Raw genomic sequence first — 245732 nt, forward strand, 5'->3', positions numbered from 1 at the left:
CAGATCTAGCCTTTTGTAGACTTGTAGATATTCAGGTCCACACTCTGATTCAGATCCAGACTTTTGTAGACATTCAGGTCCATACTGTGATTCAGATCTAGCCTTTTGTAGACTTGTAGATATTCAGGTCCACACTCTGATTCAGATCCAGACTTTTGTAGACATTCAGGTCCATACTGTGATTCAGATCTAGCCTTTTGTAGACTTGTAGATATTCAGGTCCACACTCTGATTCAGATCCAGACTTTTGTAGACATTCAGGTCCATACTCTGATTCAGATCCAGCCATTTGTAGACATTTAGGTCCTTACTCTGATTCAGATCTAGCCTTTTGTAGACTTGTAGATATTCAGGTCCACACTCTGATTCAGATCCAGACTTTTGTAGACATTCAGGTCCATACTGTGATTCAGATCCTAGCCTTTTGTAGACATTCAGGTCCATACTGTGATTCAGATCTAGCCTTTTGTAGACTTGTAGATATTCAGGTCCACACTCTGATTCAGATCCAGACTTTTGTTGACATTCAGGTCCATACTCTGATTCAGATCCAGCCATTTGTAGACATTCAGGTCCTTACTCTGATTCAGATCCAGACTTTTGTAGACATTCAGGTCCATACTGTGATTCAGATCTAGCCTTTTGTAGTAGATATTCAGGTCCACACTCTGATTCAGATCCAGACTTTTGTAGACATTAAGGTCCACACTCTGATTTAGATCCAGACTTTTGTAGACATTCTGGTCCATACTATGATTCAGATCTAGCCTTTTGTAGACTTGTAGATATTCAGGTCCATACTCGGATTCAGATCCAGACTTTTGTAGACTTGTAGATATTCAGGTCCACACTCTGATTCAGATCCAGACTTTTGTAGACATTCAGGTCCATACTCTGATTCAGATCTAGCCTTTTGTAGACTTGTAGATATTCAGGTCCACACTCTGATTCAGATCCAGACTTTTGTAGACATTCAGGTCCATACTGTGATTCAGATCTAGCCTTTTGTAGACTTGTAGATATTCAGGTCCACACTCTGATTCAGATCCAGACTTTTGTAGACATTCAGGTCCATACTGTGATTCAGATCTAGCCTTTTGTAGACTTGTAGATATTCAGGTCCATACTGTGATTCAGATCTAGCCTTTTGTAGACTTGTAGACATTCAGGTCCATACTCTGATTCAGATCTAGCCTTTTGTAGACTTGTAGACATTCAGGTCCATACTCGGATTCAGATCCAGACTTTTGTAGACTTGTAGATATTCAGGTCCATACTGTGATTCAGATCTAGCCTTTTGTAGACTTGTAGACATTCAGGTCCATACTCTGATTCAGATCTAGCCTTTTGTAGACTTGTAGATATTCAGGTCCATACTCGGATTCAGATCCAGACTTTTGTAGACATTCAGGTCCATACTCTGATTCAGATCCAGCCATTTGTAGACATTTAGGTCCTTACTCTGATTCAGATCTAGCCATTTGTAGACATTTAGATCCTTACTCTGATTCAGATCTAGCCTTTTGTAGACTTGTAGATATTCAGGTCCACACTCTGATTCAGATCCAGACTTTTGTAGACATTCAGGTCCATACTGTGATTCAGATCTAGCCTTTTGTAGACTTGTAGATATTCAGGTCCACAATCTGATTCAGATCCAGACTTTTGTAGACTTGTAGACATTTAGGTCCATACTCTGATTCAGATCCAGACTTTTGTAGATATTCAGGCAGGTCCATACTCGGAATAAGATCCAGACTTTTGTAGATATTCAGGCAGGTCCATACTCTGATTCAGATCCAGACTTTTGTAGACATTCAGGCAGGTCCATACTCTGATTCAGATCCAACCATTTGTAGATATTCAGGCAGGTCCATATATACTCGGATTCAGATCCAGCCATTTGTAGATATTCAGGTCCATACTCGGATTCAGATCCAGCAATTTGTAGACATTCAGGTCCATACTCTGATTCAGATCCAGCCATTTGTAGATATTCAGGTCCATACTCTGATTCAGATCCAGCCTTTTGTAGACATTTAGGTCCTTACTCTGATTCAGATCTAGCCTTTTGTAGACTTGTAGATATTCAGGTCCACACTCTGATTCAGATCCAGACTTTTGTAGACATTCAGGTCCATACTGTGATTCAGATCTAGCCTTTTGTAGACTTGTAGATATTCAGGTCCACACTCTGATTCAGATCCAGACTTTTGTAGACATTCAGGTCCATACTGTGATTCAGATCTAGCCTTTTGTAGACTTGTAGATATTCAGGTCCACACTCTGATTCAGATCCAGACTTTTGTAGACATTCAGGTCCATACTGTGATTCAGATCTAGCCTTTTGTAGACTTGTAGATATTCAGGTCCACACTCTGATTCAGATCCAGACTTTTGTAGACATTCAGGTCCATACTGTGATTCAGATCTAGCCTTTTGTAGACTTGTAGATATTCAGGTCCACACTCTGATTCAGATCCAGACTTTTGTAGACATTCAGGTCCATACTCTGATTCAGATCCAGACTTTTGTAGACATTCAGGTCCATACTGTGATTCAGATCTAGCCTTTTGTAGACTTGTAGATATTCACAATCTGATTAAAATACAGATCCTTATTATCACTACGTTGGATGTTTTAATCAGATTGAGATATTCAGGTCCACAATCTGATTCAGATCCAGACTTTTGTAGACTTGTAGACATTTAGGTCCATACTCTGATTCGGATCCAACCATTTGTAGATATTCAGGCAGGTCCTTACTCGGATTCAGATCCAGCCATTTGTAGATATTCAGGCAGGTCCATACTCTGATTCGGATCCAACCATTTGTAGATATTCAGGCAGGTCCTTACTCGGATTCAGATCCAGCCATTTGTAGATATTCAGGCAGGTCCATACTCGGAATAAGATCCAGACTTTTGTAGACATTCAGGTCCTTACTCTGATTCAGATTCAACCATTTGTAGACATTCAGGTCCATACTCGGATTCAGATCCAGCAATTTGTAGACATTCAGGTCCATACTGTGATTCAGATCTAGCCTTTTGTAGACTTGTAGATATTCAGGTCCATACTCTGATTCAGATCCAGACTTTTGTAGACATTCAGGTCCATACTCTGATTCAGATCCAGCCATTTGTAGACATTCAGGTCCATACTCTGATTCAGATCCAGCCATTTGTAGACATTCAGGTCCATACTCTGATTCAGATCCAGACTTTTGTAGACATTCAGGTCCATACTCTGATTCAGATCCAGACTTTTGTAGACATTCAGGTCCATACTCTGATTCAGATCCAGCCATTTGTAGACATTCAGGTCCTTACTCTGATTCAGATCCAGACTTTTGTAGATATTCAGGTCCATACTTGGATTCAGATCCAGCCATTTGTAGATATTCAGGTCCATACTCTAATTCAGATCCAGCCATTTGTAGATATTCAGGTCCTCACTCTGATTCAGATCCAGCCTTTGTAGACATTCAGATCCAGCCATTCTGATTCAGATCCAGCCTTTAGGAGACTTGAGGATATGCTCCACCTCTTTATAATGACCACCTACTTAGTGAAACCACTCTCTGGGGTTTACGGTTCCTGTGTGTCAATTTCAACACATGTTGACCTGTGTATAAAAACCACTTGGCTACAGATACCATATTTTTCTTGACCTTTACAATTATGTAGTTTACATAGGGTTTAATATCACTGCATTAGATATGATCTTCCTGATGACTTGTTTCAATCTAGAGTAAGGTACAGTACAGCCAGAGGTTTTATATTATCTGCAGCTGATATCTGTTACATCTATAATTTCTAAGTTAGATGAATTCTCCAGTAGGGTATATACTTAAATAGGGAAACACAAATTCAAATGTAAAAGACTGACTGACAAGCTAACCTGATTAACAGATGTACATACTTTGTATAGTGATTGGTTTCCTATCCCACAAACCATGTGATATTTGAGACTTAAAAGAGCCAGGCTAATTCATTTCACCTACTTAACTAGCAAAACAATAATTAAAAATTCTGTGAACTCGGACAACTTCATTCAATTAGTCACATTGGCTTTATGTCATGAAAGTAAAAGTACACATCAACTTCTGGGATTGAAATGTGGTAGTTAGATGTGTTGTAACACCTGGTCACTATGGAAACTGTAGACAAATCGTGGTTGCAGGTGTGGTAGGAAGAGAAGCTGGTAAAAATGGGGAAGGTGTTGCATGGCAGTAGGATTAGCAGTGATGTTAGTAGGCAGGAACAATACCTTACCTGGTAATCCCAGTGTGTAATTACAGCAGGGGTAATCCGATAGACTCTCTACAACAATCGGGGGATACAGATTACAGCTAGCAGTAATGATATAATATTGGAGGCCTATTAGTGCCTGATGCTCACTGTTAATTAATCTTGGACAGATCTATTTACAGACAGCAGGCGGAAAAATAGTAGTGTTCACCAACTTCATTTTGTGTGCGATGATAAGATTTGGTGTGTTCCATGAGTGATGAGAATTCGCAAAGAATAAATCGCCACAAAGAATGCTACATGTAATATAGCATTTTAATTTAATTGTGAAATTTAATTTTTGTGAATTAGTATAATTATAATAATCTTTTCCTGTGTATATGTTTAAATATCATTTGCTAGTCTCCAGAAATCATGGAAGAAAATTTTTCTGGGCTGAGTTTCATGAACATTCCTTAACTTAAAATTTTCCATAGGAAAGCATTTCAGAAGTTAAGGTGGAAATCTTAAGTTAAGGAGCCTTCCTTTAAATCTGTTATATATTCCTATGAAGAATTTTAAGTTAAGGAATTCCTTAAATTTAAGGAATGTTCATGATTTTGGGCACTGGATGCTATTGTTTTCTTTGCATTTGTGGTATACCAGTATAATACCACATATACGTATGTTACCCGCTTACCGCGCTTACTCTGCACATTTGTGGTATTCAAGTAAAGTTCTTTTTAACTAAAATATAAGTTTTTTTAACTAAAATATAAGTTCTTTTAACTAAAATATAAGTTCTTTTAACTCTCAGCGCTTATCATGGGTCTTTAACAATGTTTTCGGAGCTGAGACGTAAAATGAAGAATTAAGTATTTAAAATCTTGTTGGTTAATAGTGTGTCAAATAATAGTGGTAGTGAGGTCAAAATCTGTGCTGAAATGTACAGGATCTAGATGTCAAGTGAGCATCAGGTGTAATTGTATGAGTGAAATACAGCTAGATATGTATCATCAATGCTTGACATCTGCCCCGATCACACCTCATCAGGATGTATTTACATGTAACATAAAAAATTAATTCCAAAGGCTGACATCAAAGGTGGTCAAAACATGACATATATCCCATCATCCTCTTGTGGCCATTGCATAACAAGGGACTCCTGTACATGTATATATGTATACTATCAATAATGACCTTTAACAGTTTAAAGAAGCAATTTTATTTTAGAGTAAAATCAATATTAACTAAGTTATACTTATTTGGAAATTCTTTGTAAATTCAAAAGATGGTTTGGGTGTATAAACATGGCATCAAACTACCATCAATTTAAAAAAGGAAAAATAAATAGATAAATAAATAAATATGGCATCAAACTACCATCAATTTAAAAAAAAAAAGGAAAAATAAGTAAATGGTTAAAAATGATGTTGAAATCATCAAATATTAATTCTGGAAACCAACACCTAAAACCGGTCTCTGAGAGCTGCTGTTTGTTAATAAGTGATGTGGGTAGAACTGGTGGAGAACTTTATATAGATTGTAAAGAGTGGAGAGGACAAGCAGCACCACTCCTCATGATCAGAACATGAACAGCCAACGGGATCTGGCGGTAGAGGCCATGCTGATTGTACCAGAGTGTGGAGAACAATGTATCAGAGGAATCAATCTAGCACTACTAGTGTTACTCTTCATGATGAATGCCTAATCTATAGTCGATAATATTTCCGATAAAATGACTGCAGATCAATTTGTGTAAATTTACATTCCATGTTGGTACAAAAGCTATGGGAATGGAAGCAGGCTTTGTGTTGGGTATGCCCCTGTTCAGCTGGTGCCATACCTGTGTGAAGTTCCTTGCATAATTCATGAGAGTTTGGGGTTCAATGAAGGCGCTGAAGCCCGGCCACAAAGAACTCTCAATACAAATGTATATACATTTACCAGGCAAGTCGTTGTGACAGTCTTGTACGAAGGAAGTCGGTAGAGCGAAGAAAAGGTGGTTTAAGTCAATGTAGTCATATGAAATGGCTTTTAATTAAGTAAGAGTGAGAAATGAAATGAAACCAAGTTTGATGAGAAGAAGTAGGATATTTTTCAAGACAATAAAGTAATATGGAATGGTTTGATTTTTAAGTAAGAGCAAGAAATATGCTCTCTAAATATTCTAAGTTATATAAAACATACTCTCAAAATATGTTTTATAAAACATACTCTCAAAAGCTTAAAAGGTTCTTAACTCATTCTACCCTGTAAACTCATTTGGAGTCTTCTTGTTCAAAGGCTTGAACAGTCCATTAATTATTTCAGGGATAAATGTGTTAAACAAGCTTTCACAGTAAGTTGCATTGAGTAAAGTTGTGTTCTGATTTGTGGGCATTGTGAGCTAGTCTCCCATTTCTGATTTGTGGGCATTGTGAGCTAGTCTCCCATGATGTCTTGCTGTAGATCTAACTAGAATTGAAGGGATGTGCTGAGCTCATTATAGAAGAAAAAATAGTAAAAAAGGAAAACTGATCTACCTTAGATTTACAGAAATAAGGTAAACCCTACATGTGTTCCTTTGTATGTCATTGAGATGTTAATATCAGAATGGCCATTGGTCTTAAGAACCATGCAGGCATTGTCAATATGAAAAAAACATGTATAGAATGCCAGTCTTTATGGCAGATGAATGCATTGTTAAAATTTGTTTGCAAGCAAGGATCAATATCTCAACAAGATGGCCGATTGATTTGTTCTTGGTCAGGATCTAACAAGCTTTTCTCTGATCCAGAAACTCGCCGTCCTTTGAATATACTCGCGTACGCATCATCACAGCATTGTAAAGACTGGTTGTCTTCAGGGACATGGGTTTTCCTATCGATAAAAACATACTGCAGCATAGAAAAAATCCTTTCTTATGCAAAAAACAATAAAGGGATCATGTTCCTTGATCAGAAAAAAACTCTTCTATATTTAAATGATAATTGATCTTTGGTCACTGGATATGATAGTGCATATTGAAAGGAAAGAAATGAAGCCTGAAATTGATTATCGGGATATGCTGGTATTCTATTCGCTACGTTCAGTACTTCTGTAGGAAATTGTAGAGACATTTCAAAAACCTGAATCTTTTAGTGAACATATTTTATAAGTTGATGAAAGAGTTCAGAAAAGCAGAGAAGCCTTTATCGTATATATAAAATCATTTAACCATATATATGGGAAGACACATACGCTTATCTTGATTTAACACAGAAACATACATACAAAGTATTAATTTCAGGGGCTAACAAGTTTAAAAGTAAAAAAAAAAAAAAAAAAATCATGTTTAATATCTATTTCCTAACTTGTTAAATCTTAACCTGGATTGCTTAAAACATGTATTGTTTACAGTTGAAAATGGAAATAAAATTTTTTGAATTTGAATCTTGCTTTTGTATCTGTATATGTATCTTCTTTGACCTGTTGATTTATACTTACCATTGTATGTAAAAATGTGTACCATAGAATTAACTGTAATCATATATAGGTTTTATGGATACCGCACTGGCATGATCCATCATAGTGATCTATATATAAAATTACAATAATGAACATTCATAATGTATGCTCTTTATATTGAGTTATCATTTATGCAATAACTAAATGAATATTTTATAATATTCTGAATATAGGAACATATTCGTTTTCTGTTTCAGCTTCCGGCCGCCCTGTAAAACAGTTGTGACAGATATACCGACTGATCAATACTTTCACACCTGAACGAGATAAGGTAAGTTCAATACAGGTGCTAACTCGTTTGATTTAGACAAAATATAATTAGTAGCTAGGTCATGTAAGTGTTTGCCATGTGCTGTTGTAATGTCAACGTGAGGGAAAGGAAACCTTGGTGAGGGTGTGGCATCACAACTCTGTGTCCTGTGGTGGTGGCGCCACAGGGTAGCATGTGTATGGCAGTGTACTGGTCTATCTAAAAAACTTGTAAACATGATGAGACCTGTTACACTATCAATAGTTGTATCACCCATATGTGTATATTTATCAAAGGAACACCGCTTTAAATACATGTTATAACTTGTATTTATGCAGCAAGCAATTAGCCATTTAGCCAATTGTTCATTTTAGATTGTTTAGCCAAAATAAATGTTACCTGTTTTGGCTTAACCATTTTAAGACAGCCTGGGTCAAAAGTGACATTTACCAGCAGCTATATGATTTGGTTAAATGACTGTCTTTCCTTTTTGGTATCACTGCATGACCTCGCAGTAATCTGTCATTTGCAAACATTTCAAATTGATTTATAAAAACATACAGAAAAATTTAACAGTGAATTAGTATTAATTGTGTCCTGTGTATAAGGTGATCAGGCATTTTCTGGTCATTTGTTTTTTTGTCCCCATCTAATGAAGTACATGATTATATAAAACATGGACTAGAGTGTACCAATGAGGATACCTGATGCCACAGTTCCCAGCCGAGTAAGCTTATGTTGATCCCTTTTATGACATATAGGTACATTGGACCAGGAAGTCTTACCACATTACAGGTCAAAGTTCATCACATGATTCTCTCATTATTTTCATGTAGTATATTTTCCATGCCAATTCATTAAAGTCATAGGTCCTCTAGGTAGCCATGATGTGACATTTGGAAATGAAGATGACCAAAACCGTATTTATTTTAGAATAAATTAAGCTCTTTCATATTCTTCTGCATCAGCCCTTTGTCATTTTGTGTTCATTCGATACATGAAACTTTATGAAACTCATTTCAGATTTGATTGTTTGCTATCCATGATGCACAAAATAAGAAACTTATAAGATAAATTTCGGAATGAGAAGAGGGAGAGGACTAAGAGTGGAAACATTGACATGCTTTTAAATATTTCTGTTAGAATCTCTTATAGAGAGATGAAAATGTTGCTGGAATGAAAACAATAATCTAAGAGATTTGATTGAATTTGTTGGCATTCTAAACAAACTGATACACTTTTATATGAAATGAGACAAAAAGAAATTAGAGAGAGTTAGGAACATAGATCGGTATTGGTAGGTCTTCTGTAAATGGATCCAGAGTTGTCTAAAATTAGTGGCGATAGATTTGACCTTTAATAGATAGGTCCATAAACAAGCTTTTAGTGTTCTATTGAAACCAAACAATTTTAGATGGTCGAAATGGGAATTTTTTCCTGTCTGTAAACATTACCATAATAGGCAAGTTTTACAAGCTCGAGTGGAGCTTCCGTACAACGCTGGCTGTCTGTATGACCGCGGCGACCATTGGATTGTTTTACTTGTTTCCTATTGCTGAGGGCAGGAGGACTTGGACAATGGAGTGGGCGTTGCCCTGACCATACAAAAACTTGTGTGTCGCGGCCACTGTTACTTAGTTTGATACAACAGCGGTATGGATCTATTGGTTGTGTAATGTTTACCCTAGCTGTTGAACAGAGCTTGTCTACCATTGTGACAAAAACCATTGTTCCCAGGTCCACACTGCCGTGTGATACAACATAAGGGTTTTATTTACACCAGAACAAAGGCAGAGAAAGTCCAATTGGTTTGTGAGGCTAATTGTGGGTATCTAACATTGAGTTTTCCGCCCCTCTTTTCTCTCGTTAGACCTTGCCGTTCCCGGGCTGATAGGAGTGTCACAGAGATGTTGCCAATACCGTCCACAAAACCTTGTGTTTGGTTATAGGTTATCAATATTGCCCATTAAAATGCAGATAACAGGCCGTAGAAATCATGTTGACAATTTCACAAAACATGGCTGCCATTTTCCTGATTCTATTTTGTTTATCCGTTTTTCTGCGAGCATCATACAAGCCTGTTTGTTTCCTGATTCTATTTTGTTTTCTGCGAGCATCATACAAGCCAGTTTGTTTCCTGATTCTATTTTGTTTGTCTGCAAGCATCATACAAGCCAGTTTGTTTCCTGATTCTATTTTGTTTTCTGCGACCATCATACAAGCCAGTTTGTTTCCTGATTCTATTTTGTTTGTCCAATTGTCTGCGAGCATCATATAAGCCAGTTTGTTTCCTGATTCTATTTTGTTTGTCTGTTTGTCTGCGAGCATCATACAAGCCAGTTTGTTCCCTGATTCTATTTTGTTTGTCTGTTTGTCTGCGAGCATCATACAAGCCAGTTTGTTCCCTGATTCTATTTATAATATTTGACCTATTGCTGTTCTGACTGACAGTCTCATTGATTCTATCTATTACCATGTTTCTATCAATGATTAGTATCAAACGTCATTTTGTATATGTATGAAACTGTTCTTCAAAAAGTTAGTCGGTGTCTTATCACGAATTGTTCATCCTAGCTAATCGTGAACTTAAATACTCTCTAATATATCCATATTTACAGAAGGTAAAATTTTGTTTGTTGTTTCTTAGAAATTTGGTAAAAGAAAAATAATTGTTTTCCAAAACAAATTTTTTTTAAAGTGATAAAGAGAGAGGGAGAAAAAAATGAAGAAAAAAAAGATATTATTGTATAAAGAAAAGAAAAAAAATAGAAGATAACAATATGACACGGATCAGACAAATATATAAAGATTTAAGGTTAAAAAAAATACAAAAATTGTTGTAATTGAATTTGTATTGCAAATTGTTATGTAAAATAAGGTAACATTGTGGCAGTAGTATGATTTAGTACCAAATGTAGAGTTGTAGCAGATGAGGCGTGTGTCCTTGTTGTTGTTGATAAATTATACAGGTTTCAATACATGTACAATAAAGCTACTTCTTGGGTCCATTTATCATGGAATGGAGACATGTTTTCTGCTTTGTACTGTATCTCTGACACATCTAATGATCAAGGTCACATCCATTGCTCCTCAATAGCAACACAAACAAAAAGGAAATTGATGATTAACAAAAACAAAATTCAAAAATATCAAACTTATATGTCATTATTCCTGAAAGTTAAAAGTTTATTAATTATTTGTCAGCGCTTCACTTTTGTCCCTGTAAATGATTTTTGTAATTTTGATGAGAAATGACTTGCACAGACTCCGTGGCTTTGTGTATAACTGGAGGAACGGGACACAGGTGGGCCACCATTATGTGGAGGTGTCCTTTATTTTCCTGTTTTAAGTGGAACTTATTGATTAAAACAGAGGTAACTCGGTGATATTGATCCAATCTTAGATCCTAGTCTATAGCTCCTTTATATCAACATATTTACCAGCAATAAAATTATGTGGGTCAAAAACATAATCAGTAAAACAACAATGGCTTCGTACAATCTTTATTTCAAAATGTTTGTTCTATATTTGAGTTAATGGAAATTGGGTTGAAGTTTGGCCTATTAAAAAAAAAGAAAACTTTTGATAAAAAAAATGAATAAAAGCTAGTCATTAGTGTTAAAAAAATTGTGATTAATGATGTCAATTGTACAATAATGTTACTTTCATACAAAATGAATACCTTGTTAATTATGTTTCACCATCTATAAGTCAGAAAAAAATGTTGATATTTTTTTCTTTGTACTTTGGCAACAAGAAATCAAAATTTATTATGAAGTTGCCCCAACTTTCCAGCCTTTATCTTGATTATCAAACACTTTTGCATATTTACCTGCATATCAACCAGAAATCACAAAATTCTTATTGTATGTATAGTCTACCACTGACTTTTCTTCCCTTATTTGGGTACAATTTTGAATCTGATGTCGGGCATACAGTCACTATCAGATTCTGGCCTTGTATTTCTTATGTCATCTCCATGAAATATTGGGATATAGTGTAACAAACTGTCCTTACGTTTTGTTTATATTTCCTATGAAGGTAGGGGTTTATATCATATAATTATTTATAGGATTGGTCCTTGCTCCACCACTAAAATTAGTAGATTAAATTGTCCACCAGATTGTTGTAAAAATAAAACTAATACGAATGTGTTGTTTTGATGTAGCTAACATCATGTGTATGAGTTTTTATTATATCCTGTGACAATGGTCTTTCTGTTCTCTACCTACCAGATCTACCTATAACATACCCACTGTGAATTGATTACACCACCGACAGTTCTGTGAACAGCCACCGTAACAAGTCTGTACAGATACCCATAACAGACATGGATGATGAAGGTAAGATATGTAATGTGTGTAATTATTATCCTGTACATATGTCACGTATCTCAGGTGTTAGCGATACAGTCATGACAATCTAATTGGAATGTTAAAAGAGTCCTTTTCCATGAAAAAAAATGAAAATCTCTATAATGCATTCATGTTTTTGATTTTGTTATATTATCTAAGAGAACAGCATTCTAACAGTAAAGATTTCATAGCTTAATAAAATAATGTTACACGCCATCGATATCCCAACAGGATAATTCGTTCTGGTAAAGATGTTTGTGTCAGTTGGATGCCAAACTTAGAATCCATGATACAAAAATATGGCATGTGGTAAAGGTAATTTTATTATATTGCACAGGAAATTGAGTATTTGGGTTAATCCTTACCCGGACAGACTTGATATGAATTTATCCTATAGGTTTTGGTGGGTCAACATTACCAATAGCCAACTTACGATTATTACTTTTATTAGTACGAGTCACTCGTCGCTTTAATCAACTCTCTGGATCCACATCTGTTTTAAAACTTAAAAGATGCTCCACCGCTGACAGAGCAAAAATGATATTCATCATTTGAACATATATTGGTGTCTAATCGTGTATATATATGCCTAATTAACACAAAAAAATATATAAAATAATTTATTTCGCCTTTGGTGCATGCGCAACCAGTACTTCATTCCATATAGGATATAGTGCCACGGATTTTTTATGGGATGCAATTAATATTTTTCATATTTTTTACTTGAAGTATAGATGCTCAAACTTTTCAGTGGTGGTAATGGTGTAAAGTAAGTAACTTTTGTAACTGAAGAAAACTACTTAATCGTCTGCTTCTGATTTTGATAGTGAAAAAATACCATTTGTCAGCGGTGGAGCATCTTTAAAAAATTCATTGTATTTACTGATATGTTTTTATTATATTTGCAAATGTTTCTAGAATTTCTGCAGGGCACAACTACTGACTCTTGTTTAAGGAATGCTCTTGATTGGTTTGGAAGAAAACCATGTTTTTTTGTGACAAACATCTAATATCTAGTTTATAATGTGACTGATTTATCTTTATGTTAAGCCACTATGATACATGTATAGTCATAATCTCAGATGTTTCATACATTTAACATTAATTTTTATATCCCTATCTCTCCTTGTCCCTGTCTTAGATGTATTATACATTTGACATTAATTTTTATATCCCCATCTCTCCTTGTCCCTGTGTTAGATGTATCATACATTTGACATTAATTTTTATATCCCCATCTCTCCTTGTCCCTGTGTTAGATGTATCATACATTTGACATTAATTTTTATATCTCCATCTTTCCTTGTCCCTGTGTTATATAGATGTATCATACATTTGACATAAATTTTTATATCCCCATCTCTCCTTGTCCCTGTCTTAGATGTATCATACATTTGACATAAATTTTTATATCCCCATCTTTCCTTGTCCCTGTCTTAGATGTAATATTTGATATTAAGTTTTATTGTTGTGCTCTATGCTTTCCCTTAAGAATTAGTTTCTTGCCCGGGTAATTTTATGACAATCATTCACTTTTCATGGCTGGATCGCTGGGTTGAATTTGAAGTGATACAGGAAAATAGATGTTGTATTTCCGGATCTCCTAACCTCACTGAATACTGGTGTCACATTCCCTAACCATGCTGATTATGGCCAAGGCATTATGTGTATAAAATATGCTTCATTGCATGATTTGTCCACTTTGATAGTAGTTTGCAACCCAGTATGCTTATGAGCAAGCTTGTTAGATTTGTAATATCAGCCTTCTTTGTTTGTTTGGAACAATTTTCGATTTCATTTGAAGACAAAGTTATGTTTATTGAAATCCTAATGATGCAGACACGGTATTTGTTGCTTTACCGCATGGTTCAGGAACCAACAAGATTGGATTTGGGAGGGGATCAGAAGGGATAAAGTTATAATGGTTTGGGGAGGGGAATGGGGAGGGATAGATTTATAGTGGTTTAGGGAGGGGGATGTAGAGGAATGAAGTTATAGTGGTTTGGGGGAGGGGATCAGAAGGGACAAAGTTGTAATGGTTTGGGGAGGGGGATGGGGAGGGATAAATTTATAGTGGTTTAGGGAGGGGGATGTAGAGGAATAAAGTTATAGTGGTTTGGGGGAGGGGATCAGAAGGGATAAAGTTGTAATGGTTTGGGGAGGGGGATGGGGAGGGATAAATTTATAGTGGTTTAGGGAGGGGGATGTAGAGGAATGAAGTTATAGTGGTTTGGGGGAGGGGATCAGAAGGGATAAAGTTGTAATGGTTTGGGGAGGGGAATTTGGAGGGATAAATTTATAGTGGTTTAGGGAGGGGGATGTAGAGGAATAAAGTTATAGTGGTTTGGGGGAGGGGATCAGAAGGGATAAAGTTGTAATGGTTTGGGGAGGGGGATGGGGAGGGATAATGTTATAACTGGGAGATGGAGTATTTAAATGAATTGTGTTTATTTAACCATTTTTAGCTCACCTGGCCCGAAGGGCCGGTGAGCTTATGTCATGGCGCGGCGTCCGTCGTCCGTCGTCCGTCGTCCGTCCGTCCGTCGTCCGTCCGTCCGTCCGTCTGTCCGTCAACATTTCCTTTAAATCGCTACTAGTCATAGAGTTCTGCATGGATTGTAACCAAATTTGGCCACAAACATCCTTGGGGGAGGGGGAACAGAACTTGTATAAATTTTGGCTCTGACACCCCGGGGGCAGGAGGGGCGGGGCCCAATAGGGGAAATATAGGTAAATCCTTTAAATCGCTACTTGTCATAGAGTTCTACATGGATTGTAACCAAATTTGGCCACAAACATCCTTGGGGGAAGGGGAACAGAACTTGTATAAATTTTGGCTCTGACACCCCGGGGGCAGGAGGGGCGGGGCCCAATAGGGGAAATATAGGTAAATCCTTTAAATCGCTACTTGTCATAGAGTTCTGAATGGAATGTAACAAAATTTGGCCACAAACATCCTTGGGGGAAGGGGAACAGAACTTGTATAAATTTTGGCTCTGACCCCCTGGGGGCAGGAGGGGCGGGGCCCAATAGGGGAAATATAGGTAAATCCTTTAAATCGCTACTAGTCATAGAGTTCTACATGGATTGTAACCAAATTTGGCCACAAACATCCTTGGGGGAAGGGGAACAGAACTTGTATAAATTTTGGCTCTGACACCCCGGGGGCAGGAGGGGCGGGGCCCAATAGGGGAAATATAGGTAAATCCTTTAAATCGCTACTTGTCATAGAGTTCTGAATGGAATGTAACAAAATTTGGCCACAAACATCCTTGGGGGAAGGGGAACAGAACTTGTATAAATTTTGGCTCTGACCCCCTGGGGGCAGGAGGGGCGGGGCCCAATAGGGGAAATAGAGGTAAATCCTTTAAATCGCTACTTGTCATAGAGTTCTACATGGATTGTAACCAAATTTGGCCACAAACATCCTTGGGGGAAGGGGAACAGAACTTGTATAAATTTTGGCTCTGACCCCCCGGGGGCAGGAGGGGCGGGGCCCAATAGGGGAAATAGAGGTAAATCCTTTAAATCGCTACTTGTCATAGAGTTCTACATGGATTGTAACCAAATTTGGCCACAAACATCCTTGGGGGAAGGGGAACAGAACTTGTATAAATTTTTGCTCTGACCCCCCGGGGGCAGGAGGGGCGGGGCCCAATAGGGGAAATAGAGGTAAATCCTTTAAATCGCTACTAGTCATAGAGTTCTACATGGATTGTAACTAAATTTTGCCACAAACATCCTTGGGGGAAGGGGAACAGAACTTGTATAAATTTTGGCTCTGACCCCCCGGGGGCAGGAGGGGCGGGGCCCAATAGGGGAAATAGAGGTAAATCCTTTAAATCGCTACTTGTCATAGAGTTCTACATGGATTGTAACCAAATTTGGCCACACACATCCTTGGGGGAAGGGGAACAGAACTTGTATAAATTTTGGCTCTGACCCCCCGGGGGCAGGAGGGGCGGGGCCCAATAGGGGAAATAGAGGTAAATCCTTTAAATCGCTACTTGTCATAGAGTTCTGAATGGAATGTAACAAAATTTGGCCACAAACATCCTTGGGGGAAGGGGAACAGAACTTGTATAAATTTTGGCTCTGACCCCCCGGGGGCAGGAGGGGCGGGGCCCAATAGGGGAAATAGAGGTAAATCCTTTAAATCGCTACTAGTCATAGAGTTCTACATGGATTGTAACTAAATTTTGCCACAAACATCCTTGGGGGAAGGGGAACAGAACTTGTATAAATTTTGGCTCTGACCCCCCCCGGGGGCAGGAGGGGCGGGGCCCAATAGGGGAAATAGAGAAAAATCCTATAAATTGCTACTAGTCGTAGAGTTCTGCATGGATTGTAACCAAATTTGGCCAGAAACATCCTTGGGGGAAGGGGAACAGAACTTGTATAAATTTTGGCTCTGGCCCCCCGGGGGCTGGAGGGGTGGGGCCCAATAGGGGAAATAGAGGTAAATCCTTTAATTCGCTACTAGTCATAGAGTTCTGCATGGAATGTAACCAAATTTGGCCAGAAATATCCTTGGGAGAATAAGAACTGAGTTTGTATAAATTTTGGCTCTGGTCCCCAGGGCAGGAGGGGCGGGGCCCAATAGGGGAATTATAGGTAAATTCTATAAATTGCTACTTAATTGTCCTAGAGTTTTGTATGGATTGTAACTAAATTTGGCCACAAACATCCTTGGGGGTAGGAGAACAGAACTTGTATAAATTTTGGCTCTGACACTCAGGGGGCAGGAGGGGCGGGGCCCAATAGGGGAAATAGAGGTAAATTCTATCAATCGCTACTTGTCCTAGAGTTCTGCATGGATTGTAACCAAATTTGGCCACAAACATCCTTGGGGAAAGAGGAACAGAACTTGTATAAATTTTGGCTCTGATCCCCTGGGGGCAGGAGGGGCGGGGCCCAATAGGGGAAATAGAGGTAAATCCTTTAAATCGCTACTTCTCATAGAGTTCTGCATGGATTGTAACCAAATTTGGCCACAAACATCCTTTGTGGAAGGGGAACAGAACTTGTATAAATTTTGGCTCTGACCCCCAGGGGGCAGGAGGGGTGGGGCCCAATAGGGGATTTAGAGGTTAATATTAAAATTCCTTTAGAAAAGAAACAATGAACCTGTATTCAGAAAATTATTTGGCATTACAAACCAGGTGAGCGATACAGGCCCTCTGGGCCTCTTGTTTCATTTTTTCACTTGGATTTATGAAGTCATCATAGATGCAAAGTGTGTTCTTCGTGTATGATGTCATAATGCTTGACATACATTTCTTTCAGTCAATGCAAAAATAACCTGAAACTTTAACCAATAGGAGTAGTGTAACATATGAAATTAAGATATCTTCAGATTGCAAATATTCAATTTTCTCGGTACATCTTTGATCTGTTGGTGATTAGCAGATCTAATAGATGTGTTTGTCCACAATGAGGAAAGGCTTAATGAAAAATATTCTGTGAATAGGAAACTGGAGTAGTGAATTCCATTGTACCAATGCTGATTGCTGCAACTGACTTCAGGAACTGTGGTGCATTGTCATTTTAAGCTGTTGTTCTCTGAGCTTCCTCTGTGTAGATAATTGTGACCAGAGAGAATGATTAAAGACTCATATCCATCCATTAATTTCATCAGTGTTCAGAGATCAGGGAGAGTGGATGGAGAATATCAGAGATCCATCTTGATTGGTTCATCATAGTACTAAATGATCACTAGTGAGATCCAATGGGTCTGTACAGGGAGTAACAGAACCACACATATATATCATGTTTAACTGTTGATGAATTTGTTCATTGAATATGCATAATGCCACATGACAAATCATCATTTCATCATTAAAAAATATATAAATAAATATATCATTTTTAACTGTTGATGAATTTGTTTATTGAATATGCATAATACCACATCACAAATCATCACTTTCATCATTAAAAATCAACATATATATAATTTTTAGCTGTTGATGACTTTGTTCAGTGGATATGGTATAATACCACATGCTTAACAAAATCACCACTTTCAACATTAAAAAAAAAATATATGATTTTTGACTGTTGATGGCTTTTTTCATTGGATGTTAACAGAACCAACTCACAAATCACCACTCTGAGCATTTCATAAATCACTACTAAACAATATTTGAAAATCGCCTTATTATATACAAAAATTTTTGATGGCCTATTGATTTTGATGAAGTGTATCCTAAACACAGTAATAGACTATAAGGCAGGGAGAGACTAGATAGACTTCCTCTAGGGGCTTTTTATATCAGCATTTAGTAGATAATTTTGATCTACAGTATTATCTTAAGAAACCTATTGAACAACGATATTACAAGTGTATTTCTAGAATAAGAATGTCATCACATAATCTAAAAAAGCGGAAGATATATCAACACTCCAAGAGAAAATAGAAAATGTACTTTTTGTAACAAAAACGAAGTGGAAGACAAGTTTCATTTTATATTAAGATGTCCATATTCGGAAAAAATATATTAAACCATACTACTTGCGTAAATCTAGTTAGTTTATAACTTATAGATAGTTCAGGCCTCAAAGTTGAGAGAAATTTACTCGCATATGCGAGTAAATATTCCCAAAGGCGAGTTAAAATTAACAATGTATCGCCAAACGGCGAGTAAAAAATTCCTTAATATTTCCGGATTTATTTTATGTGTTCGGTTCTTTTAATAGTTACACATATCTAATCTGTGTAAGAAAAGCGCTTAAAAGCATAATCACTGCCTGCTGTAAAGCGTCTTGATGACCCTACCTCATGTATCAGTAGCAATATGGCGGCAAAAAGGCCGGGGCAAATCCCCCTGACTTGTTTTGGCTTTAAAAAGTCAAAACAAACAGAGAACAATGGCAGTTTTGACTCTGGATTCATGTGAAAAAAGGGACTGAAGCCAATACATCAACAGGAAGCAAACGCTTCGACATGGCTGAACGAATGTTGTGGCCAAGACATGACGAAGGTACGATGTTCTGAAAGATGTGTAAACAGGTTATTAATTGATCAATGGCCGGCAAAACAGACTTTGTGTCCAACTACTGATTGTTACGAAAGAGACAGACGCTTGTGTGACACAGAAAGACAGTAAGACATTCATGATATTGTTATCGCTTCAAGTTCAAACGAAAGTACAGTCGGACACAACTTTCAAACAACGCAAACAATGTGTTGCAAAAACATTGCAAGATATGCACATAAAGTTCGTCAATGCATACATGTATAGAATCGCCAAGCCACAACTAAATTCCAAGCCGCTGGTAGACATATGCAACGAAAAACGGACTCTTGGAAGCTTGTACATTACTGCCTGAGATATTAGGCCCAATTTATTCAATTTTAAATAAAATATAATAACCCTAATCGGCGCGATATGAATTAGTAACTGAATAAATTTGAGATATATTGATAATTACTATACATTTATATATAAATTACTTATATCACCGTATATAAAATTTAAACAGATTGAAAAATGGTTTAAAACAAAAAGGAAGCTGAAGTACAGAGGCTGTTTAGTGGGACATTGCAGTTGTTGAATAAAAAGAGTTTTGACCAACACAAAATTATGTTTTTCATGTTTTTAATACTTGTACATGTGTATCTGCTTGCTCAATAGTGTAAGGTGTCTCAATAAAGCTCTTAACACATCAAATCAATATATGAATCTTATAAATTTCTCTTAACAACATTTGGCGAGTAAAATTTAGAGGTCACTCGCCAATTGGCTAGTCATTCCCAAGTGCTACTTTGAGGCCTGTTGTTCAATTATTATCCGTGAATAATGTCAAAGAACTTCATAATCTTGGCAAATATTTACACTTAGCATTTAAGCGCCGGGAAAATGTTTTATGAGATATTACAATATGGATAGTTAGATTAAATACTATCTTATAGTTTGTAACTTTAATTTGCCATTGCTGTTATAATTGTTTAAGTGAACAGTCCTTTTCACTCTCCTACCAATTAAATGATTTTCGTAGTAGACAATTCATTCAGACATGTACATTGATAATTATTTATTAAGAATTAGAAACTAGAGAGAGTATGCCATGATGTTGTATATGGATTAGTGAGAGAGTGTGTGTGACTGTATATGTATATGAAGGCGTGTAAGGGTGCATGTGTGTGTGTGTGTGTGTGTGTGTGTGAGGGTGCGTGTGTGTGTGCGTACGTCCGTCCATCCGTGTTAAAATGGGTGTGTGTATGTGTGTGTGAATGTGCAATGTAGTATTAGTGTATGAGCGTTTACATGTTACACTATTACATAATATGATAACTGATTTGTGTTCTTAGATACCAGTAATAAGTTGTAAAGCTTAAACTAATAAAGAAATTGACTATGTATGTATAGGTTAATGAAAATTAGGTGTTGCTATTTATAATAAATTTTCTGTTTATGAACTTTGATATTAGCATTAGGATTCTAACGAACCACCCGTAAGTACAGTAGATATAGTAAGCTGATAATGAAAGTAAAACCTATCAGTGCCAATAACCTCGTAGAATGATGTTATAGATCTGTATTGTCATGCAATGATGAACAGTTCAGTGAGGTAGACACACTGCTGTAGAATAGGTAAGAGTGTGTTAATACCTACCTGTAATTAGTGAGGGGACACCTGTCATTACCTGTAATCAATGACATCTAAGGTGTGCTGCTGGTCTAATGCTTCCCCAACCGGTCAAGGCACAAGAACACATAGAAGGGAGGGAGGTAGGAATACAAGGAAGTTAATGAAGGGGGGTTAGGATTTAGTAAGGGTAACAGTAATGAACTTTATGTGGAAAGAGGATGTATCAATAGTGTTTATGATAGATTAAACGAGACTGAGTGGCAGGGGGAGAGATTAGGTGAGGCTGGGAGGTAGGAGGAGAGATTTGGTGAGGCTGGGAGGCAGGGGGGGAGATAAGGTGAGGCTGGGAGGTAGGAGATAAGGTGAGACTGAGAAGTAGGAAAAAAGAGTAGGTGAGACTGGGAGGTAGGAGGAGAGATTAGGTGAGGCTGGGAGGTAGGGGGAGAGATTAGGTGAGGCTGGGAGGTAGGAGGAGAGATTAGGTGAGGCTGGGAGGTAGGGGGAGAGATGAGGTGAGGCTGGGAGGTAGGGGGAGAGATTAGGTGAGACTGGGAGGCAGGGGGGGAGATTAGGTGAGGCTGGGAGGTAGGAGGAGAGATTAGGTGAGGCTGGGAGGCAGGGGGGGGGAGATAAGGTGAGACTGGGAAGTAGGAGGAGAGATTAGGTGAGGCTGGGAGGTAGGGGGAGAGATTAGGTGAGACTGGCAGGCAGGGGGGGAGATTAGGTGAGGCTGGGAGGTAGGAGGAGAGATTTGGTGAGGCTGGGAGGCAGGGGGGAGATAAGGTGAGGCTGGGAGGTAGGAAAAGATGAGGTGAGACTGGGAGGTAGGAGGAGAGATTAGGTGAGACTGGGAGGTAGGAGGAGAGATTAGGTGAGACTGGGAGGTAGGAGGAGAGATTAGGTGAGGCTGGGGGGTAGGAGAAGAGATTAGGTGAGGTTGGGAAGCAGGGGGAGAGATAAGGTGAGACTTGGAAGTAGGAAAAGAGATTGGGTGAGACTGGGAGGTAGGGGGAGAGATTAGGTGAGACTGGGAGGCAGGGGGGAGATTAGGTGAGGCTGGGAGGTAGGAGGAGAGATTGGGTGGGACTGGGAGGTAGGAGGAGAGATTAGGTGAGATTTGGAGACAGGAAGATTAATGCAGTCAGATGTCCCAACATATTGCAACAAGTCAGTATTTTCTTTCTGTCCTGCTTTCTCCCATCTATAAAATTAGCATGTCCATAAATGTTCTATAGAAACTAATTATCTAAATAAAGTAACCTTTTCCAATTTTATAGTGCAAGGAAGGGTGATGATTGAAGAATTAGCAAGCTCGTTTTCAAAATTTTATACATATTCAAAATGAACTACAGAAATTATTAGGAAGGGAGCTATCCCAAAATTGATAAAAAATTACTTGAAAAAACCCAACAAAAAACCCAAGAAACAAAAACACACAAACAATTTTTTTTTTTATTTTTTAAATTCAAATAAGGAATTTTTTTCTGTTCTTTGTTTGAATGGATAAAAGTGAGCCAATTTCAGAGTCCGAGTGAATTGTTACAATCTATTCCATGACAAAAGAGAGAATTACCTGAATCTCGTATTTTGTGCCCAAATTTCTTTTGGTTTTACAGAGGCGTGTTTACAAGTTTTGTGTAAATACAGCAGCACAAATATTTATTGTTCTGTACAATAACATATGTCGCTGTCGAATGTGTGATTTTCTCTTTCACGGCACTTTGTCTCCTCCAGCAGATGTCAAAAGCTGGTGAAAGGCCTGTGGTCCCTGTGTGTAGCACACAAAGAAAAAGTTAGAGAAATTTCACTGACTGTATTTGCTCAGTGATTGAGAAAAACTGTGAATAAAATATTAACATATATAGAGCACAAAAAGTCAAAATAATTTCTATAAGGAAATCTAATTAAAATTGTTAAGTTTAATTTTAGATTTAGACGGTCACAGAGAACCGTTTAAAGTCAGCAAATAAAAAAAATATGTACATGAGCAAGAGCTCACAAGATACCAGTAGGTTTTTATATAGAAATTCAGTGAACAGATGCTTTAGTTTCTTCCATAGCAATATTTAATTGAACAAGAAATCAGTACCGTAAGTAGCATTAGTGCATTATTCGGTATGTACGACGGTCTTGTCAAATTTATAATAAACCAAATAAAAGTGATTTGGGTCTTGCTTGATTTTACACCAGCACATGTGCATCTAATTAGTTTGTGATTAATTAAGGACTTGGTCTGGCATCAAGGTGAGCTTGGGATCATATAGTGTCAATAAATGGATTAATTAGAAAAGTCCTTAGCACCCAAATTGTTGGGTGTTGAGTTATTAGGATTTAGCTGATAGAACCACATGTCATGTGGCTCGGCCCAATCACCTGTTATCGCAATACCTATGATCAGAATATAGCATCGTCAGCAGCTGGATCACAGCTCCTGTTGGCACGATCTGATTGGCTGTTGCCTGGTAACAATATCAACAAATGGCTATGGAGAGAGCGAGCAGAGGTTACATGGCATTTGCTTCTCTAGCTAACACCCACTGTACCTATAGACAGGTAGCAGAAAGCCAGGTGTGCTGTCGAGGTAACAATGGACGATATGTACAGGTGTAACATACCCGTAGTACTACGGACGTTGGCCATGCTGCTGTATAACCCCCTCACTACTCCTACATAAAACAGGCAGATGAAGGTTTGATACGATGGACAGCTTGGATATTGATTCTTCATATCCTCCTCATTATAGCCAGGTATGTTGAAAGTTTCCCTTACTGCAATCAACATCTGATTACAGGTAAAAGTCGTCTTTACACTGCTTAGTGAGAAAACTATTTCATGGTTTCCCATATTGTATAGTGTCTAATTAACACCTTTCTAAAGTTGGATTTAAAAGGTCTGATGATCTGGTTTTTTTGGCAGGTAAATAGCAGTACCATCAATTTTAATTGAACAGAATTCAGATATTTTCTTAGTATAATTGATATAACAGTGGCTAAATGAAAGAGTTGTTTCAAAGAGTTGCATGTGTTAATGAAAAATGATTTGATAACTAAGAAAGTCTGAGCAGTTTTAAGACTGATTGATGAAGAGGATTTAGAATTTGTATCGAATGGAAAAATTCCTTATATTCTGACACTGACAACTAAAAACCCACAAGGGGGGGTGATCGTATTTGGTTTTTTTTCTGCTGACACTTTGATACATAAAAAAATGTTTTGGCAAAAAGTTGAGCCAATATCTTGTATTTGTAAAAAGTAATTCTGTGTTAGCTGATTACAATAAATAATACTTTGTTGTGAAACGATACAGCTGTTTCCTAATTAACCTGAAGATTTAGGATGTAGAACCTTTCCCCTGAATAGCAATATTTTGACAAATGAATATGGTAGAACATGGTATTAATTAGAGTGGTGGTGAAAGGCAGCTGCACCTGGTGGGAATTCTTTGTTACATAGAGGAAAGGTAGGCTGATTTTACATTAATTAGATATAATATAGGTACAGGTGAGCTCAGGTGGGGCTTAACTTGACAGCTTCATGTCCATTGGCACATCATTGTCACATCATTAGTAATTTCAATCATGACATAATGACCACTGGTCAAGTAAGGCTGCCAGGTATTTGCTGAGCTATTGGTCAATGGTCATCAGCTGCTCCGGCCACCTGCTTCCTGAGGGCACTTGGATGCCGTCTCATTTGTGCGGTCAACTATGTCGTTTCTCTGGGGAGCTTCCTCCAGTCCATCTAATTATAATGACTATGTATTAAGTATGCTTCATTAATATTTCATAATTAACTGTAGCCTGACTTCAGTGACAGAAAGTCACTGTGAAAAGCGTAGCCTGACTTCAGTGACAGAAAGTCACTAGGAAAACCGTAGCCTGACTTCAGTGACAGAAAGTCACTAGGAAAACCGTAGCCTGACTTCAGTGACAGAAAGTCACTATGAAAACCGTAGCCTGACTTCAGTGACAGAAAGTCACTATGAAAACCGTAGCTTGACTACAGTGACAGAAAGTCGTTATGAATTTAAGATGTTAATTCCATTGATTTCATTGTTATGTTATGGTTTGACACAGTTAGGGGTACTGTTGGTACATTACCATGTAGGATCCCAGTTAAAGTTAATGCGGAAATTCATTATAGACATTAAAAGGAAATTATTTGGAGAGGTCAAAGGTTATGATACCTGCGGGACAAGACATCGGTAGACCAATGGCAGAAAAGCAGACATCAATTTACAATGGCATTCTGGGAACAATGAATAAAATATAATTAAGTTATAATGATTAAGTCTCCTCTAAAACCATCATTGATATATAAATCAAAAAGATGATATTTTGTAAAGATGTTATAGAAATTGATGATAATAGATAAAACATGATAGGCTGTTATGAAAAATATTGCCTAAACAATGATTTCTGAAAACTGATGTAAGACGATACGGTGAACTGTTAAGTGATATCTCGTCGTACAACTAACAAAGGTCATGTTCTGTTGATACCCATACGTGGTAGTGTACCTTTGTCATTTTACTAACGCTATTTAATGGAGATACCATTAATAATGGTCAGGTAGAAATGATGGATGTGTTCATTACCGTACGGTTTGTACGCCTTTGTTTCTCCATAATGTAGGAAAATGGCCGGGACGTGTGATTAGCGATTGGCTATGGTGATAAAGGTAGAAATCAATACTTTGTTTGTATAGGAGATTAGATATCACATGAGTACTGTACTTTTAAACCATTGGTCATTTAGCACTATATCACATTTCACAAACCGACTGTAAAATGTTGGTCATTTCTGGTCATCATTTGGTTTTAGAGCATTCATTCCAATTTTATGTGGTGTTTATGTTGGAGAGAAAAGGCTATGCTAATGACAGTCGACGTTATCAGTGATCGAGTGACCTTTTGATATATGGAATGTTTATCTCCTATTAGCCTCTTTATGATGTTCCTATGGGAATGTTGGGTATAAAAGAAACATTCAAGGGTACTATAATAATGTGATATTGTCACAACGGCATATCAATAACTCGACAGTTGACATCGGTTTTGTTTTAGCTTTGATTATAAGATAATTACAAATGTTTTTTTTTTTTTTTTCCAGACAGTATTTTGGAATGTAATGTAGAATAGCAATGATTTCATAAAATGAACCCTTAAATGTAAAATACATTGTAATTAGGTGACTTTGTTCTAATTAATGACTAATGAGATCACTATGACCTAATTAAAGTCATTGTCAAATATTATTTTAGGCTTTTCTGCAATTACATTTCAAATTGTAAACAAAAATCTTTTATTTCTATTTTCATTACAAATTACAATATGCATTGAGAAGACATATTTATGATATAGGAAAATTTTAGTGTACTTGGTGAGCTACAAAGATAGAAGATGTGTGTTCTCTATAGATAACAATGGTCTTACTACGGTGTAGTAAACGATGGGAGATCTACTATTGGGGAGGAAAATCAATGATTGCCTGGTATCTGATGGTTGCCGATTGTTCCTGGGTATTAATTTTACATAGCCTATCTGCAATCACCTACCCATACAACAGCTGTTGGTCGTGGCCTTCTAGGTCACTAAAGGTCAATCTGATCTTTGGCCATCATCAGAGGTTAAAGTTATGTCTTAAATTGACCATTTGATAAGCACATTGAGTTGTCAATTTTCTATGAGCATGAATAACAAACCATGAAAATAGCATGGTTGGTTTGTATCCTCGTCTAGAAGTTTATAAGTTTTTGACCTGACGATAGACCCTACTGAATTACTGAAGTCCCTTAAATCCTGTTACTATTATAAACGGCCAGTAGCTTCATTAAAATTTAATTGTTACACATATGGATATTTTTTTAAGGAATAATTTTCCTGGGTTTGTTTTGAGTAAAGATTCGTTATACAACATCTTGCTGTAGAAAGACGTTTGAATTTGCCAATAGCAGCTAGTCATGCAATGGTAGCTGGATTTAATAGATCGACTATCGTAAATTAAAGGTGTGTTTGCTTTGTACCGTTTGTTTTTCAAGGGCATTGGCACTCATGCCTAAGTGTAGTATGAACTAGCTATCATAGTCAGAGTGATCTCTTACTTTGTTCCCACATGACCTCTTCACACAAGGTTATTCAATATTCATTTTCTGGAGGGTCCTAGGTACTACGATGGGCCATATATCCCGAGTTGGAATGTTATTTCTCATTTCATTTAAAAAAATATATCTTTCTCAGTTCACAAAATACTACCTTAAACAAGCAAATTGTCTTGTTCCTTTTTAAAAGACAAATTTTTGATGTTTCTTATAACAAAATCTTAAGATTTTGCTAAGACCAACCTTAGCTGATATGTGTGGTTGTTCTATTTTCGGTATCATTTGTATCTTTCTTCTTATTTAGGTGACTTAAAGATTCTAGCATTTATTTGTTCTACTTTAGGGAACATGAAGTGACTTTCATGTATCTGTTCTATTTCAAGTAACATGAACTCTGACATCCATCTGTTCTATTTTAGGTTACATGGCCTTTGACATCCATCTGTTCTATTTTAGGTAACATTATCTCTGACATCCATCTGTTCTATTTTAGGTAACATGACTTCTTACATCCATCTGTTCTATTTTAGGTAACATGAACTCTGACATCCATCTATTCTTTTTTAGGTAACATGAACTCTGACATCCATCTGTTCTATTTTAGGTAACATGACTTCTTACATCCATCTGTTCTATTTTAGGTAACATGAACTCTGACATCCATCTATTCTTTTTTAGGTAACATGAACTCTGACATCCATCTGTTCTATTTTAGGTAACATGAACTCTGACATCCTTGTGTTCTGTTTTAGGTAACATGAACTCTGGCATCCATCTGTTCTATTTTAGGTAACATGAACTCTGACATCCATATGTTCTATTTTAGGTAACATGAAGCGTCCCCATGAGGATGATTACCAGGAGGACTATGACAACAAGAGGAGGCGTGGCGGTGATGGCGGACAGAAGATTGAACTCCGCTTCCTACTGGCCAGTAAGGTTAGCATCCATTAGATATAGGTGTAATTCCTGTATAAAAATAACTGTCTGTCAACAACTCATTCCAGATTTCTCCAAACCCGATCATTTTAGAATCACACTAGCTATATAAGGAATCTAAGACTGCCAGTTGACCCCCACTTTGTAAGGAATCTAGAATGGCCAGTTGACCCCTACTTTGTAAGGAATCTAGAATGGCCAGTTGACCCCCACTTTGTAAGGAATCTAAGATGGCCAGTTGACCCCTACTTTGTAAGGAATCTAAGATGGCCAGTTGACCCCCACTTTGTAAGGAATCTAAGATGGCCAGTTGACCCCCACTTTGTAAGGAATCTAAGATGGCCAGTTGACCCCTACTTTGTAAGGAATCTAAGATGGCCAGTTGACCCCTACTTTGTAAGGAATCTAAGATGGCCAGTTGACCCCTACTTTGTAAGGAATCTAAGATGGCCAGTTGACCCCTACTTTGTAAGGAATCTAAGATGGCCAGTTGACCCCCACTTTGTAAGGAATCTAAGATGGCCAGTTGACCCCTACTTTGTAAGGAATCTAAGATGGCCAGTTGACCCCTACTTTGTAAGGAATCTAAGATGGCCAGTTGACCCCTACTTTGTAAGGAATCTAAGATGGCCAGTTGACCCCCACTTTGTAAGGAATCTAAGATGGCCAGTTGACCCCCACTTTGTAAGGAATCTAAGATGGCCAGTTGACCCCTACTTTGTAAGGAATCTAAGATGGCCAGTTGACCCCTACTTTGTTAGGAATCTAAGATGGCCAGTTGACCCCTACTTTGTAAGGAATCTAAGATGGCCAGTTGACCCCTACTTTGTAAGGAATCTAAGATGGCCAGTTGACCCCTACTTTGTAAGGAATCTAAGATGGCCAGTTACCCCTACTTTGTAAGGAATCTAAGATGGCCAGTTGACCCCTACTTTGTAAGGAATCTAAGATGGCCAGTTGACCCCTACTTTGTAAGGAATCTAAGATGGCCAGTTGACCCGTACTTTGTAAGGAATCTAAGATGGCCAGTTGACCCCTACTTTGTAAGGAATCTAAGATGGCCAGTTGACCCCTACTTTGTAAGGAATCTAAGATGGCCAGTTGACCCCTACTTTGTAAGGAATCTAAGATGGCCAGTTGACCCCTACTTCGTGAGGAATCTAAGATGGCCAGTTGACCCCTACTTTCAGTTTAGAATACTCTTGGTGAATTTGATCCAAGGGATTTTCAAGGAGTTTTAATTTCCTGATTCCTGCCTAACGGCTTTTTACTGCAATTTGATTTTGAGATTTATACTTGCATGGTTCTACTATGTCTAAACTTGACAAAATTTGGTGGTGATATGTTATTTAAGTGATTACTGATTTCCAGTCAAGTCTGCAAAATTGAGTTCAGTGCTTATTGTAGAGCATGGAGACAAAAGAAAGTCAACTTTCATTTGAGTGTTGTGCGAGAAGATGTTCTTCAGAAGCCAAAACACCACAAAATTTAATTTTGAAGCCAATGATCTTCAGAGTTCTAAAATGATGGGAGATAAAGATATAATAAGGAGAACCTTTACAAAACCATCCTACAAATATAGATTAATTAGATGAGGCACCAGAGCATTGATCCCTCGTTAAACTTGTTAATACCAAGCCTATAAACAATAGATCATGGATGTCTGATGTATAGATTTATAGGCAGGAGTCATAGCAACCATTCACAAAATGGTCACCTGATATTGAAAACCCTAAGCCACGTTAGTCATACACATCTAATAAAATCTCCTGCTTCCAGCTTACATATAGAAATAATTGGATTCAGATTGCATACCTTTCCAGGAAAGTTTAGAGAGTAAATTTGATACCTACCAAAACACTCAATTATAATTGTGTTCCTGTTGGTAGATTTATGTTTATGACCAATCCCTTTTGGATGTTTTTTTCTTGGGACTTTTGAGGTCCATAATGAATCCATTATAAGAAACTATTTGATATGGTAGCTTACTTTTACAGAATTGTGCATATTCATTCTATATTAAGTTTGTGAAGATTGACTCATTAAGAACAGAGAGAACAAAAATAACTTTTGATATGAATGATATAGATTATATTCACGATGATTAAGTTTTGCAAATTTATTTCAATCAGGAAATACATAGAAGTAAGTCGAATGCAACAGGAAGTTGGTTACCATTACCATTCTACAATATGAATGTAGACTGTAGTAAATGATAGCAGATGTCAAACTCTGATATAAATTACGATTACTTTGACAGAATGCTGGAGCTATCATTGGAAAAGCTGGCAGTAACATCAAGCGACTGAGACAAGACGTAAGTATTGTAGACACAAGTCTTTCTCCGCCTTAATCTGTAACCTTCCTTTTCAGAGGTCAAAATATGTTCTTACTTTTGGTCCCAGGCCTGGGCTCCTTACCACAAATTGGTCCGACGTCCACACCATTCGTCCAAGAAAGGGGTCCCTATTTTTGTTGGTCCGGGTCACGACCCCTCCACTCATGACCTTTCTGAAGTCCCTAGCCGAGGGGCTAGAAAAAAAAGCTCGTCCATTGCTATATGTAGACACGATAATGATTTGTCAAGTGTCTTATGGTCATTTTATAGTTATTTATGGTTATTTATGCTATGTCATATGTAATGAATAGAGAAAAGATAAAGACCGTTATAGTTTTTGTCTATTGCAATGTCTAATATGTCTTATGATTTTATCATGTGAAGCGATAAAGACTAGGGTTAAGCCCTCTGTGGCTCTTGTATATTATCTATATATGGCCAGTACCGAGAGTAATACTAATAATCCCTTGTAGAGTACATTTGATGTTTTGAATCACTTATGTCTAATTTTAAATTTCTTTATATTCTACAGAATTGCTCCCAATAATATTGACATTATATATATATCTGTTCTTACAATAGTTTAGCCGGATACCAGCCCTGGTTTGGCTCTTAACAAGTAATGTGTTCCAGCAAATAATCCCATTATTTTCATTGTTTTGTATATAATGATTTGTCCATATTATAAAGCCATGCTACGATTTCTCCTTTTTCAATCCATAACTGGCCTGTCCCACAAATCTCGCCCTGCCCGCTACTACACGTACAATTACATGGTCCGTTGTACGTATGTCCGTCCGACGTCTTTCCACCGATCCCCTGCCCTGAAACATGGAAATGTTCACCTCGGTCCAACTGTCCTGACCCATGGAACGCTGAATACACTGGTCCTCCATCGCCCCGACAGTACAAAGCCAGTGTCACAGTTCCCGATAGTACCAGCCCCGAACGGTATGACACAACAACTCTTATTTAATCAGTTTCAGTTTTCGTGTCTTGAGCAGTCAGAAAAAGTAGTTTTTAAAATGAGAGAAATAACCATTCACCTTTCATAATGGACTTTATTCATGCCCATGTACAGATCTCATATACTTCTGTCATCTTGGTTCTATAGTGGGAAGCATGCTTTGGGTTGATATTTTGATCTCCACAATTATATCTTGTTTAACTTTAAATGGAATTAAATAGATTTAATGAAAAAATTTCGACCAAATTACATTGAAAAAAGCAGAAGCAAATGTCTTTAGGATTTGATGCTCATATCTAGTGTTTTTGACCTGTAAATGTTTGCCAGCTAAGGATGTGTGTGACCATTCAATTGCTAAGTTAGTAACATCCATTTAGGTCAACTGATATTAGATCCAATAATGATGAAAATAGAAAGTGTTTGAAAAATTGGATCCTTAAGAAATTATTTTTGGGGGAAAAAAGACGATTTTTTCTAAGTCATATTTGACATAATGAATGAAGAGTGTTTTTTTTATTGTGACAAAACCTGAAATTCAATAATAAAAAATCAGCTTTCAATCAGATTTCTGGTGTAAAACTACTCACACATTCTGGTCACTGGTCTCCTTGGGGATATAATCTGCATCTTTATATGCACTGGTTGTGTGATGTACCTAGAAATCAGGTGACAACGGGTCTTCAGAATTTGGCTTACATGTTGTTTTTCACTTTTTAACACTATTTAATGTTACTACCATGATAAAATTGACCTTAGGAGACGTTAAGCTCCTCTCGTAGAAGCTTACTAACATTTTGGACGTAACATATATTGTCATGATTCATTTATTCCCAATTAAATGAAGAAATTGCTTCAAGTGTACAGGGATGCGATAAAGTGAACTTTGACCTTTCAAAGTTCAAATTATCATGCAAGTGTCTAGGTCTTCACAGTGTTTGCTTGTGTAACTGTTAATTCTTGCTTGGAACTAGAGTTTTGCGCTAATATTTCTTTTCTTCTTTTTTTTTTCATGTGAATATTTTTATGCGGAAATTGTGTTCAAATGTTGAAAAAATGATCATAATTAAGTTAAATGTTTTAACAGAGAGAAAGTATAATGATTTGCATTGTTGTTTTGTGTTCATCAATGTTTGAAAATAAGTGATACAGAATTTAAGCTTGTAATTATTTTCATGCATGTCAAATCAGCTTTGAAAATATTCGAATGACTTTGTTCTAAATTTCCCCTTTTCTCTTGCTTAGCACTTTACTTAATTTAGCACATAAACTTTTCTTGAGGTTGTTATGATTTGCGCTTGATTGTGTATTATCTGATGGTGACTGCTGATTTTGACAAGTGTATTGTATGTATTGCAGAGTTCTGACGATTGGCGCGGATATTGGCACCGCCCTCGACTGTGCCCTTGATATCATCCCCAAGCTAGAAGATGTAAGTGATGAGGTACCAGTACTCGTTTTAATATTTTTATTTTTAGTTCCATTATTACTCCTTCTTCCTCATTTCTGTGGAAAAAAACATTTTCTGGACTTCCATTTACTAAGCTTACAACTAGTACATGCTTATCAAATTATGTAGCTCATTAGAGGTGGGCTTAATGAATAGTTTCTTGAACTCGTGGTTGTTTCTTCATAAGGAAATAGATATAACTTCGGGAATATTCCAAAATCCTATATTGGAATTTCATTTAAAGTTCTTAGAAACTGAATTTTCGAAATAATGTATAATTAAACATTCACATATATTCCGTCTTTGTATGTTACAGAGTTACCTCCCTTGTGGATAGGTAACCATCGTGACATCATTATTTTGTTAGTATGTTACATACAGAGTTACCTCCCTTGCGGATAGGTAACCATCGTGACAGAGTTACCTCCCTTGCGGATAGGTAACCATCGTGACATCATTATTTTGTTAGTATGTTACATACAGAGTTACCTCCCTTGCGGATAGGTAACCATCGTGACATCATTATTTTGTTAGTATGTTACAGAGTTACCTCCCTTGCGGATAGGTAACCATCGTGACATCATTATTTTGTTAGTATGTTACATACAGAGTTACCTCCCTTGTGGATAGGTAACCATCGTGACATCATTATTTTGTTAGTATGTTACAGAGTTACCTCCCTTGTGGATAGGTAACCATCGTGACATCATTATTTTGTTAGTATGTTACAGAGTTACCTCCCTTGTGGATAGGTAACCATCGTGACATCATTATTTTGTTAGTATGTTACATACAGAGTTACCTCCCTTGTGGATAGGTAACCATCGTGACATCATTATTTTTTATTTTGAGTTACTCCTTGTATGTTGACATCATTATTTGTTAGTATGTTACAAGTTACCTCCCTTGCGGATAGGTAACCATCGTGACATCATTATTTTGTTAGTATGTTACATACAGAGTTACCTCCCTTGTGGATAGGTAACCATCGTGACATCATTATTTTGTTAGTATGTTACAGAGTTACCTCCCTTGCGGATAGGTAACCATCGTGACATCATTATTTTGTTAGTATGTTACATACAGAGTTACCTCCCTTGCGGATAGGTAACCATCGTGACATCATTATTTTGTTAGTATGTTACAGAGTTACCTCCCTTGCGGATAGGTAACCATCGTGACATCATTATTTTGTTAGTATGTTACATACAGAGTTACCTCCCTTGCGGATAGGTAACCATCGTGACATCATTATTTTGTTAGTATGTTACATACAGAGTTACCTCCCTTGTGGATAGGTAACCATCGTGACATCATTATTTTGTTAGTATGTTACAGAGTTACCTCCCTTGTGGATAGGTAACCATCGTGACATCATTATTTTGTTAGTATGTTACATACAGAGTTACCTCCCTTGTGGATAGGTAACCATCGTGACATCATTATTTTGTTAGTATGTTACATACAGAGTTACCTCCCTTGCGGATAGGTAACCATCGTGACATCATTATTTTGTTAGTATGTTACATACAGAGTTACCTCCCTTGTGGATAGGATAACCATCGTGACATCATTATTTTGTTAGTATGTTACAGAGTTACCTCCCTTGCGGATAGGTAACCATCGTGACATCATTATTTTGTTAGTATGTTACAGAGTTACCTCCCTTGCGGATAGGTAACCATCGTGACATCATTATTTTGTTAGTATGTTACATACAGAGTTACCTCCCTTGTGGATAGGTAACCATCGTGACATCATTATTTTGTTAGTATGTTACATACAGAGTTACCTCCCTTGCGGATAGGTAACCATCGTGACATCATTATTTTGTTAGTAGTTAAGAGTTACCTCCCTTGCGGATAGGTAACCATCGTTACATCATTTTTTGTTAGTATGTACATACAGAGTTACCTCCCTGGGATAGGTAACCATCGTGACATCATTATTTTGTTAGTATGTTACAGAGTTACCTCCCTTGTGGATAGGTAACCATCGTGACATCATTATTTTGTTAGTATGTTACATACAGAGTTACCTCCCTTGCGGATAGGTAACCATCGTGACATCATTATTTTGTTAGTATGTTACATACAGAGTTACCTCCCTTGCGGATAGGTAACCATCGTGACATCATTATTTTGTTAGTATGTTACATACAGAGTTACCTCCCTTGCGGATAGGTAACCATCGTGACATCATTATTTTGTTAGTATGTTACATACAGAGTTACCTCCCTTGTGGATAGGTAACCATCGTGATCATTATTTTGTTAGTATGTTACAGAGTTACTCCTGGATAGTACCATGTGACATCATTTTTTTGTATGTTACAGAGTTACCTCCCGTGACCATCATTATTTTGTTAGTATGTTACATACAGAGTTACCTCCCTTGCGGATAGGTAACCATCGTGACATCATTATTTTGTTAGTATGTTACAGAGTTACCTCCCTTGTGGATAGGTAACCATCGTGACATCATTATTTTGTTAGTATGATACAGAGTTACCTCCTTGCGGATAGGTAACCATCGTGACATCATTATTTTGTTAGTATGTACATACAGAGTTACCTCCCTTGCGGATAGGTAACCATCGTGACATCATTATTTTGTTAGTATTTTACAGAGTTACCTCCCTTGTGGATAGGTAACCATCGTGACATCATTATTTTGTTAGTATGTTACAGAGTTACCTCCCTTGCGGATAGGTAACCATCGTGACATCATTATTTTGTTAGTATGTTACATACAGAGTTACCTCCCTTGTGGATAGGTAACCATCGTGACATCATTATTTTGTTAGTATGTTACATACAGAGTTACCTCCCTTGCGGATAGGTAACCATCGTGACATCATTATTTTGTTAGTATGTTACATACAGAGTTACCTCCCTTGTGGATAGGTAACCATCGTGACATCATTATTTTGTTAGTATGTTACATACAGAGTTACCTCCCTTGCGGATAGGTAACCATCGTGACATCATTATTTTGTTAGTATGTTACAGAGTTACCTCCCTTGTGGATAGGTAACCATCGTGACATCATTATTTTGTTAGTATGTTACATACAGAGTTACCTCCCTTGTGGATAGGTAACCATCGTGACATCATTATTTTGTTATGTATGTTACAGAGTTACCTCCCTTGCGGATAGGTAACCATCGTGACATCATTATTTTGTTAGTATGTTACATACAGAGTTACCTCCCTTGCGGATAGGTAACCATCGTGACATCATTATTTTGTTAGTATGTTACATACAGAGTTACCTCCCTTGCGGATAGGTAACCATCGTGACATCATTATTTTGTTAGTATGTTACAGAGTTACCTCCCTTGCGGATAGGTAACCATCGTGACATCATTATTTTGTTAGTATGTTACATACAGAGTTACCTCCCTTGCGGATAGGTAACCATCGTGACATCATTATTTTGTTAGTATGTTACAGAGTTACCTCCCTTGTGGATAGGTAACCATCGTGACATCATTATTTTGTTAGTATGTTACATACAGAGTTACCTCCCTTGTGGATAGGTAACCATCGTGACATCATTATTTTGTTAGTATGTTACATACAGAGTTACCTCCCTTGTGGATAGGTAACCATCGTGACATCATTATTTTGTTAGTATGTTACAGAGTTACCTCCCTTGCGGATAGGTAACCATCGTGACATCATTATTTTGTTAGTATGTTACATACAGAGTTACCTCCCTTGCGGATAGGTAACCATCGTGACATCATTATTTTGTTAGTATGTTACAGAGTTACCTCCCTTGTGGATAGGTAACCATCGTGACATCATTATTTTGTTAGTATGTTACATACAGAGTTACCTCCCTTGTGGATAGGTAACCATCGTGACATCATTATTTTGTTAGTATGTTACATACAGAGTTACCTCCCTTGTGGATAGGTAACCATCGTGACATCATTATTTTGTTAGTATGTTACAGAGTTACCTCCCTTGCGGATAGGTAACCATCGTGACATCATTATTTTGTTAGTATGTTACATACAGAGTTACCTCCCTTGCGGATAGGTAACCATCGTGACATCATTATTTTGTTAGTATGTTACAGAGTTACCTCCCTTGCGGATAGGTAACCATCGTGACATCATTATTTTGTTAGTATGTTACATACAGAGTTACCTCCCTTGCGGATAGGTAACCATCGTGACATCATTATTTTGTTAGTATGTTACATACAGAGTTACCTCCCTTGTGGATAGGTAACCATCGTGACATCATTATTTTGTTAGTATGTTACATACAGAGTTACCTCCCTTGCGGATAGGTAACCATCGTGACATCATTATTTTGTTAGTATGTTACATACAGAGTTACCTCCCTTGTGGATAGGTAACCATCGTGACATCATTATTTTGTTAGTATGTTACAGAGTTACCTCCCTTGCGGATAGGTAACCATCGTGACATCATTATTTTGTTAGTATGTTACATACAGAGTTACCTCCCTTGTGGATAGGTAACCATCGTGACATCATTATTTTGTTAGTATGTTACATACAGAGTTACCTCCCTTGCGGATAGGTAACCATCGTGACATCATTATTTTGTTAGTATGTTACATACAGAGTTACCTCCCTTGCGATAGGTAACCATCGTGACATCATTATTTTGTTGTATACAGAGTTACCTCCCTTGCGGATAGGTAACCATCGTGACATCATTATTTTGTTGTATGTTACATACAGAGTTACCTCCCTTGTGGATAGGTAACCATCGTGACATCATTATTTTGTTAGTATGTTACAGAGTTACCTCCCTTGTGGATAGGTAACCATCGTGACATCATTATTTTGTTAGTATGTTACATACAGAGTTACCTCCCTTGTGGATAGGTAACCATCGTGACATCATTATTTTGTTAGTATGTTACATACAGAGTTACCTCCCTTGCGGATAGGTAACCATCGTGATATCATTATTTTGTTAGTATCTTACATACAGAGTTACCTCCCTTGCGGATAGGTAACCATCGTGACATCATTATTTTGTTAGTATGTTACATACAGAGTTACCTCCCTTGCGGATAGGTAACCATCGTGATATCATTATTTTGTTAGTATGTTACAGAGTTACCTCCCTTGTGGATAGGTAACCATCGTGACATCATTATTTTGTTAGTATGTTACAGAGTTACCTCCCTTGTGGATAGGTAACCATCGTGACATCATTATTTTGTTAGTATGTTACAGAGTTACCTCCCTTGTGGATAGGTAACCATCGTGACATCATTATTTTGTTAGTATGTTACATACAGAGTTACCTCCCTTGCGGATAGGTAACCATCGTGACATCATTATTTTGTTAGTATGTTACATACAGAGTTACCTCCCTTGCGGATAGGTAACCATCGTGACATCATTATTTTGTTAGTATGTTACAGAGTTACCTCCCTTGTGGATAGGTAACCATCGTGACATCATTATTTTGTTAGTATGTTACATACAGAGTTACCTCCCTTGCGGATAGGTAACCATCGTGACATCATTATTTTGTTAGTATGTTACATACAGAGTTACCTCCCTTGTGGATAGGTAACCATCGTGACATCATTATTTTGTTAGTATGTTACAGAGTTACCTCCCTTGTGGATAGGTAACCATCGTGACATCATTATTTTGTTAGTATGTTACATACAGAGTTACCTCCCTTGTGGATAGGTAACCATCGTGACATCATTATTTTGTTAGTATGTTACATACAGAGTTACCTCCCTTGTGGATAGGTAACCATCGTGACATCATTATTTTGTTAGTATGTTACATACAGAGTTACCTCCCTTGCGGATAGGTAACCATCGTGACATCATTATTTTGTTAGTATGTTACAGAGTTACCTCCCTTGTGGATAGGTAACCATCGTGACATCATTATTTTGTTAGTATGTTACATACAGAGTTACCTCCCTTGCGGATAGGTAACCATCGTGACATCATTATTTTGTTAGTATGTTACATACAGAGTTACCTCCCTTGCGGATAGGTAACCATCGTGACATCATTATTTTGTTAGTATGTTACATACAGAGTTACCTCCCTTGCGGATAGGTAACCATCGTGATATCATTATTTTGTTAGCAAAACTTGTATTGTTTACCTGAACTGAAAAGTATGATATTACGCTCGCAAACACAAACCTACCCACAAGGGCAGATAACTCCATAATATGCTAATACGGAATAAACTATGTAATGTGACACATTGAAATATACCATGTGATGTGACAAAGTTTGACAATCAGTCCAGGTATTACAGAGGGTGAGCAGGTGAATGTCTCACTAAGAGGTCTTGCTTGTCCTGCTAACCTCTTTTTCTTGTCTTTCTATTTACTTACTTGGCATCTTCTGTTATACTCTCAATACTGGGGTTTTGAGATACCAACACAATGTGAGTTCAGTATGATTTACCATTGATTAGTCCAACTTTTTAGTGGTTGTGATGTCACAAAAATCATGTCAAAATTTGATGTCGCAATTACCGGAAGGTGGGACTAACTGACTGAAAATAATACTTCACCACAGTGTTTGGTTTCCTAAAACTTGACATATATTGTTTCGATATTGTTTGACATTTGAGAATGTTGTAATAAAGCACTAATCACAAAGTTTGAATGGAAGTAAAGCCTTTCAAAAGATAACGTGTAATAATGTTAAAAATGCAAAAATCTGAAGGCTTGTCCTTATTTCAAAATTTGTCAATATTTCTTGAATAACATAATCTTATATTAATATATCTATAATTATTATTTTGTTTATACATTGAGATGGAATGTAAACACTGCCTGTTAACTTGATCCTTAGTTGTTGAATATCAATTGTTGAATGGATATCTGTTGAAGTTGAACCTGTAAATAACAAGCATTGTTTGTTGTTACAGTATAAGAACTACAAGGACGAGAACTTTGACTGCGAGATGCGGCTGCTGGTCCATCAGAGTCAGGCTGGCTGTATTATAGGACGGGCTGGATTCAAGATCAAGGAACTAAGAGAGGTCCGTGTTTTCCTCTGCTGTTAAAAGACTTTATAGTAGGAAAGCGTAACAGAAAATTCCTATACTTATGAATTTTTCCTTACTTTTGTAATGCTTTCCTATGGAAAATTTTAAGTTAAGGAATATTTATTAACTGGTGCCAAAATTATTGGGGACTAACATTATAAGGTAACATTATTAAGAAATATGACCAAGATTAAAGCGAATAGTCAGACAAACAAAGGCTAAAGTCGGTAAAAATGGTGTTAATATATCCAGTGTAATTTCTTATGAAATAGAAAAATAAAATCTCCCGTCAAAATCGCTCTGTATGCGAAGAAATTAATATATATTATAGGAATCCCAATACGTCTTCCTGACGGGCTATCAGTGCATTTCACTCTTAACATATCGTGTTGAAATATCATATCCACGCAGCCTTGTTTTCAAAGAGTTAGGCGAATTTATATTTAGAACTGTGCTAAATTTACACGGGGCTTCCCCATAATTTAAATGGTCAAAACTGGACACCGTAAGCAGAACTTGACCATCATTATGGTATACAAGGACTTTTGGAAGGCCAAAGAATGCATTAAGACTGGTTTCCTTTGCCCGACTATTTGCTTTAAATAATATTAAATGACAGCAAATGAAAGGATACGGAAAACTTTCATGGGATCCACTATCCAGTTTATGATATAATTATGATATATCTTGTACATAAACAGGAATCAAAGATAATTCAGGAACGCTGTAAGCAATCAGATATCAATGTCATACAGAACATGTAATATGTACAATCAAATTCAGCGTCCAACTTCTAGATTGAAAAGCACTGAAATTGATCACTGCTAAAATATGTATGTTACCGGAATTGAAACCTTCAACGATATATACAAACCATTAAACTGGCTATATTTGTTGATTCATCTAGAAGTGAAAATTGAGCACTGATTACTACTGCTGTGTGATAATACCGGGAGACATGAATTTATAATGAGTATCGGGGTGGGATAGTACCAAGTATTGACCTGCTGGGCAGTCATTACTATTAGTATTGATGTATTGATTGGTGACAAACCTGGGAATCAATGCGGCCGGCACAGCCTCTCTATTATTAATCAATCAGCTGTCCATTAAGATCAATTCTTAATTAATTGTGGGACAAGATTTCATCAAATTTTACTCGCATTTATACAAAAAAAAAGAAAAATCATTTGTAGAAAATGTGTAATGACATTGAAATAAATAATTTAACTTTGTCAAATTCTTGCCAGCAACATCTGCATATAGTATGTCTTGCAGATTTTTCGGATATATCTGGGGTGAACTAATGATGTAGACAGACAAACAAACAGACATTGATAAGAGATATATATTTAGTTGTTCTTTACTCTACAGAAGCTCAGCTTGTTTCACAATACAGGAGTCTTTTAGGGTAATTTGATTACAACCCAGTGATAGATATTTTGATGTGTTTTACAGAAAACTGGAGCTCAGATCAAGGTATACTCCCAGTGCTGTCCAGAATCCACAGAGCGTGTCGTAGCCATTGGTGGCAAACCCAAGGTGGTCATCGACTGTGTCGACACAATCCATGAACTTCTCAAGACAGTAAGTCTCACCATTGTCTCAGATTTCATTTCATTTCAACAAAGTTTAGTGACAATATGGTAAGTCAAAGGATTTAATAACAGGCAAAGCCTATATAAATACTTTCCTTTGTCTCGGATGTAATCTCTCTTCCAAATGTATTATATATATACGCTTATTAAAAAAAAAAGTTTATTTAGACTCACAAATCAGTCATCAATCAGTTTGCCCCATTGTTATCTATCTCTAATCGCAGAAAACCTTGTATAAGTACATGAATAAAAATGTCTGTTTTAGATATAAAGCAATATAAATCAAACAAGTACAAGAACACATTGTTACTTTGATCCATCATTCCAAATGAGAATTGACTGGTTCGCACAAACAAATTGTGCAAAATGATTTTAATGATTGCAAGATATTTTAAGATTTGATGGTTTGACAAGATATTTTAAGATTTGATGGTTTGACAAACAGGCTCCACCCAAGGGACCAAACCAGCCTTACGATCCCATGTACTGGGACGAGTTCATGGTCGCGGAGTACGGAGGCTACACTTCTGCCGAGGGAGGACGTGGCAAGGGAGGACCTCGCGGGGCACCACAAGCTTCCCGAGGCATGGGAATGGGAATGGGCATGAGGGGTGGACGGTAAGTATTGGAATCATTGTGATGTCAGATTTCTGTTACATAGTGTCATAATCACCGAGTATTGGACTAACAATTGTACTCCAAATGTCATAACCTGTAAACTGTATTGAACCAAACCATATTAACGTATTGTCTCTACAGCAGTACATATTTTTTGTCTTTATAATGATATAATTACATATAAATTGTGATATCACCATCCTTATAAAGTCACTGGCTATAGCATTTACAATAGTTATCCTTTGATGCAATGTTTTGTGTGATAACCAATATGGTGGTTTGTGAAAACATTACCATTACCAAACAAATGAAGTATTAAAGAGATGCTGGTATTTTTCAGGCCCGGCATGGGGATGGGAATGGGTGATATGGGAATGGGAGGCCGCGGTGGCCGCGGTGGTGGCATGATGGGTGGCAGAGGAGGCAGAGGAGGCATGGGTGGTATGCGTGGCAACATGGGAGGAATGAGAGGAAGTGGCGGCATGGGAGGACATAACAGAGGAGGCCGCGGAGGATTCGGGTAAGTAATAGATATAGTAAATAGATAGCTGGCAACGATATTTCATATATAGCCATACATATCATATAAAAACTAAAATGCATTTTGCTCAGAATTATTTAAAGTTATATGTGCCAGATTTTTTTATACTCACTAATCATGAATATGTTATTCGCCACCAAAGGTTACCTACATTTTGAGAATTACATATAAGAGCTGGAAATGATTTTTGGTAATACTGTCACACAGTGTATTGAATAGTTCAGATCATGAAGCCAAGGTGTGGTCTATAATTTCATTTCACATTTTCACAATGTTATTAGTAGTTGTCACATAGTATGTTTTCATCAAAACATACATAAGGCATTAAAAAAAAGAAGAATTTTACAGTGCCTTAATTAACTGTTTATAAGACAGTATACATGGTTGTCTCGATTTGTATGAGTTTCAGAGTTTAATTCATCAAGCCTTATGATTTTCTATAGATTACTGAAGGAAAAGTAACATGACACAATTTTCTCCCTGTTATGGTACATATAACTTTAAAGCTCTTTGTAATTCTCCTGAAAATATGCTGTTTTAGTATTAAAATCTCATTGCCAACACAATGATTTTGATTCTGAGTTGTACATGAAATACATTTTATAAACCTGATGTGTTTGGTTACAGAGGCAGTATGGGAGGTAGTGGCATGGGAGGCAGCAGTGGTGGCAGTGGCAACATGGGAGGTGGCAACCAGAGCAACATGGGCGGTGGCATGGGAGGTAACAAGCAGGGAACGGACTACTCAACCAATCAGAGTGAGGACACATATGACTGGACAGAAAAGGGACGGAGCTTCAATATATCTAGGCTTATACAGAGACTATATATACTAAAGCTCCACTCCTCAATATCCCTTCAATAGATATGCAGATGCATTTGATTATTGTGTGAATGTTTTGGCTTTATATCAGATATTTCTGATGATGGAAAAATAAAGTTTAGTATCAGCTTTTAAGGAAATATATTGGAGTACCAGCTTTTAAGGAAATCAAATGTGATTTAAATCTGGCATCTTGCATTCTGTTACATCCCTATATAAACCTGTCTGTCATGGACTTGCTTTGATTCCAAATAACTAGCAAAGACATATTGTCAACATTTAATTCAACAATTGCTAGATGCTATCATCTATAAATGTAAATGGTTGTACAACTGCTCAATATTTCTACTCTTGACTTATACTTGCTTGAAAACCTTTAACCCTTGCATGCAAATGTGGAAAAGTTTGTGTTAAGTTCAGCACAACTCTTCTCCATTATTTTTAAAGAAGGCCAACATTTTATTTACCAGTAAGCCTTTGACTTGTATAATTGTAATTTGGACTAAACCATGACATTGTGTATATTTGAAGGATTTGGTGGAGATGGAGGATACGGAGATAACTACGGAGGTGACAACAGTTACGATGAAGGTTACGACAACTCTGGAGGTGGTTATGGAGGTGGTAACTCCGGCGGAAATCAGGGAGGCGGAAACATGGGACAGAACTTTACCCAGGATAACACAGTCAGTAGTCAAACATGTATAAAACATTAAAGAATTAAGGATTGGGTGAATTATATATACCTATATAACCAAATTGTTAACATTTAAACCTGCTAAAACTTCATAATTTTGACTCACATAGACAAGCAGCTATATGGAGCATGATGAGGGTAAAGCAGATGTCAAATTAGAAAATTTGTTTATCCTATGATATGTTCATATTAAAACAAAAGATTGTAAATGTCTATTGTTATAATACTATACCCGACTCATTAGCAGGCCTTAGTCTGTGCAGGTGTGATATTAGAACCCAGTATGGTTCACATGTTTATTAGGCTGAAATCTATTGCAGTAACATTTGTACATGTGTTGTATGTATTACAGGGCGACATGGGCCAGATGTTTGGTGACAACTGTAGCAACAATCCGTCCTCGACACAAGTCACCATCCCTAAAGATGTAAGTAACTTGGTAGTCCAGCTTGTTAGAACTGATGTAAGGATGGCTTGGTTTTAACTTTAAATAATTAGTAATTGTTAGAACTGATGTAAGGATGGCTTGGTTTTAACTTTGAATTGTTAGTAATTGTTAGAACTGATGTAAGGATGGCTTGGTTTTAACTTTAAATAATTAGTAATTGTTAGAACTGATGTAAGGATGGCTTGGTTTTAAATTTGAATTGTTAGTAAATGTTAGAACTGATGGTAAGAATAGCTTGGTTTTAAATTTGAATTGTTAGTAAATGTTAGAACTGATGGTAAGAATGGCTTGGTTTTAAATTTGAATTGTTAGTAAATGTTAGAACTGATGTAAGGATGGCTTGGTTTTAAATTTGAATTGTTGGTAAATGTTAGAACTGATGGTAAGAATGGCTTGGTTTTAAATTTGAATTGTTAGTAAATGTTAGAACTGATGGTAAGAATGGCTTGGTTTTAAATTTGAATTGTTAGTAAATGTTAGAACTGATGGTAAGAATGGCTTGGTTTTAAATTTGAATTGTTAGTAAATGTTAGAACTGATGTAAGGATGGCTTGGTTTTAAATTTGAATTGTTAGTAAATGTTAGAACTGATGGTAAGAATAGCTTGGTTTTAAATTTGAATTGTTAGTAAATGTTAGAACTGATGGTAAGAATAGCTTGGTTTTAAATTTGAATTGTTAGTAAATGTTAGAACTGATGGTAAGAATAGCTTGGTTTTAAATTTGAATTGTTAGTAAATGTTAGAACTGATGTAAGGATGGCTTGGTTTTAAATTTGAATTGTTGGTAAATGTTAGAACTGATGGTAAGAATAGCTTGGTTTTAAATTTGAATTGTTAGTAAATGTTAGAACTGATGGTAAGAATGGCTTGGTTTTAAATTTGAATTGTTAGTAAATGTTAGAACTGATGTAAGGATGGCTTGGTTTTAAATTTGAATTGTTAGTAAATGTTAGAACTGATGTAAGAATGGCTTGGTTTTAAATTTGAATTGTTAGTAAATGTTAGAACTGATGTAAGGATGGCTTGGTTTTAAATTTGAATTGTTGGTAAATGTTAGAACTGATGGTAAGAATAGCTTGGTTTTAAATTTGAATTGTTAGTAAATGTTAGAACTGATGGTAAGAATAGCTTGGTTTTAAATTTGAATTGTTAGTAAATGTTAGAACTGATGTAAGGATGGCTTGGTTTTAAATTTGAATTGTTAGTAAATGTTAGAACTGATGTAAGGATGGCTTGGTTTTAAATTTGAATTGTTAGTAAATGTTAGAACTGATGTAAGGATGGCTTGGTTTTAAATTTGAATTGTTAGTAAATGTTAGAACTGATGTAAGAATGGCTTGGTTTTAAATTTGAATTGTTAGTAAATGTTAGAACTGATGTAAGGATGGCTTGGTTTTAAATTTGAATTGTTAGTAAATGTTAGAACTGATGTAAGAATGGCTTGGTTTTAAATTTGAATTGTTAGTAAATGTTAGAACTGATGTAAGGATGGCTTGGTTTTAAATTTGAATTGTTAGTAAATGTTAGAACTGATGTAAGGATGGCTTGGTTTTAAATTTAAATTATTAATAAATGTTACAACTGATGTAAGGTTGAGTGGTTTTAACTTTGAATTATAATTAAATCTTGATGAGATTGCATTCATGGTCTGGCACTACTGTTGAAATATTGTATGGGGAGCGAGATTTTCACATATTCTATATAGCATTTAGGCAAATTCCTTTGAGTCAGTTAAAATAGATAGTGAATTTTTAAATAGCATGTTTCTTCAGTGGTTAAATGTAAACCTAAACATTTGGAATGTCTTGGAATAGTGGATTAGAAAAACAGCCATCAATGCATATTTCTTTAACGATGAATCTAATAGGATAAAGGGATCAAAATTAATTTTGCAATTTTGTATAACAGTTAGCTGGAGCTATTATTGGAAAAGGAGGTTCTCGTATCCAGGAGATCCGACGACAATCTAACGCTCAGGTGGTGATAGACGAGGCCTTACCAGGCTCTAGTGACCGCATCATCACTATCACAGGCAACAGTGACCAGATACACAACGCACAGTACCTTCTACAGATGAGGTGGGTAGTTTAGGGCGTGGTTAATGATCAGATATACAACACACAGTACCTTCTACAGATGAGGTGGGTAGTTTAGGGCGTGGCTAATGATCAGATACACAACACACAGTACCTTCTACAGATGAGGTGGGTAGTTTAGGGCATGGCTAATAATCAGATACACAACACACAGTACCTTCTACAGATGAGGTGGGTAGTTTAGGGCGTGGTTAATGATCAGATATACAACACACAGTACCTTCTACAGATGAGGTGGGTAGTTTAGGGCGTGGTTAATGATCAGATATACAACACACAGTACCTTCTACAGATGAGGTGGGTAGTTTAGGGCGTGGCTAATGATCAGATACACAACACACAGTACCGTCTACAGATGAGGTGGGTAGTTTAGGGCGTGGTTAATAATCAGATATACAACACACAGTACCTTCTACAGATGAGGTGGGTAGTTTAGGGCGTGGTTAATAATCAGATATACAACACACAGTACCTTCTACAGATGAGGTGGGTAGTTTAGGGCGTGGTTAATAATCAGATATACAACACACAGTACCTTCTACAGATGAGGTGGGTAGTTTAGGGCGTGGCTAATAATCAGATACACAACACACAGTACCTTCTACAGATGAGGTGGGTAGTTTAGGGCGTGGTTAATGATCAGATATACAACACACAGTACCTTCTACAGATGAGGTGGGTAGTTTAGGGCGTGGTTAATAATCAGATACACAACACACAGTACCTTCTACAGATGAGGTGGGTAGTTTAGGGCGTGGTTAATAATCAGATACACAACACACAGTACCTTCTACAGATGAGGTGGGTAGTTTAGGGCGTGGTTAATAATCAGATACACAACACACAGTACCTTCTACAGATGAGGTGGGTAGTTTAGGGCGTGGTTAATGATCAGATATACAACACACAGTACCTTCTACAGATGAGGTGGGTAGTTTAGGGCGTGGCTAATGATCAGATATACAACACACAGTACCTTCTACAGATGAGGTGGGTAGTTTAGGGCGTGGTTAATGATCAGATACACAACACACAGTACCTTCTACAGATGAGGTGGGTAGTTTAGGGCGTGGCTAATGATCAGATATACAACACACAGTACCTTCTACAGATGAGGTGGGTAGTTTAGGGCGTGGTTAATGATCAGATATACAACACACAGTACCTTCTACAGATGAGGTGGGTAGTTTAGGGCGTGGCTAATGATCAGATATACAACACACAGTACCTTCTACAGATGAGGTGGGTAGTTTAGGGCGTGGTTAATGATCAGATATACAACACACAGTACCTTCTACAGATGAGGTGAGTAGTTTAGGGCGTGGTTAATGATCAGTTATACAACACACAGTACCTTCTACAGATGAGGTGGGTAGTTTAGGGCGTGGCTAATGATCAGATATACAACACACAGTACCTTCTACAGATGAGGTGGGTAGTTTAGGGCGTGGTTAATGATCAGATATACAACACACAGTACCTTCTACAGATGAGGTGGGTAGTTTAGGGCGTGGTTAATAATCAGATACACAACACACAGTACCTTCTACAGATGAGGTGGGTAGTTTAGGGCGTGGCTAATAATAATCAGATACACAACACACAGTACCTTCTACAGATGAGGTGGGTAGTTTAGGGCGTGGTTAATGATCAGATACACAACACACAGTACCTTCTACAGATGAGGTGGGTAGTTTAGGGCGTGGTTAATGATCAGATATACAACGCACAGTACCTTCTACAGATGAGGTGGGTAGTTTAGGGCGTGGTTAATAATCAGATACACAACACACAGTACCGTCTACAGATGAGGTGGGTAGTTTAGGGCGTGGTTAATAATCAGATACACAACACACAGTACCTTCTACAGATGAGGTGGGTAGTTTAGGGCATGGCTAATAATCAGATACACAACACACAGTACCTTCTACAGATGAGGTGGGTAGTTTAGGGCATGGCTAATAATCAGATACACAACACACAGTACCTTCTACAGATGAGGTGGGTAGTTTAGGGCGTGGTTAATGATCAGATATACAACACACAGTACCTTCTACAGATGAGGTGGGTAGTTTAGGGCGTGGTTAATAATCAGATACACAACACACAGTACCTTCTACAGATGAGGTGGGTAGTTTAGGGCGTGGTTAATAATCAGATATACAACACACAGTACCTTCTACAGATGAGGTGGGTAGTTTAGGGCGTGGTTAATGATCAGATATACAACACACAGTACCTTCTACAGATGAGGTGGGTAGTTTAGGGCGTGGTTAATAATCAGATACACAACGCACAGTACCTTCTACAGATGAGGTGGGTAGTTTAGGGCATGGCTAATAATCAGATACACAACACACAGTACCTTCTACAGATGAGGTGGGTAGTTTAGGGCGTGGTTAATGATCAGATACACAACACACAGTACCGTCTACAGATGAGGTGGGTAGTTTAGGGCGTGGTTAATAATCAGATATACAACACACAGTACCTTCTACAGATGAGGTGGGTAGTTTAGGGCGTGGTTAATGATCAGATATACAACACACAGTACCTTCTACAGATGAGGTGGGTAGTTTAGGGCGTGGTTAATAATCAGATACACAACACACAGTACCTTCTACAGATGAGGTGGGTAGTTTAGGGCATGGTTAATAATCAGATACACAACACACAGTACCTTCTACAGATGAGGTGGGTAGTTTAGGGCGTGGCTAATGATCAGATACACAACACACAGTACCTTCTACAGATGAGGTGGGTAGTTTAGGGCGTGGCTAATAATCAGATACACAACACACAGTACCTTCTCTACAGATGAGGTGGGTAGTTAAGGGCGTGGTTAATAATCAGATATACAACACACAGTACCTTCTACAGATGAGGTGAGTAGTTTAGGGCGTGGTTAATGATCAGATATACAACGCACAGTACCGTCTACAGATGAGGTGGGTAGTTTAGGGCGTGGTTAATGATCAGATATACAACGCACAGTACCTTCTACAGATGAGGTGGGTAGTTTAGGGCGTGGTTAATAATCAGATACACAACGCACAGTACCTTCTACAGATGAGGTGGGTAGTTTAGGGCGTGGTTAATAATCAGATACACAACGCACAGTACCGTCTACAGATGAGGTGGGTAGTTTAGGGCGTGGTTAATAATCAGATATACAACACACAGTACCTTCTACAGATGAGGTGGGTAGTTAAGGGCGTGGTTAATGATCAGATATACAACACACAGTACCTTCTACAGATGAGGTGGGTAGTTTAGGGCATGGCTAATAATCAGATATACAACACACAGTACCGTCTACAGATGAGGTGGGTAGTGTAGGGCGTGGTTAATGATCAGATACACAACACACAGTACCTTCTACAGATGAGGTGGGTAGTTTAGGGCGTGGTTAATGATCAGATATACAACACACAGTACCTTCTACAGATGAGGTGGGTAGTTTAGGGCATGGCTAATAATTAGATACACAACGCACAGTACCTTCTACAGATGAGGTGGGTAGTTAAGGGCGTGGTTAATAATCAGATACACAACACACAGTACCTTCTACAGATGAGGTGGGTAGTTTAGGGCGTGGCTAATGATCAGATATACAACGCACAGTACCTTCTACAGATGAGGTGGGTAGTTTAGGGCATGGCTAATAATCAGATACACAACACACAGTACCTTCTACAGATGAGGTGGGTAGTTTAGGGCGTGGTTAATGATCAGATATACAACACACAGTACCGTCTACAGATGAGGTGGGTAGTTTAGGCCGTGGTTAATGATCAGTTATACAACACACAGTACCTTCTACAGATGAGGTGGGTAGTTTAGGGCGTGGTTAATAATCAGATACACAACACACAGTACCTTCTACAGATGAGGTGGGTAGTTTAGGGCATGGCTAATAATCAGATACACAACGCACAGTACCTTCTACAGATGAGGTGGGTACCTTAGTGTTTAGAGCGTGATTAATGAAAAGTTTAGGGCATATTTAATGAGAAGTTTAGAGTATGATTAATGAGAAGTTTAGGGCATAGTTAATGAGAAGTTTAGGGCATAGTTAATGAGAAAGTTTAGGGCGTTGATTAATGAGAAGTTTAGGGCATAGTTAATAAGAAGTTTAGGGCAAAGTTTATTAAAAGTTCATTAATGAGAAGATTGGGGCATAGTTAATGAGAAGTTTAGGGCGTGGTTAATGAGAAGTGTAGGGCATAGTTAATGAGAAGTTTAGGGCGTGGTTAATGAGAAGTTTAGGTAAGTGTTGTGGGTAAGTTTACATTTTAAGCTCTTTTCACAAAATGAAACCTAACACAGAAGTACAGCTAGACATATCACAAACCCAGGAAGAGAATTGACTCTACTCTAATGACAGACAGAAAAACGTTACGGCTTGAGAACTTTACATTAAGTCCCAGATAAGTTATGTGGAGTGCTAAACTAATTTGTTACCATTGAAACAAATGAGGGATCTGATGCATTTAAAAGGAACAAAACAAACAAAAAATTGTTGCATAATTTGATTTGTAGCCAGAAATGAAATACTGTACTGAAGAAAACTGCTTTTGTATTCTAGTGTTTTGAAGGAGATCAGTTGTAGCTTATAGGCGTTATGGTCATGCATAGGACTGGACTGACATGAACCAGATATTACTTAGCAGAAATGATGTGTTCTGATTGACAGGTGCCACTGATATACTTATGATTAGTTTTTAGCAGAAGTGTTCCGATAGACAGGTGCCACTGATATACTTATGATTAGTTTTTAGCAGAAGTGTTCCGATAGACAGGTGCCACTGATATACTTATGATTAGTTTTTAGCAGAAGTGTTCCGATAGACAGGTGCCAATGATATACTTATGATTAGTTTTTAGCAGAAGTGTTCCGATAGACAGGTGCCACTGATATACTTATGATTAGTTTTTAGCAGAAGTGTTCCGATAGACAGGTGCCACTGATATACTTATGATTAGTTTTTAGCAGAAGTGTTCCGATAGACAGGTGCCACTGATATACTTATGATTAGTTTTTAGCAGAAGTGTTCCGATAGACAGGTGCCACTGATATACTTATGATTAGTTTTTAGCAGAAGTGTTCCGATAGACAGGTGCCACTGATATAGTTATGATTAGTTTTTAGCAGAAGTGTTCCGATAGACAGGTGCCACTGATATAGTTATGATTAGTTTTTAGCAGAAGTGTTCCGATAGACAGGTGCCACTGATATACTTATGATTAGTTTTTAGCAGAAGTGTTCCGATAGACAGGTGCCACTGATATAGTTATGATTAGTTTTTAGCAGAAGTGTTCCGATAGACAGGTGCCACTGATATAGTTATGATTAGTTTTTAGCAGAAGTGTTCCGATAGACAGGTGCCACTGATATACTTATCATTAGTTTTTAGCAGAAATGATGTGTTCTAATAAACAGGTGCCACTGATATAGTTATGATTAGTTTAAGTTGTTTTTTCCTTGCCACAATATCAACCCTATTTTTGTTGATTTATTTATTTGTATGTTAATATATTTTCGATTATTTTTACTTTTTGATGAACAAAGAAAAGTAAACCATATTTCCATGTAATTTTACTTTTAGAGTGAAGGGGTTGGAGTCATCCTTTCGTTGAGCGTTTATGATAACACAGTATGTATTTCCAGTGTTTGTAATTAGGCCCCAGCCCGACCCCAGCCCAACCCCAGCCCGACCCCCGACCCCACTTTGGCCCATTCTCCACTAATTGATTCTCCTTTTTTATGCTCCTATAAAGTGTAACATGCACATAGATATGGCTATCTTTTTACCTGCCTATACAGGTGTATGTAGTGATTGACTTTAACCTTAAATACTTTTACAAATAAAGTCCTGATTTTTATGAAAATTGTCACCCTTATTTACCAGAAGCTGTTGTACTTTCAAAATATGGACTGCCTTATAATCCCTGTCTGTCCCACTCCACATATTGTTTTTTTTTCGTTCTGTAAGCAGTATTTAGCTAGAAGCCTTTTTCACTATATATATTGATATAGGTGTTGATCTGGCTGTACTGTACTCCATATCACATGTCTGCTTAGGAGATTTTAGTCTTTGTATTTATCACACTTCTCACTACTAAATTCTCTCTGATTATCAACTTGGATTGTTGTGGTTATATATCTATACCAACCAATGAGAGATGTTTCCCAGCGGAACTGCTGTCCAGCTTGCTGTACTTGTAGTGGGTTGATGGCATGGTGATGGTTCATTGTTTTGTCACTAATGATTCTCAGCCGTGCTTGACTGCCTTTCCATCCACAGCCATGCTTGACTGCCTTTCTGTATTTGGATCTTTTGGCATGCTACTCATAACTAATGATGACAGTACCAATTAACCTGAACATCATACTAAGACATATATAAATCTAACAGGGGTGCCTGTATGTAGCTTCGCCAACTACAATTTTATATTCTCTGTACCAGTGGTAGGCCTTCTCTAATGGTTTGATTGTATACCTGATATTATACTGTTACAATATAGTAAGCTGTAGCTAACATATACCTGATATTATACTGTTACTATATAAGCTGTAGCTAACATATACCTGATATTATACTGTTACAATATAGTCAGCTGTAGCTAACATATACCTGATATTATACTGTTACAATATAGTAAGCTGTAGCTAACATATACCTGATATTATACTGTTACTATATAAGCTGTAGCTAACATATACCTGATATTATACTGTTACAATATAGTAAGCTGTAGCTAACATATACCTGATATTATACTGTTACAATATAGTAAGCTGTAGCTAACATATACCTGATATTATACTGTTACAATATAGTAAGCTGTAGCTAACATATACCTGATATTATACTGTTACAATATAGTAAGCTGTAGCTAACATATACCTGATATTATACTGTTACAATATAGTAAGCTGTAGCTAACATATACCTGAGTTACAATATACTGTAGCTATAATATACTGAAAGTAAGCTGTAGCTAACATATACCTGATATATACTGTTACAATATAGTAAGCTGTAGCTAACATATACTGATATTATACTGTTACAATATAGTAAGCTGTAGCTAACATATACCTGATATTATACTGTTACAATATAGTAAGCTGTAGCTAACATATACCTGATATTATACTGTTACAATGTAGTAAGCTGTAGCTAACATATACCTGATATTATAACTGTTAGTTTAACAATAGTAAGCTGTAGCTAACATATACCTGATATTATACTGTTACAATATAGTAAGCTGTAGCTAACATATACCTGATATTATACTGTTACTATATAGTAAGCTGTAGCTAACATATACCTGATATTATACTGTTACAATATAGTAAGCTGTAGCTAACATATACCTGATATTATACTGTTATTAGTAAGCTGTAGCTAACATATACCTGATATTAACTGTTACATATAGTAAGCTGTAGCTAACATATACCTGATATTATACTGTTACAATGTAGTAAGCTGTAGCTAACATATACCTGATATTATACTGTTACAATATAGTAAGCTGTAGCTAACATATACCTGATATTATACTGTTACAATATAGTAAGCTGTAGCTAACATATACCTGATATTATACTGTTACTAGTAAGCTTAGCTAACATATACTGATATTATACTGTTACATATAGTAAGCTGTAGCTAACATATACCTGATATTATACTGTTACAATATAGTAAGCTGTAGCTAACATATACCTGATATTATACTGTTACAATATAGTAAGCTGTAGTAACATATACCTGATATATACTGTTACAATTAGTAAGCTGTAGCTAACATATACCTGATATTATACTGTTACAATATAGTAAGCTGTAGCTAACATATACCTGATATTATACTGTTACAATATAGTAAGCTGTAGCTAACATATACCTGATATTATACTGTTACAATATAGTAAGCTGTAGCTAACATATACCTGATATTATACTGTTACAATATAGTAAGCTGTAGCTAACATATACCTGATATTATACTGTTACAATATAGTAAGCTGTAGCTAACATATACCTGATATTATACTGTTACAATATAGTAAGCTGTAGCTAACATATACCTGATATTATACTGTTACAATATAGTAAGCTGTAGCTAACATATACCTGATATTATACTGTTACTATATAGTAAGCTGTAGCTAACATATACCTGATATTATACTGTTACAATATAGTAAGCTGTAGCTAACATATACCTGATATTATACTGTTACAATATAGTAAGCTGTAGCTAACATATACCTGATATTATACTGTTACTATATAGTAAGCTGTAGCTAACATATACCTGATATTATACTGTTACTATATAGTAAGCTGTAGCTAACATATACCTGATATTATACTGTTACAATATAGTAAGCTGTAGCTAACATATACCTGATATTATACTGTTACAATATAGTAAGCTGTAGCTAACATATACCTGATATTATACTGTTACAATATAGTAAGCTGTAGCTAACATATACCTGATATTATACTGTTACAATGTAGTAAGCTGTAGCTAACATATACCTGATATTATACTGTTACAATATAGTAAGCTGTAGCTAACATATACCTGATATTATACTGTTACAATATAGTAAGCTGTAGCTAACATATACCTGATATTATACTGTTACAATATAGTAAGCTGTAGCTAACATATACCTGATATTATACTGTTACAATATAGTCAGCTGTAGCTAACATATACCTGATATTATACTGTTACAATATAGTAAGCTGTAGCTAACATATACCTCATAGTACATATACCTCTTACTGGCTAGTGCATGTTCCATGTGGTGACTGATGGCGTTGGTGATGGAATGCTTCCTATCTATTAACATGGCATGTCCCCTGTACTCGTCCGATGGCAGTAGTGATGGAATGCTTCCTGTCTATTGACATGGCATGTCCCTGTACTCCTCCGATGGCAGTGGTGATGGAATGCTTCCTATCTATTAACATGGCATGTCCCTGTACTCCTCCGATCGTAGTGGTGATGGAATGCTTCCTATCTATTAACATGGCATGTCCCTGTACTCCTCCGATGGCAGTGGTGATGGAATGCTTCCTATCTATTAACATGGCATGTCCCCTGTACTCGTCCGATGGCAGTAGTGATGGAATGCTTCCTGTCTATTGACATGGCATGTCCCTGTACTCCTCCGATGGCAGTGGTGATGGAATGCTTCCTATCTATTAACATGGCATGTCCCCTGTACTCCTCCGATCGTAGTGGTGATGGAATGCTTCCTATCTATTAACATGGCATGCCTGACCTGGAAGACTAGTGATTTTGTTGTTTTGTGTATCACTATCCAACAACGGGTCTCAGTCTTCCCTGATCAGGTGTGTACCTAGCAGCTTACCCCACTAACACCTTTCTAGGCTCGGACACCAGGGATGCATCAAAACATTCAACTAACAGCTTTTTAGGCTTGGACGCCACGGACGCACCAAAACATTCAACTTAGGCTCAGACACCAGGAACGCACCAAAACATTCCAATAACAGCTTTTTAGGCTTGGACGCCACGGACGCACCAAAACATTCAACTAACAGCTTTTAGGCTCAGACGCAAGGGACGCACCAAAACATTCAACTAACAGCTTTCTAGGCTCAGAAGCAAGGGACGCACCAAAACATTCCAATAACAGCTTTTTAGGTTTGGAAGCCACGGACGCACCAAAACATTCAACTAACAGCTTTTAGGCTCAGACGCAAGGAACGCACCAAAACATTCAACTAACAGCTTTCTAGGCTCAGACGCAAGGGACGCACCAAAACATTCCACTAACAGCTTTCTAGGCTCAGACGCCACGGACGCACCAAAAAATTCCGCTAACAGCTTTTCAGACTTTGACGCTACAGACGCACCAAAACATTCCACTAACAGCTTTCTAGGCTCAGACGCCAGGAACGCACCAAAACATTCAACTAAAAGCTTTCTAGGCTCAGACGCCACGGACACACCAAAACATTCCACTAACAGCTTTTAAGACTTGGAAGCCAGGGACACCCCCCAATATTCTCTTTAGATTATGCCAGTAACAGCTTTCTAGGCTCAGACGCCAGAGATGTACCCCAATCTACTCTTTAGATTATTCCACTAACAGCTTTCTAGGCTTTGATGCCTAGGACCCATCACTGTTTAATCCTGCAGAACTGACCCAACAAAAATGTGACATGTGCAGTGCAGACCCGTTATATTGTTCACATGGTTTAAATGCCTTCATTGTCATGTTTAATGGTGATTGGACTCCAATGCTCCGTATGATAAAAGTTTTCTGTGATTTATTGGAATACAGAAGTTGTTATTTGTAACTATAAAACACACACTGTATACGGTTTGTGGCGTGTTCTGAGCAGGGCGGTGTTTATTGTTATAGCAGGACTCGTACACTCCCTAATGCTTGGTGTTGATCATCAGGACTAACCATTATATAATTACCTAGTCATGTTCTCCAATCATCAATTATTTAATTTTTCTTCATTGACCGGCCCTGGATGCTACTTTCTTCTATATGTTTAGCTTACATTTTGTAAGTGTAGAATTCGGTTAAAAACCTTGTATTTCCTAATCTCATGCAGTTTTGAAGTAAATGGTAGATTCACCTAAAAAAAAACCAACAAGTTTCTAAATTCTTGCAGATTTTAAGAAAATGGTAGAATTAACTTTTTAAAAAAAATATAGTTACTAGACTTGCAGATTTTAAACGTTTTTTTTATACAAATTTGTAAATTCTACTGTAGAATAACTTTGAACCAGATTCTGAGAAACTCTTTAGATTACTGGAGTAGAAACATGAAGAATGTTTTGCTCTCCTGTTAAAGTGTCTAACTTTGATGTGGTGAAGATGATGACAACAGTAACACTTGTTTGTTTTGTTTTGCAGTGTAAAACGATATTCAGGAGGACAGTTCTAGAGGACTAAGGAACAAAGCTTTTCATTGTGGAATCATCATAGACATTGTCGTGTGGTCATTGTAAACAGTTTTTATCTTCATTGTGTCAACATTTCATAGATTTTCTTTTTTATCGGTCGGATATCATTCAGACGGAGCCTGGTAGGCTATGAGCATGTGTGTTTAGACTCTTGTAGGGAGTAGTTATCTTTGTTTAATGAACAAAAATATGTTCAATTGCTAAAATTTTCATGTGAAACATGTTATATTGACATTTTTTAGCATTTATTATAAAGTCAAATTTTGTCAACAAAAGCAACAGGAACTGGTTAATGTAAACAAAAAGTTCTTGATCATGAATCAATGATGAATTGGATTTAATGACTCAATCAAAAGTTCACCTTCGTTTGTTTGTATCATGGTGTCCTATTCATTGTCTATAACCAGATGTTAGGGAGGGTTCATTATTTCATGTAGAGATTGTCATTGTTATTTTTTCTGACTTTCATGTATGTACATTTTAATGATAATGTATTTTTATTTTCACTAGTTCATTTAATAGCTGACCTTAATGAAGTTGTCCTCTCATATATATATCTATGATGCCATAAAAACATCAATCACTGAACAGCTGATTCCCTGTCTCTCAACAGATCAAACCACATTAGAGAAACTTTCCTTAAGTCTACATTTGTATTGCTAATTATCTCATCATTCTCTGTGTGAACTTGCTATTATTAAATGAAATCTTAAAACAGTATATGGGAGGAATATTTAATAATATTTTAAACAAATTATGTCAAATCCATGGTGAATATCTACAGATGGTTTTAATTGCAGCATTTGACATAGCTGTTTGAGGTTTAGATTGAATGAGAAATATAAATAAAATATTGGTATCTTAAATTCTATTTTTATTTTCTTTGCATTATGGAGTTATCTGCCCTTGTGAGATGTTGCTGATTGGTACTCAACAATTCGGGAGTTAACATCTTCTCATTTTGAGAAAGTTTTCTCACAGAATGTCAATATCGGTCACACAAGGGCAGATAACTCTGTGAATATATTCAATCAAGATGCTACATCACAATAACCCTCAGAAATTGTGTAAAATTACACATATACAGAACTTAATTGACACACCACACATTTACGTAACTTACTTGACAGACCACACATTTACATAACTTAATTGACACACCACACATATACGTAACTTAATTGACACACCACACATAAACGTAACTTAATTGACACACCACACATTTACGTAACTTAATTGACACACCACACATCTACGTAACTTAATTGACACACCACACTTTTATATAACTTAATTGACAGACCACACATTTATATAACTTACCTGACACACCACACATTTACGTAACTTAATTGACACACCACACATTTACATAACTTATTTGAGACCACACATTTACATAACTTAATTGACACACCACACATATACGTAACTTAATTAACACACCACACATATACGTAACTTAATTGACACACCACACATAAACGTAACTTAATTGACACAACACACGTTTACGTAACTTAATTGACACACCACACATCTACGTAACTTAATTGACACACCACACATCTACGTAACTTAATTTAACACCACACTTTTATATAACTCAATTGACAGACCACACATTTATATAACTTACCTGAACACACCACACATTTACGTAACTTAATTGACACACCACACATTTACATAACTTATTTGACAGACCACACATTTACATAACTTAATTGACACACCACACATATACGTAACTTAATTGACACACCACACATAAACGTAACTTAATTGACACACCACACATTTACATAACTTAATTGACACACCACACATTTACATAACTTAATTGACACACCACACATTTACGTAACTTAATTGACACACCACACATTTACATAACTTACCTGACACACCACACATTTACATAACTTACTTGACACACCACACATTTACGTAACTTAATTGACACACCACACATTTACGTAACTTACTTGACACACCACATGTTTACGTAACTTAATTGACACACCACACATTTACATAACTTAATTGACACACCACACATTTACGTAACTTACTTGACAGACCACACATTTACATAATTTAATTGACACACCACACGTTTACGTAACTTTTGACACACCACACATTTACATAACTTAATTGACACACCACACATATACGTAACTTAATTGACACACCACACATAAACGTAACTTAATTGACACACCACACATTTACGTAACTTAATTGACACACCACACTTTTATATAACTTAATTGACACACCACACATTTACATAACTTTATTGACACACCACACATTTACATAACTTAATTGACAGACTACACATTTACATAACTTAATTGACACACCACACATATACGTAACTTAATTGACACACCACACATTTACGTAACTTAATTGACAGACCACACATTTATATAACTTACCTGACACACCACACATTTACGTAACTTAATTGACACACCTCACATTTACATAACTTAATTGACACACCACACATTTACGTAACTTAATTGACACACCACACATTTACATAACTTATTTGACACACCACACATTTACGTAACTTAATTGACACACCACACATTTACATAACTTATCTGACACACTACACAGTTACGTAACACTAATTGACAGACCAAAAGCACTTTTACAGAGAAAGAAGTCTTAACTTAAACTACATTCCAAGTTTAATATAACTTAACAAATGAAAGTTGTGGTGAAACATCTTAAATCTCCTGGCTCCAATTTCTCTGAACACACTAAAATAAAAAATGGACTGAAATGAAAAATTTGAACAGAAATTATAAAACTTTATCAAAATTAAAAAATTGTAAAACTTCTGACTTTAAAAAACAAGATTTTGACAAGTTAATTTTTTGTTTTTTAGGCCACCATCATCAGATGGTGGGCTATTCAAATCGCCCTGCGTCCGTGGTCCGTCGTCCATAAACAATGCTTGTTATCACTATTTCTTAAAACTGCTGCAGGGATTTTGTTCAAACTTCACATGGAGGGTCCCCTTGGTCCATATTTGTGCCATACAGATTTTGAGGCTGATCGGAAAAACAAGATGGCCGCCAGGCAGCCATCTTTGATTTTCGCAGTTGAAGTTTGTTATCGATATTTCTTGAGAACTACTGAAGGGATTTTGTTCAAACTTCACATGGAGGTTTATCTTGGTCCCTAGTTGTGCCATACAGATTTTGAGGCTGATCGGAAAAACAAGATGGCTTCCAGGCAGCCATCTTTGATTTTGGCAGTTGAAGTTTTTTATCGATATTTCTTGAGAACTACTGAAGGGATTTTGTTCAAACTTCACATGGAGGTTACCCTTGGTCCCTAGTTGTGCCATACAGATTTTGAGGCTGATCGGAAAAACAAGATGGTCGCCAGGCAGCCATCTTTGATTTTGGCAGTTGAAGTTTGTTATCGATATTTCTTGAGAATTACTGAAGGAATTTTGTTCAAACTTCACATGGAGGTTACCCTTGGTCCTTATTTGTGCCATACAGATTTTGAGGCTGATAGGAAAAATAAGATGGCCGCCAGGCGACAATCTTGGATTTTGATAGTTAAGGTTTGATATCCCTATTTCTCAAAAAGTGCTTAAGGGATTTTTCTCAAATTTAATATGTAGGTTCCCCTAGGGCCCCTTGTTGTGCATATTGCATTTTTGGACCAATCAGTGAACAAGATGGCCACCAGGCCGCCATCTTGGATTTCGATAGTTAAAGTTTGTTATGGCTATTTCTCAGATAGTACTGAAGGGATCTGTCTCAAATTTCATATGTAGGTTCCCCTAGGGACCTAGTTGTGCATATTGCATTTTGGGACCGATCGGTTAACAAGATTGCCGTCAGGCAGCCATCTTGGATTTTGTTATTCAAAGTTTGTTATAGCTATTTCTCAGAAAGTACTGAAGGGATCTGTCTCAAAATTCATATGTAGGTTCCCCTAGGGCCCTAGTTGTGCATATTGTGATTTGGGACCGATCAGTCAACAAAATTGCTGCCAGGCAGCCATCTTGGATTTTTATATTCAAAGTTTGTTATCGCTATTTCTCAGAAAGTATTGAATGGATCTTTCTCAAATTTCACATGTAGGTTCCCCTAGGGCCCTAGTTGTGCATATTGTGATTTGGGACCGATTGATCAACAAGATGGCCGCCAAGGAGTCATCTTGGATTTTGATAGTTGAAGTTTGTTACCGCTATTTCTCAAAAGGTACTAAAGCGATCTGTCTCAAATTTTATATGTAGTATGTTTGAAAAAGTTTAAAAAGTAGAGAAAAGATCCATCTTTCCTTTGTCAGATATAGATCATTCTTTGGTGGGCGCCAAGATCCCTCTGGGATCTCTTGTTATTTAGAGACATAGCTTAGGGCCTGGAAGTCTTGTAAAAACAGCAATCCTTTATGATGTGGCCATGCTGGACTTTTGACTTTATTTAGTTTAGGGACTGGATGTCATGTTTTATTCTTCTTGATTCTTCATTTCTGGACAAATGTTTACTGGCCTGGTTGTAACTTTGAACTTTTACAAAAAGTAACGTAAAGATATCATCTGTACTGCTAGTCTATAGTCTCAGAAACCTATCACTTCCTCACTTTTAACTGCCAAGTACTGTCCAGACCCTACGTCACTAAAGTAAGGACTGCTTCTCAGCCGAGATATAAACCACAATGTCATTATAGGCATAACAGATCTATGTGTATCGTGTGATTCCAGTTACTTCCCTTGGATTGGTTCTGGTCGTGATTCCAGTTATTTCCCTTGGATTGATTCTGGTTGTGATTCCAGTTATTTCCCCAGGATTGATTCTGGTTGTGTTCCAGTTACTTCCCCTGGATTGATTCTGGTTGTGATTCTAGTTACTTCCCCTGGATTGATTCTGGTTGTGATTCCATTTATTTCTCTTGGATTCATTCCCCTGGATTAATTCTGGTTGTGATTCCAGTTATTTCCCCTGGATTGATTCTGGTTGTGATTCAGTTACTTCCCCTGGATTGATTCTGGTTAATTCCAGTTACTTCCCCTGGATTAATTCTGGTTGTGATTCCAGTTATTTCCCCTGGATTGATTCTGGTTGTGATTCAGTTACTTCCCCTGGATTGATTCTGGTTAATTCCAGTTACTTCCCCTGGATTGATTCTGGTTGTGATTCTAGTTACTTCCCCTGGATTGATTCTGGTTGTAGTTCCAGTTACTTCCCTTGGATTGATTCTGGTTGTGATTCCAGTTATTTCCCCTGGATGGATTCTGGTTGTGATTCCAGTTATTTCCCCTGGATTGATTCTGGTTGTAGTTCCAGTTACTTCCCTTGGATTGATTCTGGTTGTGATTCCAGTTATTTCCCCTTGATGGATTCTGGTTGTGATTCCAGTTATTTCCCCTGGATGGATTCTGGTTGTGATTCCAGTTATTTCCCCTGGATGGATTCTGGTTGTGATTCCAGTTACTTCTGATATATGTCGGTACCTTCCTTGGTGTGGTGTCATGTTCACACTTGTCAAAAGTTTTTTTTGGTGACACTTTTCAAAAACCATTTACATATCATTGTGTGACTGATATATTCGTAAACATGTGTACCAAACGTCACATCTGAACATGCAGATAAAAGCGACAATCTTACATGTGTTCAATTCCTGACTTTTCCACTTTTGCTTCAAGGGGTGCCTAGTTTTTGTGTTTTTACCATCCGGTGACAGTGAACTTATCTTTTTCTCCTAGGTAAAAATATACCTATCAGAAATTAAATCCGATTTATTTTCTCCGACTTTGGCAAGCCCTATTTATAAGATCTTGTTCTTGTATCTTTGTCACGGAGGTGTCTGTACTGGTCTATCGGAGTTATTTGTGAATAGACACCAAGGATGGCTTCAGTATTAATATTACTTATATTAAAAGATTAAAACATAACACTTCAAACGTTTGTGTCAGTAATGTGTAAGAAGCAATTAATGTTCAGTTAATTAATTCAGAGGTGACAGAATTAAGGCCATCATACAACACTTCCTATCACGCTCAAGTTCATTATTCTAATCTCAAGTCCTGTAGGTGAAACACAAATTACAGAATTTCAGACAAATGTATTTTATTCTTAAATTCAATGCGTAAGTAATTTTTGACGAGTCCAGTTCCCGTATAATCACTGCATATATTATACAGTTTTAACATTTTATGTGGAAGAAAAACATATACATGTAAATTTCATGGTATAACCTCGCTGCATGAAACAGGAATAATAAGTCTGTATTACAAAGGTAAACAGAAGTTATTGGAGAACATTTGATTTTCCTTTATGAGTTTATGATGTGACAAGCTTGCATAGCATTACAATGTTATACCTATGTGTACTGTACAGGTGTCCTTATTTTGATACATCCAATATTAACTTAGTGCCAAAGAAAACAATACTTCTCTCTGTAATGATCAAATGTAACTTGAAAAAAAAGAAGAGAATTTTAAAACAACTATGAACATTCTGTTTCATAAAACAATTAATCAATCCATCCAGCAAAAGATGTTCAATTCTATAAAAAATATAAGCTAAATTAAGGCAACCTATTATGAGCAATTTTTCATCCCCTTCAGTATAATGAAATCAAACAGTGGCATTACCCAACTTCAGGATGGAGAACTATCCCAATAACAAAAATCAAGGCTGAGCTCTGACTGGAAATCTTATATCCTGAACTTTCTATAAGTAAACCCAGTAAAGACCTTTCAGCCACCATTTCATGTTAATCCCTTCACTATAATCTACAGAAAGGACAAAGATTCAAAAATTACTTTTGGTCTCAGGAATAAATATGGAAGACTACATTGATTTGATGAATATGTTTTGATTTAGAAATATCTGCTTCAGCACAGCAACAAGATAATATGTGTATTTTATCTAGGTTCAATTCAATGATCATCTTATAGATCAAATGCCCATAACAAAAGCACTGCATCAAGTTGTCATTTTAAATGTTATGAATAATTTGGCAACATAACAAAGTTCAGATTTGCAAAAACAAATGAGCTTGACAAAAGACCCACCTATCTAAAAATGAGATATTACACACTGGGAAAGACCTAAAAAATTATCTTAGAAGAAAATCTCAGCTTTCTTTGGGATATGTTCCTCATGGGAGCTGAGATGTTAGATCTGTTAAAACTACAAAACACGACTCTAGTAATAAAAAACGCTACAGTAAATAGTTCTCCAACAGAAAAAATACTAAATAATAAAAACAGTACATAGTAAGATTCCATGATTTGTAAAAACCAATAACTCATGAAATATATATAAAAATATAATAAAAAAAACAATGTCCATGTGATGGTTTCCATATACATAAAAAAACACAACTATAGCGCTTTCTCGGCTCAACTTCAGGGGTTAGAAAGAGAGTTACATTACACCGACAACAAAAAAACAGACCATCTCAGATATTTAACAGTAAACGAACATTGTCATATGTGTGCTAATAAATTTTTTTATTTTACCAATATATCAAATGTCCAATTCAGATCTTTTAAAAAGAAAAATAAAGAAATGTATTTCATTCAACTTATGAAACCTGTGCTAAATTCAGAACGGGACAAAGGAACTTCATATTAGTTTTTATTTCGTCCTCATGTTTTTGTTATTTTCTTCCAGAACCATTCACAATATCTTTATGTACCATGTCATGACGTAATCTTACTATGACGTCATTGTACTATGACGTCATGTTTTACATATAAAAATATATATACATTTTAGTGAAATACTTAACAACGTGGTAAATCTGACTGACACGCTTTACAACATAACCAATGGTAGAACCTGTGCTATAAAAATGATAATACAGGAGAAAAATTTGTTACATAAAGCCTAATGCATTTCGATCAAGTGAATAATACATGTTTGGACAAAAATAGTGCAATGTTACAATGACACCTGTAAATATGAATGATCCCCTAAAGCTATAAGAACTAAAACTTAGTATAAAAATGACATTACAGTATTGTGAAAGTCATTTTACTATATATTTGTGGCTCATTTGGGATATTTTGACAGCCATTGATATGGTTTTTACTACGTACATAAACAAACAATAATGTGGAAGACATTATAGAGCAATAAGGTTTAAATCTATGGTTTTGAAAACTTAAATTAGATTATGTAAATCTGAGTGTACACATAATAGCACAGTATCTTTGTAAAGTTTGGCATGACCTCTAGGGACATTTTTGGCATTTTGATTGATTAGAAAATCAGTATGTTCATCAAAGGGGAAATCTCACGACATTATAAAAAAAAAACAACAAAAAAACACAAGTTTACCATCTTGCAATATAGTACTGACTTGTTTGCCAGTGTTTAATTTCGTGATTTGCATGCACAAAACTTTTGCCGTGTTGTTATTTTTGCGATAGATTCACTTTTAGATATTTAACAAAAAAGTTCATACATATAAGAAATATGTGCTGGGGAAATTTTCATGATCGAGCGGTATTCATGTCATTAGTGTAAATTTCCCCTTGCAAAAATGTTCCCGTTTACAGTTTGTTATTTCTAGTCTAAAGACATAACTCCATCTAATAAACGATTTCAATCATGGGGAGATAACTAGTAAAAGTTTATTCTACCTCCCCAAATCTGACAGTCAGTCTTTAAGACATCCTCCTGACCTACACTTTATACTATAAGTAATCCATTCCGTAACATTTCCACATGTTTTATACACTTAAGAAATATATAGCTCTAATGCAAACATGGAATATTTGGATTAAAAAAAAATAAATGCAAAAAAATGTGTGTAAATAAAATATGGATAGGACCCAGACAGGTATCTGTGCTCTTTTTGTTTTTAGTGTGTAAATATTGTGGAAAAAATATCTGCAAAAGTGTCATTTTCCTTCCAAATTTTTACACTGGTGTAGAGAGCTTAAGCACTGTAATGAAAACGACAATTGGATGCAGTATGGACTTTAAAAGGAATAGATGTTGTATTGTTCTACCAGGTAATATGAAATTGTAACTGTAGATGTATTTATGACATGAACAAATGATAAATGTGAAAGCCCATAAATAAAACTACTGTAGGCTAGTGGTTCCTGCCTACAATATCTATATCTACAATATTACATTCTAGCTGTACACTGTACATTGTTGGACTAGAGTACAAAGACTGGTTTTGTGTAGATACTTTTCATGACACCTTTGTATCACCATCATGTAAAATTAGGTTTATTTTGCCATAAACTCAATGCTGCATTTACATATTACAGAGTTATAAGCCTTTGCTGGTAGTTGTTACGTAATGTTCTACGAGTTTTATTTCATGCTTTTTTTCCAGCGTGATTTAAATGTCACTCACACACTGATGACACCACAATTGATATTGACACCTTCAAGGGTAGATAACTCTGTAATATGATAAATCAAACACTTTATATATATACTATAGATTTCTGTTGAAATGTCAGTAAATGCAGTTATTTCCATGTCCTCTATCTGATAGCCATCCTCTACTCGACAGATGGATTGACCACTGGATAATTATATACAGCCTTGGAATGTACGTATTATATGTAACTTGGAATGACAATGGAATAAATGTAAATATTGATAAAACAATAGGTGGATCACTAGTCTCACTCTCTTTATACAATGTACAAGAATACTAATATTGTTTTTTTTATACATTGTTGCCTCGTACATAAAATGAACCATCAAAATTTGATATCCATGCTCTGAAAATCATACAAGGACAACCATTTTTCTGATTTGGCCAATTTCTTTCCTGAGCTGGTCCTCCAGAAGTTTCCGTTTTCCCTCCATGACAGTTTTCATGTTACTGATGCTTTCGTGTACAGTTGAGAAGCCCTCCCTTGTCTCCCGTTTTAATCGGCCGAACTCTTCTGCATTTGTCTTTATATGGTTGTCCAATTTCAGCATAAGTTTTGACTCGAGTTGCTGAATAAGAAAATCATAGCAATATCACAAGATATGATCACAATGTGACAAGTAAAGAAATTACATTTCACCAATTTGTCTTTTGGTTTTACATACAATAAACAGCCAGACTCAGATAATTTATGAATGCCAGATGTGTATAGAGGGTGGAGAAAAGCCGAGTACTCAGGTAAAAATCAATGACCTACTTTCAGAACCTGACAACTGCATCTGGTATATCGGAGTACCTTACCCACTGTGAGAAGGGAGATAATTCAAACACTGCAACCTTCAGTTTTAATAAAGGCTATTCTACCCAAATGTCCAGGTATACAATGTATAACCTAAATATTTCATACATTACAACATTATAAATCATATAGCATCTGAAGACACACTTATGTTGTGTTTTTGTCTAAAGAGGCTGTAGTGGCTGGGTGGTTATGTCGTCCCATCATAAAGTGTGAGACAGTAACTGAGACCATAAAGGTTTTTTTAAGTTCTGTAGACTATATCCCCTAAAACGTAGACACATGAACCTGTCATGCAGAGTTACTCACATGTTGGAGTTCCGTGATACGAGCCCTCTCCTCGTGAAGCCCTTCCTCTAACTTTGCCAGTCGGGCGTCCGTCACATAATGATTCTCATCCATCCGACGCTCCACTTTTTCCTGGAAACATTATACAATACTATAATACTGGGAAGACAAACTGCTTTTAATGTACATCCTATGTCAGCATGGATTTTCCATTAGAACTAACGACTTTTGAGTTTCACCATTCAAGAAAAATCTTTTATAGACTGATTTAACGTAGTGTTAAAAGGTATTTTGTGGTCTAAAGATTTTGATATAGTTATACTTATGTGAGTGGAATCTTTAGTGATTAGTCTATGATACAATGGTAACCGTATTTGATTATTTTGATTGTATAATGTTACCATGACGATGTTATTTTCTGCACACCAGACATGTCATATTACACAGTATATGCAGTTGGCTTTTTGATTTTTTTCACAGATTTGGAGGTGGTTTTTAAAGAAAACTTTATATATATTTAAAGATGGGTTTTATAGACTGGTACCAGAGATGTCATATACTTACTATAAGTGTGTCTTTTGCCTGAGAAATCTTGTCCATATGAGTATACAGACGTGACTCTAACTTCTCTCTCTTTTATAGACTGGTACCAGAGATGTCATACTTACTATAAGTGTGTCTTTAGCCTGAGAAATCTTGTCCATATGAGTATACAGACGTGACTCTAACTTCTCTCTCTCTCTTTTATAGACTGGTACCAGAGATGTCATACTTACTATAAGTGTGTTTTTTGCCAAAGAAATCTTGTCTATATGACAATACAGACGTGACTCTAACTTCTCTCTCTTTTATAGACTGGTACCAGAGATATCATATACTTACTATAAGTGTGTCTTTTGCCTGAGAAATCTTGTCTATATGACTATACAGACGTGACTCTAACTTCTCTCTCTCTCTTTTATAGACTGGTACCAGAGATATCATATACTTACTATAAGTGTGTCTTTTGCCTGAGAAATCTTGTCCATATGAGTATACAGACGTGACTCTAACTTCTCTCTCTCTCTCTTTTATAGACTGGTACCAGAGATGTCATATAGTTACTATAAGTGTGTCTTTTGCCTGAGAAATCTTGTCTATATGACTATCCAGACGTGACTCTAACTTCTCTCTCTCTCTCTTTTATAGACTGGTACCAGAGATGTCATATACTTACTATAAGTGTGTTTTTTGCCTGAGAAATCTTGTCTATATGACTATCCAGACGTGACTCTAACTTCTCTCTCTCTCTCTTTTATAGACTGGTACCAGAGATGTCATATACTTACTATAAGTGTGTTTTTTGCCTGAGAAATCTTGTCTATATGACTATCCAGACGTGACTCTAACTTCTCTCTCTCTCTCTTTTATAGACTGGTACCAGAGATGTCATATACTTACTATAAGTGTGTTTTTTGCCTGAGAAATCTTGTCTATATGACTATCCAGACGTGACTCTAACTTCTCTCTCTCTCTCTTTTATAGACTGGTACCAGAGATGTCATATACTTACTATAAGTGTGTCTTTTGCCTGAGAAATCTTGTCTATATGACTATACAGACGTGACTCTAACTTCTCTCTCTCTCTTTTATAGACTGGTACCAGAGATGTCATATACTTACTATAAGTGTGTCTTTTGCCTGAGAAATCTTGTCTATATGACTATACAGACGTGACTCTAACTTCTCTCTCTTTTATAGACTGGTACCAGAGATATCATATACTTACTATAAGTGTGTCTTTGCCTGAGAAATCTTGTCTATATGACTATCAGACGTGACTCTAACTCTCTCTCTCTCTTTTATAGACTGGTACCAGAGATATCATATACTTACTATAAGTGTGTCTTTTGCCTGAGAAATCTTGTCCATATGAGTATACAGACGTGACTCTAACTTCTCTCTCTCTCTCTTTTATAGACTGGTACCAGAGATGTCATATAGTTACTATAAGTGTGTCTTTTGCCTGAGAAATCTTGTCCATATGAGTATACAGACGTGACTCTAACTTCTCTCTCTTTTATAGACTGGTACCAGAGATGTCATTATATTTACTATAAGTGTGTTTTTTGCCTGAGAAATCTTGTCTATATGACTATCCAGACGTGACTCTAACTTCTCTCTCTCTCTCTCTTTTATAGACTGGTACCAGAGATGTCATATACTTACTATAAGTGTGTTTTTTGCCTGAGAAATCTTGTCTATATGACTATCCAGACGTGACTCTAACTTCTCTCTCTCTCTCTTTTATAGACTGGTACCAGAGATGTCATATACTTACTATAAGTGTGTTTTTTGCCTGAGAAATCTTGTCTATATGACTATCCAGACGTGACTCTAACTTCTCTCTCTCTCTCTTTTATAGACTGGTACCAGAGATGTCATATAGTTACTATAAGTGTGTTTTTTGCCTGAGAAATCTTGTCTATATGACTATCCAGACGTGACTCTAACTTCTCTCTCTCTCTCTTTTATAGACTGGTACCAGAGATGTCATATAGTTACTATAAGTGTGTTTTTTGCCTGAGAAATCTTATCTATGACTATCCTGACGTGACTCTAACTTCTCTCTCTTTTATAGACTGGTACCAGAGATATCATATACTTACTATAAGTGTGTCTTTAGCCTGAGAAATCTTGTCTATATGACTATCCAGACGTGACTCTAACTCTCTCTCTCTTTTATAGACTGGTACCAGAGATATCATATACTTACTATAAGTGTGTCTTTTGCCTGAGAAATCTTGTCTATATGACTATACAGACGTGACTCTAACTTCTCTCTCTTTTATAGACTGGTACCAGAGATGTCATACTTACTATAAGTGTGTCTTTTGCCTGAGAAATCTTGTCCATATGAGTATACAGACATGACTCTAACTTCTCTCTCTCTCTCTCTTTTATAGACTGGTACCAGAGATATCATATACTTACTATAAGTGTGTCTTTTGCCTGAGAAATCTTGTCTATATGACTATACAGACGTGACTCTAACTTCTCTCTCTTTTATAGACTGGTACCAGAGATATCATATACTTACTATAAGTGTGTCTTTTGCCAGAGTAATCTTGTCTATATGACTATACAGACGTGACTCTAACTTCTCTCTCTCTCTTTTATAGACTGGTACCAGAGATATCATATACTTACTATAAGTGTGTCTTTTGCCTGAGAAATCTTGTCTATATGACTATACAGACGTGACTCTAACTTCTCTCTCTCTCTTTTATAGACTGGTACCATTAGTCATGCTTACTATAAGTGTGTCTTTAGCCTGAGAAATCTTGTCTATATGACTATACAGACGTGACTCTAACTTCTCTCTCTCTCTTTTATAGACTGGTACCAGAGATGTCATACTTACTATAAGTGTGTCTTTAGCCTGAGAAATCTTGTCTATATGACTATACAGACGTGACTCTAACTTCTCTCTCTCGCCCTCCGTGTTGGTCTGGAAGATATGGAAGGAGTTCTTAAGGTCATCAATCATTGTCCGAGTCTTCCCGTCCAGCAGGGCCAGCTGCTGACCGTGGTCACCCTCTAAATGGGTCATCTTCATTTTCTGTTCACCTACATATCGGTCAAGGGTGTTGGTCACCTGTACAAGCTAAAACAGAAGACAAGAAAGAAGGACAAATTAAATAACCAGTGTGTGGTCAAAACTCAAGGGTCAAACCTAGACTTAATTTTTGATGCTTTGAATATAAAATTTCAAGGGCTAGAAGAAAATTTAAAGATCAAGAGCCATACCTAGATTTTATTTGATGTGTTCTTAAGAAAAAAGTTCAAAGTTAGAGATCACATATCCTGGAATCCAACAAGTATTGCAGGTACACACATGCATACTGTTTGCTTTGAAACAAGTTGGAACAAAAAAAGTCCAAAAATGTGTGAGGATTGCAGGTCAGAGGTCAGAAGCTGTCATAATAATTATCATATTATTCCAGGAAGCATTTGACAAGGAAAGATGAAGGGTCAAAGGTCATACCCTGGACTCCAGTTGATGTACTCGGTCCAGCACTTTATTGTTGTTATCTGACGACTGGTTGTTAATCTGTTTCAGAGCCTCTTGATTTTGACGTAGATCTGTTGACAGTTTGGAGATGGATGTATCACAGCGCACGATTCTGCCTCGTAAGTCGGTCAGAGACGCAACATGGTGGACTTCAAGGTTCTTCACAGCGTTATTTGTTCCAACTGTCGCATCGTCTCGGTGCCGTAACTGGTCGTCAAGCATCTGAATTAAAAGCAGATAAATCACTGTTTGAAATCTATTATATATTACCATCATTATATTTTAAAGTGAACAGTCGGGCAAGGATGGCTAAAGTCGGTAAAAATGGTGTGAATGTATCCAGTATAATTTCATATGAAATAGAAATAGAATATCTGTTTGCGTACAAAGAAATTCATTTTAAGTATAGGAATCCTAAAACGTCCTCCCGGCTGACTATGTCGGTGGTTACATTTAAACGCAGCCTCGCTTTCAATGCTTCAACTTTTAATAATTTCAATGGTCAGAACTGGGAAATGTAAGCAGAACTTGACCGTCGTATCAATATGTGAGAACTTTTGGAAGGCCAATGAACGCATTTAGACTGGTTTTCTTTGCCCGACTATTCACTTTAATCAATTTAAAATTATTTCTTCTGCAATTTTTTTTAAGTTATTGAGCATGAAAATAGATAAACCAATTTTTTACATCCAAAACTTTATACTGTTAATATCCAGGGTTTAATGTCATTATCTAACTACAGTAGTCAAGACATAAATTTATTACAATTTACAATTATAAGAAAGCATTAGATCACCATGACTTACAGCGATGTCTGTGTTAAGTTTGTTGACGATGGCGGTGATGGTACGAATATGTTCCTGTAACATAGACCGGGCATGTTTCTCTTCCTGCCATGTGCCGTGGGTAAAGTTTAGACTGTCTATTACATCCTCTTTTATCTTAAATGCTCTGTCGATCAGCGTTTGTGTATTTCTTTCCTGCTGAGCAAGTCTCTCTTCCAAAATGTCGAGGCGGGATGGCCCTCGACTTTCTCTAGGAATAATATCTTCAGGACGCGGACTATTTCTGTAAGCTACTCCATACTGTTGACTCTCTGTTTCTGCATAAGGGGCACGAAGTGCAGGTAACGTTCCTCCCCTCCTAGCCATGTCAAATTACACAATCTGTCTGATTATCCTACACAGAATATTTTAGCCTTGGTAGGTTACGTTGGTGTTTGTCTGATCAATGTCTGGAAGTCCTGGTAAAGTTTGGCCTGAAATTAAAATCAAAGCATTAAACATTTGCTATCAAACAATGAAAAAATTTGATTATCTTGAAAACTGGAACTGAAATGCAATCAAATTTGATAAGTTTTGAAATTAACATTGCCACAGAAAATATTTAAGAGAAATCTTTCTAATAAACTATCTTTATGAACAGTGTTTACTAATTGTTTGGTCAATAAGTTAAATTCTTTCACTACAACCACATCAACTCCATGGTAACACATACGGTTAACAAAACTCGATCGTACTTTTGCACCTCAAAAATCTGTTAAAACTGATGTTCCACTAACTTTGCGACTTCTGTTAAAAGTATGTAAATATTGATACTGAAATTACGTTGACCTTGTGACTGCAAGTCTTCCTATAGATATGTTAGAGTGATGTTTGTTGGCCAGATAGATCGATACCAGATATTGATTAAAAGACACGTGCTAACAAAACAGCTATAAACACCTGTAATTAAGACATAATTGATATTTGGGACAGCAGAAGGCTTTAACATTTGACTCTAGGCCTGGAAATAGGCAAGGAATATAGATTAAAAATGACAGCAGGTAAATGTGGGCTGATCACATGACCACCCGGAGACAAGTTCTATTTTGGTATACTTATAACATTGGCAAGGCTCAAAACACTTTGATTAAAACTGTTGACAGATGTTAATTTGGATAATTAATCAAATATCCTTGAGAGTAAAGGTCACCTCTATTTCAATACTTCACGACTCTGTTTATTACAACTAATGAGTAGCATAGCCTCTTGTTATAATGATCTTTAGGTATTTTCAACAAGAGCTCTTTAAGAACAGCACAACTTGCCTGTGGCAGCCTTTACTAAGAGCTTTATCAAGAACTCATATTCTTAAAATGGCTGTCCAAATTCAAAACAACATATTTTAATCGCATAACTTGCTCCAAAACCTAAATACAATTTGGCCCATTGGGCCTTTTGATATTAAGAAAATCCTGTGTCAATTATTTTCTACCTTAAAGTGACTGTCCATATGTAACAAAATATCAATAATCCTCTATCATGGCAGAAATCAGTGTCAGTTGTTACAAATAACAGCATTTCCTTACTTGCACCAAAACCTTTATCAAGAACATTTCACCTATTTTAAAATTCTAAAACCCTGCCTCCCTTTAAGGCTATACCCTTGGACAGAAATAAATGTAAGATGTCAAAATCCCAGATGGCTGCCGTCGGCCATATCTTATTTTCATATCCATGCCGAAAGGCAATATGCATAACTAAGCATCAAGAGGAACTTATGAAATGAAGAAGATCTACTTTATGAAAAATAGCCATACCAAGTATTGTTTCCATAGGGAGGGATACACAGAGCAGACAGACAGCTGACAGACCCTGGACAACAGATAAAAGGTGATCTGAATAGCCCATCATCTTCAGTGTGCTAAAACCTTAAATTAAAACACCAGAGTCATTAATATTCCATAATTTAGGCCCATCATATGACAGCCCTCTGGACTGTGCAGGGTGGGGGTGGGGAGTTCATATGACAGCCCTCTGGACTGTGCAGGGTGGGGGTGGGGAGTTCATATGACAACCCTCTGGACTGTGCAGGGTGGGGGTGGGGAGTTCATATGACAGCCCTCTGGACTGTGCAGGGTGGGGGTGGGGAGTTCATATGACAGCCCTCTGAACTGTGCAGGGTAGGGGTGGGGAGATCATATGACAGCCCTCTGAACTGTGCAGGGTGGGGGTGGGGAGTTCATATGACAGCCCTCTGGACTGTGCAGGGTGGGGGTGGGGAGTTCATATGACAGCCCTCTGGACTGTGCAGGGTGGGGTGGGGAGTTCATATGACAACCCTCTGGACTGTGCAGGGTGGGGGTGGGGAGTTCATATGACAACCCTCTGAACTGTGCAGGGTGGGGGTGGGGAGTTCATATGACAGCCCTCTGGACTGTGCAGGGTGGGGGTGGGGAGTTCATATGACAGCCCTCTGAACTTAGCAGGGTGGGGGTGGAAGAGTTCATATGACAGCCCTCTGGACTGTGCAGGGTGGGGGTGGGGAGTTCATATGACAGCCCTCTGGACTGTGCAGGGTGGGGGTGGGGAGTTCATATGACAGCCCTCTGGACTGTGCAGGGTGGGGAGTTCATATGACAACCCTCTGGACTGTGCAGGGTGGGGGTGGGGAGTTCATATGTCAGCCCTCTGGACTGTGCAGGGTGGGGGTGGGGAGTTCATATGACAACCCTCTGAACTGTGCAGGGTGGGGGTGGGGAGTTCATATGACAACCCTCTGAACTGTGCAGGGTGGGGGTGGGGAGTTCATATGACAGCCCTCTGGAACTGTGCAGGGTGGGGGTGGGGAGTTCATATGACAGCCCTCTGGACTGTGCAGGGTGGGGGTGGGGAGTTCATATGACAGCCCTCTGGACTGTGCAGGGTGGGGGTGGGGAGTTCATATGACAGCCCTCTGGACTGTGCAGGGTGGGGGTGGGGAGTTCATATGACAGCCCTCTGGACTGTGCAGGGTGGGGGTGGGGAGTTCATATGACAGCCCTCTGGACTGTGCAGGGTGGGGGTGGGGAGTTCATATGACAGCCCTCTGGACTGTGCAGGGTGGGGGTGGGGAGTTCATATGACAGCCCTCTGGAACTGTGCAGGGTGGGGGTGGGGAGTTCATATGACAACCCTCTGAACTGTGCAGGGTGGGGGTGGGGAGTTCATATGACAACCCTCTGGACTGTGCAGGGTGGGGGTGGGGAGTTCATATGACAGCCCTCTGGACTGTGCAGGGGGGGGGTGGGGAGTTCATATGACAGCCCTCTGGACTGTGCAGGGTGGGGGTGGGGAGTTCATATGACAGCCCTCTGGACTGTGCAGGGTTGGGGTGGGGAGTTCATATGACAGCCCTCTGAACTGTGCAGGGTGGGGTGGGAGTTCGTGACAGCCCTCTGAACTGTGTGGGGGTGGGGGGGAGTTCATATGACAGCCCTCTGAACTGTGCAGGGTGGGGGGGGTCATGACAGCCCTCTGAACTGTGCAGGTGGGGAGTTCATATGACAGCCCTCTGAACTGTGCAGGGTGGGGGAGTTCATATGACAGCCCTCTGAACTGTGCAGGGTGGGGGTGGGGAGTTCATATGACAGCCCTCTGAACTGTGCAGGGTGGGGTGGGGAGTTCATATGACAGCCCTCTGAACTGTGCAGGGTGGGGGTGGGGAGTTCATATGACAGCCCTCTGAACTGTGCAGGGGGGGGTGGGGAGTTCATGACACAGCCCTCTGAACTGTGCAGGGTGAGGGGTGGGGGGAGTTCATATGACAAGCCCTCTGAACTGTGCAGGGTGGGGTGGGGAGTTCATATGACAGCCCTCTGAACAGTGCAGGTGGGGGTGGGGAGTTCATGACAGCCCTCTGAACTGTGCAGGGAGGGTGGGAGTTCATACAGCCCTCTGAACTGTGGGTGGGGGTGGGGAGTTCATATGACAGCCCTCTGAACTGTGCAGGGTTGGGGTGGGGAGTTCATATGACAGCCCTCTGAACTGTGCAGGGTTGGGGTGGGGAGTTCATATGACAGCCCTCTGAACTGTGCAGGGTGGGGGGTGGGGAGTTCATGACAGCCCTCTGAACTGTGCAGGGGGGGTGGGGAGTTCATATGACAGCCCTCTGAACTGTGCAGGGTGGGGGTGGGGAGTTCATATGACAGCCCTCTGAACTGTGCAGGGTTGGGGTGGGGAGTTCATATGACAACCCTCTGAACTGTGCAGGGTGGGGGGGGGAGTTCATATGACAGCCCTCTGAACTGTGCAGGGTGGGGGTGGGGAGTTCATATGACAGCCCTCTGAACTGTGCAGGGTGGGGGTGGGGAGTTCATATGACAGCCCTCTGAACTGTGCAGGGTGGGGGGGGGGAGTTCATATGACAGCCCTCTGAACTGTGCAGGGTGGGGGTGGGGAGTTCATATGACAGCCCTCTGAACTGTGCAGGTGGGGTGGGGAGGGGTGGGGGGAGTTCATATGACAGCCCTCTGAACTGTGCAGGGGGGGGTGGGGAGTTCATATGACAGCCCTCTGAACTGTGCAGGGTGGGGTGGGGAGTTCATATGACAACCCTCTGAACTGTGCAGGGTGGGGGTGGGGAGTTCATATGACAGCCCTCTGAACTGTGCAGGGTTGGGGTGGGGAGTTCATATGACAGCCCTCTGAACTGTGCAGGGTGGGGGTGGGGAGTTCATATGACAGCCCTCTGACTGTGCAGGGTGGGGGTGGGGAGTTCATATGACAGCCCTCTGGAACTGTGCAGGGTGGGGGGTGGGGAGTTCATATGACAGCCCTCTGGACTGTGCAGGGTGGGGGTGGGGAGTTCATATGACAGCCCCCTTTACTGGACTGTGCAGGGTGGGGGTGGGGAGTTCATATGACAGCCCTCTGGACTGTGCAGGGTGGGGTGGGGAGTTCATATGACAGCCCTCTGGACTGTGCAGGGTGGGGGTGGGGAGTTCATATGACAGCCCTCTGGACTGTGCAGGGTGGGGGTGGGGAGTTCATATGACAACCCTCTGAACTGTGCAGGGTGGGGGTGGGGAGTTCATATGACAGCCCTCTGGACTGTGCAGGGTGGGGGTGGGGAGTTCATATGACAGCCTCTGGACTGTGCAGGGTGGGGGTGGGGAGTTCATATGACAGCCCTCTGGACTGTGCAGGGTGGGGGTGGGGAGTTCATATGACAGCCCTCTGGACTGTGCAGGGTGGGGGTGGGGAGTTCATATGACAGCCCTCTGGACTGTGCAGGGTGGGGGTGGGGAGTTCATATGACAGCCCTCTGGACTGTGCAGGGTTGGGGGTGGGGAGTTCATATGACAGCCCTCTGGACTGTGCAGGGTGTGGGGGTGGGGAGTTCATATGACAGCCCTCTGAACTGTGCAGGGTGGGGGTGGGGAGTTCATATGACAACCCTCTGAACTGTGCAGGGTGGGGGTGGGGAGTTCATATGACAGCCCTCTGAACTGTGCAGGGTGGGGGTGGGGAGTTCATATGACAGCCCTCTGAACTGTGCAGGGGGGGTGGGGAGTTCATATGACAGCCCTCTGGACTGTGCAGGGTGGGGGTGGGGAGTTCATATGACAGCCCTCTGACTGTGCAGGGTGGGGGTGGGGAGTTCATATGACAGCCCTCTGGAACTGTGCAGGGTGGGGGTGGGGAGTTCATATGACAGCCCTCTGAACTGTGCAGGGGTGGGGGTGGGGAGTTCATATGACAGCCCTCTGAACTGTGCAGGGTGGGGGTGGGGAGTTCATATGACAGCCCTCTGAACTGTGCAGGGTGGGGGTGGGGAGTTCATATGACAGCCCTCTGAACTGTGCAGGGTTGGGGTGGGGAGTTCATATGACAGCCCTCTGAACTGTGCAGGGTGGGGGTGGGGAGTTCATATGACAGCCCTCTGAACTGTGCAGGGTGGGGTGGGGAGTTCATATGACAGCCCTCTGAACTGTGCAGGGTGGGGGTGGGGAGTTTCATATGACAGCCCTCTGAACTGTGCAGGGTGGGGGTGGGGAGTTTCATATGACAGCCCTCTGAACTGTGCAGGGGTGGGGGGGAGTTCATATGACAGCCCTCTGAACTGTGCAGGGTGGGGGTGGGGAGTTCATATGACAGCCCTCTGAACTGTGCAGGGTGGGGTGGGGAGTTCATATGACAGCCCTCTGAACTGTGCAGGGTGGGGGTGGGGAGTTCATATGACAGCCCTCTGAACTGTGCAGGGAGGGGGTGGGGAGTTCATATGACAGCCCTCTGAACTGTGCAGGGTTGGGGTGGGGAGTTCATATGACAGCCCTCTGAACTGTGCAGGGTGGGGTGGGGAGTTCATATGACAGCCCTCTGAACTGTGCAGGGTGGGGAGTTCATATGACAGCCCTCTGAACTGTGCAGGGGTGGGGGTGGGGGAGTTTATATGACAGCACTCTGAACTGTGCAAGGTGGGGAGTTCATATGACAGCCCTCTGAACAGTGCAGGGAGGGGGTGGGGAGTTTATGTGACAGCCCTCTGAACAGTGCAGGGAGGGGGTGGGGAGTTCATATGACAGCCCTCTGAACTGTGCAGGGTGGGGGTGGGGAGTTCATATGACAGCCCTCTGAACTGTGCAGGGTGGGGAGTTCATATGACAGCCCTCTGAACTGTGCAGGGTTGGGGTGGGGAGTTCATATGACAACCCTATGAACAGTGCAGGGAGGGGATGGGGAGTTCATGACAGCCCTCTGAACTGTGCAGAGTGGGGGTGAGGAGTTCATATGACAGCCCTCTGAACTGTGCAGGGTGGGGGTGGGGAGTTCATATGACAGCCCTCTGAACTGTGCAGGGTGGGGTGGGAGTTCATATGACAGCCTCTGAACTGTGCAGGGTTGGGGTGGGGAGTTCATATGACAGCCCTCTGAACTGTGCAGGGTGGGGGTGGGGAGTTCATATGACAAGCCCTCTGAACTGTGCAGGGTGGGGTGGGGAGTTCATATGACAGCCCTCTGAACTGTGCAGGGTGGGGGTGGGGAGTTCATATGACAGCCCTCTGAACTGTGCAGGGTGTGGGGTGGGGAGTTCATATGACAGCCCTCTGGACTGTGCAGGGGGGGGTGGGGAGTTCATATGACAGCCCTCTGAACTGTGCAGGGTTGGGGTGGGGAGTTCATATGACAACCCTCTGAACTGTGCAGGGTTGGGGTGGGGAGTTCATATGACAACCCTCTGAACTGTGCAGGGTTGGGGTGGGGAGTTCATATGACAACCCTCTGAACTGTGCAGGGTTGGGGTGGGGAGTTCATATGACAGCCCTCTGAACTGTGCAGGGTGGGGGTGGGGAGTTCATATGACAGCCCTCTGAACTGTGCAGGGTTGGGGTGGGGAGTTCATATGACAGCCCTCTGAACTGTGCAGGGTTGGGGTGGGGAGTTCATATGACAGCCCTCTGAACTGTGCAGGGTTGGGGTGGGGAGTTCATATGACAACCCTCTGAACTGTGCAGGGTTGGGGTGGGGAGTTCATATGACAACCCTCTGAACTGTGCAGGGTGGGGAGTTCATATGACAGCCCTCTGAACTGTGCAGGGTTGGGGTGGGGAGTTCATATGACAGCCCTCTGAACTGTGCAGGGTTGGGGTGGGGAGGTTCATATGACAGCCCTCTGAACTGTGCAGGGTGGGGTGGGGCTGTTCATGACAGCCCTCTGAATGTGCAAGGTGGGGTGGGGAGTTCATATGACAGCCCTCTGAACTGTGCAGGGTGGGGAGTTCATATGACAGCCCTCTGAACAGTGCAGGGTGGGGGTGGGGAGTTCATATGACAGCCCTCTGAACTGTGCAGGGTTGGGGTGGGGAGTTCATATGACAGCCCTCTGAACTGTGCAGGGTTGGGTTGGGGAGTTCATATGACAGCCCTCTGAACTGTGCAGGGTTGGGGTGGGGAGTTCATATGACAGCCCTCTGAACTGTGCAGGGTGGGGGTGGGGAGTTCATATGACAGCCCTCTGAACTGTGCAGGGTTGGGGTGGGGGAGTAAAAATGGGGAGTTAATATGACAGCCCTCTGAACTGTGCAGGGTGGGGAGTTCATATGACAGCCCTCTGAACTGTGCAGGGTGGGGTGGGGAGTTCATATGGCAGCCCTCTGAAATGTTGTTGATATGAGGTAGCCATCAGCTTCCACAATGGAGACCATGATCTGCAAATAACCCAGCAAATAAATAAACAAGGTTATGTGTGTGTATGTGTTTTTTTTATATTTTGAAGACTGATAGTAAAGATGGCCCTTACACTCACTACTGATACCTATAAACCATTTAACTTTCAGGCAGTATTTTATTCCAATTACATCATTTACTTACACTAGAAAGGACTGGCTGGTAGACTATTGAAAAGCAGATGAACACCAAATATACAAAATAAACATATCAAAATACCATAAAAATTCTACATGATATTTGGATGTAAATGATGACCACAAAAAAGCAATAAAACAGAGCTATAGATAGGAGAATGTGTCCATCATTTCAATATCTGTTGACAGAGGTGTGAATAACATTGTAAAATGTACCACCAAAAGAGAGTGAATAAACAGAGGATAGGAATTGATTCACAGATCATACACTCTGGAGAGTTTTAATCTACTTGGTGTTACATGGATCACATGTAAAATACAACAGTACCTGGATATTAAGGTTCCATCCTCTTTGATACAGAATTATACAAATTGTCCGTCTGCTCGACATGACGTTACTACTAAACACACAGCACAATGGTAACACACACTCTCAAAACGTGTAAAGACAGGATTCATGTGGACTGAAATTCAAACTTATTTACCTGTAAAATTTAGTTTGAATTCAAACAAGTGGAAATAATTTGAAGTAAATACAAATTTCCAATTCAACGTGACATCCATGTTTTCCAATATGGTGTGTTAGTTCATGGCAGTTAAGATGACATGGAATCTATCTGTGAAAGGTGACAGTTCAAAAATGACTTCTGATTTCTGAACAGTGGAGGCCCAGTTGGGGATATTTAAAAAAAATTACACCTTAAAGTAAATATTGGAAAAGTACCATAATCAGAAAATAATTGAACAATTTAAAGAATAAATATATATGAGGACATCAACTATTTATTTACAAAGCTTCCATTCATAGTGAAACCTGAGCGTTTTAACATGTGACTTGTAATAATACAATACCTGACTATCTTCACATTTGTCTTTACTGACTTCACCAAAATCTGACTTAAACTCATCTCTGATTTATCTAAAACCTGATTAAGCTCATCCCTGACTTTACTAAAACCTGACTTAAGTTCATTTCTGATTTCTCTAAAACCTGATTAAGCTCATCCCTGACTTTAATAAAACCTGACTTAAGTTCATCTCTGATTTCACTAAAACCTGACTTAAACTCATCCCTGACTTTACTAAAACCTCACTCAAACTCATCCTGACTTCACTAAAACCTGACTTAAACTCATCCCTGACTTTACTAAAACCTCACTCAAACTCATCCTGACTTCACTAAAAACTGACTTAAACTCATTCCTGACTTCACTAAAACCTCACTCAAACTCATCCTGACTTCACTAAAAACTGAATTAAAATCATTCCTGACTTCACTAAAACCTCACTCAAACTCATCCTAACTTTACTAAAACCTGACTTAAGCTCATCACTGACTCCACTAAAACCTGACTAAAACTCATATCTGAATTCACTTAAACCTGACTTAAGCTCATATCTGACTTCAATAAAACCTGAGTTAAACTCATCCCTGAATTCATTTAAACCTGACTTAAGCTCATAGCTGACTTCAATTAAACCTGACCTAAACTCATCCATGACTTCACTAAAACCTGACTAAGCTTATCCCTGACTTAAACTCATCACAGACTTCACTGAAATCCTATTACTAACTTTGTTGCCACCTGACTTAATTATTTTAACATTTCCTTTCACAAAGAAGTAAAAAGAAAGAAGATTTTGAAATATGTCCAGTGTTGTGCACAATTTTAAGCTTCAAGATTTCTATTGCAGACAAAAGACTTTATTTCATAAACAAACATCACTGTTAATTTGAAAAGGTTGAAAAATTAATGATTATCTAAAAGAATTCTTATTGGATGTAGTTAAAGGTAGAAAAACAATCAATATAATGAAATTATTCAAAACTGATTGCAGTTAGTATACACAGAAATATTTGTGCATTTCCATGAGATATGTGCTGATTTGTACAAACTTTTAGAAGTCAGTTGTCCAATAAAATTTATTTGTTTATTTTGTTGAGAATATTAGATAAGAATCAAACCAAACAAACAAAACTTAATGACCAAAATTCTTCATTATAAATACAGTAGCTATATAGCCAGTACTAGGGTATAACAGAGCCAATACTGGTTAATACACATCTGTGGGAGTCTCCCTAGGGAGCCTCATATACGCTGAGAATGATTATTGAAATCATTGAATAGGAGTCTATCAAACAAACGTCAAAAATGTTTACAAGTAAACACAGGTTATATTAGAATACTCCGTACTGTGAGGAGGACAGACTCCGTGGATGTAAGACAAACATTCAGCCATGATGAAACACCCACGAAAGACGTAGCCTCAATCTTCATTGATGGGATATATCAATTTTTGTTTCTAATTCAAAAAGTGTAAGTAAAACATTTAGAAATTTTCACAATGCAAAAATGTTTAAGTATTTAGTTCTGATGGCAGATTTATATCTTTTGACTTACAACTAAATCCCTTTCAAAGTGATGCAAGATTATACAGAAAATCTTAACATCTTCCAATAGGTACAGATAAGATGTTGATGAGATATTCACGGGAGATATAGAAAGTCTATTATTTTGAACCTTACACTACAGACACTAACTATATGTTTAGTACAGCATATTCTTCTTAACGCATTGGCTGTTGAAAAGTACATTATATGTAACTGAAATGAGAATCGGAAGTCTAATTTGGTCTTTTTCTTTATCTGTCAACTTGAAGGTACATGTATAATAGTACTTTTTCTTTAGCCTGGTAACAGGATGCCAGTATAGGAACCCTAACAAAGGCATGGTACAGACAAACTACTAAATAACACCATGAGGCAAAGAAAAAATCTTCACAGCCAAACGGTTTTTATATACAGGTTAAATTGTGAGGAAATTGTTCTTTCAGTTTGAAGAAAATGGTCTTTATAAGCAGTTAGTTGTTATACAGAGGTGGTCACTAAGACAGGTTCTACTGTACCCAGATCTGTCTCTAAATGTGATAGTTGTTCCATATGCCAGACTGTTGTGGTAGTTCCTCAGTTGTGATTTATAACCCATGAATGCCGAGAGTTTTCTGCTTGAGAGATGTACAACACCGAAAAATTCAATTACATTTTGTTATAATGACTAGAGATTGGATTTCACGTCGTTGATTTTAAAATGGTTTCAATAAAAGCAATCTAATTATTCATAATCTTAAATCGTTTTCACCAAAATGACAATAAACAACAAAAACTGAATGTCCACCATTTTATCATGGATGTATGAGTTTGCAGAGAAATAGTGGGGGATTGAAAGGCTCATTCTTTAGGGAATCTTTTATAATGTTGAATAGCTGAGTAAGTGTCGATAGGTATTTAACTTATATTGAGTGGAACTCTTTAAAAGGCCAACCGATGTGTGAACCTGTTAAACACCGACCTTACAACATGTTTAACATGGCAGCATGGCACTGGCATTCCTATCACTATCTGTGTAATGTGTAGAGATATGATACAGGTTGGACCTACTTCATGGGTAAGTTCATGATGAACTAACATATTTCAAAATCTTAAGTCCAGTTTTCTTAATTACAGTGATGAAATATTCATATCTGATGCATTTTTACTTGAAATTTTTCAAATCTATTGCTATTCGATATAAGTAAATTTCTTTTTAGAAACATTGCCAAATACACTGGTCAATGTGGTCAAGTGTCTGGTCAGTTGGTCCATGGTATCAGTGATTGACTGTATTACCCAGACACATGGGCTTTCTTCCATTTGGTTTGTTTATTTTTACGTCCTATTAACAGCCAGGGTCATGTAAGGACGTGCCAGGTTTGTTGGTGGAGGAAAGCAGGAGTACCCGGAGAAAAACCACCGACCAGCGGTCAGTACCTGGCAACTGCCCCACATGGGATTCGAACCCGCATCCCAGAGGTGGAGGGCTTGTGGTAATATGTCGAGGCATCTTAACCACTCGGCCACCGTGGCCCCTAAGCTTTCTTCCACTCCCTCATTAAATTTATATATATAATTAGTTAATTAGTTAGTAACATGTACTGTTTATCGCCTACATAGTCGTGATAATAGAGTAATTTATTGCTACATGATGACATAACATGTGTTACAGGTATTTCCACCAGTTACGATCATTTGATATCTCCATGACAGATTACACATTGTCTATAGTTACTACTTCAATCATCATACAAACAGGGGGCACGTGTCCTGTACAAAAACAACAGAAACTCAAAAACACCCATCATGGAATCCAATTACTATATAACAATATATATGTAAAAAAACAACAGAAACTTAAAAACACCCATCATGGAATCCAATTACTATATAACAATATAAATGTACATTGGAACTCACTTCATTTGAAATTGGTTATACTGAAATACTGTTTATTTGAAATGAATTATAATCCCTGGTCACACATAAACATCGTCTTTCTCTGTGGTTATATTGATATCTGGATAATTTGAAGAGATTTCCCATTGTTCAAAATCTTCAATATGTGTTCTACTGTAGAACCTAAGTATAATAATTTCACATATAAATTATAGGACACTCTTTTTTTCCACCAAGATTGAGCAATAGTGATATTATAAACATGACATTATATTTGTATCAATAACATCCATGTACTGTACACAAAATCTACATAGTAGTATATCAAGTATGTACCTTCTAAGTTTAAAAGTGTGAAATATCAATGTTTAATAAAACGTCTGATAAAACATACCATGAACACAGCTAGTATCCTAACAATATACCTATCTCTATAGATCATATCTATATCTCGACTCTCTAGTATCCTAACAATATACCTATCTCTATAGATCATATCTATATCTCAGCTCTCCTTGTACGATATTGAGTACAGACTCATCCTACAGTTTGTACAAGGGCACAACATTCTGTCTTCAAAGACTTTCATATTGAATTTGATTAAGTTATTGTCCCCCTTTATACCAATGTTTGAACAGTGGAATTAAAATCTGTGTAGAGGACATCAGATCTTACTTTTCGCCCTTGGAAGTACAAAACACATGTTCATAATAAGTACAGAAACACTTCCCACGATATCTAATATAAAACCATAGTAGGAGTAGATTTCTTATAGGAAACAAGAGAGGCCCATGGGCCTTAACGGTCACCTGAGTTCTCCATAGGAGTAGATTTCTTATAGGAAAACAGAGGCCAGGCCCATGGGCCTTAACGGTCACCTGAGTTCTCCATAGGAGTAGATTTCTTATAGGAAACAAGAGGCCCATGGGCCTTAACATGGGCCTTAATGGTCACCTGAGTTCTCCATAGGAGTAGATTTCTTATAGGAAACAAGAGGCCCATGGGCCTTAACATGGGCCTTAATGGTCACCTGAGTTCTCCATAGGAGTAGATTTCTTATAGGAAACAAGAGGCCCATGGGCCTTAACATGGGCCTTAATGGTCACCTGAGTTCTCCATAGGAGTAGATTTCTTATAGGAAACAAGAGGCCCATGGGCCTTAACGGTCACCTGAGTTCTACATAGGAGTAGATTTCTTATAGGAAACAAGAGGCCCATGGGCCTTAACATGGGCCTTAATGGTCACCTGAGTTCTCCATAGGAGTAGATTTCTTATAGGAAACAAGAGGCCCATGGGCCTTAACATGGGCCTTAATGGTCACCTGAGTTCTCCATAGGAGTAGATTTCTTATAGGAAACAAGAGGCCCATGGGCCTTAACATGGGCCTTAATGGTCACCTGAGTTCTCCATAGGAGTAGATTTCTTATAGGAAACAAGAGGCCCATGGGCCTTAACATGGGCCTTAATGGTCACCTGAGTTCGGATAGAGAATAAAACAAAGACATATTTTTTTAATCTATAAAGAGTATTTGCTTCCATCAAATTAAACCTGTGAACTAAGAAGAAGATTTTTTTGAAATTTTAGTCATTTTGACCCTGTTTGGCCCTACCCCTTTGGTCCCCCAGGGGGTCAGCAAGGACCGATATGGATGTTAAAATGCTTTATCTCAGGCTAATAATTGTAATTAAATTTGACTCTTGTACTATGAAAATTGACCAAATAATGTTCATAATTATGTTTCTTCCTGTAAATTCCCCTCCCTTCCCAGGAGAAAACATGAGACCCCAGTGTCATATAATTGTCATATAATTCACAATAATGATCAATTTTACCACTTCCAGAATTTCAGAAGAAGATTTTTGAAGTTTTAGCCTATTTGACCCCACCCCTTAAGGCCTCTGGGGGGGGTCATTCATTGAAAACTTGTTAATAGGATTCAATGGCAATTTCATACTGATAATTCTGACAACATTTGACTTATTTCCTATTACAAATGACCAAATAATGCTAAAACATGTGTTTTCCCTATATAAACTACATGTATAGTAAACTTAACCCCCTCCCCAAGAGGAAACCTGAGACCCCAGGGTCATATAATTCACAGATTTTGTAAAGGACCTTAAGACCTTTCTATCTATGAAGAGTATTTGACTCTACCATATCTGTGAGCGGAGAAGATTTTTTGAAATTTTAGTCAATTTTAACCCTTTTGGTCCCACCCACAACTCCCTGGGGGGTGGTGACCATATAATTCACAATTTTGATTGACCTATGGTCATAGAAGGTTTCTGCAAAATTTCATTAGATTTGGTTCAGTGGTTTCGAAGAAGTCGTAAATGTAAATTGTTTATCATCCCACGATGCACGACGATTGACAAAAGGTGATTAGAATAGGTCACCATGAGACTTCGTCTTAGGTAACCTAAAAAAAAAAAGAGAGAAAAGATCTAAATATCGTTTCCCCAAAATGTTCACACCATAGATTTAGACAAGAATGAAAAGTCCACACGAGTGAGAAAGGAAATAAATAGTGACAACTGTCTTCTTTATCAGGTTATCGATTTTTTGACTGAACAAACATTGCCATCTTAGATGATTATAGTATGCATCAATCATATAAAGTAGGATATATAATGTCGCCATTTAAAGTCACATAAACTTGGTCATTTTACTGACAATAATATCAATGTGTTAAAAATACACATACTAAATATGTGTTCTTGTAATCTACAGTCTTACAATGTAATGACTGTTCACAGATTACATAATACTTCAGAAGAAAAATCAATACAGTATGTATAAAATTACAAGTCTAATATTGGCAATCATTTTACCAACTTTCCTTCACGGCTATAAAATTTTGTGATTCTCATTTCAAGAAAGGTTTGCAAAGATTAAAATTTGAGGATTTAAAATTTGAATGGAAATTTATATCAATAAATATGATATAGATGGTGATTCATGATATAAACTTTCGCGAATTTACATGGATCGCAAAATTTCATGAAAAAATTAATTGTATGCGAAAAAAAATTGGTCTAAAGTAAGATTGATTCTTTGATGGAGGACACGACATTGTATCAAACATCTGATGTATATTAATCTGTTACAGAAAACACCATGTCATACAGAGTAACCCTTCCACCCATATCACCAGACGAATCCAGGACACAAAACTATGAAGTCGTGGAACAGGACTATAATGCTATTAGTGTGGGCAGCCCCCATCGTAAACATGTACAGGTTGAGACCAAAACCTTTAGCCCACGTATCGAACACCTGGAGAGTAAAGTCTCCCAAGCTTTGATGACACAAAATCAGGTGTTGTCACAACAACAACAAGTCGCAGATGCCCTCAACCAGCAGCAAGCCATGACCAAAAATCTGATTGAGAAAGCCTTCCAAAATCGTGATGATTTCATCGACAGTCTTGCCCGAGCCAAAGATGACCGGATTGAGGCCAACACTCGCTATCTGTTACAGAACCATCTACGTTATATTACCACCATTGTTCAGAGATTAAGTCAGGATATTGCTGTAAGTGTAGCTGTTATAATGGTGCTAATTGTATTTTCTGCAAGTCTTAGGTTTGATAGAGCAACTATGGTGAGTATACAAATATACCATGGCACTCTACATATTCAAAATACATTTTGTGCTAATATTTGGTACATCAAAACATGTATGTTTACAGAACTCTGGCTACTTTTCATTCAGAGATTGGCCCTCATCACCTCAACACTTTTACACTGTTGTTTTTTAATTTTCATCAAAACTGTAATTTTTTGGGCTTTCTATTTGAACAGGAGCAGGAAGAACAACTGCGACTACGAGATACCGCCGTAGTTGGGACAAACAAAGCTGTGGGGAAGATTGAAGTTCACAACGTCACAAGTTTACAAGACCTGCGCAGTAGAATCGTGAGATGTGATGCCAGCCTCATAAGACATTCCTCCGACATCAGAAACTGTTTTAATGATATCAATGTTGTGTCAAAGGAACAACAATACTTAAAGGAGAATCTCACAGAAAAAATCCATCGACTCGAGGCAGAGGTAAACTAAAGATTCGAAACATGGTTCACATGCAGAACACTATCACCTGTATTTATTTTGAACCGTACAATTTATTTCATGATTGAACCAAATCTTGCTGTTGCATCCTTATAGCGTCAAAACCCATTTCACAATCTGCAATTTTCTTCTCCAATCCCAGATGCTGTCCATTACAGCTGAGTTAGAAAGGATGACCGGACACAACAAATGAGTGAACTTGGTCATGTTAAAAAAAGTGCAAATAGGGAGATAGCCATACTGGACGAGAAGAACAATACAGCGGTATTAGAAGTGAGAAATGCCATGACATCTCACAGAATGACCATGGACTCACAACAACACAACATGGAACTCAAGTTCACTGCCATGATGAACAAAGCAACTGAGGAATGGAACACTGTTCTGGTGAGTTATCTCCCCTAACTTAAATATAAGGTAGCGGTGTACAGTAAGACCAAATGGCCATGGGTGAGATTTTTAATTAAGCAGAAAGCCCCTGTTATATTCTATGCATAAAAAAAAAAAAAAATGTATATGTCCTAAAATTGGTGAATTCAATCTAGAGAATTATATGCAGGCTTCACATTTGCATAAAGAAATTCCCCAAAATGGGTTCGAGATTAATGGTTTAGAGGGTATCCAAATGTGTGTCTAAGATGGAAAAACTCAATACTGTAGCAGCAGAAATCGATAGCCGGGGTACGAGGTAAGATTGCTCAAAAGTTTAATGATATAACTATGTCGAAATAGGCTCAGTTCCGCTATCACGGCAGTGATGCTTGGTTTTAAACTGTGTTCAAGAAAAAAAAATTCTCCTAGAAGGGGTGTAATTTTGGGTTGAAAATCCCAATTTTTTTGCATTTTTTCAAAAAAAACAAATTTGGTTACCATGGTTTTTACAGGCTCACAAAACCACAAAAAGCAGACCTGTCCAAAAATGACTGTACACTGCCACCATACAACAACACTTCTTGTGAGTTATCTCCCCTAACATGAATAAATTTACAAAACACTGTTTTGGTGAGTTATCTCCCCCGACATAAATATACAAAACACTGTTCTGGTGAATTATCTCCCCTAACTTTATACAAAAACATTTCTTGTGAGTTATCTCCCCTAACATGAATAAATATACAAAACACTGTTTAGGTGAGTTATATCCCCTAACTGAAATAAAAACGCTTTAGCACTATCATCCTTAATCACCTTTTACTGGTAGATGTAAACGTTATGGTGGTTATCCCCTCTTAAATCTAATACAGTCATTCTAGAACCACAAACAGATATCACAGTTAATAGTTGTCCACCCCCTAAATTAAACAGCATCTTTCTTAGATTTAAGTATGTATAGTAACCACCCTTCAAAGATCTAAATATTGTAATGAGTTGTCTCCCCTATCTGACTTAAATAGATACCTGTAACTAAAACCATTCATATGAACACATATAGGAAAAATAGGAATATGAATACATAAATACCAAATCATTTGCATCTTAGAAACTAGAAAACAACAACAAAATGCTTACCTTACCTTTAAATTTATATATGTATATAGTTAAGTAACTTTTCCATCTAATGGAAATTGACAGCACAGTTAAATATCTCAGATGATGAGTTGAGTACACTGGTTGTGTTTTAGGACAGCCTGGCTGCCTGACCTACAAAGGGTAATACTTAGAAGGAATTCCCCTTACAAACGTTTCCTGTGGAACATCATAGACTCTGACAGCATTAATAATTCACAACCATACTCCTTTTCTTCAACACCAGACCCTTTTACATATTTTATAAATTTCCTTATACACCAGGTGAATGGCCTACTATTTACATAGAAGTCAGAATGAACTACTCATGGTTCTGGAGAAAAGGTCCATGGGGCTTAATCTGTTGATTGAATGCTAATATGATAGGTAGTTTGAATCAATGCTATTTAACGTCATTAGAATATTTATGTTACTAACACTTTACAATTAAGCACATGTCTTGACCTTTCTAAATGAATCGATTGAAATTGGAAGAAATGGCATTTCAAAAATGTTATATGAAGAATCAAATTTTACATTTATAGCAATAAAAAATAGATATCTCTCCCAATAAAATAGCGATATCTCAGCTATAGAATAGCAATCCTTCCCAATAGAATAGCAATCCCTCCTTACATAATATCAATATCTCTCTACAGAATAGCAATCCCTCCCTACATAATAGCAATATCTCTCTACAGAATAGCAATCCCTCCCAACATAATAGCAATATCTCTCTACAGAATAGCAATATCTCCTTATAGAATAGAAATCCCTCCCTACAGAATAGCAATATCTCCCTATAGAATAGCAATCTCTCCCTACAGAATATTGAACACTCCCCATAGAATAGTTATATCTCTCTATAGAATAGCAATCTCTCCCTATAGAATAACAATCACTCCCAATAATTGTAATCCACTGTGCCCTTGAGTTACCAACTGATGAACAGTTACTTTGTGGGATGGTCACATCGTTACAGCCAGTAGTAGTACCTCTCTCAGTGAGTCTCTGTATTACTTACCAAGAGATAAGATACATGTTATTCCTCAGTAGCGATGAGGGCTAAGTAAGATCATCCCCAGGACCAGTCATTTACAAAACAGACCAGACTGTTTCTCAGTTTTCTTGGAGCCATGAATAATGAAAAGTAGAGAGTCTCAAACCACACCTGAGATCTCCATAGCATAAGGTTACAGGTCCAACACTCAAACACTGAGTCCCACAACCTGTGTGACAATAAATATTGATTACAGGTCAAAATGGAAGGGTTTTAAAGAAGATTTCCCTACTTGTGGTGTTTCTGGCTTCAATCAGAGCTTTTTATTGATAGCAGCAAGTTTATTTCATGAATGTTTAATATGAAAATATTACAACAGGGTAAGCTAAATCAATACATACGCTGAGTCCAATAGGTTCAGAAATCAATAATGTTATGTACATGTTAACTTATTGATTTCATAGTGTACCACACACAAAAAATCATTTGACATTTTCTGTAAAATATTTCATTAGAATTGTGTAGGTCAATGATTTCAGAATACTGGTAACAAATTTTTTTCCCATGACAGAATCGTCTAGAGAGGTCAATGGGAGAAACAGCAAATAATTTCAGTACTCGCCTTCACCGTCTGGAAGAGGTTGTCCAGGCGGACAGGGAAATTCTACGTGATTTACAGGCGGTAAGTCTGCCCCACTACAAATATTTTACTGACATACAACTTCTAACCCTCAAACTCCAGTAAACTTTCATAAAGGAAACTGGTGCAGATCTGTTAGTGCAATTTTCATTGAAGCAATCCTATGGAGAAAGGGAAATAACTCTATTTTGTTTTTCTTTATAGTATAGTAAACATTGAAGTATAGCTATACTATTTCTATTTCTGATTTTGTTTACGCTTTAATTCCATTTGAATATCTTTTACATTTATCAAACAATAATAACTGTTAAATTTCTTTGCTTCAAAAATAATTTTCAACTTGTTTGGTTAAGAAAACTAAAAATATGAAGTAAAATTTGAAGTAAACTACAAAACTCTTGTTTAGTTTTAAATACCAATTTAGAATATAATAGTACATTGTAGTTTAAAGGCTTTACTTTTTTTTCCCCATTTTTGATGTCAGCAAATAATTAACTATAAAAACCATAAAGATAAAACACTTTTTGCCATTTAAAGCAGTTAATTTTTACTTTTAGCATGTAGAGAAGCGAATGATACATAGACTTGAAGTTCACTCTCGCCAGCTCCAGGATGAGATCGGTAGATCAAAACGTGAATTTCGTGAAGGATTTACTTCTGTCCATGACAGCATATCAAATGCCAAAACAGTTCTCGAAGGAAAACAAAAGTTACTAGAGGACAGACTGAGAAAAGATATCTCACAATTACGACAACTGGTAGTCCTTGTTTAGTATGGTATCAGAAATTCACACAGGGTTTCAAACTAAAGTCAAATTCAACTGCTGATGAATAGAATGAAAATTTCTAAATGTACAGTAAAATTTCAACCTCACTAACCACCAGTTCCATGTCAGGAAATTATTTTTGATTAAAATAGATTAGTATTGATTCATTGCTTCAGGTACAAGGCATGCTTCACATATCAAATCAATATCTATGTAGCTATATTTACTTTTTGCCATTTGTTTCTATCTAAATCTGTCTTAAGATTTTATAAAACATTATTTTCATCATCAGAATTCATTTTTTATGATTTATTTTTAACATACTTTTTGTTTATTTATTATTCATAAGACCCACTACCTTTCCGAAACAAAACATGAAAGTTTCTTAAAAACAGTTATAACATAAGAAAATATATTGATAGCCAAAGATAAATTTACAACACCAAACAAATGCAAGATTTTCTGTGTAATATATATGTTAGTACTGAAGACTAATTTTGCTGTTTTGCTATCTGGCAAAGTGAAAGTCAACTAATGTGCAGTAATTAGGACGACAGCGAGAAACATACAACGATCTGCTTTATGAAAATTAACACACTACAAAACTGACGCTCTTGTTTTACATTACCATTTTAAAAGTTAAAAGCTGGCTCAGAAAGGTAGTGTGCCTTCTTTATGCAAGATTTCCAGATGATGACAGTAAGCTGACTGAACAGATATTCACAATTACTTTACTTATACAACTGTGAACTGTATGTTACTAAATATGAATAAAAACTATTTTATTTATGAAAATGATTATGTTTTCTCTCTGATTACAGGGGTATAGATTCAGGACACAATAAGTATATGAGTTATCTCCCCTCTAATTAAGTCTTTGAGATTTATTATTGATTGAATACAAGACCTGTCAAATTGTCAATACATTACAGAACAAATCATAAGTGACTCTCTGACTGACATAGGTACACATAAAGATAATAATGTAGTAAGATAAGACGCTAAAACTTTGCAACAGTAGTAAATGGTATAAAGCACTAACTAAATAACTGAATAAAAATACTAATTTGTCTTATACTGTTACTGATAGTGAAAAAATACCATTTGTCAGAAGTGTAGCATCTTTAGAACCTGTACCTTTTTCATTGGTTTAAAAAGTACATTTTCCTCTTGAAATATGTGCAGCTAAAAACATTCTTTTCTCTTTATTACATTTTTCAGAGTGAAATATAAGCTAAGGTTTTATTGTGAAAATATATGTGGCATTTTTCTTACAGTGAAAATATTGTTTTGGCAGGAATGTATTGAATGAATTTTTTTGAAATATCTAACCAAAAATTGTTAAAAAATATTAAGTGCACCTTTCCTATTATTTTTTAATGTTTGGAACATAAATGTATTGCATTAAATTTTATATTGTGCTATTTCATTACATTATATTGTTTTCTTTTCACATCTATTTTTTACATTGAAAAAATCTGGTACAGTATACTTAAAATTAAATCTTTCTCAAAGCTCTAAAACTAATAATGCCCATTATTCATTTGCATTGAGTCTTCTGAAAATTACAACCACAACCCCCCTCCCTAAAAAAACCCAAAAAACAAAAACTTCAGTAGCTATTCACAGATTACTACTTAAAATCCTATACGAAAAAGACTCAATTTGCACATTACCAAAAAACATTTTTAAATATTGTATGTGTCAGCAGCTGCTGCTTTGTAAATGACTATATGGCAACAACGTGTAAGCTATATCTATGAAATTAAGATGATTGTTTAAACAAAATTTAATTCAACTTTGAAAAACATGCAGACAAAATATTGTACTAATTTATCAAAAGTTAATGTGGATAGGGTATTATTAGGGGCAAGTTACGAAAAATAAAAGTTTCTTCTGATAGGGGAACGCTATAGAAAAACTGTCTTAATCTAGTGAAAACGTGCACTCTTCGAATGTAAACTAAATATAGGGCATTTAAACATACAACATGAAAAGGTTTAATAAATAAAAAAACAAAGCGTTAATTGCATCTTCAAGAATATTTCACAATATTTGTTGGACACAGTCTGAACATGTCTTGGCAACGCACCAGTCTCAGCGTTTTCATCGTCATTCCGAAAATTGCTGTTATAAATTCAACAGCGTGATAACTCCTTTATATAAACTGAGATTTCCTTTGACTGCGTACATCACAATTAGTATACTAGATAGAAATGATGTCACCATTAGCATTTAATCGATAGTTTACCTGTTGCTCAGTTCACGGTCGTCGCCATTTGTAAACAATCTGCTGTGAGCGCCTTCTGGTGAGTGTTCGAAGAACTAAAGGGTCAAAGGTAGAAGGTCATATTAACATACCCACAATTCCCGCGGAAATTGTTTGAACTTTGCGGGTCGCGCCTCATTCAACCGACTGTACACACGACAACAGGAGAAAAGGATGTAAAACAATGTGTAGTTTTCGCTATGCGTCAGGATTATTAAACCATTGTCGAGCAGTTGGATTATACCACTAGTGAGGGACTAACATATCGTTCAATTTTGGGTTAATGTCATTTACTTGGGAATAAGTGTTTTGTTTCAAAGGAAGATTGTGTATTACTATTTTGGCGGACTTGCAGTCGTAAGATATTGATGAACGTGTGTGACTGAAATCAACACACGATGTCGTCTGAAATGGAGGTAACCGATGGAATCCCCGGCCCCAGGGAGAGACTGAGATGTAAGTTTGTTGGTCATTTTCATCGTCTTTGCTTTCTAAGTGATGTCGCATGTGTGTGTGTTGGTTTGTGTATTAGAGCGGACACAGGACTTCTGCCTGAAGCTGCTCTACCTGCCACTCAACATTGTAAACAAATCAATCAACGGACACATGTCACCGGTTACAGGTCGTTACACATGGATCACCACAGTTACATTTACAGTCCAATAAGAAATATCCTTAAATGCATTTAATTCTAAATAGGTTGTGCAATATAATATTTTTTTATTAAAATATAATGCTACACTTTTCTTATACATCAACTCCATATCAAATCAAAATATAATTGTAAAACTTTTATTTTGAAAATTGTTCTATTCTACATACATCTGCGGATAAAAGATTGACTGCGTTGATGGTGGTTGTGTATTATTTGAAACACATGCTGCATGTATATATATACAGCTGATACATTGAAAATTTTCTATAACAATGCTAGTCACAATGTGGATTGTTCTGTAAGTCATTAAATGCTAATTTTATTTAAAGCTATGGTTCACCGTTGTCTCTGTAATTTCCATACACAGGTTTGCTTGACTATAAATAAAAATCCAGGTATGATTTGAGCATAACAGGTAACAAGCCTCGATACCCAGTCCTCAACAGGTGTACACAGACGTTATATAATAGAGTACCCTGTTGGTCTGTCTTGACAGCTCGCCATATGTGAGTCAGGTGACCGCAGACTGCACGTTAACCATGAGTCAGTCTGGAGTTTTACAAACACACATCTTAACAGTAAACAACAACTTTATCAGGTTTCAAACACCTTGATTTCATCAATTCCTCATTCATCTATAGCAGTATGGTTTAATTTGTTTTTGTTCAGTTATCGCTATGAACACTCAGCGTCATTGCCTAATCCTCACCCATGCAGTTTAACCACACCCCTGTCTAGATCTGGACATGCAAATGTGCACATTCAATATTATAACATAAGCAATGCATTTATAAATGCAAAAGTCATGTGCATAGTAAACTAGCAAATTTTAATTGACAGCTGGCAAGCAGTCCCCAGTATTGAGAGTGCCTCATGAAGACCTCTGTATAATGACAACCTGTACAGTAAGACCTACCTAGTCAAGACCTCTGTATAATGATAGCCTGAACAGTAAGACCTGTCTAGTGATCATGATGACCTCTGTATAATGACAACCTGTACAATAACTAAGACCTGTCTAGTGCCTGTACATTCAGACCTGCCTAGAGAAGACCTCTGTCTAGTGAAAACATTTGTATAATGCCAACCTGTACAGTAAGACCTGCCTAGAGAAGACCTCTGTATAATGCCAACCTGTACAGTAAGACCTGCCTAGAGAAGACCTCTGTATAATGCCAACCTGTACAGTAAGACCTGCCTAGAAAAGACCTCTGTATTATGACAACCTGTACAGAAAGACCTGCCTAGAGAAGACCTCTGTATAATGCCAACCTGTACAGTAAGACCTGTCTAGAGAAGACCTCTGTATAATGACAACCTGTACAGTAAGACCTGCCTAGAGAAGACCTCTGTATAATGCCAACCTGTACAGTAAGACCTGTCTAGTGAAGACCTCTGTATAATGACAACCTGTACAGTAAGACCTGCCTAGAGAAGACCTCTGTATAATGCCAACCTGTACAGTAAGACCTGTCTAGTGAAGACCTCTGTATAATGACAACATGTACAGTAAGACCTGTCAAGTGAAGACCTCTGTATAATGTCAACCTGTACAGTAAGACCTGTCTAGTGAAGACCTCTGTATAATGCCAACCTGTACAGTAAGACCTGCCTAGAGAAGACCTCTGTATAATGCCAACCTGTACAGTAAGACCTGTCTAGTGAAGACCTCTGTATAATGCCAACCTGTACAGTAAGACCTGCCTAGAGAAGACCTCTGTATAATGCCAACCTGTACAGTAAGACCTGCCTAGAGAAGACCTCTGTATAATGACAACCTGTACAGTAAGACCTGCCTAGAGAAGACCTCTGTATAATGCCAACCTGTACAGTAAGACCTGTCTAGTGAAGACCTCTGTATAATGACAACCTGTACAGTAAGACCTGCCTAGAGAAGACCTCTGTATAATGACAACCTGTACAGTAAGACCTGTCTAGTGAAGACCTCTGTATAATGACAACCTGTACAGTAAGACCTGCCTAGTGAAGACCTCTGTATAATGACAACCTGTACAGTAAGACCTGCCTAGAGAAGACCTCTGTATAATGACAACCTGTACAGTAAGACCTGTCTAGTGAAGACCTCTGTATAATGACAACCTGTACAGTAAGACCTGCCTAGAGAAGACCTCTGTATAATGACAACCTGTACAGTAAGACCTGTCTAGTGAAGACCTCTGTATAATGACAACCTGTACAGTAAGACCTGTCTAGTGGAAGACCTCTGTATAAACAACCTACAGTAACCTCTGAGCCTCAGTGAAGACCTCTGTATAATGACATCCTGTACAGTAAGACCTGCCTAGAGAAGACCTCTGTATAATGACAACCTGTACAGTAAGACCTGTCTAGAGAAGACCTCTGTATAATGCCAACCTGTACAGTATGACATGCCTAGAGAAGACCTTTGTATAATGACAACCTGTGAAGTAAGACCTGTCTAGTGAAGACCTCTGTATAATGCAAACCTGTACAGTAAGACCTACCTAGAGAAGACCTCTGTATAATGGCAACCTGTACAGTAAGACCTGTCTAGTGAAGACCTCTGTATAATGACAACCTGTACAGTTAGACCTGTCTAGTGAAAACCTCTGTATAATGACAACCTGTACAGTAAGACCTACCTAGTCAAGACCTCTGTATAATGATAGCCTGAACAGTAAGACCTGTCTAGTGATCATGATGACCTCTGTATAATGACAACCTGTGCAATAACTAAGACCTGTCTAGTGCCTGTACATTCAGACCTGCCTAGAGAAGACCTCTGTCTAGTGAAAACATTTGTATAATGCCAACCTGTACAGTAAGACCTGCCTAGAGAAGACTTCTGTATAATGCCAACCTGTACAGTAAGACCTGCCTAGAGAAGACCTCTGTATAATGCCAACCTGTACAGTAAGACCTGTCTAGTGAAGACCTCTGCATTATGATGACAACCTGTACAGTAAGACCTGCCTAGAGAAGCCCTCTGTATAATGACAATCTGTACAGTAAGACCTGTCTAGTGAAGACCTCTGTATAATGACAACCTGTACAGTTAGACCTGTCTAGTGAAGACCTCTGTATAATGACAACCTGTACAGTTAGACCTGTCTAGTGAAGACCTCTGTATATTGACAACCTGTACAGTAAGACCTGCCTAGAGAAGACCTCTGTATAATGACATCCTGTACAGTAAGACCTGCCTAGAGAAGACCTCTGTATAATGCCAACCTGTACAGTAAGACCTATTTAGTGAAGACCTCTGTATAATGACATCCTGTACAGTAAGACCTGCCTAGAGAAGACCTCTATAATGACAACCTGTACAGTAAGACCTGTCTAGTGAAGACCTCTGTATAATCCTGACATCCTGTCAGTAAGACCTTCTAGAAGACCTGTATAATGACAACCTGTACAGTAAGACCTGTCTAGTGAAGACCTCTGTATAATGACAACCTGTACAGTAAGACCTGTCTAGAGAAGACCTCTGTATAATGACAACCTGTACAGTAAGACCTGCCTAGAGAAGACCTCTGTATAATGACAACCTGTACAGTAAGACCTGTCTAGAGAAGACCTCTGTATAATGACAACCTGTACAGTAAGACCTGTCTAGTGAAGACCTCTGTATAATGACAGCCTGCTGTATATGATCACCTTGGCTTATTGTCTCAAGTGGCCCATTTCATTTTGACCTGTGTATAAAGATGACTTGGCTAGAAAGACTTTATTTATCCCTTGGATGGTCTTTGTAGAGAGGTTTGATATGTACTTACATTTGTAGGTCAGTAACAGATCAAACACAAGACAGATTTAGATTGTGGCCTCCATATAAAGGATTAAATGTGGGCCACCCCAGGTACTCACTTTTGGGTAGTGGTTTTCTCTCTGGATACTCCGGCTTTCCTTGAATGATTAGAAAAAACAAAAAACAAACAAGGATTAACCCCAGGACCTTGGATATTCAAATCATGTGCAGCTAGCATTTGTCATAAACAGGGTTACATAGTCCCCCCCCCCTCCCCCCTCCCCCCTCGATCCAGGAAAATATTTGTGAGTTTCCAGGTACATGCAACAATCATTTTGATATTGCAAGTACCGATGTTCATCAATCCAAACTAGGCCCTATTAATTAAAGATGTATATTATATATATACACGAGAGCACGATGACATGATTTATATCAACGGAAATCTATGGATCAAATATATATATATATATATATGGAAGCTCCTGATCAGGTACTAGTGAAATGTCTGATGCACAAAACACCAGCCACAGGTTTACACACATTACATATCAAGAGTAAAGCATTGCTTATAGGATGGAATACATCTACTAAGATAATGCATTAAAATTATGTTTTACCATCAATTATAAAATTATACATGATTAATTAAGCATGACTGACAGAGAATTGGTTTTTATTTGTCAGATTTACTAAATTTGATTTCACAAATGAGACCATGTTTTGATTTCTGAGCTAAAACCCTATATGGTGTACGCTGTTGGAACTTCGAAATTTATGTAAAGTTCAAAATATTTCTTTTAAATATACAGACGTGTATTTCTACAATACATATCGTGTACGTATATACACACGTACATGTTAACAAGTGGTTTTTGGTTTAATATATGCATGGATATGTGTATTTGTTTTGGTTCTCATGATAATGTAAATTTAAAAGCTATGTTTTGATAAACATTTTGACTTGACATAGCGGTCCAGTGGTAAGCAGTGCCACCCTGTTGGTAAGCTGTACAGATCATTATCTACAGGAAACACTTGAGAAGAAATCCAACTAGAGCAAATTAAGGCCCAGAAAAAGTCTGTCACAGTGTCATCTTACATCAACATTTGATCAATTCACTTACGTTCTCTGATATAAAACGTAGAACCAGATTGTAAGGTCAAGGTCATAGTACTCTGGAACATATTTTGTGTATTGCTTTTTTTGTGAGAAGCGGCATGCAATATTGCTTAATTCTTATGTAGAGCAGGAGTTTGTCAAGTAGCTAATGGAGTTATTTTGTATCTGTATATATAAAGTAACTAAGTCTTCCAATCCAAACCATGAAAGTCGCACTATACGTAACTAACAGCAAAAAGTCAAGTTGGATTTGACTCTGATATTGTTAGTATTTGTAAATGTAGTTTGAATTAAGCAATATCAAAGAATATTGATATTGATTTCTCAATAACTTTAGTACAGCAGTTGTTGAGAGACATTATAATCATTGCCAAACGGAATTCAGAGAGTTCATCACTCATTATCGGAAAAGTTCAGAAAGATGTTACTTAGTTACGATAGTCACATGGTGTTCTCAGCAACGACATTAGAATATTGACTTACTGCGGTAAAAGTGGGACCCACTTAGCTATGTTCAATATTTATTTTGATTGTTCCGAATTGTAACTGTCCATCTTGACTTGAATTTAGTCCTATCTCTGCATGATTTATAACAGGATTTAAAAAACAAAAAATTCTTCTATATCACGAAAAAAATCAGACATACGGATATTGTGACTTTAAAATTAAAAATTCTTACTGGCATAAAGCTTAAGGATAAAAAATGATAGTATCCATTTATAGTTGATGGTCAAAACGTAAAACAGATACAGGACATAAACAATGACAGCTACAGATACAGGACATAACAACAAACAACTATAGATACAGGACATAAACAACAACAGCTACAGATACAGGACATAAACAACAACAGCTACAGATACAGAACATAACAACAACAAGATACAGAACATCAACAACTACAGATACAGGATATAAACAACAACAGCTACAGATACAGGACATAAACAACAACAACACAACAGATACAGGACATAAACAACAACAGATACAGATACAGGACATAAACAACAACAGATACAGGACATAAAAACACACAACAGATACAGGACATAAACAACAACAGATACAGGACATAAGGATAAACAGATACAACATAAACAACAACAGATACAGGACATAAACAACAACACTACAGATACAGGACATAAACAACAACAGATACAGGACATAAACAACAACAGATACAGATACAGGACATAACAACAACAGATACAGATACAGGACATAACAACAACAGATACAGATACAGGACATAAACAACAACAGATACAGATACAGGACATAAACAACAACAGATACAGATACAGGACATAAACAACAACAGATACAGATACAGGATAAAAACAACAACAGATACAGGACATAAACAACAACAGATACAGGACATAAACAACAACAGATACAGGACATAAACAACAACAGATACAGATACAGGACATAAACAACAACAGATACAGGACATAAACAACAACAGATACAGGACATAAACAACAACAGATACAGATACAGGACATAAACAACAACAGATACAGATACAGGACATAAACAACAACAGATACAGATACAAACATAAACAACAATACAGATACAGGACATAACAACAACAGTACAGATACAGACATAAACAACAACAGTACAGATACAGAACAAAACAACATACAGATACAGATACAGAACAACAACAACAACAACAGATACAGGACATAAACAACAACAGATACAGATACAGGACATAAACAACAACAGATACAGATACAGGACATAAACAACAACAGATACAGGACATAAACAACAACAGATACAGAACATCAACAACAACAGATACAGGACATAAACAACAACAGATACAGATACGGACATAACAACAACAGATACAGATACAGGACATAAACAACAACAACTACAGATACAGGACATAAACAACAACAGATACAGGACATAAACAACAACAGATACAGGACATAAACAACAACATACAGATACAGGACATAAACAACAACAACTACAGATACAGGACATAAACAACAACAACAGATACAGGACATAAACAACAACAGATACAGGACAAAACAACAACAACAGATACAGGACATAAACAACAACAGATACAGGACATAAACAACAACAGATACAGACATAAACAACAGATACAGGACATAAACAACAACAGCTACAGATACAGGACATAAACAACAACAGCTACAGATACATGACATAAACAACAACAAGCTACAGATACAGGACATAAACAACAACAGTACAGATACAGGACATAAACAACAACAGACTACAGATACAGGACATAAACAACAACAGCTACAGGATACATAAACAACAACAGATACAGGACATAAACAACAACAATACAGATACAGGACATAAACAACAACAGATACAGATACAGGACATAAACAACAAAGATACAGATACAGGACATAAACAACAACAGATACAGGACATAACAACAACATACAGAAACAACATAAACAACAACAGATACAGGACATATAACAACAACAACTACAGATACAGGACATAAACAACAACAGCTACAGATACAGGACATAAACAACAACAAACTACAGATACAGGACATAAACAACAACTACAGATACAGACATAAAACAACAGTACAGAATACAGGACATACACAACTACAGATACAGGACATAAACAACAACAACTACAGATACAGGACATAAACAACAACAGCTACAGATACAGGACATATAAACAACAACAGATACAGATACAGGACATAAACAACAAAAGATACAGATACAGGACATAAACAACAACAGATACAGATACAGGACAGCAACAACAACAGATACAGGACATAAACAACAACAGCTACAGATACAGGACATAAACAACAACAACTACAGATACAGGATATAAACAACAACAGCTACAGATACAGGATATAAACAACAACAGCTACAGATACAGGACATCAACAAAACCGCTACAGATACATGATATAAACAACAACAGATACAGACATAAACAAACAACAGATACAGATACAGGACATAAACAACAACAGATACAGATACAGGACATAACAACAACAGATACAGATACAGGACATAACAACAACAACAGATACAGGACATAACAACAACAACAGATACAGATACAGGACATAAACAACAACAGCTACAGATACAGGACATAACAACAACAGATACAGATACAGGACATAAACAACAACAGATACAGGACATAAACAACAACAGCTACAGATACAGGACATAACAACAACAGATACAGATACATGACACAAACAACAGCATACAGATACAGGACATAAACAACAACAGATACAGAACATAAACAACAACAGCTACAGATACAGGACATAAACAACAACAACTACAGATACAGGACATAAACAACAACAGATACAGATACAGGACATAAACAACAACAGCTACAGATACAGGACATAAACAACAACAGCTACAGATACAGGACATAACACAACAACTACAGATACAGGACATAAACAACAACAACTACAGATACAGGACATACAAAACTACAGATACAGGACATAAACAACAACAGCTACAGATACAGGACATAAACAACAACAGATACAGGACATAAACAACAACAGCTACAGATACAGGACATTAACAACAACACTACAGATACAGGACATAAACAACAACAACTACAGATACAGGACATAAACAACAACAGATACAGTACAACATAAACAACAACAGATACAGGACATAAACAACAACAACTACAGATACAGGACATTAACAACAACAGCTACAGATACAGGACATTAACAACAACAGATACAGATACAGGACATAAACAACAACAACAGATACAGGACATAAACAACAACAGCTACAGATACAGGACACAAACAACAACAGATACAGATACAGGACATAAACAACAACAGACAACAGATACAGGACATAAACAACACATACAGGACATAAACAACAAGATACAGGACATACAGGACATACAACAGATACAGATACAGGACATAAAACAACAACAGATACAAGGACATAACAAAACATAAAGATACATAACAACAACAGATACAACATAAACAAAACAACAGATACAGGACATAAACAACAACAACAGATACAGGACATAAACAACAACAGCTACAGATACAGGACATAAACAACAACAGATACAGATACAGGACATAAACACAGATACAGGACATAAACAGATACAGGACATAAACATAACAGCAAACAACTACAGATACAGGACATAAACAACAACAGATACAAAACATACAGATACAGGACATAAATAACAACAGATACAGACATAAACAACAACAAGATACAGGACATAAACAACAACAGATACAGATACAGGACATAAACAACAACAGCTACAGATACAGGACATAAAACAACAACAGACTACAGATACAGTACATAAACAACAACAGATACAGATACAGGACATAAACAACAACAACTACAGATACAGGACATTAACAACAACAGCTACAGATACAGGACATTAAACAACAACAACAGATACAGGACATAAACAACACAATACAGATACAGGACATAACAACAACAGATACAGATACAGGACATAACAACACATGCTACAGATACAGGACATTAACAACAACAGTACAGATACAGGACATTAACAACAACAGATACAGATACAGGACATAAACAACAACAGATACAGGACATAAACAACAACAGATACAGATACAGGACATAACAACAACAGATACAGGACATAACAGAACAGATACATAAACAACAACAGCTACAGATACAGGACATAAACAACAACAGCTACAGATACAGGACATAAACAACAACAGCTACAGATACAGGATATAAACAACAACAGCTACAGATACAGGACATAAACAACAACAGCTACAGATACAGGACATAAACAACAACAACAGATACAGGACATAAACAACAACAGCTACAGATACAGGACATAAACAACAACAGATACAGATACAGGACATAAACAACAACAGCTACAGATACAGGACATAAACAACAACAGATACAGATACAGGACATTAAAACAACAACAGCTACAGATACAGGATATAAACAACAACAGCTACAGATACAGGACATAAACAACAACAGCTACAGATACAGGACATAAACAACAACAGCTACAGTTACAGACATTAACAACAAGGACATACAGATACAGGACATCAACAACTACACAGATACAGGACATTAACAACAACAGCTACAGATACAGGACATAAACAACAACAGACTACAGATACAGGACATAACAACAACAGATACAGATACAGGACATAAACAACAACAGATACAGATACAGGACATAAACAACAACAGCTACAGATACAGGACATAACAACAACAGATACAGATACAGGATATAAACAACAACAGACAGATACAGGACATAAACAACAACAGATACAGATACAGGACATAAACAACAACAGATACAGATACAGGACATAAACAACAACAGATACAGATACAGGACATAAACAACAACAGACTACAGATACAGGACATTACAACAACAACAACAGATACAGATACAGGACATAAACAACAACAGGATACAGATACAGGACATAAACAACAACAGCTACAGATACATGACATAAACAACAACAGCTACAGATACAGGACATAAACAACAACAGATACAGACATATAACATCAACAACTACAGTTACAGGACATTAAACAACAACAGCTACAGATACAGGACATAAAACAACAACAGATACAGATACAGGACATAAACAACAACAACTACAGTTACAGGACATAAACAACAACAACTACAGATACAGGACATAACAACAACACATACAGATACAGGACATAAACAACAACAGACATACAGACATAAACAACAACAGATACAGATACAGGACATAAACAACAACAACTACAGATACAGGACATAAACAACAAACAACAACAGATACAGGACGATGAAATAAACAACAATACAGATACAGGACATAAACAACAACAGATACAGATACAGGACATAAACAACAACAGATACAGATACAGGACATAAACAACAACAGATACAGATACAGGACATAAACAACAACAACAGATACAGGACATAAACAACAACAGATACAGATACAGGATATAAACAACAACAGCTACAGATACAGGACATAAACAACAACACTACAGATACAGGACATAAACAACAACAGCTATACAGATACAGGACATAAACAACAACAGATACAGATACAGGACAACAACAACAACAGCTACAGATACAGGACATAAACAACAACAGACTACAGATACAGGACATAAACAACAACAGCTACAGATACAGGACATAAACACAACAACACAGATACAGGACATAAACAACAACAGCTACAGATACAGGACATAACAACAACAGCTACAGATACAGGACATAAACAACAACAGATACAGATACAGGACATAAACAACAACAACTACAGATACAGGACATAAACAACAACAGATACAGATACAGACATATAACAAACAACAGCTACAGATACAGGACATAAACAACAACAGATACAGAACATAAACAATGACAGATACAGATACAGGACATAAACAACAACAGATACAGATACAGGACATAACAACAACAACTACAGATACAGGACATAAACAACAACAACTACAGATACAGGACATAAACAACAACAAGCTACAGATACAGGACAAACAACAATACAGATACAACATCAACAACAACAGATACAGGACATAAACAACAACAACTACAGATACAGGACATAACAACAACAGTACAGATACAGGACATAAACAACATACAGATACAGGACATAAACAACAACAACTACAGATACAGGACATAAACAACAACACAAATACAGATACAGGACATAAACAACAACAGCTACAGATACAGGATATAAACAACAACAGCTACAGATACAGGACATAAACAACAACAGATACAGATACAGGACATAAACAACAACAGATACAGATACAGGACATAAACAACAACAGATACAGATACAGGACATAACAACAACATACAGATACAGGATATAAACAACAACAGCTACAGATACAGGATATAAACAACAACAGATACAGGACATAAACAACAACAGATACAGATACAGGACATTAACAACAACAGATACAGATACAGGACATAAACAACAACAGATACAGATACAGGACATAACAACAACAGATACAGATACAGGACATAAACAACAACAGATACAGATACAGGACATAACAACAACAGATACAGATACAGGACATAAACAACAACAGCTACAGATACAGGACATAAACAACAACAGCTACAGATACAGGACATAAACAACAACAGTACAGATACAGGACATAAACAACAACAGTACAGATACAGGACATAACACAACAACTACAGATACAGGACATAAACAACAACAGCTACAGATACAGGATAACACAACAACTACAGATACAGGACATAAACAACAACAGCTACAGATACAGGACATAAACAACAACAGATACAGATACAGGACATAAACAACAGATACAGATACAGATACAGGACATAAACAACAACAACAGATACAGATACAGGACATAAACAACAACAGATACAGATACAGGACATAAACAACAACAGTACAGATACAGGACATAAACAACAACAATACAGATACAGGACATAAACAACAACAGATACAGATACAGGACATAAACAACAAACAGCTACAGATACAGGACATAAACAACAACAACTACAGATACAGGACATAAACAACAACAGCTACAGATACAGGATATAAACAACAACAGCTACAGATACAGGACATAAACAACAACAGATACAGATACAGGACATAAACAACAACAGATACAGATACAGGACATAAACAACAACAGATACAGATACAGGACATAAACAACAACAGCTACAGATACAGGACATAAACAACAACAGATACAGATAACAGATACAGGATATAACAACAACAGATACAGGACATAAACAACAACAGATACAGATACAGGACATAAACAACAACAACTACAGATACAGGACATAAACAACAACAGATACAGATACAGGACATAAACAACAACAGATACAGATACAGGACATAACAACAACAGATACAGATACAGGACATAAACAACAACAGATACAGATACAGGACATAAACAACAACAGATACAGATACAGGACATAACAACAACAACTACAGATACAGGACATAAACAACAACAGATACAGATACAGGACATAAACAACAACAGATACAGATACAGGACATAAACAACAACAGATACAGACATACAGGACACAAACAACAACAACACAGATACAGGACATAAACAACAACATACAGATACAGGACATAAACAACAACAGTACAGATACAGGACATAAACAACAACAACAGATACAGGACATAAACAACAACAACAGATACAGGACATAACAACAACAGATACAGATACAGGACATAACAACAACACTACAGATACAGGACATAAACAACACAGATACAGACATAAACAACAACAGTACAGATACAGGACATAAACACAACTACAGATACAGGACATAAACAACAACAATACAGATACAGGACATAATAAACAACAGTACAGATACAGGACATAAACAACAACAATACAGATACAGGACATAACAACAACATACAGATACAGGACATAAACAACAACAACAGATACAGGACATAAACAACAACAGATACAGATACAGGACATAACAACAATACAGATACAGGACAAACAACAACAACATAAAACTACAGATACAGGACATAAACAACAACAGATACAGATACAGGACATAACAACAACATACAGAACAAAACAACAACTACAGATACAGGACATAAACAACACATACAGATACAGGACATAAACAACAACAACTACAGATACAGGACATAACAACAACATACAGATACAGGACATAACAACAACAACTACAGATACAGGACATAAACAACAACAGCTACAGATACAGGACATAAACAACAACAGATACAGATACAACATAAACAACAAACAGATACAGGACATAAACAACAACACTACAGATACAGGACATAAACAACAACAGATACAGATACAGGACATAACAACAACAATACAGATACAGGACATAAACAACAACAGATACAGATACAGGACATAAACAACAACAGATACAGATACAGGACATAACAACAAACAGATACAGATACAGGACATAAACAACAACAGATACAGATACAGGACATAAACAACAACAGATACAGATACAGGACATAAACAACAACAGATACAGATACAGGACATAAACAACAACAGATACAGATACAGGACATAAACAACAACAGATACAGATACAGGACATAAACAACAACAGATACAGATACATATCAACAACAACAGATACAGATACAGAACATAAAACAACAACAACAGATACAGATACAGGACATAACAACAACAGATACAGATACAGGACATAAACAACAACAGATACAGATACAGGACATAAACAACAACAGATACAGATACAGGACATAACAACAACAGCTACAGATACAGGATATAAACAACAACAACTACAGATACAGGATATAAACAACAACAGATACAGATACAGGACATAACAACAACAGATACAGATACAGGACATAAACAACAACAGATACAGATACAGGACATAAACAACAACAGATACAGATACAGGACATAAACAACAACAGATACAGATACAGGACATAAACAACAACAGATACAGATACAGGACATAAACAACAACAGATACAGATACAGGACATAAACAACAACAGATACAGATACAGGACATAAACAACAACAGATACAGATACAGGACATAAACAACAACAGATACAGATACAGGACACAACAACAACAGATACAGGACATAAACAACAACAGATACAGATACAGGACATAAACAACAACAGCTACAGATACAGGACATAAACAACAACAGATACAGGACATAAACAACAACAGACACAGATACAGGGGACATAAACAACAACAGATACAGGACAACAACAACAGATACAGATACAGGACATAAACAACAACAGATACAGGACATACAACAACAACAACAGATACAGATACAGGACATAAACAACAACAGATACAGATACAGGACATAAACAACAACAGATACAGATACAGGACATAAACAACAACAACTACAGATACAGGACATAAACAACAACAGTACAGATACAGGACATAACAACAACAGATACAATACAGACATAAACAACAAACAACTACAGATACAGGACATAAACAACAACAGATACAGGACATAAACAATGACAACTATAGATACAAGATACTTTTCATTTCTTTGGGGATTTAGGCATTCTGGAATTAGTGTATACATATAACATCAAGATTTAGGGAGAAATAACTGAATGGGGAAAAAGGGTTCTCTCTCAAGCCTACATGTACATGTTGTGCCTTCCGGAAGCAAATATATAAATCAGAACTCTTTAAGAGATCATTCATTTTTTGATGTTTTAAGAAAGAAAATGCTATTTTTGGGAATATCTTCTATTGAGAATGGGACAGAATAATCCAGAGAAAAAAAACCTTTGTCATGCCCAATGAGCAGCAGATGGTGACATTAGAAACACTTATGATATTTTATGATTTTCATTATCATCATATTTAACTGTCAGCGCACTTATAATCATGCACTTGGGGAAGTTGTAGTGTATGAACATGTGTTTATATAGATACTATATATAGTAACATGATTAGATCTCAAAGCAGGAAGCTTTGTTGGTTTGTCAGATAGATTTAGATAGTAGAATAAAATATAAAAATCATTTATCATTTTTGGAGGAATATTAATGTTATTTGTCTTTTTTGGATGAAAAATTTGAAATAGAAATTGAAAAATAAAAATAAAAATTTGTGTACAGCTGTACACATACCATAGATCGAAGATGAGAAATAAATGGAACATAAAAACAGAAATAAAATTTTTGCCTTCTAAAATTTTGTTTGATGTATGTTCCTACAAAGATAATGGGCTTACACTGTCATATATGGTAGGTATACAATCATAATGATATGCATGTGTTCAGATATTTAAACATGTCTGCTTTCTTACTTATGTAAATCGACTTTTAAAGTTATAATTAAAACACCCACACTCGTGTTGAAGGTTACCTTCTACAGGTGAATGTTAGTTACTTATCCATATATAGCCTTGTGTATTGCCTGGTTTATAATTGGGAAAACTTAGGAAATATGTCCATAAGTTTGTTAAATCTATTTCTTTATGATAAGTTGGTTTGTTATTAAACTTTCTGTCCACCGCTAACATTCATAACTCAGATGGAGACCAAACTGAAATCATTTTACCACAAATTCAGTACCTAGATAATTAAAATAATCCTTGTAGATTTAGGATATCTGAAGTGATAGCATGTTACAGTAGATCAAACGTTTAATGAGTTAAGGTGATGTAATCAGATTCCAGTAGCACTGGGCAGGAGGACAACCGTCTAACAATACCACCAAGTAAATTGAACATTGATGGTGTAGTTGTAGGCCCACGTAAGATGATCCTGACATTGTTGGGATGTTCGGCGTGTCATATGTTAATATAAGGACTTGGATAGGTATTATCTACAGTACTTCTGATTAATTTACACTACCAGGCTGTCTTTGTTAGGGTTGAAAAGGCCTATGAACTTAATAAAGATTAATATAGATATATAGCATAAGACTGATACTTGCATTGAAAAGGCCTAAATAATTAGCAAGGTCACTTAGAAAACCATACAGAAGTCAAGGTCAATCAGAAAACCGTACAGAATTCAAGGTTAATCAGAAAACCATACAGAATTCAATGTTAATCACCTTGAAAACCATACAGAAGTCAATTTTGCTCAGAAAAGTCAAAATCATTCAAAAAAGCAAGAAAGCATAGAATAGTCAAGGTCACCTTGAAAATCATAAAGAAGTCAATTTAATGTCACACAGAAAAGCATAAAGAAGTCGAGGTCATTCAGGAAAGCATATAGAAAGGTCAATGTCATTCAGAAAAGCATAGTAAGGTCAATGTCATTCAGGAAAGCATAGTAAGGTCAATGTCATTCAGGAAAGCGTAGTAAGGTCAATGTCATTCAGGAAAGCATAAAAAAGCCAAGGTCAACAAGAATGTCATAATAGGAGTTTGGAGGTTTTTAATTCCATGATAGCCATGCATAAAAAAGGTAAAAAAATGAAAATCCTGTAGATATTTAACTAAACTTCCAGTCCTAAGACATGTATGAACTGTAAATATGTCCTGATGTTTGTATAAAGGGCCATATGTATAGCCTTCCCATTCTGCGTGCTGACTTCACATGACGTTGGTGATTTGTCCCCATACACTCCATTAACTGAATGGTTCAACTTTATAAACCATTCTTTTAGGTTTTAATGTTAATCAATGTAATTGTCAATAGTACCGAATACCAGAAATCATATCTTTTATTGAGAAAGAAAATCAGATAATGTCTTAATCCCCATAATAGGTCATTTAATTTGGATTCAAATAAGCTAAATGTAGGTAAGAAAAGAAAAAAAAGGCAAATAACTTCTTTGGTGCTTTACACATGTTTCACAAAAATTGTTATTTTTTTAACAGCGGATGGGGGATTACGACTCACAGCAGAAGAAATGGATACAAAGAGGAAACAGAACATCGCATACGAATATCTATGTCATCTGGAGGAAGCTAAAGTGTGAGTATCATCTAACCATTGTACTCTATATAACTTAAATTGTTTACAACAAAGCTTAAACGGATGGGTTTTGTACTGAGAAGTCATCCTAACTAAAGCCAGATACACTCAACCTTTTGAAACACCTGGGCTGACTAAAGTCATATACACTTAACCTTTTGAAACACCTGGGCCGATCCGGGCCATCACCAAACAGACAAATTATCCTGGCCGACTTTGTATTGTGCTCAAAGTCTCAGTGTTCATAATACATGTAGTCCATGTCTACTTTGAGTTTTGTATTCTCTATTTCTTATGTATGTTTTTGCATTAGAATTTCTATTGTCCCTGTCTATATTGTCTAGAAGTATATAGGTTTGGGGCTAGCTACTGGATTAAATCATTGTCGGGCCATAACATGAAAGATGGCCACTTGTACGTTACACTAGAGATGTCTTGGTCACTATACTTAGATGTTGTGTGTACCTATAGCTTACACTATTGATTTCCCTGTAGATAATTTACCCATCTCTATTTACCTGCCTCGCTCATCCAGGTGTGGCAAATAGTCAATAATTAATTAGTTGTGTTGGAGGTATGCTATCTATATATGATACTTATTCTAGTCTTTGAGTTTGATACTGTTTGATTATAAGGTATAAACTACATACACGAGATATCTTCAATGTCACATCTATCATGGATCAACATTTCTCGTAATTATTTTGAATGAAATACAGACAATACTTCTCCCATCTCGCTCATCAGGTTTTCATAATTATTTATTCATTGATGACAAAACTTACAGTTTCTATTAAAAATTAAGTGTAGGTGGCCGTTTTTCTTAATCTCGCCGATATTTCTACATATAGATGTATAGTAGGTTGTTTTCAAATTCGAAATTTGAATAGGAACTCATCAGGTTTTCATAATTACTTATTCATTGATGACAAAACTTACAGTTTCTATTAAAAATTAAGTGTAGGTGGCCGTTTTTCTGAATCTCGCCGATATTTCTACATATAGGTGTATAGTAGGTTGTTTTCAGATTCGAAATTTGAATAGGAACTTTTGAGTGGAGCTTTTTAGCCCATGTCGCCTTTTGTCCGTGGTCCGTCCATCAGTTAACAATTCTTGATACTGCTATTTCTCAGAAAGTACTAAAGGGATCTTTTTCAAATTTGAGGTGTAGGTTCCCCTAGGGCTGTAGTTGCATGTGCATATTGCATTTTGGGACTGATCGGTCAACAAGATGGCCATCAGGTAGCCATCTCAGAGGTATTAAATTATCACGAGGTATTAAACTTCGCGAGTTAGGATAGATCTGCAAATTAAGCGAAATTAAAAACCTCCCGAATATCATTCTTTGGTTGACGCCGAGATCCCTCTGTGATCTCTTGTTCCTTATTGATAAGTCTTGTCCAAACCTTACTGAGGGCTTGAATTATTCCTTGACAGAAGGCCCTGATATGTGGGTATAAAATAAGTTTTTTCTCTCTGAAGAATTTAAAAAAACCCCAAACAAACCCAAATTGAACATATACCCTATAGTTAGTGCTATTGGTTGGCCTCTTTTCCCATTTGTTGACACATTTAACAGGTCTGTTTTAATGGTATGGACCGCATAACACTAAAAGTAGGGTCAAACTATTTAAAGAAGACTCATTAAACAGATAGATTTTTCAAAAGGTCTTTGAAAGATCTATTTACTCTATAGAACTCTGTGAGGCCTGAAGCACTTTGGCACAGTTTAATGTTCGGCAACGTATGATTTAACTACAAGTAGTTTTAGACAAAAAGGATATTTAATGAAAGCTGATTTAATCTTAATTGAAACAGTCACTGAAGAGATTGAATGTCATTCTTCATAAAGTCATAAGAGTTTTGGGTGGTTATAATAGCTTGGTTATTGCTAATATGTCTTTAGAAAAGAGACTTTGGTTTTAATTAATAGGTCACTGTGATTTGACCTGAAGGTCAAAGGTTATCAATATCATAAAAAATTCAGTTTTTCTAGTTCTGGAACTTTAAATCTATTTTAGTAATAATAATGAAATTGTCCGAATTGCCTTTCTAGATGATATATAAAGTAGGAGTGTCACGGTTAACCGAAAATACGGTTAACCGAAAAATTCAACCGTACGGTTCGGTTCGGTACGATAATTCTAAGTTTCGGTTCGGTTCATTAAAAAAATAACTGTCCTATAATACCTGTAATTTACGTGTATAAACTGTATTGCAGATTATTTCATTGAAAAATACGGCGAAGTTGTTTGTCAGAATCCCGAGAAATACACCTGTTGACCGACATATATGTGTAACACGTGTGCAAGTTCAGTCATTCAGAAGATCGTTTTTTGCTGTCTGCGGACATGATTTTTCACATACATAATATCTAAATGATATATTTCACTAAATGTTTGATATTTTATAATTGATAATTTTTTATTATGTATTTTTCCGATAACATTAATCCCGCAGAATATCGGCAGCTAAATCAAGCCGCCATTGTGTTGCCGATTGTAAACAATCGCGTTTCCGTCGGCCAATATTCCGTGAATTAAACCATTTTACGATTGAACATGCACCTGGTACGTAATAATGTTTATCTCTATTATAATTCAAATGCATAATACTTTTTAAACACTTTTTCTGAGATAATACCGATGTATTGATTTGCGGTAAAACTTACGATTTTCACATGTCAATCATCACATAATAATGCGTCATGAAGGATACGAGAAAAGTTTTAGTGACGAAATAATGTATCATAAAGGATACGAGGACATATATCTCTCTGTGACTGATTAATGTGTCAATAGTACTGAAAGAGTTAAAAAGATAAGAAAATGTTCAATTATGTTTTTTAAAGATGTTCCACTGCTGAGAGATCATAAATGATACTCAATATTTGAACAAAAATTGGTATTTAATCGTGTTATATGTCTAATTAAGACACAAAATGATATAGAATAATTAATGAATTTCTTTGCTGCATGCACTTTTAGAACTTCAATGTAGATCTATATAGGATATAGTGCTGTGGATTATTTTTCAGGGCGCAGTAAATTATATGTTTTTAATTAGAAGTGAAATCTTGATAAAGAAAAAAAAAACCATTTGTTTAAGTGATATACCATCTTTAAATCTAAAGCAGAACTTGCTTTTGATAGAAAATAGACTTAAAAAGTGTAATTGAGATTTGCCTGAACCGAACCGAAAAAACCGAAAACCGATCAAAAAAAGTTGAAACCGAACCGAGCTGAAAAAACATGAAATTGTCCGAATTGCCTTTCTAGATGATATATAAAGTACAATCAGGTTAGTTAACTTTGACCTACAAGCTTAAGTCAATGGTCAAAATTGTCCGTTGTCACTCATGATCAGTATTCAATTGAGTATCGTACAGTGTGTCCCACTGTTTAGTTATTACAGAAGAAATGAACATTTTATATCATAAAATTCAAGTGTTCCAACACACCACCATTTTAATAGTTTCCTATATATAGAGATGTCAGGCTGTGAGTTTGAAGTGGATGTATTGTAATAACTTTAGCTGTATAGGTGACGTATATTTTTCTTCCACCTCTTAAAACCTGTGTCCTTAAATGACATGGCTGCATGTAGATAGTATGTACAACAGATATACATACTTATTAAAATGGCTATTAGAGACTAGAGTACACTACCTGCGATATAGCCAGATACATATAATATATACTAGAGACTGTAAAATAAACTTGCAGAATTTCCTGTTGAAATCGGGTAATGTTTATGGTTCTTATCCCCCCTTGATGTCTATACCAATTATAAAGTCGTTAATACACACCTGGGCCATTTACACCTGTCCTACCCACACAGGTAAGATAAGTGAAGTATACACCTTAACCGTCTGGACAGTGGACACTGATGACCAATGGTCAGCTAATGGATCAACGACATACCAATATGTCTGTTCAATGTTGTTTCTATCAATAAGTCGAAGCTGAATCAGTGTACGCTATAATTATACCCCAAATCTCTCCTCATTATAATCTTGGAAGTCACTGTTAAGTTATATATCTCATGTAATTGTCACACTAGGCTGTTGTAAAACATACAATGCATGAATATGGAAGTACATGTATATGTGTATATGATGCTTGAGATACATAAAAGCAACCATTCAGATAGAGGGACAAAATAGCATACATTTTCAAAGTGGCCACATATCAACATCATAATTAAAAATTTCAAGTAATTTCGGAAAACCTCATTACCTCACGTGACTGACAATTTGCCAATAACCGTATACGTACAGATAGAAATCTCTCAAATCATATCATGTGACCAACATCGGTGATACCCATGCAGATCCGAATAGTTTGGATATTTCCAAGCTATTTTAAAAGTGTGCATGAGAAAAAGTAATATATAAACTTAATAATTTTGTTTGGTTTTATTAGTTTAACGTCCTATTAACAGCCAGGGTTTGCCAGGTTTATTGATGAAGGAAAGCCGGAGTACCCGAAAAAACCACCGACCAGCGGTCAGTACCTGGCAACTGCCCCACATGGGATACAAACTCTCGACCCAGAGGTGGAGGGCATGTGGTAATATGTCGAGATATCTTAACCACTCGGCCACCGCGGCCCCTTAATAATTCTGTGAATAGAAACTTCACATACATACTGAATTTTGTGAAATTTGTATTTTTAGCTCACCTGGCCCGAAGGGCCGATGAGCTTATGTCATGGCGTGGCGTCTGTCGTCCGTCGTCCGTCAATGTTTCCTTTAAATTGCTACTAGTCATAGAGTTCTGCATGGATTGTAACCAAATTTGGCCACAAACATCTTTGGGGGTAGGGGAACAGAACTTATATAAAGTTTGGCTCTGACCCCCCAGGGGCAGGAGGGGAGGGGCGGGGCCCAATAGGGGAAATAGAGGTAAATCCTATAAATCGCTACTTGTCCTAGAGTTCTGCATGGATTGTAACCAAATTTGGCCACAAACATCCTTGGGGGAAGGGGAACAGAACTTGTATAAAGTTTGGCTCTGACCCCACGGGGGCAGGAGGGGCAGGGCCCAATAGGGGAAATAGAGGTAAATCGTATAAATCGCTACTTGTCCTAGAGTTCTGTATGGATTGTAACCAAATTTGGCCACAAACATCCTTGGGGGAAGGGGAACAGAACTTGTATAAAAATTGTCTCTGACCCCCGGGGGCAGGAGGGGCGGGGCCCAATAGGGGAAATAGAGGTAAATCCTATAAATCGCTACTTTTCCTAGAGTTCTGCATGGATTGTAACCAAATTTGGCCACCTGTGATTAGCCCCTATTGTTCTCTATTGTTCCTCCGCCTAATGTTAAAATTGGATATGTTGGCTGAGTGGGAATAAAAATCTATCATTATGCAATGCACATACCTGCATCCTTATTTTGAGTCATAGATTAAAACAAATCGTTTTATTTTAACAAAACATATTACTTATATATCATAAGGTTTACATTTGTTACAGCCAAATTCACACATCATTTTTTTTTAAATTTATGATATCATAAGAATTGTATTTTAATTTGGTATAGCTGAATTCTGCTTCCCTTCTTACCTTTACACCTGGAATTAATCGACATAATTGATACAGACTATAGCCAACTTTTACACAGGTAAACTCAGGTAAAGTTTATATAGCAGAAATAACATGTTGGCTGAGTTGGAATGAACCGCTAAAACCTATAAATCGCTACTTGTCCTAGAGTTCTGCATGGATTTTGACCAAATTTGGCCACAAACATCCTTGGGGAAGGGGAACAGAACTTCTATAAATGTTGGCTCTGACCCCAGGGGGCAGGATGGGTAGGGCCCAGTAGGGGAATTAGAGGTAAACATTCGAATTTCTTCAGAAAAGAAACAATGAACCTGTATTTAGAACATTACTTGGCATTACAAACCAGGTGAGCGATACAGACCCTCTGGACCTCTTGTTAATAATTATGTGAATACAAACTTCACAAAAGTCAGTATGTATGGAAAGGCAGAGAAAAATATGTAGAACAGTTTAAATGCTTTTTTGATGCTCTATGACAAAAAGTCATCGACCATACAACTTAAAGGGCAAAATGTTCATGGTCCATGCCATTGTGGTAGAAATCAAATTTTCAAAACAAGCGTTCAATCAATGTTTCTACAGTGGACCCAATAACTGGGATATTTTGGATGTGGTCATATTTTGGTTAATTTGGCGCTTGTTGGTGTAAAACAACTTGATTCTAACATATACATATATATATGCCACATTAGATGTAGAGTGTATATAGGTTTCATGGTCAATATGATAGCTTGAAAAACAGGGCCCGGGCCATTTAAATTTGGAATCTTTAATTAACCCGCACAAATAAGTGGAAAAATAATCCCTTGGAAAATCATAGGAATTGTACATGTTTTATGTTATCAAGTAGTATTAAAAAAATAATCATAGGCAATGATGTCATTATTTTCTAATTTCAATGGGTTATATGAAATAAATTTTGTATGCAAACTTTAGTGAGAACCGCTACACAGTTTGCATTGACCTCAAAATGCACTACAGAATAGAAGGGCCTGGGTTGGTATCATATAATTTAAAAAAAAAAACCATGATACACAGTTTCCATAAATGTGACATTTTTGATTATCGAAGGATTTTATTGAACCATGGATAGATCGACAATGCTGACACATTCAAAAGTTGAATATCCTATATACTGATGATACATGTTATAGATTTATCATTCAGGAAACAGAACATTACAGAAGTCGATACTCTGTCAGGAATTGTCTGTATGTGATGTTTACTGTGTACATATTGTGTACATTTTATCTATATCTTCGTCAGCTTGCTGTTGATAGTTTTCGTATCCGGTCTGCATCAGTTTCACTTCCTGTTTTTTCGAGCATCACTTCCTGTTGAAACATGGAGTTACTAATCTACGTCCGTGTTTCCTGTGTAATGTATAGTTTAGTGATGAAATCACATTTCATAGGTAGGTTTCTCTAGGGCCCTAGTTATGCATATTGCATATTGGTCAACAAGATGGCCGACAAGAAGCCATCTTGGATTTTGTTAGTGCCGCTATTTGTCAGAATTTGCTGAAAGGATCTGCCTCAAATTTCATATGTAGATTCCCCTAGGATGCTCATTTCACATATTGTATTTTTGAACAAGATAACCAACAAGCCACCATCTTGGATTATAATAGAGCAGAGAAAAGATCTCTGTTTCCATTGTCAGCCATAGATCATTCTTTGGTGGGCGGCAAGATCCCCCTGGGATCTCGTGTTAATTGTATAACTGCTATTGAAAGATTTTTGTTGGATTTTGGATGACCTTAGTTATCCTCCAGTTACCCCTCTACTGTAGCCATCTAAATCGACCTTGTAGTCTTTGGAAGAATTTATCTATCTGATGAGTGTACCTGTTCTATATCTAAAATCTAGGTATGGTAAGCTGACAGACATGTACATTATAGGTTTGTGGTCAATTACCAATTCTAATTATTCTAACTGCATTATTGATATATCTTAAAATACTAGTGTAACAATTACAGGTAAAACTCTATGGCTGTAGATATCCTAAAAAAACTCACCTCATAGGATAATTAGAACATATATGTAACCTTTATCATGAAAACTCATAAAGTACATTGTGGTGTTATTGAAATTTTAAAGCCCACATAAGAAGTTGTTGATGACATAAAAATTTTCCATCAGAATTGATGTGATAAATGTTATGGTGTTTTTCAGTGTCTGCTAGCCAGTAATATAAATGGCTATTTTGTAGGTAGGTAGGTAATATAAGGAGGTATTTGTGGTGGTATTGATTAAAGGTTTTCGTGGATGGGCGTAAAAGGTTGTGATAGGTAGCTATAAATACAGGTATGACAAGAGATATACCTGAGTAGGACTCAGATGTGTAAGAGCTGATACATATACCTAGAAATCACTCCAAATATGTACCTGATAATTGAGTTATACCATTTCCCTGTAGGGCTGAATGGATACAAGGTCAACTAAGTACCTTCATTTTCTGGATGAGTGACTTTATGGATGTAAATGAATATTCATACCTGACTTAAGACATATACATACCCTTGCAAATTGATGGCTGTACTGTTATTGGTAGGGTTGATAGACTGATGTGTTCGATTGGCCGATATTCTGAAAGCTGACTGAATACTTCCATATAGTAACAAAAGATTATCTGTCCGTCTTTATCATACGTATTTAAAGTGCAATATTCTAGTTGTGATCGAGGTTTTTATCAGAGTATAAAGAAAATAGTGACAATATTATATCATGTTTACCATGAACCTTCTCTCCGTTCCATGAATATTACGTAATCGTGTGTCTGTTCAATGCTATATATGAGAGCTGAGATATGCATTGTCTTGTGGTAATTTAGTGGTTTGTGAGGCCTTGTGATGATGTATATGATTAGAGTGATTTTCTGTCCAGTTCTCTGAGTCATCGTTATAAACACAAATTTTTGTTTCATACAAATGACAAATAATTTTTTTTTTCATCTTATATTTATGACAGCATCTTATACAAGATTCATTTTATTAGGAATTTTTGATTATTTTCAAGTCTATAATGCCTATCGTACTAGATAGGCACAAAACATGTAGTATAGCCTAATGCAGTTTGAGTGATGACTGACAATTGCTCTGAATATATGCACATTTATTGTTATGCTTATATCAGCGTTTGGTAGTATTTTTATTAAGCAGTTCCTTGTATTGAAACAATCATTAATTGTAGTTCAGACCTGCCTGACCTTTACAGTAGGTTTCTTGGATTTTGACCTATGACCCACTATATATCAAAGTAGCTAAAGTAGGTCACATGTGACTTTTATTTTGACCTATGACCTACATCAGAAAATCTTTGTTGATTAGTACATTGTATTACATTGATTAGACTGTTTTACTTGATAGAGGAAATTGAGTTTACTTAAGCTAACCATGCTGATGATAAAGACCTTGTTATCCTATAAGTTATAGATTACGAGGTGTCAATTTGTTACCCACTTGAGGAGCATTGTGAGCACACTATGATAACGTTGTTTACAGATATTATATATAAGGACCCAGCTAAGTGTTACATCCTTATTGTACAATAAATCTACAGTGAATATAAATATCATAGTTTTGACAGGTGTACATGGCCGTCTTGTAATCATTTCTGTTAAATCCTTGTTCATGTAATGACTTAAACATTTGAATGACTTGGATCATTGAAGCATGTTAGTGACAGTCAATAAGTGTTATGTTGGTGATGGGGAATTTCATTTGATGACGGAATTAATCTGATTCACCTGAATGTGTGCATTATAAGTTTTATAAAGAGTCCTTTTCATTCTTTTGGTTATTACTCATTTCACACTTTTGTATCTGTAGGTTTTAGAACACTTTCGTACGTGACAATTTTATTGAGTGAACATTTATAAAAAGTAATGTAGAAGAAAATCCCCAGGACATTTTAAATTATGACACGATGCTTTCAACTTTCAATTACGATTCTAACTAACTGCACATTCTAAATAAGTAGAGCTAAAAATGAATGCACCTGCAGTTTAATTTTACTATAATATCAAACAGGATTTTAAGGAGAAGGTGTTAATTTATTACGTTCATTTTCTAAAAGAAATTTATTGAAAATAAGGAAGCCCTTTTCAAATCTTTCACTTCAAATTTTATTTGCAGTCCACGCAATTTTAGACAAAATTTGTTCAGATGTTTCATTTAACACAAATTGATAGTGACCAAACAGTGGGACCTAGTATCAATCTAGTAACATCTATTTCCTTATTTGCATATTACAGAGTTATCAGCCCTTGTAGGTAGGTATAAAACAATGTGAATTGTGTTCACAAAATAATGACATATCAATAGGAATCTACCAGCAAGGGAGCTAACTCTGTATTATGCAAAGATGGAGTGGTTCACTTGTAATTAATGAAGCTTAATCACAGAGGTTAACCAGGTGACCTATATATAGTACAAACAACTTACTGTGTATGTGTGACCTCATGTAGAGGTAAGGCTTGCAGTAGTAAAACAAAATTTACCAATTAAATTGAGGAACATCAAATGATCACTAACATAACATGGCTTTGATATTTGCCTATATTTCTTTGTTTTCTTCATTTATCAATTATTTATATCAGTTTCTATGTGATTAATGAACACCCAGAATGAGCATATCGTATGTACAAAGTGTTAAAAACCAGAATTAGGTCAGGAATCAATGGATCGTGAACATTAGAAATCAGCCATCTGGAACAGGATTGTTTTAATGTGACCCATATATCCCATTACAAAAAAGTGTTGAGAAATATAGGATCTTAACCGAGTGTTCATTTTCAATGAGTTTTTTAAGAAAAAATTCTTAAGTTTTCATTTTTGTGAACCTTGCCGTGACGAGTTTCATAAAATCTGATATGAATATCTACAATAACCCATATATATATAGCTACATTTCAAGGAATCTCAGCATCACAATGTGCTGCAAAAATCCAGTAATGGCGACCATTTGGTCCTCGAATCCTGACGTCACGTTGTTTACTGACGTCAAGTCATGATGTCACGATAAATTTCAGCCAATGAGACGCTCTCCAGGTTATAATCGGACACTAGTGCCATATGCAGAAATATTACACGGACAAAGCTGCCGGATATCAGGTGGATTAAGTAGTAAATATGTATACATTGAAACCTGCCTTATTTAACCTCTGTATGAAGATGTTAAATACTTTGGTATAGAAATGGATGATGAACCTTTGATCTGTATAGAGATGATCAATTCTCTTGTAATCAGAATGCTAATTGAAGGACAACAACATAAGTCTTTCTGGTTGAACTGAACACAGTGATTTCCCACCAGAATATAAAGATATATCGTCATTGATCTAATCAATCGACCCACTAATCCACTGTCCACGATGAATTATTGATGAACCACTGGCTGGGGTCGTTAAGGGGATACTAATTGGACCTACTTATAGGTATTTATAGGTACAAATAAAAGAAAATTCTACATCTGTCGAGGTATTATTTGATACAGTTGTCAAGATACACATACAGGTATCAAGATATACATACTGGTGTCGAGGTACACATACAGGTATCAAGGTACACATACAGGTTTCAAGATACACATACAGGTGTCAAGGTACACATACAGGTATCAAGGTACAAGGTACACATACAGGTATCAAGATACACATACAGGTTTCAAGGTACACATACAGTCAAGGTACACATACAGGTGTCAAAGTACACATACAGGTGTTAAGGTACACATACAGATGTCAAGGTACACATACAGATGTCAAGGTACACATACAGATGTCAAGGTACACATACAGGTGTCAAGGTACACATACAGGTGTCAAGGTACACATACAGGGGTTAAGGTACACATACAGATGTCAAGGTACACATACAGATGTCAAGGTACACATACAGGTATTGAGATATACGTACAGGTGTCAAGGTACACATACAGGTGTCAAGGTAAACATACAGGGGTCAAGATACACATACAGTGGTTAAGGTACACATACAGGTGTCAAGGTACACATACATGTAGAGGTATAACTACATATGCTTACAAAGGGTACCAATTCAATTGTATAAAAGGTAGATTATAGTGTGTATGTTCATACATTAATGTATGATATTATTAGTAAAAACGAAAAAGATGTATCATTATTTTAACGGGGTCAAATCATGGAAGGTCAAGGCCAATGGATTTAATTAGGTCAAAATCAAACCATTGTAGCTTATGTAATTGTAGAGACTGGAATAATGGTTAGTTGTTGTGAAATCTTTTATCTGTGATACTTTGTTGTGATCAAGGATTAACTGTTCAGCACAGGGACAAGTTGGATATATTCATTAACAGCACAGCATTTCATGTCTTTAAAGTTTTCACAGTCAATCAGATGTAGAGTTTTAATGGTGTGGTGCCATTGAGTAGAATAGAGCAGACTAAAATCTGATGTTCTCTGATCGTTGTTCTCTGATCGTTGGTGCTGTCTATCTGTGATACTCTGGTAGATCTATATAGAGGATGCCATCCAGTTGAGCTCTTTGTCTTTGTTTCACTGATTACTTTGATGTACTGTATCAAGTTGTTTGTTATATTTGTGAGTTTGTACATACCCTGTTTCTTTTGAGTTCAGTTTCTGACTGATTTTGTACATGCCGTGTTTCTTGTGAGTTCAGTTTCTGACTGATTTTGTACATGCCGTGTTTCTTTTGAGTTCAGTTTCTGACTGATTTTGTACATGCCGTGTTTTCTTTTGAGTTCAGTTTCTGACTGATTTTGTACATGCCGTGTTTCTTTTGAGTTCAGTTTCTGACTGATTTTGTACATGCCGTGTTTCTTTTGAGTTCAGTTTCTGACTGATTTTGTACATGCCGTGTTTCTTTTGAGTTCAGTTTCTGACTGATTTTGTACATGTCCTGTTTCTTTTGAGTTCAGTTTCTGACTGATTTTGTGCATGCCGTGTTTCTTTTGAGTTCAGTTTCTGACTGATTTTGTACATGCCCTGTTTCTTTTGAGTTCAGTTTCTGACTGATTTTGTACATGCCGTGTTTCTTTTGAGTTCAGTTTCTGACTGATTTTGTACATGCCGTGTTTCTTTTGAGTTCAGTTTCTGACTGATTTTGTACATGCCGTGTTTCTTTTGAGTTCAGTTTCTGACTGATTTTGTACATGCCCTGTTTCTTTTGAGTTCAGTTTCTGACTGATTTTGTACATGCCCTGTTTCTTTTGAGTTCAGTTTCTGACTGATTTTGTACATGCGGTGTTTCTTTTGAGTTCAGTTTCTGACTGATTTTGTGCATGCCGTGTTTCTTTTGAGTTCAGTTTCTGACTGATTTTGTACATGCCCTGTTTCTTTTGAGTTCAGTTTCTGACTGATTTTGTACATGCCCTGTTTCTTTTGAGTTCAGTTTCTGACTGATTTTATACATGCCCTGTTTCTTTTGAGTTCAGTTTCTGATTGATTTTGTACATGCCCTGTTTCTTTTTGAGTTCAGTTTCTGACTGATTTTGTACATGCCGTGTTTCTTTTGAGTTCAGTTTCTGACTGATTTTGTACATGCCGTGTTTCTTTTGAGTTCAGTTTCTGACTGATTTTGTACATGCCGTGTTTCTTTTGAGTTCAGTTTCTGACTGATTTTGTACATGCCGTGTTTCTTTTGAGTTCAGTTTCTGACTGATTTTGTACATGCCGTGTTTCTTTTGAGTTCAGTTTCTGACTGATTTTGTACATGCCGTGTTTCTTTTGAGTTCAGTTTCTGACTGATTTTGTACATGCCGTGTTTCTTTTGAGTTCAGTTTCTGACTGATTTTGTACATGCCGTGTTTCTTTTGAGTTCAGTTTCTGACTGATTTTGTACATGCCATGTTTCTTTTGAGTTCAGTTTCTGACTGATTTTGTACATGCCCTGTTTCTTTTGAGTTCAGTTTCTGACTGATTTTGTACATGCCGTGTTTCTTTTGAGTTCAGTTTCTGACTGATTTTGTACATGCCGTGTTTCTTTTGAGTTCAGTTTCTGACTGATTTTGTACATGCCGTGTTTCTTTTGAGTTCAGTTTCTGACTGATTTTGTACATGCAGTGTTTCTTTTGAGTTCAGTTTCTGACTGATTTTGTACATGCCGTGTTTCTTTTGAGTTCAGTTTCTGACTGATTTTGTACATGCCCTGTTTCTTTTGAGTTCAGTTTCTGACTGATTTTGTACATGCCCTGTTTCTTTTGAGTTCAGTTTCTGACTGATTTTGTACATGCCGTGTTTCTTTTGAGTTCAGTTTCTGACTGATTTTGTACATGCCCTGTTTCTTTTGAGTTCAGTTTCTGACTGATTTTGTACATGCCGTGTTTCTTTTGAGTTCAGTTTCTGACTGATTTTGTACATGCCCTGTTTCTTTTGAGTTCAGTTTCTGACTGATTTTGTACATGCCCTGTTTCTTTTGAGTTCAGTTTCTGACTGATTCTTGAGAGTGTAGTTGTGTTTCATGACTTATTTATAAGGGAATTAAGTAAGTACAATATCATGCGAGTTCATGCAGTTTCTAGTTGTTGTAATTTCCTGTGACTTCGTTTCTATAAAGTACATTTTGGAGTAACTTTAGTTTTCAGTTAGTGCAGTTTTAAGTTAAATTAGTTCAGTTCCTACTGGTTACAATGGTAAGCAAGATAAAGTTCTTCTTATAAGTGTCATTTTAAAATGAGTTCAAGTTTCTAATGTGACTACCATTTCTAGGGAATATAATTTTGTATCTAGATCCCTTGATGTAGTGTCTAGATCTACCTTGATGTAATGTCTAGATCGACCTTGATGTAGTGTCTAGATTGACCTTGATGTAGTGTCTAGATCGACCTTGATGTAGTGTCTAGATCGACCTTGATGTAGTGTCTAGATCGACCTTGATGTAGTGTCTAGATCCCTTGATGTAGTGTCTAGATCCCTTGATGTAGTGTCTAGATCGACCTTGATGTAGTGTCTAGATCCCTTGATGTAGTGTCTAGATCACCTTGATGTAGTGTCTAGATCCCTTGATGTAGTGTCTAGATCGACCTTGATGTAGTGTCTAGATCCCTTGATGTAGTGTCTAGATCGACCTTGATGTAGTGTCTAGATCCCTTGATGTAGTGTCTAGATCGACCTTGATGTAGTGTCTAGATCGACCTTGATGTAGTGTCTAGATCGACCTTGATGTAGTGTCTAGATCCCTTGATGTAGTGTCTAGATCGACCTTGATGTAGTGTCTAGTGTCTAGATCCCTTGATGTAGTGTCTAGATCCCTTGATGTAGTGTCTAGATCGACCTTGATGTAGTGTCTAGATCGACCTTGATGTAGTGTCTAGATCCCTTGATGTAGTGTCTAGATCCCTTGATGTAGTGTCTAGATCCCTTGATGTAGTGTCTAGATCCCTTGATGTAGTGTCTAGATCGACCTTGATGTAGTGTCTAGATCCCTTGATGTAGTGTCTAGATCCCTTGATGTAGTGTCTAGATCCCTTGATGTAGTGTCTAGATCCCTTGATGTAGTGTCTAGATCCCTTGATGTAGTGTCTAGATCCCTTGATGTAGTGTCTAGATCCCTTGATGTAGTGTCTAGATCGACCTTGATGTAGTGTCTAGATCCCTTGATGTAGTGTCTAGATCCCTTGATGTAGTGTCTAGATCCCTTGATGTAGTGTCTAGATCCCTTGATGTAGTGTCTAGATCGACCTTGATGTAGTGTCTAGATCGACCTTGATGTAGTGTCTAGATCCCTTGATGTAGTGTCTAGATCCCTTGATGTAGTGTCTAGATCCCTTGATGTAGTGTCTGATCCCTTGATGTAGTGTCTAGATCCCTTGATGTAGTGTCTAGATCCCTTGATGTAGTGTCTAGATCCCTTGATGTAGTGTCTAGATCCCTTGATGTAGTGTCTAGATCCCTTGATGTAGTGTCTAGATCCCTTGATGTAGTGTCTAGATCCCTTGATGTAGTGTCTAGATCGACCTTGATGTAGTGTCTAGATCGACCTTGATGTAGTTTCTAGATCCCTTGATGTAGTGTCTAGATCGACCTTGATGTAGTGTCTGGACCCCTTGATGTAGTGTCTGGATCCCTTGATGTAGTGTCTAGATCGACCTTGATGTAGTGTCTAGATCCCTTGATGTAGTGTCTAGATCGACCTTGATGTAGTGTCTAGATCCCTTGATGTAGTGTCTAGATCACCTTGATGTAGTGTCTAGATCCCTTGATGTAGTGTCTAGATCACCTTGATGTAGTGTCTAGATCGACCTTGATGTAGTGTCTAGATCCCTTGATGTAGTGTCTAGATCACCTTGATGTAGTGTCTAGATCGACCTTGATGTAGTGTCTAGATCGACCTTGATGTAGTGTCTAGATCGACTTTGATGTAGTGTCTAGATCGACCTTGATGTAGTGTCTAGATCCCTTGATGTAGTGTCTAGATCGACCTTGATGTAGTGTCTAGATCGACCTTGATGTAGTGTCTAGATCGACCTTGATGTAGTGTCTAGATCGACCTTGATGTAGTGTCTAGATCCCTTGATGTAGTGTCTAGATCGACCTTGATGTAGTGTCTAGATCGACCTTGATGTAGTGTCTAGATCGACCTTGATGTAGTGTCTAGATCGACCTTGATGTAGTGTCTAGATCGACCTTGATGTAGTGTCTAGATCCCTTGATGTAGTGTCTAGATCAACCTTGATGTAGTGTCTAGATCGACCTTGATGTAGTGTCTAGATCCCTTGATGTAGTGTCTAGATCGACCTTGATGTAGTGTCTAGATCCCTTGATGTAGTGTCTAGATCGACCTTGATGTAGTGTCTAGATCACCTTGATGTAGTGTCTAGATCCCTTGATGTAGTGTCTAGATCCCTTGATGTAGTGTCTAGATCCCTTGATGTAGTGTCTAGATCCCTTGATGTAGTGTCTAGATCCCTTGATGTAGTGTCTAGATCCCTTGATGTAGTGTCTAGATCCCTTGATGTAGTGTCTAGATCCCTTGATGTAGTGTCTAGATCCCTTGATGTAGTGTCTAGATCACCTTGATGTAGTGTCTAGATCCCTTGATGTAGTGTCTAGATGTCCTGATGTAGTGTCTAGATCCCTTGATGTAGTGTCTAGATCCTTGATGTATGTCTAGATCCCTTGATGTAGTGTCTAGATCCCTTGATGTAGTGTCTAGATCGACCTTGATGTAGTGTCTAGATCCCTTGATGTAGTGTCTAGATCCCTTGATGTAGTGTCTAGATCGACTTTTATGTAGTGTCTAGATCGACCTTGATGTAGTGTCTGGACCCCTTGATGTAGTGTCTGGATCCCTTGATGTAGTGTCTAGATCCTTGATGTAGTGTCTAGATCACCTTGATGTAGTGTCTAGATCGACCTTGATGTAGTGTCTAGATCCCTTGATGTAGTGTCTAGATCACCTTGATGTAGTGTCTAGATCGACCTTGATGTAGTGTCTAGATCCCTTGTTCCTTGATGTAGTGTCTAGATCCCTTGATGTAGTGTCTAGATCCCTTGATGTAGTGTCTAGATCAACCTTGATGTAGTGTCTAGATCCCTTGATGTAGTGTCTAGATCGACCTTGATGTAGTGTCTAGATCCCTTGATGTAGTGTCTAGATCGACCTTGATGTAGTGTCTAGATCAACCTTGATGTAGTGTCTAGATCCCTTGATGTAGTGTCTAGATCAACCTTGATGTAGTGTCTAGATCCCTTGATGTAGTGTCTAGATCCCTTGATGTAGTGTCTAGATCGACCTTGATGTAGTGTCTAGATCGACCTTGATGTAGTGTCTAGATCGACCTTGATGTAGTGTCTAGATCCCTTGATGTAGTGTCTAGATCCCTTGATGTAGTGTCTAGATCGACCTTGATGTAGTGTCTAGATCAACCTTGATGTAGTGTCTAGATCCCTTGATGTAGTGTCTAGATCAACCTTGATGTAGTGTCTAGATCGACCTTGATGTAGTGTCTAGATCGACCTTGATGTAGTGTCTAGATCGACCTTGATGTAGTGTCTAGATCCCTTGATGTAGTGTCTAGATCCCTTGATGTAGTGTCTAGATCGACCTTGATGTAGTGTCTAGATCCCTTGATGTAGTGTCTAGATCGACCTTGATGTAGTGTCTAGATCCCTTGATGTAGTGTCTAGATCCCTTGATGTAGTGTCTAGATCCCTTGATGTAGTGTCTAGATCGACCTTGATGTAGTGTCTAGATCCCTTGATGTAGTGTCTAGATCGACCTTGATGTAGTGTCTAGATCCCTTGATGTAGTGTCTAGATCGACCTTGATGTAGTGTCTAGATCCCTTGATGTAGTGTCTAGATCCCTTGATGTAGTGTCTAGATCACCCTTGATGTAGTGTCTAGATCGACCTTGATGTAGTGTCTAGATCAACCTTGATGTAGTGTCTAGATCGACCTTGATGTAGTGTCTAGATCCCTTGATGTAGTGTCTAGATCGACCTTGATGTAGTGTCTAGATCGACCTTGATGTAGTGTCTGGACCCCTTGATGTAGTGTCTAGATCGACCTTGATGTAGTGTCTAGATCCTTGATGTAGTGTCTAGATCCCTTGATGTAGTGTCTAGATCGACCTTGATGTAGTGTCTAGATCGACCTTGATGTAGTGTCTAGATCCCTTGATGTAGTGTCTAGAGACCTTGATGTAGTGTCTAGATCCCTTGATGTAGTGTCTAGATCCCTTGATGTAGTGTGTCTAGATCAACCTTGATGTAGTGTCTAGACCCTTGATGTGTCTAGATCCTTGATGTAGTGTCTAGATCGACCTTGATGTAGTGTCCTAGATCGACCTTGATGTAGTGTCTAGATCCCTTGATGTAGTGTCTAGATCGACCTTGATGTAGTGTCTGGATCCCTTGATGTAGTGTCTAGATCCCTTGATGTAGTGTGTCGACCTTGATGTAGATCCCTTGATGTAGTGTCTAGATCGACCTTGATGTAGTGTCTAGATGACCTTTGAAGTAGTGTCTAGATCGACCTTGATGTAGTGTTCTAGATCGAACCTTGATGTAGTGTCTAGTCCTCTTAGATGTAGTGTCTAGATAGACCTTTGATGTAGTGTCTAGATCCCTTTGATGTAGTGTCTGCATCCCTTGATGTAGTAGGTAGCTCGATAAACCTTGATGTAGTGTCTAGATCGCACTTTTGATGTAGTGTCTAGATCATTCCTTGATGTAGTGGTCCTGGATACGACCTTGATGTAGTGTCTAGATCCCTTGATGTAGTGTCTAGATCGATTTGATGTAGTGTCTAGATCCTTGATGTGAGTGTCATAGATCGACCTTGATGTAGTGTCTAGATCGACCTTGATGTAGTGTCCTAGATCGACCTCTGATGTAGTGTCTAGATCCTTGATGTAGTGTCTAGCTGATCAACCCTTCGATTGTAGTGTGTCTAGATCCCCTTTGATGTACCGTGTCTAGATCCCGACCTTGATGTAGTGTCTAGATCAACCTTGATGTAGTTGTCTAGATCGACCTTGATGTAGTGTCTAGATCAACCTTGATGTAGTGTCTAGATCCCGACCTTGATGTAGTGTCTTAGATCCCTTGATGTAGTGTCTAGATCGACTTGATGTAGTGTCTAGATGATCCCTTGATGTAGTGTCTAGTGATCGACCTTGATGTAGTGTCTAGATCGACCTTGATGTAGTGTCTAGATCCCCTTGATGTAGTGTCTAGATCGACCATGATGTAGTGTATAGATCGACCTTGACTGTAGTTTCTAAGATCGACCCTTGAATGTAGTGTCTAGATCGACCTTGTATGTAGTGTCTGGGACCCCTTGATTGTAGTGTCTTCCGATCCCTTGATTGTAGCTGTCAAGATGACCTTGATGTCTTGATGTAGACGACCTGATGTAGTTCTAGATCCCTTGATGTAGCTGTCTAGATCGACCTTGATTGTATTTTCTAGATCGACCTTGATGTAGTGTCTAGATCGACATTGATGTAGTTTCTAGATCGACCATGATGAAGTTGTCTAGATCGACCTTGATGTAGTGTCTAGATCGACCTTGATGTAGTTTCTAGATCGACCTGATGATAGTGGTCTGGATCGACCTTGATGTATCCGTGATCTAGATCTAGATCCCTTGATGTAGTTTCTATATCCCTTGATGTAGTGACTAGATCGACCGTTGATGTAGTGTTAGAACTAGATGGCCACAAGATCCCTTGATGTAGTGTCTAGATCGACCTTGATGTATGCTCTAAACCCATTGATGTAGTGTCTCAGATCGACCTAGGGGAAATATAGGTAAATCCTTTAAATCCTACTTGTCATAGAGTTTCTAGATCGACCTTGATGTAGTGTCTAGATCGACCTTGGTAGATGTAGTGTCTAGATTCTAGATCCAACCTTGATGTAGTGTCTAGATCGACCTTGATGTAGTGTCTATAGATCCAACCTTGATCAGCTGTGAACTGTCAGTTTGTGTTTTCTAACAAACATCTTAACAGTATCACAAAGTCAGTTTCTGATTATTCAAGTGATATATATATATGTAGCCTTCACAAGATCGAAATTTTCCTCCGACATTTCCCTGCAGAGCTCTTGTAATGGATAATTTGATTTCAGAGAGAAGAGTTACACCTAAATATTCTACATTTATTACCATTCAGTGGGGAATACACTGCCTTGCACATTTCAATTTAATTTTCTAGTTTTGGGGGAAGTTTTGTTCCTGGAATACTGTTGTAGGCTCAGATCATAGATACACTGTGAATCTGGACTAATGTCAATTGTTTTAAAATGTGATTACCTGATTATAAACTCATTCACCCCTGAGATTTTGTAATGAAATGTTCCAGCTTTAATGTTAAAAGATTTCAAATGAGTTCAAGGGGTGGATGAGTTAAAAGTGGATACCCCTGTCTATATAAAGGCAGTGATATCTGTATGTATGAGGAGCATTTATAGGGATGAAAAATGCATGGCCGTAGAGGTGACTGAACCATCAAACTCTAGTTAGATAAGTATGCTATGGCAATTGAGCTGTTATATGTGGTCATCACTCATCAGTGATCAATCAAATCTAGAAACTATTTTTGTAAAGGTCATCTGTCTTGTTACATAGGTAAATGGACATTGTGTCTAAAATGGAGGGATGATACTGTGGTCCTTCTTATACATTTTGAATTGACCTTGACCTTTCTCTATGGTGTTGATGACTGAGCAATATATCCTGGAATTGTTCACCTAAGGTATTTGAGTGACCCAATATTTTGAATAAGCGCCAAGCTAAGGGTGCTACAAAAATTAAAAATAAGAAAGGTTAATAGGGCTATAACCTTTCACAGAATTATAGCATTGAGTAAGCTCAATTTACAGGATAAATCAAATAAAGAAATTGACAGTTTTATAGTTTTAGTTTAAGTCAATGTAAATAAAATTAGGGCCTGAAAAAGGGGGAGAATACTTTTTATGTCCTTCTGGTCTTGTCAAATTCTGTTCTGAATTCCTATGGAGGCAGAGTTAGTATGCATATATGTCTTACAAATGTTTGTAGTTTTAAAAGCGTTTTATCTTGTGCAATTATATATATCTTACAAATGTTTGTAGTTTAAACGTTTTATCTTGTGCAATATATATATGTCTTACAAATGTTTGTAGATAAACGTTTTATCTTGTGCAATATATATATGTCTTACAAATGTTTGCAGTTAAATGTTTTTCTTGTGCTATATATATCAATACAAAAATAAGTTAATGTCTGGTCACTATCTCTTCTTACAAAGAAATGTGAAAACTCCATCAGATAAAGTTATACTCCTCAATTACAATACAGCAGTTGGAAAGTACAAAAAAAATGTCAGTGAGACCTATGACCTTGTCTCCATACATCAAAGTGGGATATACCAGGACGAAGTGACATCGGTCAGGAAGGGACAGGACAGGGCATGGGGGTTACTTAACGATACCCCCTTTTTATTACAAGCTAGGAGTAGTCTGAAAAGCTCTACTCTAAATCATACAGTGTCTGGTGTTGGTCCCTGGGAGTAAATCATACAGTGTCTGGTGTTGGTCCCTGGAAGTAAATCATACAGTGTCTGGTGTTGGTCCCTGGAAGTAAATCAGACAGTGTCTGGTGTTGGTCCCTGGGAGTAAATCATACAGTGTCTGGTGTTGGTCACTAGAAGTAAATCATACAGTGTCTGGTGTTGGTCCCTGGAAGTAAATCAGACAGTGTGTCTGGTGTTGGTCCCTGGGAGTAAATCATACAGTGTCTGGTGTTGGTCCCTGGGAGTAAATCATACAGTGTCTGGTGTTGGTCCCTGGGAGTAAATCATACAGTGTCTGGTGTTGGTCACTAGAAGTAAATCATACAGTGTCTGGTGTTGGTCCCTGGGAGTAAATCATACAGTGTCTGGTGTTGGTCCCTGGAAGTAAATCATACAGTGTCTGCAGGTGTTGGCCCCTTGGAGTAAATCATACAGTGTCTGGTGTTGGTCCCTGAAAGTAAATCATACAGTGTCTGGTGTTGGTCCCTGATAGTAAATCATACAGTGTCTGGTGTTGGTCACTAGAAGTAAATCATACAGTGTCTGGTGTTGGTCCCAGGAAGTAATTCAAACAGTGTCTGGTGTTGGTCATTAGAAGTAAATCATACAGTGTCTGGTGTTGGTCCCTGGAAGTAAATCATACAGTGTCTGGTGTTGGTCACTGGAAGTAAATCATACAGCGTCTGGTGTTGGTCCCTGGAAGTAAATCATACAGTGTCTGGTGTTGGTCCCTGGAAGAAAATCATACAGTGTCTGGTGTTGGTCCCTGGAAGTAAATCATACAGTGTCTGGTGTTGGTCCCTAGAAGTAAATCATACAGTGTCAGGTGTTGGTCCCTGGAAGTAAATCAGACAGTGTCTGGTGTTGGTCCCTGGAAGTAAATCATACAGTTTCTGGTGTTGGTCCCTGAGAGTAAATCATACAGTGTCTGGTGTTGGTCCCTGGAAGTAAATCATACAGTGTCTGGTGTTGGTCCACTAGAAGTAAATCATACAGTGTCTGGTGTTGGTCCCTGGAAGTAAATCATACAGTGTCTGGTGTTGGTCCCTGAGAGTAAATCATACAGTGTCTGGTGTTGGTCCCTGGAAGCAAATCATACAGTGTCATGGTGTTGGTCCCTGGAAGTAAATCATACAGTGTCTGGTGTTGGTCCCTGGAAGTAAATCAGACAGTGTCTGGTGTTGGTCCCTGGAAGTAAATCATACAGTGTCTGGTGTTGGTCCCTGGAAGTAAATCATACAGTTTCTGGTGTTGGTCCCTGAGAGTAAATCATACAGTGTCTGGTGTTGGTCCCTGGAAGTAAATCATACAGTGTCTGGTGTTGGTCACTAGAAGTAAATCATACAGTGTCTGGTGTTGGTCCCTGGAAGTAAATCATACAGTGTCTGGTGTTGGTCCCTGGAAGTAAATCATACAGTGTCTGGTGTTGGTCCCTGAGAGTAAATCATACAGTGTCTGGTGTTGGTCCCAGGAAGTAAATCATACAGTGTCTGGTGTTGGTCACTAGAAGTAAATCATACAGTGTCTGGTGTTGGTCCCTGGAAGTAAATCATACAGTGTCTGGTGTTGGTCACTGGAGGTAAATCATACAGCGTCTGGTGTTGGTCCCTGGAAGTAAATCATACAGTGTCTGGTGTTGGTCCCTGGAAGTAAATCATACAGTGTCTGGTGTTGGTCCCTGGAAGTAAATCATACAGTGTCTGGTGTTGGTCCCTGGAAGTAAATCATACAGTGTCTGGTGTTGGTCCCTGGAAGTAAATCATACAGTGTCTGGTGTTGGTCCCTGGAAGTAAATCATACAGTTTCTGGTGTTGGTCCCTGAGAGTAAATCATACAGTGTCTGGTGTTGGTCCATGAGAGTAAATCATACAGTGTCTGGTGTTGGTCACTGGAAGTAAATCATACAGCGTCTGGTGTTGGTCCCTGGAAGTAAATCATACAGTGTCTGGTGTTGGTCCCTGGAAGAAAATCATACAGTGTCTGGTGTTGGTCCCTGGAAGTAAATCATACAGTGTCTGGTGTTGGTCCCTAGAAGTAAATCATACAGTGTCTGGTGTTGGTCCCTGGAAGTAAATCATACAGTGTCTGGTGTTGGTCCCTGGAAGTAAATCATACAGTGTCTGGTGTTGGTCCCTGGAAGTAAATCATACAGTGTCTGGTGTTGGTCCCTGAGAGTAAATCATACAGTGTCTGGTGTTGGTCACTAGAAGTAAATCATACAGTGACTGGTGTTGGTCACTAGAAGTAAATCATACAGTGTCTGGTGTTGGTCCCTGGGAGTAAATCATTCAGTGTCTGGTGTTGGTCACTAGAAGTAAATCATACAGTGTCTGGTGTTGGTCACTAGAAGTAAATCAAACTGTCTGGTGTTGGTCACTGGGAGTAAATCATACAGTGTCTGGTGTTGGTCCCTGATAGTAAATCATACAGTGTCTGGTGTTGTTCACTGGGAGTAAATCACACAGTGTCTGGTGTTGGTCCCTGGAAGTAAATCATACAGTGTCTGGTGTTGGTCCCTGGGAGTAAATCATACAGTGTCTGGTGTTGGTCCCTGGGAGTAAATCATACAGTGTCTGGTGTTGGTCCCTGGGAGTAACTCATACAGTGTCTGGTGTACATGTTGGTCCCTGGAAGTAAATCCTACAGTGTCTGGTGTTGGTCGCTGAGGGTTACACGTGCATCACAATAAATGTTGGTGAAATAGAAATCTAGGAATACAAACTCCTATGACCAATTGTTCGTGTAGTAATACAGATTTAATCAGTGAAATGGTGGGCTCTGTAATGTCCAATACACATGGTTTATAACGGATTTTTCATGATCAAGGTTTAGCTCTCATTAGGTATCGGGATACTTAGAGGATACAGCCAGTCATTGTATCATATTCAAATTTAAATTGATTGGCTGTTACTTCATTAGGAATTATAGAAAGTTTCATCTTTGTCATACAAATGTCACAACATATATAACAAATTGGGAGGAAAGCTTATAATATAATGTTGATGATTTGCTTCTGAAGGAAAACTAAACTGCTTGATCCATACAAACTTCTGTCTCCTTGGGTTGTTCTAAATAGATGACCTTTCCAATTTTTGTTTGAACAGACTTACATTGGTCAGTTCATTTCACTGAAGTTTCAGTCAAAGATACTCTGGCCTTTTTTGGTTCATTTACTTATGAAGTTTCTTTACATCGAATTGTTATTTTAAGGCGTTACTTTTCAACATAGTTTACCAAATTTTGGTCTCCATTTGCGGCATAATGATCCCATATATCCCAGCATTAGTTTGTTATTTCCAGATAACAGTGCCATTTGTTTGGATCAGCATTTCTCCCATACTTCACAGGTATATCCCGAGGTTGCTAGGGAAAAGATATCTCTATCTTACACAGGGGGGGGTGTTAGACAGCTCACAGGCGCTAGACAATAACGTGACGCCATCAATACATGCGGCGTAACTGCAGCCACATTGTAGATGACGTCATAAATTTTTACGCATAACGACGTTCTTGCGATCATGGCGCGATGAAAAAGCTTGAAACCAAGTGGAATTTCAAGATTGCATTGGTGGTTATCATTTGTTTGGTCATTTCAAACTATTCTTAGATGTTGATTGGTCCATTTCAAAGTGATTTTACTGTCCTGATTGGATAATTATGAATAGTTATCACTAAGCTTATTGATCAATTGATGTTTTCAGACATCCGATAGACAATTTTGAAGATATTTTCAAGGCTCTCTTTTTTCTTTACAGATTTAATGAAGATTTTTAGTGTCCATGATTTTATACTGATACCATTTGTGTTACAGTTGGATGCAGGCTTGTATTAACGAGGAGCTCCCACCTACAACAGAACTAGAAGAAGGGTTAAGGAATGGTGTGTTTCTGGCCAAACTTGGCCACTTCCTCAGTCCTCAAGTTGTTCCCCTTAAAAGGATCTATGACAAAGAACAGACTAGGTTTCAGGTAAGAAAATCATAGGTGATTTATATGTTGTTAAGTTTGCCAAATGAATATCAAAAACAAATTTATGTAATTTTAAAACTAATGAAACTGTAATTCACTAGAATGAGTGAAGGAAAATGATCATGATTTGATACAATCGTGGCTGCATTGAATTTCTTTTGAATATATAATCTACGTACTCTGATGTTCCCATGACTTGGTAGATTTGCCCATACTATGTACTGTAAACATTCTTAGTTTTATAGCCACCGCAACGAAGTTAAGGGAATGTGTACTAGAATCAGGTTGTCCGTTCATCCATCCGTCTGTCTCTAAACTACATGACAGATTTTGATAAAATTTTGTACACAGAACCCTGACATAAATGGGAGTTAAGTAAACTATATAGGGTTCTGCAGTGTTCTCTATTAATGGGGTTATTACTAAATTTGTGCAGTGGGGTATTTGTTGTCCAATCTGGTGACAGTTCTAGTTTGTTTTTTAACACAGTAAAATTTTAGCGAAAATGCAAAAAAACTGTAAATTTTTGTTTATTAGCGTGGACATGAATAAGGGCAATGGGTTGGTTAAATACCAGAACTACACTTTTTCAAAATTTATCATTATGGCAATGGGTGTGTGTGTTCAATACCAGAACTACCCTCTTAAAAAATTTAGCACAGTATATGAATTAGCGCTTCATAGACAAAATAAATAAAACTACTGCTAAAATCAGTATGTTTACAGCTTTACTGTTACCAGCTGAATGCCTATATTTTCCTCAGAATGTGAGAAAGTCACCAATATATATATATTTATATATAGTGTTCGACACGCAACCCTGCATATACTTTAGTGTTAAAAAGAGACGTTCAAATACCAGACACTGGCTGAGACATTACTTCTGTTTAGGCTAGGTTCAGTTGTAACCACAGAAACATGCAAAATTTTCTGCATAGTTACATGGTATCGTAGGAACCTTTCAATTTCCATGTGTTTGATAATTCAGACAGCACCCAGAAATACGGGGCTGTTTGTTGATGGGTACAGACAGGCAATGTCGCAGGAGACCAACTTTTAATCGTCAGTGCTGGCTTGTCTCTCTGACAGTCTGACGCGAAGCATGGTAGGTCTCAGCAGCCAGCACAGCGTCCAAGGTCTGCTGCCAGACCCAGTGCATGTCAATACGACATCAAGTTCTGGAAAACTGATGAAGGGTCGGAATCTGCTGAGTCATATATCAGAATGCTAGAAAACCCAGATGGATTTGTAAATATTGAGTAATGAGTTCTCTATAGGGCAATAAAACAGTGGTGGAGTGAGGGAGGGTCAAGTCATTGTGATGGACCTGAGGGACGGTCAGTCATGGTGATGGACCTGAGGGAGGTTCAGTCATTGTGATGGACCTGAGCGACGGTCAGTCATTGTGAGGGACCTGAGGGACGGTCAGTCATTGTGATGGACCTGAGGGACGGTCAGTCATTGTGAGGGACCTGAGCGACGGTCAGTCATTGTGAGGGACCTGAGGGACGGTCAGTCATTGTGAGGGACCTGAGGGACGGTCAGTCATTGTGATGGACCTGAGGGACGGTCAGTCATTGTGATGGACCTGAGGGACGGTCAGTCATGGTGATGGACCTGAGGGATGGTCAGTCATTGTGAGGGACCTGAGGGAGGGTCAGTCATTGTGATGGACCTGAGGGACGGTCAGTCATTGTGAGGGACCTGAGGGACGGTCAGTCATTGTGATGGACCTGAGGGACGGTCAGTCATTGTGAGGAACCTGAGGGACGGTCAGTCATTGTGAGGGACCTGAAGGACGGTCTGTCATTGTGATGGACCTGAGGGACGGTCAGTCATTGTGATGGTTTGTTTAAGGGAATCAGGTTTTGTTAGAGATCTGATAGCACTAAAACAGAGTAGAACTATTAAAGTGTGGTAAACGAGGGAGGAAAAAACCTTTTATTACAAATTAAAAAAGTAGTTAAGATTGAATGAGATGTTAAGCTTCCTACTAAAAATGGATGAAATTCTGTCAGTACGGGAGATTTGAGGTATTAAGATAACTATGGCTGAGTACAATTACTGTCAATTAGTCCCACCCTCCAATGTCTATAAATCACGTCACCATCACAGTAAAGTGGGGCTTATCGATGGTAAATATATCACGTCACGATTACTGGAAGGCGGGTCTAATCAACGGTAAATATATCATGCCATAATAACCGGAAGATGGGACTAATCAACGTTAAATTGTACTTTGCCCATGTGACGTCATTATGGTAGCTGGAAACCAACGTATTAACCAAACTAAAATTAATTGCAGAAAAAAATAGGAACTGATCAATTAAAGTTTCTTTCTGGATTAATTGAGATAATAAAACGTTTCTAAGGGACTTGTGAGATAAAAATAGGTATGGAGCAACTAGAAATACTGGTTAAATGGAAAATTAAGAACTTTGGACCGGGGTTGTTTTCAAGTCTTTGATGAAAATTGTGACCATCGTGTATAAGTTACAGTAACAATGTATGATCTTGTTAGCTTTATTTAACTACTGACATTTTATTGCAGCTCTGGGTTCACCAATATGATGTGTGTATATCTATATTGATGATGTGTGTTTTTTTTATCTCCAGTCCCGGGGATTACATTTCCGACATACAGACAACATTAACCATTGGTTTGCCTCTATGGACAAAATCGGCCTGCCTCAGGTTAGTGTGTTATTTAGTAATTATAGATCTGAGGACTTGATATCACTCTCTGAGGTTTGCAGAGGGATTCTAACTTCACCAATGTTTTGTCTGGCTGATTGGCTCTTGTTGTCAGACCCATCTGTTCCTATTTCCATCCATCTTTCTGTCCCTCCTACCTTAATTCTTTCCATCGTTCTCTCCTTCCATTCTTTTGCCCATCCGTCTCTTCTTTTATCCTTCTGTCCACCTGTCCCTCCTTCTGTACCTAGTTCCATCCTTCTGTTCATTCCTCCCTCTTTACATGACTTATTCCATCCTTTGTCCATCTGTCAAACGTCTTTCCATATCTTCTGTCCATCAGCCTCCTTCCATCCTTTTGTCCATCCATACTTTTTATCCATTTGTCCATTTTCCATCCATCCCTTCATCCATTCTTCTATCCATCTCTCCATTATTCCGTCCTTTCTTTCATTCTGTCCATCCCTCCATCCTTTCTTCTGTACATCCTTCTATCTAGCTGCGATGACTTAGCACTGAAAGAAGGATGGAAGATTTCTGATTTTTATGTAAGCAAGGAAGATGACAAAATCGTCGATGGTGACAAGGAAACCGAAATTATTCAAAATATCAGCAACTGCAGTCACAACAAATTTTTCACCCATATATAAATAGCAGACATAACTTACGTAACCGAGACACATGTGTTCATAGGAAGTTAAATAGAAAGTAACTCTGCGCATGTCAACTCAAACGAAAGTGGCTAGTGAAAGGCATAAAGTCTATTTTGCTGAGTAAAAAGTTCAAAGCACTAACATTGTTCATACCTAAATAATTGTAGCATCACTTTATAAAAACAGTGATCGTGTATGGCTCCAAGTTGTGATTGCCTTTTGATTGCCGCTTGAGTGATCCCACAATGAAAGTGACAGGAGGTCGAGAGCACCTGTTTTGTATCATGTCACCATGTAAGTCGGGATAATATTTCTGTATGTAAATACAAATTTGTACCGCAGTTTTTTTATTGATGATCACTGATAATTGTTGATATAATCATATTTTAAGATAAAAGTTTTTTCCTTGTTTTTGGAGTTGAAAACGCTTTTGAAATGCCGTTCTGCAGCAGATTTGTGAAAAAGAAATTGGCATTTTCGGCGATCCTTTGTCCAAAAAAAGTCACTTTGAGTTAAACGAACATTTGATGTTTTTTGGGTTTTTTTTTTATTATTTCAATAGGACCAAAAATTTACTTCGTATTATCCAAGTTTTTCGAATTTTCCAAATTCAAATTTTCTGACTTTTTAAAGAAAGACAAAGAGAGAAATTGGCCAAGGCCGACAAAGTACTTCGAGTTTGTATCAAACAAAGTCCATTATATTGATCATAGTTGTCAGAACAATACATTTACATATGGATATTATCCGAACAATATATTTTTATCAGCTTACAGGTGCCCTATGTGGATCACATCATCCATCCATCCTTCCTTCTATATCTCCTTCCATCCATTACTACATCTACCCCCACTTCCGTTCCTTCTTTTATCCTTCTGTCCATCCATCCCTTCTTCTATACCTCCTTCCATCCATCTGTACATCTACCCCCACTTCCGACCCTTCTTTCATCCTTCTGTCCATCCATCCCTCCTTCTATACCTCCTTCCATCCATCTGTACATCTCTCCCAACTTCCGTCCCTTCTTTCATCCTTCTGTCCATCCATCCCTCCTTCTATACCTCCTTCCATCCATCTGTACATCTACCCCCACTTCCGACCCTTCTTTCATCCTTCTGTCCATCCATCCCTCCTTCTATACCTTCTTCCATCCATCGCTACATCTACCCCCACTTCCGTCCCTTCTTTCATCCTTCTGCTCATCCATCCCTCTTTCTATACCTCCTTCCATCCATCGCTACATCTGCCCCCACTTCCGACCCTTCTTTCATCCTTCTGTCCATCCATCCCTCCTTCTATACCTTCTTCCATCCATCTGTACATCTACCCCCACTTCCGTCCCCTCTTTCACCCTTCTGTCCATCCATCCCTCCTTCTATACCTCCTTCCATACATTTGTACATCTGCCCCCACTTCCGACCCTTCTTTCATCCTTCTGTCCATCCATCCCTCCTTCTATACCTCCTTCCATTCATCTGTACATCTCTCCCCACTTCCGTCCCTTCTTTCATCCTTCTGTCCATCCATCCCTCCTTCTATACCTCCTTCCATCCATCTGTACATCTACCCCCACTTCCGACCCTTCTTTCATCCTTCTGTCCATCCATCCCTCCTTCTATACTTCCTTCCATCCATCTGTACATCTACCCCCACTTTCGTCCCTTCTTTCATCCTTCTGTCCATCCACTTCTTCTATACCTCCTTCCATCCATCACTACCTCTCTCCCCACTTCCGTCCCTTCTTTCATCCTTCTGTCCATCCATCCCTCCTTCTATATCCTTCCATCCATCTACATCTACCCCCACTTCCGACCCTTCTTTCATCCTTCTGTCCATCCATCCCTCCTTCTATACCTCCTTCCATCCATCTGTACATCTACCCCCACTTCCGTCCCTTCTTTCATCCTTCTGTCCATCCATCCCTCCTTCTATACCTCCTTCCATCATCTGTACATCTACCCCCACTTCCGACCCTTCTTTCATCCTTCTGTCCATCCATCCCTCCTTCTATACCTCCTTCCATTCATCTGTACATCTCTCCCCACTTCCGTCCCTTCTTTCATCCTTCTCCTTCTGTCCATCCATCCCTCCTTCTATACCTCCTTCCATCCATCTGTACATCTACCCCCACTTCCGTCCCTTCTTTCATCCTTCTGTCCATCCATCCCTCCTTCTATACCTCCTTCCATCCATCACTACATCTCTCCCCACTTCCGTCCCTTCTTTCATCCTTCTGTCCATCCATCCCTCCTTCTATACCTCCTTCCATCCATCTGTACATCTCTCCCCACTTCCGTCCCTTCTTTCATCCTTCTGTCCATCCATCCCTCCTTCTATACCTCCTTCCATTCATCTGTACATCTGCCCCCACTTCTGACCCTTCTTTCATCCTTCTGTCCATCCATCCCTCCTACTATACCTCCTTCCATCCATCTGTACATCTACCCCCACTTCCGTCCCTTCTTTCATCCTTCTGTCCATCCATCCCTCCTTCTATACCTCCTTCCATTCATCTGTACATCTGCCCCCACTTCTGACCCTTCTTTCATCCTTCTGTCCATCCATCCCTCCTTCTATACCTCCTTCCATCCATCTGTACATCTACCCCCACTTCCGTCCCTTCTTTCATCCTTCTGTCCATTCATCCCTCCTTCTATATCTCCTTCCATCCATCTCTACATCTCTCCCCACTTCCGTCCCTTCTTTCATCCATTTGTCCATCCATCCCTCCTTCTATACCTCCTTCCATTCATCTGTACATCTGCCCCCACTTCTGACCCTTCTTTCATCCTTCTGTCCATCCATCCCTCCTTCTATACCTCCTTCCATCCATCTGTACATCTACCCCCACTTCCGTCCCTTCTTTCATCCTTCTGTCCATTCATCCCTCCTTCTATATCTCCTTCCATCCATCTCTACATCTCTCCCCACTTCCGTCCCTTCTTTCATCCTTCTGTCCATCCATCCCTCCTTCTATACCTCCTTCCATTCATCTGTACATCTGCCCCCACTTCTGACCCTTCTTTCATCCTTCTGTCCATCCATCCCTCCTTCTATACCTCCTTCCATCCATCTGTACATCTACCCCCACTTCCGTCCCTTCTTTCATCCTTCTGTCCATCCATCCCTCCTTCTATACCTCCTTCCATCCATCTGTACATCTTCCCCCACTTCCGTCCCTTTTTTCATCCATTTGTCCATCCATCCCTCCTTCTTTACCTCCTTCCATCCATCTCTACATCTGCCCCCACTTCCGTACCACGTTAAATCCTTCTGACAAAGTTTTCCTTTAAGGATTAGAGTTGGCAAAATTTACTAAACGAATAAAAAAAAAAATTTAAGGCTCTAAAGTGATTCCTCTCAAACTACCAAAAGGCTTGACGTTCTTATTTACGAAAGTGTGTATGTTTAGCTGTTTGTGTTACTTGTTGGACTCTAATGAACAGCTGTCCCATTTTTGAGGATAAAACTAAACAAATGAATGAATATGTGTCTATAATACTATATGCTATTTAGTAGTTATTGTTGATAATAATTCGGTGGATTACACAAAGTGTGATGGCAGTATGAAAACACATAGTTCCGTGGAAGGGCTAAGTACGGATACAGACTGTTCCGTGGAGGGGCTAAGTACGGATACAGATCGCGGAGGGCCTACTTCCTGTAAGGCTATAACGGAAAGTTTTGTGGGTCAGGATGTACACACACCCATAAACTCACCTTTAACATTTGTACGTAGTCTAGAAACTAAAGAAAAAATATTATTATTAAAAAGAAGTAGAAATAAATTGTTTACATTTGATAGATTAGAAATACATGTATAGTAAAACCTCAAAAAAATATTGATATGGTTTTAATTTAGTTATAAAAAAAAATTTCATATGGTTATAATTGTAAGAGTTTATGTACCAGAGTAGAGTGTTCCTATCTAAAATAAAAAAAACAATCAGGAAAATAAGGCATAATCACATATTGTATAAACATTTAATTAAATGGTTCAAAATGTTGGTGATTTTAACTAAATAGAAAAATAAAAATTTCAACAGTTAAAGATTTTCATCATCTGGGTATGAAAGTAAATACACATTCCAGTATTATTAAACCATTTATCAATATTCGTGCTGCAAAATCGCGAAAATATCATTCCCACAAACATCACTAGCTTTACGGTCATTGCCAAAATCTTAATGACATTTTAGAACACAAGTAAAGTTAGAGATTTGGTTAGGTAACCGATCAAATTAGTCCTTCTAGCGACATGTTGAATTTCACAAGGCTTATTGTTCTTTGAATGAATTTAAAAGAAATATCACACTTTATTAAAGGGACAATTCTGTGAGGCTGATTCTGTAACATAACCACGAAGCAAAATATGACATAATGTATTGTTCTTCATTCCTTATGGAAAAAAAAGATATTGACAAATCCCACGACATTGTATATTAATTGATACTGTTGAAATTCCAAATTGTATAGCAATACAATTAATCAAGTACAATACGAAAGCTATGGCTATATCAGAGCCAATGTCATGTACGTTCAACAAATGGAATACATAACCACTGATGAGTTGAATTGTCGAAATTATTTTTTAGACAAGAACATACACTTACTACAGAGTCTAAGGCCAGGGTTCAAACTTGCTTACTCTCCGACCACAGTGTGTAATGGCGGACAGCGAGCAAGTTTGAACATTTCGCACACATTTCACCAGAGATGACTTTTCTGGCATATAACAGTAAAATGTAATGTTCAGTAGAACTTGTTTGTTTCCAATATATGAGCAAATTTTAATATTCTCTTAGACTAAATTGTCCCATTTAAGCATACCTAATCTAAAGGAAATCAAATTGGAAATAAAGTCATGTCAGCAAAGCTAAGGTCGTCCATTACTAAGGTCGCCCATTATTGCAACAATAAGTCATAGACAATTATTGTGGAATGTTATAATTATAAGAACAAGATTTACTTGTATACTCATTCACTTTAATTATTTCATATATTTATTGGCTACTGTAATTTCCCTGTGAGGTGAGCTTATTCTTGGAAAGTACAGACAAACGTACCATAAATGATGACATTTAAAACATTTTAGAATCTATTAGTAGGAAAACAATGCCTTTCTGCGTGTATTTAACATTAATGCTACTAAACTGTTAACTGTGCAGGCATTATCAGGAGTAAATAGGTGGTATTTCACAAAGAGTTCTAAAGAAATGAACATTTCCTAAAGTGCTTTTATTGATTCTTAAAGCTCGACTTTTAAGGTGCTTTACGATCAGAAGGTATGCTCAGAGATTTAAACGTTTAAAGCCCTGGCCGATCGTGTTCGTCAACACTCAGAGTGTCGTCTCTAACCCTATTAGACCGTGTAACGCAATCTGTAGCAGTTCTAATTAGGAAGCTCTTGATTCTTAATTAGACTAACTGCTTTTTTTGTTGTAACAAAAAAGGATGGTAAATTGAAATGTCTGATTTTAATGAGATCTGTAACTTAGTAAGATAAAAAAATAATGCTGTTAAGTTATTATATTCAGATCAAAGAAAATGGGGAAAAAAGTCCATGCTCAAAACAGTGTGTAATATCTTGCCATAAGTTGTCTTAAAAGCCATGTTCTTTTTAAGGCTGAAGAATGAAATGTCATATCGTGGAAATTAATTCTGTTGATTTCCTTGTTGGCTATACAATGTATATAAAATTGAGTAATCAAGGTTTGAATGCATGATTCTGTAGTATCCTTTCATTCTTTACTTTAATTTCCGCTTTCAGATATTTTATCCGGAGACTACAGATATTTACGACAGGAAGAATATGCCAAGAACAATATATTGTCTGCATGCCCTCAGGTAAGTTTATAAACCTGGTCGCTATGGTGATGCTACAAATCTACAAAGAAGACTTTTTGTCTTTATTAGAAAACAGAATAAGTAAACTTGATACTAATGCTGTTACCACCATCATAATGTAAAACCAATACTGAGATTATTCCTAGGCCCAGTTTAGATTACTGCTGGGCCCAGTTTAGATTACTCTTGGGCCCAGTTAAGATTACTGCTGGGCCCAAATTAGATTATTCCTGGACCTAGTTTAGATTACTGCTGGGCCCAAATAAGATTACTTCTGGGCCCAGTTTAGATTACTTTTGGGCCCAAATTAGATTACTCCTGGGCCCAGTTTAGATTACTCCTGGACCCAGTTTAGATTACTCCTGGATCAAGTTTAGATTATTACTGGACCCAGTTTGGATTACTCCTAGGCCCAGTTCAGATTATTACTGGGCCCAGTTTAGATTACTCCTGGACCAATTACAGGGCCAAGTTTAGATTACTCCTGGGCCAAGTTTAGATTACTCCTAGACACAGTTTATATTACCCCTGGACCCAGTTTGGATTTCTCCTAGGCCCAGTTCAGATTATTACTGGGCCCAGTTTAGATTACTCTTGGACCTATTACTGGGCCCAGTTTAGATTACTCCTAGGCCCAGTTTAGATTAGTACTGGGCCCAGTTTAGATTACTCCTGGACCCAGTTTAAATTACTCTTAGCCCAACTTAGATTAATACTGGGCCCAGTTAGATTACTCCTGGACCCAGTTTGGATTACTCCTGGACCCAGTTAAGATTACACCTGGACCCAGTTTAGATTACTCCTAGGCCAGGTCAGATTATTACTGGGCCAAGTTTAGATTACTCCTGGACCCAGTTTAAATTACTCTTAGCCCAACTTAGATTAATACTGGGCCCAGTTTAGATTACTCCTGGACCCAGTTTAGATTACTCCTGGACCCAGTTTGGATTACTCCTAGGCCCAGTTCAGATTATTACTGGGCCCAGTTTAGATTACTCCTGTACCCAGTTTGGATTACTCCTAGGCCCAGTTCAGATTACTACTGGGCCCAGTTTAGATTACTCCTGGGCCAAGTTTAGATTACTCCTAGACACAGTTTATATTACTCCTGGACCCAGTTTGGATTACTCCTAGGCCCAGTTCAGATTATTACTAGGCCCAGTTTAGATTACTCTTGAACCTATTACTGGGCCCAGTTTAGATTACTGCTGGGCCCAGTTAAGATTAGTACTGGGCCCAGTTTAGATTACTCCTGGACCCAGTTTGGATTACTCCTAGGCCCAGTTCAGATTATAACTGGGCCCAGTTTAGATTACTCCTGGACCTATTACTGGGCCCAGTTTAGATACTGCTGGGCCCAGTTAAGATTACTGCAGGGCCCAATTAAGATTAAACCTGGACCCAGTTTAGATTACTCCTGGACCCAGTTTAGATTACTCCTAGGCCCAGTTTAGATTATTACTAGGCCCAGTTCAGATTATTACTGGGCCCAGTTTAGATTACTCCTGGACCTATTACTGGGCCAAGTTTAGATTACTGCTGGGCCCAGTTAAGATTACTGCAGGGCCCACTTAAGATTAACCCTGGACCCAGTTTAGATTACTGCTGAGCCCAGTTAAGATTACTGCTGGGCCCAATTAAGATTACACCTGGACCCAGTTTAGATTACTCCTAGGCCCAGTTTAGATTAGTACTGGACCCAGTTTAGATTACTCCTAGGCCAGGTCAGATTATTACTGGGCCAAGTTTAGATTACTCCTGGACCCATTACTGGGCCCAGTTAAGATTATTCCTGGACACAGTTTAGATTACTCCTGGACCCAGTTAAGATTACACCTGGACCCAGTTTAGATTACTCCTGGACCCAATTTAAATTACTCTTAGCCCAACTTAGATTAATACTGGGCCCAGTTTAGATTACTCCTGGACCCAGTTTAGATTACTCCTGGACCCATTACTGGGCCCAGTTTAGATTACTGCTGGGCCCAATTAAGATTACACCTGGACCCAGTTTAGATTACTCCTAGGCCCAGTTCAGATTATTACTGGGCCCAGTTTAGATTACTTCTGGACCCATTACTGGGCCCAGTTTAGATTACTGCTGGGCCCAATTAAGATTACACCTGGACCCAGTTTAGATTACTCCTAGGCCCAGTTCAGATTATTACTGGGCCCAGTTTAGATTACTCCTGGACCTATTACTGGGCCCAGTTTAGAATACTGCTGGGCCCAGCTAAGATTACTGCAGGGCCCAATTAAGATTAAACCTGGACCCAGTTTAGATTACTCCTGGACCCAGTTTAGATTACTCCTAGGCCCAGTTTAGATTATTACTAGGCCCAGTTCAGATTATTACTGGGCCCAGTTTAGATTACTCCTGGACCTATTACTGGGCCCAGTTTAGATTACTGCTGGGCCCAGTTAAGATTACTGCAGGGCCCAATTAAGATTAAACCTGGACCCAGTTTAGATTACTCCTAGGCCCAGTTAAGATTACACCTGGACCCAGTTTAGATTACTCCTGGACCCAATTTAAATTACTCTTAGCCCAACTTAGATTAATACTGGGCCCAGTTTAGATTACTCCTGGACCCAGTTTAGATTACTCCTGGACCCAGTTTGGATTACTCCTAGGCCCAGTTCAGATTATTACTGGGCCCAGTTTAGATTACTCCTGGACCCAGTTTGGATTACTCCTAGGCCCAGTTCAGATTATTACTGGGCCCAGTTTAGATTACTTCTGGACCCATTACTGGGCCCAGTTTAGATTACTGCTGGGCCCAATTAAGATTACACCTGGACCCAGTTTAGATTACTCCTAGGCCCAGTTCAGATTATTACTGGGCCCAGTTTAGATTACTCCTGGACCCATTACTGGGCCCAGTTTAGATTACTGCTGGGCCCAGTTAAGATTACTGCTGGGCCCAATTAAGATTACACCTGGACCCAGTATAGATTACTCCTAGGCCCAGTTTAGATTAGTACTGGGCCCAGTTTAGATTACTCCTGGCCCATTACTGGGCCCAGTTAAGATTACTCCTGGACACAGTTTAGATTACTCCTGGACCCAGTTTAGATTACTCCTGGACCCAGTTTAGATTACTCCTGGACCCAGTTTAAATTACTCTTAGCCCAACTTAGATTAATACTGGGCCCAGTTTAAATTACTCCTGGACCCAGTTTAGATTACTCCTGGACCCAGTTTGGATTACTCCTGGGCCCTGTTTAGATTACTCCTGAACCCAGATTAGATTATTGCTGGGCCCAGTTTAGATTATTGCTGGGCCCAGTTTAGATTATTACTGGGCCCAGTTTAGATTACTACTGGACCCAGTTTAAATTACTCCTGGACCCAGTTTAGATTATTACTGGACCCAGTTTAGATTACTCCTGGACCAAGTTTGGATTTATTCTAGGCCCAGTTTAGATTACTCCTGGGCCCAGTTTTGATTACTCCTGGACCCAGTTTGGATTACTCCTGGGCCCAGTTTAGATTACTCCTGAACCCAGATTAGATTATTACTGGGCCTAGTTTAGATCATTCCTGGGCCCAGTTTAGATTATTACTGGGCCAGTTTAGATTACTCTTGAACCTATTACTGGGCCCAGTTTAGATTACTGCTGGGCCCAGTTAAGATTAGTACTGGGCCCAGTTTAGATTACTCCTTGACCCAGTTTGGATTACTCCTAGGCCCAGTTCAGATTATTACTGGGCCCAGTTTAGATTACTCCTGGACCTATTACTGGGCCCAGTTTAGATTACTGCTGGGCCCAGTTAAGATTACTGCAGGGCCCAATTAAGATTAAACCTGGACCCAGTTTAGATTACTCCTGGACCCAGTTTAGATTACTCCTAGGCCCAGTTTAGATTATTACTAGGCCCAGTTCAGATTATTACTGGGCCCAGTTTAGATTACTCCTGGACCTATTACTGGGCCCAGTTTAGATTACTGCTGGGCCCAGTTAAGATTACTGCAGGGCCCAATTAAGATTAAACCTGGACCCAGTTTAGATTACTCCTAGGCCCAGTTTAGATTATTACTGGGCCCAGTTTAGATTACTGCTGGGCCCAGTTAAGATTACTGCTGAGCCCAATTAAGATTACACCTGGACCCAGTTTAGATTACTCCTAGGCCCAGTTTAGATTACTCCTGGACCCAGTTTGGATTACTCCTAGGCCAGGTCAGATTATTACTGGGCCAAGTTTAGATTACTCCTGGACCCATTACTGGGCCCAGTTAAGATTATTCCTGGACACAGTTTAGATTACTCCTGGACCCAGTTAAGATTACACCTGGACCCAGTTTAGATTACTCCTGGACCCAATTTAAATTACTCTTAGCCCAACTTAGATTAATACTGGGCCCAGTTTAGATTACTCCTGGACCCAGTTTGGATTACTCCTAGGCCCAGTTCAGATTATTACTGGGCCCAGTTTAGATTACTCCTGGACCCAGTTTGGATTACTCCTAGGCCCAGTTCAGATTATTACTGGGCCCAGTTTAGATTACTTCTGGACCCATTACTGGGCCCAGTTTAGATTACTGCTGGGCCCAGTTAAGATTACTGCTGGGCCCAATTAAGATTACTCCTGGACCCAGTTTAGATTACTCCTAGGCCCAGTTCAGATTATTACTGGGCCCAGTTTAGATTACTCCTGGACCCATTACTGGGCCCAGTTTAGATTACTGCTGGCCCAGTTTAGATTACTGCTGGGCCCAGTTAAGAGTACTGCAGGGCCCAATTAAGATTAAACCTGGACCCAGTTTAGATTACTCCTAGGCCCAGTTTAGATTATTACTGGGCCCAGTTTAGATTACTCCTAGGCCAGGTCAGATTATTACTGGGCCAAGTTTAGATTACTCCTGGACCCATTACTGGGCCCAGTTAAGATTATTCCTGGACACAGTTTAGATTACTCCTGGACCCAGTTAAGATTACACCTGGACCCAGTTTAGATTACTCCTGGACCCAATTTAAATTACTCTTAGGCCAACTTAGATTATACTGGGCCCAGTTTAGATTTACTCCTAGGCCCAGTTCAGATTATTATTACTGGGCCCAGTTTAGATTACTCCTGGACCCAGTTTGGATTACTCCTAGGCCCAGTTCAGATTATTACTGGGCCCAGTTTAGATTACTTCTGGACCCATTACTGGGCCCAGTTTAGATTACTGCTGGGCCCAGTTAAGATTACTGCTGGGCCCAATTAAGATTACTCCTGGACCCAGTTTAGATTACTCCTAGGCCCAGTTCAGATTATTACTGGGCCCAGTTTAGATTACTCCTGGACCAATTTCTGGGCCCAGTTTAGATTACTGCTGGGCCCAGTTAAGATTACTGCTGGGCCCAATTAAGATTACACCTGGACCCAGTTTAGATTACTCCTAGGCCCAGTTTAGATTAGTACTGGGCCCAGTTTAGATTACTCCTGGCCCATTACTGGGCCCAGTTAAGATTACTCCTGGACCCAGTTTAGATTACTCCTGGACCCAGTTTAGATTACTCCTGGACCCAGTTTAGATTACTCCTGGACCCAGTTTAAATTACTCTTAGCCCAACTTAGATTAATACTGGGCCCAGTTTAAATTACTCCTGGACCCAGTTTAGATTACTCCTGGACCCAGTTTAGATTACTCCTGAACCCAGATTAGATTATTGCTGGGCCCAGTTTAGATTATTACTGGACCCAGTTTAGATTACTCCTGGACCCAGTTTAGATTATTACTGGACCCAGTTTAGATTACTCCTGGACCAAGTTTGGATTTCTTCTGGGCCCAGTTTAGATTACTCCTGGGCCCAGTTTTGATTACTTCTGGACCCAGTTTGGATTACTCCTGGGCCCAGTTTAGATTACTCCTGAACCCAGATTAGATTATTGCTGGGCCTAGTTTAGATCATTCCTGGGCCCAGTTTAGATTATTCCTAGGCCCTGTTTAGATTACTCCTGAACCCAGTTTAGATTACTCCTGGACCCAGTTTAGATTACTCCTGGGCCCAGTTTAGATTATTCCTAGGACAAGTTTAGATTAATCCGGGGCACAGTTAAGATTATAACTGGACCTGGTTAAGATTATTACTGGGCCCAGTTTAGATTACTCCTGGACCCAGTTTAGATTACTCCTGGACCCAGTTTAGACTACTACTGGGCCCAGTTTAGATTATTACTAGGCCCAGTTTAGATTACTCCTGGACCCAGTTTAGATTACTCCTGGGCCCAGTTTAGATTATTACTGGGCCCAGTTTAGTTTACTTCTAGGCCCATGTTCATGAAATTTTGCCCTGACCAGGTTGAGACCGATGTCTTGTGTCTCCTTATCAATAATTTGTGACCAAATGTAAACTTGTTTACTTTATATATATACAAACTATTTCTAAAACAGGAATTCATAGAATCATTTGCTTCCTTAAGACATACGGAATCTTTCAAAACAAAAGATTTGGAACACAGAACACAGCATGATTAACAGTTAAAGTTGGTGTGGACAGACAGGCAGACGGCAGCTTTGTCTTATGGTTATAATAAGCAGACAACTAAAATGTCACAGAAAAATCAATCACTGTTACACTCAGCATTAAGTTGAGGACATAGATAAGATGATGTAACAGACAATGTTTTATCCTTTTATAAGGCATTCATTTTTGTGTCGCCTGCAACGCAAGGGCGACACTTGGGTATCACTATGTCGGCGTCCAGGAAACAGTTTCCGTGCGATTTATTATACAATTATCGACCTATTTTCAGGTGGATACGGTGAGTTATCAGCCCGAGTAAGTGATATATCCCGAGGCCGGAGGCCGAGGGTTATATCATTTTCGAGGGTTGATAACTCACCGTATCCACCTGAAAATAGGTCGATAACTGTTTTAGTATATGACACTTACATGATATTAACCCGGCTCTTCAAAAAGACTTTAAAATCTACAAAAAAACAAGATGATATTTGCAAACTTTCTGTTTACAAAAGCAATTACATGTAGTATATGGTAAATATCCAAATGCTTCTTGCTAACGGTTTAGACTGGTAGAACTGGAATATTGTATCAACTGCAGCCCGTCTTGCATTCTTGAACGTTTTCCATAAATTGAAGTTTGCAGTTGTCACCGTAGATCGCAGTAAACTTGCTGCCTTCGGCCATATATGTTGCCTCGCGTGCTTTTTGCCGCCGATTTCGTGGTTGATATCGCAGTTGATGAATACTTCTGAGATACGTATTGACCAATCAAAATACAGCAAAAGCACCAGTCATATAATAATGTCCGATTTCAACCAAAATTTGTATATAGCTTTATATCAATGAGATGTCAAATGAGTTTGATAATGGTCAAAATCCGTCAATATTTGCAAGAGTTACTGGACTTATGAAATTGTCAAAACAGATAACCCATGGTTTCCGCTCGATAACTTAAATATTTATCGTCCAATTTCAACCAAATTTTATAAATTGTTTTCAATGAGATCTCGGATGAGTTCAATAATGGTCAAAATCTGTCAATATTTGCAAGAGTTACTGGACTTTTAAAATTGTCAAAACAGATAACTCATGGTTTCCGCTCGATATCTTAAATATTTATCGTCCAATTTCAACCAAATTTTATAAATTGTTTTATATCAATGAGATCACGAATGAGTTCAATAATTGGCAAAATTCATCAATAGTTGCAAGAGTTTAAAAAATCCACAAAAGAGATAAATCCATGGTTTCCCTTCGATAACTTTAGTATTTTTTTTGTCTGATTTCATCAGATGGTGGGCTATTCAAATCGCCTTTCGTCCGTGGTCCGTCGTCCGTCCGTCCGTCCTTCCGTCCGTCCGTCCTTCCGTCCGTCCGTCCGTCCGTCCTTCCGTCCGTCCGTCCGTCCGTCCGTTAACAATTCTTGTTACCGCTATTTCTCAGAAAGTACTGAAGGGATCTTTCTCAAATTTCATATGTAGGTTCCCCTAGGACCCTAGTTGTGCATATTGCATTTTGCGACCGATCGGTCAACAAGATGGCCGACAGGCGGCCATCTTGGATTTTGATAGTTAAAGTTTGTTACCGCTATTTCTCAAAAAGTGCTGAAGGGATCTTTCTCAAATTTCATATGTAGGTTCCCCTAGGACCCTAGTTGTGCATATTGCATTTCGGGACCAATCGGTCAACAAGATGGCCGACAGGCGGCCATCTTGGATTTTGATAGTTAAAGGTTGTTACCGCTATTTCTCAAAAAGTGCTGAAGGGATCTTTCTCAAATTTCATATACAGGTTCCCCCAGGACCCTAGTTGTGCATATTGCATTTTGGGACCGATCAGTCAACAAGATTCAACAAGATGGCCGACAGGCGGCCATCTTGGATTTTGATAGTTAAAAGTTTGTTACCGCTATTTCTCAAAAAGAACTGAAGGGATCTTTCTCAAATTTCATATGTAGGTTCACCTAGGACCCTAGTTGTGCATATTGCATTTTGGGACCGATCAGTCAACAAGATGGCCGACAGGCGGCCATCTTGGATTTTGATAGTTAAAGTTTGTTACCGCTATTTCTCAAAAAGAACTGAAGGGATCTTTCTCAAATTTCATATGTAGGTTCACCTAGGACCCTAGTTGTGCATATTGCATTTTGGGACCGATCGGTGAACAAGATGGCCGACAGGCGGCCATCTTGGATTTTGATAGTTTAAGTTTGTTACCGCTATTTCTCAAAAAGTACTGAAGAGATCTTTCTCAAATTTCATATATAGGTTCCCTAGGGCCCTAGTTGTGTATGTTGCATTTTGGGACCGATCGGTGAACAAAATGGCCGACAGGCGGCCATCTTGGATTTTGATAGTTTAAGTTTGTTACCGCTATTTCTCAAAAAGTACTGAAGGGATCTTTCTCAAATTTCATATGTAGGTTCCCCTAGAACCCTAGTTGTGCATATTGCATTTAAGGACTGCTCCATAATGCTTTTTGGGACTGATCGGTAAAAAAAGATGGCCAACCGGCCGCCATCTTAGATTTCATTGTTGAAGTTTGTTACCACTTTTTCTTAGAAAGTACTATAGCGATCTGTCTCAAATTTTATATGTAGTGTGTTTGAAAAAGTTTGAAAAGCAGGGAAAAGATCCTCTTTCCATTGTCAGACATAAATCATTCTTTGGTGGGCGCCAAGATCCCTCTGGGATCTCTTGTATTTTTTTTGTCTGATTTCAACCAAATTTGGTATGGTGCTTTATATCAATGAGATCTTAGATGGGTTCGATACTGGTCATAATAATAATTATTTGCAAGATTTACAGGACTTTAAAAAAATCCAAACATGGTTTCCACTTGACGGCTTTAGTATTTATTATCCCCCACCCAACAAAGTTGGCGGGGGATATACAAATGGGTTTCGTCCGTCCGTCTGTTCGTCCTTACGAATGGTTTCCGGAGCATAACTCTAAAACCAGTAGAGATATTTCCACGTAACTTCATACACTCATTGGAGGGTCAATATCATTGGTCTTATGGTCTAGTAGTGCCTTTTGCTATTTTTAGGTTTTAATTTTTTGCATTTTTTCCGTAACCATGGAAACATTGCTGAAAATGGCAGATTTTTGTGTAAGAATCGTTTCCGGAGCACAACTCTAAAACCAGCAGAGATATTTCCATGAAACTTCATAGACACATTGTTCTTATGGTCTAGTAGTGCCTTTTGCTATTTTTAGGTTTTCATTCTTTGCACTTTTTCCGCAACCATGGAAACATTGCTGAAAATATCATATTTTTGTACCAGGTTCGTTTCCACAGCATAACTGGAAAACCGGTTGAGATATATGCACGGAACTCCATAGGCACATTAGTCTTATGGTCTAGTAGTGCCTTTTGCTATTTTAAGGTTTTCACTTTTTGTACTTTTTTTCTGTAACCATGGAAACATTGCTGAAAATGGCAGATTTTTGTGTAAGAATCGTTTCCGGAGCACAACTCTAAAACCAGCAGAGATATTTCCATGAAACTTCATAGACACATTGTTCTTATGGTCTAGTAGTGCCTTTTGCTATTTTTAGGTTTTCACTTTTTGTGCTTTTTTCTGTAACCATAGAAACATTGCTGAAAATATATTTTTGTAGCAGGTTCATTTCCGGTGCATAACTCTAAAACCAGCAGAGATATTTCCACTTCATAGACACATTCATTTTATGGTCTAGTAGTGCCTTTTGCTAGTTTAGGTTTTCATTTTTTGCACTTTTTCCTGTTTTTTTCATACACCTAAGTCTCCACAATCAGACTTACTTCAGCATAAATTTGATATCTACATTGGCGGGGGATCTGAATGACTATGTCCTTGTTGTCTGATTTCAACCAATGGTTAATTATCAATATTTTCAACTGTAAATAACTATTTTTTTGTGATGCTGTGCAGGCGACACATCTGCTTCCATGGAATTCTTGTATTTACTAAATTGTAGTTGTCTGATATTCAATGCTATGTAGATTTCTTGGTCACCTGCTCTAAACTGCATATTGTTTTTGGTTTTGTTTTCTGATCTTTTTAGCTATCTATACACATGAGAGCAGCTCACTTTTGTGAACAGTCACTATTGAATTATCTAGAGATGTGTGTCTTAGCTTTTAGGTTTTGTGATCCTGTGAATTATAAAAGTTTAATATCTTACTTAGTTAGGTCACATACAAGTAAAATAAGATGGACATGTTAACAGTTGTTGAGTATTGTGAAGGGCCTGAATTCATGTGATTTTACAATAGTTGCTGGTCTTAGTTAGTGAAATATTTCATAGTTTGAGAATTTAAAAAAAAAAAAATAGATAAAAATATGAGAATGGATGGATTACCTTGACTGGCTGACAAGTTTATCAAGCGACAGTAAAATTTTGTATCAAGTTATAAAAACATGTAGAATAAAATCAGTGGTATTTCAGCTTTCAGTAGAAATATTGATGCAGTATATGTAGGAAATGATTTGTAGTATTCCACAATATATCTCCAATATGCCAGATTTGAGCTGTCTGGATGATACGTCTGCTAGCATTGGTGGTGTTACTGATATACCAATAGCTTGATTAGTTACGGTACAAAAAAAGATGTTTTTGGAAACGTTATCAAAATAAGGCAAACAGAAATCTATGTTTTAATCAATGAGGATAAAGACAGATTCCATTTACAGTCAATAGGACAAAATTGATTGGAGAAAAGTGCTGGAACACAACGGCACAATACTTAGTATACGATCAGTGGCGATAGGTCATGGTGTCTGATGGGTAATATCCATTTACGTGTAGCCATAATAGACAGTCAATTGAGGGGAATCTCTATCAGATATTCACAGTATTGGTTATTTGTATTCTCTCGCAGAATATTGTTACTTACACTCGCAGCAATTTGTTTCTCAGTGATAGGTGGATAGAAATAACGGCCATTTTGTTATCTGTCAAAAATAGCATTTCTTACTTAAGTCTAAAATGGTCATAGTAGATCTAATTGGATTTGAAAATTCAAAATTACAAACATTGATCCTTTAGATACTCCTCAGAGCAGACATACAATTTACACAGTTAAGAATAGGGACATATATAAGCTTAGTAGCACTAGTAAAGAGAGTTAGCTAACATGTAAGGCAAACCTATTATTTAAAATGAAGCAATGGACATCACACTCTAACATTGGGTTGGCATTGTCTAGCTATGCATCCATTCTTAAACCATCTTACAAACTTGCACATATAAAAACAATCTCTTGGCAGTGTTAGGAAAAGTGAACATAGTGGATAGGATACATGCCAATGTGGTTCTGCTGACTTTCTCTGGCCTTATCAACATCACGTAACTGCAGCCATCTTATCAGCCAGCAGAATATTGATTTTACAATAAAGACGTTAGGCCTGGTAAACATACTGACTACCTCTTTTTTACGTTACCATCACGAATGGTAGTCACCCAGGCCTGTTAATGTGGAGAATCATGATACCCTAGGGTCACATTTATAGAAATCATGATACCTTAGGGTCTCATTATAGAAATCATGATACCCTAGGGTCACACATTTACAGAAATCTTTATACCCTAGGGTCATATTTATAGAAATAATGATACCCTAGGGTCTCATTTTAGAAATCATGATAACCTAGGGTCTCATTATAGGAATCATGATAACCAAGGATCACATTGAAGAAATCATGATACCCTAGGATCTCATTTATAGAAATCATGATATCCTAAGGTCACATTATAGAAATCATAATAACCGAGGGTCACATTAAAGAAATCATGATACCCTATGGTCAAACATTTATAGAAATAATGATATCCTAGGTCACATTTAGAAAAAATATGTGATACCCTAGGGTCACATTTATAGAAATCATGATCCCTAGGGTCACATTTAAAGAAATAATGATACCCTAGGGTTACATTTATAGAAATCATGATACCCTAGGGTCTCATTATAGAAGTCATGATAACCTAGGGTCACATTATAGAAATCATGATATCTTAGGGTCACATTATAGAAATCATGATAACCTAGGGTCACATTTTAGAAATCATGATACCCTAGGTTCACATTATAGAAATCATTATAACCTAGGGTCACATTATAGAAATCATGATACCCTATGGTGAAACATTTAGAGAAATCATGATATCCTATGGTCAAACATTTATAGAAATCATGGTAACCTAGAATCATAATTATATATCTATAAGTAATGTATAAAACTGTGGAAAATATTATACTCTAGGTTCAAGATTACCATAGAGGGTCAATATCATGGTTAGCAATGTTCTGGAGGGTCAATATCATGGTTAGTAATGTTCTGGAGAGTCAATATCACGGTTAGCAATGTTCTGGAGGGTCAATATCATGGTTAGCAAAGTTCTGGAGGGTCAATTTCATGGTTAGCAATGTTCTGGAGGGTCAATATCATGGTTAGTAATGTTCTGGAGGGTCAATATCATGGTTAGCAATGTTCTGGAGAGTCAATATCATGGTTAGCAAGGTTCTGGAGGGTCAATATTATGGTTAGCAAGGTTCTGGAGGGTCAATATCATGGTTAGTAATGTTCTGGAGAGTCAATATCATGGTTAGCAAGGTTCTGGAGGGTCAATATCATGGTTAGCAAGGTTCTGGAGGGTCAATATCATGGTTAGCAAGGTTCTGGAGGGTCAATATCATGGTTAGCAATGTTCTGGAGAGTCAATATCATGGTTAGCAAGGTTCTGGAGGGTCAATATCATGGTTAGCAAGGTTCTGGAGGGTCAATTTCATGGTTAGCAATGTTCTGGAGGGTCAATATCATGGTTAGTAATGTTCTGGAGGGTCAATATCATGGTTAGCAATGTTCTGGAGAGTCAATATCATGGTTAGCAAGGTTCTGGAGGGTCAATATCATGGTTAGCAAGGTTCTGGAGGGTCAATATCATGGTTAGCAATGTTCTGGAGGGTCAATATCATGGTTAGCAATGTTCTGGAGGGTCAATATCATGGTTAGTAATGTTCTGGAGAGTCAATATCATGGTAACGTTAGCAAGGTTCTGGAGAGTCAATATCATGGTAACGTTAGCAAGGTTCTGGAGAGTCAATATCATGGTGACGTTAGCAAGGCTCTGGGGAATACAGTCGTTTTCATGGTGATAATGATGATGATGAATGATGATGATGATAAGTTAAACTGTGTTGATGAGGTTAGCTGTGGTAGACAGGGTCAATGCCATGGTTACAAAAGAGTTAGTGAGGTCACCTTCAAGGCTGCTGTGACCTTCATTTTGACCTCTGACATATATTTAAGAAGAAAGATTGTCCATTTTGTTTTTCAGTCTAAGTAATGAGGGAACTTATTGTTATAGTTTTCACACACATATATATGTTCACAAAATATAATTTGTTGAATTTATCATGGTTGTTTACGGCCATCTCATATTGTCATGTTGTCGCCTCGTTGTCTTGACATAGTCACAAACATTGACAACCCAAGATTTAAAAGATAAAGTGTTGTATTATTGCGTTTTCGAAACGATGACATGACAACACGACAACACAAGATAGCCAAAATCAACCATCATAGAATGGTAGTCATTCTTAACCTCACATAGAAGTTAAGTTTACCTTTGTTGTTTAATTTCAGTTTGTACTGCTTCAAACTAGGAATTGCTCCACAGATTCAAGATTTGTATGGTAAAGTGCAATTTACAGGTGAGTTGTCTGACAACATTTTATCTCTAATGACAAGAGATCAGGGTAGCAATAACTGAAACATTAACCTGGAATATTATGATTCTTCAAAAAAGATAACACTTCGAGTTTGCTTGAAATCTAATATTTCACAAAAGAGATATTATGCCTATTAAAAAGTTTTCTTGTACTCATGAACATTGATAGAGTGACCTCAAAATGACCTTGACATTTGAGTATTTTTATTTCTGACAGTGTAGACATGTTTATTTCCTTTGTACAATAAAACCTGTCTCCGCACAGTCCTACCTGTAGGTATCATAACTTACCATTACATTATCACCTAGCTGTCTTCAGTATCAGACTGACAGCAGATGGACCCTAAGCTTTTATTATTGTCCTTATTAAATTAGGGTTATTTGATGATAGTTACTGAACATTAAAAAATGGTGAGTTTGTCTCTACTGCTCCATAATTGTGTTACAAATTTACTCTAGAAACCATCAGAAAGGCTATTATTCTGTGAAATAAAATGCTAGGGAGTCGCCATTGTTTACAGTTTGGTGGAATCTTGATTGTGACATCACAGCTTGTAATCTCGATTGTGATTGGTCAATAGGGTTTGAGCGGCGAGTATAAAAGGCTGTCTCAGAAACGTGGTCAGCATTTGTTGGTGACTGATACATGGGTATTCATTCTAACCTTATGTTGATGTCAAAACTAAAGAGTCTGAGCAAATCGTGACAGAGACACTTAAATATAAAGTTTCTGTTGTCCCTCAACATAAGTCTTTTTCTGCGAAAAATCAATGAAAAATCCTTTTACTGATTTTACACCCAGTCTGATTAATGTAGACTCGTCACACTTATTTCTCGTCACACTTATTTTCATCCTCCGGGTATACTTGTCTTTATATTGATAGCACATCATTGATTGTTTCATGTTTCTTTTCATTAATGTTTGAATTTTTCAGAGGAAGAAATCAGTGCAATGAGACAAGAGTTGGAGAAGTACGGAATACAGATGCCAGCGTTCAGCAAAATAGGAGGAATCTTGGCTAACGAGGTAAATAGATTATAGTAGATCAGTGTTGGACTGAAAACAATTTTAATATTTTTAAATAGGATGCCTATTGTAAAGTCCATGTGTGTGTCTGACATTTTCTTGAAAACAGACAGGCTGATTATTAAATTTTTCTATGATAATTATGGATGATACACAGAGGTATGATAGAGATTTGAACTATAGCAGTATTTCCTCTAAGTCATCATGATCTAATTCTGACCACGTGACAATAAGCCTTTGTTTTTATATTTGACAGCTGAGTGTGGATGATGCTGCATGTGAGTCTTGTTTATACTGTTTTTATAACAACATAATATTATGGTATGTTTTAACACAATCATGTAAATGAAAGGGTAAAAATGGATTATGGAAATATGTTACAGAAATTTGTTATAGTCAACAACAATGGCTTTTCAAGGGGCATTTTTGACTTATTGTGAGTCCATTCCAGATGAAAAATATATCAAATTTTAGCTGAATTAAATCTAAAAAAGATTAATACTTTTTTTCCCAAGAAATTCCTTTCCCAAATCATCATTTCTTTTTTACTTCAAAACAAGCTTGAAAGGTTTTCTTCTAAAACCACAAGTGAGAAATAGCTATGACAATAAGTCTTTCAGTTTGCTAAACTTTGTATTGTATTTTGTGGCAGTACATGCTGCTATAATTGCCATCAATGAGGCGGTGGACCATGAAAACGCCGAAGAGACTATGGCCGCTCTTCAGAATCCATCGGCCATGTTGGTGAATTTGAGGACAGACGGATCTGAAGATTATCAGGAACTTCTTTTCTCTGCGAAACAGACGAAAAGAGATATTGCTCACAATAAGGTAGGTGTGAAGTGAAGAGAGGACATGATGGTAACCCCTGTATTATTGAGGTTACATCGGCTAGTCACGGGTGTAATGATAACCCCTGTATTATTGAGGTTACATCGGCTAGTCGTGGGTGTAATGATAACCCCTGTATTATTGAGGTTACATCGGCTAGTCACGGGTAATGATAACCCCTGTATTATTGAGGTTACATCGGCTAGTCGTGGGTGTAATGATAACCCCTGTATTATTGAGGTTACATCGGCTAGTCGTGGGTGTAATGATAACCCCTGTATTATTGAGGTTACATCGGCTAGTCATGGGTGTAATGATAACCCCTGTATTATTGAGGTTACATCGGCTAGTCATGGGTGTAATGATAACCCCTGTATTATTGAGGTTACATCGGCTAGTCGTGGGTGTAATGGTAACCCCTGTATTATTGAGGTTACATCGGCTAGTCATGGGTGTAAATGTAACCCCTGTATTATTGAGGTTACATCGGCTAGTCACAGGTGTAATGATAACCCCTGTATTATTGAGGTTACATCGGCTAGTCACAGGTGTAATGGTAACCCCTGTATTATTGAGGTTACATCGGCTAGTCACAGGTGTAATGGTAACCCCTGTATTATTGAGGTTACATCGGCTAGTCACAGGTGTAATGGTAACCCCTGTATTATTGAGGTTACATCGGCTAGTCACGGGTGTAATGATAACCCCTGTATTATTGAGGTTACATCGGCTAGTCACGGGTGTAATGATAACCCCTGTATTATTGAGGTTACATCGGCTAGTCACGGGTGTAATGATAACCCCTGTATTATTGAGGTTACATCGGCTAGTCGTGGTGTAATGATAACCCCTATATTATTGAGGTTACATCGGCTAGTCACGGGTGTAATGATAACCCCTGTATTATTGAGGTTACATCGGCTAGTCACGGGTGTAATGATAACCCCTGTATTATTGAGGTTACATCGGCTAGTCACGGGTGTAAAGATAACCCCTGTATTATTGAGGTTACATCGGCTAGTCACGGGTGTAATGATAACCCCTGTATTATTGAGGTTACATCGGCTAGTCACGGGGTGTAATGATAACCCCTGTATTATTGAGGTTACATCGGCTAGTCATGGGTGTAATGATAACCCCTGTATTATTGAGGTTACATCGGCTAGTAACGAGTGTAATGATAACCCCTGTATTATTGAGGTTACATCGGCTAGTCATGGGTGTAATGATAACCCCTGTATTATTGAGGTTACATCGGCTAGTCGTGGGTGTAATGATAACCCCTGTATTATTGAGGTTAATCCCCGTGGGTGTAATGATAACCCCTGTATTATTGAGGTTACATCGGCTAGTCGTGGGTGTAATGATAACCCCTGTATTATTGAGGTTACATCGGCTAGTCGTGGGTGTAATGGTAACCCCTGTATTATTGAGGTTACATCGGCTAGTCACGGGTGTAATGATAACCCCTGTATTATTGAGGTTACATCGGCTAGTCACGGGTGTAATGATAACCCCTGTATTATTGAGGTTACATCGGCTAGTCACGGGTGTAATGATAACCCCTGTATTATTGAGGTTACATCGGCTAGTCACGGGTGTAATGATAACCCCTGTATTATTGAGGTTACATCGGCTAGTCATGGGTGTAATGATAACCCCTGTATTATTGAGGTTACATCGGCTAGTCACGGGTGTAATGATAACCCCTGTATTATTGAGGTTACATCGGCTAGTCACGAGTGTAATGATAACCCCTGTATTATTGAGGTTACATCGGCTAGTCACGGGTGTAATGATAACCCCTGTATTATTGAGGTTACATCGGCTAGTCACGGGTGTAATGATAACCCCTGTATTATTGAGGTTACATCGGCTAGTCATGGGTGTAATGATAACCCCTGTATTATTGAGGTTACATCGGCTAGTCACGGGTGTAATGATAACCCGTTATTATTGAGGTTACATCGGCTAGTCACGAGTGTAATGATAACCCCTGTATTATTGAGGTTACATCGGCTAGTCGTGGGTGTAATGATAACCCCTGTATTATTGAGGTTACATCGGCTAGTCACGGGTGTAATGATAACCCCTGTATTATTGAGGTTACATCGGCTAGTCGTGGGTGTAATGATAACCCCTGTATTATTGAGGTTACATCGGCTAGTAACGAGTGTAATGATAACCCCTGTATTATTGAGGTTACATCGGCTAGTCATGGGTGTAATGATAACCCCTGTATTATTGAGGTTACATCGGCTAGTCGTGGGTGTAATGGTAACCCCTGTATTATTGAGGTTACATCGGCTAGTCACGGGTGTAATGATAACCCCTGTATTATTGAGGTTACACTGGCTAGTCATGGGTGTAATGGTAACCCCTGTATTATTGAGGTTACATCGGCTAGTCATGGGTGTAAATGTAACCCCTGTATTATTGAGGTTACATCGGCTAGTCATGGGTGTAATGGTAACCCCTATATTATCCAGGTTACATCGGCTAGTCATGGGTGTAATGGTAACCCCTGTATTATTGAGGTTACATCAGCTAGTCGTGGGTGTAAATGTAACCCCTGTATTATTGAGGTTACATCGGCTAGTCATGGGTGTAATGGTAACCCCTATATTATCCAGGTTACATCGGCTAGTCATGGGTGTAATGGTAACCCCTGTATTATTGAGGTTACATCAGCTAGTCGTGGGTGTAAATGTAACCCCTGTATTATTGAGGTTACATCGGCTAGTCATGGGTGTAATGGTAACCCCTGTATTATCCGGGTTACATCGGCTAGTCACGGGTGTAGTGATAACCCCTATATTATTGAGGTTACATCGGCTAGTCATGGGTGTAATGATAACCCCTGTGTTATTGAGGTTACATCAGCTAGTCGTGGGTTTAATGGTAACCCCTGTATTATCCAGGTTACATCAGCTAGTCACAGGTGTAATGGTAACCCCTATATTATCCAGGTTACATCAGCTAGTCACAGGTGAAATGGTAACCCCTATATTATCCAGGTTACATCAGCTAGTCATGGGTGTAATGGTAACTCCTGTATTTTTGAGGTTACATCGGCTAGTCACGGGTGTAATGGTAACCCCTATATTATTGAGGTTACATCAGCTAGTGTAATGATAACCCCTGTATTATCCAGGTTACATCGGCTAGTCACGGGTGTAATGATAACCCCTGTATTATCCAGGTTACATCGGCTAGTCAACGGGTGTAATGGTAACCCCTATATTATCCAGGTTACATCGGCTATTCGTGGGTGTAATGGTAACCCCTATATTATCCAGGTTACATCGGCTAGTCATGGGTGTAATGGTAACCCCTGTATTATTGAGGTTACATCGGCTAGTCATGGGTGTAAATGTAACCCCTGTATTATTGAGGTTACATCGGCTAGTCATGGGTGTAATGGTAACCCCTATATTATCCAGGTTACATCGGCTAGTCATGGGTGTAATGGTAACCCCTGTATTATTGAGGTTACATCGGCTAGTCGTGGGTGTAAATGTAACCCCTGTATTATTGAGGTTACATCGGCTAGTCGTGGGTGTAATGGTAACCCCTATATTATCCAGGTTACATCGGCTAGTCATGGGTGTAATGGTAACCCCTATATTATACAGGTCACATCGGCTAGTCATGGGTGTAATGGTAACCCCTGTATTATTGAGGTTACATCAGCTAGTCGTGGGTGTAAATGTAACCCCTGTATTATTGAGGTTACATCGGCTAGTCATGGGTGTAATGGTAACCCCTATATTATCCAGGTTACATCGGCTAGTCACGGGTGTAATGGTAACCCCTATATTATCCAGGTTACATCGGTTAGTCATGGGTGTAATGGTAACCCCTATATTATCCAGGTTACATCAGCTAGGCGTGGGTGTAATGGTAACCCCTGTATTATTGAGGTTACATCGGCTAGTCATGGGTGTAAATGTAACCCCTGTATTATTGAGGTTACATCGGCTAGTCATGGGTGTAATGGTAACCCCTATATTATCCAGGTTACATCGGCTAGTCATGGGTGTAATGATAACCCCTATATTATCCAGGTTACATCAGCTAGTTGTGGGTGTAATGGTAACCCCTGTATTATTGAGGTTACATCAGCTAGTCGTGGGTGTAATGGTAACCCCTATATTATCCAGGTTACATCGGCTAGTCATGGGTGTAATGATAACCTCTATATTATCCAGGTTACATCAGCAAGTTGTGGGTGTAATGGTAACCCCTGTATTATTGAGGTTACATCAGCTAGTTGTGGGTGTAATGGTAACCCCTGTATTATTGAGGTTACATCGGCTAGTCATGGGTGTAATGGTAACCCCTATATTATCCAGGTTACATCAGCTAGTTGTGGGTGTAATGGTAACCCCTGTATTATTGAGGTTACATCAGCTAGTCATGGGTGTAATGGTAACCCCTATATTATTTAGGTTACATCAGCTGGTCATGGGTGTAATGGTAACCCCTGTATTATTGAGGTTACATCGGCTAGTCGTGGGTGTAATGGTAACCCCTATATTATCCAGGTTACATCGGCTAGTCGTGGGTGTAATGGTAACCCCTATATTATCCAGGTTACATCGGCTAGTCATGGGTGTAATGATAACCCCTATATTATCCAGGTTACATCGGCTAGTCGTGGGTGTAATGGTAACCCCTGTATTATTGAGGTTACATCGGCTAGTCATGGGTGTAATGATAACCCCTATATTATCCAGGTTACATCGGCTAGTTGTGGGTGTAATGGTAACCCCTATATTATCCAGGTTACATCGGCTAGTCACGGGTGTAATGGTAACCCCTGTATTATTGAGGTTACATCGGCTAGTCATGGGTGTAATGGTAACCCCTGTATTATTGAGGTTACATCGGCTAGTCACGGGTGTAATGTCGAAGGTGCTTCCTAATCTTATTTCCATTGATCTGTTTGAGAGTTGAACAAAATCCTTTGCTGGTGTCTCAATTTGCTTTAATATTTTTTTTCAATTGTAAAGACCGACAAGATTGATTTTTTTTTTCTCTCTGAAATAATCAGAATTACTGAGACTCTGAGACATCGACTAAATATTTGTCTGACTATAATGTCTCATTCTTCACTCACTCTCTCTCTAATGCAGTCCCTTAGGAATCCTTACATTGTTTTTATACGGTGTATTATTGAGCTTTCCGTCAATATATATCATTCAGTTATTCCTAACAAAGTTAGTTTTGTCTCATTCATTTTAAAAATTATTCGCTCTAATCTCGGAAAAATTAAAGAGTGATTTTAGCCCCGGAGAAATCTGTGAGAGAAGTGTAATACAATGATCAATAGGCTGATCATTATTTTATTCTGATTGAAATATTTAATAAATTTGCTTCGTGATTTGATGACTGAAGTTTGAATGATTTAATTGGCTAACACAAGTTGACTTTGGTAATAATGTTTCAAGGCAGCATACCATGTACTGTCAGCCATCTCCAAAAATGGAAAGGTATTATAGTCAAGGTCACTTGATAGATAACAAAGTCAAGCTCATTATAATAGATACCAAAGTTATAGTCACTGTTACTATTTATAGACATCAAAGTCAAGGTCACTTACTATGTATAGATACAATATCATGGTTACTTTTTCCATCGAAGTCATGGTCACAGCCATGTTTACTTCTGTCAGGTTCACTGAGGTCAAGGTCATTTAAGGTCACAGAAGTCAAGGTCACAGTCGTTTTTACTTCAGTCAGGTCTTTGAGGTCAAAGTCACAGTCGTTTTACTTAAGGTATCATTACAATGGGATGGAAAATTAGTATATCATGAATATATAGCCGAAAAAGATTGATCATCGTCCACCTGATACTAGAAGCATATTCTATGATTTCAGAGTTTAGACCCAGATGGTAACTACGAACAAGATGTTTATGATGAACTGCTTACTCAAGCCGAGATCCAGGGAAACATCAACAAAGTCAACAGTAAGTCAGTATCTCTACAACGTTACAATCACACCATACAGATCTACATCAACAAAGTCAACAGTAAGTCAGTATCTCTACAACGTTACAATCACACCATACAGATCTACATCAACAAAGTCAACAGTAAGTCAGTATCTCTACAACGTTACAATCACACCATACAGATCTACATCAACAAAGTCAACAGTAAGTCAGTATCTCTACAATGTTACAATCACACCATACAGATCTACATCAACAAAGTCAACAGTAAGTCAGTATCTCTACAACGTTACAATCACACCATACAGATCTACATCAACAAAGTCAACAGTAAGTCAGTATCTCTCTACAACGTTACATTCACACCATACAGATCTACATCAACAAAGTCAACAGTAAGTCAGTATCTCTACAACGTTACAATCACACCATACAGATCTACATCAACAAAGTCAACAGTAAGTCAGTATCTCTCTACAATGTTACAATCACACCATACAGACCTACATCAACAAAGTCAACAGTAAGTCAGTATCTCTCTACAACGTTACAATCACACCATACAGACCTACATCAACAAAGTCAACAGTAAGTCAGTATCTCTCTACAACGTTACAATCACACCATACAGATCTACATCAACAAAGTCAACAGTAAGTCAGTATCTCTACAACGTTACAATCACACCATACAGATCTACATCAACAAAGTCAACAGTAAGTCAGTATCTCTACAACGTTACAATCACACCATACAGATCTACATCAACAAAGTCAACAGTAAGTCAGTATCTCTCTACAACGTTACAATCACACCATACAGATCTACATCAACAAAGTCAACAGTAAGTCAGTATCTCTCTACAACGTTACAATCACACCATACAGATCAACATCAACAAAGTCAACAGTAAGTCAGTATCTCTCTACAATGTTACAATCACACCATACAGATCTACATCAACAAAGTCAACAGTAAGTCAGTATCTCTACAACGTTACAATCACACCATACAGATCTACATCAACAAAGTCAACAGTAAGTCAGTATCTCTATAACATTACAATCACACCATACAGACCTACATCAACAAAGTCAACAGTAAGTCAGTATCTCTACAACGTTACAATCACACCATACAGATCTACATCAACAAAGTCAACAGTAAGTCAGTATCTCTCTACAACGTTACAATCACACCATACAGATCTACATCAACAAAGTCAACAGTAAGTCAGTATCTCTCTACAACGTTACAATCACACCATACAGATCTACATCAACAAAGTCAACAGTAAGTCAGTATCTCTCTACAACGTTACAATCACACCATACAGACCTACATCAACAAAGTCAACAGTAAGTCAGTATCTCTCTCTACAACGTTACAATCACACCATACAGATCTACATCAACAAAATAAACAGTAAGTCGGTATCTCTCTACAACGTTACAATCACACCATACAGATCTACATCAACAAAGTCAACAGTAAGTCAGTATCTCTCTACAACGTTACAATCACACCATACAGATCTACATCAACAAAATAAAACAGTAAGTCAGTATCTCTCTACAACGTTACAATCACACCATACAGATCTACATCAACAAAATAAACAGTAAGTCGGTATCTCTCTACAACGTTACAATCACACCATACAGATCTACATCAACAAAGTCAACAGTAAGTCAGTATCTCTCTACAACGTTACAATCACACCATACAGATCTACATCAACAAAGTCAACAGTAAGTCAGTATCTCTCTACAATGTTACAATCACACCATACAGATCTACATCAACAAAGTCAACAGTAAGTAAGTATCTCTCAACAACGTTACAATCACACCATACAGATCTACATCAACAAAGTCAACAGTAAGTCAGTATCTCTCTACAACGTTACAATCACACCATACAGATCTACATCAACAAAGTCAACAGTAAGTCAGTATCTCTCTACAACGTTACAATCACACCATACAGATCTACATCAACAAAGTCAACAGTAAGTCAGTATCTCTCTACAACGTTACAATCACACCATACAGATCTACATCAACAAAATCAACAGTAAGTCAGTATCTCTCTACAACGTTACAATCACACCATACAGATCTACATCAACAAAGTCAACAGTAAGTCAGTATCTCTCTACACCATACAGATCTACATCAACAAAGTCAACAGTAAGTCAGTATATCTCTACAATGTTACAATCACACCATACAGATCTACATCAACAAAGTCAACAGTAAGTCAGTATCTCTACAACCTTACAATCACACCATACAGATCTACATCAACAAAGTCAACAGTAAGTCAGTATCTCTCTACAACGTTACAATCACACCATACAGATCTACATCAACAAAGTCAACAGTAAGTCAGTATCTCTCTACAACGTTACAATCACACCATACAGATCTACATCAACAAAGTCAACAGTAAGTCAGTATCTCTCTACAACGTTACAATCACACCATACAGATCTACATCAACAAAGTCAACAGTAAGTCAGTATCTCTCTACAATGTTACAATCACACCATACAGATCTACATCAACAAAGTCAACAGTAAGTCAGTAACTCTCTACAATGTTACAATCACACCATACAGATCTACATCAACAAAGTCAACAGTAAGTCAGTATCTCTACAACATTACAATCACACCATACAGATCTACATCAACAAAGTCAACAGTAAGTCAGTATCTCTCAACAACGTTACAATCACACCATACAGATCTACATCAACAAAGTCAACAGTAAGTCAGTATCTCTCTACAACGTTACAACCAAACCATACAGATCTACATCAACAAAGTCAACAGTAAGTCAGTATCTCTCAACAACGTTACAATCACACCATACAGATCTACATCAACAAAGTCAACAGTAAGTCAGTATCTCTCCACAATGTTACAATCACACCATACAGATCTACATCAACAAAGTCAACAGTAAGTCAGTATCTCTCCACAATGTTACAATCACACCATACAGATCTACATCAACAAAGTCAACAGTAAGTCAGTATCTCTACAACGTTACAATCACACCATACAGATCTACATCAACAAAGTCAACAGTAAGTCAGTATCTCTACAACGTTACAATCACACCATACAGATCTACATCAACAAAGTCAACAGTAAGTCAGTATCTCTACAATGTTACAATTACACCATACAGATCTACATCAACAAAGTCAACAGTAAGTCAGTATCTCTCTACAATGTTACAATCACACCATACAGACCTACATCAACAAACTCAACAGTAAGTCAGTATCTCTACAACGTTACAACCACACCATACAGATCTACATCAACAAAGTCAACAGTAAGTCAGTATCTCTCTACAATGTTACAATCACACCATACAGACCTACATCAACAAAGTCAACAGTAAGTCAGTATCTCTACAATGTTACAATCACACCATACAGATCTACATCAACAAAGTCAACAGTAAGTCAGTATCTCTCTACAATGTTACAATCACACCATACAGACCTACATCAACAAAGTCAACAGTAAGTCAGTATCTCTACAACGTTACAACCACACCATACAGATCTACATCAACAAAGTCAACAGTAAGTCAGTATCTCTACAACGTTACAATTACACCATACAGATCTACATCAACAAAGTCAACAGTAAGTCAGTATCTCTCTACAATGTTACAATCACACCATACAGACCTACATCAACAAAGTCAACAGTAAGTCAGTATCTCTACAACGTTACAATCACACCATACAGACCTACATCAACAAAGTCAACAGTAAGTCAGTATCTCTACAACGTTACAACCACACCATACAGATCTACATCAACAAAGTCAACAGTAAGTCAGTATCTCTACAACGTTACAATTACACCATACAGATCTACATCAACAAAGTCAACAGTAAGTCAGTATCTCTCTACAATGTTACAATCACACCATGCAGATCTACATCAACAAAGTCAACAGTAAGTCAGTATCTCTACAACGTTACAATCACACCATACAGATCTACATCAACAAAGTCAACAGTAAGTCAGTATCTCTCTACAACGTTACAATCACACCATACAGACCTACATCAACAAAGTCAACAGTAAGTCAGTATCTCTACAACATTACAATCACACCATACAGATCTACATCAACAAAGTCAACAGTAAGTCAGTATCTCTCTACAACGTTACAATCACACCATACAGACCTACATCAACAAAGTCAACAGTAAGTCAGTATCTCTACAACGTTACAATCACACCATACAGATCTACATCAACAAAGTCAACAATAAGTCAGTATCTCTCTACATTGTTACAATTACACCATACAGATCTACATCAACAAAGTCAACAGTAAGTCAGTATCTCTACAACGTTACAATCACACCATACAGATCTACATCAACAAAGTCAACAGTAAGTCAGTATCTCTCTACAACGTTACAATCACACCATACAGATCTACATCAACAAAGTCAACAGTAAGTCAGTATCTCTACAACGTTAAAATCACACCATACAGATCTACATCAACAAAGTCAACAGTAAGTCAGTATCTCTCTACAACGTTACAATCACACCATACAGATCTACATCAACAAAGTCAACAGTAAGTCAGTATCTCTACAACGTTACAATCACACCATACAGATCTACATCAACAAAGTCAACAGTAAGTCAGTATCTCTCTACAACGTTACAATCACACCATACAGATCTACATCAACAAAGTCAACAGTAAGTCAGTATCTCTCTACAACGTTACAATCACACCATACAGACCTACATCAACAAAGTCAACAGTAAGTCAGTATCTCTCTACAACGTTACAATCACACCATACAGATCTACATCAACAAAGTCAACAGTAAGTCAGTAACTCTCTACAATGTTACAATCACACCAACTTGATCATATTGTGATTTGTGAGACCATTCATTGGATTACTTTTGTTTTGTTTATTCCAGCCATATATGCCTTAGACCGTCTAAATGACGCCCTGCTTAAGATGGATCCCTCCTTGTTGCTACAAGCACTTAGATCCCAGTATCTCGGTCTGAAAGGTGTTCAGGAAGAAAACATTCCTTACTACAAAGAACGTCTCCGAGAGGCCTACGAAAATAAACAGGTATATAGAACAATATTTACATTTACATGTCACTTCTACAATATAAACTAACCAAGGCAAAGTGAAGTATATGACAGTATAACTGACACCCAAAACGTGACCATTATGACGTCACTAATGTTTGCGTGGTGACGTCAACTGATCACCATCAAAATGGCTGTTCCATTTATGGATTAAATCGTCATTGATAAACGGTTTTCCTGGTCTAGCTTAAACAATGTTAAAGCAGAGACCCTAAAATGAGTTGATAATGTAAATGAATGAAAGTTTTATTTTACACTTAGTACTTGATCAATAATAACCTTTCCATGAAGACCTGTTATGATATTCTTTTTCCAGAATAATAATGGTGAAGAAGATGTGATTCTAGAAAGAGAAGAGATCCAACAGGCTGTCAATACTGCCAACCTTGACGCTGACGTAGAATACCAGAGTAAGTTAGTGACTGTATGGACATCATCTATAAACTAAAGAAAAGGACTCTGAGTTGATTTTTCTGTCTGAATCAGGAATAAGGCGGTAGTGTAGGGATGTTTAGTAAGGTATAGATGTTTATTTTGTTGAGGTTATGAGGGTATAATGATAATGGAGCACGTTTAAATTATGTAACCCCGGCGAAGCAAGTAAATTAATATTATTTTTTCCCAAGGCAGTTGCATATTTTTTATGAAAATACCCATATTTTTTCTCTCTCGTCATCGTCAACAAATTCGATTGAACAGCTGATTGGAGTCGAGTCCTTCATATGTTCCCACCAAAAGTGGGGTCATGATCCCACGTTGCTACTTCATCAACTATTCCCGTAACAATAGAATCGCCACGCGTGTTGTGCTAACATTATACACTGATAATGATAATACTAGAAAGCATGGTTATTGAGTCCATGTCAGTGCAAACTGTAAATATTTATAGATAAGGCAACAAAAGAGATTCATAACTGGTGCTCCTTTTGTAATGCTGTTTGATTATGTAATCTGTGTCCTTGTCTGTGTACTTCAATGAGATATCACGATAAAGGTGTCAGGACTTTCTTGTTTTGACTTCTTTCCTACCATTGTCATTACAAAGCTGTTTATTTGATATTAAGGAAAATAATCAAATAGGTAGATACAGATATCTCCATGCTCTCAAATAATTGTCGAGTGTAGTCGAGCTATACATACCTGTATCAGACAGAGTTGTCTTTCCTTACCTAATCGTAGCACATATATGTCTGGCTGATGTTACAAGGACTTTTATGTCTGGCTGACGTTACGAGGACATTTATGTCTGGCTGACATTACGAGGACATTTATGTCTGGCCGACGTTACGAGGACTTTTATATCTGGCTGACGTTACAAGGACATTTATGTCTGGCTGTAGTTACAAGGACATTTATGTCTGGACGACGTTACAAGGACATTTATGTCTGGCTGACGTTACGAGAACATTTATGTCTGGCCAACGTTACGAGTACATTTATGTCTGGACAACGTAACAAGGACATTTATGTCTGGTCGACGTTACAAGGACATTTATGTCTGGTCGACGTTACGAAGACTTATGTCTGGCTGACGTTACAAGGACATTTATGTCTGGCTGATGTTACCAGGACATTTATGTCTGGCCGACGTTACAAGGACATTTATGTCTGGCTGACGTTACGAGGACTTTTATGTCTGGCCATTAGTAGTTTCACATTTCTGTCCAACAGTTTTCTGATATTTTGTGGAATGTAGGTAGGGCTAAAACAAAATATTTTTATTGTACCAGAGGCCCAGTGTGTGGTTACCATTAATGCGGCCATCACTAACGGCGACGCCACTGTACTGATGAGAGCCCTACAGAACCCTGCTGCCAAGTTACCTCCCGTAAACCCCTACGGAGAATCCCTGTATCTGGAGGAATTCTTCAACATGCGACAAGAGAAACAGGTACAAAAAAACATTCTTATCATGCAGATATGGTTCAACTGGTCTTTTCTTCACATTTAAAGAAGTAATCTTATTCAGTAAAAAAAACGATCAAATCTTTTCCAAAGATTGGAGGTGGGGGGGGGGTAGCTATAAAAGAAACATATTTAGATGTTCAATACTTGATATAGCTAGAGAAGTCTATACTTTGATGCCTTGAAGTTTAGACCAAAATGTAATGTTCTTGAGCCATTAGTGTGAAGGTGACGAAAATTGTTCTTTTTTAATTTTGATTGGTACATAGACTGAACTCTATCATCTCCTAGCCTTCTTGTTTAATTCTTAACTGAGCATATTGAAATGACGTGTATGCAAATGATAAAAATATCTGACTGTATTAACTATTTTTTACAGGATCACCTTGATTACAATATTTTACTGTATTAACTGTATTTTACAGGATGACCTTGATTACGATGAGATATTTGCAGCAGTTAAAGGTAAAAGTTTGTCTGGTAAAAAAACATAAATCCTTAAAATAGGACAAAATGATTTGTATAAAGAAGAAAACAGTTTTAAAAGGAAGTAAGGAATGTAGGGCTCCATGGATAAGCAAAATACTTTTATGTAAATAGGATGTTTGAATTCAATGATTTAAAAGTTTGAATATTCTGACTGACACTGTTATGCTAGTCTACATTGACTTACAGTATTGTCGGCTGTGGCTGCCATCAATGAAGCGGTAGAAGTGGGCGACCCAGGAGTTACGTTTAGGACCCTCGCTAATGACGATGCCTGTATCCCTAACTTAGAGGAAGCAAACATGGACAGATATCAGAAGGGATTGGTTCTCGCTCGAGCAACAAAAGTCGAGGTAATTAGAACATTGGGTTGCTTTACGCAAAGCGAACAATAAAATATAAAAAGCTATTTATTGGGAGGTTAAGATGTGACAGAACTTATTTTATTTAATAAAGTGCTAATTATCAAAATATGACAATGGGGAAGTTAAACATGGTATCAAATCTAGTTATAAAAGAACGTTATTGTGATAATCAAATTAACCCCTGATTTTGGCCGTAGTTTACATAAAATTTAACCTGGTTTTGCCGTAGTTTATATCAAATTTAACCTGATTTCGGCCGTAGTTTACATCAAATTTAACCTCATTTTGGCCTTGGTTTATGATTAAGTGCCTAGTAGTTGTGTGATCTGTAGAGATTTGTATTTGTTCTAACAGACTGTAGAGGAAGCAGCGGACTCTGACGAAGCTGTCAGTGTGAGTTCAGAGTTGGATTATCTTGTTTATCTAAATTCTACCTCTATAACCTCTAACATATACATAGTATACACTACAGACTTGTGCACAGATTTTGTAATTAGCTATACACTATTACTCAGGTATATGATCTGATTTAAGTTTCAAGGTCACTACCTGTAGTGGCTTTGGGTTACTGAGAAATGACAAATTAACCAGTCTATATTGTTGTAGTAATATTTGGTAATGCTGCAGTGTCCGTAATCTAGATGACATTTGAGGGATGATCAAGATAGCTGGATGTGATCCTCAACTGAGCATGTCAATGAGTGGCCATTTAATGTATCTGTTCTCTTGATAATATGCCAAACAAATACATATTATAATTCTATAACGATCACAAGTTTATCAGTTTAAGTCTTTTTTTCCTGAACCAAGTTAACTAACAGATCACTACAACAGTTATATGTTACACTTACTTACTGTTACAAGAACTACTACTACTAGCCACACAGCATGTCTGCATGGTTAGCTGATGAGATAATTCCTTACAACTGTTGAGAACTCATCAGATTTTAATGAAATTCATTCTATATGTTCTATCAGCTAAATTTAGTTAAGATGGTTTGTAATGCAATTTAAGTGGGGGGGGGGGGGACCCATAGTGACTGCCTATCAGCTAAATTTAGTTAAGATGGTTTGTAATGCAATTTAAGTGGGGGGGGGGACCCATAGTGACTGCCTATGACACTTACATAAAGGCTTTTGTTGTTAAATGTCATTTTGGAGAAATGCGATTTGATGTGGAAGAATGTTTTAAGTGAGTGAATTTCTAAATTTGAGTATTGTTCTTGATATCCTTTCTTCTTAGTCAGTCTCCATTGTGAAGTAAGGGAAGAGAGTTTCCAAGGTCTGAGACGATAAGTTTAATGTTACAAATCAGTGAGAATGTGACAGTGAATACTTAGGACCCAGCGAGTTAAACATGCACCGCTACGCTGCTTATGTCAATCTGATTTATATACAAATCCTTATTCTCACTGTTTAATAAAGGATCTGACAACATCCCATTCGGGGTCGTGTTCTGGTGACTGTTATAGATACTTCATTTCAGATCTATATATATAACTCTATTTAGCTTCATTATTGAGAATGTTGTTTTGTAACAACATGCATACGATATACATGTAGCTATGTTATGCTCTTTAGGCAAAATGACTATAATTATACACATAGAAAAATGCTTCTGACAGCTTCAAAGTTTTTCATCCCCGTCAAGAAATTTGGAAGATGCCATTTGATTGGTCAATCTGAAAGGTTACCAGAAGGTGACTCCATATGAGATGTTTGCCTGTACTATACAAAATGGAGTAAGAATAAGGATTTTAATCTGATTGTGTGTATCCAAAGTAGTCAAATAATGCTTTACAATAAGCTTGTTCATGCTGACGTGTATATTTGTAAACTTGTAAGCTTGTTCATGCTGACGTGTATATTTGTACAGATGCTGTTAGTTATTTACTTCAATCTTATTGTTGTCAACCATTGTTGTAGCCAACACTGTCTTGTTATTATTATTGATGTGTCTGTTTGTATTTTACAGTTGCCGTGTACGTTACTGACCCACTTTGAGATCTGTTCGAGCATTGACCAGGTGAATCAGCAGATCAGCGAGGAACACCAGCGTAAGTACACATGGTGATATCACAGCTACCTAGGACCTAGGAGAGAGAGCCTTTGAATACTGTATAGCGTGGGGTCAATATTTCACAGTTTCTTGAACGGCCAGAGCATATTCGGCCAGGACAAATTTTACACTTCATGAATTCCTATACTTTTAAGATCTATTATCAATGAATTTCTGAATTTTTTGATGACGTTAATATTTGCAGATTTCAGTGAAAACGAGAATATATAGCTTTCAGTGAAAACAAGAATATAGCTTTCAGTGAGAACGAGAATATAGCTTTCAGTGAAAACGAGAATATAGCTTTCAGTGAAAACGAGAATATAGCTTTCAGTGAAAACGAGAATATAGCTTTCAGTGAAAACGAGAATATAGCTTTCAGTGAAAACGAATATAGCTTTCAGTGAAAACGAGAATATAGCTTTCAGTGAAAACGAGAATATAGCTTTCAGTGAAAATGAGAATATATAGCTTTCAGTGAAAACGAGAATATAGCTTTCAATGAAAACGAGAATATAGCTTTCAGTGAAAACGAGAATATAGCTTTCAGTGAAAACGAGAATATAGCTTTCAGTGAAAACGAGAATATAGCTTTCAGTGAAAACAAGAATATAGCTTTCAGTGAAAACGAGAATATAGCTTTCAGTGAAAACGAGAATATAGCTTTCAGTGAAAACGAGAATATAGCTTTCAGTGAAAATGAGAATATATAGCTTTCAGTGAAAACGAGAATATAGCTTTCAATGAAAACGAGAATATAGCTTTCAGTGAAAACGAGAATATAGCTTTCAGTGAAAACGAGAATATAGCTTTCAGTGAAAATGAGAATATAGCTTTCAATGAAAACGAGAATATAGCTTTCAGTGAAAACGAGAATATAGCTTTCAGTGAAAACGAGAATATAGCTTTCAGTGAAAACGAGAATATAGCTTTCAGTGAAAACAAGAATATAGCTTTCAGTGAAAACGAGAATATAGCTTTCAGTGAAAACGAGAATATAGCTTTAGTAATTTACCAAAAAGATTAACCACTGTACTCTGTACTGTATAGGCCAAGTGTTCATGTTTTTCTGGCTAGTGTTGGTCTTAGTAAGGCTTAATACAGGATTTAATTCTTTGAAAAAATAAAATCAAAAATGGAAGAAAATGGTATCAGTGATGGTATTGGAATAAAATGGTAGCATTTAAAATTGTATTCAATAGATTGAATACAATGTATATGGTTTGGACCCTTTTTGGCCCCCAAATCCATCAAATTTTCAAAACTGTTATTTAGTATTTAAATTGTTGGATTTGACATATTTAGTGCATCCCTAATTTAAATGTAAAGGTAGCTCTCTAATTTTGCAGTTTCAGTTGCCATGATGGTAACTCGCTCGAAATATGAAATTATAAAAATGTGGAAATTTTTGCTCAGTTTTAGAAACCATAGAGTGCATCCTTGAATAAACTTTATATTTCTCCTAAAGATGTATTTGAAGTGTATACATATTCTCAGTAAATATTTGGTTTGTTCAATGATGTGTTCTATAGTTTCAAAGACAAAGACTTAGCCAAAATGGCTAAAATTGTCCAAATTTCCACATTTTCATAATTTATGCATATTTTGGATGGTTACTATGGCAACCACAGCTACAAAATTAGAAAATAGTCATGATAGTTTAAACAGAGATTTACTTAATATCTTCAATACAACAAATTAATTACTTAATAACAGTTTTGAAAATTTCATGCATTTTGGGAGGAGGCATGATTATAGTGTTTATATAATGCCTATTTCTGTCCCATCCCAAAGAGATAGGGACTGGTAAAAATTTCCTGTAAAAATGATCAGAATTGACAAGATTTGTTTGTGTTTTAAGGTGTGCTAGCGATTGGTGACATCAACAACGCTATCAGACAGGGTGACCCTCAGGTGACCTTGTCTGCTCTCCAGGAGCCAACGGCTAAGTTAGACGATGTTCAGGACCAGAACGCCTACAGATATCAGGTTCTGTTGTGTCGAGAAATCACAGCCAAAGAGCAGGTTACTACGTTTTACTACCAGATGTATATACAGTGTAACATGAAATATTTGTTATGTAGAGACTTTCGTATTTTTCGAGGTTGTTGTTGAACCATTTTGGTTGATGTGTTATTGAACTGCTGTCCAATGGACCAATCACGAATATTTCTCTTGTGCCATTTGCTTTCTTTAATTAATTCTATTGATTTAAATTCATAACTGTTGTTTACATCAGGAATCGAGTGATGCTGACGCAGTATTATGGGTAGAGGAAATACAGAACAACATTGGCAGTGCTAATCGGGATGCTGAAATAGGGCTGAAAAGTAGGTATCATCTCTCTATCTATTTATAGCAGTGCTAATCGGGACGCTGAAATAGGGCTGAAAAGTAGGTATCATCTTTGTATCTATTTATAGCAGTGCTAATCCGGATGCTGAAATAGGGCTGAAAAGTAGGTATCATCTTTGTATCTATTTATAGCAGTGCTAATCTGGACGCTGAAATAGGGCTGAAAAGTAGGTATCATCTCTCTATCTATTTATGGCAGTACTTATTGTGACGCTGAAATAGGGCTGCATGAAAAGTAGGTATCATCTTTGTATCTATTTATAGCAGTGCTAATCGGGACGCTGAAATAGGGCTGAAAAGTAGGTATCATCTCTGTATCTATTTATGGCAGTACTTATTGTGACGCTGAAATAGGGCTGAAAAGTAGGTATCATCTATGTATCTATTTATAGCAGTGCTAATCGGGACGCTGAAATAGGGCTGAAAAGTAGGTATCATCTCTGTATCTGTTTATAGCAGTGCTAATCGGGACGCTGAATAAGGGCTGAAAAGTAGGTATCATCTATGTATCTATATTGGATGATGATCAGGTATTCCAATACCCCGACTTAAAATACTAAAACAACATTGGTAAAGTACGAGTTACTGGCAATTAGTTCCAATATGTCCAATACAGTTGTATGCTCTTTGTTCACTCTAATCCTTGTTACACTTTCAGAGTATATGCTCTTTGTTCACACCAATCCTTGTTACACTTTCAGGGTATATGCTCTTTGTTCACTACAATCCTTGTTACACTTTCAGTTCAGGGTATATGCTCTTTGTTCACTCCAATCCTTGTTACACTTTCAGGGTGTATGTTCTTTGTTCACTCCAATCCTTGTTACACTTTCAGGGTGTATGTTCTTTGTTCACTCCAATCCTTGTTACACTTTCAGGGTGTATGCTCTTTGTTCCCACCAATCCTTGTTACACTTTCAGAGTATATGCTCTTTGTTCACACCAATCCTTGTTACACTTTCAGAGTATATGCTCTTTGTTCACACCAATCCTTGTTACACTTTCAGGGTGTATGCTCTTTGTTCACACCAATCCTTGTTACACTTTCAGGGTAAATGCTCTTTGTTCACTCCAATCCTTGTTACACTTTCAGGGTAAATGCTCTTTGTTCACACCAATCCTTGTTGCACTTTCAGGGTGTATGTTCTTTGTTCACTCCAATCCTTGTTACACTTTCAGCATCCTTGGCTGTCGAAGAAGTCAACAAAGTTTCTCATGAAAATGACAGTGACCTACTTTTGAATGCTTTGACCTCGAGTGACCTTGCCCTACATAGTGTTGTTCCTGAGTGTAAAGACATGTATCTCCAGAGACTTGTGGAGGCGGGAAACAGCAAGGCACAGAAAGGTAGGAAGGACGAATACTGAGGTCTCCTAACAACAGATACTGATGTAGGCTTTAACATTAGATCCAATCATAAGTGTTGATATGGATAATGACAAGAGAAAAGTCAAGGGGCCTAAGGTGTAAAAATGTCTGATAAAAGTTGTATCAGTAAAGACTGACTGAAGTGAGCGTAACATGCTCTCCTCTAACAGCTCTTGTCATAACCCCCTTCCCTCCTGTCAATGTAGATGTATAGGTTTTGTGAAATTGCCATTTTTGAATCAATTTTGTTCAAACTTTATAAAGCTTAATTGGTGTAACATATAATTTGACTCATTACATGCTTCAATAACAGTTACCATGGAAACATTATAGAACAACATTTACATAGTGGAAGACCAGAGTATGGGGGTTTACAGTTCTAGGTAGCTCCCTCCATTAACTGTTAGGGAACCAATTAAAATTGCCTTGATGACATGTTGTTACCATGGTTACAGGAGAGTGTGGAAGTGGTTGGATGATGAACCGATTGAAAGACGGCTCAAAATTTTTCTACAACACCCATGACCAAGAGTATGTGTGGGCCCGACACGACGGAGTCAATAAAGATCACAGTCTCCTCACCAAGGAGGAGGTACAGGTATGTCAACACATCGTGTAGGATACACTACATTTGGAATTATCTTGAACAAGTTTGAAAATTGACCTAATTAGATCGTAACTTACAGAGTTATTTCCCTTTTCAATTATCATACACAGTAATGTGTGTAAATATGCACCTTGCTTATTGAAACTCTGTATGAAGACCTATTATATGTACGTTCCTATTTCGTGAACAAAATACATCAGTTGGCTAGTAAATTACATAACTAATGAATTGTTAAGGATATATAAAGAACCTATTGTTGATTCCATGATGCAAAAATTAAAAAGTCAATTATCATCATTTGAGGGAAGTAATCTCAACCATAAATATGTAGTCCAAACAACCATTTTTCAATTAATCTTTGTCTTCTTGTGACAGAAAGTGGTGTCAGAGGTGACAGCTGAGCACGACCGGGAACTATTGTTTAAGGCTAACGAGAACTTTATTGTGAAGATACAGTCCTGTGTGAGGGGCCACTTAGCTAGGAAGACATACCTTGACAGGGTCAACTTTATGAACAAACAGCTTCCTGCCATCACCAAAATTCAGGTAATTCATTGATTGACCTCCTTGTTACATTATATATCCTCGGTCATAACAATGTAGGTAATGGAATTAGTGTAACACTGTATACAAGATATAAGAGGGGGGATACAGGTAAATCACCATATGATCATATCGGCATAAATTACCTGGTCCTAGTATTGCTGATAGACTTGGTGTTTATCTGAACCTTTGATCAAATATGATACAATCCTCTGATTTACTCCATCAGAGGGATCGAGAGAAGCAGATACAGGCCTATTGTCTCTTGTTTGTTTATCATTATCTTTAGACTGTTAATCATCTATTTCATTGCTCAGATCAGTTATTCAATTCTACATTTGTATTGACTATAAAGGCCCTGTGGACCTTTTACTACCTCTATTGATATATGTGATAATTACAGGCCTGTTGGAAAGGTTACAAGCAACGAAAAGGTTACAAGGAAAGGCTCGACTATCTCCAAGATAACCACGACGCTGTGGTCAAGGTAGGTCGACAACAATCATCTGTTACCATCGACAACAAAAGTAGGTCGACAACAATCATCTGTTACCATCGACAACAAAAGTAGGTCGACAACAATCAACTGTTACCGTCAACAATAAAAGTAGGTCGTCAACAATCAACTATTTCCATCGACAACAAAAGTAGGTCAACAACAATCAACTGTTACATTCGACAATAAAAGTAGGTCGACAACAATCATCTTACCATCGACAATTAAAGTAGGTCAACATCAACCAACTGTTACCCTCGACAATAAAAGTAGGTCGACAACAATCAGCTATTTCCGTCGACAACAATCATTTGTTACTGTTGACAACCAAAGTAATCTATGGCGTCAAGTTCAAATAAGATAGAAATGAGCTGGAATTATCCCGAACTAAACTGTTTATCTGTAATTCTCATAAAATCTCTAATGAATATACACACACACACAAAAAAAAAAAAAAAAAAAATTAATAAAAAATTGCATGTGCTTATAGAGATGGTAGACATTGTATGACCTAGAGTTATATATCAGAATAAGAAACTATTGAGCTTTTCAAAAGTACCCAGTGCAATTATATGCTATCTTGAATTCATGACAAAGTTATTCCTTTTTCTTAGCTACAAGCTGTAGTACGCATGTGGAGAGAGCAATCAAAATATCGCCAACGTCTAAAATTCTTCAGAGATCATGTAAGTATCAACCAAAGTGTCCGAGATTAAGGTTGACCATAGCTTGAGAGAAAAAACACTTACCGTATTCACTGTAATTAGTGCCCTCCCCTTTTCTGGAGAAGAAGTTGAAGTTGTATAAGCGCCGATCATCCCATGAATTAAATTATTTCACAACATGATGCCTCTAACATCAGCATTGTATCTCATAATTAATGAACTTGTGTCTCATGTGAATCATGACATAACAATGCATAAGTTAATAGGCGTGTTAGTGTAACAGATTAACGTGCCATGAGTACAGAAAGAGTTAAGATATTGCTGATTTTTTTCATCCACAACTTACAATATGGTTCACTAATAAGTGCCCCCTAATTTACAATTTTTTAAACGCCCTGGGCGCTAATTACATCGAATATGGTTATAATTTTGATGACTGATTCCTTCTTTTCAAATTGTTTCATAATACAAAAAGCCTGATTAAAAACCCAATAACCACAATGGAGACTGTCAATTCTGGATAATTTAATGAATAGATAAGCCCATCATCATCATCAGGTGGTGGGCTATTCGAATCGCTTTTGTCCCTAGTCCTCCTTCCATCTGTCCATCTGCTAACAATTATTGTTATCAGTATTTCCCAGAAAGTACTGAATGGATCATTCTCAAATTTGACGTGTAGGTTCCCCAAGGGCCCTAGATGTGCATATTGCATTTAAAGACCAATCGATCAACAAGATTGCCACCAGGCATTCATCTTGGATTTTGATAGTTACAGTTTGTTACTGCTATTTCTCAGAGAGTACTGAAGGGATGTTTCTCATATTTCATATGCAAGTTGCCCTAGTTGTGCATATTGCGTTTTGGGATCAATTGGTCAACAAGATGGCGGCCAGGCAGCCATCTTGGATTTTGATATTTAAAGTTTGTTATCGCTATATCGCAATTTCTCAATAAATACTGAAAGGATCATTCTCAAATTTTATATGTAGGTTCCCCTATGGCCATAGCTGTGAATATTGCGATTTAGGACTGATTGGTCAACAAGATGGGCACCAGGCGGTCAGCTTGGAATTTGATAGTTAAAATTTCTTAACGCTATTTCTCAGAAAGTACTGAATGGATCATTCTAAAATTTCATATGTAGGTTCATTTAAGGCCTTAGTTGTGCATATTGCGATTTGGGATCGATCGGTCAACATGATGGCTGATAGGCTGCCATCTTGGATTATGATAGTTGAAGTTTGTTGCAGCTAATTCTCAAAAAAATATTGAAGAGATCTGTCTCAAATTTCATATCCAGGTTCCCCTAGAGCCTTTATGTTGCATATTGAATTTTGGGACCAAATGGCATCCAAGATGGCCAACAGGCCGCCACATTGGATTTTGATAATTGAAGTTTGTTACCACTATTTCTTAGAAAGTACTGAAGGGATTTGTATCAAATTTCATGTGCAGGTTCCCCTAGAGCTGTAGATTGGTGAAGAAGATGGCCAATTTTATATGTAGTATATTTTAAAAGTTTGAAAAGCAGAGAAAAGATACCTTTTTTCCATTATCAGACATATTGTTGTTTGGTGGGTGCCAAGATTCCTTGGGGTTCTCTTATTGAAATGGAATATTTGAGAGGATTATTTATTATTATTATTAGTTGATGATGTTTCTGTATAACAGGAAGCTGAAGTTATAAAGATCCAGGCCTTTGTACGGTCTAACAAAGCCAAGAATGACTACAAAGCATTAAGTAAGCATGAACTGATCAACATTCTTTCTATACAAGTGAACCAGTGTTAGAAATGCGGGAAAAATACCTCCCATGGATTAGTATATAGAAATTAATAAATGTGGGGAAAATACCTCCTATGGATTAGTACCAAAGATTGTTCTCATCTCAACATTAAACATATATAGTACAATAGGAAATAATAAATGAAGAACTTTAAACATGCTACCATCACAGGCTCCTAATTAATAGTGTTACTGAGTGATAGAACTGTTGACTTTGATACACGTCTTTCTTTGTTCAATGTTGATTTAAATAAGCCTTAGTTACTTACTTACTAAGAGGTAAATTAATTTGTATTTCAGTGCACGAAGACAACCCTCCCCTCAATGTTGTCCAGAAGTTTGTCCATCTGCTGGACACCAGTGACGTGGACTACTCGGAGGAAATAGGTAAATGACCATAGCCACTGGACTTACCACTGACCGGCATATCAATTATATAATAATGTCACAATAATGTATCTATTTTACAGTTGCATTAAGCTATACTTAGAAAATCTGTTTAATTTTGGATGTTAAGAACATTTTTGTTTTGTATGTAAAGATTTTTTGAGACAACCCTAATTATTTTACAGAGCTACAGAGGCTGAGACAACAGGTGGTGACTGAGATTCGGTCAACACAACAACTAGAGCATGACCTGGATACGATGGACATTAAGATAGGACTCCTCATCAAAAACAGGATTTCACTACAGGTAAGGATACATCATCAAAAACAGGATTATCCAACAGGTAGGATAGATCTGGTCAAGGCAAATGTCTGCTCATAAGGGTTAGAATAAAGGGGAAGTTAATAGCTGTAATAACGGGGAAGTTAATGGTTATAATAACAGGGAAGTTAATGGTTATAATAACAGGGAAGTTAATGGTTATAATAACAGGGAAGTTAATGGTTATAATAACAGGGAAGTTAATGGTTATAATAATGGGGAAGTAAATGGTTATAATAATGGGAAGTTAATGGTTATAATAACGGGGAAGTTAATTGTTATAATAACGGGGAAGTAAATGGTTATAATAACAGGGAAGTTAATGGTTATAATAACAGGGAAGTTAATGGTTATAATAACAGGGAAGTTAATGGTTATAATAATGGGGAAGTTAATGGTTATAATAATGGGGAAGTTAATGGTTATAATAATGGGGAAGTTAATGGTTATAATAACAGGGAAGTTAATGGTTATAATAATGGGGAAGTTAATGGTTATAATAACGGGGAAGTTAATGGTTATAATAATGGGGAAGTTAATGGTTATAATAACGGGGAAGTTAATGGTTATAATAACGGGGAAGTTAATGGTTATAATAATGGGGAAGTTAATGGTTATAATAACGGGGAAGTTAATGGTTATAATAACAGGGAAGTTAATGGTTATAATAATGGGGAAGTTAATGGTTATAATAATGGGGAAGTTAATGGTTATAATAACAGGGAAGTTAATGGTTATAATAATGGGGAAGTTAATGGTTATAATAACAGGGGAATGGTTAATAAATAATGGTTATAATAACAGGGAAGTTAATGGTTATAATAAGGGAAGTTAATGGTTATAATAAGGAAGTTAATGGTTATAATAACAGGGAAGTTAATGGTTATAATAACGGGAAGTTAATGGTTATAATAACAGGGAAGTTAATGGTTATAATAAGGGAAGTTAATGGTTATAATAACAGGGAAGTTAATGGTTATAATAACAGGGAAGTTAATGGTTATAATAAGGGAAGTTAATGGTTATAATAACAGGGAAGTTAATGGTTATAATAACAGGGAAGTTAATGGTTATAATAACGGGAAGTTAATGGTTATAATAACGGGAAGTTAATGGTTATAATAACAGGGAAGTTAATGGTTATAATAACAGGGAAGTTAATGGTTATAATAACAGGGAAGTTAATGGTTAAATAACGGGAAGTTAATGGTTATAATAACAGGGAAGTTAATGGTTATAATAACAGGGAAGTTAATGGTTATAATAAAGGGAAGAAATGGTTATAATAACAGGGAAGTTAATGGTTATAATAACGGGGAAGTTAATGGTTATAATAACAGGGAAGTTAATGGTTATAATAACAGGGAAGTTAATGGTTATAATAATGGGGAAGTTAATGGTTATAATAACAGGGAAGTTAATGGTTATAATAACAGGGAAGTTAATGGTTATAATAACAGGGAAGTTAATGGTTATAATAACAGGGAAGTTAATGGTTATAATAACAGGGAAGTTAATGGTTATAATAACGGGAAGTTAATGGTTATAATAACGGGGAAGTTAATGGTTATAATAACAGGGAAGTTAATGGTTTATAATAACAGGGAAGTTAATGGTTATAATAACAGGGAAGTTAATGGTTATAATAACAGGGAAGTTAATGGTTATAATAATTTGAAGTTAATGGTTATAATAAAGGGGAAGTTAATGGTTATAATAACAGGGAAGTTAATGGTTATAATAACAGGGAAGTTAATGGTTATAATAACAGGGAAGTTAATGGTTATAATAACAGGGAAGTTAATGGTTATAATAACAGGGAAGTTAATGGTTATAATAACAGGGAAGTTAATGGTTATAATAAAGAATAATGGGGAAGTTAATGGTTATAATAACAGGGAAGTTAATGGTTATAATAACGGGAAGTTAATGGTTATAATAATGGGGAAGTTAATGGTTATAATAACGGGGAAGTTAATGGTTATAATAATGGGGAAGTTAATGGTTATAATAACAGGGAAGTTAATGGTTATAATAACAGGGAAGTTAATGGTTATAATAACAGGGAAGTTAATGGTTATAATAACAGGGAAGTTAATGGTTATAATAACAGGGAAGTTAATGGTTATAATAAAGGGGAAGTTAATGGTTATAATAACAGGGAAGTTAATGGTTATAATAACAGGGAAGTTAATGGTTATAATAACAGGGAAGTTAATGGTTATAATAATGGGGAAGTTAATGGTTATAATAACAGGGAAGTTAATGGTTATAATAATGGGGATGTTAATGGTTATAATAACGGGGAAGTTAATGGTTATAATAACAGGGAAGTTAATGGTTATAATAACGGGAAGTTAATGGTTATAATAACAGGGAAGTTAATGGTTATAATAACGGGAAGTTAATGGTTTATAATAAGGGAAGTTAATGGTTATAATAACGGGGAAGTTAATGGTTATAATAACAGGGAAGTTAATGGTTATAATAACAGGGAAGTAAATGGTTATAATAACAGGGAAGTTAATGGTTATAATAACAGGGAAGTTAATGGTTATAATAACAGGGAAGTTAATGGTTATAATAACAGGGAAGTTAATGGTTATAAATAACAGGGAAGTTAATGGTTATAATAACAGGGAAGTTAATGGTTATAATAACGGGAAGTTAATGGTTATAATAACAGGGAAGTTAATGGTTATAATAACAGGGAAGTTAATGGTTAATAACAGGAAGTTAATGGTTTATAATAACAGGGAAGTTAATGGTTATAATAACAGGGAAGTTAATGGTTATAATAACAGGGAAGTTAATGGTTATAATAACAGGGAAGTTAATGGTTATAATAAGGGAAGTTAATGGTTATAATAACGGGAAGTTAATGGTTATAATAACAGGGAAGTTAATGGTTATAATAACAGGGAAGTTAATGGTTATAATAAAGGGAAGTTAATGGTTATAATAACAGGGAAGTTAATGGTTATAATAACAGGGAAGTTAATGGTTATAATAACAGGGAAGTTAATGGTTATAATAACAGGGAAGTTAATGGTTATAATAACAGGGAAGTTAATGGTTATAATAACAGGGAAGTTAATGGTTATAATAGAAGTTAAATAATAACAGGGAAGTTAATGGTTATAATAACAGGGAAGTTAATGGTTATAATAACAGGGAAGTTAATGGTTATAATAACAGGGAAGTTAATGGTTATAATAACAGGGAAGTTAATGGTTATAATAACAGGGAAGTTAATGTTATAACAGGGAAGTTAATGGTTATAATAACAGGGAAGTTAATGGTTATAATAACAGGGAAGTTAATGGTTATAATAACAGGGAAGTTAATAAGGAAGTTAATGGTTATAATAACGGGAAGTTAATGGTTATATAATAATGGGAAGTTAATGGTTATAATAACAGGGAAGTTAATGGTTATAATAACAGGGAAGTTAATGGTTATAATAAAGGGAAGTTAATGGTTATAATAAGGGAAGTTAATGGTTATAATAAAGGGAAGTTAATGGTTATAATAACAGGGAAGTTAATGGTTATAATAACAGGGAAGTTAATGGTTATAATAACAGGGAAGTTAATGGTTATAATAACAGGGAAGTTAATGGTTATAATAACAGGGAAGTTAATGGTTATAATAACAGGGAAGTTAATGGTTATAATAACAGGGAAGTTAATGGTTATAATAACAGGGAAGTTAATGGTTATAATAACAGGGAAGTTAATGGTTATAATAAGGAGTTAATGGTATAATAACAGGGAAGTAAATGGTTATAATAACAGGGAAGTTAATGGTTATAATAATGGGGAAGTTAATGGTTATAATAACAGGGAAGTTAATGGTTATAATAACAGGGAAGTTAATGGTTATAATAACAGGGAAGTTAATGGTTATAATAACAGGGAAGTTAATGGTTATAATAATGGGGAAGTTAATGGTTATAATAACAGGGAAGTTAATGGTTATAATAACAGGGAAGTTAATGGTTATAATAACAGGGAAGTTAATGGTTATAATAATGGGGAAGTTAATGGTTATAATAACAGGGGAAGTTAATGGTTATAATAACAGGGAAGTTAATGGTTATAATAACAGGGAAGTTAATGGTTATAATAACAGGGAAGTTAATGGTTATAATAACAGGGAAGTTAATGGTTATAATAACAGGGAAGTTAATGGTTATAATAACAGGGAAGTTAATGGTTATAATAACAGGGAAGTTAATGGTTATAATAACAGGGAAGTTAATGGTTATAATAACGGGGAAGTTAATGGTTATAATAACAGGGAAGTTAATGGTTATAATAAAGGGAAGTTAATGGTTATAATAACAGGGAAGTTAATGGTTATAATAATGGGAAGTTAATGGTTATAATAATGGGGAAGTTAATGGTTATAATAATGGGGAAGTTAATGGTTATAATAACAGGGAAGTTAATGGTTATAATAACAGGGAAGTTAATGGTTATAATAACAGGGAAGTTAATGGTTATAATAACAGGGAAGTTAATGGTTATAATAACAGGGAAGTTAATGGTTATAATAACAGGGAAGTTAATGGTTATAATAACAGGGAAGTTAATGGTTATAATAACAGGGAAGTTAATGGTTATAATAACAGGGAAGTTAATGGTTATAATAACAGGGAAGTTAATGGTTATAATAACAGGGAAGTTAATGGTTATAATAACAGGGAAGTTAATGGTTATAATAACAGGGAAGTTAATGGTTATAATAACAGGGGAAGTTAATGGTTATAATAAGGGAAGTTAATGGTTATAATAACAGGGAAGTTAATGGTTATAATAACAGGGAAGTTAATGGTTATAATAACAGGGAAGTTAATGGTTATAATAACAGGGAAGTTAATGGTTATAATAAGGGAAGTTAATGGTTATAATAACAGGGAAGTTAATGGTTATAATAATGGGAATTTAAGGTTATAATAAGGGAAGTTAATGGTTATAATAATGGGGAAGTTAATGGTTATAATAAGGGGAAGTTAATGGTTATAATAACAGGGAAGTTAATGGTTATAATAACGGGAAGTTAATGGTTATAATAACAGGGAAGTTAATGGTTATAATAAGGGAAGTTAATGGTTATAATAAGGGAAGTTAATGGTTATAATAATGGGAAGTTAATGGTTATAATAATGGGAAGTTAATGGTTATAATAACAGGGAAGTTAATGGTTATAATAATGGGAAGTTAATGGTTATAATAAGGAAGTTAATGGTTAAATAAGGAGTTAATGGTTATAATAAGGGAAGTTAATGGTTATAATAAGGGAAGTTAATGGTTATAATAAGGGAAGTTAATGGTTATAATAATGGGGAAGTTAATGGTTATAATAATGGGGAAGTTAATGGTTATAATAAGGGAAGTTAATGGTTATAATAAGGAAGTTAATGGTTATAATACGGGAAGTTAATGGTTTATAAGGGAAGTTAATGGTTATAATAACGGGAAGTTAATGGTTATAATAACGGGAAGTTAATGGTTATAATAACGGGAAGTTAATGGTTATAATAATGGGAAGTTAATGGTTATAATAAGGGAAGTTAATGGTTATAATAATGGGGAAGTTAATGGTTATAATAATGGGAAGTTAATGGTTATAATAACGGGAAGTTAATGTATAATAAGGGAAGTTAATGGTTATAATAAAGGGAAGTTAATGGTTATAATAACAGGGAAGTTAATGGTTATAATAACAGGGAAGTTAATGGTTATAATAACAGGGAAGTTAATGGTTATAATAACAGGGAAGTTAATGGTTATAATAACAGGGAAGTTAATGGTTATAATAACAGGGAAGTTAATGGTTATAATAACAGGGAAGTTAATGGTTATAATAACAGGGAAGTTAATGGTTATAATAATGGGGAAGTTAATGGTTATAATAACAGGGAAGTTAATGGTTATAATAATGGGGAAGTAAATGGTTATAATAATGGGGAAGTAAATGGTTATAATAATGGGGAAGTTAATGGTTATAATAACAGGGAAGTTAATGGTTATAATAATGGGGAAGTTAATGGTTATAATAACGGGAAATTTAATGGTTATGATAATGGGGAAGTTAATGGATATAATAACAGTGAAAGATTTGCTGTGTGTTATTGATAATGTTGACTCTATTGACCTCATCAGGATGTTGTTAGCCATGACAAGAAACTCTCCAAACACAAAGAAATGAGCCAGAGTGTTCCAAAGGGGCTGAAGGCGTTAAGTAAAGACTGTCATGACCGACTGGAGGCCTACCAGTACCTGTTCTACCTATTACAGACAAATCCTTCCTACCTCGCCAAACTCATCTTCGAGATGCCACAGAGTCGCACTACAAAGTTCATGGAGTCGGTCATTTACTCGTTATTTAATTACGGCTCAAACCAGAGAGAGGAGTACCTCCTTCTCAAGCTGTTCAGGAAAGCTCTGGAGGAGGAAATAGCGTAAGTTTCTATAGTAATATAGATATAGCATTATTACATCCTATACCTAACAATGTCGCGACCAATCCTGTCTCGTTACTACAGAAACTCTAGGAAAACAGTTGGTAATTGTGTAACTAAAAAAGTAATTATAATTTGTATTTTATGTGTTATTGCCAATTGTAATATAGCTTTATAGATAAAGACTATTAGGTGTCTTCAAAATTGGAAATAAGATAGGTGTAACGCATATCCAATCAGATATCAAAACAAACTGATTTTATAAAAGACAATGTATAATTCACCATTAATATATGCGTTGTATGTGTTATGTATCTGTTTTATAAGAACATGTATAGCTTGTTATTACCGATCAATTACACCAGATTAAATACCACCTTGTATCGTCACCTGATAATCCTTTGGAATGTTAAGGAGGTATGCTACCTTACTCTACACATCCTTTATTCCAGAAGATTTCTACAAACATTAAAAAGCTTCTACAGATTGAATCTGATATCAATGAATTAAAAGAATAAACTAAGCTTTGAATTATTTTTTGAACATCTATTTGAGGGAGAAAACTTTTTATTGTTTTTTAGCTCACCTGGCCCGAAGGGCCGGTGAGCTTATGTCATGGCGCGGCGTCCGTCGTCCGTCCGTCAACATTTCCTTTAAATCGCTACTAGTCATAGAGTTCTGCATGGATTATAACCAAATTTGGCCACAAACATCCTTGGGTGAAGGGGAACAGAACTTGTATAAATTTTGGCTCTGACCCCCCGGGGGCAGGAAAGGCGGGGCCCAATAGGGGAAATAGAGGTAAATCCTATAAATCGCTACTTGTCCTAGAGTTCTGCATGAATTGTAACCAAATTTGGCCAGAAACATCCTAGGGGGAAGGGGAACAGAACTTGTATAAATTTTGGCTCTGACCCCCCAGGGGCAGGAGGGGTGGGGCCAAATATGGGAAATAGAGGTAAATCTGATAAATCGCTACTTGTCTTAAAGTTCTGCATGGATTGAAACCAAATTTGACCACAAACATCCATGGGGGAAGGGGAATAGAGTTTGTATAAATTTTGGCTCTGACACATGGGGGCAGGAGGGGCAAGGCCCAATATGGGAAATAGCGGTAAATCCTATAAATCGCTACTAGTCATAAAGTTGTGCTTGGATTTTAACCAAATTTGGCCCAGAAACATCCTTGGGGTTAACAGAATTTGTATAAATTTTGGCTTTGACTCCCTGGAGCAGAAAGAGTGGGGCCCAATAGGGGAATTAGAGGTAGATATTCAAATTCCTTCAGAAAAGAAACAATGAACCTGTATTCAGAACATTACTAGGCATGTCAAACCAGGTGAGCGATACAGGCCCTCTGGGCCTCTTGTTGATGAGAGAGATTCAGTTAAAGGGGAGTAACTCTGACTTAATGTAAACACTTGTCATAGTAAGGCAGCATACGCCCTTAGATGCATTTTGAAACCATACACCAATCGTATGTTATCAATTCTGTCTTGGTAATCTCAATATTTTAACCTTTTCTGACCTTGCAGACGAATGTAAGTATATATGGATGACTATACCAGTGTAGCATGAGTTTGTCTGTGTAAAACAGTATATATCAAGTATCTTCACACTCACCTAGCTGCTGCCACACGGGACTGTCAACAAAAATAAACCAAGAAATAAAACAAATTATACTCTGTGTCATCCATCTCTTGAGACAACCTTTTAGGTTAATCAAGTCTTGCTCTTGGGCCCCTTACTTTTACAGTGTATTATAGAACTGATCTCTTTTCCCTAATTCATTCGCTCCTAAGATTTCAAAGTGGACTGGTCTAGTCTTTGATTTAGAAGAGTCTGCATGTGTTTTCAGGGGTGAATGAAATTTGATGACCTGTTACTATCGTGTTAACTTCCTGTTGAATTATCAATAAAAAATATCTTCAATATTTGTCATTTATGGCTCTTTTAAGTGATTCATAAGTCAAACTGGAATTCTTTTGCTGGAACAGTTCATTTTGAATTTTCATGGGTAAATGAGTAATAAACAAAGATTGTACAAATCAAATAGTGGAATATAAACCATGATTGAAACACAGAATTTTGTAAATACACATGCTTCCTATATAGTTAACACAGAGCGTGTCCCTTAACTTGCCTTGTTACAAGATCGCAGTCTCATTATAAAGTGCTAAATATAATATACTTAATCTGAAGTATATGACCTTGCTCACTAATATCTTATCTATTTTTGTAAAATCTTCGGAGAACTCACCTAAAATTTATTACAAAAATATCTCCCCAACTGATGCACCATCATAATGAATTTATAAATTGATACTTGGGAGTTAATGATAGGGGCTTTACAGTAAAGTCTCCACAATGGGAGTTAATGATAGGGGCTTTACAGTAAAGTCTCCACAATGGGAGTTAATGATAGGGGCTTTACAGTAAAGTCTCCACAATGGGAGTTAATGATAGGGGCTTTACAGTAAAGTCTCCAAAATGGGAGTTAATGATAGGGGCTTTCCAGTAAAGTGTCCACAATGGGAGTTAATGATAGGGGCTTTACAGTAAAGTCTCCACAATGGGAGTTAATGATAGGGGCTTTACAGTAAAGTCTCCACAATGGGAGTTAATGATAGGGGCTTTCCAGTAAAGTGTCCACAATGGGAGTTAATGATAGGGGCTTTCCAGTAAAGTGTCCACAATGGGAGTTAATGATAGGGGCTTTCCAGTAAAGTCTTCACAATGGGAGTTAATGGTAGGGGCTTTACAGTAGAGTCTCCACAATGGGAGTTAATGATAGGGGCTTTAGAGTAAAGTCTCCACAATTGGAGTTAATGATAGGGGCTTTACAGTAAAGTCTCAACAATGGGAGTTAATGATAGGGGCTTTACAGTAGAGTCTCCACAATGGGAGTTAATGATAGGGGCTTTACAGTAGAGTCTCCACAATGGGAGTTAATGATAGGGGCTTTACAGTAGAGTCTCCACAATGGGAGTTAATGATAGGGGCTTTACAGTAAAGTCTCCACAATGGGAGTTAATGATAGGGGCTTTACAGTAAAGTCTCCACAATGGGAGTTAATGATAGGGGCTTTACAGTAAAGTCTCCACAATGGGAGTTAATGATAGGGGCTTTACAGTAAAGTCTCCACAATGGGAGTTAATGATAGGGGCTTTACAGTAAAGTCTCCACAATGGGAGTTAATGATAGGGGCTTTACAGTAAAGTCTCCACAATGGGAGTTAATGATAGGGGCTTTACAGTAAAGTCTCCACAATGGGAGTTAATGATAGGGGCTTTACAGTAAAGTCTCCACAATGGGAGTTAATGATAGGGGCTTTACAGTAAAGTCTCCACAATGGGAGTTAATGATTGGGGCTTTCCAGTAAAGTCTCCACAATGGGAGTTAATGATAGGGGCTTTACAGTAAAGTCTCCACAATTGGAGTTAATGATTAGGGCTTTACAGTAAAGTCTCCACAATGGGAGTTAATGATAGGGGCTTTACAGTAAAGTCTCCACAATGGGAGTTAATGATATGGGCTTTACAGTAAAGTCTCCACAATTGGAGTTAATGATAGGGGCTTTACAGTAAAGTCTCCACAATGGGAGTTAATGATAGGGGCTTTACAGACAAGTCTCCACAATGGGAGTTAATGATAGGGGCTTTACAGTAAAGTCTCCACAATTGGAGTTAATGATAGGGGCTTTAGAGTAAAGTCTCCACAATGGGAGTTAATGATAGGGGCTTTACAGACAAGTCTCCACAATGGGAGTTAATGATAGGGGCTTTACAGTAAAGTCTCCACAATGGGAGTTAATGATAGGGGCTTTACAGACAAGTCTCCACAATGGGAGTTAATGATAGGGGCTTTACAGTAAAGTCTCCACAATGGGAGTTAATGATAGGGGCTTTACAGTAAAGTCTCCACAATGGGAGTTAATGATAGGGGCTTTCCAGTAAAGTCTCCACAATGGGAGTTAATGATAGGGGCTTTAGAGTAAAGTCTCCACAATGGGAGTTAATGATAGGGGCTTTACAGTAAAGTCTCCACAATGGGAGTTAATGATAGGGGCTTTACAGTAGAGTCTCCACAAAGGGAGTTAATGATAGGAGCTTTAGAGTAAAGTCTCCACAATGGGAGTTAATGATAGGGGCTTTACAGTAAAGTCTCCACAATGAGAGTTAATGATAGGGGCTTTACAGTAAAGTCTCCGCAATGGGAGTTAATGATAGGAGCTTTAGAGTAAAGTCTCCACAATGGGAGTTAATGATAGGGGCTTTACAGTAAAGTCTCCACAATGGGAGTTAATGATAGGGGCTTTACAGTAAAGTGTCCACAATTGGAGTTAATGATAGGGGCTTTACAGTAAAGTCTCCACAATGGGAGTTAATGATAGGGGCTTTACAGACAAGTCTCCACAATGGGAGTTAATGATAGGGTCTTTACAGTAAAGTCTCCACAATGGGAGTTAATGATAGGGGCTTTACAGTAAAGTCTCCACAATGGGAGTTAATGATAGGGGCTTTCCAGTAAAGTCTCCACAATGGGAGTTAATGATAGAGGCTTTAGAGTAAAGTCTCCACAATGGGAGTTAATGATAGGGGCTTTACAGTAAAGTCTCCACAATGGGAGTTAATTATAGGGGCTTTACAGTAGAGTCTCCACAAAGGGAGTTAATGATAGGAGCTTTAGAGTAAAGTCTCCACAATGGGAGTTAATGATAGGGGCTTTACAGTAAAGTCTCCACAATGAGAGTTAATGATAGGGGCTTTACAGTAAAGTCTCCGCAATGGGAGTTAATGATAGGAGCTTTAGAGTAAAGTCTCCACAATGGGAGTTAATGATAGGGGCTTTACAGTAAAGTCTCCACAATGGGAGTTAATGATAGGGGCTTTACAGTAAAGTCTCCACAATTGGAGTTAATGATAGGGGCTTTACAGTAAAGTCTCCACAATGGGAGTTAATGATAGGGGCTTTACAGACAAGTCTCCACAATGGGAGTTAATGATAGGGGCTTTACAGTAAAGTCTCCACAATGGGAGTTAATGATAGGGGCTTTACAGTAAAGTCTCCACAATGGGAGTTAATGATAGGGGCTTTACAGTAAAGTCTCCACAATGGGAGTTAATGATAGGGGCTTTACAGTAAAGAAGTCTCCACAATGGGAGTTAATGATAGGGGCTTTACAGTAAAGTCTCCACAATGGGAGATAATGATTGGGGCTTTCCAGTAAAGTCTTCACAATGGGAGTTAATGATAGGGTCTTTACAGTAAAGTCTCCACAATGGGAGTTAATGATAGGGGCTTTACAGTAAAGTCTCCACAATGGGAGTTAATGATAGGGGCTTTACAGTAAAGTCTCCACAATGGGAGTTAATGATAGGGGCTTTACAGTTAAGTCTCCACAATGGGAGTTAATGATAGGGGCTTTCCAGTAAAGTGTCCACAATGGGAGTTAATGATTGGGGCTTTACAGTAAAGTCTCCACAATGGGAGTTAATGATAGGGGCTTTACAGTAAAGTCTCCACAATGGGAGTTAATGATAGGGGCTTTACAGTAAAGTCTCCACAATGGGAGTTAATGATAGGGGCTTTACAGTAAAGTCTCCACAACTCTGTCAGTTTGAAGCATTAAAGTTTTTTCTGGTGTTGGCTACAGCTAAATATGACAAGAACTAATGTCTTATTTTTTCTTTCAATAAGCACACAGACATTTAGTATGCATGCTCAACCTATTTATTTTTATAACCAATCTACCATTATCAAGTGAAATGTCAGTTGTGATGCATTACGTTTAAGAAGAAAAAATTTCCTTTTAAAACACGTCAGACTTGGTTACTGTTACAAGATGGAACTAATCCTATGGTGTTTGATTATTTAAAGTCCCAATATCCATATCTGTATGATTTTTTTTTTTTTTTTTTTTTTTTTTTTTGTAATTTAGAAGAATTTTGAAGATAAAAATTTTCTTGTAAATCTAGCAGAGACAGGAATAAATTGAAGTCAACATGTTCGGTAATGATTTAGAAGCTTTTGATAAAAATCTCAGAAATATCAACCATAGCTAAGTGGGTTCGAGGACACCGTGTGGCTACAGTATCTATGTGACGTCTTTCTGAACTCTCCCGAGAATAGATCATTAAATTTCAAACTTCCTTCTGCAACGATCGCAACTTCTATGGCGACCACTTTAAAACAAAGGCATATACAAACATCAACTTTCAACAACTGTTGTACTACATTCACCAAGAAATCATTATAAATATCATATATAGCTTAATTTCAACTTCATATACAAATAGTTTACAATATGGGGGTTGAGTCTGACTTTGCAGCTAGTTACGTATATTGTGACTTTAATGAGGGATAATCGTTTGGTGTTTGGTTACATAAAGGGGAGACAATCCTGTGCATGTCTTACCTGTCCTTCTTGCGTAATTAATTATCTTTGCTTTTATTTATAAACAGGACTTTTTATATTGAATTCAATGTGTGGCAGTATACAGCAGTTTCTGCTATTTGTTTTATTATCATTTTTCCGACGTTTTTACTTGTCATGCTTTTGCCCCTGAATTCTTCTTGAGGTTGGATTCTCTCTGAATTGATTCATTCCTGCAAGTATTCTTCATTTTAATAATTTGTTGGATAAAATTTGATCATGACCTTCACATAAAGCTAGATTTATCTTTAGTTTATCAGTTATGTCTGGAAATTTCTAGAAAAGATATTCATTATTGTAATCATTGTACATATATAATACATTACAGTTGAACTTCGTAAACTCGTAGTTAGTGTTCCATGATATATCAAGTATTTGAGCTACTGTATTCAACCCAATCAGCACCCTTGTCCCTATAAGCAGCCCTTATTAGCCCAAATCAGATCCTATAAACACTTCATTTTTCAATTTCTAACCATCCTGGGTGCTGATTAGGTTTAATGCGGTAAGTGTACTAAACCAACAAAGTATTTCAAATTATGCATTCCAGTTGTGAGATCAACTGTAGTAGTGTTTTTGTTAATTTTATTTATGATTTTTATTTTACCATTTTATTGTTGCTAGTTAGTGCCTGTAGTTCCAGACTTAGCATGGACACCTTAACCAACTGTAGATTACTTTTATTTTGTAATTTTGTGCAGTGAAATTTTCTTATTTGATTTTTTTTATATAAAATATACACTTAGATGTTTATTTAATGTATGCTAGGGTCAGGATGGTCTTATAGTAATATATTAGTAATATGATAGCCCAACCTAACAACAAATATAGGATTTATACAATATTCACCCCTGAAGACACATTTAAGCTTATCTGAATCAAAGGCTAGACCAGTCCATTATAAAATATAAGGGTGAATTAATTGAGGACAATTTAATTTTTATGCTTTGTAGAAAATGTAAAATGTTCATAGATGGTTTAAAAGACAGGAAACTACTAGCAAATCTATCAAAAAATCTACTGGTTGAAAGTGACATGAAGCAGATATTAGGATCTGACCTTAGGTTGGTGGTTTTTCTCCTGGTACTCTGTTCCCAATGGTATGGCACACCTGGTTTGGTTCTAGTTATTAATAGGACAGAGAAAAGATTACACTAAAGTAGTGGTATGGCATTGAATATTTGCTGAATACAGAGCTGATTTCACGGAGTAGATTTGCACTGGATTGGTGGTACAGATGCTGGAGCTAGTCCTGTAGCAGGAGGAGGCATTTATTTACATTGGATAGAGAGAGAGCTAGGCCAAGAGAGATCATCATTGGATAGAGAGAGAGATAGGTCAAGAAAGTTGATCATTGGAGAGAGAGAGAGCTAGGCCAAGAGAGTTTATTATTACAGAGAGAGAGCTAGGCCAAGAGAGTTTATTATTACAGAGAGAGAGAGAGAGAGCTAGGCCAAGAGAGTTTATTATTACAGAGAGAGAGAGAGAGCTAGGCCAAGAGAGTTTATTATTACAGAGAGAGAGAGAGAGAGCTAGGCCAAGAGATTTTATCATTGGAGAGATCTCAAAGTTGATATTGTTGGGTGTAGCTGGGCTAGACAACTGTACATAGATTAATCACTTAAGTTTATTTTATTGGCTTAATTTATTTTTAAACTTTTCAAGTGATATCAATTGAAGAAAAAAGGGTTAAGAATACCAATTTTCACAACATAAGTATATTTTTCTTTTTAAATTGAGCGATTACTTCTGATGGTTTTACATATGTGGTTAATTTACCTTAACATGAACAATGTAAGGGAAGACATGGGATCTTACAATGATTTTTATACATTACAGACTTAAAGTTGACAAGATGTCCGACTTTGTGACGGGAAATCCATTGGTAGTGAAAATGATCGTAGGATTCAACAGGTAAAATGTTTCTCAAAGTTGTCATAACTAAGGTGATCAAATGCAACTTAGATTATTCTGTGTGAGACTACAAAAATTGTAGGAATGTTAGATTGAGATGCGATTTATGTTCATTGTATGAAACTGTTTAGGAACCAACGAGGTCAGAATTCCCTGAGAGAAATGTTGAATCCGCTGGTGACGGAGGTAATAGAGGACAAACATTTACGAATCAATACGAATCCTGTAGATGTGTATAAAACGTGGATCAACATGACGGAGTCTCAGACAGGTAAAACCAGGTAAGATGTACAAAGCATTTTAGACTGATGAGTAGGTAAACTAATCAACACAAACTCATATTGAGACCCTTCAGGAGATATTTCGCGGATCAAACTTTCACGACCGTAACATTGTCATGAAAATATCATCCACTGGAAAATAACCAGTAACTAATTTACATATACAAACTGAGGGCATAATGGAAGCCTAACGAGAAGATAAATTAAAATTAAGGATGTCAATGAATATTCAAATATTTGTTGGGTAGATTGGTATTTGAATAAGAAAATGCTAATTAAATTTTTGAAAAGGGGATAAAAATCAGGACCCCTCCTGAATCGGATATACGACTAGTAATCGATTAACGCTGATTAAACATATTTGATCGATGAAGCACATGTTTACGGACCATTCCAAAAATAATCTTAATTTCAAAACTGTTTTGAAAAAATCACATTACACAATGTATTCCAAAGTAACATACAGATGAAGGTTTGCTGAAAATGTACATTGTTGCATTGTTTACAGCACGCTGCCTTATGATGTCTCTATAGAGCAGGCCTTGTCTCACGAGGAGGTACAGAAGATGATACAGCAATCTATAGATAAGTTACAGCAAGTTACAGACAAGTTCCTCACCACCATCCTACAGTCACTCGACAAAATCCCGTAAGTTGACACAGCTTGCATGTCAGATTGAACAGTGATACAAGTGAGGGTTATCTCCCCTGGTCACATTAGTTTGTATCTGAGTGGTGTGACTGGTTTGTCCATTGTCATTGTAATGTGTGATCTCCAAGCTTCATTGCGGTCCCCACATTTACCTTTGTCAATGGCTCAAAGTCTGGCTGTATTACTTCGATGGTTTAATACATTGTGGTCCACTTATAAATGATGTCGCAGTGAATGTTGATATGTTATTGGAACAGCGGATGTCATATGCAAATCGTGACTATTTACTTACAAGTTAATCGAGTGTTTCTGCAAAATAACACATATTGTTTTAGTTGTTTTAGGCTAATGTTACAATAGAATATGCATTAAAAAATTTAGTATGTGTCCAAAATAACATTTTTCAAGGATCTTGAAATTTCCGTGGGCCATTTACAGAGGTGAAATGTGGGAACTGCAAGGAACTCTGGGAAAGATTGTAACGGTATCTGATTTACTCAAAATTACTGACATAGCAACCTCTAGTTACCTTCGTGCATGTAGCTCCTAATTACAGACATACATCTCAAGCACCCCCTAGTTACCTGTGTGTATGTAGCTCCTAATTACAGACATTCTTTTCTTCGTTACAGGTATGGTATGAGATACATGGCCAAAGTTCTGAGAGAAGCTCTCATGACAAAGTTTCCAGAAGCACCAGAAAAAGATGTCCTAAAGGTACCAAAAGAAAAATCCTTATTTAACTGCGTTTTTTAATGTGAGACGACCTGTAAAATATGTTAAAATCTGTTGTATGTAATTAACGGAGAACCAAGATCTCGTTCACCACTAAAAGTATCTTTACAGCTCAGATAATCTAGGAGAAGGGTCTTCTCTGTATACTTGTGTTCTTGCCTTTTGACTTTTCCATAATAATTTAATGTCTGGAACTCAGATTGCATTAATTCACCTGTCTCGCATCTTAACCAATTGCAGAGAGATTACTTTAACAGCCATAGCTGTACCTAGGATTGTGACTATTTCACCATGAACTATGATTAAACCATGATTACAAGAAAATAAGTTTTGATAAGTTTGCTATGTTAAAGAATGTAAATTAGGAGTTTAAAATCTTATTTGACTATTTATCAAAAGACGTTTCCTACCTCTGTTTTAGATCGTAGGAAACCTGTTGTACTACAGATACATTAACTCAGCAATTGTGGCTCCAGACGCCTTCGACATTATCAATGTTGGTGCTGACAAACAACTTACTAACGACCAACGACGTAACCTCGGATCTGTCGCCAAAATCTTACAATTCGCAGCTGCAAACAAAGGAGTATGTTATATATAGGATCTTGATGAGTGTTTATTTCATATGAGATTTTATTTCAAGACGCTTTCATAAACAAATTTTAATCAACATTACTTAACCTGCATTTCAAGGATTTTGTATGCAAAACTTTGCTGCAAAGAACCAGCAGAGGCAGCCATTTTGTTGTGACGTCACAATGAATTTCCAGCCAATGAATATCGCTCCAGTATACACTAGTGACATATACAAAAATATTACATGGGCAAAATCAATGGAGTTTAAAGATACTACTGTAGTAATATAAATAGAATGACTTTTAGAAAGTGTGGCTTAAAACAAACTATTATTATTTTCATCAAAAGAATAAGATCTCTTCTTTTTTCGATAATTCTACTAGGTTTTTAAGAGGGCTCTGTATCCATTAAGATCCTTCTGTCAACCAAGAAGATGAACCACTCACACATAAACTTAAGAATTTCTCCTTCTGAAGTTTTTAGCCCACCATCATCAGATGGTGGGCTATTCAAATCGCTTTTCGTCTGTCCTTCCGTAGTTCAGGAATAAGGAATCCTTGATTGCATTGCTCAGGGATCTGTGTCAAATTGGATGTTCAGGTTCCCTTAGGGGTCTAGTTGTGCATATCATTATTTCAGACCGATCGGTGAAGAAGATGGCGGACAGGCCGCCATCTTGGATTGTAATAGTTTAAGTTTGTTACTGTTATTTCTCAGAAAGTTTTGAAGGGATTCTTCTCAAATTTCACATGTAGGTTCCCCTAGGGCCCTAGTTGTGCATATTGCATTTTGGGACTGATCGATCAACAAGATAGCCGATAGGCCGCCATCTTGGATTTTGACAATTGAAGTTTGTTACCGCTATTTCTCAAAAAGTACTGAAGGGAGTTGTATCAAATTTCATGTTCAGGTTCCCCTAGGTCCCTGGTTATCCATTTATGCATTTTGGTACCGATCGATGAACAAGATGGCCGACAGGCTGCCATCTTGAATTGGGATAGTTGTTTGTTACCACTATTTCTCAGAAAGTACTGAAGTGATATGTCTCAAATTTTATATGTAAGTTCCACTAGGACCATAGTTGTGCATATTGCATTTTCGGACTGATCGTCAAAAAGATGGCCGACAGGTAGCCATCATGGATTTTGATAATTGAAGTTTGTAACTGTTATGTATCTCAGAAAGTACCCCGGTACTCAAAGGATCTTTTACAAATTTCATATGTAGTAATATGTAGTGAAAGTTTGAAAAGCAGAGAAAAGATCCCTCTTTCATTTGTCAGACATAGATCATTCTTTGGTGGGCGCCAAGATCCCACTGGAATCTCTTGCTCTTTTTGTTAAACTATTTTGTAATTTTTTCCTGACAACATGAACCTAAACATGATCTTTTTTTCTCCTAGTTTGGTGGCGAGAGTTCGTACCTTTCCAGTATGAACACTTATATTCGAGAAGCTCATGAAAAGTTCAAGTAAGTCCCGATTTTATCTAGTTTACAACCATGTGTTTTATCAAGGCATTAATTCATACATGTCTAGTACATCCAGTATATTTGATTTTGATTGGTGCTACAATCAGTAACACACCTTTATCACACAGCCATTTACAGCTACCAAAACTGGCAAAAAAGGAATGGATAATTACGTGTAATTTCTACTGTATGTTTTTGTGTTACAGACACTACTGTGTGATGGCCTGTGACGTGGAGGAGTTGGAGGCCAAGTTTAATGTTGATCAATATTCTGACATAGTGACCATAACCAAACCGGTCATTTATATCTCTGTGTCTGAGATCTGTGATACACATCAAGTAAGTTATTCTGGACATAGTGACCAAATTTGAATAGCATTAAATACCTCTTGCATATAAATTATGGGAGTATTTCCTTTCCCAAACAGTAACATTGTAATTTTGATCAGTTGTAACACGTCTTTTGTGATATTTCTTCAAGGGAGATAACTTTCCTTCTCCTGCAGGGGAAATAACTTTCCTCCTACTCTAGGGTAAATTTCCCTCCTACCTGTAAGGAGATAACTCTTCTACACAAGGGTAGATAATTTCCCTCCTCTCGGGTAGATAATTATCATTCTATACCAGGGTATACAACCCTCCCTCCTACATCAGTGGAGATAACGCCCTATCTATTCCAGGGGAGATAACTCTCCTACACCAGGGAAGATAATTTCCCTCCTCTAGGGTAGATAACTATCATCCTATACCAGGTTATACCACTCCCTCCTACATCAGTGGAGATAACGCTCTATCTATTCCAGGGGAGATAACTCTCCTACACCAGGGAAGATAATTTCCCTCCTCTAGGGTAGATAACTATCATCCTATACCAGGTTATACCACTCCCTCCTACATCAGTGGAGATAACGCTCTATCTATTCCAGGGGAGATAACTCTCCTACACCAGGGAAGATAATTTCCCTCCTCTAGGGTAGATAACTATCATCCTATACCAGGGTATACCACTCTTCCTCCTACATCAGTTGAGATAACGTCCTTCCTACTCCAGGGGAGATAACTTTCCTATTGTTCCTGTGAGATAACTTTCCTCCTACTTAAGGGGAGATAACCTTCCTTTATTGTTTCTGCAGATGTTAGTGCTACACCAGGATGAAATTGCTTCTGACTCTAATGATGCACTTCACGAACTTCTGGAAGATTTAGGGGACGTTCCAACTGTAGCAGAACTCTTAGGTAACTATAAATTCCATTCAGACATCTTTTTGTGTTGACTGTGCTATGTTAAATGTAAAATTTCATGGTTGAAATCATATAGGCGAGATATAATATATATATGCGCCTGTAACTGACAGATGTACTAGCTGTTGCTATTTTGAAGTGAATGTTTTAATCGTTTTTCAAAACTCTGTGTGATGTTTGGTTGTTTATATAGGTGTAGATCTACCAGAGGAAGAAACCATGCGTGAAAATGTAGTGGCTCAACTAGGCACAACGGAAATTACGCTCACACTTACAAATAAATTTGAGGTGCCAGAGGATGACCAGTCTAATGTTAAACAACTCCTTATAAGGTAACAAATAAGTTAAACAACTCCATATAAGGTAAATAAGGTAACCACTCCTTATATTTCTTTATTTAAAACAAAAAAATTATAGGGTAAAAACATGATAATTAATAATCAGTACATTTCCAACAACTCTGAGAAAAATCTTTAACACAGCGGTGTATGAGGTTGAATAATGTGAAATAAATTCAGCGTTCTGTGTTCGCCTCAATAATGGATGCTGAAGAATGATAACATGTAATTATTTTATCCAAGTGTGACTCGATAAACAAAAAAGAAAGATTAGATAGTTTTCACCAAAGATGTGATTTGATACCCTCACTCTGTGTTGTTACAGGACGAAGCGACTGGTCGTGGATGTGATAGCGTGTCAGCCTGGAGACACAATCACACAGATCCTCGAGTCTCCGGCCACCGATGAACAGGAAGAGTTACATCAGGCTCTCGTTAAGAAACGTGAACTACGCGACAGGAAGGCGTCCGCCAAACAAGGTGGCAAGGGCTTAGTGAGACATCCCTCCATGTTGTCAGAGACTATGTATGTATAAAGTCTTAGTGAGACATCCCTCCATGTTATCAGAGACTATGTATGTATAAAGTCTTAGTAAGGCATCCCTCCATGTTGTCAGAGACTATGTACGTATAAAGTCTTAGTGAGACATCCCTCCATGTTGTCAGAGACTATGTATGTATAAAGTCTTAGTAAGGCATCCCTCCATGTTATCAGAAACTATGTACGTATAAAGTCTTAGTGAGACATCCCTCCATGTTGTCAGAAACTATGTACGTATAAAGTCTTAGTGAGACATCCCTCCATGTTGTCAGAAACTATGTACGTATAAAGTCTTAGTGAGACATCCCTCCATGTTATCAGAAACTATGTACGTATAAAGTCTTAGTGAGACATCCCTCCATGTTGTCAGAAACTATGTACACAAAGTCTTAGTGAGACATCCCTCCATGTTATCAGAAACTATGTACGTATAAAGTCTTAGTGAGACATCCCTCCATGTTGTCAGAAACTATGTACGTATAAAGTCTTAGTGAGACATCCCTCCATGTTGTCAGAGACTATGTATGTATAAAGTCTTAGTAAGGCATCCCTCCATGTTATCAGAAACTATGTACGTATAAAGTCTTAGTGAGACATCCCTCCATGTTGTCAGAAACTATGTACGTATAAAGTCTTAGTAAGGCATCCCTCCATGTTATCAGAAACTATGTACGTATAAAGTTCTTAGTGAGACATCCCTCCATGTTGTCAGAGACTATGTATGTATAAAGTCTTAGTAAGGCATCCCTCCATGTTATCAGAAACTATGTACGTATAAAGTCTTAGTGAGACATCCCTCCATGTTGTCAGAAACTATGTACGTATAAAGTCTTAGTGAGACATCCCTCCATGTTGTCAGAAACTATGTACGTATAAAGTCTTAGTGAGACATCCCTCCATGTTATCAGAAACTATGTACGTATAAAAGTCTTAGTGAGACATCCCTCCATGTTATCAGAAACTATGTACGTATAAAGTCTTAGTGAGACATCCCTCCATGTTGTCAGAGACTATGTATGTATAAAGTCTTAGTGAGACATCCCTCCATGTTGTCAGAAACTATGTACACAAAGTCTTAGTGAGACATCCCCTCCATGTTATCAGAAACTATGTACGTATAAAGTCTTAGTGAGACATCCCTCCATGTTATCAGAAACTATGTACGTATAAAGTCTTAGTGAGACATCCCTCCATGTTGTCAGAGACTATGTATGTATAAAGTCTTAGTGAGACATCCCTCCATGTTATCAGAAACTATGTACGTATAAAGTCTTAGTGAGACATCCCTCCATGTTATCAGAAACTATGTACGTATAAAGTCTTAGTGAGACATCCCTCCATGTTATCAGAAACTATGTATGTATAAAAAGTCTTAGTGAGACATCCCTCCATGTTGTCAGAGACTATGTATGTATAAAGTCTTAGTGAGACATCCCTCCATGTTGTCAGAAACTATGTACGTATAAAGTCTTAGTGAGACATCCCTCCATGTTATCAGAAACTATGTACGTATAAAGTCTTAGTGAGACATCCCTCCATGTTATCAGAAACTATGTATGTATAAAGTCTTAGTGAGACATCCCTCCATGTTGTCAGAGACTATGTATGTATAAAGTCTTAGTGAGACATCCCTCCATGTTGTCAGAAACTATGTACGTATAAAGTCTTAGTGAGACATCCCTCCATGTTGTCAGAAACTATGTACGTATAAAGTCTTAGTGAGACATCCCTCCATGTTGTCAGAAACTATGTACGTATAAAGTCTTAGTGAGACATCCCTCCATGTTGTCAGAAACTATGTACGTATAAAGTCTTAGTGAGACATCCCTCCATGTTGTCAGAGACTATGTATGTATAAAGTCTTAGTGAGACATCCCTCCATGTTGTCAGAAACTATGTACGTATAAAGTCTTAGTGAGACATCCCTCCATGTTGTCAGAAACTATGTACACATAAAGTCTTAGTAAGACATCCCTCCATGTTATCAGAGACTATGTATGTATAAAGTCTTAGTGAGACATCCCTCCATGTTGTCAGAAACTATGTATGTATAAAGTCTTAGTGAGACATCCCTCCATGTTATCAGAAACTATGTACGTATAAAGTCTTAGTTAGACATCCCTCCATGTTGTCAGAGACTATGTACGTATAAAGTCTTAGTGAGACATCCCTCCATGTTATCAGAAACTATGTACGTATAAAGTCTTAGTGAGACATCCCTCCATGTTATCAGAAACTATGTATGTATAAAGTCTTAGTGAGACATCCCTCCATGTTGTCAGAAACTATGTACGTATAAAGTCTTAGTGAGACATCCCTCCATGTTGTCAGAGACTATGTACGTATAAAGTCTTAGTGAGACATCCCTCCATGTTATCAGAAACTATGTACGTATAAAGTCTTAGTGAGACATCCCTCCATGTTGTCAGAAACTATGTACGTATAAAGTCTTAGTGAGACATCCCTCCATGTTGTCAGAAACTATGTACGTATAAAGTCTTAGTGAGACATCCCTCCATGTTATCAGAAACTATGTACGTATAAAGTCTTAGTTAGACATCCCTCCATGTTGTCAGAGACTATGTACGTATAAAGTCTTAGTGAGACATCCCTCCATGTTGTCAGAAACTATGTACGTATAAAGTCTTAGTGAGACATCCCTCCATGTTATCAGAAACTATGTACGTATAAAGTCTTAGTGAGACATCCCTCCATGTTGTCAGAAACTATGTACGTATAAAGTCTTAGTGAGACATCCCTCCATGTTGTCAGAAACTATGTACGTATAAAGTCTTAGTGAGACATCCCTCCATGTTATCAGAAACTATGTACGTATAAAGTCTTAGTGAGACATCCCTCCATGTTATCAGAAACTATGTACGTATAAAGTCTTAGTGAGACATCCCTCCATGTTGTCAGAAACTATGTACACAAAGTCTTAGTGAGACATCCCTCCATGTTATCAGAAACTATGTACGTATAAAGTCTTAGTGAGACATCCCTCCATGTTATCAGAAACTATGTATGTATAAAGTCTTAGTGAGACATCCCTCCATGTTGTCAGAGACTATGTATGTATAAAGTCTTAGTGAGACATCCCTCCATGTTGTCAGAAACTATGTACGTATAAAGTCTTAGTGAGACATCCCTCCATGTTGTCAGAAACTATGTACGTATAAAGTCTTAGTGAGACATCCCTCCATGTTGTCAGAGACTATGTATGTATAAAGTCTTAGTGAGACATCCCTCCATGTTGTCAGAAACTATGTACGTATAAAGTCTTAGTGAGACATCCCTCCATGTTATCAGAAACTATGTATGTAATAAAGTCTTAGTGAGACATCCCTCCATGTTGTCAGAGACTATGTATGTATAAAGTCTTAGTGAGACATCCCTCCATGTTGTCAGAAACTATGTACGTATAAAGTCTTAGTGAGACATCCCTCCATGTTGTCAGAAACTATGTACGTATAAAGTCTTAGTGAGACATCCCTCCATGTTGTCAGAAACTATGTACGTATAAAGTCTTAGTGAGACATCCCTCCATGTTGTCAGAAACTATGTACGTATAAAGTCTTAGTGAGACATCCCTCCATGTTGTCAGAGACTATGTATGTATAAAGTCTTAGTGAGACATCCCTCCATGTTGTCAGAAACTATGTACGTATAAAGTCTTAGTGAGACATCCCTCCATGTTGTCAGAAACTATGTACACATAAAGTCTTAGTAAGACATCCCTCCATGTTGTCAGAGACTATGTATGTATAAAGTCTTAGTGAGACATCCCTCCATGTTATCAGAAACTATGTACGTATAAAGTCTTAGTGAGACATCCCTCCATGTTGTCAGAAACTATGTACGTATAAAGTCTTAGTGAGACATCCCTCCATGTTGTCAGAAACTATGTACACATAAAGTCTTAGTAAGACATCCCTCCATGTTGTCAGAGACTATGTATGTATAAAGTCTTAGTGAGACATCCCTCCATGTTGTCAGAAACTATGTACGTATAAAGTCTTAGTGAGACATCCCTCCATGTTATCAGAGACTATGTATGTATAAAGTCTTAGTGAGACATCCCTCCATGTTATCAGAGACTATGTATGTATAAAGTCTTAGTGAGACATCCCTCCATGTTATCAGAAACTATGTATGTATAAAGTCTTAGTGAGACATCCCTTCATGTTGTCAGAAACTATGTACGTATAAAGTCTTAGTGAGACATCCCTCCATGTTGTCAGAGACTATGTACGTATAAAGTCTTAGTGAGACATCCCTCCATGTTGTCAGAGACTATGTACGTATAAAGTCTTAGTGAGACATCCCTCCATGTTATCAGAAACTATGTACGTATAAAGTCTTAGTGAGACATCCCTCCATGTTATCAGAAACTATGTATGTATAAAGTCTTAGTAAGGCATCCCTCCGTGTTGTCAGACACTATGTACTTATAAGGTCGAGTGTCTGTAGATACATGTCATAAACAGAATTTCCACCGTGGTGGTGTTAATTTGTAAACCCAGTCAAACCTCATTATGTCTGAAGTCAGTGGTGGGGCTATTCTGTCTTACTACAGAGTTACCTCCCTTGTGGGTTATGACATAATTTTGTGATCTTAAAGTATGATGCAAACATTTAACATCACCATCAATACTTACCCCCAAAGACAGATAACTCTGTGATATACAAGTAAAGAATACTAAATTGTTCACCAAAGTTAGTATTCAAGTGTGCTTTAACATTAGATGCAAAGTTTGGTTTCGACAAACAAACTATATCAAACAGAATTGTGTCTTCAGATTATACAAGTTTGAGTCTACAAAGCTGGAATTTGTTTTCAGTTCCATGTTTTAGAGTTACTGTAAGTGTTCCCAAATGTCACTATATTTAGCTGAAAAAAATGTATTGAGTAGAAAGACAAAACAGAATTAAAATGAAGATGTAAGTAGTGCTCTCCCTAAATCAAAGGGAGGTCATTCTTACTCTATTTAGAGGATTTTCTCTGATTGAACAATATCTGTGAAAAACAAATATGAAACATCTTAAAATGACTTTTTTAAACACGGGATTTCTCTAATTGGTTGAGAGATGTCTTCCCTTTGCTGATTGGAGCAATCACATCCCTGATATCAATTCCTATGGAAATCTGTCATCCCACTGCTATAAACTAACTTTCTTTTGTGTGTGATTTATTTTCGCTAATTTCACCATCAAGTTAAATTTGTGTAAGTTTATCTCAGGGTATTGATATTTTCCACAATTCTTGCACAATTAAATTAAAAGATATTTCCATTCAATATCAATTCAACGAAACTTAATCTCCACGAAAATGCTTTGAAAGGAGAATTGTGAAATTTAGTAGCCACAAAAGAATGTTGGTATCATTATGTTTCACTTCCTTGTAGGTTATCACTGCAGGTGATGAAGACAAAGATTAAGAAGCAGTTACAGAATTTAGAACTTGATGGAGTGGTCACACGTAAAAATGGATTCCAAGATCTAGTTAACATGATTGCTCAGGTAAAAAAAGTCTGCTAACATTCAGGAGATTTTCACAACAGAGCTCAGGATATAGAAAACTGGTTTTAGACATAGTTCATCTATCAGAATCATTAAAACCCAAGCCTTTTTGTTTCACAAAATTGATAAAAGATACTACAGAAAATATGAATTTGATAATACTTGTACTTCTACAATCTGCACATCCCAAACTTGGATTTAGACTTCAAAGGAAGACTTGTTTTCGGCAAGCAAATAACTTAATTTCTACTGTCAATTGTTAGCAATGTACTCATTAAAGTTGTTGTTGTTTTATTAATTTTGTTTCTTGTTTGTTTGTTTGTTTTTTGTTTTTTTTTAATTCTCAATAAATCATGTAAATAACAATATTTATTTTGGGCTCTCACACCATTTAATATATTTACACTTTTTTTCCAACTGATTCATTCACATTCTTTCAAAATAAATGATTATGTAGTCAATTCAATTAACAGTTAATTTTCTTTTTTCTTTGTGTTTCCAGGATATCCGCAACCAAAGGCGTTATCGTAACAGCCGTAAACAAGAGTTGATGCGGATACGATCGACACTGAAAGGACTACAGGAAAAACGCAAATTTTACGAGTCCCAGATCGACTATTACAATCGATATGTTAAGACATGTATGGAAAACTTACAACAAAAGAGCAAGTAAGTAGACCCACTGTCGGTGTTTAGTTTCCATGGAGATTGGTATCGTCTGTCTATTTTACTTATCATCTGTCTCCTCCATCCATTTAAAAATGTGTTACCTGTTTTACACATAAGAAATTTCTCCATGGTAGGACAGAATGGAATCAGTGTAGAGTGCAACTGACAGGGGTTACTATCACTATTGTTATATCCACCCCTAGACTATGTCATAGTAAAACTGAAGGCAGTCAGGAGAAAAACGGAGAAATCACAGGCCTACAGAGATTAAGGAGAAAAACGGAGAAATCACAGGCCTACAGAGATTAAGGAGAAAAACGGAGAAATCACAGGCCTACAGAGATTAAGGAGAAAAACAGAGAAATCACAGGCCTACAGAGATTAATTTGATGATTTACAGCTTCAGCTTCAAAGTCATACAGCGTACCGTTTATCATTTCTTTTGATGTAGAAAGGACCAAACTACACAAAGAATATTCATATTTGCTATGACATAGTTCAGGGATGGATATAACAACAGTGATAGTAACCCATGGTGTATCAATGATGTGATCATATGGCAGTGAAAATTCATCTTTAAGGCTGAAACATGTCGGCAACCAGCAGCACCGAATGAACCTAGAATATACCATTTAGTACCTAGCTCAAGAGTTCGTCTTTTATTTTTTTCAACAATATTTTATATGTTAGTCATTCGATATATTAAGTGATGATGTTGTAAACCACTACAAAATAGTTTGTGACAAAACAACACAAACTGATTCAATGGTAGAAATAATTGTCCTTGATATGTGAGCAGAATTTACAGTGGAAGACTTTATGTCTGACCACACAAGCTGTTAAACCTGCCACCAGTCTCTAGAATATCAAAATCTTGGCTTAATAGATTTGTTGAAGTAAAACCTCTCGATTCCAAAATTTCAATCAAGTCTAATCAATCATCATTACTTGAATGTTTCTGTTCCAGTAATAGGAAGTCACGCGGATTATTTAAACGTGGTGATGGAAATGGCAAAGTGTCGTTTGAGTCCGTGAAGTACAGTGCATCAAAGTTATACGAGAAAGGAGTCATTCGGGATTTAGAGGGTCTTCCTAATAATCAGTAAGTAGAGCACAAAAGTTTGGAGTGTTGTCATGGAGACAGTTCTGAATGTCCATCCAAAACAGTAGAGTACAAAAATTTGGAGTGTTGTCATGGAGACAGTTCTGAATGTTGTGGAGACAGTTCTGAATGTCCATCCCAAACAGTAGAGCACAAAAGTTTGAAGCGTTGTCATGGAGACAGTTCTGAATGTCCATCCCAAACAGTAGAGTACAAAAGTTTGGAGTGTTGTCATGGAGACAGTTCTGAATGTCCATACCAAACAGTAGAGCACAAAAGTTTGGAGTGGTGTTGTGGAGACAGTTCTGAATGTCCATCCCAAACAGTAGAGCACAAAAGTTTGAAGCGTTGTCGTAGAGACAGTTCTGAATGTCCATCCCAAACAGTAGAGCACAAAAGTTTGGAGTGGTGTTGTGGAGACAGTTCTGAATGTCCATCCCAAACAGTAGAGCACAAAAGTTTGGAGTGGTGTTGTGGAGACAGTTCTGAATGTCCATCCCAAACAGTAGAGCACAAAAGTTTGAAGCTTTGTCGTAGAGACAGTTCTGAATGTCCATACTCATTGTCCTCTAGAACAATTTACAAATGTACTCACTGATATTCTTCCTGAGAGTTTGTTGTTAATTTCTTTGTTATTTTTTTCAGATTCAAGAATGTGATGTTTGAGATTTCAGCAACAGCTGACCCGGGAACATTTGATGTTAATGCCAAGTTCCTGGGAGTAGAAATGGAGAAAGTGGAACTTGTCTTCCAGGTAAATTTCTGATCACTAGATACATGGTATTGTTTGCTAGAGCCACCAGATAAAGGTTCTATATTTAGTCGCCTTTTACAATCATGCAATGAAGCAGCAGGCACAATAGCTTATACACTTACTTAATATAAAGAAAATCCAGAAGATACGTAATTGACAGAATATACCTTTCATTGAATATGACCTAATTAATCCCCGTCACCCAGCTCATATGACCCTAAATTGCCATCATATTAACCAGATCATTACAGAACCTAAATAAAGCTCTACACATTACTCTGAAGTTATGGAATGATTGAAAATGTAAGCTATTACCATGAAATTAAGATTCCAAATTTAGTCGCCTTTCACAATCATGCAGTGGGCCACTAGGCATAATACCAACATCCAACATCAGTGAAGGCATTGCTTGAAATTGAGCTCATAAAACAAGTCTAATTCATTCAAAATCCTGCTTAGTGGACAGATGATATACCATTCATTGAAAATGTCCTAATTTATGCACGTGACCTAGCCAATGTGACCCTAGAATGTAATTTTTTTAAGCAGGTCATGTCAAATCCATATGCAGTACTAAACATCAACTTCAAGCTATCAAATCTTTGAAAAAATCCTAGTTTTCAGCAAAAATATTAAAAGTTGTTGATGCTGAAATAGAATAAATGCTTAACTAGGTCACTGTGCCCTACTTTTTGAATTTTTCATCATTTTTCTGAGCTGAACTTCCCAATCCCAATATTTACAGTCAAAACCTGCAAAAAATGTTAGCTCTATTCCAATATTTAATTAATTAGAACTTAAACAATGAAAATGTGAATTTTCACCCTTTGACCTTTGACCGCTGAAATTACCATAAGCGCAGAAAAAATCAGATATCAGATACAATATACAGTTGACCCTAATGTATCTTCATGCAAAATATTTTACTTATCACTGAGTGGCTGTAAAACGGCCCAAAGTGATACCCCTCCCTTTATTACTACTCACAACTTCTACATAACTGGGACCATGCAAGGATGGCCCTGTACATGGTCTGCATATTCTATAATATTTTTGTTTTGTGTTGTAGGATCTTCTTCAGCTGCAGTATGAGGGAGTAGCTGTCATCGAAATGTTCAACAAAGCACGCATTAATGTCAATCTTCTAATCTTCTTACTAAACAAGAAATTTTATGGACGACATAGCAAATAACTTTTCTAGTATGTATCCTCAGCAAGAGTTGCCTCCCCTCGTCCTCATGTTCCAGATGTCTTGCCATTTGTGAATTCAAGAGTGTAAGATAGTCAGTGAAAATTTTATTTGGTCAATGAACTATGAGATGAGTGTCTAAGAAGTGTAGGAGGACCAAAATGGAATTCATAGATATTGAAAACTTAAATGTTTTTTTGTTTGTTTTTTTTTCTGAAGAAAATTGACCGTTGAGAAACTTCAGCTCCATCATGACATCCAGCACTGGTAGATAAATGCTTCAATTAAATTGTACCAGCTGAGAATGACCTATCAATGGGATGAGAATGACCTATCAATGGGAGAACAATATTAAGATGATGTCATTTTGATGTATATGGTCATTGTTGATATATAAAAAGTTGCAGAATATTACTGAAAAGAATTTAATGTTAGAGATGTCTCCTTTCTACTTGTCTCAAGTCATGACCATTCCAGTTGAATTGTTTAGTATTATCTCTTTTAAATGTTGACTTGTTTTATAAACAGTCTAAAACAGTACAATTTTTCGTCCTAAAGCAACACACAATCTCTTCTTTTTTACTAATGTCACATGTAAATTGTAAATGCACATGATGTGAAGAGGAAATCTGCTTTTGATAATGTCTCCTTATTTCTAACATCTGATTAGAATGTATCCAGCTATAGTTACTGTAGTTATTTCCACAATATAGTGCCATGTACTTGTAATGAATAAGTATACTGCTATGAAATAAGCATTGAAATTATAATTATTATTAAATTTCATGTCAATATCTGTGTGAGAAGGAGTTTTACATCTGATATCGTATATAAAAGGATTTCTCCCGCCCTCATACTGTAGATATGCCAGTTTTAAAAAATGGCTATTTCAATTTGTTTAATTTTCTCAGCATATTGCTCTTATTTAACAGAATATTCATTACAATTTAGTGTGATTTCAGCTTTATATCAATAATTTGAGGAGATTTAATCTCTTGGGGTTTTTTTTCTAGATATTTTTTTTTTCAATTTTGAAGATATCGTGCAAGGGGCAATGCCAATATCCTTCGAAACATTTAGTATTTATGTGATGTTATACATGTATGTATATTTGATTATGTAAACTGATTTTTAGGATGAATCTTGTATGCAATGTTTATACAATAATTGTATTAATTGTTTGCTGTTTGTTTACAAAACTCTTTGTCTTTCCTTTGTAATTTCTCTTGTCACATAAACATCTCTTTTATCTGTATGGTAGAGCATTCACTATCACAACTGTTTACTAGGAATTTTCTTCCATTTTAGCCCTTCAAACCTTATGAAATATTTCCTTGGTTTATTACAAAGGGCAGTAGCAGTGTCATTAAAAAACACATTCTGCTTCAATGAAATTCAAAAAAAAAAAAGGAAAACATTTTTTCCATTTAAAAAAGCTAAAATAAGATATATAGTTTTGTAGTGTACAATATAGATTCACAAATTAAATCTTAATCATGCAATAGTTTTCAATAATAGAGATAATGATTGATGAGCTGTCACAGATTAATTAATATACATATTATCTACTGTGTGTTACAAATCTCATCACAGCTGATAATCAAAATAGAATACATTTATAAGCCATACTATTTACAATGCCTTACACACATTGGCGGGACCAAAGCGTTTCAAAGCTCTGTATTCATCAGGCTTCTGATAATACTGTACAAAGTTATATTTACATTGTAAACTTGTGATAATATTAATTTATATCTGTACTACATAATGCATTCAGCTGGAAATGTTTTCTTAATGAATGGGACCATATATGTGGGTTGATGCTTACATCCTCACAGATGCTGTTATTTTCATTTACAAAGTTTGGAATTCACTTCTCATTCCACAAGAAAATGTTAAAGGTGTAAAATTTTGATATACTTGTCATTCCTAAAATCACATTGTTGATGAAGTTCCTCGTGAAAATATGTTGCTCAAATCTGATCTTTAATGCATGTATCAAGTGACAGAAGATAGTTCTTCTCTGTCACGATGTTTGTTTTCTTTTCATTTTGCTTCTTTTTTGGACAAATGTATGCATGGTATTCCATACCTTTTTCTATCTTGGACCAAATTTCTAGTTACTGAAAAAGCTAGATAAATAATCTGTTGATGTAATACAAGTTATTGACAAATTTATACATAGTTTTCCATACCTTTTTGTATCATGGACCAAATTTTCAGGTACTGAAAAAGCTACGATAAATAATCTGTTGATGTAATACAAATAATTTAAGCTTCTCGCTCAACTTTCTATGAAGACAATATTGTAATGTAGACAATAGCTGCTACTACACAACATCATGCTGTTGAAGACCTTGCATTAGACTGATGCTTCACTGCCTGCTGGTTATAGATTTCTAGTATATGATGATTGTTATAGCAATACATTTTCTGTTTTACACGTTTTAACTGGATTTCTTGCCCCTGGTGCTACTAGTTTTACATCTGTATGCTGTACAGAACAGCCATTTTAGAACTATGTACTTGTGACTGAATAAAATGTCCATGTTACTGTACAATGCTTTGTCTTGTATATATACTCCATACAGTACTACCATATTGTTACATATCACTAAAGACAATTTATATTTCGCGCGCTAAACTTTACTAAACTTATAACCGACATCCGTAAGGGACGTGTGCGCATGCAGAACGACAGCCATTAAGACGTGTCAACATATATAATCTCGTGTTACATATATGGTAGTGCATACGCAGACTACAGCTTGCGTTCTTCAACCGGGTACGTACGTGTGATGAGAAAGGCCGTCCTATAGAGTGACGGGTCACCTTGACCTGTATGTGGTGACTGATAATGTAGCAACCCATACTATGCAGCAGTGGTCAATGTGAGACAGTTCGGGATGCTGATGCTGGATATCGACGAGCATTATGGTGGTACAGAACTGTGAAATATGCCTATTGGGTGGACTTCAGCCCGCTCAACTGTGCCGTGCGATTAGTGGTACAGAGTACATGTATATATGAACTGAGTGGAACACAGCCTACTCTTATAAACGTCTTTGTAATATAGAACAGTTGGGGAACACAGTCCATCCTTGCTATGTTTAGTTGTATTATTAGCTCACCTGGCCCGAAGGGCCGGTGAGCTTATGTCATGGCGCAGCGTCCGTCGTCCGTCCGTCCGTCCGTCCGTCGTCCGTCCGTCCGTCAACATTTCCTTTAAATCGCTACTAGTCATAGAGTTCTGCATGGATTGTAACCAAATTTGGCCACAAACATCCTTGGGGGAGGGGGAACAGAACTTGTATAAATTTTGGCTCTGATCCCCAAGGGGCAGGAGGGGCGGGGCCCAAAATAGGGGAAATAGAGGTAAATCCTTTAAATCGCTACTAGTCATAGAGTTCTGAATGGAATGTAACCAAATTTGGCCATAAACATCCTTTGGGGAAGGGGAACAGAACTTGTATAAATTTTGGCTTTGTTCCCCCGGGGGCAGGAGGGGCGGGGCCCAATAGGGGTAATAGAGGTAAATCCTTTAAACCGCTACTAGTCATAGAGTTCTGAATGGAATGTAACCAAATTTGGCCACAAGCATCCTTTGGGGAAGGGGAACAGAACTTGTATAAATTTTGGCTCTGACCCCCCGGGGGCAGGAGGGGCGGGGCCCAATAGGGGAAATAGAGGTAAATCCTTTAAATCGCTACTAGTCATAGAGTTCTGCATAGATTGTAACCAAATTTGGCCACAAACATCCTTGGGGGGAGGGGGAACAGAACTTGTATAAATTTTGGCTCTGATCCCCAAGGGGCAGGAGGGGCGGGGCCCAATAGGGGAAATAGAGGTAAATCCTTTAAATCGCTACTAGTCATAGAGTTCTGAATGGAATGTAACCAAATTTGGCCACAAACATCCTTTGGGGAAGGGGAACAGACCTTGTTTAAATTTTGGCTCTGACCCCCTGGGGGCGGGAGGGGTGGGGCCCAATAGGGGATTTAGAGGTTAATCCTTTATATCTCTACTTGTCCTAGAGCTCTACATGAATTGTAACCAAATTTGGCCACAAACATCCTTGGGGTAAGGGGAACAGAACTTGTATAAATTTTGGCTCTGATCCCCCGGGGGCAGGAGGGGCGGGGCCCAATAGGGGAAATAGAGGTAAATCCTTTAAATCGCTACTAGTCATAGAGTTCTGCATGGATTGTAACCAAATTTGGCCACAAACATCCTTGGGGGAAGGGGAACAGAACTTGTATAAATTTTGACTCTGGCCCCCTGAGGGCAGGACGGGTGGGGCCCAATAGGGGAAATAGAGGTAAATCCTATAAATCACTTCTTGTCCTAGAGTTTTGCTTGGATTGTGACCAAATTTGGCCATAAACATCCTTGGGGGAAGGGGAACAGAACTTGTATAAATTTTGGCTCTGACCCCCTGGGGGCGGGAGGGGTGGGGCCCAATAGGGGTTTTAGAGGTTAATATTAAAATTCCTTCAGAAAAGAAACAATGAACCTGTATTCAGAACATTACTTGGCATTACAAACCAGGTGAGCGATACAGGCCCTCTGGGCCTCTTGTTGTATAAATTATGTCTATTTCTTTCAATATATTTTTGTAATGTGTGCAAGTGAGTGAGACCGATATACTTCTGTCTACTATGTCTATATTCATTTCAATGGTTTTGTATATAAATTTGTATATATTGTAAAAAGCCTGTGTCTATTGTTCTTTGGAAACCGACAATCGCTCATCCCGGTACAATTTTTGGTGGCAGCGGTGGGATGTGTCATTGTTTGGTTTTCTTGAGAACTTAGTCACTTGTTGATTGGCTATATTTTCCCTATTGCTTTAATCTTTGTCATCATGACTACCCTTAAAGAGTTAATAGATATAGGGACGGATATGGGTTTGAAAGGTACATCACTCGCGGAGTTTGTACGGGACGAGCAGGCGCGGGAACGCGATCAGAGACAACACGAGCGTGAGGAAGCCCGAGCAGAGGCAGAGCGAGCGCATGAACTGTTGGTGTTAAAGGAGAATAGACAACTGGAGAAAGAACGCGAGGAAAGGGCAATACAAGAACATTTACGTAAGTGTGAGTTATTGAGTCTACAAGAGAAACAGTTGGTTCGTACAGATAGTTTGAGTCAGTCGTTACCGAGTACATGGGGGCCTAAACTTCCATCGTTCGATGATGAGAGAGATAGTATGGACTCATATTTACAGCGATTCGAGAGATTCGCAACAACTCAAAAATGGGACAAAGCGACTAGTTGGGCTTCAAACCTTAGCGTGCTTCTCAAAGGACGCGCTCTTGATGTGTTTTCGCGGTTGCCGGTTGACCAATCGTTGAAGGAACGCACACCAACCTCGTTGTCAGCTATGTCACAGCTTGCCGATCAGTATGCGGAAGCGAGGGGCAATCCGTCCAATCTTGTTAGGCCTAAGGGTAGTGGAAATAAAGACTTTTATGGACAAGGAAAGAAACGTGAGGATAGTAGTTCATCTTCGGCAGTATCGAACTCCAAGGAGAAATCTGGTGATAGGGCGTCAGTTAGGCATTGTTATGTGTGCAATTCAACTGATCATCTCGCTAATAGATGTTCTAAAAAGAAATCCGGAAATCGCGTTGCTCTCGTAAGAGAGAGTTTAACGAAAAAGCGGCAGTCATACATTCTGGTAAGGGCAGATAGCCAAGATAAGGACATTTCGGTTTCCTGTGACGTTTCTTGCAAACCGTCCACAATGCCGGTGGTAGAAGGACTGGTTGGTAACCAGCTTGTCACGGTGTTGCGTGATACCGGTTGTGGCGGTGTAGTGCTTAAGCGCAGTCTTGCGAGACCTGACCAGATGACGGGAGAATCACGAACATGTACGTTGGCTGATGGAAGTACTCTCCAAGTACCCATTGCCATGGTCGAGATTGACACACCTTACTACGAGGGATCGGTGATAGCGTGGTGTATGGAAACCCCCGTTTACGATCTGATTGTAGGGAACATTGAAGGTGCTAGACTTCCAGGGGAGCCTAATTATTTGTGGAACCGTGGGCGAAGTTCTGTGAATGCAGAGCAGACGAGGGCTCAAAAGCGCGAGGAAGGAAAACCTTATAAACCACTGAAAGTGCCTGAAGCACTTGGAGAAGTTCTGCCAGAGGATATTAAGAACGCCCAACAGGAGGACGATTCTTTAACGCATATCAGAGAACTGGTCATAAAGGGAGATGTCAAGGAAAGACAGGATGGAGGGACATCACGGTTTTTTCTTCGCCGGGGTATTGTATACAGGAAATTCAGTAGCCCGTGTATAGGTAATGGGAGGACATACAATCAGTTGGTTGTACCCAAGAAGTATCGCGGAACAGTGATGAAACTAGCGCATGATACGATTATGTCAGGACATCTGGGGGCGAAGCGCACGTTGGACAGGATTATGATGGAATTCTACTGGCCTGGGGTCAACGCAGATGTAACTAGATTCTGTAGATCGTGCGACGTCTGCCAACGAACTTTTCCCAAAGGACGTGTTGCTAAAGTGCCGCTTGGGAGAATGCCTTTAATAGACACTCCATTTAAACGCGTAGCGATTGATCTTGTCAGTCCTTTGCAGCCAGCAACTGCGAGAGGGAATCGATTCATTTTAACAGTGGTTGATTACGCGACGCAATATCCAGAGTCGGTCGCTTTACCAGGAATCGAAACAGAACGCGTAGCTGAAGCACTCGTTGACATTTATAGCAGAGTTGGCATCCCTAGGGAAGTGCTTACCGATCAGGGCAGCCAGTTTACATCCGATCTTATAAAAGAGGTTAGTCGGTTGTTATCTATCAGACGCCTTACCACTACACCATACCATCCTATGTGTAATGGGTTGGTAGAACGCTTCAACGGCACCCTAAAACAAATGCTGAAGCGAACGTGCGCCGAGAGACCGAAGGATTGGGACAAATACATCAACTCCCTTCTTTTCGCGTATCGAGAGGTACCGCAAGAGAGTCTGGGGTTTTCGCCATTCGAGTTGCTGTATGGGAGAACTGTAAGGGGACCGATGATGATCCTTCGAGAGCTCTGGACCAAAGATGTTGCCGACGATGACGTCAAAACAACTTACCAATACGTTGTTGATTTAAGGGAACGGTTGGAGGAGACATGCAAGCTTGCACAAGAGCAGCTTTCGTCAGCCAAAGTTAGACAAGCAAAGTATTATAACCGGAAGGCCAAGGTGCGTACGATGGAGTCTGGTCAGAGGGTTCTGGTTCTACTTTCCACTAAACGTAACAAGCTCTTGATGCAGTGGAGAGGTCCTTTCGTTATAACGGAGAGGAAAGGATCAATGGATTACGCCGTCAATGTGGATGGGAAAGTCAAGACGCTCCATGCCAATATGTTGCGTCTCTATGTTGATAGAACTGACAGCGGGAGCCTGGTGATGGAGAGGGATTCAGGAGCTTTATCGGTAGTATGCGCATCAATCGTTCGTGACGCCGATAATGATGAAGAAGATGATTTTTCTCCAAGCAATATTGTGACTTTACCAACATCTGTAGGGACGGAGACTGTTAAAGATGTTGATGTATCAGACGAGTTGGAACTTGAACAGCAACAGGACGTGAACGAATTACTCTCTGAATTCGCGGATGTACTTACAGGTGTACATGGAAAGACTACGCTGGTAGAACATGATATCAACTTGACAACAAACGACCCGGTTAGAGTCAAAAGTCACACTTTACCATTTCAGATGAAAGCCACTATAAGGGAGGAGGTGGACAAGATGTTAAAGATGGGTGTTATCGAACCTTCCGATTCACCATTTGCTTCCCCGGTTGTTATCGTCAGGAAGAAAGACGGAACAAATCGCTTCTGTATAGACTTTCGCCAGTTAAATCGAGTAACCGTGTTTGATGCAGAACCGATGCCGAATGCTGAGGATATATTCTCGAGACTAGCAGGACATCAGTACTTCTCGCGGCTCGACCTGAGTAAAGGGTACTGGCAAGTACCAATGGCGGAGTGTTCCAAGCGCAAAACTGCATTTACGACCCCAGTGGGTCTTTTCCAATTCAATGTGATGCCGTTCGGGCTAGTAAATGCCCCAGCAACATTCTGTCGGTTGATGAGGAAGCTACTGCATGGGATGTCGAACATTGAAAGTTTTATTATTGATGACATCCTCATATATACGCAAACATGGGAACAACACATTGACATCCTTCGCGAACTCTTTGTTAGGCTCAGGAATGCGTCCATATCCGCTAGACCGTCAAAGTGTGCCATCGGGTACAAGAGTTTGGAATGGTTGGGACACATGGTCGAAAATGAGAGATTGCTCCCTAATCCAGAAAAGGTCAAGGCCATTCTGGAAGCACCTCGCCCAGAGACTAAAACACAAGTTCGTGCATTCCTCGGATTAGCTGGATTGTATAGGAAATTCATTGCAAACTTTGCAGCTATTTCCGTGCCGTTAACTGATCTAACGAGGAAGGGGCAGCCGAACAAGGTGGTTTGGGAATTGCCGCAAGAGGCAGCATTCGAAACGCTCAAAAAACGGTTAGCCAGCAAGCCTATTTTGAAACTCGTGGACCTCGAGGCTGAATTTATATTGCGAACAGATGCTTCAGACAAGGGACTTGGAGCCATTTTGTTGCAGGAGGAAGACGGAAATCCTTTACCAGTTGCGTTCGCTAGTAGAAAGCTCAAAACATCAGAGAGAGCTTACGCGGTCATCGAAAAGGAATGTCTTGCAGTAATTTGGGGAATCACCAAATTTGAACGGTACTTGTATGGACGTTCATTCATTCTGGAGACCGACCATCAACCGTTGGTGTATTTGAATAAGCTCAAAGGGACCAACGCCAGATTGATGAGGTGGGCTTTGATTCTTCAACCCTATCGTTTCACGATTCGCGCCATTCGTGGGAAAGACAATGTAGGAGCGGATTTTCTGAGCAGACTTTAGGGCGATGTGGATTATCAGTGGAACATTTTGTACTTTTGGCTGTGATATGTAGTTGGAAATAAAATTCTTCGAATTTTATTTTTCCGATGGGGGCGTATGTTACATATCACTAAAGAAAATTTATATTTTGCGCGCTAAACTTTACTAAACTTATAACCGACATCCGTAAGGGACGTGTGCGCATGCAGAACGACAGCCATTAAGACGTGTCAACATATATAATCTCGGGTTACATATATGGTAGCGCATACGCAGAAAACAGCTTGCGTTCTTCAACCGGGTACGTACGTGTGATGAGAAAGGCCGTCCTATAGAGTGACGGGTCACCTTGACCTGTATGTGGTGACTGATAATGTAGCAACCCATACTATGCAGCAGTGGTCAATGTGAGACAGTTCGGGATGCTGATGCTGGATATCGACGAGCATTATGGTGGTACAGAACTGTGAAATATGCCTATTGGGTGGACTTCAGCCCGCTCAACTGTGCCGTGCGATTAGTGGTACAGAGTACATGTATATATGAACTGAGTGGAACACAGCCTACTCTTATAAACGTCTTTCTAATATAGAACAGTTGGGGAACACAGTCCATCCTTGTTATGTTTAGTTGTATTATTGTATAAATTATGTCTATTTCTTTCAATATATTTTTGTAAGGTGTGCAAGTGAGTGAGACCGATATACTTCTGTCTACTATGTCTATATTCATTTCAATGGTTTTGTATATAAATTTGTATATATTGTAAAAAGCCTGTGTCTATTGTTCTTTGGAAACCGACAATCGCTCATCCCGTTACACATATTCCATGTTACTGTATAATACTTTGTCTTGTATATACTCCATACAGTACTACCATATTCAATGTTACTGTACAATACTTTGTCTTGTATATATACTCCATACAGTACTACCATATTCCATGTTACAGTACAATACTTTGTCTTGTATATATACTCCATACAGTAGTACCATATTCCAAGTTACTGTACAATACTTTGTCTTCTATATATACTCCATACAGTAGTACCATATTCCATGTTACTGTCCATACAGTAGTACCATATTCCATGTTACTGTACAATACTTTGTCTTGTATATATACTCCATACAGTAGTACCATATTCCATGTTACTGTACAATACTTTGTCTTGTATATATACTCCATACAGTAGTACCATATTCCATGTTACTGTACAATACTTTATCTTGTATATATACTCCATACGGTAGTACCATATTCCATGTTACTGTACAATACTTTGACTTGTATATATACTCCATACGTAGTTACCATATTCCATGTTACTGTACAATACTTTGTCTTGTATATATACTCCAATACAGTAGTACCATATTCCATGTTACTGTCCATACGGTAGTACCATATTCCATGTTACTGTACAATACTTTGTCTTGTATATATACTCCATACAGTACTACCATATTCCATGTTACTGTACAATACTTTGTCTTGTATATATACTCCATACAGTAGTACCATATTCCATGTTACTGTACAATACTTTGTCTTGTATATATACTCCATACAGTAGTACCATATTCCATGTTACTGTACAATACTTTGTCTTGTATATATACTCCATACAGTAGTACCATATTCCATGTTACTGTACAATACTTTGTCTTGTATATATACTCCATACAGTAGTACCATATTCCATGTTACTGTACAATACTTTGTCTTGTATATATACTCCATACAGTAGTACCATATTCCATGTTACTGTCCATACAGTAGTACCATATTCCATGTTACTGTACAATACTTTGTCTTGTATATATACTCCATACAGTACTACCATATTCCATGTTACTGTACAATACTTTGTCTTGTATATATACCCCATATAGTAGTACCATATTCCATGTTACTGTCCATACAGTAGTACCATATTCCATGTTACTGTACAATACTTTGTCTTGTATATATACTCCATACAGTATACCATATTCCATGTTACTGTACAATACTTTGTCATATATACTCCATACAGTAGTACCATATTCCATGTTACTGTACAATACTTTGTCTTGTATATATACTCCATACAGTAGTACCATATTCCATGTTACTGTACAATACTTTGTCTTGTATATATACTCCATACAGTAGTACCATATTCCATGTTACTGTACAATACTTTGTCTTGTATATATACTCCATACAGTAGTACCATATTCCATGTTACTGTACAATACTTTGTCTTGTATATATACTCCATACAGTAGTACCATATTCCATGTTACTGTACAATACTTTGTCTTGTATATATACCATACAGTAGTACCATCTGTTAATAGTGTACCATATTCCATGTATGTTACTTGTATATATACTCCATACAGTAGTACCATATTCCATGTTACTGTACAATACTTTGTCTTGTATATATACTCCATACAGTAGTACCATATTCCATGTTACTGTACAATACTTTGTCTTGTATATATACTCCATACAGTAGTACCATATTCCATGTTACTTGTTAACCATACGGTAGTACCATATTCCATGTTACTGTACAATACTTTGTCTTGTATATATACTCCATACAGTAGTACCATATTCCATGTTACTGTACAATACTTTGTCTTGTATATATACTCCATACAGTAGTACCATATTCCATGTTACTGTACAATACTTTGTCTTGTATATATACTCCATACAGTAGTACCATATTCCATGTTACTGTACAATACTTTGTCTTGTATATATACTCCATACAGTAGTACCATATTCCATGTTACTGTACAATACTTTGTCTTGTATATATACTCCATACAGTAGTACCATATTCCATGTTACTGTACAATACTTTGTCTTGTATATATACTCCATACAGTAGTACCATATTCCATGTTACTGTACAATACTTTGTCTTGTATATATACTCCATACAGTAGTACCATATTCCATGTTACTGTACAATACTTTGTCTTGTATATATACTCCATACAGTAGTACCATATTCCATGTTACTGTCCATACAGTAGTACCATATTCCATGTTACTGTACAATACTTTGTCTTGTATATACTCCATACAGTAGTACCATATTCCATGTTACTGTACAATACTTTGTCTTGTATATATACTCCATACAGTAGTACCATATTCCATGTTACTGTACAATACTTTGTCTTGTATATATACTCCATACAAGTAGTACCATATTCCATGTTACTGTATAATACTTTGTCTTGTATATATACTCCATACAGTAGTACCATATTCCATGTTACTGTACAATACTTGTTTGTCCATATATGTATATATACTCCATACAGTAGTACCATATTCCATGTTACTGTACAATACTTTGTCTTGTATATATACTCCATACAGTAGTACCATATTCCATGTTACTGTACAATACTTTGTCTTGTATATATACTCCATACAGTAGTACCATATTCCATGTTACTGTACAATACTTTGTCTTGTATATATACTCCATACAGTATATTGTACCATATTCCATGTTACTGTACAATACTTTGTCTTGTATATATACTCCATACAGTAGTACCATATTCCATGTTACTGTACAATACTTTGTCTTGTATATATACCCCATACAGTAGTACCATATTCCATGTTACTGTACAATACTTTGTCTTGTATATATACTCCATACAGTACTACCATATTCCATGTTACTGTACAATACTTTGTCTTGTATATATACTCCATACAGTATACCATATTCCATGTTACTGTACAATACTTTGTCTTGTATATATATACTCCATACAGTAGTACCATATTCCATGTTACTGTACAATACTTTGTCTTGTATATATACTCCATACGGTAGTACCATATTCCATGTTACTGTCCATACAGTAGTACCATATTCCATGTTACTGTACAATACTTTGTCTTGTATATATACTCCATACAGTACTACCATATTCCATGTTACTGTACAATACTTTGTCTTGTATATATACTCCATACAGTAGTACCATATTCCATGTTACTGTACAATACTTTGTCTTGTATATATACTCCATACAGTACTGTACCATATTCCATGTTACTGTACAATACTTTGTCTTGTTATATATATACTCATCCATACAAATTGTGTAGTACCATATTCCATGTTACTGTCCATACAGTAGTACCATATTCCATGTTACTGTACAATACTTTGTCTTGTATATATACTCCATACAGTAGTACCATATTCCATGTTACTGTACAATACTTTGTCTTGTATATATACTCCATACAGTAGTACCATATTCCATGTTACTGTACAATACTTTGTCTTGTATATATACTCCATACAGTACTACCATATTCCATGTTACTGTACAATACTTTGTCTTGTATATATACTCCATACAGTAGTACCATATTCCATGTTACTGTACAATACTTTGTCTTGTATATATACTCCATACAGTAGTACCATATTCCATGTTACTGTACAATACTTTGTCTTGTATATATACTCCATACAGTAGTACCATATTCCATGTTACTGTCCATACAGTAGTACCATATTCCATGTTACTGTACAATACTTTGTCTTGTATATATACTCCATACAGTAGTACCATATTCCATGTTACTGTACAATACTTTGTCTTGTATATATACTCCATACAGTAGTACCATATTCCATGTTACTGTCCATACAGTAGTACCATATTCCATGTTACTGTACAATACTTTGTCTTGTATATATACTCCATACAGTAGTACCATATTCCATGTTACTGTACAATACTTTGTCTTGTATATATACTCCATACAGTAGTACCATATTCCATGTTACTGTACAATACTTTGTCTTGTATATATACTCCATACAGTACTACCATATTCCATGTTACTGTACAATACTTTGTCTTGTATATATACTCCATACAGTAGTACCATATTCCATGTTACTGTACAATACTTTGTCTTGTATATATACTCCATACAGTAGTACCATATTCCATGTTACTGTACAATACTTTGTCTTGTATATATACTCCATACAGTAGTACCATATTCCATGTTACTGTACAATACTTTGTCTTGTATATATACTCCATACAGTAGTACCATATTCCATGTTACTGTACAATACTTTGTCTTGTATATATACTCCATACAGTAGTACCATATTCCATGTTACTGTACAATACTTTGTCTTGTATATATACTCCATACAGTAGTACCATATTCCATGTTACTGTACAATACTTTGTCTTGTTATATACTCCATACAGTAGTACCATATTCCATGTTACTGTACAATACTTTGTCTTGTATATATTTACTCCATACAGTAGTACCATATTCCATGTTACTGTACAATACTTTGTCTTGTATATATACTCCATACAGTAGTACCATATTCCATGTTACTGTACAATACTTTGTCTTGTATATATACTCCATACAGTAGTACCATATTCCATGTTACTGTACAATACTTTGTCTTGTATATATACTCCATACAGTAGTACCATATTCCATGTTACTGTACAATACTTTGTCTTGTATATATACTCCATACAGTAGTACCATATTCCATGTTACTGTACAATACTTTGTCTTGTATATATACTCCATACAGTACTACCATATTCCATGTTACTGTACAATACTTTGTCTTGTATATATACTCCATACAGTAGTACCATATTCCATGTTACTGTACAATACTTTGTCTTGTATATATACTCCATACAGTAGTACCATATTCCATGTTACTGTACAATACTTTGTCTTGTATATATACTCCATACAGTAGTACCATATTCCATGTTACTGTACAATACTTTGTCTTGTATATATACTCCCATACAGTAGTACCATATTCCATGTTACTGTACAATACTTTGTCTTGTATATATACTCCATACAGTAGTACCATATTCCATGTTACTGTACAATACTTTGTCTTGTATATATACTCCATACAGTAGTACCATATTCCATGTTACTGTACAATACTTTTCTTGTATATATACTCCATACAGTAGTACCATATTCCATGTTACTGTACATACTTTGTCTTGTATATATACTCCATACAGTAGTACCATATTCCATGTTACTGTACAATACTTTGTCTTGTATATATACTCCATACAGTAGTACCATATTCCATGTTACTGTACAATACTTTGTCTTGTATATATACTCCATACAGTAGTACCATATTCCATGTTACTGTACAATACTTTGTCTTGTATATATACTCCATACAGTAGTACCATATTCCATGTTACTGTACAATACTTTGTCTTGTATATATACTCCATACAGTACTTACCATATTCCATGTTACTGTACAATACTTTGTCTTGTATATATACTCCATACAGTAGTACCATATTCCATGTTACTGTACAATACTTTGTCTTGTATATATACTCCATACAGTAGTACCATATTCCATGTTACTGTACAATACTTTGTCTTGTATATATACTCCATACAGTACTACCATATTCCATGTTACTGTACAATACTTTGTCTTGTATATATACTCCATACAGTAGTACCATATTCCATGTTACTGTACAATACTTTGTCTTGTATATATACTCCATACAGTAGTACCATATTCCATGTTACTGTCCATACATTTGTATATATACCATACAGTACTATACCATATTCCATGTTACTGTACAATACTTTGTCTTGTATATATTACTCCATACAGTAGTACCATATTCCATGTTACTGTACAATACTTTGTCTTGTATATATACTCCATACAGTAGTACCATATTCCATGTTACTGTCCATACAGTAGTACCATATTCCATGTTACTGTACAATACTTTGTCTTGTATATATACTCCATACAGTAGTACCATATTCCATGTTACTGTACAATACTTTGTCTTGTATATATACTCCATACAGTAGTACCATATTCCATGTTACTGTACAATACTTTGTCTTGTATATATACTCCATACAGTAGTACCATATTCCATGTTACTGTACAATACTTTGTCTTGTATATATACTCCATACAGTAGTACCATATTCCATGTTACTGTCCATACAGTAGTACCATATTCCATGTTACTGTACAATACTTTGTCTTGTATATATACTCCATACAGTAGTACCATATTCCATGTTACTGTACAATACTTTGTCTTGTATATACTCCATACAGTAGTACCATATTCCATGTTACTGTACAATACTTTGTCTTGTATATATACTCCATACAGTAGTACCATATTCCATGTTACTGTACAATACTTTGTCTTGTATATATACTCCATACAGTAGTACCATATTCCATGTTACTGTACAATACTTTGTCTTGTATATATACTCCATACAGTAGTACCATATTCCATGTTACTGTCCATACAGTAGTACCATATTCCATGTTACTGTACAATACTTTGTCTTGTATATATACTCCATACAGTAGTACCATATTCCATGTTACTGTACAATACGTTGTCTTGTATATATACTCCATACAGTAGTACCATATTCGATCTAATAAGCACCCCTTCACTTTTGAGTCCTCCATTTCACTTACAATGACTTAAATGCAGGCTGAAACTTTGAAAACCGTGAAGATTTCTCTATTTGATTTCTTTCGTAAATTGATGAATGGCATATTATTTATAAATAAAGGATCTTGCACGAGTAGGTATCTAATAAATAACTAATATAAATTTCTTATAACGTAGCCACATGTAAGATTGTATTTATCATGTAACTAGTATTTATGAACCAGAGGGATCTTTGTGCCCGCCAAAGAATGATCTATGTCTGAGAAATGAAAGGGGGATCTTTTCTTTGCATCAAAATCCAAGATGGTAGCCTATTGGCTGTCTTGTTGAATGATCGGTCCCATAACGTAATATGCACAACTAGGGCCCTAGAGGGGAATCTACAAACGTATGAATTATGAGAGATCCCAGCAGTGATTTCTATGAAATAGCGGTATTTAAATTTCAAATATCAAAATTCAATATGGCGATCGGTCTCAAAATGCAATATGCACAACTAGAGTGCTAGGGGAACCTTGAAATTTGATACGGATCCCTTCAGCAGATTATGAGATATAGCGGTAACAAACTTCAACTATCAAAACTCAAGATGATGGCCTATTGGCCAGATTCTGAGAAATAGCGGTAACAAACTGGTAAAAATGCAATATATGCATCTAAGACCCCAGTTGAACTTACATATGGAATTTTAGAAACATTCTCTCCGTACTTTCTGAGAAATAGCGGTTTCAATCTTGAACTAAAATAAAAAAAAAATGATGTACATTTTAATTATAACGCCAAATAAAACAATGATAGATGTAAATCAAATAGCATCCAAGCGATCTTTCACATATCATGTCAATAGCATGATCGTGTTTTGTTAAACATACGTGTCGAAGATCTAAAACTCTTTTTGACTTGCATGAAATCTAAACCCAGAATACCATCTGTACTAATGGTTGTACTACTGCCTCAAAATATGTCTCCCAACAGCCCTTCAATTTAAGGAGAAACCCTCATTTCCCAACAACATCAAGGTTATCCTGCTCAACGTTCCTCCGTGTGCTTCTTGCTAATGTAGGTAGGCTATCATAAACATATTTGTGAAAATCAGAGTAATTGTGGCGCCTGTATTCATCATGATCAGTAACTTGGTATCTATGCCCTAGATATTTGCTTTAACATATAGACGCCTTCGTGCACAGCAGAAGATCTACCAACCCCAGCATTTGGTTTTCATTTTCTTTGTGCTCGCAGGGGCTTGACTTTTTGTTTGGAGACATTCTGTGGTTTACTCGCCTCGTCATTACGTCTCCTCTTTGGGCAGTTAGGTCGAATGTGACCTCCACATTTGTAGCAGTGTTTTTTGAGCAGCTGGTTACCGTTTTCATTCTTCTCTAGATATTGTATTGTCTCGACTTCTTTTTGTAACAAAACAAGTTTTCTATCATGCCTTTCCAGAGCGTTCTTGAAACTGTTGTTCGCTGTTTTGGTTGCGACTGCTGTAACGGTTGATTGCTCATCCACCACAGTTGATGCGAGCGACCTTCTCTCCAGAACGTTTCTACTCGGTAATAAGCTTCCAATCATACAGCCAAGTGAATAGCATCAGTAAGATAAGTTGGTCTTGATTGCTTTATTCGTATTCTCATGTCTGACTCAACAAAGGCTTCTATAAATTGTTGCTTAGATAAGGTATCCCTCACATCAGACACCGTTAATTTGGGTGTGCCAAGTTAACCAGCCGTCGTACATCCTGTCCCAGCTCGGGCAAGTTCTCCACAGCCTTTTGTCTGCGCTCCAACAATCCTATATAGCTCAATTTGGTTAGGAGATGCGAATCTTTCCTCCAGAGCAGTTACTAGTAATCCTTCTGTAGCTTTACAGGCAAATCACCCAGGATACCTTGGGCCTGTCCCTTCTGGCTCACCGCCAGGTAAAGACCTTTATCTTTCTTTGTCCATCCATGTATGCGAGCTCACGCCTCAAAATGAGACTTGTAGTCCATCCATGACGTAGTCCCATCAAAAGTCGAGGCTTTGACTTTTACGATGTAAGCATGATGTTGTTTTGGGGTCTCAACATTTTCGTAGGCATCGATATATATATACTGGTAAACTACTGCCGCGACGCTAACATGTGTGTGTGTGTGTGTGTGTTGGCACCTCTGGAAAGTCATCAGTAAATGTGGCACGCTGTTTTGGCCTTGCTGTATTATGATTAGACAAGAGTTTGGAGTTGTTCATTCTCACTTTTCATATCATTGAGCTGAGCTCTTATTGACTTAATTTCCTCCACCATAGACTTGAGAATTCAGCAGCTGAAGACCTCTCATTACTACCAAAACTAGTGTCTTTGTTCATGCCATACATTTTGTGTGGTTCGCTAGCTCTGAACCAGTATCCAGATTCAGGCGAGATTTCGGAGAATCTAATACGAGCGATTTACATCTGAGCTGTATTGCTCACCTGTGATCAACAGAGCTACTTACCGATAGAGAATATTTATCCTTGCTGACGGTGACTTCATCAAGCCAACATGGAAACTGAATGCTGATGAAGCGATTTACAAAGAGAAAAAAAAATCTGCAAACCTCAAGCGGTTTTTTCATCAATTATTTTTTTGCCAAGTTTGCACTTTTGAGTGTCATTACTTACTCACCGATAGAGATTATTTATCCTTGCTGACGGCCGGTGTGACTTCATCAAGCCAACATGGAAACTGAAAGCTGAGAAAGCGATTAACAAAGAACAAAATCTGCCAACCTCAACCGATTTTTTCATCATTACTCAAGATGTAGTGGGTTATTGTGTTAAATAGGTGATGCTATTTATATGGTGCCAATGAGAAAATCAGATTCGGAGGATGAACTGGATGTCGCTCCCACAAACCAATCGACGACAGCAAGGATGAAGATTCCGTCACGGGAGTCCTACCTAAATGTAACGACCAGCGACGTGGGCAATGCACAAAGACAACCAACATCCTCAACCTAACCTGAACTATTCAGAGTTAGGAGAGCTGATTAACTCACCATCAAGTAATCTACAAATATCAGAACCAGTTCTGCGAAACGTGGATAACCTGAAAGTCTAGTACTCCAATGAAGATATTCTTACACCAACCAAAAAGTGCGAACTTGATGAAGGGGAAAACATGACCTTATCTGTCTGACTGAAATTCCTCCCAAGATGAGTATCTATCCATTAAGTAACTCATTATATAAAGAAGTAAATTATCACGCCTTCTTCAGTGAAGACAGTAAACGAGGAGTAGTTATATACGTCAAAAATGTTGGATTGTGAAAAATTCTGTTTAAACATCGACTGCAGTCATTGTTACATGTTCAATTAAACAACGCGACCTCGACATCTTGATTATCTGCTGTATTTATCGTAGCATAAACAGCGCCGACGAAGACAACACAAAAATCAACATTGTTAAATCAGTCATTGACACACCAGCGTCGCACAAAGTTATTGTGGGTGACTTCAATCACAAAGAACTAGATCAATCCGTCGTGTTCGGCTAGCATATACATGGAGCATCAGTTCAAACAAATTTTTATTGTCAAACCACAAGACAAAGGGATAAGGCAAAAGTTAAAATAGCTTATAAAAGCCTTCTCATAACATACAAAGACGAGACAAGAGGCAATTAACATAGGCAATATTAATAACATTGAATACAAAGTTTATATTTTCATAAAATCAAAATCTTTTGCTGGACTATAAAATGATGCACGTGTCTGAAAATACTTTGGTTAATATGATCAGCATGTAGCTCGCTGTCACATAGTAAAAGTTTCAAATTTACATCAACATTCAAGTTTCTTAAGTTATTTAGTAAAATAATTCTGCCATTCACATACTTATTACACTGGAAGAAAAACTATTGGACACTTTCACACTTCTGACCACAGATACAATTAGGACTATTGATTAATGGAGCACTAGTCCTATATATTCCTTGAAACTATAAGAGACTTATTTTTTCTATCAGCATGTTAAGGAACTAACCAGGTACAGGGAGGGTCAAACTCCAAACCTACAAGGTCTTGTGTTCTCCAACAAAGAAAATATGAAAGAAGACTTGGTCTATAATCCAAGTCTCGGCAAAAAGTGATCATTTAGTGTTAACATTGAACACCATTGCATATTGTCGACAAACGCCAAACAATCGCTCAGAAGACATGTTCAATTCCCACAAAGGCAACTACGAGGTCATTTCAGCACTCTTCGCTGAATCAAATCTAGTCGAACTCGAAAATATTGCAGGATTCGTTGAGACTTGGGATTCTCTTTCTGTTCTTATTGAAATACATACCAGTGAGCAGGGCATCCCGTGACAAATCCCTTTGTCCGTTAAAAATCCAAAAGAAATGACTCAAATATTAAGTATACGATCTACTCAAATAATTTATGAATAAAATATGTAAAATATTTAACAAAGGCTAACCTATTTTGGCATGTTTGTGCAGGCAGTTGTAGTGAAAATGAAAATGAAGAATTAGTGCCCTTTTGGCCTTTTTATAATCAAAAAAGGAAAAAGTTTTGTCATTTTAAAAGGACAACTAGTGGTACTTTCGATATGCAAAGTTTAAAGAAAATTGGGCTGTTGACAGTTTCTATGGGATTTTTAACATTAGCTTGAACACCACCTTTAAGGAAGCGAGAAACGCGACTACATCATCAGGCGCTCAAAATACAATAATGAGACAGGCCCGAACAGCAGAATCAAAACAAATCCCAAATTCTTCTGGAGATATATGAGGTCTAAAATCAAAATTGCTACAGTTACCAACTCTCTTGAGAAACCATCTACGTCTGAGAAGAGAAAGAGGGATGTTTACTCTGCTTTTCAAACTTTTACTACATATTACTACGTATGAAATTCAGGAAAGATCTTTTCAGTATTTTCAGAGATACATCTATAGAACAGTAACAAACTTCAATTATCAAAATCAAAGATGGCTACCTGTCAGCCATCTTGTTCACCGATCAGTCTGAAAATAAAATACGCACAACTAGGGACATAGGGGAACCTGCAAATGAAATTTGAGACAGATCCTTTTTTCACTTTCTGAGAAATAGCGGTTACAAACTTCAATTGTCAGAATCCAAGATGGCGGACTGTCGGCCATTTTGTTGGCTGATTGACCCCAAAATGCAATATGCACATCTTGGGCCCTAGACTAATCTACATGTGAAAATTGAGAGGGATCCCTTCATTACTTCCTGAGAAATAGCGGTAACAAACTTTAACGATCAAAATCCAAGATGGCTGCCCGGCGGCCATCTTGTTGACCGTTCGGTCCCAAAATGCACTATGCACAACTAGGGCCCAAGGTGAACCTACATATGAAATTTGAGAAAGATTCCTTCAACTCTTTCTGAGAAATAGCGGTAACAAGAAATGTTGGCGGACGGAAGGACGACGGACCACGGATGAAAAGCGATTTAAATAGCCCAACATCATCAGAAAAAACATTACCCAAATGTCCTGGATTCTATTTTTGTCACGACTGAAATGGTAGTCAAGGCAATAAAGAAACTAGACAGACCTGATGAAACCAACGACCGAAGCAATGCTAAACATTTGTCACCAGTGTTCAAGAAAGTAAATTACCGGACTCGTGGCAAACAGCAAACGGGATCCAAAAAGTCACCTGGTAATTAAAAGCAAATAAGCCTCGGGTCGGTCGCATGTAAAGTCCAATAACGCATTGTTCGAAACAGTATCATTGAACATATGGATCGCGAACAACTGTTTTCAAAACATCAATACGACTTCAGATCCGGTCCAATTTCTGGAGGCCGTAGAAGACTGGGCCGAGATCATGGACAAGAGAGACAAAACAGATGTTATGTATCGCGAATTCTACAAGGCCTCCGATAAAGTGTCGCATCGCCTTCTACTCAAGAGGTTTCACTAATATGGCATTAGAGGACTAGTACTGTAATGGGTCAAAAATTTCCTCACAACAGTTATCAGCCACTACCCAATATGCCCACAACAAGTAGTCAGGGTTCTCAAAGCCTAACTCATGCAAGTGTGTAATATAAAACTCGTACCCAACTAATAAGGGGTCGCCTGAAAAGCTAGTGTACCCATACTGCAATATTCTGGAAGAGTGTATTCCAGAGGACAGTAAAACAGAACGCATGTGCCAGGGTTAAGTCACAGCAGTGACAGTATTGTACAATTACCTCGGAGCAGGAGACTGTCCGTCAGAATCGTACTGGATGCGTTGCCAGGGGTTATAATAGTCACTACAGTGACAGAAGTATTATAGGTGCCTCCGAGCAGGAGACTGTCCGTCAGAATCGTACTGGATGCGTTGCCAGGGGTTATAATAGTCACTACAGTGACAGAAGTATTATAGGTGCCTCCGAGCAGGAGACTGTCCGTCAGAATCGTACTGGATGCGTTGCCAGGGGTTATAATAGTCACTACAGTGACAGAAGTATTATAGGTGCCTCCGAGCAGGAGACTGTCCGTCAGAATCGTACTGGATGCGTTGCCAGGGGTTATAATAGTCACTACAGTGACAGAGGTATTATAGGTGCCTCCGAGCAGGAGACTGTCCGTCAGAATCGTACTGGATGCGTTGCCAGGGGTTATAATAGTCACTGCAGTGTCAGAAGTATTATAGGTGCCTCCGAGCAGGAGACTGTCCGTCAGAATCGTACTGGATGCGTTGCCAGGGGTTATATTAGTCACTACATTGACAGAGGTATTATAGGTGCCTCCGAGCAGGAGACTGTCCGTCAGAATCGTACTGGATGCGTTGCCAGGGGTTATAATAGTCACTACAGTGACAGAAGTATTATAGGTGCTCCGAGCAGGAGACTGTCCGTCAGAATCGTACTGGATGCGTTGCCAGGGGTTATAATAGTCACTACAGTGACAGAAGTATTATAGGTGCCTCCGAGCAGGAGACTGTCCGTCAGAATCGTACTGGATGCGTTGCCAGGGGTTATAATAGTCACTACAGTGACAGAAGTATTATAGGTGCTCCGAGCAGGAGACTGTCCGTCAGAATCGTACTGGATGCGTTGCCAGGGGTTATATTAGTCACTACATTGACAGAGGTATTATAGGTGCCTCCGAGCAGGAGACTGTCCGTCAGAATCGTACTGGATGCGTTGCCAGGGGTTATATTAGTCACTACATTGACAGAGGTGTTATAGGTGCCTCCGAGCAGGAGACTGTCCGTCAGAATCGTACTGGATGCGTTGCCAGGGGTTATAATAGTCACTGCAGTGTCAGAAGTATTATAGGTGCTCCGAGCAGGAGACTGTCCGTCAGAATCGTACTGGATGCGTTGCCAGGGGTTATATTAGTCACTACATTGACAGAGGTATTATAGGTGCCTCCGAGCAGGAGACTGTCCGTCAGAACGTACGAAATAGTCGTGCAGGGTTAAGTCCTAATTGCAGGGTATTATACAGGAAGTTTAGTGCCTCCGAGCAGGAGACTGTCCGTCAGAATCGTACTGGATGCGTTGCCAGGGGTTATAATAGTCACTCATGCAGAGTTTTAGTGCTACTTCAAATCGAAGCTGCAGGTTATTAGCATCATGCAGAGTATTATAGGGCCTCCGAGCAGGAGACTGTCCGTCAGAATCGTACTGGATGCGTTGCCAGGGGTTATAATAGTCACTACAGTGACAGAGGTATTATAGGTGCCTCCGAGCAGGAGACTGTCCGTCAGAACCGTACTGGATGCGTTGCCAGGGGTTATAATAGTCACTGCAGTGTCAGAGGTATTATAGGTGCCTCCGAGCAGGAGACTGTCCGTCAGAACCGTACTGGATGCGTTGCCAGGGGTTATAATAGTCACTGCAGTGTCAGAGGTATTATAGGTGCCTCCGAGCAGGACACTGTCCGTCAGAATCGTACTATCTATCTATCTATCTATCTATATATGATACGTTGTAGAACCCGTTTCCTGTTTTAACACAACGGTAGAGAGAGGATCTTACAGTGCATGTTTAAAAGCCTCCAATGTTGGGGCACATAATACCTTTTCCTCTAAGTGGTTCCAGTCAATGACTGTACGCACAAAGAAGGAATTCCTGTATTGCTCACAGTTATGTGTCGGTACCGTGAGGGGTTTTGAATTTCTGGTGACATTTTTTTCCACAACATTTGTGGTGATGTGATTTTCGTAATACTTAGCTTTGATGTTTCTTTTGGGTCGTTGTTTTGTTAAGTACTGATCTGGGGGTATTGATGGTAGCATCCCCTCCACCACTTTATATAGGAAGGTCAGTCTCTTTTGCTCACGTCTGATCTGAAGTGATGGTAGTTTCAGATCCTCTAGCATTCTTGTAACGCATCCTTTCTCCCTGGTCTTGTAGTCGCTGGAAATGAATCTGGCTGCTAGTCTTTGTATTTTTTCAAGTTTGCCAAGTCTTTTTTTATATAAGGGTCCCAAATTATTGCACCATACTCAAGGATGGAGCGCACCAGTGAAATATAAGCTATTTTTTGCACGTAGTTGGGCAGTGTTTCAGGTCCCGTTTTAGAAAGCCTAATGTGGAGCTAGCTTTTTTTGCTATTTTTTGTTATATGAGTGTCCCATTTCAAATCGTCCGAAACTGTAAGACCAAGATATGGATTGTTTTTTACTTGCTCCATGATATGTCCGTTTAAGGTGTAGAATTTGTGACTTTTTCTTTTTATGTTCATGATATAGCACTTTTTTTGCACTAAATTTCATTCCCCAATTGTTTGCCCATTGTTCCAAAATGTGTAGGTCATCCTGTAATAATTGATGGTCTTGGTATTTGTTGATTTCTCGGTTTAGTAGACAGTCATCTGCAAAGAGTCGTACTTTTGAACTAACACAGTCATGTAGATCATTGATGTGACAGAGAAACAATAGCGGTCCGAGTACTGTTCCCTGAGGGACTCCTGAATCTACAGAGGCTTATCGAGAGAATTCTCCTTCAAGGGCTACTCTCATCTGACGCTGTGTCAGGAAGGTTGAGAGCCACTTGTGTAGATTTCCTTTGATGCCGTATTGGTTCAAGTTGTGTAGGAGTTTTTTGGTGTGGTACAGTATCAAATGCTTTTGAAAAGTCAAGGATGGCTAGATCGACTTTGATCGACTGGAGGCGTTGCCAGGGGTTATAATAGTCACTACAGTGACAGAGGTATTATAGGTGCCTCCGAGCAGGAGACTGTCCGTCAGAACCGTACTGGATGCGTTGCCAGTGGTTATAATAGTCACTACATTGACAGAGGTATTATAGGTGCCTCCGAGCAGGAGACTGTCCGTCAGAATCGTACTGGATGCGTTGCCAGGGGTTAGGGTTATAATAGTCACTACAGTGTCCATAGGTATTATACAGTCAGTTAGCCATATTGAAGACCGTCGATCACAAAATGCAATATGCACAACTAGGGAACCTAGCTACATATGAAATTTGAGACAGATTCCTTCAGTACTTCAACTACCCAAATCCAAGATGGCGACGGTTGGCCATCATGTTGACCGATCTGTCCCAAAACGCAATTTGCACAAGATCCCAGAGAAACATATATGGAATTTTAAAGAGATCCCCTCAGTACTTTTAAAGCGGTAACAAACTTTAACTATCAAAATCTAAGATGGCTGCCTGGTAGCCATCATGTTGACCAATCAATCCCAAAATGGTGGACTAAAAAGTAGTATCAAAAGACGTTCTGCTTCAGTGATAAGATTTGTTCCTTATATAGCCCTCTAAATATGAAGTTAAAAAATAAGAGAGTAAAAATTCTTCACAAATGATTTCCGCCTTATGCAGAAGTTTTCAATATGGAAACTGTAAACATGGAAATTTACTCGGAGTGAAGATTTACCCTGATTTAAGCAGTGACCTTTCCACCATGGAAATTTACTCGGAGTGAAGATTTACCCTGATTTAAGCAGTGACCTTTCCACCAAAATGTAATAGGCACAACCTTATGGGAACCTACGCATGAAATTTGAGGCATATCCCTTCAGTACTTTCTGATAAATAGCGGTAACAAACTTCAACTAGAACTGTGGACGACAAATACCCCTGCTGCACAAATT

General features: G+C 37.6%; 4 protein-coding genes and 1 pseudogene across 14 annotated transcripts; 4 read left to right on the forward strand and 1 right to left on the reverse strand.

The window, feature by feature from the left end:
• Positions 1-7894: 7894 nt before the first annotated feature.
• LOC138332892 (heterogeneous nuclear ribonucleoprotein K-like) lies at positions 7895-58417 on the forward strand. Of its 5 annotated transcripts, none has more exons than XM_069280895.1 (16): positions 7895-7992; positions 12207-12314; positions 27846-27958; positions 30219-30275; positions 31204-31247; positions 32620-32704; positions 39621-39734; positions 41199-41327; positions 41784-41956; positions 42297-42476; positions 43125-43255; positions 43852-44006; positions 44370-44444; positions 46375-46544; positions 52172-52219; positions 57502-58417. In XM_069280895.1, the coding sequence occupies exons 2-15, from the start codon at positions 12302-12304 to the stop codon at positions 52200-52202; spliced, it is 1470 nt and encodes a 489-aa protein (XP_069136996.1). In that variant the 5' UTR covers positions 7895-7992; positions 12207-12301; the 3' UTR covers positions 52203-52219; positions 57502-58417. The 5 variants fall into 5 exon arrangements, with proteins under 5 accessions (XP_069136996.1, XP_069137000.1, XP_069136998.1 ...); XM_069280899.1 differs by having other exon boundaries at positions 43125-43219; XM_069280897.1 differs by having other exon boundaries at positions 32620-32692.
• A 6546-nt stretch (positions 58418-64963) lies between these two features.
• Positions 64964-122274, reverse strand: LOC138332896 (protein FAM81A-like). 6 transcript variants are annotated; one of them, XM_069280905.1, is made up of 7 exons: positions 122152-122213; positions 100241-100279; positions 72910-73361; positions 72077-72325; positions 71453-71695; positions 68071-68181; positions 64964-67531 (listed from the first exon to the last, which is right to left on the reverse strand). In XM_069280905.1, exons 3-7 carry the CDS (start codon positions 73252-73254, stop codon positions 67316-67318), a joined length of 1164 nt encoding a protein of 387 aa, XP_069137006.1. In that variant the 5' UTR covers positions 73255-73361; positions 100241-100279; positions 122152-122213; the 3' UTR covers positions 64964-67315. The 6 variants fall into 6 exon arrangements, with proteins under 6 accessions (XP_069137006.1, XP_069137004.1, XP_069137009.1 ...); XM_069280903.1 differs by lacking the exons at positions 100241-100279; positions 122152-122213 and adding exons at positions 92085-92289; positions 95719-95773; XM_069280908.1 differs by lacking the exon at positions 100241-100279 and having other exon boundaries at positions 122152-122274.
• LOC138332894 (protein FAM81A-like) lies at positions 84533-94726 on the forward strand (annotated as a pseudogene).
• LOC138332893 (ras GTPase-activating-like protein IQGAP1) lies at positions 95882-221751 on the forward strand. Of its 2 annotated transcripts, XM_069280900.1 has the most exons (43): positions 95883-96192; positions 113968-114064; positions 139446-139602; positions 142219-142296; positions 148720-148796; positions 162886-162953; positions 163906-163997; positions 164254-164275; positions 164650-164828; positions 170711-170801; positions 175773-175933; positions 176273-176366; positions 177687-177847; positions 178287-178326; positions 178537-178700; positions 179067-179105; positions 180688-180769; positions 182633-182796; positions 183011-183101; positions 184306-184473; positions 184950-185092; positions 185477-185647; positions 186048-186131; positions 186755-186826; positions 188480-188549; positions 188894-188980; positions 189166-189287; positions 195473-195771; positions 204047-204121; positions 204253-204402; positions 204911-205051; positions 205687-205771; positions 206211-206375; positions 207768-207835; positions 208042-208174; positions 208969-209071; positions 209271-209409; positions 209741-209941; positions 215362-215476; positions 215979-216145; positions 217113-217247; positions 217893-218001; positions 219071-221751. In XM_069280900.1, the coding sequence occupies exons 1-43, from the start codon at positions 96135-96137 to the stop codon at positions 219191-219193; spliced, it is 5040 nt and encodes a 1679-aa protein (XP_069137001.1). In that variant the 5' UTR covers positions 95883-96134; the 3' UTR covers positions 219194-221751. The 2 variants fall into 2 exon arrangements, with proteins under 2 accessions (XP_069137002.1, XP_069137001.1); XM_069280901.1 differs by lacking the exon at positions 179067-179105 and having other exon boundaries at positions 95882-96192.
• Positions 221752-224054: 2303 nt separating this feature from the next.
• LOC138334033 (uncharacterized) lies at positions 224055-228149 on the forward strand. The gene has a single exon (XM_069282751.1). The coding sequence runs from the start codon at positions 224055-224057 to the stop codon at positions 228147-228149; it is 4095 nt and encodes a 1364-aa protein (XP_069138852.1).
• The last annotated feature ends 17583 nt before the right edge of the window (positions 228150-245732 follow it).

Source organism: Argopecten irradians, chromosome 10 (genome assembly GCF_041381155.1).
Source record: "Argopecten irradians isolate NY chromosome 10, Ai_NY, whole genome shotgun sequence".
Taxonomy (NCBI): domain Eukaryota; kingdom Metazoa; phylum Mollusca; class Bivalvia; order Pectinida; family Pectinidae; genus Argopecten; species Argopecten irradians.

Coding starts and splice junctions, on each gene's coding strand:
- LOC138332892 (XM_069280895.1), top strand. Junction 27,959..30,218: donor GCTTCCTACTGGCCAGTAAG/GTTAGCATCCAT, acceptor TTACTTTGACAG/AATGCTGGAGCTATCATTGG. Junction 30,276..31,203: donor TCAAGCGACTGAGACAAGAC/GTAAGTATTGTA, acceptor TCGCCCCGACAG/TACAAAGCCAGTGTCACAGT.
- LOC138334033 (XM_069282751.1), top strand. CDS start 224,055: ATGACTACCCTTAAAGAGTTAATAGATATAGGGACGGATATGGGTTTG.
- LOC138332893 (XM_069280900.1), top strand. CDS start 96,135: ATGTCGTCTGAAATGGAGGTAACCGATGGAATCCCCGGCCCCAGGGAG. Junction 184,474..184,949: donor AAACAGCAAGGCACAGAAAG/GTAGGAAGGACG, acceptor CCATGGTTACAG/GAGAGTGTGGAAGTGGTTGG. Junction 195,772..204,046: donor GCTCTGGAGGAGGAAATAGC/GTAAGTTTCTAT, acceptor TATACATTACAG/ACTTAAAGTTGACAAGATGT.
- LOC138332896 (XM_069280908.1), bottom strand. CDS start 73,254: ATGGCTAGGAGGGGAGGAACGTTACCTGCACTTCGTGCCCCTTATGCA. Junction 71,696..72,076: donor TACATCAACTGGAGTCCAGG/GTATGACCTTTG, acceptor CTTCTGTTTTAG/CTTGTACAGGTGACCAACAC. Junction 68,182..71,452: donor AGGCTAAAGACACACTTATA/GTAAGTATGACA, acceptor TAATGTTTCCAG/GAAAAAGTGGAGCGTCGGAT.